The sequence below is a fragment of the Myotis myotis genome, unplaced genomic scaffold (assembly GCF_014108235.1).
Source record: "Myotis myotis isolate mMyoMyo1 unplaced genomic scaffold, mMyoMyo1.p scaffold_m19_p_15, whole genome shotgun sequence".
NCBI classification, from domain to species: Eukaryota; Metazoa; Chordata; class Mammalia; order Chiroptera; family Vespertilionidae; genus Myotis; species Myotis myotis.
In genome coordinates, this window is record NW_023416319.1 from 22737166 (window position 1) to 23025523 (window position 288358).

General features: G+C 44.0%; 2 protein-coding genes across 12 annotated transcripts in view; one reads left to right on the top strand and one right to left on the bottom strand.

Annotated features, from left to right (window-relative positions):
- CEP55 (centrosomal protein 55) overlaps window positions 1-13233 on the bottom strand; it is a 16934-nt gene extending 3701 nt beyond the window's left edge. Inside the window, exons 1-7 of one of the 4 annotated variants that reach the window (XM_036336571.1) lie at window positions 12933-13233; window positions 12239-12423; window positions 10216-10482; window positions 7770-7841; window positions 4316-4466; window positions 1649-1962; window positions 374-445 (exon numbers count right to left, since the gene is read on the bottom strand). In XM_036336571.1, coding sequence (XP_036192464.1) covers window positions 374-445; window positions 1649-1962; window positions 4316-4466; window positions 7770-7841; window positions 10216-10482; window positions 12239-12421 — 1059 coding nt within the window. In that variant the 5' untranslated portion in view covers window positions 12422-12423; window positions 12933-13233. Of the gene's footprint in view, window positions 1-373; window positions 446-1648; window positions 1963-4315; window positions 4467-7769; window positions 7842-7930; window positions 8143-10215; window positions 10505-12238; window positions 12424-12932 lie in introns of those variants that run through there. The other 3 variants (XM_036336574.1, XM_036336575.1, XM_036336573.1) reach the window with 3 other exon arrangements.
- Window positions 13234-19759: 6526 nt separating this feature from the next.
- Window positions 19760-157696, top strand: MYOF (myoferlin). 8 transcript variants are annotated; one of them, XM_036336576.1, is made up of 55 exons: window positions 19765-20008; window positions 39172-39227; window positions 41814-41905; window positions 55393-55501; window positions 59745-59832; window positions 73745-73911; window positions 74724-74852; window positions 77622-77684; window positions 77770-77820; window positions 79228-79258; window positions 79949-80064; window positions 80783-80909; window positions 82127-82230; window positions 84184-84252; window positions 84349-84392; window positions 87241-87323; window positions 89389-89427; window positions 90684-90808; window positions 91885-92001; window positions 95989-96166; window positions 97476-97600; window positions 99698-99804; window positions 102069-102261; window positions 103401-103556; window positions 104812-104943; window positions 108035-108198; window positions 110720-110834; window positions 112633-112738; window positions 113951-114096; window positions 116113-116286; window positions 117381-117489; window positions 118671-118748; window positions 121060-121241; window positions 121336-121494; window positions 121618-121716; window positions 122829-122990; window positions 124857-125022; window positions 127976-128052; window positions 130182-130238; window positions 131647-131658; window positions 132902-133000; window positions 134572-134697; window positions 136534-136689; window positions 137142-137233; window positions 140898-141068; window positions 142024-142172; window positions 144275-144414; window positions 145936-146024; window positions 146115-146210; window positions 147740-147881; window positions 150068-150167; window positions 152044-152234; window positions 154190-154299; window positions 154684-154831; window positions 157130-157696. In XM_036336576.1, exons 1-55 carry the CDS (start codon window positions 19921-19923, stop codon window positions 157166-157168), a joined length of 6243 nt encoding a protein of 2080 aa, XP_036192469.1. In that variant the 5' UTR covers window positions 19765-19920; the 3' UTR covers window positions 157169-157696. The 8 variants fall into 8 exon arrangements, 7 of the variants coding, with proteins under 7 accessions (XP_036192475.1, XP_036192473.1, XP_036192474.1 ...); XR_004972182.1 differs by lacking the exon at window positions 154190-154299 and having other exon boundaries at window positions 19764-20008; XM_036336577.1 differs by lacking the exon at window positions 89389-89427.
- The last annotated feature ends 130662 nt before the right edge of the window (window positions 157697-288358 follow it).

Here is a 288358-nt window from a genome sequence, read left to right on the forward strand (position 1 = left end):
GCATAGGTATCTCCCCCACCACTTTTTTTATGTGGAAGGGGGAGAAGGGAGAGATGGCTGCTCCAGGTTTGGAATGTATTAAAAACCTTTGGTCTACATTCTGAGAATAAATGGTGTCTCTTTGAGTTCTGCTTGAAGTCATAAGGTAGCCCCATTCGGGAGATTCCATTAGGCCACAGTAGGAACTACAGAAGCCATTTGGAGAAGAATAAAATTTGCCAAGGTGAACATCTATCTGTCAAGAAAATTGCCAGCCTCACTTCAGAGCCTGACAACAGGCTTTCAAATGGTCCTTCACAAAATAGTGTAAAGATGAGAAAACTTCCATTTTCTAATGGGTTAAAATGAATTTAGAAACAACCCCAGTGAGTACCTGTTGTTCCAACAGAGCTACCCTCGTTTGTTCCTCTTGGTGCTTTAACAGAGACGTGTAAAGAAACTGGATCTGTAGGGTGTAAAGACAGACAGTGTTGGTACAGCCAACCTTTTTGTCGCTTGACCTGGATGCATGAGCAGCTCACTAGTCTCACAGCTCTAACCAGAACACCACCTGCTCAGCTGAGTGAGTCACTCCGGCTGGCTGTTTGATGGCTATTCATGCCAGCAGCTGAGCAGTGCGACCCAGGCTAAGAGCTCCCTGAGGCACAGAACTCTGCAGTGGCCACACCCACTTTCCAGGAAGTTCTGATATCCTATCTACTAATATTTCTGAATAGGATAATAGCTGTCAGTGCCTCACCTCCTTGGCCACATAGCTGGAGCAAAATTCTCCATCATTTATGTATAATCTTTCACAAATAACACTGCTTGGTAGGCAGAAGTAAGCATGGTGAAGACTAAGATGGCAAATGTTACAAATGATCCACTCCCTGTCAGCTTTTGGGGGATATTTGAAGTTACTATTCTAATAGTAGAAATCACTAGCAAAACTCTTTTACATTCTCTCAATTGACCCTCACAAAAGCCCTATGATACAAGAAGTATTAATCTGACATGTGGTTAACCTGAAGTCAGAGATGCTAGATGATTTGCCTAAGGCCACACACATCTTAGAGACCAGGTATAAACTCCAAATACTGTTCTTTCCATTATTCTGTGCTTTGCTAAGCAAAATTTAGCTTAATGAGTTTCTGTCAAAGTGGCATTCAGTTCTAATAATCCAAACTCAGCGCCTTCAACATCCAGGCATAAAGCTAGAGAATGAGAACACGAACGTGCCATGTGAATTAACCTGAGCACGGTATCATGGTCAAGGCCTAGGGATCAGCCTGATTCCCCTCTTGGCATCTTTTGGCTTCTCACCATACTCGCCTCTTCCTTTCTCAGAGCCTTTGAAGTGTACGAGTTCCTCTGGCTGCAGAGAATTCCCATAGCCACTCACCATGCTGGTTCCTTCTTGACATCAGGTCTTTGTCCAAATACTGTCTCCTCTGTGAGGCCTCCACTGGCCCCCAATTTCTCTTTGGCATATTTCCCTGTTTTCTTTAATTTGTTTATGGTCTATTTCAATTCTAAATATGAATACCCACAAAGGGAACAGGAACTTTTGTTCCTTCCTGGTTCCCTAGTGGCTAAAATAGTCCCTGCACTTAGTAAGTACGAGAAACTTGAATTATGAATCATGGACAACCTTATTGGTTAGGCTCACCTGAGATAAGAGCTCTTCAGATCGCTTCTTCTCTTCTTCAAGTTTTCTCCTCGTAATATTATTCTCTTCCTCGAGCCTTTGTATTTTTTCTGTTTTATGCCTATCATCTTCCAGATGTTGTACATCTGCCTTTCTTTGTGAACACAACAGTTTATTTAAGTCATGAACTTCTTTTTGGGTTTCTTCATATTTTCTTTGAAATTCATGAAGTTCTAAATTCAACTGAGTTATGGTTTGTCGTTCAGCCTCAAGATCTTTTTTTGCTTTTGCCAAGAGATGGTAGTCATGCTTTTGCTTTTCTTCTTGAAGATAACCTATGACAAACACAGCAGGGCATAATTCACTTTATAAAATATGTAATATTCCTGAAAATATAAAGATAAACCCGTTTCTATAAATAAGATCACATTATTTCCTTACCTTACAAGATGAGGAGTCAAGAGATAGGGCTGATATTTGATAGGACAAAAATAGAAGTTCAAGTATGTTATTTGAAATGACAACACTAATAACTAGAAGAACTAAAAAATAGTAATATAACTATTCTATGGAGATGAAAAGTCACTAATGTCTAAAGAAGATAAATCAACAAATAGAGATATAAGCTAATTATTTATAGGTGAGATAATCACCCAAATTAAAAATCAGAAATGTTAACAGTAGCTGCCCTGATAGGGGGAAACAGAGACAGGATGAGATGGGAAAGGTGGAGCAGTACCCTCCTGTACTATTACATTATTTTAGCAAACCATTATTACTTTGATCACACACACACACACACACACACACACACACACACACACATATACACACACCCCTACCTATATTACCAAAGAAAAAAATTAGACTTAGCCAATAACTAAAATCCTACTTTCATGTGTAGTAATTTTGTCCCCTTAGGGATAAACAGCTTTAAATTATCTCAAGAAATTCCTTTTATATTCTCTTTTTAGCATTAGCTTCATTTTAAAAAAATTTTAAATATGGAGCTCCAAGATTATGAGCCTTGCCTGTGCTTTGCATGGGGTTTCTCTTCTGTCCCTAGCTTGTCACCTGTAAAATGAGTAATGACCTTTCTGCCCCACCTCTTAGGGTTCTCGTGAAACTCAATTGAAAGCAATGTTAGGGAAATTGTAAAGCACATGGCAAAAAGCATCATTTGGAACGGCTGTTGGGAAGCTGAGCGGCGGCGGCCGCCGGGGTCTTCCCTGGCGGAGCTACGCCTCCTGGCTCCCGGCCCCTGGCTCCCAGAACCTTTATATTTAGAGAACACAGACATGAAAAGAAAGGTAGTGAATGCTGGCAAGATGAGATTGAGTCCTAATGAGGAAGCCTTCATTTTAAAAGAAGATTATAAGAGAAGACGAAAGCTACGATTGCTACAAGTTCGAGAGCAAGAAAGGGATATCGCTTTACAGAGAAGAGAAGATGTAAAACAAAGGAGAATTCGGCAATTTAATCATTTGGCAGAGGCACTGAGGGCAGAATGGGAAGAATCACAGACTCAGAAAATAAACAACTTGGAAAAACTGTATTTGGCAAGTTTAAGAAGTATGGGAGAAGGACACCAACAAGCCAAAGAAAATGAACCTGATTTGAATGCTCTGGCACAGAGGGCAGCAGAAAGAAAAAGAAAAGCTGAACTGAGGCATAAAGAGGCCCTGAAAGTACAGAAAAACCAAAAAGAAATGTCAATTAAACGAAAAACCTGGCACATAAAAGCTCGGAAGGAAGCACTGCTTGCGGAAAAAGAGAGGTCTGCCCAAATCACAAGCCTGCCACCTCCTCCTCCACGTCTTTTTGAGGTGAATTACTTTGAGTGTTAAGAAAAACTAGGTTATAATAATTCTTTACTTTAATTCTATAATAATTCTTTATAGAATTCAGTGCAGGTCAAAATATTTGCTATAACTTTTTTTTTAATTTACTGATTTTTAAGGAGAGAGAGAGAAACATGGATTTGTTGTTCCATCTGTTTATGCAGTCATTGGTTGATTCTTGTATGTGCTTTGATTGGGGATCGAACCCACAAACTTGGCTTATCCTGACAGTGATCTAACCAACTGAGCTACCCGACCAGGGTCTAACTTAATTTTAATTGTACAAATAACACATGCATATATTTGGAGTAAATAGTATGTATCTCTACTGTATTAGGACTGGTTTTTTTTTAGCACAATACTAATACTGTTCTGAATATAATCTAAAATAAAGTGTGTGACCCAGAAAAAAAAAAAAAAAAAAAAGCATCATTCATAAGAAACTTCATCTCAATTCTATGGTGAGATTGAAATGATTGTAGTATCACCTGCAAAATGTATTCTTTCTCCTGGGATTGATATGGTAATTGGTGACAAGGCCGGCTCTGGGAGGAATGAGGTTGGAGAAGGGCTTTAAAGGAGAGGCGGGCATGCACAGTGGAGAAAATACAATGTGCCTTGGAGCTGCCAGGTTTCCCCTTCGCCCTGTGTCTTATGCCCTTTTATCAGAAAACAATGGAAAATAAGGCAGAATGGCCAAAATGGTATTTCTTCAGAACACCATTTTAATAAGACTTGCTCTTTATTTTACTTTCTAACACGTATCTATAAAAATCTAAATTTGAGGAAGCTCTCCTTTGGGAAAATGCTGGCAGGCCTATTCCAAAAGAACATATTATACCAGTACCTTCTGATTCAGTCCTTTTTATCTGCTGTGGGAGTGAATGAGCAGCTGTTTCCGATTTCTGTTCCAACTCATAGATCTTTGCTAAAAGTCCTTTTACGTAGACCTCTCGCTGCTGATCATACACAAGCCATTGCTGATTTTTCTCTAGAGCCTCAATGTGAAAAGATACAAAAATCAGTGATAAGCATAATAATAATAAAATTAAAAAGCAAAATCTTAAAATGGAAAGGGAACCCAAGTGATGTAGTCTTTTCCAGCACATAAAAATTCTTATGACTCACAGAGTAATTCCCTTAGTTCCAAATGTATAAAAATAACTGCAAAACTGTCTCTGGCCAACCGAAGATTTGAGATCTGGCTTCCTGGCATGACGGTTTGGCTCAGATAAATTCATACAAAAATTCTCTACAAGTTCGGATGTTTCTTATATCCACAAACCCTTTGTAATAAAGCTGTCAAAACTATTTCTATAATCTCACAAGTTCTTAATCTGTGCCCCTTGTGTCACAGTTCATCCCAGACCTGTTGTAATTTGTTGTTATCAGTGGTTGAAGTAGCAGCCAGGATGAATAACTTCCTATCCTTCAGGGCTGCCAGAGGAGATGGCACAGAGTTCTTGAAAAAAAAGTCGCATGGTATAACCTCACTGAAGTAAAACACACACTAGAATATGTTTTCCAAAGTGCTCAGATCTTTTTGAGTCACCCTACATTTGTCACAGGTGAACTGTAAAAGGAGGGGCTCCCTTCCTCCACAAGCTGGCATCTCACTCTAGAGGGGTGAGATGGGTTAAGTCCTGAGACACACACTGAAAGTTTTGGATTATATATCAGGGCATCTTTCAGGTAAGAATTTCTATTCTTTAAAGATACAGGCAGTTAAGCTGCAGATCCAAAAAAGTCTGGATATATTTACTGGGGGGACTGAAATAGAGCGCAAAGTGGGACAAGATAGCCGAAACCGGTTTGGCTCAGTGGATAGAGCGTCGGCCTGCGGACTGAAGGGTCCCAGGTTCGATTCCGGTCAAGGGCATGTACCTGGGTTGCGGGCGCATCCCCAGTGGGGAGTGTGCAGGAGGCAGCTGGTCGATGTTTCTCTCTCATCAATGTTTCTAACTCTCTATCTCTCTCTCCTTTCCTCTCTGTAAAAACTCAATAAAATATATTTTTTTAAAAAAAAAAAAAGTGGGATAAGATATTAACAATGATAGAATTGGTAAAGGGTTAATGGGTGTTTTATATACATTTTCATACTTCGCTGTGAATTTGAATTTTCCCAATAAAAAAATTAAAAATAATTATTTATCTTCTCTAAAGCCTATATTTTAAAATGAGATTAAAAAAAAAATGAAGAGCAAAACAAAATTTTTTAAAAAAAGAAAGAAATGCCTATGGAAACTGCCTTTTAGCTCTTTGGTTTGATTTAGTGTGAAAGTTGCTAACATCATCAGTGTTCACATCATGAACTTCATGGAATTATTTCAAAATGTTGGCTAGACCTATGTGGTAGCTGAGGACTGATACAATTAGACCTTAAAAAAGGTAAACATAGTTTTTTGGGGCTTCTTTTAGCATAACAAACGCTCATCTTAAAGTAGGTAGGCAAACTTCCACAGAAGTTTTGCAGGAGCTTTGAGGAGGGGTACAGGACTAGAACTCTGAGCTCTCTCAAAAGCTGAATAATGTCGAGTGTGTGTTGACTGAGGAGTGAGATTTCTCTATTCCTGCTCCTGCTCCCTAAATCCTCCACTACAATTTTCCTCCTGTTCTGTAAGATCTGCAGATTCCAAAGTGACACCAGAGCTAAGCTCCTCTGCTTATCAAAGGTAAATTAATAGTTCTCAAAGGATGGCCCTCAAACCACCAGCAGGAGCAGCAGCTGGAGCTAGTTGGAAATACAGAATCTCCGGCTCTACCCCAGACCAAGATAATGAGAATCTGCATTTCATGACAGTCCCCCAGCTTCCTATGCACACTGGAGTCTGAGAAGCATTGCTCAGTCTAGACCACCATCTGAAGGTGAGGTGGGCTAAATTTTACTCCATTTGTCTAAAAGCCTTTCTAAGTAAACAGAGCAGAGAAGTACAATGTAATCAATCCTTAAATAATCTGGGGAGACAGAACAAAACAAAAAGATTGAATATAAGCATGTAACATTTTAAAGTTCATTTCATAAAAAGAATCATCTAAAAATAACGTTTGGCAGGGGAGGGTGGACGGGAGGAAAGAGATCAACCAATAAACTTGTATGCATATATGCGTAACCCATGGACACAGACAATAGGGTGGTGAAGGCCTGGGGTGGGGACGCGCTGGGACAGGTCAATGGGGGAAAACAGGCGCATATATAATACTTTCAACAATAAATATTAAAAATAATAATAACTTTTGTTCATATTTAAAGCAGATAGTGCTGAGAAGCCTAAAAAATAGCATATATTTTTTATGAGTTTAAGAAAATAGCATATATTTTCAAGTATTTTGCTAAAGGAGACACTAGTAAAATGCACACAAGATTCCATTCAGTCATTCTTTCAACTGTTCTAGATGCTGGGGATAGTATGAGACAAAAAAAACCTTATTTTGATAGTTAAACACTATGTTGCTTCTTTATTTTAGTTACCTCTATGTAAATTACCTTGATAAGGGTACTACAGTACCCCACTATACAGATGCTCAACAGGTTTAAATTATTCTTTTGAAAATTAAACAGACTACAAGGTATACTTGCTAGATGAAATAAAACAGGAATCTTAAAAGCATACTTATATCAGGGTAGACATATCAGTAATATTTCTAGAATCAAAATGCCTACCTACTGGCCTAATAATTAAATCAAGAATTTCATACTTTGTATATCTAATCTTAAACCTTGAAAAAAAAATACACTGTGAATAGTAGTCCTCAATTTGTTTAATTTCCAATGAAACCTACCAATCCATTTAAGACATAAGCTTAAAATAATATGACTTCACCATATATTGAAAATAACCTTGTATCAAATTCTAAAGAAAAGAAGTACTGAGTATACAAAGAATGTATTTTCCTTTTCAAACTATGAAAGCAAATCCTGGTTCTAATGGAAGAATTTCAAACCAGAGTACATCTTGCATGGATAAAAAAAAGAGAGAAGAAAACTTTAAATTACATTATAATAACAAAATAGCCGGGCAAATTAGATTTAGGTAGAGAAGGGGTATTTGCTGCTGAGGTACTTGGTAGTGATGGGCAATTTCTAGGACTGTCTAGCCTAACAAGACCATGATTAGAGGAACTGGGCCTGTTGAATACCTGAAAAGAGACTTAAAGGTAGTAACCTAGAGAGATGGAGAACCACTCAGCTCTCCACCTCAACAGATTTTTCATGGCATCAATGCTGTCAAATTCCATGAAATTTAAGAATAAATGAGTTAGTCCCTTTTAGCCACAACTTAACAAAAGGAAAAGGAACTTACATCTTTCAGCTGTATTTCCATTTCATGAATATTATTCATTGGTGAGGTACAGCAGTGAATTTTAGTCTCAGTCTGTAAATAAACCAGTATTAGTTAACATCATAAATGTAGCAATAGAAGCTTCCTCATTATACTTCACAGGGGCATCCCAAAATCCAGACCTTATACATGCTTGTGAACCTCATGCAGGGGGAAGGGTACTTCAGACCTTCTGCCAAATCCTAAGCACATTGGAAACCTTGAGATTTCATATCTAATTGACTTCTGAGGACCTCTGGACCCCAGGATCACCGGAATAGCCCTTAGTGCATATGAGTAGCCCAGTGGTTTTCACCAAAAGGAGACAAAATAAAACTGGGCTATTTAATGAAATCTGGAAAATAGTAAATTGTCAAACAAAAAAGTTGATTTCTAGAATTACGTTTATATTAGAAACAATTATTATTAATTCACATGGATTATATGGAACTCAAAATATAACTTGTCTTTTTTTTCTTCATTTTCTCCTAAAGGAAAAAAAGAGGGGAAAGAGGTTGTTAGGTCCCCAGACTAGCCAACATAAAAAGCTGTATTCCAGTCTTCACTTGTGTGAATGCTGGCAAGGAAGCTTGAAAAATGTTTTTTTCTCCAAAGGCGCTCTAGACACTGACCCTAATATAATATGCAGCCCTTTCTCACTCTCAATTTGGTTCTTTAGGTGGAAACTATGACAGGGATATGTCACCAGACCCCTTTCCCTCGGCCCTGGGCACACTGTAGATGGGTTTCCCAGCCTTCCCTGTGGTTAGTGCGGCCACGAGACTGAATCTGTCCAATGGAACGTGGCAGCAGCGATATATGCCGACACCAGGCCTGGCCCCAAACCCTTCCCCAGTTCTCCACAGATTCTCTCTAGTTCATAACTTTATAAAAGGGATTTGATGGAAGACTCCACCGTAAGGGACAGGAGGGTGGAGAAGGGGAAGGAACCTGGATCTCTGAATGACTGTGTGGAGTAAAACTTCTCCATTCCAGCCTAAACTAGACTGTAACATGAGGGAAAAATAAGCATTTGTTGTAGAAAACTACAATTTGGAGGTGGTTTGTTATAGCAATTAGACATGCTGAATAATACAGAAATTAATAGTGGATAGCCCATATAATGATAAGAATACATTTTTTAAATGATCATTTCTACCAAAATTTGCATTTCCATCTTCAAAAGTGGAGAAACTAATTCTTTTTTTTTTTTTTTAATATATTTTTATTTCAGTGAGGAAGGGAGAGGGAGAGAGAGAGAAACATCAATGATGAGAGAATCATTGATTGGCCACCTCCTGCATGCCCCCCACTTGGGAGGGAGTCCGCAACCCAGGCATGTGCCCTTGACCAGAATCAAACCTGGGACCCTTCAGTCCACAGGCCGATGCTCCATCCACTGAGCCAAACCAGCTAGGGTAAGAAAGGAATTCTTAACTGTAAGGAAAGGTTTTACCACCCACTTTGGATCTGACTGTAATGCTTCATGAGTTTCAGCTCTGTGGAAATTCTCTAGAAAAACTTAACCCCTTCGAACTCATCTATAGAAACACTCAATGCCCATCTATTATGAGAGTACACATAAATGAATAGGTCTGATGGCTCTACTCTAAAGGGTGGACAAGTACAAAGACCTTAACAACATGGAGACATTATATCTGAAAGCTACAGATTTTCTTCTACAGGTGGTATTAATAGCTGTAGTATTAGTATTATTCAAATGTTCAAATTTCCAAAAGAATCAAAGCCCTGATCAGTAAGAAACCATTTCTTGAGCACTTACTATATGCTAGGCACTATGCAACTTACGTAATTACTACATTTAGTCTCCAGTATTCTTTCCTGATTTTACTAATGTGAAAATTGAGGTTTGGGAGAGAGGTTCGAATTCTAGCATTGTCTCTAAGACTAGAGAGGTTGGGGAATTTGTTCACAGTCATAGCTAGCCAGTGGCAGAACCAAGATCTGAACTTAGATCTGCCTACCTACAATCCTTGCTCTTTCTGTGTAATTGCTAAACCAAATTCTAAAACAACACAAGGGAAGGAAAAGCAAGCATAGTTAAGAAAAGCATACTTGATAATGTAACTTTATATCTCAAATATGAAAAATAACAAAAATGAAGCCTATCGTGATGAAACCATACTACAGGAAAAAGAGCTCAATAAAGTGTTCTTCGCTGTCTTACACAGTGGGTTCTGTATTCTGAATACTCCCTTGGGTAAAACAATGGTGTGGGGCATGGAGGAAGCCATAAAAAAACTGTAACTATTTATAGAGAGGGTTCCAGGCTACAAAAAAAGGAGAAAGTAACCTACACTGTACTGTTTCATCATTTGACAAGCATGTTTTCATGAACTAATTCTTTATAAAGCATTACCAATTGTGTCAGAAAGAAAGAAAATCTGTTTAAAGAAATTATTAGTACCTGTGATACATGAAATGGTTTGGTTTCAAGTTCAGTGGTTGCAGGTGCAATAGACAACTGTTTTTTCAATACATCTATCTCTTCAGACAGGGATCTCAACAGCTGTTCCTTCCTTTCACCTTCCTTTGTTTTCTCTTCTAGCTGCTCAAGCAGTGCAGTAGTACTATATGTGGCTTTCAGCTGATCTCTGAGTCGCTCTATTTCTTTGTCCTTCTCTGTGAGATGATAAGCATTCTTCTCCCTCTCAGCTTCAAGGACTTGAATTGTCTACATATAAACTAAGAAGAATCTTAGAGCAAAGCCAGGTCAAACTTGAAAGTGAATGATATACTACAACAAACATTTATGAAGTATTTATTACATAGCAAGTCAGCATTATACTAGATACCAGGGCCAAGGTCTTATGCTCAGAGAGGTAAATCAATATATTAATGCAGTATGGTAAGTGCTGTAGTTAAGATACATATAAAGTGGACGAGACACGGATACAGAAAGGAGAAACCAACTTTGTCAAGAGTGGTGACAGAAAGCTAAAGAAAAGCTGGCTTTCACATGAGTATCTGGTCAGAATCCCTCCATCATATGAGTCCTAACAATCCAAGGCTAAAGCTTAGTCACCCATGCTGACTGATGAACGTGACTTGAAGCAACAGAACCTAAAAATTACAGAATGTTTACACCTGGATAAAAATGCATTCATTGACTTGCTTTTTGTTAATAAATGATTTAGTATCCAATCTATAAAGTGATCATCAAAGGAATGTACAACATTTTCAAGGACTTAAAGGATAAAGAAGGCATGGATGTTATACTGGTCTGGCATAAGGGAGAAAGCACCAATAGAGATAATTGAAAAAGTTAAAAGAATGACTTTACATGCTAACAAGGTTAAAAACATCATAAAACTAAAAACTTCATGGGGGAGGGGGAAGAGGAGGAAATGTAAAATGGGGAAAATTGAGTTGAATGGTTGTGTGAAAATGATGAAGGGTTTTAGTTAGCTACAAGCTTACGATAAGGCAGTAGTAGTATGCCAGTTACAAAAAAGCCAATACAATTTTAGGTTTCCATGGGTACAGCATCCAGATCAGTGGCAATAACAGTACCATTTCAACCTGTGTTTGCCACTGTGTACAGTATTGGGTACATGATTCAGAAGGAAAATGAACATGCCACCAACTGTTCAGGAAAGTGACAGGGTGATAAGAAGCTGCAGAATATGGGGCTAGTCTACAGAAAAGTAAGAGGAAGCAAGGTTTTCTTAAATATCTGAAAAGCTGGCAATTGGATTAAAAGCAGACTTGTTCTGTGTAGCTTTAATGGGCACAATTAGAACAAATGGGTAGAAGTTACAGGAAGTTTAGTTTCAATTGATTATAAAGGAACAGAGATTTGACACCAGTGCTTGTCAAAAGTGGAATGACAAAGAGATCTCAGGGAAGCTGTCAGATTCCTTCACCAGATTGGAAAATAATCTTCATGTGACAGGCCACTTCTCAATGCTTGAATAAGTATTTATCTCAATATGTGTTGTTAAAAATAACCATTTGGTTTTATGATGTGCCTATAAAATAGAATTTAAATAAACCCAACCAGTTATTTTCTAACTTTAACAATACAAGTACTATTACAAAATAAGTTAAAATCAAATTAATGATTACATTTTAAAATCTTCCCATTTTTAATAAATTCCCAACTGCTTTACTGACTATGCCACAACAAACTGAAAATTAGGGAACCTGAAATACAGTTTAAAAGAATGCAAAATGCCAATGTATGTAATGCTATGATCTCAAAAGAACCTGAAAACAAAGACTTGAAAAGCAGCCAATATACACAATAAAATAGGTTTCTAAATACTCATACTAATATCCGAACTCTATTTATCACTTTGAAGTTAGACATGATTTTTTACATTTAGTAAACTAACAGAAAAGCTAGATTATATCATTATTGGGAAAATAGTGTCTCATTTCCTCCCATAAAGCTTACTACAATTGAAAGGGTTTTTAAGGCCATTTACCTCCAAAAGTCTGTGTCTTTCTTTATCAGTCAGCTTTGCTCTTCCGCCTGTGATCTCATCCACTGACGTTTGTAAGGCTGCAGTTTTCCCCCTAACATTTTCTAATGTAGTTTCTGATTTGGAGTTACTAGACTTTGACCGCCATTTACTTTTAATTAAATCTTTGGGGCTTCTACAAGACATCTCTGAAATTGTAAAAATAAAAACACAATTATATTTTATAAGTCTGAGTTTTAAACGTCAAATCTCAGGTTTGAAAAGGTATAATAACCTACTTGCTAAGTACAAGAACCTTTCTATTGAAAAGAAGCGATAAGGCCAAAACACTGGGGACCGAACCTTGAATCACGTTCGTCACCCTCAGTGCCTAAGAGCAGGTGCCTGGAGCCACTGGAGACAAGCTGGACAGGTGACCCCAGAAACCTTTCAGCCCGGCCCAGTGCACAGGCCTCGATTCCAGGCTCCGCACCTGCAAGTGGAGGCAAATCTTGGGAAACCCTCACATAAGGTGTCACATGGGGAGGCACACAGGAAGGGCAGACTGCAAAAAAGAGGCGCGCTTTTTCTCTCTAAAATGAAGATGCTGTAGTCTAGACAAAAGCGATTATTAATCGGCAAAATGCTAAACTAAGCAAAGACCTCGGCCAAGGCACCTGGCCTCTGCGCCTGCCTGTAAGGGGCTGGTCATACCCACCGGAAAGCTGAAAGGAGGGAGTCAAACCACAACGGTCGCGAGGCGCCCAGCCGGTGCCAGGCACGAAGCAGACGCCCGGAAAGGGGCGCTTAAATCGGGCGGGGCGGGCAGAGATGGAGTCCGAGCGGAGGTGAGCGCTCTCTGACCCCGTCTTCCTCGCGGTCCGGCCCTGCCCCGGGGCTGGGGGCCGTGGCCGCCCCTCGCCAACCTCCGCGGTCGCCTCCCAGCAGCCTGCCCGCTCCCGAGGCGAAAAGCGGAGCTCGCGTCCGCCGGGTCACACCTCCGGTGCCAACGCCGCTTCCGGGAGTTTGAATCCCGCGGCTGCGGGGCGGGGCACGTCACTGCCGGCGGGGACGCAGCCCGCAGGAAGGCGGGGCGGGGTCGCGGCTCCCCGATTGGCTGCAGCTTACCAGGGGCGGGGCTTGGAACCCGAATGCGGAAGGGGGCGGGGCTAGGGGCGGGAACGCCTCCTCCCGGCTCCGCCGCCTAGTTCTCAGGTTTTCTCTGGGTTGTTCTGAGGGCTCAGACCTCAGACTCGGTGTTTCTTTGTAAGGAGCTGATTTGTGTTTATCCGCTTTGGGGATGAAGCAAATTCCTCTGCAGTGAGATGAACCCAGGGACTGTGGACCGGAACTAACTCATTGTGGGTCCTTGGATTCCCCCAAGGAGCACAGCTTTCCAGTCTTCCCCTGGGCTGAGCCTTTATCCCGACCAGAGGCAGGGGTGGCGCAATGCGGAGTGAATAGGTGGGAGAACTGACAGGCACGCCCAGGTTGAAACCTGAGATTGCGAGGCCTGGAGGAACCTATCAGGCCTTTGTCACAGATTGCTGCCCTCGGGCTTGAGACCCATCTATTGCCAAGTCTGGGTCGTGGTTGCCGTTTTGAGAACTTTATTGCTTAAACCGAGAGGCACAGACAGTGTTTGGCTGGGCCTACCTTTCAGACCAAACACACCAGAGATTTAAAACAACGGATAAAAGGATACAGTAGCAAAACATCCTAGGAAAGCCATGAGGCACACTGGTTAAATTCTAGTTTAGGACTGAATTTAGCTCCTGCCTCTAATTATCTAGTAATCCTGAATAAGTTATCTAACCTCTCTGATCTTCAGTTTTCTGATCTGTAAAGTGATGCAAATAATATCAACCTCATAGGGTGGTTATGAGCTTTAAAGGAGAAAAATCTATGTAAAGTGCTTGGCATTTTGTAAATGTTCAATTGATGTTAACCATTATTACTCAAAAAGCAACAAACTCCTATGTTACTAAATAGAATGGATGAGAAACCATATAGAGAATTTTAAAGAATTTTATTATACGTAATGCAAGAAGATAAAGTTTGGCCCCTGCTTCCAAAGCGTTCACATTTCTGATGAAAAGGTGAAGAGAAGGATGCCTCCTGTCTGTTGGTTAGAAGTGTCAGATAGGATTGGAGTGGGAGGAGGTCGGGGCAACAGGTAAGTGAGTGTGTGAATGTTACACACTGACCAGAGATGAGAACAAGGGCAGAATTACTTTCCATAGAAATTTACAAAGATTTTTAGAAAGAAACGCACACAGAGAAATCACCTTGCTCAGCTTTGAGCCAAATGAGTAGAGAAGAGAGGGAGTGGGAGGGGCTGTGTGCAGAGGGGTGACACCGGCACCTGAGGGCCTTGTGCCTGGGCCTGCTGGGCCAGATACCCCAATTATACATCTGCTCCCCGGGTCCCTCCTTTCTGGCAGGAGCTCCCTCTGTGTGGGCAAAAAATCGACTATAATAAATCAAATAAATCCAGGTTTAAACTTGATAAGTAACCTCACAGGGTGATCTGATCATAGATTCCTAACTGAGCAGGTCATGGTGGCTAGTCACAGTGCATACATATAACTTCTTTAGTTAAAGGTTTATTTTTGCCTTAAGCAAACCCTGTCCATTGTCCTTGTGCATCTAGATGTTAATCATAAGTCATGCATAAGTCACAAGCACCTTCCAGAGCAAATAATCTTGTTAGCTATCCTGTACCTTCTTTCTCCCACCTTCATGTAATCTTCCTTATGTTCCTTCTTTAATTCTAAATGTATAAATGAAACTGCAAAACTCATTTTCCAGAGCATTTGAGATCTTCTTTCCCAACCATGTGGTCAGTTCGCTCAAATCAACTTTTATAAAAATTCTCTACAGATTTGGAAGTTTCTTAAGTCAACACATGTGACTAGGGACCCCTGAGGAAGAGGGGCAGGCACCAGAGACTCACTGGCCTGGCAGCTTGTTCAATTGTCATTATTAGACCTGGAAATCAATGTTTGCTCTTCGCAGATAGGTGCTGTGGGGCATAAAGTGGGAAGAGGTGGCAGTTTGCACAAGACCTCTCAAGCTGATAGTCCTTCGATGCTGACAGTTCACTCAGAGGAATCCTAGGACAAGATTCACAATTTATGGTCATTCGTTTACAGAGAGGAATGTAACAGCCAAGCAGGCTGGGTCTCCCCTCTCGCTGACTAATCTCTGTGGGAGAGTTCCTATTCACCTAGCCAGTCAGTGATACTCCCTGTCTTGGTTCTTGGTTCAGGGTGCATTCTATTTGGAGAGAGCGGCTCTCTGGACACTCACTGCTCTGCCTGTTTTAGCTCCTTTTAAAATTTAATTTTAAGTCTGTAGGTTTATTAAAATTGTCACTGTAAGAACATCCAAACCCATAGAAAATTTTTATAAGAGTTTATTTGAGCCAAACAGAGGGCATGCCTGGAAGCAGGATCTCAATAGACTGAGAAAACTGTTTTCCAGAATGACAGTTGGCAGTTTCTTTTATATGTTTTGAATTAAGTAGGGAATGAAGATTGGAAAGCAAGATGGGGAAATCTCTATGATCGGACTATATGATAGTTAAGATTATATGCTGCGTTGAAGGTGGTTCAGCTTCTGAGGGGTCTATAAAAGGGGGCATTTTCAAAGGTGCTTTACCCTAGATGCAAAACGAAACAAAACAAACAACGGAGTGCTTGCATAAAGCAAAGATAACCTTCTCCCAGGGAAGTTATAGGCCTGAAGCATGACTGCGCACCATGACCTGTCCTGTTAGGAATTTATGATCAGATCACCTTGTGAGATTACTTCTGGTTAGATTTATTAGAGAGTCCCTTTTCATCCACCAATGTTTTCTTTGTATTCAGAGTATTGTATACAATTCAATCATTCTGCTACCCTGCTGAAAAATGCGTCTCTACTAAGTCCCCACTGCCAGTGGGGCATGGTGTCAGGAGTGAAGAGCATGGACTCTGGACCGCCTGTGCTCAGATCCTGGCTCCACTTTGGCAAGCTGCTTGACCAAACTATGCCTCAGTTATTTCATCTGTAATATGGGGATGAAAAAATAGTACTTACTTCATAGGATAGGACAGTGGAAAAATTAAATGAGGCGAATAGCATCTGGCATGTAGTGAGCACTCAGTGGATGTTAGTTGTTGGGTTCTCTGGGCTGGTGCCTGCCTGCCTAGGGTCACTGATCGACTCTTTCACCTCACACATGATAGTTCACCAAAATCAAATGTCTTGAAGTTCCCCCACGATCACCATGTGTGTTTGTTTAACTCTATCTCAGATCACACACACATACAAAATTAACACCCAGAAATCAATATTTTTTTTTAATACACCAATAATGAACTCAGAGAAAGAGAAACTAAAAAAAAAAAAAAATCCCATTTACCATTGCACCAAAATAAATAAGATATCTAGGAATAAACTTAACTAAGGAGGTAAAAGACCTGTACTCACATCTCACACACACACACACACACCAACACACACACACCAACACACACACATGTGCACGCATCAATCCAACCATTAATACTCAGTCTAGCTGTCACCTCCTTCAGGAGCCTACCCTGCCTGCCCACCCCTGCCCTGTCTTCTTTGTCTCCTCCTACCATTATACTCACTCATTATGCTGTAACTATCTGTGAGCTTCTTGCAGAGAGGAAATGTATTTTTATCACCTTGGTAGTTAGTATTGGCCCTGGAACCAAGTAGATTTTCAATAAGTGTTTGCTGAAGAGATGCATGTGTGCATGAATGAATGAAGACCCTTACACTTATCTATCAAACATTTTGATGAGGAATTAAAAGTAAGCACAAGGCTTAAAATGATTCTAACTTTTCCTGTTTCATTTTTTCTAGCTGTATTTTAGAAAATATGTTAATACTTACTTGGAGAAGGTCAGATTCATTCCTATCTTATATTGCTCTTTCAATTATTTCAAATAATGACAATGTGATGATGCCAAATGTTATAAAATACTTTAGCACTTCCTGCCCCCCATGTAGACTTAGTCACCACCAGCCAGTTTTTTAAAGGGATGAAATTTAAATATACTATATTATTAAGTTATTTCAAAGTAGCACCTACCTCTATGTAAAACCCTATAATTAATAAGCTACTAAAACTAGTTTTTTAGTTCTCAAAAGCATTTTAGTTATCAACCAAAGTAATTCTTAAAGCAGTATTTCAGCAAACAGATCCTAACAATGGACCCTCTGTGTATGCCAGTTTGAATGTTGCTGTTAAATAATAGCTAAGATTCTGTAAAACTAGAAGTAAAATAACATATTATGAATCTGTCTTCATTTCTTTTCTGCTAAATCCTCTTTGCTACCTCAATTACTGTGTCCACATGTCTAGATTTTTTGCCACACCTCTCCTCTCCTCTCTAAATATTTCTCTTTCTCTGTCCCTTTTGCCTCAAAGCTCCAGGACAGGCCTAAGGCCACTCACTTACATTAATGCATGAGTTTACTTGACAAAATGTGAGGAATCATGAAACAACAAAGTATGAGATCTCGGCTGAGGTGAAGTTGAAAGGGAGTAGAGAAGACAATGGGTTTGAATTCTGGTTCAAGTTTTGAACTCTTTTGAGCCTAAACTTTTTCAGCTGGAGAGACGAAGCCAGGAATTCTAGCTCCCGGAGTTGTTGAAAGCAGTGCCTGATAAACACGTGAGACCTAGCATGTGGTCCCCACCAGCCAGGGCGTTCTAGCAGGTCAGAACTTTGGTTTATTCTCCGCTGAAGCCCCAGCATCCAACACATGGTACTTGCAGACTCTCAAGTGTTTATCGAACAAACATATTTGTGATGAATAAATGGCTGATCACTGTGTTGATTTACTCCTATCTCTAACTCTTACTTTTCCATAATTTTCCTAAAAGGAAATAGTTTTCCTTAAGTGTTTTTCTTACAGTGTTTGTTAGAATCTTATAGATTTACATGTAAAACCTGATTGTCTTAGTATGAATGTGGTTTCCAGGCCTCTGCAGGAGGACGGATGAGATAACTGCAGAAATGAGAGGTTGAGAAATGTGAACACTGCCCGGCTGGCGTGGCTCAGTGGTTGAGGATTGACCTATGAACCACGAGGTCACAGTTCGATTCCTGGTCAGGGCACATGCCCGGCTTGCAGGCTCAATCCCCAGTGTGGAGCGTGCAGGAAGCAGCCAATCAATGATTCTCTCTCATCATTGATGTTTCCATTTCTCCCTTCCTCCTCCCTCTCCCTTCCTTTCTGAAATCAATAAAAATAAAAAATAAAGAAATGTGAACATCCACATATCTCAAAAATGGTGTAAGAGGACCCATACTCAGGCCTGGCTGACTACTAACCCCAGGCCTTGATCACTAGGCATGCTGCCTAACATGCTCTCCAGGTGACAAAGATTCTTTGCTTGACCAAACCTTAGCCAGCTCCTGAACCTTCCCCTAGGCCCATTTGCACTTCCTTGTAAAATTTAGTTTTAGCAAGAACCCTACTAAGTCAGTTTAACCAGAACATCCCAGGCCCACACACACACCCGCCACATCTGAACACCTTCGCCACTTGATGACTTCTCATCCTCTACCATCCCCAAGGGGATTTCTAGTCACCTTGACCTGTGTTCAGCAAGAAGCCTGTTAGGTCAGTTTAGCCGGAATCCCTTCTCCCTGGTGTTTCCTTAAAGTAAATTTCCATCCACTGTCCCTCATTCTGCTTCTTACATCCCCACTTGCTTCCGCTCTATCTGGAGTTGAACCCAACCTCTCCCCTCAGCTGCAAAATTCCATCGCAGTGGTCCCTATACCTATTTCAGCAGCCCCCCTGACCTTGAATACAGTCGCTCTGACCAGGCTTTAACAAGTGTCATTGACCATATATATTTTTCTTTAACGAAGGAAAGACACTTCTCAGGTTTAGGTCCTGAGAGAGTGGAGAGCCGTTTTCTCATCTTTATTGAAGACGGTTAGCAGCATTTGATGGACCATGAACACGTAGGTGCCCAGCTCTTACCACTTAAGGATTTTTAAGGACATACTGTGGTGAATCCTTTTGGAAAGCCAAGGATCAGCCAATTCTGTAAACCCGTTATTACTGCCTCCAGATTGGGCTGGCTCGAACTAAACTCGGTTATTCCTCTGCTATACAGCAGGGGGCACCCTTTAACGGATTTTAAGCATTCTTTTCCCTATAAGTTGCTGAATGGGTGTGTTCGACAGTATGAGAGAAGACACAGCAAAAGTAAAAAAAAAAAACCAATTAAAAATGATTAAGTAACGTTTTAAAGCTTCATGAAGCTCAGAAAAGAATAAAAGCAGTGGCAGAAAACCAATTGATGTGGTTTCACGAATTGTGACTTAGAGGTCTCCTAACCTGCCCAGATTATTAGCTCTAAATCCATTACAGTTTCAGTTGTTACACATAACTATTTTTAGCTGGGGTTTGGTCCTTCTCACTTCCACATTTCCCGAATTTATAAGTGGTGCCTGGGGCACAGAGGAGGACCTGGGACTTGGATATCAGTTTACAGGAGCCTTCAGTAAACAGTCCCTCGGAGATCCACCCATCGCCTTCGCCTTCCCCTTCCCTCCCTCTGAGGTCCTCCCCAGCCTCTCTCGCTGGGCGGTGCTGCCCGGAGCGCCAGCGTCCGAGGCTGCAAACCTCGTTTGCGGAAACTTGCTTTCACCCCATTCAGAGCCATGCTTCGCGTGATTGTGGAATCTGCCACCAATATCCCTAAAACGAAATTTGGGAAACCGGATCCTATTGTTTCTGTTATTTTTAAGGGTAAGACAAAGTTTTCTTCCTTTTCTCAAGTCCTGTTTCGGAATGTTCGTGTTCTGGCTGCTATAATCTGATGACCCAATGTTAGCCAGCTGGGTCTCAAATCTCTCAGCTGTGAAAGAAACGCAAGTTCTTTCCAAGTCTGCGTTTAGGCGACTGATAAAACCAAATCTCTGGCTTTAGCTCGAGTTGGTTTACCTGGGCAGGTCAGGGGAGGGGACCGATTCCCGTGGAAGGCATTTAATTTCCCCCAGGGCTTTGCGGTTCACTGAGTGACCTCTTAATAAGGTACTTTCTGTAAGCCCTTGGAAGGAAAAAATGTATTTGTTAATCCCCAAATTTCAGGTATCAAAAAAGGTCTGTGTTGGTTCAAAGTAAGAGTACTATGCACCTTTTTTTATAGTCCGTGCCAGTGAGAAATGGGTAAAGGAGGAAAAAGTGCAGTTTAATTGTCCGAGGTACCATGACTCCGTAAAACAGCCCCTCGCAGCTTGTCACTGGCCAAGGAGGTGGGGGGAAGCTGTTATTTTGGATTAGTTTGTTTGCCCGTTATTTTGTGCCTCTTTGTAATAATTGTTCATCTCTCCAAAGTTGGGATGTTTTTTGTTTGTTCTGTAGCTCTTAGGTTGCACACAGGGGAAAGAGCCATGGCAAAGCACGCCTGCAGGTTGGGGATCTAGTTGTAGTTTGGTCTCTTTGAAGGACCTTGGGCAAGTGGCCCACTTTATCTGGATGTCAGTTTTCTTTCTGCAAAATGGGTACGGAGATTTTAGACTAGATCATCTTTAAAAGGCCCATTGTAATTCCAAAAGGTCATTATTCTGTGACATTTAATTGCAGTGGAAGGGGACAGGAGTGGCTGGTGTGACGGCACTCTCCCAGGCATTGTGAAATGATTCCGGTTTTGGCTGGATTGATGTGTCTACTAGTAAATCTGAGTTTAAGAGCTTTTATCACTTTCTGTTTGTCCACGATCGTTGGTAAGGGCAGGAGAGTGAGAGTGAGAGGGGAGGGCACAGAGAGGGAGCCTTGATGGACCCAGCTTTCCTGACCGCGCCTCGGCACCTTTCTCTCTTCCTCCAGGAACCTGACTGCTTCTCTCTTCCAGTTTCTGGCTAATCTATGCCTTTCTCTTTTCTTTTGTATATTTTATCTCCCCATTTCTCTTCTCAAACTTCTTTCTGTGAGTATAAGCAAGAAATGAAAGAAATGAAAATCAAAGTTGCCAAATGGTTGTTTTGTTTAAAGAAATTTGGGGGCCTTGGCCAGCTCAGTTGGTTAGAGCGTCGTCCTGATACGCCAACGTTGTGGGTTTGATCCCCGGTTAGAGCACATAAAAGAATCAACCAATGACTGCATAAATAAGTGGAACAACAAATCAATGTTGCGTTCTCTCTCTCTCTCTCTCTCTCTCTCTCTCAAATCAATAATAATAAAAAAACTCTTCCTCTAAAATCCTATAAAATAAAACCCTAATATGCAAATCGACCGAATGGTGGAAAGACCAGTTGCTATGACGCACACTGACCACCAGGGGACAGATGCTCAATGCAGGAGCTGCCCCCTGGTGGTCAGTGCGCTCCCATAGGGGGAGCACCACTCAGCCAGAAGCCAGGCTCACAGCTGGCGAGTGCAGTGGCAGTGGTGGGAGCCTCTCCGGCCTCCGCTGCAGGCAGGAAGTAAGGAGCAAGGAGTCCCGAACTGCGAGAGGGTGCAGGTTGGGCTGAGGGACCCCCTTCCCTGAGTGCATAAATTTTGTGCACTGAGCCTCTAGTCCAGCCATGGGCAAACTACGGCCCGTGGCTGGCCGGTTGAAATGAATAAAACTAAAAAAAAAAAAAAAGACCGTACCCTTTTATGTAATGATGTTTACTTTGAATTTATATTAGTTCACACAAACACTCCATCCATGCTTTTGTTCCGGCCCTCGGGTCCAGTTTAAGAACCCATTGTGGCCCTCGAGTCAAAAAGTTTGCCCACCCCTGGAGTCTAGTCAATAATAATAAAAAATTTGAGAGCAAAAGTTGGATTCTTAAAGGACAATGTGTCTTGAGAATCTGGTTAGTAAATATCGTGTAGTCATGTTATATCAGAGTTTATTGACTTGTATTAAGATAAAAATTTTTCCCTTGAAGCTATTACATAATAGAGACATAACCTGAAAAGTTTGTATCATTTGCCACTGATATGTAAAGACATGTAAACACATATTGGGTTCAACCTGGTGATGTCATTATTTGAAGCACATTGTATAGATTATAAAAGAATTAGAGTTTAACACTATACTAAAATTTGACTTGTTATTTTGTCAACAATTTGAAATGACTAAAAACATGTCTAAGGCTATAAACATTCAATTGAAAGTGGAAAACTTCATTTAAATTGGGAAAATATAATCTATCCAAACAATTACATTTACTACATTAACTCTAGTTTCTTTTCCAGTCTCCTTTGGTTGTACAAACCCAGTGGTAAAGTCATTCATTCATTCATTCATTCATTCATTCATTCATTCATCTGACAAGCAACCTGACAGAAAAAACAACTGTGAACTCAGAGTGGGAACATGGACTATGGCGGCTATAAACTAAATATCTGATGACCCAGTTTTAACCAGTTGGGTCTCAAATTTCTCAGCTGTGGGATGATGGGACTGATCTCCTTGAGGTTCCTTCTGGCTTTACGAGTCTATCATTTTACAGTGCCATGTATTAAATACCTGCTCTCAGCAAGCTATGCTGGTATATATGCTGACATGCTAGAGCAGATATAGTAATGAATATGACATTTTTCTTGCTTTCCATTTATTCCAGTGGTTTAAAACCCTGCTGATGGCTGACCCTTTCCACATGTGCCTTCCAATTTTGAGCACTGTGTAAAATCAGCTAACAGTAAGTTCTGGAAGAACTGAGTGTACTTACCCCTGGTCCATCAGAGGGGCCAGGGGCAAAAGCAGATGTGTTTCATGGTGTGTTGTGGGGTAGATTGGAAAGAGTAAGATGTAAAAAGTCCGAATAGAAGATCAAGGCGGCACCAAAGAAAGCCCTTGTGTTAACTGAAATGTGGAAAATTTTCCCTGTTGAATACATAAAACAGCAAGATCAAGGCCAGAAGCAGTTCTTCTCACACCTAAGATGGCAGGAAGAATGGCTGTAGTGGGCTGCTTGTGGTGATGCCGTGTAGACACTGGGTTGGGAATATGCTGCACAGACAGCCAACTGGTTTAGAGTTGACCTCAATCTTTTGGGTTCAAACCCCTCTGAGGCTGACTACTGAACTTCTCAGGACCTGGTGTGAACCAGGAGGCTACTGGAGTCCCTGTTGTGTGGATGTCATTGATATTTAGCAGCGCAGGAGTAGATTCTGAAAAGCACAAAGCTTATTTGGTTTTTCACATTCTTGGGGTGCCCTGGGTTCCCTAATGGCCTGTGAGCCAGCGGTGGCCATTCTCCCTTGAGTCCCATGCAGACAGCCAGACTGTGAAGCTGAGCCTAGAGGAGATTAGATTGGACAGAACTCTGAGGCCTCTCTCAGCTGTAAGACTTCATGATTCCCCCCAACATGACAGGTTTTTTATTTTTAAATTGAAAATAATATAATATTCAAAAATTTTCAATGAAAAATTATGTATGTATAAACACAACTGGAGCTTCTGGGTTGGTAGACATATGGAGGTGCTGGGGAAGAGGTGTGCCCAGAAAGGGCATGGAGGCTCCACACTCCTTCCCACATATCTTGCCCTATCATTTTATAATAAGCTGGTGATTTAATACACATGGCCAGGGTGACATCATGGCCAGGGTGACCTTGTGGCAGTGGGGTAACAAGTCTGCCATTAGATTAGAAGAAACCTCAAGGAGAGGAGCCTGGAATTCTGAAGGGGAGCTTCTCCCTCACACCTCTCCTGGTCATAGTACATGGAAGTGTTTCCTGCAGCATCACACCCAGTGGGAGGAGAAGAATGGAGATTTGATTCCTGGGGCTCAGGTCACAGGACACTAACACTGTTAAGCAGCTGTGAGAAGTAGATAGCCCTCTAAACCAGTGATGGCGAACCTTTTGAGCTTGGCATGTCAGCATTTTGAAAAACCCTAACTTAACTCTGGTGCCATGTCACATATAGAAATTTTTTGATATTTGCAACCATAGTAAAACAAAGACTTATATTTTTGATATTTATATATTTAAATGCCATTTAACAAAGAAAAATCTACCCCCAAAATGAGTTCGCGTGTCAGAGGTGTCATAGGTTTGCCATCACTGCTCTAAACCATCTAGAAGTTCTTCTGGGCTTTAGGTTCTTGAAACACAAGCAGCAATCATAAACTGCAAGGGCTTTTTAAAAGCATATACTTGTATACTGGCTATATATGTCTATAATAATAAAAGCATAATATGCTAATTAGACCAGACAACCCTCCAGATGACCTCCCAGATGACCACCACGCTATGATACCCACTGGCGTCAGGCCAGCCAAGGCGGATGCGATGCAATTGGTCGGGGGCTGGGCCATCGCCCCATGATCACCCCGCAGAGGGAGGCCCAGGCCACCAACCGGTGGGCTGTGGCAGGTGGAACGGGCCTCCCTCTATGAGGGAAGCCTGGGTCCCAGGTGCCAGAGGGAAGCTGGTGCCAGCAGCCAGGGGAAGGAAGGCCTACTCTTGCATGAATTTCATGCATCGGGCCTCTAGTATATATGTGTGTGTGTGTGTATATATGTATATATGTATATAAATATAAAATGCATATATACAAACATATATATCACAATAACTGATATGTAATTGTCAGTTTAAATTAAAAATGTACAAACAACAACAAAAAACTAACAGTCCAGAAGGGATTATACAACTAAAAAGTGAACATTCTCATCACCCCCCTCCTATTCTTTTTCTCTCCTGATGCTTACCACCTAAAGGTAAACACTCCGAACAGTTTGAATTATTCCTGACTTTTCGGTATAGACATGTAAGTTGTTTCAACCACTTCCTGTTACAACAGTGTTGCAACAGATTACATCCTTAGAGTGCTTACTGTGGTGAATCTTTCTGAAGTCAGATTACCTGGTGTGTGTGTGTTTCTTATCTTCTCTTGAAGATGGGTTTGCTGAACATTGCCACTAAGTTCCATTTTCCTTTTGCTCATCTCTTGCTTCCGTGTCAAATCTCTTGAAAAGATTGATGGAGAGGAAATTTTCTCAATCAATTGTGCTTTTACAATGTGGCAGCATTGCATTCGTATGAAATATCAGACTCCTAGGGAGCATTTTCTTGCAACTATAGCGATTTTCTCATTCCATCCTTATGATATTGTCCATTCGATCAGCAGAATTGTCTCTCACTTCTGGTCTTATGTCCATCTTTGCCTTGAGGACTGGCTACTGCTATTGTTCAGATGATCATCAAATAATTGTCATGTTAGCCCCGCCAGTGTGGACCAGTGGTTGAGCATTGACCTATGAACCAGGAGGTCACGGTTTGATTCCCAGTTAGGGCACATGCCTGGGTTGCAGGCTCGATCCCCAATAGGGGGTGATCAGGAGGCAGCCAATCAATGATTCTCATCATTGATGCTTCTCTCTCTCTCGTCCTCTCTGAAATCAATAAAAAAAAAAAAATAAGTTTTCATGTTATTACTTATTTTTCCAGATACCTCATTTCATTTGGACCTGTTTTTGGAGTGAAACCCTAGGTATTTCTGGACCTCCTCCCCCCTCTAATGAGCTTATCAACTTTGTAGTCTGGAGTAAACCGCTTGACCTCTTTGAAAATCTTTTTTTTCTTCTTGTGAAAAATGGGACTATGATGGCTTATCTGTGTGGGGGTCCAGAACGAGTCACCCCAAGATGTACCTCTGTGGTATGCAGATTACTTTGAGCTAAAGGCAACTTTAGCCACAGGCCCAAGAGAAACTTCTGTCTCTCCATCCCGCCTCAATTAACTAGAAGAATTTGAATTAGGGGCCTTGCCCTTAATAAGTATTATCAGAGATAACTTCTTTTGACCTACCTATATGGCAGAGCAAACTTCTTTTTACTAAAGGGCGGCTCTTCCTATCGTCCTGCCATGACCCTTTAAAGTCCCCTAGGTGCGTTAGCTCATCCCTAGCTCAGGGTGTCTTACACACCCCAGTTCCCCTTTCTGTCTCTGAACTTCTCCTGCCTGTGAGGTCTCTGATTCTCTCGTGTATGAAGGGCTCTTATACATATATATGTGTTAAATATGATTATTTTCTCTTGCTAATCTATCTCATGTCTATTTGATTAGACCAGCCGGAAGAACCTTGGGGGTCGAGGACATTTTGTTCCTCCCCCACATCTGAAAGGGAGTAGATCTGTAGAGATTCCCCTAGGCTGTGATTTATGCAATAGAGGGTTTTCTGACTATTCTTAGTAAAATCTACTTTGTTATTTGAAAATATACAGTTGAATTTTTAAAAATAACCTTTTACATAAGCAGAAAATCACCATTTAAGGATGGTGAAGTGTGAGGGGAGAAAGATCCAGTGGGTCTCATTCACCATCATCTATGAAAGCGCCTGGTGAGTGGCCCACAGGGCACCTTCATTTACCCAGGGTGCTCCATAGGACTAGTCAAAGAGATTCCCAGTGACTCAGACAATCATGTCATGTTGATTCTAGGACCACTGTGTTGTACAGGCATCTCGTTTTATTGTGCTTTGCTGTATTGCTTTACAGGTTTTGCATTTTTACAAATTAAATGCAAGATCTTCCACCAGCAAAAAGATATGACTTGCTCTCTTATGATACTCTCTTTATTGTGGTGGTCTGGGACCAAACCCAAGATATGTGTGTATTTGCAAAACACTTCAGAAGGCAAAAACGTTTAATCTACTGAGTCATCCATTCCCTTCACTTCCGGGAGAACAGAGTTTAGACACTCACCACCTAAGGAAAGTGGCCCCACCCTGTTGAAGCATGGGAACTCTCAAAGGCACATTTCTCAAAGCACATTTTACAGGCTCAGTCATTTGTAAAGCCACCGCTGCCTTACAAAAATCAATCAGTGTGGCCTGTTTTTCTTCCTCGTCCACAGCATCTCCTGTGCATGCCCTCAAGGCGAGTCCAGGGTGCTGGCACTTGTCAGCTTGGGTTTACTGGTGAGTTACTCCATCCCCATGGGATTTGGCCCTGCCAAGAGGCATGGGATTTTTATATCCTCTGCAACACCTAGCACAGGTTGAATATACATTTAATTTAAATTTAGCTTAGTTTATTTTTGTTGTCAAGGTAACATTTGTTTATAACATTATATAACTTTCAAGTGTACAACATTATAATTTGAGTTCTGTATGTACTACAATATGGGCACCATTAATGACTCAGTAAATTAAAGACTTTTGCCTTTTGAAGTGCTTTGTAAATACATGCATATCAATCCATTACCATACAATTGTGGAATATACATTTTAAATGGTGTCCAGGTCATGGGCCTCAGAGAAGCCAGAATCCTGTCAGGTAGGGAGCCATTCACTGTCTTTCCCTCAGGGACTGAGTGGCCTCATGCCTCTGCCCCTCCCTGCTCTGGCATCCACTTCCTGTCTGCACCTGGGCTGCCTTAGTGGGACCTCTCCTGCTCCCCTATAATTGGCATGGGACTTGCATGGGGCTTTGGGTTTCCATGGAGGTGACTTGGTCTTGATTATACATAGGCTACCACCTCAATGTCTCTAATTGAGGAATTGATTGTGTATATTGTTTAATTTTAGTTCATTTAAATGTGCATAGCCACATGTGCTTGTTGATGACCGTATTGGACAGCACAGAGAGCGGGAGAACAGCTACAGTGGTTAAGAGTCCAGGACTTCCTACCCCTCACAGTTGCCTAGCATCTCTATACCTCAGTTGTCTCACCTGCAAAATGGAGAGATCAATAGTCCCAGAATAAGCATGAGTAAAAAGTAAATGTGTAGAAATTGCTTTAAATGTTCAGAGCAACTTGGGTCTCCTGGAGATTCTGGGTAGGTGGACAGCCTGAGTGACAGCCACTTGCTATATACCAGCACCATAATTTATTAAATTCTTACACTATCTTACACCTGTGTGTATGATCTTATTTAATCCTCACATCATTGTTAGGAATAGGTATTATTATCATCTTTATTTTACTCATGGGGAAACTGAGGCAGAGACAGGTCAGGATTCAACTCGGGACCATCTGATTCCAGAGTCTCTGTGTATTCCCCAAGGTCATGATGGATGAAGAGATACAACCTGTGCCTAAAACAACAAAGTCAAATTATGAACGCTTCTCCCCACCCTGAATGTGTTGAGTTGTTTGGTGTGTTGGGGTCATTTGGACCCAGTTTGAAACTGGAAGAATGTGTACCAAGCACAAAAGGATTAAAAAAAGGAGAAAAGAAAGAAAACCCAGCCCTCCCGGGGTAAGTTTCCACAGGGCGAGGAAAGCCTTTATGACATGCTGTGACTCAGAAGCTGGGAGCTGACATAGCTTAGCAGTGAATTAGTTCCTCTGAATTCCACCTCAGAACCATTGTATTAGCAGTGACCAAAGCTCTAACTTATTACTGTACATGTAAAGGATTAAAAATTTAATATTTTTGGCAGGGTGAATTTTTACTTCACCTCACCTCAGCTCTATGGCTTATAACTGTTGTCAGTTTTTACATCCTAGTAGTACAAACTATAAGTTAAAAAAATATATTTTCCCTTCTCTCTCTTTCATTATTAAAAAAAAATAAAAAATTTTCCTTTTGCTTTCTTGTCTTCACTGCCTGGGCAGTTCCTGTCTCTCTCTTGCTGCTGTTTCTTCCTATTGCTTCTCTCAACCATCAATTCACTCAACAAGTATTGATCAAGAGTGCACTCTGCCAGACTGTGTGCTCAGCTCTGCGAATCAGATGAGGAACAAGACTGACCTGGCTCCTGCCCGGATGCAGCTTACAGTCTAGTGCAAGTCCTAGTTCTGAGTGAACTCCTGGAGGCATTACCATTATTTGCAGGTCACACTGAAGATGAGAGCTTACTAGCTGTGAAACACTGCTCTTGGAGCTTCACATACATGTATTCATTTAATTCTCACCAGAAAATGAAAATGTTCATTTTATGTCTGAAGAGACCAAGTGTTGGGGAGAGTGGGTTGCCCCATTCAAGGTCCCACAGCAGGTTCCAGGTGGAGCTGGGACCCACACACCCAGCTGAGGCGGTGGCACCCCTGTGTCCCTAGGCACATGCCCAAGCAGGCATCAAACCCAAAAACTGGGTATGAGCTCTTACCAGGAATCGAACCCACAACTCTTTGATGCATGGGACTATGTTCCAACCAACTGAGCCACACCAGCCAGGGCTATCCTGATTTTTTGAGATGAAGAGATGAGTCTCAGACAGGGCAAGAGAGTCCAAAGCTGGGCAGCCAGGAAGAGGCAAGGAAGGACTAGCACCCCAGTCCTGAGACTCTTGGTCCTGCACACTTTTACCCCGCTGCGTGCACAGCTGGCTTTCTTAGTGCTTGACATCTCCCTTCATTCAGTCTATGCTCCACCCTCATCCCACTAACAGCATCAGTCCGCAAACTCCCATCCCAGCACTGCCTCAAACCTGCAGCAACTGACCAGCCTAGCTCGCCAAGGAGCCCAGAGGTCAAAGCCATGCATAGCATGGGAAGGAGGGCTGAGGACAGTGAGTGAAAATTGCTGCCAATGGCAAAAATCCCATTCAGAGAGATTATTAATTATGGGATGTGGGAGTTGAGGCTTGAGCCTAATTTAGCTAAAAGTTTGTTGCCCGGGAGGGATAGGATCAAATGAGCAAGATTTTGACTCAGTTGCTTTGTGCTTATTTTCAAAGTTCTTTTCTGTATTTGCTTTTTTAGAAAAAATATATATGTGCATGTTTTTTTAAAAAATATATTTTATTGATTTTTTACAGAGAGGAAGGGAGAGAGATAGAGAGCTAGAAACATCGATGAGAGAGAAACATCGACCAGCTGCCTCCTGCACATCTCCTACTGGAGATGTGCCCGCAACCCAGGTACATGCCCTTGACTGGAATCAAACCTGGGACCTTTCAGTCTGCAGGCTGACGCTCTATCCACTGAGCCAAACCGGTTTGGGCTGTATATTTTTTGAATATTAATTTTTTATTGATTTCAGAGAGGAAGGGAAAGAGAGATAGAAACATCAATGATGAGAGAAAAATCATTGATCAGCTGATCACACCCCCTACTGGGGATTGAGCTCACAACCCAGGTCTGTCCCCTTGATTGGAATTGAATTCAGGACCCTTCAGTCCACAGGCCAATGCTCTGTCCACTGAGCCAAACCAGCTAGGCTATTTTATTTTCTCTTATACCATCTCTTGGAGATAGGGAGAGCAGAGGACCTGGATCCTCTTCACGTTGTCTGGTGGAGGCAGTTTATCATTCCAGCCAATACAGAGGAGTGTCCCCCGTGTCCTAGGCACTTTCACGCTTTCCCATTTGATGGTAGACCCAATGGTACGCTTTCCATCCCCTCTTACAGGACACTCAGGCCTTGAGCTGCCCCTTGGAAACTCTAGGAACTCTCCATCTCCTCAAGCTGGGTTTGAAGGGAATTTGCCGAATAGCGGCCTCCACCCATCGTCTAGCAAATATTGCCTCAGAAACATAGGCAGAGGCCGGAGAAGCTCAGAGGCTTAGGGACCAGAACAGCTGCATTCAAATTCTGGCTTTGTTTCTTACTAGCAGGTGGCCCTGGACAAGCGACTTAATTTTACTCAAAAGAAGGATGATAATAGTAACAAGTAACATATGCAAAGCCCCTGGAAGAGTGCCTGGCATATTAGGAGCCCTATATATGGCAGCCATTATTCCTGGGCATTAGGTACCAACATTTATTAATGAAGAAATCTAGATACAGGGAGTTGGAGTAAATGGCCCAAAGTCACTCAGCTGTAATGGTGACAATGTGGCACCCTCAGCTCAAGGAGTTGGTAAAGAGCACAGGTTTGGAAATGAAACTGACTTGGGGCTGCAGCTCAGCTCTGCTACTTAACTCCGGGGTCTTTGGCAAGACAGTTCCCATCACAGAACCCCCGTTTCCTCATCAGTCAAATGGGGATTTCTAATACCTCCCTTGTGAGGATTAGATGTGAATGTGTTTAGCATGCCACACACAGAATAGATACTCACATGCAAAATAAACGAACAAACCAAAAGGGCACAAGGCTCCGTTCTCGATTGAGGCAGCCAGTCCAGGTGCCTGGCCTACCTGGGCTTCCCCCTCCTGCAGCCCGGCAGCTGGCAGAGCTGGAGCATGACCACTCCCTGGGGCCAGCCGTTAGGAAGAAGATTCTGTATGAGTCATTCAGATCCACTCAGCTTGCCCGCAGTTCCCTCGGATTTGGTTTTGATCCAAGAGTTGTGTGCCTGAAGGGGCATCTCCAGAGGCCAGTGGGGCACTGGATGCGGAAAGCAGGGCAGGGACCCTGCCCGCCTTTCTGCCTGGGTGTTCCTGTTAATCAGAGATATCAGTGACTGCTTCAGAAATGTGCAAACACAGCCTTGCTTTGTATCACAGCTGCCTTTTGACCAAAATGCCTTTCCCCTAGAACCCGTTTGGCAACTTCTCCTGGAGCCGCAGGGCAGCCAGGTTTGGGAAATAAAAAGTCAGAGATGCTGCTTTAGCCAGCTTGACCTGGGCGGGCCACATGTCTCGAGCTCCCCCGGGTTCCTCTAAGTCAGTGGTTCTCAACCTTCCTAATGCCTCGACCCTTTAATACAGTTCCTCATGTTGTGGTGACCCCCAAACATAAAGTTATTTTCGTTGCTACTTCATAACTGTAATTTTGCTACTGTTATGGATCGTAATGTAAATATCTGATATGCAGGATGTATTTTCATTGTTACAAATTGAACATAATTAAAGCATAGTGATTAATCACAAAAACAATATGTAATTATATATGTGTTTTCCAATGGTCTTAGGCGACCCCTGTGAAAGGGTCGTTCGGCCCCTAAAGGGGTCGAGACCCACAGGTTGAGAACCGCTGCTCTAAGTCCTGAGGACAGAGGACTCTCTTGCTGGCCCTTCCCAGAGCCTCCCTGGCTCTTGTGGGAATTCTCCCAGATGCTGGTGGCTGCCAGGGAGAAGTAGACACTGCCCACATACCAGCTGCCCCAGGGGGCCTCAGAGCTCTGGAACGGAGCCAGGTGAGAGAACTGTTCCACCAGGGCTGTGCCCAGTGCCACTGAGCACTTCCTCTGGGCCCTGCCCTCCAGGAAGGGCGCCACAGCCTGGACAACCGCCTGGGTCCACAAGGGCTGCTGCCCAGGTGCTATAATAAGAAGTCCTAGCTCTTGTTGAGCTTTCTGGGCCCTGTGCTGAGCACTTGATAGTCATCCTCTAGCAACTCTAGTAATAATATGAGCTTAAGAAGTCCAATTCATTCAAATCATGGAGGGATTCCTATGCAGTGAGCACCCTGGGGAGAATAACAATATTAATAAAATACGGCTTCAGCCTTCAAGGAGTCATTATCTAGTATTAAGCTCCAACTTTGGAGACTGCTCTGTGTCTCTTTGCCAGAGTCTGGATCCCAGCTCTACCACTTCCTAGCCATATGAACGCTGGTAAATTGCTTAACCTCTCTGTGTCTTGGTTTCCTCCTTTGTAACTGCGGATGGTCATAACAGAATTCACCTCTTAGTGTTCTGTAAAGATTAAATGAGACAGTCCATGGAAGATACTGGGAACAGTGACTAGTTCATAGTACTTAATAACTGTTAACCATGCATGAGTGGGCTTCAGGGGTGGGGGTAAGGGTGGGATCTGTGAAATTCTAGGCCAAATAGTGGGTGACTTTGTGTGTATGTGTGAATATTTTTCAAAAGGAAGGGTCCGTGACCTGGGGACGCAGAGAAGATGAAGAAGTACTTCCGAATGGGAGGTCAAGTTTAGCTGCATGGCTGATCTGCTTACTTTGACTACCAAAGAGCTGAGTTACTTAGGGAAGCTTTGTAAATGGCACCTCCACGTCTCCTGGGGCCAGTTAGTAAGACATAGCAATCTAACCAATCAAGACTCAGGGGGACTTCATAAGACTCATGTACCTGGAAGAAAACTTAGGGATTATTTATTCTAAATTCACACGAGGGACTCTGAGGTCATTGGTTGAACCTTATGTCTCCCAGAGATAGCAGCTCAAAGAAATGGAGAGTTAACTGATGTGAAAGTCCAATCAGAAATGCTGGGCCAACACCTGCCCTTTTTCCTGCAGAATTGTTAAGGCTCTGTGCGATGGTGTGTCTTCGGAAATATTTAAAATGTGTTACCATGATAGCTGTTACTTCCATGAGCACCTGGCTCTCCAGAGAATAGGGTATGTGTGTATGTGTATGTGTGCGTGTATGTGTGCGTGTATGTATGCGTGTGTGTATGTGTGTGTATGTGTGTGTGTGTGTGTGTGTGAGAGAGAGAGAGAGAGAGAGAGAGAGAGAGAGAGAGAGATACTAGCATATATATAGAGAGATTTAATTTAAGGAATTAACTCATGTGATTATAGGGGGCTGGCAAGTCTGAAATTTGTGGGGCAGGCTGGTAGGCTGGAAACTCTGGCAGGATTTCTGTCAGAGGCAGGATTACAGTCTGGAGGCAGAATTCCTTCTCCAGGAAACCTCAGTTTTTGCTCTTAAGGCCTTCAACTACCAGTATTTGGACAAAGCCCATCCACATTATGGAGAATAATCTGCTTTACCTAAAAACAATCCTGTATGATAAAAGCATAGTATGCAAATTGTCCCCTCCACCAGGAATTCGTCTGGGAGTTCGACCAGGGGGTGGGGCTGGCCTGGGGAAGAGAGGGAGTACCAGGCCGGCAGCAGGCAGCCAATAGGGACCTTACCAGTGCACTGAGGCTCTAGTTGATTATAAATGTTAATCACATCTATAAAATGCCTTCATCGCAACATCTAGACCAGTGTTTGTCCAAACAACTGGCATCACAGCTTAGCCAAGTTGACACACAAAATTAGCTAATCACACTGGTCCGCTCAGCAATCCAGCCTGAGGAGTCACAGTGTCTCTTAAGCCTTTTCAGTAAGAGTCCAACACACTGTCTGGTAGATGAATAGCAAAGGAAATGGTTCCGTGCAAGAGGGAGCATGCTGGCTTGGCAAAGAGTGTTTGTTCAGTTCTCAGGGAAATGTTACTCAGAAGTTGGCATGCAGGTTAATTACTGCAACGGTGACTTTCACCAAACTGAGAGAGAAGCAGGCGTAGCTAATCAGAAACAGGAAATGCCCCAAAGAATGCATTGAGTTCTGGTCTAGGGTGTATTCTGCAATTGAATCTGTTGTTATGTTCTGGGCTTAAAGTATTTAATTCCTTTCCATAGGAAGACATAGTCATCTTTTTTTTTTTTTTAAATATATTTTATTGATTTTTTACAGGGAGGAAGGGAGAGAGATAGAGAGTTAGAAACATTGATGAGAGAGAAACATCGATCAGCTGCCTCCTGCACATCTCCCACTGGGGATGTGCCTGCAAGCCAGGTACATGCCCTTGACCGGAACCGAACCTGGGACCCTTCAGTCCGCAGGCCGACGCTCTATCCACTGAGCCAAACCGGTTTCAGCAACACATAGTCATCTTAAAATCAGAGTGGGAACAGGGGGAGGTTGTGAGAATGGAGAAGGGACACTTTCCATAATTTAATCTGATGTTTAGTGCCTAAAATTTCAACCTTTTTTTTTTTTTTTTTTTTTTTTTTTAAAGAAGTGGAATTGAATAAGTGAATACTAGTAATATAAACATGTGACTCTTTGGCTTCTGGTAATGAAGGAATTTATTTTTTTTAAAAAGAATTTATCTCCCCCCCCCCCCACATGTCTATATGTAAGAATAGGCTTTCAACAAAATGCAATGTACACATATTTTGATAGAAATCAGTCTCCTCCTTAGAAGGGATTCTCCAGAAGGGAGAACTGGTTTGCTTTCCAGGAGGAGAGGAGCTAATGCCAGCAACTTAACCTTCCCTTCTTAGCTAGGGAGATAAGAGGTCAGTGTTTAAATGCATGGGGTCTGGAATCGGACTAGTCCTGAGATCATATCGTTTTGTCTTTTAAAGGAAGGATTCAACTGAGTAAAGTTGAAGGTATAATTGGCTCCATTAAGTGACTCAGGCTAGAGGACAGTGCCCTTAGCACGAACATTGTGTGCAAGTGCAGGAGCACAGGAAGTTCCACCTGAATAGCCCCATCTGGTCTGCGGTCACCCTGCATCAGCTGGGACTCAACCGGTCCCCTTTGTTCTCCACACACAACCGAATCACGTCTTTAGGAACATATATTGGAAGAGTTGTTGGGCAACTTGATTTTTGTTGTTGTTGGATTATGAACTTTTTGACGTTACAAAGTGCAGTTTCTAACACCCTCCTTCCCAAGTTGCCTGTATCAGTCAAATGAAGCTTAGCCTGGCATTCACGCCTTCACGGTGTGACCATAACCTTCCCACACAGCTTGGTTGCCTTTACTCCCTTCCGCATCCCTTGGTTCCAGCCAATTGGGCTGTGCAGTGTCCCTAGACATGACCTGTTCTCTTTGCCTCCGTGGCTGACCCACCCACCCCATTTCCCCCACCTGGAGTTACCTTTTCTCCCAGCTCCACATCCGGTCCACCCTTGTCCTGTGATCCCCAGGTCAGCCTCTGCTTCTTCCTCAAGGCCTTACCTGGTGCCCACAGCCCAAAGTCGCCTCCCTTTCTCCTGAATTCGTATTTTCATCTGCACCTCTCTGATGCCAACTGAAGCCATCTGTCTATATTAGTCACCTGGCCACATCTACCTCCCCACTGGACCACCTGAGAGCAGGGACCATGTCTTAGGTATCTTTGTGTCCCCCACAGTGTCCAGCTCAGTGCCTGACAAGTGATATTTCAAAGATATTTGTTGGATGGAAGAATGACGATGTAGATTAAGATTTGTGGAAGAACTCACTTACTGACCATTCCCATGGGCTGAGCTATGAAGTCCCTGTGCCTGACCTGGCCACTCATTATTCCCATCACTGACCCTCTTTATATATATAACATTTCCCTCTAATATATATATATATATATATTTTAGAGGCCCAGGGCACGAAATTTGTGCATGGGTAAGGTCCCTAGGCCTGGCCGGCAATCAGGGTCGATCGGGGCCTTCTGGCTGCCCCGGGGCCTTCCTTCTGGCAGCCAGCCAGGGCCTCCCTTCCCCAGCTGCCAGTTGCCGACCAAGGCCTTCCTTCATTCCGCACCACCCCCGGTGGTCAGCGCACATCATAGCAAGTGATCGAACTCCTGGTCTTCAGGTCGAACTCCCAAGGATGCCAAGCCACATATGATATTTATGCATTTTCTTTTTTACCCCATGGTCCTCACTATGAGTTTATTGAGTTCTTACTATGTAACAATTCATCCAGTTGTTCGTTTATCAGTACTTTATTACCAAACTGTTTTATGCCAGGTATCACTTTTTGTACTAAAGATATAACAGTTATTTTTTAAAAATACAATTCTTTACTGAGTTTATAGTACAGAGAGTCACGAATTAAGTAATCACACTAATGAATATTAAATTAGATAGTAAAATCCGGACTTTGAGTGTCTCATTTCATGTGTCTTCTTTATCCAATGTTTCTGGCAGCTTCCAGTGAGGCACTGCGGTGTGGTAGCAAACACACACTCAGGTTTGGTACCTGATGTAGTTCGGATTCTGGCTGTTTCCTTATTAGCTGGGTGACCTTAGACGACTTAACCAGCTTCTCTCAATTCCTTGTCGGTGAAATGGGGATGAGAATGCTGACCTTGCAGGGCTGTCTTAAGGATGTAGACATGCAGTAGAAAGCACAGCCTGGCCCTTGTAGGTGGATATTTAGGGGAAGCTGCTGTAATTGTGGGCAGAAGCCGTTTTACCCAGCTCCGTCTGCTGAGAAATCCTTTGCACGGATCCTCTTTCTCTCCAGAGCACTTGTACTGTAACCAGAGAGGAAGACTGAGAGGTGTCTGTGGATGAGGGGAGGGTGAGTGGGCTCAACGTGGAAGTGTGGGAGAGGAAACCAGGACAGCTGCTAGTGACATCAGACTCAGACCCAGTGAGGGGGTGTGAGCCCCACAGAAGGGCCACAGTCAGAGCTCACGGGTCCAGGCAGGAGCTGATGGTAGGGTCATGCTGCAGTTTGGAAAGGGAAGCCAGCGAGGCTTCGGGAGCCCACTCAAGTGGAAAAGTTAATGCTTAGCAGAGGGAGGGTGATGACTCATGGCTTTGCTATGCTGAGGTCTTGGAAGAATGAGGTGGTGAGTCCCACTGCTGGCCGTGTGCTGAGAGCCTTAGCAATGTGACATTCTGCTGAACAAAACACATTACTTCCCCTCGCTGTAGTGGAGGGGAAGCTGAGGATTGGTTCAAAGTGTGGCCACCAACGGGAGACTGCCTGGGTTCAAAACCTGGCCCTGCTTCTTACTAACTGGGTGACTTTGAGTACATTATTCAGCTTCTCAGTTCCCTTAGCTGTGAAAGAGGAATGGAAATAACTGTACATACCTCCTAGGGTTTTTAAGGAGAATAGATGATGTGAGAGAATAGAAAATAGATATGTTGGTCTCCCCCTGCAACCCTGTTCCTGACCCAGAGCTTTTAAAACCCTTGTAATGTCCTACGTGATACAAGCAGTGGGAGCATGTCTTGTTCTAATAGTTGGTCTTTGACCCTGTCCCTGACACAGGGCTCCTAAAACCCTTGTAAATTCCTAAGTGATAAAAGCAGTAGGAGCATCATTTGTTCTCACAAGGCCACTCTGGGGGGACTCCTGGGTGAAGGCTGGTCCCAGAAACACCAGGCCGGAATGAGAAGCTTGGAATTTTCAGCCCCACCCCCACTCTTCTAGGCAGGGGAGCACATTCATATACTGGGAGGGTGATGCACCCTAACTCCCTGGGGACAGAGCTTGGGACCCTCTCAGACCTTGCTGTATGTATCTCATCTGGCTGCGCATCAGCATCCTTTATGATAGCCTTTAATAAACTGGTAACATGAGTGTTTCGCTGAGTTCTATGAGACGCTCTGGCTAAGCCGGGTTGGTTTATAAGTGAACTGTCGGAAGCACAGGTGACAACCTGGACTTGCTTTTGGTGTCTGAAGTGGGAGGGGCGGCCGTCTTGTGGGACTGAGCCCTTAACCTGTGAGCTCTGGAGCTTTCTCCAGGTAGATAGTGTCAGAACGGGGTTAAATTGTAGGACACCCACCTGGTATTGCAGACAGTTGTTTGGTGGGGGACTCCGCTCCATACATCTGGTGTCAGAAGTGCTGTGTTTTGTGTGATGGCAAAAGAGACACACAGGAGGAAAAGCTGGTTTGTTTTCTGAAAACAGATGAGCAACATTAGCTCTGATTTTGCTAAGGATCTGGGCACAGAGGGGCCTAATAGGAGCCCCTGCTCTTGGGACTTCGCTCCAAGAAAACTTACACACCAGCTGGACTGACGTTGACTCGACCAGGTAGGCAGGTGTGCTATCGAGTCTCCGACACAAAGACAACCTTGTGTCTTCAGAAAAGGTGGACCAGGAGTAAAGGCAGCAGCCCCCCAACTCTCTGTGGGTCCTGGAAAGTGTTTACCTGTGAATTACCTTGTGCTGAGGCCTGTGGGAGGGAGTCCAGCTTAATCTTTAAACCGTCAGGATGTTGACCACATGCAGAGGCAGCATGGACTTCAGAGCTGAAGCTCCGGGTCCTGCCAGCGCACCTCTGCCACGCGTGAGCTCCGGCACCCTTTTTCACTCCTTTGAGTCTCGCGTCCTCATTTATGAAATGGGGACACCTGCATGCCAAAGGTTAGCTGTGTTGGTTTCTTTCTGCAAAAAGCTGGCGAGGCAGAGGCCCTGGGTAATCTTGGTCTACAGGAACTGGTGAGGGAGAGGCAGAGGATTGCGGTGTTTCCATATTTCCATGATTTTGAGTCCCCCATCCCTACACGTGGGGATGGGAAAAACGTTTTAGACTGAAACCTGCTGTTGGGTTTGGAAAACTTTGATTCAGATAGCCCCTACCCTAGACAGATGAAAGGGGCACGCAGGCACATCATTGGCATTCAGGGAAATGTTCTTTGAATGAACAAGTGAATGGTACCTGCTCTATAAATACTTCTAATTGTTGGTATCTCTTATTTTTTATTTGCAGATGAGAAAAAGAAAACAAAGAAAATTGATAGTGAACTCAACCCTGTCTGGAATGAGGTGACTTCATTTTTTTTTTTAACTTTGTTTCAACGGATAAGCTACATCTGGTGACCCCATCTTTGGTCAGAGGTGGACACTTCCCTTTGGAAGGATAATCTCTGCATTTCACCCCCACCCCTTCCGTCTCCCTTTGTGGCCAAGGAGACAGCAGAGCAGTTCAAGGAGACAGAGCACAGTGGCATGTCCTGTGCGGTGGAGGTGTGGTGAGCGGTGCGGTGAAGAGGGCTGGGTTTAGCCTGGAGCATCCTTGAGCTTGCTATGCGGCCTTGGTCCAGTCATGTTGCCTATGTGGGCACATCTGTAGAGCAAGGGGTGGTCTTAGACCATCTCCAGAGTCCCAGAGGGAATGCTCCATAGTTAAAAACATATCTGCCTGTGACTAATCAAGAGTATATCACATGATACTTTGTGTGTCTGGCTGAGTCAAGATATTTACTGTTCTTATTGTGACAAAATAATATATACCACTATTTAACATAAAAATTTTGAAAACTTCAGATCAGCATAAAAAATTACCTTTGGCCCTGGCTGGTGTGGCTCAGTGGTAGAGCCTCAGACTGTGAGCCGAAGGGTCACAGGTTTGGTTCCTGGTCAAGGGCATGTATCTGGGTTGCAGGTTCGATCCCCAGCTCCAGTTGGGGAGCCTGTGGGAGGCAACCAGTCAATGTGTTTCTCTCACATAGATGTTTCTCTCTCCCTCCCTCTCACTCTCTCTAAAAATCAATGGAGGAAATATCCTCAGGTGAGGATTAACAAAAAAAAAATATTACTTTTGGTCCTACTATCCAGAAGCAACTACTGTTAACATATGGGATATATCAAGAAATGTTTATTGACTAAATATATTTAATAAAATGTGATGTCTTAAAATTAGAAAATTAGCTTCATAAAGCAAGTACAATTTCTTATGCTACTTTTTTATTATTATATCCTAAGCACATACCCATATCATTTCATTCAAAAGCATTTTGAATGACTATGTAATATTGCATTGAAGGGATATAATATAATTTATTTATCCCCCTCCCCTGTATTTAACACATGTATTGATATGTGAAAATTGTAATTTTTTCCACTGAGTAGGGTTTTCCTATGATGGCTAATTTTTGAAAAGTTGATCGTCAGCCCCATAATTTTTTCCAATAGCCAGTCACACCTCCCTGGGTAAGTGCAGTGATAAATGTCCTTGATATTTTCACTAAGTCGGAGGCTGTGAAGACTTCCTCTCCCAACTAGTGTCAATATCTCCATATGAGAAAGACCAAACCTTCTTGTTGAATGAGCTGAAGGCAAAAACCTTCTTAATGCCTTTCTGAAAAGCCCTCCCGCAGAGCTCCAAGAATAAAATAAATAAAAGTACATGTACGTGTGCACTTAGTGCTTCAGGTCTGAGTGATGCTAGTGTGCCTCTTTATATTCGAGGTCACACCGCATGGGCGATGGCAGAGAGGTGTATGCTCGTGTGAGCAGGTGTGTCCTCCACAGGGCATCATCCATCTGACCCCATTTTGTTTCCCTCCTATTTCCCCCCTCATATTGCAAAAGTATTTATCAAGCAAACTTTTTTTGTTGGTAATCCTTGCCCGAGGATATTTTTTCCATTGATTTTTAGAGAGAGTGGAAGGGAGAGGGAAAGATAGAGAGAGAAAAACATTGATGTGAGAGACATATCGATTGGTTGCCTCCTGCATGTATCCCAACCAGGGTCTGGGATGGAGCCTGCGACTGAGGTACATGCCCTTGACCAGAATTGAACCCGGGACCCTTCAGTCTGGAGGCTGACGCTCTATTCACTGAACCAAACCGGCCAGGGCTCAAGTAAACTTAATTGCAGTTTTATAACTGAAACCTAACCAAATGAAATGCCAACCCCAAACCCATTAGGATTAGTGGGTGTGTTCTAATATGAGCTATGAGACGATTTTCCATCCATTCCAGACCCATTATAAGGAGAATTAAATCATCAGTAGATACTGCTTTATTTAATTCATTTATTATACAATCAATCAAAGGCATCAGTGCTACTGTGTTGATTTTTTTTTTTTTTTACATTTGTCAGTAGACAGCGATTTGTTGCATTAAGATGAAAGTCTCATCTGACTATAGCACTGGCCACAGTGGACATTGAATGAGGGGCTGATGCATTTTAGAAAATGTTTTCTAGATCATTCATCTCTTTGATAATATTATGTTTAGGAAGAGAAAGTAATTTCAAAATAGCCACTGAAGAAAACATTTTCACGTCTACATTTTATTTTATTCTTGCAACATTGTGGTAGGCATTGTCAGTTCTCTGAGTATGAGGTAGGGGTTGGCGACGTGTCCAGGGACACAGAGCCTGGTAAATGGGAGCCAGGAGTCACCACCAGGTCCTTAGAGGCTAAGGCTGGTTTACTTTCCCACAGTCCTCAGCAGCCTCCAGGCTTAGAATTTAATTTATAATTTAATCACTTCCATCTAACTAGAAATTTGAAAGATTGACATTGGTGATGATAATGACCCAGCGTTTAGTGTTGGCACATTTCAATTTCTTCCCTGATCCTTTTAACGGCCTTTTTGTTTTCGTAACCTTTCTGTGGACAGATTTTGGAGTTTGACTTGAGGGGCATACCACTCGACTTTTCATCCTCCCTTGGAATTGTTGTGAAAGATTTTGAGACAATTGGACAAAATAAGTAAGTTGATTTCAACTCTTTTTCTCATTTGGCATATTATCTTACTGTTGTTTATTTTATTGAAAGAACACATCTTTAGTAACATTTTATAATACTTCCAATATAATCATACTTTAATTCCATGTCATCCCCCACTTCTGAGCCAGTATCAGCTGTGGCTAATCAATAACGGTGCTTTTATTCAAACGTCTACTAGTATATTCCTAAAAGGCTGCAGACACTAAGCCACCACTAGTCTATCCAGTTTGGCACTTAGTCTGAAAGCTATTTACACTCCAGAAACTTCTTTGTTAATTGCATATAGTCATTTCCTACCTCTGGTGGTTTATCTGAACTGCAGCTATATTGGACACAGGGAAAATACTTTCTCCCAATTATGTGTGACCCATATACATCTCATTCAAGTGATACTTCCAGCCCCACTTCCATTTTAATGTCTTATTGGCCTTTTAAACTCAACAGATCTAAACCAGTTTCCTTGTCTTATTGCCTCTATCAATTTCCAATGGGGGAGAGGGGTGTGATGGTGTGCCATGGTGGCACCGAGGGTAGTCCCCTGGGTAAAGCTGGGGGGTTCCCAACTAGGTTTCCATGGGACAGAGTGACCTCAGGAAATTCACTCCATTCCTTGATCTGGACTCAGGTCTTATATTGGCTCAGAACCCAGTCTTAGGCAAACAATTCAAACCAAACTAGCTTACAAGAAACCAGTGCTTAACACTAGGTCACTTACTTGTTATTTTCCGATGGAAATAAATGCTTGGCAGGAGGGCATTTCTACTCTCTGATCATTGAATTCTCCTTTATGTCATACCACATAAGAAACCAAATTACTCTGTATCCATGATTGTAAGATGTCATTGACCATAAGATGTACTATTAAATTAACAACAGGGTTGGGGGAGAAGGAAGCCTGATATTAAATACCTGTGCCAATTGTAAGAAGCATCCCAATTTATAGTAATTTTATTCCTAGTAGAATGGGAATGCGTTTACAAACGTATGTCTCAGCCTCAGGCGCATTTGGTATGATCAGAGGGCTGCAACGAGAGCAACAGTTCAGGTAGGGTGACCATGTGCCCAGATTTGCTTGGGACAGTCCTGGTTTATGGTCGCAGCACAATGATTAATAATGCCCCTTTTGCTGTCAACAGTGGCTTGGTTTGGCCACTAAATTAGATGGTTGCCCTAGTCACTTGGGATGTTGGAGAAGCACTGAGGAGGCCAGTCAGGTGGAGCTTAGAGAGCAGGAGAAGCTGGGATGGAGGCAGAAGATGAGGTCATCAGAGCCACAGCACACGGTTCTGTGAGCCACAGCACAAGCTTTGGATTTCATTCCTAGTCAAGCAGGAATCCATTAGAGGGTTTTGAATATGATCTGACTTATATTTTAGAAGGATCACCCAGGCTTTCTGTGCGGAGACTGGAAGTAGAAACCAGTTAGGAAGCAGGGAAAAACAATACTGGGAGACTGTTATATGTTCATTTTACACCTCTTGAAACACAGTGGGGCCCCTGGATGACAGCAGTGATGGAAGAGGACAAGTCCCCACCAAGGCCCACCTTGGCACCTACTTTGAGCGTTTGGTGTGTATTTCTGGAGATAGAGTTGATGTGCGGTCGATCTGGACCTGGACATTTTTCTTTGCAATTTTGAACAAAGGAAACTACAGTGGGTCCTGTTATAAGGGTCCTTCTAAAGTTGGGGGCTCCATGCATCTTGCTGAGATAGGTTGCACTTGGTGCCATGGTGTCTACTGAGCAGGAGAACAAAATGAGCAGCTGTTCCTATGGCATTGTTGGGACAGGGGAAGTTTTAGGCCTAAAGGAAAAAGGCAGATTCCAGGCCAAACCTGAAGCTGCTCTTCATTACGCTCTCAACCTTTCCCTTCCCTCCGGCCGGGAGGGCTTCCTCCCCTGACTTCTCCCAGCACCCAGCATCCTTATTGCTGCTCCCGGCTCCCGCTGGGCCTGCCCTCTGGGCCACATGTGCACCATCTGCCAATTCTTTTCTCCAACAAAACTTGTCTGTCCTGTGTCTCAGTCCTTCAAGGTCCTGCGGGCTGAAAGGAACTTTCCAGAAACAGATCCGAGTGATGGTCTAAGGGCTGCTGATAGTTCACTGTGTTAACTTCCCAGGAATGATGACCTTGGGACTGAGGTCACTGGTGACTTATTTGAAGGAGTGGACAATATGGGAATTCTGGGCCCTGAGGCAGGATCATTGGGAGAGGTCTTTGGTCTTTTCAGTTAGGAGATTAGCTCTCTGTCTGCAGATTTCCCTGCACGGTTGTTTCCTGTCTTCCATGAAAGGCCCACCCTGTCAGCTCTGGAGTGGTCACGGTGTGATAATGATGCCCTGGCAGGCCTGTCCTCTTACCATCCTCAGCCAGCAATTGTGACCTTTGGCCTTGTTTCCTCCAACTAAACAATGCGTAGACGTTAGTCACATTACCTGCAGGGAAAAAATTATACTCAGCTGGGTGATTGTTCAAACTATTTGTGTGTTTTGGCCCCATATCTTCTTGTTGGCTTTTCTACTAAAGCTTCGGCCTTTGAGGACTGCTCAGTGTTGGAACGTTTTCCTCACCTGGAAGCACAGGGTGGGGGCAGAGGATTTTTCTCCCAGCTTAAGGAATGTCTTGCCTGTTAACTTTCCTGTTGCTGTGGAGACTGGCTGTGCAAATATGTCTGCTGCTCCAGGCTCTCACATCTGCTGCTCTGGGGCCTGTAAGCAAACAGTGCCAGGCTGCCTGGCTGGCCCACACCCACAGCGACTGCCCCATCCAATCCAAGGAAGCACAGCGCCTTTGTGTCACTAGCATCCCTCCTCAGGCACTGGGAGAGGGCTGGGCATTCCGTGCTGGCTCTGTCTTCCTCACTTTATAGTCATCCAACCAGCCATCCAGACTGAATGATGGCAAGAGAAGAGCCGGAGGAGCCTCTTGGTCACATGACGAGCATGAAATGCTATTTTTAGCTGAAACGTCAGAGTGGAAGAGTTTTCTCAGCAGCTGAAGAATGAGAGTTCCCTTTGCAGGCAGGCAGCATGGCCACCAGTCAGTGAGAACTTCGGGAGTGCCGGTGACTAGGCCAAGCCTTTGAATGCATTATCCCACTTAATCCTCTTAGATACCCTAGGAGGCAGGTCCTGTTTTTCCTCAGAGAGGTTAGTGATCCGCTTAAGGTCACACAGTAGGTATGTGTCAGAGTCAGCATTTATAACCAGGCCTGTACTCTTTTTAAAAAGTGTATGTTTTTATTGATTTTAGAGAGAGAGGAAAAGAGAGTGAGAGAAGGAGAGAGAGAGAGAAACATCAGTGTAAGAGAAACACCAATTGGCTACCTCCTGCATGCACCCCCACCAGGGATCGAGCTTGCAACCTGGGAATGTGCCCTGACCAGGAATCAAACTGGCACCTTTTTGGTGCAGAGGACGATACTCAACCAACTGAGCCACTCCAGCCAGGGCAGGCCTGTGCTCTTGACTCTTACACTCTACTGAAAACCTATAGGAACCAAAATGTAGGCGGAATGATTGGCTATCTTTTGGCTATGATGGAAGCAATTTTTCTAATTTTGAAACAAATAAAAGAATACTCACTATCTACTAGTAGCTCCTCCCTAGGTGAACATTTTAAGTAGGCATTTTTATACTATTGAATACTAAAGCACTCATGCTCATGCTCCACAATGGACAAGATAAATTCGGAGACTATAGCGCATCTTCACAATGACCTTGAGAAGCAGAGGCGAGATTTGAGGCTCAGAGGAGCTGAGACTGGGACATTGATCCTTTGGCATCCTGATCCTATGGAACTCCACTTGAGTTCCTAAAGAAAAATCATCTTCAGGAGCTTGGAAATGTAGGAATGAGAGATGTTTACAAATGTGTGTGTGTGTGTGTGATGTGTGTGTGTCTGTGTCTGTGTCTGTGTCTGTGTGTGCACATGCCAGGGAGGAAAAAGAGATACCAAGTAGGGCTTTTGCATTTGTTGTTCCCTCTACATGGAGAGCTCTGTCTCTTCAACTGCAACAGATGTAAAATCTTGTCATCTCTGACCTTAGCATCTCTGACCACCCACCCTGCCGCCACTCTCCATCTCTCTGCCCTGTTTTATTTCCTCAGAGCCCTTCTTGCTAAGGAGCTCATGTGGTGCAGGAAGGTGGAGGGAGTCCATCCAGGCATGTGGCTATTTGGGTTAGGTTTTAGTACTCAAGGGTATGTGTGGTCCATGCATCTACTTCACCTCGCTCAGCTTTCACCACCATCTGAAATGTTCTTATCACTTTATTTACTCATTTGGCCTTCTACTAGACAGGAAGGTCCATAGTTATGGTGTTGAATGCTTTAACACCAGCACTTAGCCTGGCTCTTAGTAGACCCTTAGGAAATGTTTGTTGAATGAATGAACAAGTGAGTTTATGATACAGCCACATCAGTGAAATGTAACATTTCTAAAGAACCTTGCATCTAACAACTAGCCCACCGATAATGGGCTATTTATATGAATTCTGTCCAGCTCAGCTCTCTGGAACAGCTTTCTGATTCCAACTTGGGTTGAAGCTGCAAAGGAGTCAGAACATCAGGGGGTTGGACCACAAGTGAAACAAATACCTGTCCCAAAGCTCATTCTATTTTATAGGGAGATGTGGAGCTTCTCCCTGCCACAGCCAAAAAACTAGATAAAATATATGTAACAATAGTTTTGGGTATTGGAAATCAGCAGCACAGGACAGTGATCCCTGAGAGAGAGGGGAAATAACTGTGAGCATCCAACGTAATGCCTAGAGAGCATTTCCAGGCTGAGGGACAGGGAATTCAGCAGATCCATCCTGGTTGTCTCCCAGAGTCAGGGAGGTGCAGATGGGAGTCTAGAGCCACACACACACACACACACACACACACACACACACACATGCACACAGCCCCCGTGATTATAGAGGGTTCTCTTGGCACTTCAATTAAGTACTGGGCAGTGAGGAAACTACTCTCTGAGGCAGGGAAAAGAACCATCTGAATAGAATAGAATATTCCTTGAAACACACACAGGGCTGGGAATTGGTAATGCTCCCACCAGCCAGAGTGGAAAACCTAATTTATGAGCATTGGGTAGAGTACCCAGAAAGATTTACTTTAGCAATGTGCAAAAACAACAGATGTTTTATTATTAATAGACTAGAAGCCCAGTGCATGAATTTGTGCATGGGTGGGGTCCTGCCAGCCCACCCTGATGAGGGCTCATTGGGGGCTAGGCCAGCAGGGGGGAGGGGCAGTGGGAGGGCTCCTGGGCGTGTCTAGCCCATCTAGGTCAGTCATGATCGGGCCGGACCCCAGCAGCAAGCTAACCTACCTGTCAGAGTATCTGCCCCCTGGTGATCAGTGCACGTCATAGCGAGTGGTTGAGCAGCCTTAGCATACCATTAGCATATTACACTTTGACTGGTTGAATGGATGACCGGACACTTAGCATATTAGGCTTTTATTATATAGGGTAACATCATTAGTAGACAATAGTTCAAGAAGGTAGAAGTATGCTTGAGCACATTAAGTAGAGACATGGAAGATATAAAAAAGACCCAAATTGAACATCTAGAGATGCAAATTACAATGTCTGAGGTAAAAGACCATAATGATCTCCCTTAGAGTTTGCATTCCTAGTACTCTCATTTTTCCCCTCCGTGTGTGCACTTGTGCATTCAAACCTCCGTCACATACACCCCCACACAAATGCAGAGCAAAGTTAGAAACATCATCTGAGTATCAATCACTGAGCCAGGCATCTGTTCTGCTGTAGTATGAATAAGAGGGAGATGCCTAAGACCTAAGAATATGTCTAGGAGGAAATTCACCCAAGATCTTGCTTAACAGGAGGTGTGGGCAAGTGGTCAGCTGTACAATCATGTGATTAGTTTGGATTTGGGCTCTTACTGCCTGTGTGACTCTTGAAAAGTTTCTTCATCTTTATAAGGGGATTGTAATACTTCCTCAATAAATGGTAGACGAAGGGCAACTTTTATGTAGTTAAGGAAAATTTACTTCAATTTCCTGGGGTACAATATAAGAGCTAATATATATTGTGGGCCTACAATGTGCCAGGCATTGTGTTAATGCTATTCCACACATAATTGCATTCGACTGTTGTAATGACTCTGAAGCAGACTTATTTCCAATTTACTGATGAGAAAATGTGGCTCAGAGAGGTTCACCAAATTGCTGAAAGTCACCCAGCTCTTTGAATGGAAACACATGGATTTAATTTAGTTATGTTAAATTTTTTTACACAGAACTCAGACCTTCCAAGAGGACCATCTCTTAGAAGAGGGAGCTCTATAACCTGTAAATCATTTTTTTTCCTGTAAATTATATGTAAGGTCATTGGACTATCCTCAGTGATATATTAGTTAATATAGCCATTTAGCAAATATTTGCTAACTAGAGGCCTGATGCACGAAATTCGTGCAAGAGTAGGCCTTTCTTCTCCCAGCTACCAGCACCTGCTTCCCTCTGGCACCTGGGACCCAGGCTTCCTTCCAGCCGCTGGCAGGCACCCAGGACCTGGGTTTCCCAGCAACCCTGGCTTCATGTGGAAGGTCTTCCAGTTTAATTAGCATATTATACTTTTATTATTATAGATGTGTACAGTGCATCAGATACTGCTCCAGGCATTGGGGGTGGGGGTAGGGGATTTTGCTTACATCTGAGTGGAGGGAACAGGTAATAAATAAATCCACATGTAGTACATCAGATGGTGATAAGTATGAAGAAGAAAAGTAAAGCAGGGAAAACAGAAGAAAACGATAGGGTGAGGGGTGTGTGTGCATGCACGTGCCTGCTGGTTTAGATATGGTTTTTGTTATGGGCCTGTTTTATAATGCAACATGAGATGTAAGGCTTTGAAAATTTCATTCAGGTTCCACTAAATTGGATTTCATTAGAATTCAACTACAGCTTGAAGTTTACTTCTGGTCTAATCCTGAAAATAACACTTATTTCCAAACAGATTCATGGTATGTATAGTGTTAGGGTGGGGAAGGAGCTATTGGATGTATGTAAGAGAAAGGACTGGTTTGAAGAACTTTTCACAATGATTGAATAGAAATGGATGTGGATAGTTACAATGGGTTTTTTTCTTTTTTAATCTTCACCCGGGGATATTTTTCTATTATTTTTTAGAGAGAGTGGAAGGGAGGGAGGAAAGGGGGAGAGAGACAGAAAGAGACAGAGAGAGACATCGATGTGAGAGAGACACACTGATTGGTTGCCTCCCGCATGCGCCCCAACTGGGGTGGAGATCAAACCTGAAACCCAGGCACATGCCCTTGACCAACTATTGAACCCATGACCCTTTGGTTCAAGGGATGACATTCCAACCACTGGGCCATACTAGCCAGGTCACACCGGGTTCTTACCTGTTCATTCATGCCCTCCTGCCCCTACCCCTGGATAGGTAAAGCTACCTTCCTGTGGTTTAGGCTGTGCATGAGTTCAGATCCGCTTTCCCTGCAAGTCCTGGCCTGGAGTCACATGCTTTTTTTCAGGTCTCTTTTTCTAGAGCAGAGTGTGAAATAATCATAAAAAGTGACTGCTAAGCACTGTCCATGTCCTTACAACTGTCAAGGTAAGGAACATCCAAACCTGTAGAGGATTATTGAGAGTTTATTTGAGCCAAACTGACAATTACCGGGAAGCAACATGTCAACAGTTTGAGAAAATGCTCCAGGGAATGACACTTTTGCAGCTTTTTTAATACATTAGAATCAAAGAAGGAGACATAAGGAGGGATACATGAAATTCATTAGTGGTAGGTTAAGGGGGCAGGAAAAGGCAAAGCAGGAAACCTCGGGGACTGGATAAAAAGTTAAAGGGAAAGACTCATATTTCTTTTACCTTGGTGGGAACAGGATAGTTAACAATTAACATTTACAGCACCTAGAGGTGGTATGGGGGGAAACAAGATAACAATGTGTGGTGGGGTGGGGGGGGTTCCTAGTCTTGCCCTGAGGGATCTGGAAAAGGAGATTACTCTGTCATTTCAAAGCTATGTTATCTTAGATGCAAACCAGGGACCGCTCACTTCAGATAAAGACTGACCTTTGTCAAGGTATCTACAGGCCTAGGCACGGTGGCTCTCCTTCATGACTCAGTTTTAGTCAGGAATTTTTATGTTCGGGACATCTTATGTGGTTACTTTCGGTCTCCCAAGTTTGTAAGGCCAACCGTGCAGGCCTCCCCTGAGCTTGTCAGGTTTCGTATGTGGCCCCCTTTTCATCCACAAAACAATGCTATTAGGTAGGAGCTTTCATTGTGCCCATTTTTCTGATGAGGAAACTGAGGCTCAGGGAAGTTAACCTATAGTACAAGGATGAGTACAAATTGGCCAGCTCTGCCTAGCTCCAAGATCTCACTCCCTATGTTATGTAAGCTGTCCTCCTTACCTTATAAGGTCCCAAGGGGTGGATGGGTTAATGGCAGCCAGGTTTGGGAACCACTGTGTAGACCAGCGTTTATATATATATGTATTCTAAAAACCCCTGCCCCTTTTCAAAGAACAGGACAAAGACCTCAAGGCTCTCAAATCCTGGTGTGATGTTAGGACGGGAAGCCATAGGAAGGGTGCATGTGGCTAGACCTGCCACATAGATTTTAATGGACTTTTGTTTATATTTTTTCTATTAAATAATTGGGTTTCTATGCCCATTTTTCAGATATGAGCCTATATTATCATACTGACTGTGCTTTTAAAAGTATACACACCCCCTTCTCCAACCCCCACCCCTCCACCTTTCCCTGTCCCACTAAAACCATTGTTTCTCAAACTTCCTGGGTATAAGAATTAACTAAAGAAAACTCTGACTCAGGGTCCTGGGAATCTATAACCGCCCCGGTTATTCTGTCACGGGGAAGTCTGGGGAACCAGATTTTGAGGAATGATATATGAACTAATCCAGAGAGTGAAGATGGCTGGCTGGAGACTCAGGAGGGTGACGGGGAGTGCCCTTTGAGGGTGTGTTGCTTGGCTCTCCTGCTTTCTGCCTTGGAGACAGGGAGGAGCTTGCCAGATCCTGGCCCAGGGGAGGGGCGAGTGTGGGGAAGGGTGACAGCGCCCCCACCCTTCCCAAAGGCGACAAGGCCCAAATGACTAGGCTCAGCTGGCTGAGAGCCCAGTGCTTCAAAGAGTAGGTCGTAATGGCCCTTTCATGTTTTCTGTGGGGACCTTGGAGCAGCTCAGAAAAGTATTTGTCCCCAGCCCCGTTGGGGACTGTTCTCCACCCTCAGAGGATGGGAAGTCGAGATGTCCGTAGGGGCAGACACAGAGCAGCAGCATGTGATGACTTTCCAGCCTCCATCAGTTTTCCTTCCCTCCTCATGTCCTCAGCGTGTCCCTGCTGCACCAGCAGCTCCATGTCTGCGAGCTCCCTGATTAAGAACTCGGCCAGCGGAGCCCTTACTCACCATAGTGGCATGCGGCTGTTAACATTTGTGTCCACACTAACGCTCTTTTTCAAACACACAGACTCTGTTTGTTTTAACAAGAGAGAAACAGTTGAAGAAATTCTTGCACGACGAAGTTGACGCACTCTTTTGTTCCCCCAATCGTAACAGCTAAGTTTCAAGTAGTTCTCCCACTGCTTAGGACCAGTCACATGCTAGTAGAGTTCCAACTGGAAACTGCATGGACATCGATGGAACAGGAAGGAGCAGGGCTGGCTTTTTCTGCACGTCAGAATACATCTGCATTTTATTAATTCCACCAGTAAAGCCGGAGAGCCAAAGGGCCTTGGGATTCTTTCACTATAAAGTTTCCTTCTGAGACGTGGCCCATCTGTTTCAGTGGTGGGTGGAGTCCTTGGGGAGACTCTTATTTTTCCATGAGCATACAGGGCTAACTCTCCACATTACTGTCACACTTTAACATATTTATAGTATTAGTAATATGAAAAAAAAAATGGGTTCTTGGTTCACTGTCATCTCCTTTAAAGGAAATTGGCTTGTGGTCCGACTGAACTGTTCTTATGCCCCATGTAGGAGGCCAAGTCATCATTTCCCAGACTCACAGTATTTTGTATCCAGGCAACATCATAGAAAATAGGCCAGCCCAGCCGGCATGCCTTTGCTCCTACGGAGCTCAGACTTCCCTATGGGCTGTTGTCCTCAACTTATAGTGAAAGCTCTTAGAAGTTATAACTGTTTGCATTTTTCTTCAGCTGAACCCAGCTGTTAAAAATATTTTGGAGATTTAATCTAAACACACTATCTGTACTTCAGATAAAAAGAAATTCAAGTTTTCTTTTACATTCCCTGTACCCCTCCCCCCTGACACAAAAGCATCAGAATTTTATGAAGAAAATCATAAGAAATGGGACTAAAGGTTTCTGAAGAAGGAATTGCAGTGAGGCTGTATAATTAGCTTCCTTTATTTTATTCCATTCCTGGTCAGTTATCTGTTATCCCCTTCTCTCATGGGGAAAAGAAAGCAGCAGATAGTGGTTGAGTCAGAATGAAGTTGTAGAACCATTCAGGACCATAAAAGGCCAGCAGATGGGTTTTGTGTTTTAAGCAAGCCCTGTCTCTCCAGTTAGCCACAAGTCCCACCACTCTCTATTGTCTTACCTATCACTCACTGTGTTTCACATTTCTGTTACTGGCCTAACTTTCCCTCCTGGCACCCTGTGTGAATTGAAGTTTGACTTGCAACATTATAGACTAATACCTTTGAAGGCATAACCTTTGCCTAGTATTCTGGATTGTCCATTATGGACCAGATATCTAGAATATTTTTCCCCCTAAATCAATGAACAAGGACTTTAAGACAAATAAATGTTTAACATGATATGATTTTCTAAATAGGTACATGTAGAAGACATCCTATATAATAAAAGGCTAATATGCAAATTGACCAAACGGCAGTCGCTATTATGCGCACTGACCACCAGGGGGCAGATGCTCAATGCAGGAGCTGACCCCTGGTGGTCAGTGTGCTCCCACAGGAGGAGTGCCACTCAGCCAGAAGCTTGGTGAGCGTAGAGGCAGTGGCAGGAGCCTCTCCCGCCTCCGTGGCAGTGCTAAGGACCCCTAAGGGTTCTCGACCTGTGAGAGGGCACAGGCCAGGCTGAGGGACACCCCTCCCCCCCCCCAGTGCATGAATGTCGTGCACCAGGCCTCTAGTCAAATACATAAGTCTCGTGGCAGATTATTAGAGCTGAGAAGGGTCTGAGGAATTATTTCAGTTCACTCGATTGTAGGTAATGAAGTCAGCTCAGAGAGTTAGGTGACTTAGCTAAGGCCTCGAAGGACGGTGGGACACAGTGTTAACGCTAGAACAGGTTCTCAACCTAGGGCGATTTGGCTCACTAGGGGACAATTGGCAATGTGTAGAGTTGCTGGTGGGCAGAGGTCAGGGAAGCTGCTGAACATCTGATAAGACCTAGGACAGCCCCCTAAAACAAAGAGTTGTCCAGTTCAAAGTATCAGGAGTGCTGAGGTTGGTAGATGCTGGTCTAGCCCCAGGGCATCTTCTTTAACTTCAGCATTACCCCAGCAAGCTGTACTTTTTGTTTTGTTCCAATACTTATTTATTGCTGATAGAGATTCATGTCATCTTGACATTAGCAAAAGCAGATTGGTACATGTTTAAGGGTGCAATGTCCTGATTTAAATCATAAAGTTAGGTTCTGAATCATGGAATTGTGAGAAATAAAATCCAGTGTGTTTCCATATCTCTCCAGGACACGCAATACCTGTCAGATGACTTTGAAAGCTGCAATTTGCACATTTTGTTCCTCTTAAAAACTCAACTGGACAACGCCTTGGCTTACTGCCCTATTTTTAAAACATGGAGAGAAGTTCTCAAGCTCACACCATGTGGAGCTAAATGAGACGCGGAAGAGATTTTGTCAGGGACTCTCACTTTGTGTGGGAGATTTACCTGTTTCATCTGGGGCAGATGGAGTCACGCGTAGGTGCTTGTCCTCAATATGCCAGGGGAATGAAAATCCAAGCGAGGAGAAACCATACTCATGTAAAACCTAACAAACACACCGAGTAAACGTACTCATCTGAAAATGTTTTCTGTGAAGGTCCCATCAATGCTCAGCATCGCCTGAGAGACCTAATGTCTATATTGACTCAAAAGGGCTGAGAAGCTCACTCATCCCTCTGGAGGCAGAACTGTCCTTTTCCATTGACATTAACTGACTCTACGTTTGACATTAGAAGAGATTGGAATCCATCAGGGTTGTTGAGTGTCTCGTCTGGGGTTCTGTCCACGAAAGTGTACTCTTCCAAGAAACCATATGCAAATGGTTCACATCATTCGGTCATTTGGTGAAACAGGTTGCCATGGCAACATTATGGCCTTGTGTGCAATATAATATTAATTAATAGTATTACTCCTGCTGAATGCATGTGGTTGGGTGACAGACCCCAGATTTCCTATCTAGTCCTATTTCTGAGGTCTGAGTGGGGGAGGAGAATACGGATATATGTCAGTTCAAAAACGACGTGCCTGGGTTGACATCAACTTTCACTTCCTAATATTTAAAGAAAATGTACTGCATTTCAAAATAAAATGAATATCTTCCCATAACATGAACTTTTCTGATTATTTTTGCTTGGAGACCAGAGTTATGTGTTATACTCAACTACAGTTTCTTCAATCTGATTGTGTGTGTTTTTTTATATAAGGAATCTCTTTTATTACTTTGAGAACTTGATGTTTAGTGTTGTATTTTTATGCTAGTGATATTCCATGCTATTGTATCTGCTATTTATTAGCATATGTTGCTGCAAATGTAGATGAGGTGAAAATAAATATCATTTAAAAAATCTTACTATTTCTCTCTTCCATTTTCGGTCTCCATCCTGAGAGCACACCCCTGCTTTTTGATTGCATTTCACAGAGGGAAGTGTTTCACTTCACCCAGTCTCAAATCCTCCTGGGTGTATAACCCTCGATTTATAGACTATAGTCTATGGAGAAGAAAGAGAAGCTCACACATCCAACTTTTGAATGCTGCTCCCGAGTACATGGGGTTGCAAGGTAGCCCCCTCAGTAAACTTGCAACCTATTTACAGTTCAATGTCTGCTTGGGGGGATGCTTTTATGTGGACAAGTTTTATGGCTCCTTTCAAATTTTTACCACAGAGGAATGCTTGAATCTTTTCTTGCTCTTCTCTCTTCCAGGACTTGAGAGTGTAGGGAGGCTATATTCAGTCTTTGCCTCTCACCCACCCATCTCATCATGACTTGATATTTCATAGGCACCATAGTTAGACTCTTGAAACAACTACTTGTTATGGAGAAGTGATGGCTGATACGTAATGTTGACTGCCAAGTTACCCTACTAGGGTGAGAACAAAATGGCCCACATTTCATTAGGAGTGACTTCATTGATAACAGGTGGATAGGAAGGAAATTAGGAGGTCTGGTGAGTCATGGAAGCATGCCTCTTACTTAGGTTACTGTTTCTCATTTCCTCTGCAGATTAATTGGCACAGCCACTATATCCCTGAAGGACCTGATCGGCGACCAGAGCAGATCGCTGCCGTACAAACTGATCTCCCTGCTAAACGAAAAGGGGCAAGATACTGGGGTGAGCATTTCCCCTCATGTTGAATGGCTTCAAAGTGAGATGATGAAGCAAAAAAGAGTGTGAAATTATAATTATCTCTACACACACACACAAGTCTACTGATTTTGAGATAAACTAGTCCATTTGCAAAGGATATGGCCTTATCCTATATTCCCGATCACAGAACTGGATAAATTTGATTTTCTACAACAAAATACTATAAAGCAAGTCTGTCCCTCTCTTGGTGCATGTTCTCTTGGGTGTTAACATTTGTGTGGTGAGCATAGCTGTGTGTATCAGATACTCTTTGAAACATTCTAGAGAAGGTAACTTATTAATATTACCTTGGAATATCAATAAGTTAGTAGCACGATCTTTATTATTGCATTAGCATCTACACTGAATGGCCAGGTTATTATGACCGGCCAGATTATTATGACCACCCCATCAATACTTCATTGACACTTACAAAAATACTGAATATTGAAAACTTCCTAAGCAAATACTCCCAAGGTTTTATTATTATTATTATTTGCATAACTAATTCACTTCATTGTACTGATGGGGTGGTCATAATAATCTGGCCAGTCATAATAATCTGGCCACTCAGTGTAGTTGTTTTCTGATCACAGCCTTCCTAAGTAAGTCCATATTGATCTTATATTGAGACCAGAATTCTCTTCAAGTGCATGTAAAAAACATTGACTCAAGCATCAGCTCTGAGATTTCATATGACTGCTAACATCCTATCTAATAAAAGAGAAACATGGTAATTGGCGTATGATCGCTACCCTTCCCATTGGCTAATCAGGGCGATATGCAAATTAACTGTCAGCCAAGATGGCGGCCGGCAGCCAGGCAGCTTGAAACTAACATGAGGCTTGCTTGCTTCAGTGACGGAGGACTCCAACGTTCCCCGCCTGCCGCTGCAGGCCTCTGAGCTGCAAGCAACTATGTAACTAACATAGAAGCTAAACAAAACCCCAGAAACCTGCCGGGCTTCAGCCAGCCGGATCGCAACATTGTAAGCAAAGGCCAGAAACCTACTTTCAGCAGCAGAGGCCTAAGAGCTGGAGCCAAGCCTCAAAGCTAAAGCTGGCCCAGAATAAAAAAAAGAAAGAAAAAAAGGAGCGGTTGGGAGCTTCAGTCACCCCCAGCCTGAAAACAGCCCTCAGCCCCTCACCCAGACTGGCCAGGCACCCCAGTGGGGACCTCCACCCTGAAGGGTGTGTGACCAGCTGCAAACAGCCATCATCTCCTCACCCAGGCTGGCCAGGCACCCCAGTGGGGACCCCCACCCTGATCCAGGACACCCTTCAGGGCAAACCAGCTGGCACCCACCCATGCACCAGGCCTCTACCCTATATAGTAAAAGGGTAATATGCCTCCCAGCACCGGGATCAGCGTGACAGGGGGCAGCGCCCAAACCCCCTGATCGCCCTGCAGCTCTGTGTGTGACAGGGTGTGGCGCCCCAACCCCCTGATCATCCCTGCTCTGTGTGTGATGGTGCGGCACCCCAACCCGCCCCCCCCATGGGCCCTGCTCTGCGTGTGACGGGGTAGAGCCATAACCTCCCCATCGGCCCTGCCCTGAGTGTGAGAGTGGCGGCACCCCAACCCCCTCATGGGCCCTGCTCTGTGCGTGACAGGGGGCTGCGCCCCAACCCCCTGATTGGCCCTGCTCTGTGCATGACAGGGGGCTGCGCCCCAACCCCCCTGATGGGCCCTGCTCTGTGCATGACAGGGGGAAATACCCCAACCCCCTGATTGGCCCTGCTCTGTGCATGACAGGGGGTGGCGCCGCAACCTCCCCATCGACCCTGCCTTGAGTGTGACAGGGGATGGTGCCCCAACCCCCCAATCGGCCCTACCCTGAGCATGACTGAGGGTGGAATCACAACCTCCCGATTGCCCTGCTCTGTGTATGACAGGGGGCGGCACCCCAACTCCCCAATCGGCCCTGCTCTGAGCCCGACCAGGGGCTGCACCTAGGGATTGGGCCTGCCCTCTGCCACCCAGGAGCAGGCCTAAGCCAGCAGGTCGTTATCTCCCGAGGGGTCCCAGACTGCGAGAGGGCACAGGCCGGGCTGAGGGACCCCCCTCAGTGCACAAATTTTTGTGCACCCGGCCTCTAGTCCTATATAATAAAAGCCTAATATGCTAAGTGTCTGGTCGTCGGGTCAGCCGTTCAACCAATCAAAGTGTAATATGCTAATGATATGCTAAGGCCACTTTCAACTGCTTGCTATGCCGGCACTGACCACCAGGGGGCAGATGCTCTGACCAGTAGGTTAGCTTGCTGCTGGGGTCCAGCCAATCGGGACTGAGCAAGATGGGCCGGACACACCCTGGAGCCATCCTGCAGTCCCTCCCCACATCCTTCCCCAGCCCTGATTGTGCAGTGGTGGGGTCCCTCGGCCTGGCCTGCTCCCTCTCACAATCTGGGACCATTGGGGGATGTTGGAGAGCCGGTTTTGGCCCAACGGCAGAACAACTGGTCACTATGACACGCACTGACCACCCGGGGGCAGATGCTCAATGCAGGTCAGTGCACACGGGGAGTGCTGTTCAGCCAGAAGCTGGACTCATGGCTGGTGAGCCCAGCGGCGATGGCAGGAGCCTCTCCCGCCTTTGCAGCAGCACTAAGGATGTCCAACTGAGGGCTCCCCGTGGGGAGCGAACCTAAGCCATCAGTCGGACATCCCCTGAGGGCTCCCAGACTGCGAGAGGGCGCAGGCCAGGCTGAGAGATGCCCCCCCCCCCAAGTCACAAATTTCGTGCACCAGGCCTCTAGTGCTTTTATAAAGCTACCATTCTTAAGTCATTAACCTCTAACACCTTCATTTTCCAATCAACTTATTTTGCTTGGGAGCCTGGGCACAGGGAGAAAATTTTATTTTAAAAAAGGCCATCCCTGTTGACAAGAATATAGGTTAGGCTTCTCAACATCGATTAGGAATGTCAATTTTCTGATAGGTTTCCTGTGAATCAGCATTCTAACCATGCAACTTAAATTCAGAATGTTGGCTCTCATCTATTTACCCAAAACCTGACTGAGCAAAATGATACTTAGGAAACATGGTACAAGTCAGTGATTTTTTTCTGGCTGCCTTTTTATTTATTTATTTGTTTATTCATTCATTCATTCATTCATTCATCACCCAAGGATATTTTTTCTATTGCTTTTTAGAAAGAGAGAAAGAGTCACATGTAGCAAAGTAGCAAATGAAAGTATAGGATGCCTTTTTACATTTGAATTTCAGATAAACAATGAATGGTTTTTTTAGAATAAGTATGTCCTAAATATTTTGTCTGTATTTTAACTGGGAACTTGGGTGTGTGCCATTTTTATTTGCAAGGGAACCTTTATTTTGAGGCTTATACTTCCTCATTTTTTGCAGTTAAAATTCCTTTCTGTTTGGTTGATATGGTTGTGGTCATGTGTTCACATCCCTATGGTGATTCCCCCTAGCCAATGTTTTTGAAAATTTGTAGGTTCATGAAATATAAATGTAGAGGAAACTTTTCCGTAAAATAATGCACCATGTGAGAAATTTATCTCAGATTTTAAAAGTAGGAATAACTATCTCCTGTAAGGAATTACCATGTTTTTCTTCTTTTCTTTCTGATACTGAAAGTTGCATAGCATTTTCAGTTCTCCGATCTTGCCTTGGCTTCTAGCCATCTTAAGGTCACATTTTATGTAAATCTTGAACTTCCTGATTTGTGTATTTGTTTCCTCTAATCAAACTTGATTCCTTTTTTAACCTATTTTATGGGCCACATTGTTATATCATTTTTTATTCGTCACTTAAAGTTCTTTTAAGAAAGAAGTGTGAAAATAAATTTTAGCAATTAAAGAAGTCAGGGAGCAAACAAACACATAATCATTTACAAGGAGCCTCTGCGACTGACTGTAATTCTGTGATTGGAGGCGATCTCCAGTCTAGGATGAAGGCTGATTACAAGTTCAAGCTTGCCTGTCACAACATTCTTCCAGTTTATGAGGTCACCCTTTAGCACTGAGACACTAGGCCACTTGTAACAGGTAATGCCTTTCCCAAGCGTTCTCACGCCACCTAGGCTCACACATGGGAAGATATAAACAGTGGAGTGTGTCATCCTTTTCTCTTTCTCTTCCCACTTTCCCACCGCCCTGCTCACCCCTTCTAGAACTTTAACTCCTGCTGAATTGGTTTGCATTGGTCCGTAGCATTCCAACACCCTGCACTGACTCTGTTTATATTGCATTGTTTCTACCCAGGCCACCATTGACTTGGTGATTGGCTATGATCCGCCTTCAACTCCACATCCAAATGACTACAGTGGGACCAGCGTGTCAGGCATGGGAGGTAAGCTGACCCTTCTGAAGGCCCAGCCTACCCCAGGGGGGCTCCACGGAAGACATACAGAGCCTCCAAGAAGGCCTTCCTTGTCTTTACACTGTAGCTCCCTGCTCACCTAGACAGGGCCCCGTGAGGCAGGTGGAGCTGCCCTGAATCGGGAGGTAAGACAGTGCCTCACAGTGAGCTGATCCAGCACATACAGACTCCAGCAGAAGTTTCTAAGCGAGGCTTTGCTATGGATTTGTAGCTTCCACCCCTGACGATGGCCCCTGGTTGTGAGGCTCCAGGAGTGAACTCTCCTCTCCTCATGTATCTGTCCACCTCCAAGTGTGCAACCACCAGGCTGTGCTCTTGGCCGCCAGTGTCCTGGTCAGTGCCCTTGTTTTGGAACCTCTTTCTTTCTCTCCCTTGGCCCTGATCCCCAGCCCCACTGCTAGATAGCCCCTTGGTCCTTTAAGCAACTGAAATTTTACATAACCCACCTTTCTCTCCTTGTTCTCTGACATGCGTTGTCAGTCACTCGGAGCCATCGGGCGCTGCTCTGGATGGGATTGGGGGTGGGGGCTGGGGGAGGACTTTGGGTCGCAGGTGGATGGAAGTCTGCAAGACAGAAAGGCCTTTCACACAGCTGAGTTTGGCCTCCTCTTAGCGTCTTTCCAGGGAGGTGCGATGCTGAAGTGTCTCTGTCCCTTCCTCCGTCCTGAGATGTGTCACCAAACCCCTCCCTGTTTCCTCAGCCTTGGCATGTGCCCCAGAGGAAGGGGCCCCTTGTCCCACCCGCTCACCTGCTGCCTTGAAAGTCTCCTCCTGGGTGGCTCCCTGGTGCTCTTCCTTGCCAGGATTGGCTTCTCGGGTTCTATTTTCTCTTTGTTTCTGCTGGTTCTGAACCTGCCTAAGTGGTCTGCTCAGCATCCGCAGCAGCGCCTCCCTTCCTGCCCTGTGGCGTCCCTGCTCGTTCCTCCCTGACTTCTTTTTTTTTTTTTTTCCTCCCTGACTCCTCATCTCACCTCAGCCTGACCCCAGCCATTGCCCAGCTCACCCACACCACACAGACGGCCCAGCATTCAGGATCTGACCCATTTATTGGCCAAGTAGTTGTGAGAGTCCAGCAAGGGTCAGCTGACTCCTCTTCCTTGGGAACAGTGGGGGCTGACGTAGCCCCAGGACATCAGCCACACGTTTTGCAGTCACCCTGTGCCCATCAGCACCAGGACCTGTTGCTAGGTCCTTAGACTCTCAGTCCCACAGGAGCTCTGCAGTGGCACCCGTTGCTGCCACCGCAGAGATGACCAATAAAACGCAGAGGTCTTGAACAACACACCGTCTGGGGCTGCACTGAGTCGTTCTACCCATTTCCTTCTCACCTCCTTCACTGACCATTGCATCGGAAAGAGGCACTTTCTGGCCCACAAAAGGCAGCTCCAACTGGTAGGATGTCAGGAGCAGCCTCTGAATCGGGAGGATCAGCATGCCTGTCCTCACACTGACGTTTTTCCTACCCGGACCGTGTGTATTAGTTTCCTAGCTGTGATAAAGTACCACCAACTGGGTGGCTCCAATAATATAAATTTACCCTCTCACGTTTCCATAGCCTATGAGTTTGAAATCAAGGTGTCAGCAGGGTTGGGTCCTTCTGAAAACTTTGAGGGAGAATTTGTTCCATGCCTTTCTCCTCCCTGCTGGTGGCTGCTGGCAGTCCTCGGCCATCTCTCCAGTCTGCTTCTGTCATCACAGTGTCCTCCTGTGTGTCTCTATCCTCATATGGTGTGCATATGTGTGTGTGTGTGTGTGTGTGTGTGTGTCTGAATTCACCTCTTATAGGGACTCCAGTCATTGGGATAGGCCCATCCTAATCCAGTGTGACCTCATCTCAGCTTGATTACATCTACAAAGACCCTATTTCCAAGTCAGGCCCCATTCTGAGGTTAGAGGTGGGCATGACTTTTGGGAAGACCCAGTGCAACCCAGTATCTTGGTGGATAAAAGGCAGTTTCATTATGTATATTCCATTTCAAAAAACCGAAATGTTAAATGAGCCTTTTTGTGTCACCCTTTGGGAACAAATAACACTGTGGTTCATCCAAATGAAAAGAGTAAACTTGTACTTTATAGTAAATTGGTGTTGCGCCATTTCTTAGTATTTATGGAGTAAAGAAAACAGTTGCTGGGTTTCTTAACCCCTTGTTCGATGCTGTCATGCTGGGGGTGCCAGATGCTTGACAGTCCTGCCCTCCAGGGACTTTCAGTCCAGGTTTGGATATAAGACATTTTTATCCTGAAGGTGGATCAGACCAAGAGCTTTGGGGTCAGACTGGTCCAGGTTGGATTCTGTGTCTATGGTTAATAATTCACTTAACCTCTCTTTACTGTAACATGGGGATATAATAGCAGCAATTATATCGTAAAGTTGTGGCAAGGATTAAATGAGATAATGAATATAAAGTACTTAGCCCAGTCCCTGGCATACAGTAAGTGCTATCCTAATGGTGACTGTTATTATTATTATTACTATTACTAGAGGCCCAGTGCATGAAATTCATGCACGGGGGGGGGGGGGGCGGGGGGGGGTGTCCTTCAGCCCAGCCTGCACCCTCTCCAATCTGGGACCCCTCGGGGGATGTTTGACTGCCAGATATCCCTCTCACAATCTGGGACCTGGCTCCTAACTGCTCACCTGCCTGCCTGCCTGATCGCCCCTAACTCCCCCCCCCCCCCGCCCGCCCCTGCCAGCCTGGTCACCCCTAACTGCCTCTGCCTGCCGGCCTGATCGCCCCCAACTGCTCCCCCTGCTGGCCTGGTCACCCCTAACTGCCCTCTTCCCCCTGCCCCCACTGCCAGCCTGGTTGCCCCTTACTGCCCCCCCCTGCTGGCCTGGTCGCCCCACGCAGCCTGCTGTTTGGTCGTTACTGTTACTGTGACGGAGTCCCAGATAATTTGCATATTCTTCTATTATTAGTATAGATTAAAAAAACAAGCCCAGTTGGCTGGCACACTCTGTATAAAGCTGCTTCCTCTAAAAAACAGAGCTATTAGAAAAGAATGTTCTGGTTTGGCTCAGTGTCATGTTGAAATGACTAAATGCTTTCTTTTAAAAATATCTTTAAAAAGATTTTTTTTAATGGACCCAAAAGACTTTGAGAACAACCAGTTTATGAAGCTATAGGACGTGGAGGGGAGTTCCTTCTCCTGAGATGGACTGTGTAAGCCCAAGCTCAGAAAACATGCCGTTCCCTGGAGCAAAGGCTGCTTCCTGGGAAATGAGAAAAGCATCAACTGGTGAACTTTTAAACCCACTGCAGAGAAACCCCTTGCCCTCGAGGCTCCCTGTGCTCAGGCTCCTCCTCGCTTCTTGTCACCAATGCTCCTGCAGTGCTGGGGGCTGAGCCTCACCATCCTCTTGGGAAGCTGACTCTCAGCGGGTCCACGGCAGTTGGCCAGGTCCTCCTCAGTCCTTTAGAATTCCTGACACTATGGGATGGAGGTAGGAAATGAACCAGAGCTTGGGTTCCTTTTGTTTGGATTTCAAACAAAGAATGTTACTAAGTGCCGGCCTCCAAATGAGCTGTGTCTGAAGGGCCATTTTATTTTAAGTGTGAGATGACAAAGGGAATTTCTTTATTTAAAAAAAATAAACAGGCTTCTTTGACCTGGACATGCTGTCTTTGTTCTGTAGGATGAATATTCACCAAGGCTGGGTCAAGGGCAGCATTCTGAATGTTGGTTTCATAATCTAACAGAAACTTTTCTTCAACATTAAAAAAAGAATCTTTCAATATCCTAGATCAGTGGTCGGCAAACCGTGGCTTGTGAGCCACATGCGGCTCTTTGGCCCCTTGAGTGTGGCTCTTCCACAAAATACCATGTGTGAGCACACACGTACAGTGCGATTGAAAGTTTGTGGCCCATGCGCAGAAGTCGGTTTTCGGCCTGGGTGAGTCTATTTTGAAGAAGTGACGTTAGAAGAAGTGGGGGTGTCCGTTGGTCGGGCGATGGGAGACGCAGCGCGCGGGGGAGGTACGTTGTTTTGAGGTACCTTTGCTGAGGTCGACCCCTTCCAACTCACATCCACACTCGTCTATCTGAAACAAGTATACAAGACGAGTGTGGATGGGAGAGTTGGAAGGGGTCAACCTCAGCGAACGTACCTCAATCAGATTGAGGATATTTTTAGCAAAGGCCAGCTTAGGAGTACCCTAATTAAGTTAATAACAATGTACCTACCTATATAGTTTAAGTTTAAAAATTTTGGCTCTCAAAAGAAATTTCAATCATTGTACTATTGATATTTGGCTCTGTTGACTAATGAGTTTGCCGACCACTGTCCTAGATTATCTGGATGTTTCAAGGGAAAACACTGTTTGTCTTAATGTGACAATTTAATTAAACTAATCAAATATATCTTTGAGTACCTACTATGACTCCATGCTAGGGAAGACACACACACACACACACACACACACACACACACACACACACACATGTACGCATACACGCACACCACACCACACCACGCCAATTTGCAATCTTGGGAGAAGGTAAGACCAACAAACTTGAGACAGAGAAATAACAGCCAGAGAGCCTGCCTCCTGCCATGTGTACCTTAATGAAGTTAAGGAGACGGCTGGCCCAGAATATCTTCCTTTTCCCTTTAGTTGATTCCAAAAAATAACAAGTGAAAAAAAACCCATTTTCTATTCTATATAAAAGTAATGAGTAAGTTTCCTCTAATTTATATAGGACTTTTCAAATCTTAAAAATTTGAGCTTGTTGATTTTTTTTTTTTTTTTAGTACAAAAGCAATACCTGCTTGTAAAAATGTAAATATCACAGAATTATAAGACATAGAAAGTTCAAATCACTCACAGTTCCATTCTTCTCAGATAATGACTGTTCACAACTGCCCATATTGATGTTAAAGGTTATCCTCCACATAGTGGGTACTACAAAGATGAAATTTGAGATATTAATGATAGAACACAGAAGTGAAGATTTTCAGGAAAATTTACCCCTACAAGTGGAAGAAACTTATATGACCATGGGTCTCAGGAACTGAATACCTGAGGGGTTCATGTGAGTTTTTCTAATACTTTTTTTAAAGAGCAGTTTTAGGGTTACCACAAAATTGAGAGGAAGGTACAGAGATTTCCCCAATACTCCCTGCCCTCACACATATATTGCTTCCCCTATAATCAACATCATTCACTAGAATGGTACATTTTTTATGAAGGATGACACATAATAGTTTGACACATAATAGTTCATTGGGTTCAGACAAATATATAATGACATGTATCCATCATCCTATATAATAAAAGGGTAATATGCAAATTTACTGAACAGCAGAAGGACTGATTGCTATGATGTGCACTGACCACGTGGGGGCAGAAGCTCAACACAGGAGCTGCCCCTGGTGGTCAGTGCGCTCCCACAGGGGGAGCGCTGCTCAGCCACAAGCCGGGCTGAAGCAGCCCGCCTCCGCAGCAGCGCTAAGAATGTCCCACTGGGCCTAAGCCATCAGTCGGACATCCCTCGAGGGCTCCTGGACTGCAAAAGGCCGCAGGCCGGGCTGAGGGACCCCCCATCCCAGTGCACGAATGCCTTGCACCGGACCTCTAGTAATAATATAATACAGAGTATTTCCAGTGCCCTAAAGATCCTTTGTGCTTTGCATATTCATCTCTCCCCACCACCAACCTTGGTAACCACTGGTTGTTTTATTGTCTCCATAGTTTGTTTTCTTTCCTGATTGTCCTAGAGTTGGATCATGCAGTACATAGCCTTTTAAGATTGGCTTCTTTCACTTAATAATATACACTTAAGACTCCTCCATGTCTTTTCACAGCTTATAACTTATTTTTCTAAGTGCTGAATAATACTCCATTGTTAGGATGCACCACAGTTTATTTATCCATTCCCCTACTGAAGTATATCTTGGTTGCTTCCAAATTTGGCAATTGTGAATTAGGGTGCTGTAAACATCAATGTGCATTTTTTGTTTTGTTTGTGGACATGTATTTTCGACTCCTTTTGGGTAAATACCAAGTAGCATGATTGCTGTATTATATGTGGTAAGAGTAGGTTTAGTTTTTTAAGAAATTTCCAAACTGTCTTCCAAAGTGTCTGTACCATTTGTATTCCCATCAGCAATGAAGGAGAGTTCTTTTTTTTCTTTTTAATATTTTATTGATTTTTTATAGAGAGGAAAGGAGAGGGATAGAGAGTTAGAAACATCGATCAGCTGCCTCCTGCACACCCCCTACTGGGGGTGTGCCCACAACCAAGGTACATGCCCTTGACCGGAATCGAACCTGGGACCCTTCAGTCCACAGGCCAACGCTCTATCCACTGAGCCAAACCGGTTAGGGCTGAAGGAGAGTTCTTATTGCTCCACATCCTTGCCAGCATTTGGTTTTGTCAGTGTTCCAGATTTGAGCCATTCAGATAAGAATGTAGTGGTCCCTGATGACAGTTGGTGTGGAGCATCTTTTCATATGCTTATTTGCCATCTGTATATATCCTTTGATGAGGTATCTGTTAAGGTCTTTGGTCCATTTTAGTCAGGTTGTTTGTTTTCTTATTGTTGAGTTCTAAGAGTTCTTTGCATATTTTAAATAATAGTCCTTTGTCATATATGTCTTTTTGCAAATATTTTCTCTCTGTGACTTGTGTTTGAATTCTTTTGACATTGTCTTTTGCAGAGCAGGTTTGTTAAGTGGCTTGACTAAAGTGTGTGGTGTTAAAGGTATCCTTTCTTTGGCCTACTTCTGAGACTGCTCCCATGACAGATGCGTGGGCTGATCCAGGCTGCAGGCTTGACCTCCTGAAAACCTGTTACTTTCTCCACTCGATTCGCCAGCTGTCAGTGAGCTTGACTGGAGCCCACATTCTCATGCTCAGATTAAACTATTTTTAAAATCTCCTATCTATTTTTAAAGAACCATCTGTTAAAATTGTGCTTTATCCAATGATAGAAATACAAAATGTCATGCTTAGCCAAACTTGGTGCTTCAAATTGATTTCATTCCACAAACGCCAAAGTCACTTTGCTTGAAATTAAATTGTATCCAGTTCAGAAAGCATTTATTGACACCTGTTTGGAGACATACACAGGTGAGAAAGGCAGTGTTTGCCACCAAGGAGTGCATTTCACAAGAAAGGGAAGATATAAATATGAGTAACTATAGGTCATAGCTGAGGATAATAAATTCCTCCAGAGAAGACTAGGCAGATTATTACATGGGAAATAACTTCTTTCAGCTGTTGGTTTCAACTGTGGATTCGTAGTGCCTCGTGCAGCACTTGGAAAGTCATAAGTAGTCAATAAATGTCTGGTTGGTTGAGTGAATGCATGGGTGAGTGGATGGTGGAAGTGCAGTGGATATGGTTAAATGTGTTTGTTTTTTCCCCCAAGCAAGTCTTTTGGGGAACACTAGGGAATAGACAAATTTGACTGATCCATTCAGAGGTGTAATGTAATAAAAGGGAAGCATGTTCCTGAGGGCTGGGAGTGCCAGGCTGGGCCATTTGTCCTTGATGGACACCCTTGTTTGTTTTCTGAACAGGAGCTGACTTGGTCAGAGCTGAGCTGGAAAATGATCAGCGTGCTAGGAGATCGCTGCAGGAGCTCTAAATGACTGTGGCCAGCAAACTGATTGGATTCGGCCAACTTTTTTCCAGGATATTTAAGAAAATCAAAGTGATCATAATAGACGAGTGGTTCTTAAAATTTAGACACAGTAAAATCCACAGGGGAGTTATTTAAATGTGCGGATTTCAGGCACTTTCCTCCAGAAAGTCTAGTTTAGCTGGTTTAAAGGGGAGCCCCTCCTCCCCCTAATCTGTACGATTAACAGGAACTTCCAGGAGATCCTGATGCAGATAGATTTTGGAGCTCAGTTTGAGGAGTCCTGGGGTTGTGTTTACCTGTTAACATTATCTTGCCCAGACTCGACAGAGCTCTTGGGGCAATATTTCCCAGACTGGCTTATAGCATGTGTTTGCGTGGCTGTTGGTTAGAAGCTCTTCGTGGTACCTTTGTTCTGGTCTATAATTTGGAACCATTCCAGGAGACTCTTAGGGCACATATAGTACCATTTACCCAAGAATTGAGGTGGAGGGTAATTAATTGTTTATGTGGTGTGGTTTTTTTGTTTTGTTTTGTTTTGTTTTTCGATCCCTCCTCCCTCATCTACCTGCTTATGGTTGGACACAGATATTTATTTATATACTGTAGCATGTTAGAAACCCAGGAAAGTTATTATTCAACATTCCAGCTAAATCAGCTGTTATCTCCAAATGTTTTCATGCTTAGAAACTTACTCTCTCCTATTCTGTTTTGTACTTTTTAACTTGCATTGATGATATTATACCAGCCCTTTGTTCTGACTTTCCCATGACCTTTGCTAATTAAATTCTGCTTTACCCAGTACCACCACTTATCAAGACTTTGTCATGAGAAGCAAAATTAATATCACGGGCAGTGGTTGGCATTCTAGGACTCTAAAAGAAAAATGAGTGGGAAGAGTGTTTGGATAAGGATGCCTGCTAGCCAGGGCGGGGTGTGGCTTGGGCGGAGGTGGCTATATTCCAGGCCAAGAGAAACCCAGAGGTGACTGGGCAAGTGTTCCTTTTCCTCAGCCATTCCTAGGCATTGCTAACAGGACATCCCTGTGGTTAGATGGAGGTGATGGAGGTGGGGAAGGAACAGCCTGCAGATCTGGTGACATCTGAGTGACTAGCAGTCCACTCTCTTCTGCTTGATAGGGAGGAGAAATGCTAGATGAGGAGAGGGTGGGAGGCTGGAGGAAGAAGAGAGGTTGCTACCCACTGGGGAAAGGTACTGTTAAGCGTGGCAAAGGCAAATCTGACTGTATCATAAGGCCACCAACCCTTCCCACTGGGTGGGCAAACAGTAGCCTTATAGGGAAGTGCCATTGTCACAGGGGACTACACACAGGGGCGGTTTGTAGGAATATTGCTGTTGAGCTTCTGGAAAGAGGCCAACAGTACATCTCAGGAATTATGGAGATGTGCTAAGTTGCTGGAGTTGTCGTGGAGAGCCATTCCTAAGTGTTCATTAAAATATCACTTGTGGGCAAGTGTGGGTCACAGAGGGGGTTACTGACATTCAGAAAGAAGGCAGATCAGTGCTGGCTGTAGTCAAAGCTCGGGAGGATTTGACTGCGTGACATGGTAATTGTTGGGGAGGCAGGATGGCACTCAGACACAGGAACTGTGAAGGGCGTGTTGCAGCTGGAGAGGAACCGTAAAGACGAGCAGTAACTATAGAGGCTCTGTGCGGCTCGGGAAAGTTGTTGTTTTTTTTTCAATTGTGGGCTATATTTCCACATGTTTATGTTATTAATTTTTTTTAATTGCAGCTTTGTTGATTTATTAACAATAGCCATTCTGAGAGGTATGAGGTGATATCTCATTGTAGTTTTAATTTGCATTTCCCTGACAATTAGTAATGCTGAGCATCTTTTCACATGTCTATTGGGCATGTATGTCCTCTTTGGAAAAACGTCTCTTTGGATCCTCTGCCCATTTTTTAATGTTTGTGTGTGTTTTTTTTTTGGGGGGGGTGTTAATTCGTATGAGTTGCTTATGTATTTTGGATATTCAGCCCTTATTGGATGTATCAATGGTGAACGTCTTCGCCCATTCAGTAGGTTGTCTTTACGTTTTGTTGATGGTGATGGTTTCCTTCACTGTACAGCATGTTTATAGCTTGATGGGAATGCTGCAGTACAGGGGGGAACTTAATGAGCAGGCACAGCGGCAGAAATTGCAGAAGGAGAATCCTTGAGTAGCAAGAGGAGATAAGATCCATGCCTATGCAGAAGGGTTGGCCTCAGGTCAGGACGCATAGACAGATCGGGGATTGTAGCGGTAGGGAAGGCAGACAACAGATGCAGGGAAGATGGTAGATTTGGAGTTGGGAGGATGTGGAAATTCTTTTCTGATTGCAGACCTGTGGACTAGAGTAATGGATGGAGCAAAGAGAAAGACACCAGAGATGTCCTCTGTGGTGAGTTGAATAGTGTCCCCAAATTCCTGTCCACCCAGAACCTGAGAGTGTGACCTTATTTAGAGATAGCAGCTTTATAGTTAAGATGAGGTCATACTGGATTAGGGAGGGCCCTAAATTCCGTGACTGGTGTCCTGTGAGAAGCAGTGAGGACACAGGGATGCACAGGGGAGAAGGCCGTGTGACAATAGAGACAGAGATTGGAGTGATGCAGCCAAGGATCCGGGAGCCACCAGCTAGTAGCGTCAAGGAAAGATCTTTCCCTAGAGGCTTCCAAGAGAGCATGGCCCTGCCAACACCTTGATTTTGGACTTCTAGGGTTTAGGACTGTCATAGAGTTGATTTCTATTGTTTAAGCCAACCGGTTTGTGGTACTTTGTTACAACAGCTCTAGGAAGCAGATACCACCAGCAACTTCCTATTCAGTCAGGGGCTCCCGGCTCAGTTGCCGCTGTGATCACGAAAGAGTCATTGTTTGTAGCTCCACGTGGCTGTGGTTCAGATCCGTGCCTGGGTCTCATGTACAGGGCATGCCAGCACAGCCACTCACATTCGGATAATGAAATGGCTTGTGCAGAAGGGTGCATTGGGCAATGCCTTAGGGGCCCCCCTCATTCTTTGTGGAACACTTAGGGTAGCATTGTTTAACCTGTGCAGCTTCCTGCCACGTAAAGGGGCGATTTCCTGCTCAAATATCTTTCCTCTGCGAAGCAGAGAAGTTGGCAGTCGCCATGACTTAGGCTGGTTCCCTCAGGTCCAGCCTAAAGTCTGGATAGCAGAAGGTGTTTCCAGAAGAAATGGGCTCGTCATCACCTGCAGTCTGTTTCTGAAGCATCCATCAAGAGTTTAATGAGGGCTCGTTCTGAATCCGTGCAGCACAGGGGTGCTTTACCTTGCCTTCTTCTGCTTGCTGCCCTAAACAACCGCCAACCCCAAAAGGAACAATCCACAGTGGGAGGAAATCCCCCTTGCGCCCAGGAAGTTAGTGTTAGTTGTTGTTAAAGCCGTCTGGAACAGGTTTGCAGAAGGCAAGCCTGACCCTCTGTGCTTCCCGGAGGCTGGTGCCCAGGTTGGGAAGAGCAGAGCCCTGGCGCCTGGGTGCTCTTTCTGAGAACTTGAGAAGGTAGGAGCAGCTGTCAGGATGCCCTGGTTTATGACTCATTCCACATTCATCGAGCCTGTGCTGTATACTAGGATTTATGTCAGGCAGGGGGCAGATGGAAAGAAGAAAAGTCAAGCCTCCCGCCTCTGAGAGTGGCTGGTCGTGGGGAGGCCTACGGGTTAACAATAGACACAAGTCTCTGTGGGAGGACTGGGCGGAACAATGTGTGGAAGGCATGTGAAGGGGTGACTCACTCCCTGTGGGAGAGGCAGGGAGGGCCTGTCCCAAGACAGTACATTTCCTCTGGAACTTGAAATGTTGAGAAGTTGAGGAGCTCACCTGGTGGAGAATAGGAGAAAGGACATTCTAAGAGCCAGGTGCCGCAGATGGGTGCCACAGATGGGTAGTGAGAAAGCCCTTCTGTTGAAGCCTCCTCAAGAATAGGGAAGGTGAGGCCCTGGTTATGTTGCAAAGGTCAAAGGTAGCTGTTCCCTATCCTTGACTTCTATGGGGTTCCTTGACCCTGACAGCAATGATGAAGGATTAAGAGGACGGCATCTCTTTCAACTGCAGCCTGGTTTTAATCTACTCTTGCACCAGTGAGGTAGGGCAAAGACTTGGTCCTGGTTTCAGCTCAGCTCCTAGTAATCCAAGTCACTTCAGCTCTATTGACCTCATCTGTAAAGTGGGTGAGAGGCAGGCTCTCTAAGGTCCCCTCAAGTCTAACATTCTGTGGGTCTGGGGTTCCTTGAGGACCATGAAGTGTGGATCCGGAGTGTCAGGTCAAAGGAGCAGAGGGCTGGCTGAGGAGCAGAGTGGGAAGTCACACTTGGTGAGTAGGAGACAGGAAGGGAGGCCCGCGGAAGTGCCTGAAAAGGTTTAGCTGGAGCACCAGGAGGAGAGCTGCAGGATTCAAAACGTATGTGTGGGTCCCAGTGTCCAGTGCCGTGGAGATCAAGCATGAGAACTCAGAAAGGTTCCTAAAGTAGCAGGAAGAGGTCTTGGTGGACCTTTGCAGAGCAGAAGCCAGGTTGGATGGACTCAGCAGAATGGAAGGGTGTTGAGGAGGAGGGTTCATGCTGGGCTAAACTCTAAAGCAGTACATCGGGGAGGCCTTTTACTTCCTCATGGTTGCTCCTTCCTCCCTCTGTGCTCCCAGCCCCCATGCTGCCACTGACTGCTTCAGATTCCACCCCACCCATTGCTGCTCTCCAGGAGTGTTCTAGCGTTCTGCGCTCCAACCCAAACTGATTTCTCAACAACACTTACATTTTAATTTATTTGGTGCTTCTCTGTGCCAGGCACTGTGTAAATTACATTTATCTTTACAATACCCTGGGGTAAGTACTGTGATTTTCCCCTTTTTACAAATGGGGAATCAGAAAGAAACTGACTCACGCTCATGTCTCAGAATTAGGATTTGAACCCAGACAGCATGACTCCAGAGCCCGAGCTTTAAGAGCCGTGCTACACAGCACGCTGAGTGAGCTAATTCATACTATGATGTGAGATAACTCCACGTGGAAATTAAACCTCTTACTTGATTTTGTATTGCAAAGGTGGGGAGTTCAAATGCAGGTCTTTTTCCTAGTCTCTCTTGAATTATATTGCACAGATTACTGGGAGTTCAGACTTTTTGTCTATTAGGGAAAGAAAAGCTGCAGTTTGTCAGTGAGTTTCAAGAGTTTGTCAATGAAAGAAAGGGGAGACATGGTAGGTGGAGTTGATTTTTGTTTTTGTTTTTTAAGGAGTGAAAGATTTGTGCATATTTGAACGCAGAGGGAAGGTGACCATGGAGAAGGGACCACTGGAGGAGAGAGAGAGAGAGAGAGAGAGAGAGAGAGAGAGAGAGAGAGAGATCTGGAGAGTCCCCAAAGAATCAGAAGGGCCCTAATCAGTTTGGCTCAGTGGATAGAGTGTCAGCCTGCAGACTCAAGGGTTCCAGGTTCGATTCTGGTCAAGGGCATGTACCTTGGTTGCGGGCACATCCCCAGCGGGAGGTGTGCAGGAGGCAGCTGACCGATGTTTCTCTCTCGTCGATGTTCCTAACTCTCTATCCCTCTCCCTTCTTCTCTGTAAAAATCAATAAAATATACTTTAAAAAAAAGAATCAGAAGGAAGTGGGTTCTCAGGCAGTGGAAGGGGGTTCACTCTACCAAACAGGAACAACTCTCTCCCCTGAATGGAAGGGAAGCTGGGGTGGAGGAAAGGGGATGGGTGAAGGCACAGACGTGTGTGGGACTGACAAACCGGGACAAAGGGGAGAGCAGGGTGACCACCGTGGTCTGCTTGGCAAGCGGGTGGAGAGGGCCTTCGTGCATCAGGAGGCTCAAGCAGAAAGGAGACTGTACAGACCTCGTGAGCACATCTCGGGAGAAGAGACCTGCGGTGGGAAGGGTGGGGTTGGAGCGTCCTCTCAGTGCTCCAGTTTCCCATGGATACCCCATCCCTCCGCCCTCACCGCTGAAAGGCCCCTTAACGGCAGGCTGGTCTCTGAGACCAGAGCTGGGTGATTTCTGCCGGGTCTGACTGAGCCTCACACCCCCTCCCGTGGCCTCGGCAGTCTCCCTGTCACTTTGAGGACAGCCTAAATGAGAGCCATCATGCACCGCGAACACATCTTCCTCCAGAATCGGAGTCAAAACAAGCCCCGGTCAGTGTCACCAAGAGGCGTCTACTTCACCCGAGCCTCAGGAACACAGGAAACTCTCTGTCCAGGAAGCCGGAGTGTTCAGACATTCCCAGGGGAGGGCCATCTCTGACTGGATTCCCTTTGCGTGTTTTAGGAGAGGAGGAGGAAGATGGAGGTGAAGAAGATGGGTTGGACAGCACGGTCAGGGACCCGGGGCCCAAGGTGTCAGGTAGGACGGTGTCGGAAGCTCAGCTTGCCCGGAGGCTCACGAAAGGGAGGAACACCCGGCGGCTGCTGTCCAACAAGCCACAGGACTTCCAGGTAGGAAGAGCCCGAGTGCCGGGTCCTTGTCTTAGACCAGCCGTGGGCAAACTACGGCCCGAGGGCCGGATCCCGCCCGTTTGAAATGAATAAAACTATTGAAAAAAAAGACCGTACCCTTTTATGTAATGATGTTTACTTTGAATTTATATTAGTTCACACAAACACTACATCCATGCTTTTGTTCCGGCCCTCGGGTCCAGTTTAAGAATCCATTGTGGCCCTCGAGTCAAAAAGTTTGCCCACCCCTGTCTTAGACCAAGTGTCCAGCTTCTGCGATTGCGGTGACGCGGGGAGGACCTGTTCTATTGGCAGTGGCTCAGCTAGTTAAAGAGGACATCAGGTCCTTACCCCAATAAGATGAGCTCTCCATCGTTCTTCTTCGTGTGGGAGGAGGTGTGGTCAAGCTAGATGAGAAGTAAAACCATCCCCTGGGGTAGGAATAGAAGCAAGGGCACTGCGTTTTCCTAGCTCTGGGCACTGCCTTCTTTGCAGAGATGGCTACGGAGTGAGTTTGTGCATCCCAGGGCTCTGCTGGGGTCTGAGTAGTGGCCTCAGCTCTGCCTGCCCTTCCCCAGGCCAGCTCTGGAGTATTTCAACCCCACTCTTGGTTTCTGCGACCCAGCCCCTGTCCCCACCTTGGGAATGAGCACAGGTGGCTGCTCCCCATCCATTAGCACAGATACATTGCAAAGCTGCCTGGCGAGGGTTGAGCCATCCTCCCAGGTGAATGAGCGGAGGCAGCGCCTGAGAGTTCTCTCACAACATGGGCCGGGAAAGCATCCGTAACATCACCCCTTCTGTGCTTGCAGATCCGGGTCCGAGTGATTGAGGGCCGGCAGTTATGTGGCAACAACATAAAACCTGTGGTCAAAGTCCACATTTGTGGCCAGACGCACCGAACAAGAATCAAGAGAGGGAACAATCCATTTTTCGATGAGGTAAACGGGCTCAGGGAGTCTGTTCTGTGTATATGCACCTTCCTGCCTTCCACCCACCTGTCCCCTGTCCCATGTGGGAGGGGAACACATACAACTTAACTGGTAAAGACAAGACAAAGTTCCAGCGTTAAACGTAAGAACCGCTGGGTGTTGAAATCACACAGCCTGCTTCATCATTGCTTCTCAGAGCTGCTGGAGTCTCTCTGGGATTCTTGCAGCAACCTCCTGACGGAGCCCTTCCTAGTGGATCCTGGTACTCCTGTGTGGAGCCCATGATGGCACCTACTTCTGCCTTTGGTCTTTCTAATCAGCAGGATGCTCTGAGGGATGACTCTGTGGCTAAGTGACCTGGCTTTGTTACAGTGTCAAACTTACTTGGCCATAAAGATAATAGATGTTTAAGAAAAGCAATGATGAGCAATAAGGATTTTTTTCTTTCTCTCTCCTTATACTGAGAATATAGCTTGGTTCTGTTGGCTTCTTCTGCAACATTCCTCCAAAAATACTGAATCCCTTCCTCAAAAATGCTGAATACCTGACTCAAATGCCACAGAACCCCACATGTAGGCCTGTGAAGAGAAATTACAGGTTTGGGGAATTTCGAGAGCCCAGATTTGCTCTATTGAGGAGATGCACTTATTTTCGTTTAAAAAAAATTTTTTTTTTTATTGATTTCAGAGAGGAAGGGAGAGGGAGAGAGAGATAGAAACATCAATGATGAGAGAGAATCATTAATCGGCTGCCTCCTGTACGCTCCCTCCTGGGGGCCAGCTCGCAACCTGAGCATGTGCCTTGACTAGGAGTCAAGCGGTGACCTCCTGGGTCACAGGTTGACATTCAACCACTGAGCCACCACAGCCAGCTGAGGAGATGCATTTCTGAGATTCCTCTGGCCTGCATCTCATGCCGTTTTCTGAGCCCAGGCCTTTCCTACCACAGTTTCTTATCACAGTTTCTCTTAGTTCCCTACAGCTTCTAATCCCAGCCCCAGCTTTTGTTCTTTTTTTCCTACCTTTGTTCACAAAGAACTGGTTTCTTCTGTCTGGTGTTCCTGTTTCTGCCCTTTGTTCAAGCTGGCCCCCAGCTTTGGAGAAAGCCCCATTTCCTTCTCACCTCTCTTCCTCCTGCAGTGAATCGCAGACAGCAGCCTGCAGATAAGGGACTCCGGAGTTCATTTCAGAGAGGGGTGGGTGCTCACTGAGAGGAGGCACTTGAAATGGACTTGGGGAAAGGCTGGGAGGTCATGTTGGAGGACAAGCCTGGACTGCAGGGAGGACAAGGTACTAGATGCGGAAGACCTATGAATGCGTTTATAATGCAGGATAAATATTTACTCAAAAACATTCTCAGGAGCCCAGCAAGATTCACCATCTCAGAATTTTCACATTTTAATGATTTTTTTTTTTTGAGATTAGATCTCTTGGCAAAGGGAAAGAATCAGGTAACTGAGCCAATTTATATATCAAGAAAGGAATTTTGCTAAAACATCACTAGTTTATGTACATCTTCTTAACCAAGTGATTAAACATGGTATCACCAATCATGAGTCAGACTGACATGTGTGTCCTGATGTGATCTAATGGAGTAATCATCACCTGGGTTGTTTTTTGTCCAGTGGTCAAAGTGACTCTAACAGTGAGGCATCATTCACACAAATCCAGATTGTGGGGTATTTTCAGCATAACCAGTCATGACAGACAAAAACAAACAACAAAAACAGGCAGGAGTTCTGTTCTAGATAAAAGGAGACTAAACAGACACAACAACCAAAAGCAATGCATGATCCTCAAGCGGTCCTAGATTTAAAAAACTTTTCAGGACAATTGTAGAAATTTGAATGACTATATGTTAGCTGTTATATTTCTTGGGTGTGATAATAGAAGTGTGATTGTATACAACGATGTCCTTGCTCTTAGGAGATGCATGAGAATCTATTTTAAGGAGTGAAGTGTTAGGGTACCTAGAACTTTCAAATAATTCAGTTAAAAAAAAAGGAGACATTTCACTAAACCTGAAATGTCCCCCAAATGGTAACAATTGGTGAAACAAATGAAAGATGGTATTTATTTTACTGTTTTTTCTATTTCTTTGTAGACTTAAAATATTTATAAGTAAAAAGTAGGAGAAAAATGTCTCAGTTTAAGTAAATGCTCAATCTTTCTCTCTTAGAAGTAAACTTTATTGGTACATAAAACTCGGTTTTATGTACAACCTCTATGTATCCAATATTTATCTCCCAAGAATCAACTTTCTTAAACTTAGCTGGTACAGTGAGTTAAAATGTGGTCAATATTGACTCTATGGAGGCACTAACATTATCTAATGGGCAAAGTTGACTTTGAAGGTGTTTTGTTAGAAAGAACAAAACTAGAGTCACTAAACACAAATGATAGAGTTAAAAACCATAGAATTAAACTCAACTTTCCAGGTCATACAGGCCCTAAGCATAAGATACAACCTTAAATCTTTACTTAATTAAGCTAGTATCTGGTCCCAAAAGAATAATCTTATTTAGGTAAATAAACACTATAGTTGTTACTTAATCTTTTTTTCCTTTTTCAACATGCAGAGGTGAGTTTACTATCAAGCTCATGAAGCTTAAGCCTTGGGGCCTTTTCTCAGGCCTTGCAATGTGTTCACATGGTCAAATCTAATACGGAGTTTGTGTGTTGTATTTTTTGGGAGGGCCCGCAATATTACAGTTTCATACGCACTAAACCTGAGTTCATTCTTGCTAACATTCAAACAATCTTATCTTTGTTTTGACAGTTGTTTTTCTACAATGTCCACATAACCCCTTCTGAGTTGATGGATGAGATCATCAGCATTCGGGTAAGGGGGCCACGGAGTAGGAAGGTGGTGCCCACTGTCTGCCAGATAAAGCCACTAATCTTTCCCCCACTCTTCTTTCTTCCAGGTTTATAATTCCCATTCTTTGCGGGCAGATTGTCTGATGGGGGAATTTAAGGTGGGTGACAGCGGTCAGTTTCATTCAACTTATATCAAAGATGGGCACTTTCATAATGAGGAATCAGGTTCCTGGCCAGATCTCAGGATGCCCATCTTGGTGACATCTTAAGGTTATGTGTCAGGGATTGATGCCACGATCCTTGCTGAGGGCCGGTATACCAGCAGGATATGAATGCCCCGGGGACCAGGAACCAGCTGCATGTCTGGGTGTAGTGACTTCCAAAGTACGACACTTAGCAGCACCCTAAAGCAAGATAACCTGAAACTGCCATATTGGGTCCTTCCCAGCATCCCAGCTATGGACAGAAGCCAGTACACTGCTTCAAAGGGAAGGGGTGATTTATGGCAAGAAGCTCATCACACAGCTGCACTTACCAGTGGCCCCAGGGCACCATCTACAAAGCCAATTATTATAAATCTGGAGGATAAAGGCAAGCCAAACCAGGGATGAGAATCAGGGTGCTTTTCCAAGTAACAAACATTAGAATTAAGGACACATACTTGATGCCTTATACATGGAATGGGCTGCATCTCAAAGGAAGGAGTTTGCAGTCATGAGAGGTCCTAGAGCAGCCGTGGGCAAACTACAGCCCGCGGGCCGGATCCGGCCCATTTGAAATGAATAAAACTATTGAAAAAAAAGACCGTACCCTTTTATGTAATGATGTTTACTTTGAATTTATATTAGTTCACACAAACACTCCATCCATGCTTTTGTTCCGGCCCTCCGGTCCAGTTTAAGAACCCATTGTGGCCCTCGAGTCAAAAAGTTTGCCCACCCCTGCATCTCAAAGGAAGGAGTTTGCAGTCATGAGAGGTCCTAGAGGTTGATCTGGGTCAGGCAGACCTGTGTTCATACCCTGTCTGCCACTAACCAGCCACATGTCAACTTCTCTGATCCTTAGTTTCTTCATCTGTAAAATGGGATCATGGTGAAGATGGAATAAATGAGATAGGATACATAAAATATCTAGCATAGCACCTGGCACATTGGAGTGCCCAATCAATGACTGCATTAATATTAGCATTAGTTGGAGGAGTAGAGTGTTGGATAGGCAGTTGGGCCAGGTGACTTCCTGTAGGGTAACCACCAGTCCAGGTTTGCCTGGGACTAAGGGGTTTCATAGAATGTGAAACTTTCTGTGCTACCAGAAAGTCCCAAGCAAATAGGGACACACTGATCACCCTACTTCCGTGGTTCCTTCCTGCTCTAAGACTAGCTCATTAATTCAAAATGATGGACGGAGGTTCTCCTATATACCACACACAGAGAGTGCGATGGAAATGTTGAGTCCCAAAGAAATTTAAGTCTAGTCAGGAGCATTCTATTTAAATATAATAATGATGGTTTCTTTTATTTTAAAACTTATTTTAAAATCCAAACTCCTTTATTATTTTTTCCCAGATTGATGTTGGATTCATTTATGATGAACCTGGTAAGCAATGTTCTCTCCATGAACTGGAAGATTCTGAGAATCAAGAAAATTGGGAGGATCAAGGAATAAAAAATATTTTTTTCTTGATTGAGGAGGGGGAAGGATACTTAGTGGGAAAGAATAATAGTATGGATTTTATTTTTTAAAATCTAATGGTAATTATCTTAATGTTCACAAATAGGTAATTCCTCTGTTTTATGAGGATATTTGCATCTTGTCAAAGTCAAGTGATGAAACCCATTCATAGAGTATAGAGAGCCTTGTTTGGGTTACACAGGGAAGGATGGGGATGGAGGCCGTGCAGAATGGAGGACATTAATTCAGACACTCATCTGGGGAAATTGGCGTGTTATGATGACACTTTAGAGCAGTGGTTCTCAACCTTCCCAATGCCACGACCCTTTAATACAGTTCCTCATGTTGTGGTGACCCCCAATTTCATTGTTAAAAATTGAACACAATTAAAGCATAGTGATTAATCACAAAAACAATATGTAATTATATATGTGTTTTCCGATGGTCTTAGGCAACCCCTGTGAAAGGGTCGTTCGACCCCCAAAGGGGTCGCGACCCACAGGTTGAGAACCGTTGCTTTAGAGGCCATGTTTGTTTGTCTGACAGCAGATGAAATCACAGACCCGTCGGCTTCCCTTTAAAGTGCCCTTGTCCTTTACTCCTTTTTTATTTTAGGTCACGCTGTCATGAGAAAGTGGCTTCTTCTCAATGACCCCGAAGATGCCAGCTCGGGTGCTAAAGGTTACATGAAAGTCAGCATGTTTGTCCTGGGAACCGGAGATGAGCCTCCTGTGAGCCCCTGCATTTTCTGCCATTTACGCTTTTCACTGCAAAATAGGACCAAGGGTTAAGCAAGGAGGCATCAGTACTTAAGCGGAGCCCAGCTTCTAATTAAGACCTGTAAACCCCCAACTCCTCCTGTTTTTCAAAAGCTCTTCTTTTCTTTGTGGCAGAATTATTTTCTAGCTCACTTAGACGCCTTCCTGGTGTCTGTGAGTGGGTGTTTCTTTCAGTATAGATATATGTGTTTTTAGGACTTTGTTGCATGAGTTTATCTATAGAGCATAGCTCACTTGCAGAATCAGACATTGCTACCTAAAAGGACAATGTCATCTAGAAAACTGGGCAGCAAACACGGGAATAATGAGAGGGCAGAGAGAAATCAGAAGAATTTCAGGTTTCTCTCCTCCTCCTCCTCCTCCTCCTCCTCCTCCTCCTCCTCCTCCTCCTCCTCCTCCTCCTCCCTCTCTCCCTCCCTCTGGCCCCTCTACTATTCTGTGCTCATAAAATTACAGAACACATTATTCTCTCATGGTGTCTTGATTAAAGAAACATGCGCATTGAATTTTGTAGAGCAGTTTTGTTGAATTGGTGGCTGAACTCTGAAGCCTGAAACAGGAAACCCTAATGGAAACGGCTCTGATTGGTGTGGTTTTACAAGCATCAGTTTGGGTTCTTCCAAGCGCTGCTCTTCTGTGTGTGTAATTTGTTATTGTGTGTCCCCACCAGGCTGAGAAACCAGATCGTGATAATGACAGTGACGATGTGGAGAGTAATTTGTTGCTCCCTGCTGGCATCGCCCTCCGGTGGGTGACCTTCTTGCTGAAAATCTACCGAGCAGAGGACATCCCCCAGAGTATGTAATGATTTCATCCTGCTCCAGATTATCAGTTATTTTCATGATTAGATGTGTTAAAATCATACTCCGAATAGGGATTGGCGCTCCCTATCATATGGTTTTGTTTGTTTTTTCTTAAAGGCTTTCATGACTTATTTTCATTCATTTTGGCCCCATTGCAAGCTCCCTGAGCTGGTTCATGAGGTAGCCAATTGGTCACTGGTACATGTCTTTTGGTTGAGTCTTTTGGCCCATTCTTCTTCATCCTTTCTTTCTTTAATGTTCCATATCTTCTTGTTGTTCTAGAGAATATGAAAGAGAGGTCAGCAGTCAGCACTTCCAACTCCTTTCATCCCCCCAAAAATGTGAAATTTTATGAACAAATAAATGTGTTTGCCATTGGATTATTAAAAATGGCTGAGCAAAGGGTAGTTAAATGCCAATAAGTAAAAGCCTGTCAGTATTGTCTTAGGAGATATGTGTTTTAAGAGATTGGATGCATTTGATGTTCATAGAGACTAGTCCAGCATCCTGTCCTCCTGGCCTGGCTTATATGCTTCCTGTTGGACCTGGGACAAAGGACTCCTTACCGGGGGCAGCACCCACTACTCAGGCCATGATCGCTTCAGAATTGGCCACTTTTCCTGGGAGCACCCCCTTCCCTTTTTAAAGTCCCTATAATGACACCCCATACCATATGTTCCTCAGAAATATTTTGAATGAGGTAAATAAATTAAAACACATTAAAATTCCTACCTACATAATCGAGTTTGTTAAAATAGAGAAATCTGCTGTTTATAAGTGATTAAATGTGTTATTTATGATTATGCCAAATTTCCCTGAATTTATCTGAAAAGTCAGACTAGGCCGATATCATTTTGACCTAAAGCACCTTTTCCAAATTAAAACCAGGCCTGAGTTTGAGAGTTGTCTCTTACCCTCCCTGAATGAACTTTTTATTTCTACTTTCTCCTCAATAAATGATTGATTCTCAACAGAATATTTTATCAATTTATTTTTCAAGGTGTTCTTATTGATTTTAAAACTCTTTGGGGAGAAAACATTTTCTCTCTCAACCAAGACACAAGGAATTTCTGCAACACAGTGCTACTTTTGAGAACAATTTTTTTGCCACAATATTCGTGTATAGGAGAACATTTTTAATTTTGTGAGTGACTTCCAGTTCTTTAAGAGAATCAGATTTAATTTCTGCCGTGTGACATGTTACTTTCCAGTGGATGATGCCTTCTCTCAGACGGTAAAGGAAATCTTTGGAGGCAATGCAGATAAGAAGAACCTAGTGGATCCCTTTGTAGAAGTTTCCTTTGCTGGAAAAAAGGTTTGTGTGTGATCTAAATGCAGATGCCTCTAGAAATAAATACTATATAAACCTCTGCTTCCCTTGGTGTGAGTTCCTGCTAACTCTTCGCTGAAGTGGCCCCTGATGAGCGGGCACCCTGCAGGAACGCAGATTATCTGAGTGTGCACATGCCAGACTCTCCCCAGGTTTATTTTGCAGTGGAAAGTATGCAGGACTCAAATTGGAAAACTCAATCTTTTGAAAAATGTAAATTGCGAAAGCTACTACTGAATTATTTGGATTTATTTCCCAGGTCCAAATGTTATCTTCATGTTAAGCAAGCTACCTAGCTAGCTGTCATAATCCCTGGTAAATGTCCTAGAATCTAGCTCCCCAGTGCCCAGCTGTCCACTCCTGTCATGTTTCCTACCTCCTATGCCCAGGGGAGTTGCTGAAACTAGAGGGTCAGGCAGGGGACCCCATCCCTGTCCTCTGGGGAAAGCTGGGGGACTCTTGGTGTAAAAACACAGGTAACCACTACTTTTATCTACAAATGTCGTCAAAGGCTCGAGAGTGGGATTCCATAGTAGAATAACACCCCTCCATGGACAACTGTAGGCATGAAAAACTAGTATTTTCTATGTAGTTGAACCATTTGTTTATGTAAGGCAGATTCGGCAAATGACACATGGACTGGGCGTCATTTCCTAGGAGTCGATGGAGAGCAGCCGCAAAGCCCTGAGGTCTGGAGTGAGAGGAGGCCTGATTTAAATTCAGATTTTACCCCACTCCATAGGCAGTTAAGGCAAATATTGTAACCCCTGAGTCTCAATTTCCTGAAATATTAATGAGGATAATGAGATTCTCATAGGAGTGTTGAAAGGATTCATCAGTTCGAGAAGTAATTGTTGGAAGTCTATTTAGTATTAGATACTGTCCCATGTGTTGGGATATAGAAGTGAGCCATTGCTCTCATGGAGCTTAAGGGACAACAATAAACAAGCTAACAAGTCATTAAATAATTCCAGATAGTGCCAAGCACTACACAGAAGATAAAGCAGGGGACAAGAAGTGATTGTGTGGGGTTGAAGGGGTATTTAGCTAGGATATCATGTGGCCACCTTTGAGGAAGGGACATTGCGCAGAGGCCTGGATGATGCAGAGGTCTGGGGTGGGGGGTGGGAGGTGGGGAAGCTTCCAGAGAGAGGGAGTAGCAGATGTAAAGGCCCCAAGGAGGAGACACATTTGCAGCCAAAGAACATCCAGGTGGTTGGAGTGGCGAGCAAGGGGGAAAACTAAGAGAGAAGGTTAGAGAGATGTGGGTGGTGGGGCAGTAAGGCTTCATCAGCCAGAGGTCAGACCTGGACTTTATTCTAAGTGTAACTGGGAGCTCATGGAGGAGGCTACACAGGGGAGTGACATGACAGTGAGCAGGCAGGAGAGGAAGTGACCATCTAGGTAGGAGCCAACTGCAGGTGTCTGGGGCAGATCAGGGTCCACATGAAGATGAGGGTGTCAGGATTTACTCATGGATTGGATGAGGTGTGTGATGGGGAGAGAGAGGCGGCTGACTTTGTTGTAAGCCTAAGCCGCCTGGTGAACAATGATGGGAAGACTGGGACAGGAGCCACTTTGGGGAGACAGAGGAGGGGTTGGGTGCGCAGAATCAAAAGACCTGTTTGGACATGCTAATGAAGATATGGTTATTAGGCAGTATGTCATGAATGCTCAATAAACATTAATCTTGCCTCATTGCACTCGCACAATGTTAGAAATCTGGCAATTGGAAACTTTTAGCCACAGAAGTAGCAGAGATCTTAAACCCATGTCATATTTTACCAAATCATTATCAAGAAAAATAACCTTTAACCAGGTTACTAGGTATATAACTTATAAGTAAACTGCTAGAGTCATATTCTAGTATGCATATATTATAAACTTTTAGAAATTAGAAACCTGAATACCTACTGTTTTGCTTTGACGATTTTACAGGTTTGCACAAATATAATTGAGAAAAACGCAAACCCTGAATGGAATCAAGTCGTTAATCTCCAGATCAAGGTTTGACTTCCTTTTCTTTCAGAAAAATAGACTACTTACTTTCATAGTTACTGAGTAAATTGAGAAATAACTACCTTTTTTTTTTCTTTTGCACAGTTTCCGTCAGTGTGTGAAAAAATAAAACTAACAATATATGACTGGTGAGTTAAAAATGGACTTGTGTCTAATTCAGAATTAAAGAATAAGACATTTGGATATTAAGGAACATTACTCTAGATCACCTGACTCTTATATTTAAGCATATTTGCTTTTCTCCCAGAGGGAAGGAATAAACTATTCTTGGAACTGGATGTTTTCTTTAAAAATGATAATAGTGCTGTTGCAGAAGAATTTTGAATATCTTAGTTCAACTGTTCATAAACAAAGAAGGAAGAAATGATCTGAAAATGCCCAAGATAATGAATGAAATACCATTAGGCTGCCCAAAATGTCATGGAGTAAACCACTTCTTGGGAAGAATCACCAAAATGTTCTGTTACTATTATTGTTAGAAAGGAAAATGGACAGAGCTACCTATCTGAATGCAGGGAATTCTTTAAAAGGTTCTGATGGGATTTTTATTAGACCAACCTCCTAGCAGTGATTGGCCACAATGAGACCATTCTTGAGTATATTCTAGTTAGATGGGGCATTCAATTAGCAGCCTTTAGCTCCCTGAGAGTGGCAAATATCGTCATCATCATCATCACCATCATTATCAGTGTTTATTATGATGTTTGCTACTAGTGACCATGATTAGCTTGTTTTACAGATGAAGACACTAAAGCTCAGAGAGGTAACTTGCCCACAGTCACTTAGATAGTTAGTCAGTTGGGCCTCCTGTTTGGACTTAGCTTTTCCATTAGCCAGATGCTTTTGACTTCCATGTCAATACCCTCTTGGTACCATGGCAACAGGGCACTTTGGGAAGAGAAAAGGCTTCATTTTGTTCAATGACCCCATCATTATCAGTTAATTGAGAGCCAGGAAGGGGCCTATGACAAAGTGTCCTTTTCCATGAGTGTGAGATAGTTTTAAGGCACTTAGAACCTTTGGTGACATTCTGACGGAGCTCCAGGAGCCCTTGGGAGTGTGGGTTTGAACTCTGTGTAGCTTGGGTGACCACTCTGGCCTACAGGCTCTGCAGTGAGCTTATTGCTGATTGAATCAGAGTTGCCTGTGGTCAATACACATGTAGGGTTTTTTCCTGACCTTGTCTGCCCCTCCAAAGCAATAGTGCAAATTAGAATGCACAGAGAAACCCTTTTAACTGGGGATTTCTTGGATCCAGATCTGAGGTTACATACCTTGTAGCATATTTGCACAATACCTTGAAGGAAAGCTAAGGATTCTTTAAATTTAGTCTAGACCAGGGGTGGGCAAACTTTTTGACTCGAGGGCCACAATGGGTTCTTAAACTGGACCCGAGGGCCGGAACAAAAGCATGGATGGAGTGTTTGTGTGAACTAATATAAATTCAAAGTAAACATCATTACATAAAAGGGTACGGTCTTTTTTTTTTTTTTTTAGTTTTATTCATTTCAATTGGGCCGGATCCGGCCCACAGGCTGTAGTTTGCCCACGGCTGATCTAGACCCTTCTGGATGGACAGAAAAGCTGCAAGCTCTCATGCCAATTGTGTTTAATTAGTAATTTTCTACATCCTAATATTATTATCCTATATAATAAAAGGCTAATATGCAACTTGGCCAAAAGGCAGAACAACCAGTTGCTATGACATGCACTGACCACCAGGGGCAGACGCCAGGCTCATGCTGGGCTAAGCTATCAGTCGGACATCCCCCGAGGGCTCCCAGACTGCGAGAGGTCACAGGCTGGGCTGAGGGATAACCCCCACCCCCGAGTGCATGAATTTCATGCAGCGGGCCTCTAGTATATTATATAATGTGTTATATTATATATAACAGAGTGGAGTGAAAATAGCTTTATAGTTGTGAGTGCACAAAACACAGAGTTTATTCTTGTATTACTATTTATTAATTATTGTGTTATTTTCCATACTATTGTGTTATTTTCCAGACCTATTCTTGCCTGACCCTGTATATCATATATAATAATACTATAATATATAATATTATATTGTAGAATAATCTTTCCTCAAAATACTGAGTCTTTACTCCCTCCCATGGAGTCCTAATCTTCAGAGTGGGTATGCCACTAAATGGTATAAAGAAGAGGAGGAATTAAAGAGAGGATGTTATTAATATAAACCTTATTTTTTACACCTACTATGTGCTTGGCCAGAGAGCATTTCATGAGTTAGGCTCACAGACTAAGGTACCCATGGAGAGATACACAAAGTTATATATACTTATAGTGGGCAAATTTGTCCCTACCATATAGATAATAAGATTTAGGTTCTAGGCAAGCAACTGTAGTCAGAAAAATAGTATCTATCACACAGTAGTGCTCAATAAGTATTTGAATCGAATTGAAAAGGAATTTTTCTCCCTATGAAGGACCCTTAGATATAGTACATTGTAGTTATTAAACCAGCATAGTAATTAGTATGAACACGCTAAAATAAGACATGCACTTATTCTATGAAATATGATTATGTTACACTCCTTATGCAATGTGCCTATAATTGGTTCATTCATTTTATGATAATAGTATTGAGTGTGGCCATATGCAAATCTCATGACTTCTGTAAAAATCTCAGTTTCCATAAATGAAATGAGTTGTCCAACTAGATCAGTGTTTCTTAAAGGATGGTTGGAGGACCATTTGCATCAGAATGAATTAGGAAATATACTTGTTATAAATGCAGACTTGTTCTTCACCCCTACTTTTAGTGAATCAAAAGCTTGAATAGGAGATGAGAGTTGGGGGCGGGGGGTTTCAAGTGATTTTTTATAAGTGCAGTAATGCTGAGGCCCACTGGACAATGATTTCTGAGGTCTAGGGTCTTTTCCAGCTCTATCTTATTATTGTTGAAATGAAGATACATCCTCATAGGTGGAGGCCTTAACCTGTTTTTTTACACAGGGACCGTCTTACCAAAAATGATGTAGTTGGAACAACATATCTACAGCTTTCTAAAATTGCTGCCTCTGGCGGGGAAGTGGAAGGTAAGTCACACAGCAGGGCTGGAATAAGACAAGGTGCAGAACTTCTGAAGGAATGAGCTGGGGTAGCCCCATGGCAATGGACTTGGTTTCTTAAAAGCCAAATGTGATGAGCCTAGTGAACCATTTCAGGGATGTTCTGGTGATGACCAGAAAACAACTAATTAGTAATTAGTAATTAAGGCAACTAACAGTTTGAAGATTTTAGCTTTCTTGCTCCCATCCAAAAATTCTTTCCCAGAAGCTGTTTTATAAATGTTGGGTGTCAATACAGAGTGCTTAGCACCTTATTTTTTAGATTGGCATTGAAACAATTTCACCAAAATATAAATTATATTCCCTTTCTTAACTGATTTCCTTGGCAGGAACCAGGAGGCCAGACGGCAACGAACCATGTAATCTTTGCTCCCTAAGATCATGTGTATTTTGTTTTCATGCGTTTTGTGCTAACAGGCATCAATAACCACTACACTTTTCTTTTTGATGTTTTCCATACTGAGAACTAATTGCTTATACCTGGCATTATGGTTCTGTGTGTATGTCAGAAATTATAATAGGAAATGAAGGAGAAAAATTAAGATGGTAAGATAAAATATTTAGTGTTAAGCAATAATAACAGCAGCTTATTTTTTGTTGTCTAAATAAAATAACGAAAATTCTTATAATTGCTAATAGATTCAACATATTGAGTAAAGTGAGAGAAGTTGAGACAAGATTTTGTCTTGCGAAACCTAAGGTGCCTCTCATGTTGCTCAAGAGAGGACCTTATAGGGATGTGAGTTGTTGTTTTTTCAATGTTAATCTAAACAATACGTAGCATGAGTAAGAATCTGGAAGATAATAGAGATATGGTAAAGAAGCTATAGATTTCCTCCCTCAAGAAGGAAAAATAGGGCAATTAGAAATTCTGAGAAAAACTGAACAAAGTAGATATAATCCAAATATAAAGTCCAAATATTTTTGGCAAATGGTAGGAGTTAGGAAAGAGATTTCTTCGGAATATTCTCTGCTGAGTGGCATAGGGGACCATGCTGCTAGAACAGCAGGTAACAAAAGAAATGTAATTATACTCTCCTTTTCTCTGCAGAGAACAATATTGATATGGTTGTTATAATGTAAGCATTATTAATTGGTTTTTTATTTGTTATAAAGTCAGCAGTCAAAGCTCTAAGCAGAATGTAAATTTCATCACCCATTGCAATGTAAAAGTGAAAGTACAGAAAATAGAGATTAGAAGGAAGAAAAGGAAGAGGAATGGAGGGGAAAGAAGATGGGCTACTAGCCTCTTCTTATCAAGTGAGGAGTCCAGATATAAAGACTGAATGAAATCATTGGTTTGATAAAGATTGGTTAAAGACTAGGTTAAAGGTAACCAAATGAGTAATTTTAAATCATGCTATAACTATATGGAGGGAAGGTAAATATTATTAAATTCATGTATCATTAGCAAGAAGTTATTAAATAATTACCTAAAGATAATTATTCAAGAAATATTAAGACAAGCCTTTTTCATAGTGATAAGGTGGTAACAGCCATCATTTATAAAAACAGAAATTGTTAGTTGCAGCCCCTGTGTCTGAGGTCTTCTCTCCCTGCCGGCCCTTCAGACAGTCTGTTACAGGGTCTCTAAATAACAATGAGCAGCATGCATCTCCCCAAGAGAAACAAGCAATGTACCATAAACTACAGGCCTCAGACTACCTTAACTTGGATTTTCTAGCCTTGATCCCAACTAAGCAATACATAAGACAAGCAAATATTTTATTAAAAACACAAAATGTTGGTAGCATCACCAGACCTCCTTTGTTGGCGAGAACCTGACCCTTCTCAGATGCCTGGTGGCCCTGGGACTGGAGAGACTGGGTTATTTCACATTGTCACAAAGTATCGAGCCATTTTGCATTTAACCAGTGATATTTGTACAAATTATAACAGGGTCATGTGGCTTGGGTCCGAATTTGGGATTTTTCTGGTGTTGCTTGGATCTGGATTTGGTTAATGTTTCAATGTCTCTTTTATAATGCTGTGTTTCTCATGTTGTTTAACCAATTATATTTTTACTATGTAGATTTCTCATCTTCGGGATCTGGGGCTGCATCATATACAGGTTTATGCTTTGTAATTTTGCTATCTTCTAGAGCTTCCTATTTACTCTTATCATTTGATTGCCTTTAAACCCTTTTTATTTACAACATTTTGCTGTCTTAAAAATAATTTTTGTGTTAGTGCTGTATAGTTGTCCTGCATGGCTAAGCTTAAAACAGATGTGCAACCAGGCATTGCTCCGTGTCTCACGTTTTCACCGAGATGCAAACTGTCCTATTGGCTTCACTGTGAATAACTGTTTGTGAGACATAACACTTTTTTTGTTAATGTTGTTTACGTTTCATACAGAGAGATATATGGGGCACTAAATCAATTGTTCAAAACGTATGAAATGACTTTCCCCCACCTTCAACATGGATCTCTAGGTTGGAAGATACTGTTTTCCGCTTTGTACCTTGAAGGTCCTCACCTTCCAAACATGAGGGGTCATAACCGGTCCTTTGGTTTGCACAGCTCTCACCATTTATTACAAGTTTGCTCAGTGCTCTCTCACTTGACCGTCACAACTCTCTTAGGGCAGATGTTGTTCCCCCGGTAGATATGGGTGCTGAGGTTTAGATAGGTTTGTCATCTGTCAAACCCATACAGCTCTTACATTTCCCCACAATCTCCCTTTGACCCTGCTAATTCCTAATATCGCCCTCAGTGCCCCTCATTGGTGAATACTCTTTCTAAGACCAGGTAGCAGAACTAAGGAACATATTGTTTGTTCATCAGAGACAGAATGTAGTGAATGGGGACTTCATACTGTTTAATGTATATCATATGGTCTTATCACCATAGGCAGGCAGCTTATTGTTACATATAAAAATCTTAAATCTCATATATTTTAACTTGAGACTAAATCATATTTTTTGGAACAAAGTTAATCTGATATATATCATTTAAATGACTCCCCAAAACAATATACTCTTTACCCCAATTGCCATGACATGTTTAACATGATGCCAATTATAAACTTACAAAAAAATGTGAAGATCATCTTGAAAGCCTTATTATTCTTTCATTTGAATAACATTGTCTTTTTTTTAAGAATAACATGTTTACTTGAATTACCTCAGAATGTTTTTATTTAATATTTTATAGCAATAAGAAAAGGGAAACTGGCAAGTCTCACAAGTACTTATAATTTCCACTAATACAACTAACTCACAAAATGGAGAAAAATAGTCTCACCCAGCCAACTAATAACTAATATTTATTTCAACAGATCAAATGTTTAAAAGCCTAAAATTTAATGATGACATTATCTCTCAGCAAATACAGGAGAAACAGAGGTGGGCTTTATTCCAACATTTGGACCTTGTTATCTGAACCTTTACGGAAGCCCCAGAGAATACACAGGATTCCCAGACCCCTATGATGAGCTAAATACTGGAAAGGTTGGTTTCTCAATTAAGGTTTGTTATTAATGAACACTGTTAAGGAGGTTCCTTCTTGTAATGGTTGTAATTACGTCTCATATTTAGGGGACCTCCCCCCATACAAATACACACACACACACACACACAGACCTACCACATAACTGATGAAGTGTTGGAGGATAGACATCTCATGCTCAAGTCTTAGATTATAAGAATAGGAAAGGATCCTGGAGGTCATCTGATGTGGTAATTGCCAGTACATTGCATGGCTATTCCCTATACTTAGAACAGATGTCAAGAATCAATGGTGGATTTCTTTGCTAATCAGCAAATGTGCTGCTTCAGAATTCTGTTCAACACCATGTTCTAGGAATTTACCAAATGATTGGAGGTGATATGCTTGGTGAAACTCTTTGTTATCTCTGGCCTGATCCAACCTCTTTATTTTGAAGGTGAGGACATGGAGATCCAGATATGGGAAGTGATCTTTCTATTACATTAGAAGCCGAAGTAATCTCTTTTAGTTAGTTCCCCAAACCCAGAAAGGGACAAGGTAGAAAGCAAAAAGCCCTACAAGGAGGAGGGTGGAGACTTCTCTTTCTCTCAGAAGATTCTATTGCCAACACGGCCAGGTATGGTGAGGGAATATCTGACACCCATCCACACACGCAGCTGCACAGACATCTTCCTCCTTTACTTCCTGGCTGCTCTGAGGCTTGCCCTGGTTGCCAACATGGCAGCCTTCCTATTCTGCGAAGAGGAAAAAAGTTACTGTAGGTAAAGGTAGAGCTGCTCTGCTGAAGTGGGGTGAGGGAGACTTTGAGTCCCTTCCACTGTCACTCCCCCCACCTCAGTCATTGCAATATCTCTTTCAGCTCACCTCCCCTGTCTCTCTTTGGATTGCCACCTGAAGTCACTGTTTCTTTTTTTAGATACCAAAGATCTAAATCCAGCTGAGAGAATTAATGATTCATTTTGGAAATTAGGGCTGTGGAAGGAAAGACTTTTTGTAGCTGGATTAGCCTGAGTAGAGAGACCATTCTTTCTGCTGTTGTTCATGCCTAGAGGAATAACTCTGTGTGGTTGCCTTTCAGGGAGAAGGAGTTGCCTACAGAGGTAGAATCTTGGTTGAACTGAGCACTCTTCTTGAAAAGACACCACCAGAGAAAAGGCTTCAGTCCATTTCAAATGATGACCTACTGGTTGTTGAGGTAAGTGTTGGAGTGTGGATAAATAATGCTTAGTACAGAAAAGGGTGTTGTAGAGGATTGGTGGTGGGATGGCTAGTACTGGCCTACCTGAACAAATGGGCCTGAAGGGGACATCCAGGAACTGAAGTTGGAGTCATAGCAAGTGCCCTTCAATGCCCTCTTGACCTGTCTACAACAGCCCAATGGGGGCAATGAGATTTGTTTTATCACCAGTTTTCAGTCATATTTAGTAAACAGACCAAGATGAGAAGTTGGGCAATTTTCTTTGACATATAGTCTCCTTGACCCTAATATTCCATACCTTGTTGGTTCACAGCCACCTTGAGGAGCTATTACCTGCTACCCTTTATCCTGCTTGACAAAAACCACTCCCTTTCCCAAATTCACATCTAAACTCTACCCTATACCAACTCCATCTACAAAGTGCATTGAGTTAGTCATTGATGATCAGGAGAGCCTCAAGGTCCTGAAAAATAAAGAACACCCATCTGTGTCCAATAGACCATAATTTATATGTTTAACTTTCTTTGTTGTAGGCAGTTTTGTCCCAAGGCTCCTAAGGGAGGGCCCTGACCAAAGCTAAGGCTCCAGACTTCCCTAAATGGTGTTGATTGCTCCTTCTCCCTAATCCTTGTACCCTGAGGGCACAGGGGAAGTGGGAAAGAGCTGGGAGAAGGGCTGAGTTCCCAGGTGCAGGACGCCAGGACAGCCTTGCTCTGGGTCAGTTAAGCATAGGGTAGGGGCGCCCCTCTTGGAATCTGGACCTGCAAAGTGGTCCAAGGAGCTGCTCCATCTTGAGCAATTTGCTCACAGTGTGTACCTGCTCTGTTGGGAGTTGTAGTGATGGCCAGAAGCCTGAATTATTGTCTCAGCCCAGAGCCTCTAGGGTGAGGGTCCTATCAAGGCTTCTGCAGGTGACTGCAAATTATTCATGGGGAAATCTAGAGAGTTCTAATGGAATCATGGCCCTGCGAAGGTGTGCAGGCAGAGCCAGCCCAGCTGGAGAGCATCCCTGCTCCTACACAGAGCCTCCTCATACACCTTCTCTGTTCCCCCAGCCCCTGCATTAACAGATGGCTTCATTAACTGATCACTTTTTTCTTGGCCCTGACTCAGCCTCAAATTATGTTTTATATTTTTGCTCCTTCCCTTCTCTGATACCATCCAAATGGTTTACAAAAAAGAAGTTGTGCTGCATATGTAAGTTCTGACTAATACAAATAACTTTCTACTTTGTCACTTTTGCACAACAATTAAAACCAAATTCGGATTTTCCAAAATATTACTAAACCATGGATAGGTTAGGGGACTTAATTGTGTGCTGTGAAGTCTCCCAAGCCCCTCTCTTTTGTGGACTAAAGTAGGGATGCGTTTAAATTCAAAATTCCCCCAGCAAAATCTCAGGAAGTGAGGCCCAGGCATAAGTATATTTTAAAGCTCTTCAAGTGATTCAATATGCAGCTAAGATTACTAACCAATGTTTTAGAAAGACTTTTAAAAAATAGTGTGACTCAGAAGCGTTTCTATTGAAATCCTATTGGAGGTTTCAATTATACCATGTTGGAAACTCCTTCAACCAAAATGGAGATTTTTGTAACCGTGGGATGTTCTGGGGTTCTTCAAGAAAATAAGCTGCGGTCACTGTCAGACATTCTTAAAATAGTCCTCAAAAAGTTAAAAATATAATTACCATATGATCCAGCAGTTTGCAGATACCCAAATCATTGAAAACAAGGGCTCAATTGGCTATTTGTACACCCATGTTCATATTAGCATTATTCCCAATAGGCAAAAGGTGTAAGCAGCCCATGAATCCATTGATAGATGAATGGATAAACATAATGTGGTATATGCATACTGTTAAATTGATTAAACCAGGAGGACATTAGGCTGAGGTGGCTATAGAGCCTTGGCAGCCTATGGGAGCAAACCAAAACCTAAGCCTATACATACCTTAAGGCTAAGAGATGGAAATCAAAGGAGAACAAATCACAAATAGCTAACTAGGCTATCCCAAATAATGCATTCATTTAAGCTGTAACCAATCAAATAATTTCCTTGCCTACCTTCTACATCTGCTCTATAAAAACCTTCCCCTTGCTCCTGTCAGTGGTAACAGCTTCTGGTTTGTTGCTGTGTTTAATGGGTCCTGAAGTTTTCTAAATGGAAGAGTGCCATGGATAGATGGGGGTAATGGTAGCACAAAAATGTGAGTGTTTAATGCCACCGAATTGTACACTTAAAAATAGCTAAGATGAATGAATTTTACATTGTGTGTTTTACCAAACAAAAAAATTTCAAAACAGTTGTCTGAGTACTTCTCTAAATGAATGACCGCATTCTTGCATCATACAAGCCAGACGACACAGCCATGATTGTGATTCATTTTATAGAATAAAGGTAATGGTATAGATGAATAAGGAAAGAAAGAAAAATCAGTTGATAACTATCCTACAGAGATCAAGTAATTTTTATTTGCTTTATAGTGGTGAAATATATCACTACTCTACTGCTTAAATTGTGGTATACAAATTGGTAGCAAGGTAGAAATGGGAAAAAAAGTCAAATACAACACTAAAAAGTTATCACATATTAAAGTGTGATAGCCATGTGATCTCTAAATCTCAAATCGAAGGACTGAAGAACTGGAAGTTCTGAACTTGAGAGGCTTTTGAGCTAAACTTGCTATGGTGAGAAATTTGTCGTGCAATTTGAATATTGGCACTTGTGGGTCTCACAAGTTCACAATGGAGCACATAGCCAATATGGCTGCACTATAGTAACCACTGATGTTCTCACCCCCAAGCTGGGCCATTGTATACAGAGACTGGGTATCTACAGGGATCCAGAACAAATTCTAGATGTGGACAGTATTAAATAATCAAATACAGCAATTTAAACCATTGCATGGCTTGGTTTGACTGAAGGATACAAAGGTAAGTAAGGATGTGATCCATAAAGGAGAGAAGCAATCTGAACAAAGATTTGGGGCAGGATGTGGATTCAAGAGACTTTATATGCCCACGTGAAGGAAAACCTCAAGGACTCCTGGTTATTCCTGCTAGGCTGATAGATACTCAATGTGATCATTCATTGTTGGCCCTATTTCCACTCCCTCACACACATACTCAGTAAACTGGTAATTAACAAAACAAAAGAAAGAAGGAAGGAAACAATCTTTGATTTCTATTTCAGAAAAAATAAGTTCACCTAGTTTCATTTATTTTTAATATGTTTTTATTGATTTAGAGAGAGAGAGAGGAAGAAAGAGGGATAAAGAGATAGAAATATTAATGAGAGAGAAACATCATTGATTGGCTGCATCCTGCTCGCCCCCTACTGGGGATCGAGCCCAAAACCCGGCATGTGATCTGTGATCTGGTTCATGGGTCGATGCTCAAATCACTGAGCCACAACAGCTGGGCTAATTTCACTTATTTTTAAATTTGACATTAAAAGTTTTTATTGTTTCTGATTAGAAAATTAATACTTAAACAATTCAAACAATTAAAAATGTATGTTAGAAAGTAAAGTTAACCATAAGCTCTCTACATTCCCCAACATATCTGTTAACAATTTGAGTTATATTATTCCAGACTTTCTTCATGCATATGCCAATATTAAAATGTATACTTAATGGGTTCACTTTTAAATACCCTTTTCCCATGTTTGCACTTGTGAATCTACCTAAATATTTTATGAACTTTTATTCATTTATATGGAGGCAACATTTGTTTAACCAGGGGCCTATTAATAGATATTTGTATGGTTTTCATTTTTATCTCTATTTCAATCAGTGCTGCAATGAACATTCTACATTTGCCCACTTGTATGAGTACAAGGAAAACTGCTAGATTCAGGAACATTCTTCACTGGCATTTAACTCAACACTAACTATTAGGTTCCGAATTATATTTGCTAGAAATCTACATGTAAATCAGAGCAAGAGGCGTTTCATTGAGCCTTATGTCTGCTCATACTTTATAGAAATATCAGCGAAGGCGAAAGTACAGCCTGTCTGCTGTGTTCCATTCGGCCACCATGCTGCAAGATGTTGGCGAGGCCATTCAGTTTGAAGTCAGCATTGGGAACTATGGCAACAAGTTTGACTCAACCTGTAAGCCTTTGGCATCAACCACTCAGTACAGCCGTGCCATATTTGATGGTAAGACTGACATTCCCTCCCGTGCGCGTTTAGAGTGGGTGCCCCACAGGGCAAGAAGCATGCAGCGTGTTCTCCCTCTGGCAGCCGTTACCTCCAGTACACGCTTAGTGGGAAGGAAAAGGGTGAATGGAGAGGAGAAGTGGCTGGAGTTCAGGCACCTTTAAGACTAGTCAAACCAAAGAAGCCACAGGCCCTGTGCTGCGCCCCCTGACCCCATCCCATGCCCAAATTTTACACTGGCTCTGTTTTGTAAAGTCACAAGATGGCAGCTTGCTGATCACTGAGCTCCCTGAACACATCTCCTGCCTATCCTCACCTCTGCCCTGCCAGGCCCCCGGTCACACTTAGATTGAGTACTTGAATGGGGCTCTTGCTCAGAGCCTGGAAAATCAAGCTTCTGGTCTTTGCTCGGTCACTCACCCGCACTGTGACCTTCGCCACATCACTGGATTCTAACATCAGTTTCTTCATCTTCTTCAGAGATGCTGTGCGGATTTTTTCAAAACAGGCTGAATAAATAAGGACTTTCTGTCTATCCCTCAGTTGCTTAATTGAATAAAACTAAAGAACCCTACCACCCTAGACCATTTCCTAAGCAAGTAGCTGTACTTGCACAAAGATGGATGAGAAACAGTCCCTGCTTTTAAGGGACTTACATTCTAGTATATAAAATAAATCATAATAAGACGGCGGAGTATGAGAATGCCCTAATAAAAATATTGACAAGTGGTTTAAGAGCATAGAGGAACGAGGGAGAAATCCTGATCAAATATTCTAACAGATTCATCTAGTTTTTACCTAATTTTTGTATAAGCAGTGTTAAAATATAAAATATGCTAGAAACTTGGCTAATAATTCTAAGCAATACCAAACCCCATGTATCTAGCAAAGTCTTTTAAAAAACAGAAAGTTCTTTTTTCTTGCCCCACTTCTAACAAAAATATTCATTTAGAAGAGCAGTTTTCAGGGACAAACACATTCAATCTAATCGCCTGTGCTCTCTCTATTTTCTGCTACTGTGTTATGTAATCATCAGTGATGTTCCAGTACATGATCCCAAACCACTAAAAATCCTAAAGATTGCTATGTTTGGTTTACTAGGGCATTTTAGAGAGTTTTTCAAAACAGGCTGAATAAATAAGGACTTTCTGTCTATCCCTCAGTTGCTTAATTGAATAAAACTAAAGAACCCTACCACCCTAGACCATTTCCTAAGCAAACAATGAAACAATAACCCAGTTTGCACATCTCTTTAATAAGCATGCTGTTTGAGTGTACAATGTCCCTGACCCTCAATGTTCTACACCAGGGAACTACTATTATTACCTGCCTTGGGCCCACACAAAGCCAGTTGTTACCCTGACTTCATATTGGGAAGATATTAGTCATCGCCTGGATGCAGTAAACACTCTCTTAGTCATGGCAGAACGGCTGGTAAGTTTATCTTTTCTACATTTTCTTTTCACCAGACAGAATTAGGTATTAGTGTTAGATACAGGCTAGGCCACTCGAACGCAAGACCTCAAAATATAGTGGTAAGCAAGATAAAAGCAGTGTCTTTAGTTACAGTTGAGGTAAGTGATCCAAGGCTGGTATGGAGGTTCAGTGGTGCTGGGGACCCAGGCTCTTTCCCTCTTGTTGCTCTACCATCACTAAGGAGTTGTCATTTGTTTTTGAGGAAGAGGCACCTCACTGTTACACCTACCCTCCAGACTGAGGAAGGGGAGGAGCGGGAGAGGCGATGACACAGGTCTTTCCTTTGAAGGAAAAGACCCAGCAGTCACACACTTGATTTATACTCACTTTCCATTGACCAGAATCCAGTCACGTAACCACATCACACTGCAAGGGAGTTGGGAAATGCACTCTTTTATCTGGGCTGGCATATGGCCAGATAAAACTGTTCTTATTGTGGAGTAGGGAGGGTGGATATAGAAGGCGAGGGGTCAAAACTCACAGTGTCTGCCACATTTGTATGTGAATATGGTGTAGAGAATGGTTCATTCCAATAGAAATATGCAACCCTTAGAGTTTTGCTGTTAAAGTAGTAAAATTCTCTACTGTGAAAAGAGGGTGGGCTCAAGGGAACCAGAGCCTGACATTTTCCACTCTGGCTGTAAACTAGAGGAACCCTCCTTGTTTGGAGCTTGGGGATTCACTATGATAAAAGCTGCAGAGTTGTAATATCTGAATTATACACCTACTTGACATCGATGAGGAGAAAGGGAGCATGGTTGAGATAAAGATACTAGTCTTCCCTATTTCTATATTTACAACTCCCTTCTCCAGCAGTGAGAAACTTGATTTTCATTATTCTCAATATAGTTACTCATTTATTTAGTCCTAAAACCCAAAGATAAACCACAATGAAAAAAAACTAGAGTTTGATATGTTTATGATTTTTTTTCTTTCCTTTAAACAGAGGATATATAGAGAAAATATTGTGTTGAAATGTTACTTTGGTGAGTTCCGTGTAGTTATGTTATTCATCTGAAATATAATTCAGGTTCGTTTGTTCCTGTTTTATATTCCATTTTAGGGTTCCTTTCCCCCATCTTTGTTGGTTTTATTTTATTGCTATTTGAGTACATAATATATTTACATGGTTTTGTTGACATAAGAAACATCCACACCTGTAAGAATTTTTATGAGTTTGTTTGAACCAAACTGATGACAATTGCCAGGAAGCAAAATCTTAATGGATTAAGAAAATGTTCCAGAGAATGGTAGCTTTGCATCTTATTTTATACATAGAATAAAAGGAGGAGACATAAATAGGGTTACATGAAATTCATTGGTGGTAGATTAAGGAGGCAGGAGAAGGCAAAGTGAAGAAATCTCTGGGATTTGGATAAAAAGTAAAATGTAAAGATGCTTCTTTTGCGTTGGTGAGCACAGGATAGTTAACAATTAACATTTACAGCACTAAGAGATGGTATGAAGCAAAGGAGATAATAGTAAGGGGTTCTGTGGTCTCCTGCTCTGGTGGGAGATTGTACCCTGAGGAGTCTGAAAAAAAGGGAATATTCTGACATTCCAAATGTCTGATAAAGTAGATACAAAAAGGCAATAATAGACAGGCTCAGTTAAGGTAAACATTGACTTTTGTCAAGGAAGATATCAGCCTAGGACATGACAACCCACCAGGACTTGCTTTTAGTTAGGAAGTTTTCATTTCAGGGCATCCTATGTGTTTCCTCTAGGTCTCTGAGTTTGTAAGGCCCACTATACAGGCCTCCCCTGAGCTTGTCAGGTTTAGTATGTGGCCCCTTTTCTGTCCACACTTTCAAGGGTCAAAGCCATATGAAAAGATCGTCCTAGTACTTAAGCATATCAGTGTTGACTGCATTTTGAAGAAAAATAAATAGTGCTAGGCTATGGTGAGCATTATTAAAAACAAAACAATAAACAAAAAATCCCCATTTTTTCCTGTTAGGTCTTTGTGTATTTTTTAAATTGAAAATTAAAGTTAAATCTCACTGGGTATAATGGCATAATGCACAATTACCAACTATTTCCTCTCTTTCCCAGCAATCTAACATAGAGGCTCTAAAATCAGGGATACAAGGTAAAATTCCTGCAAACCAGTTGGCGGAAATATGGTTGAAGCTGATCGATGAAGTTATAGAAGACACGAGGTAACCTGATTTTGTGTATCTCAGAATTTCCAGCCATGCTTCCCTCACTTAAACTATCAGACTAGAAGAGCTTCTAGAATTATCCCTAACGTTCGTCTGAAAAATAAATTTCAATTAGTCAGGCTTCTCAAAAGGCTGGCGCTGGGAAGAGCCTGAATCACCACAGGAAAAGCTCCACTTTCGGGTTTGGTGCCAATTCTAAAGCAGCCCAGGAGGCTGAGGGAGGCCTAACGGGGAGGCTGGGCCTAACTCCAGGAAGCACATCCCAGTACAGCCTCAGGTGAGGGGCGGGGAGGGAGCAGGGAGCAGGGCTGTGTCTCTGCCTCCCACCAATCTCCGGGCTGGGGGCAGAGCAGCAGTTTTGCCATTCGGAACATTGTTTGTAATTTCAACACACTTTTTAGAAACAACTTTTTTACGTGCTCATTTACGGATTGCCTGGTGAACACTCTGGCCCAGCCTCCTTTCGGTAAAGCCAGCAACTTTGACTTGAGCCAGAGAACCTTTCATAACCGTGACTTGGGGAAACTGCTCAGATCTCTGGGTATTTGGAAATCAAAGGGGGAAGTGATTCATTCCAAACTCGTTTTAAATATTGGCTAATAAAGCAGTGGACAGGGAAGTTCCAAAAGAAAAGCATATCGAATAGTTCTCATAAGCAACAGGAACCAGAGTCATCCTCTCCCTCCCCCACCCCCCATGCTCTAAGTCTCCCTGTCTTCTTGTGCCTTCTAGTGGTGTAACCAGGTAATTGACATGCAGCTAAGATCAAAGTACTGCTGGATTCTGGTTTATATTCAGAGAATTTTAATCTGGGTCCAAGAGGTCATCTCTTCCGGTCTCCTTACTTTATAGATGAGACAACAGTGGCCTAAGGAGGTGAAATGGTGCCTCTGACGCCCAGAGTTGGGTTTATAAGTGCAGCTCTTCTTGCTGCGTGTTTCACACTGTTAGCATCTATTTATTGGAAGTCTCACATGTGATTTTTGAGCTAGCAGCTTCCGTATTTATTTATGCATCAAAGAATCATAGCAGGGACTTAACCCTTCCAATGCATTGCCCTAATTACTAATGTAACCAAACAGAAATATTTCATAATGCCTCTCATGTCGAAAATGTGAATGCTAAGGTTTGCTGAGCAAAACACAGAAATATCTATGTTCACTATTCTTAGAGAATCTCTTTTTAAAGAATCAAATGCATGTGGATTATTTATTGAAGATTTAAATTGGAAACTTTTAAACTTTATGTAACAGGAAATTTGTGTTTAAGGGAAGTCATGGTTGGATTTCCTTCATTTAGGAAGCTGGGTGAAATTCAAACCAATGGAAATTCCAGGTAGAGACAATGTGAATAGAACTTCCTGGAATTGGTGACAACCTTACCCTGTGTCCCCGCCAGCTGTCATGTTGAGAGGGAAGCACTGGCAGAAAATGGCCCCAGCTCAGCTATTCTTGACTTCTCATTTTGAATGAGAGCTTGGCCTACGCAAGTGGTTCTTAGCCTCTTGGGAGCTCCAGGGCCTCTTTGAATACCTGATGATGATGATGATGATGATGATGGCAACATTACTTAGACTTTAATTTGTATCAGGCATTGCTCTCAATGCTCACAATATATTAATTCATTTACTTCCCACAACCCTAAAAGGTAGATATTTCCCCCCCACATTTGAAGATAGGAAGATAAGAGATCACAGAGCTCCTAAATGATGGAGCCAAGATTTGTCCCCAGGTAGCCGGCTCCAAAGCCCGTGTTCTTCCTCATTATGTGACACTGCATGTCAACGCAATTGTACACTTTTCTTTATAGGTTCCAGGGATTCATACACTTTTTCAGGCTCCCCCACAGGTGATACAGGGGTGTATGGTCCCTAAGTTAAGAACCCGTTGGCTGAATGGTCTCTAATCTCCCTCCTCCTTCATTTTGTGGTTCTATACAATCATTATAGGGAGGAAAAGGCATTTCTCCAAACTGCTGCTGCTGTTTCCATCTTCTTTCCAGCGATTCTATAGGCCTTGGGTCAAATCCAAGGAATCACTTTGAAATTTTAATTCCCCCCTGCATTTCTTTTGAGAGTGAGGAGAGTCTTAACTGGAACATCTGATCTACCAATGCCATATACAATCTTTTCGGCTTACATCTGCCATACAGTTAGGAAAATGGTGTGGTCTGAAAGATGGAAACCAAATAGAAATGACATTGACGGTTCTGAAGCCTAAGAAGCTATTCGGCAAACTCTGTTTTGTTTTGTTGGTTTTTAGCTACACGTTGCCTCCAGTGGAAGGAAACCCTAATGTCACAATTCTAGATACTCAGATCCAAAAGCTGCGGTCCAGATCTCTCTCCCAGATTCATGAGGCAGCTGTGAAGATGAGGTCTGAGGCCACAGACGTGAAGGCCACAGTGGGGGAAATCGAGGACTGGCTTGATAAATTAATGCAACTGACAGAAGAGGTAGGACTTTTAAACTGCACAAATGTCACTTGCTATAGAGGAAGGATTCTGTGGAATGGCATAGGCTAGAGATGGTGGTAGGGAAACCTAGTACATTGCCTTGGATTTTGGTCAGATCTGATGGATAATGAAATGAAAGAGTTGCTGGCCAGGATGTTAATGGGTAATGGGGTGAACATCATTGAAGTCAGGACAGAAGGAGAATTTTGAGTTGGTGGTCCCAGAAAGGTCTTCAGAGTGAACAAATCATTATCATAACCACAGTATTTCAAGTAGAGTGATAAAGTAGCAGATAAGGAGCAAATGCCGCCTTTGGTTAGAATTGGGAAGACGACTTTGAATCTGGACCTACCATGTGTAAACTTGGGCAAAGTACTAGTATTCAAACTCTCTAAGCTTCAGTTTCCTTTAATGTAAAATGGAGGTAAATGTAGTACTCACTTCACAGCACTGTTTCATAAAGATTAAAGAGGATGATGAGTGTCAGGGGCTTACCACGGTGCAGGGCACACAGTAAGGGCTGGATAAATTTCGATTGCCATTAACCTCTGTGAACTGAAAGAGCAAGGGACGGAGGACCCCGCCTACTGACCTTCAGAGGTGGGCCGGGGGACTAATGTATTGGTAAATAGAAATCCATTTGAAAAAACATATGTGATTACAGATAATTTTTATTTTCTACTTTCTATACTTTGGTGCTTTCAAATTTTCTATAGTGAACTTGTATTACCTTTATAATAAAAAAAGTGGTTTTAAAAAACTAAGCAAATATTTCATATTTGGAAAATATATGAAATTTGTAGCCCTTTGACTACTGTTGATGGCTTTCTTCAAACAATGGGCAAGATAAGAGGTGATATTTCCTAAAATACCTGTTGGAGCCCAGCGAGCAGGCAGGCCTTTGGGCAGGTGAAGCCCCCTTCTGCTTCGCGCTATGCCCTTTGGCCATCCCCAGCCTCTCCTCGCCCTGTGGGCTCCCAGTGTGGTCCTGAAAGATGTGAGACTCAGGAATGTGGGCCAAGCAATCCTTGACCACATGTTTCTTTGCCAAGTGGAGCCCTGCGGATCCAGCCTGCAAGTCCATGTGCATTTAGACTAATGCTAGCTGTGCTTCCTTTTCCATCCACCCACGTGACCAGCCTCAGAACAGTATGCCTGACATTATCATCTGGATGATCCGGGGAGAGAAAAGACTGGCCTATGCACGCATTCCCGCACATCAGGTTTTGTACTCCACCAGCGGGGAGACTGCATCTGGGAAGTACTGTGGGAAGATCCAGACCATCTTCCTGAAGGTATGGCTTCATCGCTGTGTAATGTGAAATACTTACATGCAAAGCGCGCACCCGTGATCAATTCCAGCCCACTCTGGCCTCTTCCCCTGGGGTGGGAATTCCCAGAGAGTGGTCCAAGTTTTGTTGGCATTCAATCAAGGACTCTGATATTAACATGGCATTGTGAATGCTTTGCTTTCTGGCGTGAATTTTCCACTGATTTCTAAAGCCTCATGCAAACCAATGCCTTTCTCCCCTTCCCTTCTAGGGAGTGTTTGGAAGTAGAAAAAAGTATATATCATATAGGTAGTCCATGGAATCTATTCCCTAACTAAACGGGTCCTCAAATTGAAAATTTGGGGGAATTATTACTTTAGGGCAGGGGTTCCAGGCATTTTTAGAGTCATGGGCTCCTTTAAATACCGTGGACTGAACCCAAAGAGCTCTTTGGATTGGGGGGGGGGGGAGGGAGGGAAGAATAAAGAGCAAGAAGAGAAAAAAAAAACAATCAGGGGAGAGTGTTCTCTTAAAACAAGGAGGTATCTGCTAACTTTTAATAAATGTACTCATTGCTCTTTAGGGTGAAAATAGAGCTGGAGTGATTATTTTCTCTCAAGTACCTCTTGGTGGGATAAATATTACTTAAGATAGAAGCACAATTATAATTGACCCAGCAGTGGGTGGAAGCAAACTGATTAATAAATAAAATTTCACAGGGGGTGAGAGAGGAGGCAGAGTGGTTTTCTCTGTGTTAGATTTTAGAGCTCAGTGGATAAACAGCAAAATGCTTTTAAGGGAATGTTTGATATATTTATTGATTTTGTTAATACTCATTATCCAGTTTAGGGAATTATTTAGTTCAGTGGGGTTCTTTTTGGTCTTGGGACCCCTTTCCACAAAAAGGATAATTCTACAAAAAATTGTTGAAGACCCCAGAGAGCTTTTGTTTATGTGGATTGTAACTATTAATATTTACCGTTATAAAGTAAAAGTGAGCCATTTAAAAAATATTTATTAACTCATTTTAAAAGAATAATAATAGACCCATTACATGTTAACTTAAGTTGCATGTTTTTATCCAATATAACTGTACTTTCTTTAAAAATCAGAGAGCAAAGTGATACTGTTTTATATTTTTAAAAATATTTTAACTGTGAAAACATAAAATTTCTGGTGAGAGCCATGGTTGGATGTTTGGCCAGCTTTTGGCTTAATGTTCATGTCACAGCCCATGCTGTGCCCCCCATAATGTATCATGTTTTTGTGCATCTCACAGTATCCACAGGAAAAAAGCAATGGACCAAGGGTGCCTGTGGAGTTGCGAGTGAACATCTGGCTGGGCTTAAGTGCTGTTGAGAAGAAGTTCAATAGCTTCGCGGAGGGATCATTTACTGTCTTTGCTGAAATGGTACATTCCACATCATCACTCCCTTTTCCTCTTTGTGGGGGTACATTTGCTTTTCATCCTTAGGGGAGCACACATATTTGAAACCACCAACCTCACCACTACCGCCTAAAATCCCAGCCAAGGGACATGAGCCTGAGGGAATAGGGAAAGATTGACTTGAGGTTTTATTGTCAACATTGGGACACAGACAGAGTGATTCACACTAAGACAACCCAGGAGTGAGGGCACTGGACAGGTGCAGACCTTGAGAAGCCTGCGTGGAGTTGGGAGCCTGTCAACCACGGGAGACTCCCTTCTCACGGGTTTGCTTGAGGCCAAAGAAAATGCTGCCCGAGTACTTCAAAGACAATAGAGATAATTTGTAAAACCTTCACTGAGTTAAAAATCGACTTTTGGTTATTAAAAGTCTCATTACAATTAAACCAATGAAAATAATTTTCACAAACTGGACAGCTAAAAAAAATTATTTGGATTTGTTCTTTATATACTATTTTAAACACAAAGTGCTTTTTGATGTGAATTTATTATATGTATTCAATGGGTTTCTTTTAATAATTCTCAGATGAACTCCATTCTTCTGCAGATGGGCCTTCATACTCAAATAAATGGGGAGATTGTCTTCTTCCTAGCTAGTTTATACACGTTCCTGCTGCCCAACTCTCTACCTGACAACTGGGTCAGGATTGTGGTTCTTATATGCTTGCTGGGCTATCTTCAGTTTTTACATTTTATTCATTTAGCAGTACCTGATACATAAATATTTATTGGATGAATAAATAAATACATGATAGCAGACTTCATCCATCCACCCATATTCTCCAACCATTCATCTATCCACCCATCCATCCATCCATCCATCCATCCATCCATCCATCTGTCCATCTACCCATCTACCCCTCTACCCAAGTTCTTAGAGAGTAGTGGCTTTATCCCAGGCACAGAGGCAGGTGATGAAGAAGCCAAGCCCTGTCCTCAAGGATCTCATCATCTATTGGTAAAATGGGGTGTCTTGTTAAACATGCTGACTGCCAGAGCCATTTCAGGGATTCTGATTCTGTTGCTGAGTGAGGGATTAGCACCAGAGGTGATTCCAATGTGGGTGGATAAGGGGTATCAGTGGACCACTTTGAGAAATGATGAAACACATGGGAGACACACAGAGTCCTTACAGCGCGGGCTTGGAAGTGCAATTGGAATAAGTAGAGGGTCTGCTGGAGATTGCAGGGGGAGGCTTGAGTGGTGGATGCTGATGTCCAGTCAGATGGGTAATGTGAAGTGGAGGTTCATCCGGGCACACATAGGAGAAGCTTGCTTCTGCAGTCCTCTAGCATTTCTTGGCTTCCACCTTACCTTCCAGCTTTGTGGCTGGGTCTAAGCCTGGAGAAGCTAGCACTGAGCAAGGATCAACCAGTCCAGGGCTCCCTTCCACCTTTTCCCATTTCCAGACCCTTCCCTGCCTAGAAGGAACTGGAGTTTCAATTCCCATAAAGAGATAATCCACCCATTTCACTTGTTCTGTGTAGCTCTAGTTTCTCCTGATTCTAACAGCCTGTGAGTACCAGTAGAGGCACACTAATAACAATAATGAAAATAACGCTGGTTCTTTCCTTCCTGTGCTAATACCAGACCTTAGTTCTCTACAAAATCCCTCCCCACCCTAGATTTCTGGAAGTCTCTGAGGTGCTTCACCTGTGCTAACAATCCTTCACCCAACTGCTAGTTAAAGGCCACAGCCTCAGAGCCACGTGAGGCTCCATCTCTATTGCTGCTGCCCTCTTGTCCGTGCCAAGCTTCTAACCTGGATTTCACTAGAGCCATGCTGGCTTCCAAGCAGAAGTGGTAGGAATGCCTTGTTCCTTCTTCCTGTGTCCTTGTCACTTAGAAACCAAAGGAGCTGTGCACATGCCCCCAAGTCTGACAGCCCCTGTGGCAACAGGTTCCCTATTTTCTTCCTCAAGTTCATCTCCTCTCAGGGCTCAGAGCCAATATCTGAGACAGGCACTATTGTGTCCTTGAACCCAATTTCCCCATCAGGCCCCTACTCAAGCTTCTTCCTTCCTCCTTTAGCCAAAAACTCCCTTGTCACTTATGCCAACCATCTTCTCAATCAGCTCATCAGCAGACAAATGGAACTTTTTCGCTGGATCCAAACAGGGACACTCATTCTAGCAAATCTCAATCCTTTTATGATGGTTGACATAGTAAAGGGCAGATCGTTATAGATTTATAAATTCTAACGTAGAAAGAAGTGACCTGTAAACCAGAGTCTGCCATTGCCACTGAATTTGCTTCCAAAAAGGTCTTGGTCTACCCACCAGTGGGGATGAAGGCTCAGAATTTTTAGGCCCCATAAAGGCTGGGTGCTAAACAACTTTCATGTTTCAGACAAGTTCTTTGTGGATTGCCTGGAAATGTAGCATCAGTTATAGTATTCTTTCTATGGGGAAATGTGCCTCAACTTCTAGGCAGTAGGCTTGCAATAAACTTAGAAGCCTGCATATTCATAAGCTGAGGACTTTTTATAAGTATCGAAAAGATTAGGTTCAGAGAACAATATGGAGCCATTCGAAATAATAATAGAAACAATTAGCATGATATACCATTCTTCACAAAGCACTTTCACAATCATTTGCACATTTGAACTTTATAAGAAATACTAGAGGCCCAGTGCACGAAATTCATGCACGGGTAGTGTTCCTAGTGGCTGCCAGCTGCTGGCTGGGGCCTTCCTTCCCTGGCTCCCGGCTGCCAGCCAGGGCTTTTCTTCGTTCCGCACCACCCCCTGGTGGTCAGTGCACATCATAGCAAGCTATCAAACTCCCAGTCAGTCTAACTCCCAAGGGGAGATTTTGCATATTAGGCTTTTATATATATAGATAGAATTAGATTGCCTCCGGTTTACATTTGGGAGCACTGAGTCTTAGATTTATCCTAAATTGCAGAATCAGTAACAGCCCAAGTTTGGTCCATACCTTCTGAGCTTTTTCACTTTCTATTACTGTTTAGCTTAAGTCTTAGGCTTAAAAATTTATTGGCTGGTTCTATTTCTTGCTCTCTGATGGTGTGTCTCCATTTTTCCTTTTTTTAATAGTATGAAAATCAAGCTCTTATGTTTGGAAAATGGGGCACTTCTGGATTAGTGGGTCGCCATAAATTTTCTGATGTCACCGGAAAAATAAAACTCAAGAGGGAGTTCTTTCTGCCTCCAAAGGGCTGGGAATGGGAAGGAAGCTGGACAGTTGATCCTGAAAGAAGGTAAGTTTTCCATTTTCTGAAAAAAATGATGTCAATGAAGCTTTTCCCTAGAAATTGGTAAAGGAATCTTCTCCACCATTTTTTTAACATTTATGTAACACCCAATGAGCAAGAATAAGTCTATAGAAATTCATAGAAACTTGAAAGATATCATTAGTGTCCCATACAAGGCAAACAAATGTAAGAAGACCCTGAGACTAACATTTATTGAGAACTTTTTTGTGTGAATGTGTCGAGCCATGTGCCAAGCACAGATATCATCTTACTGAATCTAGACTGCAGCCCTACAAGATAGGTAGTGTTAAATTTATCAAATATCTGAGATTTTTACCTTCTTGTAAGATTAGCAAAGTAACCTACCAGTTTCATGGATGCTGGTAGGTAGGAGATACAAAACTCCTGGTTCAGAGACAAAGGATTTTATTGTCCACAGCAATCGCAATGCCAGAATTTTAACATTTACTTTACTTCTCTGAGCCCCAATTCCCACAGGGAGACAAGAAGACAGTCAGATGACACTTGCACATGCAATGGGTGATGTGGCAGGAGAGGAACCTTGAGTTTGGGGAACCCAAACATTTTATAATAGGTAATAAGCATGCTGGCTCTTTGCTCCATAAAGAAATATCCTCTCAGTCTTCCAAATTTGTTTCCCATGTAAACATCCTTGAAAAGATAGTCGGTAACAAAAGTTAAGGGTCCTGTGTGCAGAAATGCAAAAGACACACAGAGATTTATGTCCCAACAAATAATAGTATTAGCTCCACTTTACAGATGAGGAAACTGAAACCTAGAGAGAATAATTAACTTATCCAAAGGCACTCAGATTGTGAATGTTAGGAGTCTAGTCTGGGCACTAAAACTGGCACTCAACTATTATGCTGGAATATTTGTAAGAAACAGAGGAAACACTTAAAATGGGTGAATTGTATGGTGTGTAAATTATATCTCAAAAGCTGTTATTAGTATGCCCTAACTGGTTTGGCTCAGTGGATAGAGCATCGGCCTGTGGACTGAAGGGTCCCAGGTTTGATTCCGGTCAAGGGCATGTACCTTAGTTGCAGGCACATCCCCAGTAGGGGGTGTGCAGGAGGCAGCTGATTGATGTTTCTCTCTCACTGATGTTTCTAACTCTCTACCCCTCTCCCTTCCTCTCTGTAAAAAACCAATTAAATATATTTTTTAAAAAGCTGTTATTAAAATAGGGAAAAAAAACAAAAAAACAGCAGAGAGTAGCAAGCATGTTTTCCCTGGAGTCTGGGGAAAACCAAAGCCTGGCTTATGTGTGTTGCCTGCAGCATCAGGACTGGAGGTCCCTCCTCTCACACTTCATGATGGCGTGCTTGAGTGTGAAGGAACCAAGCTTGTGAACTTGGATTTTATTACCTCGAACTAGTTTGCGATCTCTGTCCACATTTGTTTCTTGTAATCACATAGGCATTAAGGAAGGAGGGAAATGGGTGTGCTGGGTCTGCTCTGTTAAGAGCCAGTGTTTGGCCATGATTGCTTTTAACCCATGGCGGCTTACTTTGGATGGAGTTGTGGTGCTAGTAAGGAGAAGGGAAATGAGATTTGAATTGGACAGAAGGGAGAAAGGTTAGTGAGGACAGGGAAAGGCAGGGGGCATTGTGATTAAAAAAGCAGAAGGTAAAAGCCTGTCAGGGCTGAATGGGACCTCACAGGCAGCTACCGGGTCTTCTGTTCTCCTTCTCTGGGGCCCAGAAAAGTGATGGATGAACCCAATTTATACAAATGGTTGGGACGCTGTGTTTTCTGACTTCTTTCCAGTGCTTGATTCTAGGGGAGAATATAGCAGGGAAAAGACGTAGCACCGGTCAAGGAAAAAGAAACCTCACTTGAGTGAACACCTGGCAGAAGATTTAAGTCGAAGTTGGAGCCTCTGTACTTCCCTCTATGGATTGTCAACATAGTTTCACATCCAAGAGGAAAATTGGCATGGCAGAGAGGCAGTATAGGTTTCCCAAGTGCCCAAATGGAGGTTGGAGTCTTAAATGACCTGGTTTGGCTGCCGACCTAGGAACTATCCAGAAAACCTAAACCAAGCAAGCCATGAGTAAGAATTTCCACGCTTGGCCCCACGAGACTGTTCCCACTCCATTTTTTAAAATAGGGTGAGTGAGGAAGGAGGACTGCCTATTCTTTTGAACTGATAGCCAAGGGTTTTGCTGAGAAAAATCTGAACAGCCCTAAACTGAAACAGACATATGGAATCTGAGGTCCCTATAAGATGCTGCCCCCAATCCTTTTCCCCAGTCCCCACCCTAATTACTGGTAGTCTGAGGAGTTCTCTGTAATTTAGGTCTCATTGTTCCAGCAGGCCCCTTTATCAAACGAATGTCAAAAGCTGTTAGCACAAAGAGGAGTTTGGAGGGGAGCACCCACAGGGCCAGAATAAGGAGGGAACTGGTGCCACCCAGGCTGTAGATGGTTCTGGACCATTGGAAAGAGTTGGGCTTGTCAGCTACCAATTCTCCCTTGGTAACACGAGCTTTGCCCATAGCTTGCTGACCGAGGCCGATGCAGGTCATACGGAGTTCACGGATGAAGTATATCAGAATGAGAGTCGCTACCCCGGGGGCGAGTGGAAGCCGGCAGAAGACACCTACACGGACGCGGTGAGTGGCGTGCTCCCGAGATAGAGCCTTCCACGTTAGCTGTTTGGACCCATGGTCTGTGAATCCACTAACCACAGGCGTGGTTTCCCCTTCTCCTCTGCTCTGTCTCATGTTCTGAGCAGCCTTGCATCCATAACAAGCCACACAAGTGCACCTATAGTTATTTTCTGTAGAAAAGTCGTTGGACCTATTTAACTAGATGTTGGTATATGGTAAAGGTTGTGCAATTTTTAAAATTGTAAATGTTTATTTGATGTTTTTTTAAATAGTTTTTAAAAGATTTACAAATTGAAGACTCATGTTTTTAAAATATTCAAACAGCATAAAAGGAAATGAAAAGTAATTCTTCTTCATGATCCACATTTCACTCTCCGGAGATAACCATTCATAGTTTTCTGTTCATGTACAAGTAGATAACTTTTCTCCCCACCTAAATAGAATTGCATGCACAGTTCTACAACTTGCAATTTTCACATAACAATATATCTTGGACATCTTTTGATATCAATACATATACATCTGTTGTACATTTTTTCTTTGCCAGACCCAATGCTCTTATGAAGCTCTTTTTTTCTGTTTCTGTTAATATATATTAGCCTTTATTAGAGAAAAGATGGTTGTAAAAGTAGACTTGAAATATTTATGGACCCCCAAGAAAGAAAAGACATTTTCTCTTTAAAATCTAGGTTTGCTCTTATCAGATTTTGAAGTCTTGGTTTTGGAATCTTTAATACGTGTTTTATTACAAGTTAAAGAAATGAGTTGCAGTCGATCTGCACAATCCGACCAGAATCACCTTGCTCTAATGAGCTTTTGAAAAAATGCCTGCAGTGTTTTGGTATATGCACCCAGTATAATTTAATTGACGCTCTTTTTGTGGACATATAGGAGTTTGTTCAAGTCTTGGCATTTATAAGTGATGTGACAGTAAATGTTCTTAGACATACATTGTTATTCACTTGTGAAAGTTGATCTGTAGGGGACATCCCTAGATGGGCTTGGTCAAGGTTTTGATGCACATAAAGTTTTGATAAATATTGCCAGACTGCTTTCAAAGAGGTTGTATAAATTTATATTTCCAGCAGCAGTGTATTAGAGGGCTGTTTTCTAAACACTCACCATCCCCCTTTAACATCTTTGACCATACTTGAAAAACTGGTATCCTGTTGCTATATTAATTTTCACATCCTTAATTTAAAGTAAAGCTGAGTATTTCTCCATATGTTTATGCCCCCCCCCTTTACTTCCTTTTACTATGAGCTTTCCCCCCCATAACACTCCATCACTTTTTGTGCAGAACTGAAGTCAATATTTAAAATAAACTTTCTTCAATCATACATGATTATCATCTACAACCTCCAGCGCCATTACCCCATACTTGAAGACATGTGTTTTCCATGCTTTACCCATTTCTGATGGGTTCTTTCCAATATAGCCCCTCGTAAAAAGAGTCACACTGTTTCATAATATTAAATTGAACCATATGAAACTGCTGATATTTTACCATTTTGACCTGCAAAAACAATTTCCCATGGTTCCACCTAACATATCCCCTAATGGTGGAAACAGAGGCTGTTCTCTTTTTAAACTAATTTTTGTATAGTAATTGTGTCTAAATAAAGATTAGAGATTTTTCTGAGTAAGATTCATGTCTAAGCTGCTATCTCAGTTACCATGTGAATACCATAGTTAAGGTGAGGGATCATATCTCATCTTTGCATCTTAGATCACATTATGGCTTAGTTGTAAGTCTTCATGTTTTTGCCCTTTTTTTAATTTTTATTTTTATTTTTTAAAGAACGGTGACAAAGCAGCATCACCCAGTGAGCTCACGTGCCCTCCAGGTTGGAAGTGGGAAGACGATGCCTGGGTATATGACATAAATCGTGCAGTGGATGAGAAAGGTAGTATTTTATTTCATTTTTTTATTTTAATTATTTACATTTTTTATTACAGTTGACAATAGTTTCAGGTGTACAAGATAGTGATTAGACATTTATATACCTTATGGAATGATCACCCCGATAAGCCTAGTAGAGAAAGGTAAGATGTGAGTTTATTTTCTGACTAGGGGCTCTGCAGCCCAGCTCTGGTTAGCCAGAGTAAAGTTTCCTTCGGAATGAGGGGTCTTACCCTTGCTGGTTTGTCTGTGACAACCAGATCATGTGGTTTTACTTGTGACGGTTCAGATGCCAAATCTGAAGGACAAGCTAGTGCTTGGACAGGTGCAGGGTGGGGGACTGTCAAGAATAAAAATGTGAGGCAAGGGGGCCAGGTGGCTGGACTTTGGGATGCCAGAGGTCCATAATGAGATATTTTCTCTATTCTAACCACACCCCATTCCCTCCCTGGAGACTATAAATTACCTTCAAAGTCCTATTCAACAAGAATGCAGAGTACTGACGTAGCCTCTGCTAATGGTGTGTATCCTTTTCTATGAACAGTTTAAATAAAACTATAACATTTGGAATTATCAAAAAAGAAAACCCTGATTTTTTTTTCTTGTAAGATGGAGTAGTACACAGAAACACCTAGCTTTCAAATAGATTTCCAGTTCTTTGCTGATCCTGACACATGCATGGGCCTTGTAATATTAGTTAACATTAACTGAGCACAACCTACATGCTGAGCACGGCCCTAGTGCTTTGCATGCATTATATTGATGAATTCTTTTTTAAAATTGGGTGTTTTAGCATGATACTGGAGAAATTAGGCCATAGGCAGGTTTGCTAACTTGCAAGAAACTTTTTTTAATTCATGGCTGGCATGTGGGGATGCTGGGATTTGAACTCAAGCTGTGTGACCGCACAGACGGCATGCTTTTAACCACCAGCTACTTCTGCCTCTTGTTCTGTGCTTTATTCTTAGATACATTCAATTACCATGAATGAATGGAGGTAAAAAAAAAAAAAAAGTGGCGGGGAACCCCATGGCCACCAAGGAAGAGGGAGCCAGGGGGATAATGCCATATTCAGTTTGAAAGGAACAGTGGCATTCAGTCGTGATGGTAGAGAATATTTAGGGGCAGAGAGAGTGACTGAATGTTTCCTGAAAGTTTATTTGGCCATCTGGCAAGTGTATCTCCTTTGGATAACCATTCACACTCTCTGTTCTAGGCTGGGAGTATGGAATTACTATTCCTCCTGATAATAAGCCCAAATCCTGGGTTGCGGCAGAGAAAATGTATCATACTCATAGACGACGAAGGCTGGTCCGAAAACGCAAGAAAGATTCAACACAATCCACTGCCAGTACTGCAAAGGTAAGAGGGGCAGTGGGAGGGACCTGGGCTGGGCCCTGCCTTCCAGACCACACAGAAGTCCACTTAGCTGTTGCTACAGAAGCCATTTGCCACTCAAGGGCCTACTGCCTTGCCCCAGGGTTCTCAGTGTGCTCCTTACCCGGATTGATCAACAACAGCATCACCCAGGAATTTGTTAGAAATGCCATGCTAATCTAGGAACTCTGAGGGTGGAGCCCAGCAACAAGGTGATTCTGAGGCAGGCTAAATATTGAATGTAATTGAATGTATCTAAGAATAAAGCACAGTACAAGAGGCAGAAGTAGATGGTGGTTAAAAGCAAACCACTCAAGAGGTAGTACCAGAAACAGAAGTTATTTGGTAGCATAATGGAATAGTGGCAATAGCTCAGGACTTAGAATAAGAGGCATAAGGATTCAAATCCTGACTTCATTTTGTTTCTCATCTGCAAAATGGGTATCACATCATGCTGCAAATTAGGGAATGGTAGGGCTTAAATGGAATAATAATAAATGAAGTGGAACAATAATACGAATAACAGTAATAAGCAGCACATTTTGTATGTCTTTTATAATGCTAGAGACTGAACATGCATTATCTACCATCCACAAGGTTGACATTTTATCCCCATTTTACAGAGATTAAATAGACTTGCTCTAGGTCACATGTCTAGTAACCAATACAACTGGTGTTTGAACCCAAGCTAGGCTAATTCCTAACGAGAACTTTTTCTATCCCACAAAGTTCCTAACTCACACAGTAGGTATGATGAATGAAGTTACTTTTTATTAGATGGTGAGCTTCTTAGGCACAAAGATGGATCCATGGTCATCTTTGTATACTTCTTGCCAGCTCAGGAACTTGTTCCTAATAAATGATGGGATAAATTGAATGAGCTGATCAATGAGTATTTGTTTGATTATCCCTATCCTAATGGGGTGAGGAATTTCTAGAGGCATTTGACGTCCTCCTTCCCTGTGAGAACACCAAGGTGATGTGGAAAGAACGCTGAGCCACCAGTCAGAGGACTGGGAACTTGGCCCCGTTCTGCCAGGGTCTTGTAGAGACTTTGATCATGTTCCCTAATCTGCCTCACTCCTAGCTACGTGAACTACTTCAGTGCTACTGTTAGCACGACTAGAGGGCCAATTACAAGACTGTGCTTGACCTGGATTTTCTGTTCATTCAAAGTTGAAAAAATAACCCCTACATGATATTAACCCACATGGAGTTCTTATTTCTACAATCCAATGTTACGCAGTAGTATTCTACACTTATTAAATCTAGTCAGACTTTTAAGATGTTTACATAAAATTCCCACCACTAAAATGTTTCTGCCTTTCTCATCATTGCTTCCTCAGCTCTTGGCACAGTTCCTGTCACATCTAGGCACTCATATTTGTTGAGGGAATTGAATCGAATATTGAAAACTGAGACCTTTTATATGTAAATAGTTTTAAGATAAAAAGTACTATACTCAGTTATTAATTATTACAGGAGTAATATACCCTGATATTCATGTAATTATTAGTTGTGGCAACTATTAGCTTAAACAAGATATTTAAACCCTGGGGAGGATGGTATCATTTATCCTCCTTTATATAATGGAGATAATAATGGTTTCTAACTATATCATAATAGCAGTGTTTTCTTATGAGCTAATGAAGTGAGGACGAAGAAAGCAACTTGAGAATGAGTCCATTTGCTTCACCCATCCACCCACCCACAAAGTCTGAGTAAGATGCCTCTCCTGATAGTACAGCCACCACCTTGGTAACATCTCATTCCATGGGAACTGTCTGGTTATCTCTATATCCCCATAGCCTATCAGCTCTGCAAGGGCAGACAGCCTGTCTGTTTTGTTGTTTGTTGTGTGCCTGGCTCCTAGCACAGTGCTTGGCACAGAGATGATTTCCAACACAGATTTATTGATTGACCAAATAGTTTGCTTTATCAATATAAGGATGATGGTCATGATCATGATGATCAGCATTAAAACTTTTACTCCTGTTTTAGGCCATGGAAGAATTTGAAGACCAGGAGGGCTGGGAATATGCTTCTTTAATTGGCTGGAAGTTTCACTGGAAACACCGTAGTTCAGATACCTTTCGCCGCAGACGCTGGAGGAGAAAAATGGCTCCTTCAGAAACACATGGTGCAGCTGCCATCTTTAAACTTGAAGGTGCCCTTGTAAGTAATAAGTAGGCAAACCTCAAATAACATTGGTTGAGGAAGAATAGATGAGTGTTGGAGACAACACCATGATTTCACAGAGGTTCCTCCAGGACTGCAGGACTGCATATAATGTGGGAGAAAGCTCCACATCCTATGTGCTCAGTCGTTTTTGTAGAATGAGTGCACCATTAACACCTGTTTACACACCTATTTAATGTTGTTTCACCTAACATTTCCCAAATAGATCTGTTCCCAAACCCTTGTTGCAGGTACATCTATTAACACCCAAGGCACAGGGTCTTGGATCATAGCTTGTAAACTACAACTGTTCAACAAACTGAGAGTGTTAAATATACAGATATGGGGGAGGAGGGAGGGAGGACAGAAGGATGGCTGACAGAATTAGAGAATAATTCACATGGAAGTACAATAAAGAAGGAAGATAGAGTGTCAGACTGCGGACTGAAGGGTCCTGGGCTTGATTCTTGTCAAGGGCACATGCCCAGGTTGTGGGCTTGATCCCAAACAGGGGGCGTGCAGGAGGCAGCCAATCAGAATTCTCTCTAATCGTTGATGTTTCTATCTCTCTCTCCCTCTCCTTCCTCTCTGAAATCAATAAAAATATAGTAAAAAAAAAAAAAAAAAAGAAAGAAAGAAAAGAAAAAGAAGAAGAAGGCAGCGAGGGAAAAAGCAGATGGAAGGAGTGATTAGTAAAGTGGTGGTGATTGACCTAAAACAATGTGGTGATCAGGAACAGCCTTTCCTTACGTTTCTGCGCACTGACCAGCTGTGTTCCTCTTCCGATGCTCTTCCTCTTCCTCCTCGCATCCTTTTAACCCCCTTATTTACCCTTCACACTTTTTCTTTTCTCTTTCTCTTTCAGTGGCAGGGTGTGATAAGCCTGGACTTGAGGTAGAAGGTCTGGCTTCACCTTCCTGCTCTATCCCTTTTCAGCTCAGTGACCGTTGCTTACTGTCCTGGGCTATATTCGTCTCTGAAAATAACGCGATTGGATGAGAAAACTCTCTTTTAACAACCACCGTTCCATTTGTCGGTAATTCTTGCCTCTCCAGTTGTCGGCATGCCTCATTGAATTTCTGCCTCCTTAGGGCGCAGACACAACTGAGGACGGAGATGAAAAAAGCGCGGAAAAGCAGAAGCACAGCGCCACCACTGTGTTCGGGGCCAACACTCCCATTGTTTCCTGCATTTTTGACAGTAAGTCTATAGCATGTATTCATGCATCTGATAGTATGATTTTTATCTCAAGAAAACTCTTTAAATCACCAAATATAATAAAAATGTACCTTCATTTTCATCACTTGAGGAAGAGGATTTTTTTAAAATTTCTTTATTGGTTAAGGTATTACAAATGTGTCCTCATCCCCCCATTCACCCCCCACCCCCCCCCAATCATGCTCTCATCCCCTGTTGTCCGTGTCCATTGGTTTGGCTTATATGCATGCATACAAGTCCTTTGGTTGATTGAGGAAGAGGATTTTTTAAATGCAGCTTTAAAATCATATTTGGTGTAGAAAGTGGTCACATCACTCATTTTAACATACTCTGTTCAGTATACTCTGTACTCATCCTGTCTATTAAGCCCCCCAATACGTGATTATAATGAGAGAAAAAATATTCAAACAGTTAAGTAAAGGTTGGTTTCCATGATAACCTTCAGGAATTTTAGAATGAGGCAGACCTACTTTGTAATAATAATCATAGCAAATCGTTATATAAGTCTTAGCAGGTACCAGGCACTGTACATATGTGAGGGGCTATTATTGTCCCCATCGTACAGGTGAGCAAGCTGCAGTGCAGAAAGATTAAATAGCTTGACTGAGGTCTTAACAGCTCGTAAGCAATAGAGACCAGATTTGAGCTCATGTAGTGTAGAATCTGTGCGGTGAATCACAGTGCTCTACTATCCTCAAATTATGTGTGTGTGGGGAGATGTGACGGTGGGGTGGGAATGTATATGTATTAATATAAATAAGGATAAAGAATATAAAGATTTTGAAATATCAAAGAAACTTTGAACAAACAACTGTTTCCTAGATCTGGTGCCGAACTAGAATAGGAAGTCCTATTTCCGTAATGCCTGGAGACCCAGTTTCCTCTCAAAGGTCGTGATGACAAGCAGTGCCCTAAATCCAGGCAATCAACACCAGGAGTCATGAATGATCTCCTGATGGACACACTTGCATTGAGCTTCCTGTGGTCTTTAAATGTTTCCGTGTACAGGAAACAGAAGTGATTTACATGTGTTCATTGCTTGGCAGAAGTAGATTTGGGTGACCCATTGATCTGAAACATGCTATTATCTGCAAATATTCCTGGAAAATAGTAGTTTGTGATGTGATGTTTCTTGTAAGTAACCTCCATCCTGTTCTTTTCAGGAGTCTACATGTACCATCTGCGCTGCTATATCTACCAAGCCAGGAACCTCATGGCTTTAGACAAGGATAGCTTTTCAGGTAAAGGGAGAACCCTCCCTCTCACACCTCATTGCATAGCAGGCTCGCTCGATTCTACTTTTCCCCAAGTGAATGCTTCCAGTTATTTCTAACAACAGCAAAAAGCATTTCCATATTGACACTAGTTTGATGTGCATGAAGTAAATTGCTCAGTCATAGATCAATAAGCACTGAGTTCAATGGTGATCACTGTTACTGATGCTGGAGATACACAGAATATACGTGGACTTTTCATACTAATAATCATTCATTGATTAAGTAATGAAAATCACCAAGAAGAAAAGCAGTTTCTTTTCTCTGTAGACATAGCTGCATGCATATACCCTGGACTCTTGGGTTGATTGTAAAATAAGATCATAAATATACATATAAGACCATATATAGAAATGTATATGTATATGTATATGTATATGTATATGTATATGTATATGTATATGTATATGTAGTTCTCTCAACTTAACAAAAAGATCACAAATTTGCCTATTTACTTACAGCATAGGCTTGAAGCAGTTTGGCGTCCATCCTGACCTCCTTTGCTGCCTACTCCCTAAATTCCCAGCACCATAAAACAAACCATGAAACTTCACACTGACAGCTCAGCTAGTTTGTCACCTTTGGACTGGTTCTAAGGAGAAGGCTGTGGGTGAGGGAGGGGGAAAGGTCAGGGGTCCTGCCATCCAGGGGTTTGTGCTGTTGAATTCCACTTCAGAACCTGAAGGCCGGCAGAGCTTGCCTGGGCCTTCTGTGGAAAGAGCTCTTAAAGCAGGTGCCTGACACTCTGGCAGCTCACATCAATGTGAGGTGTCTCCCAAGCATACATGAATGATTTCCTTTTCTTACAAATTAGAGCACATTCCTAGTTATCCCCATAATACACATCTCCAAAATGGCTTTTGAAGACATTTCCAAATATTCGCCAGCAGGGGGCACTCAATCATTGAAAGTCAAAGTTAGAATCCTATCAAAATTGCACATTCCTTGCAGTTTGAGATATAAGATATTTCGCTGGAGCAAAATCAAAGAGTCCCATCCATATGATGCTACAATGCTAAAAACCAAGTACTCTTTTGGCTTATGTAAGACAGCTTTAGTTTAGAGATTAGGTTATGCTTAGATAGGTCTGTTCTATGCAATTGCAAAAATTTTTTGTGAAATTATTTAGCATGGAGAAGAAATGAATTTTTCTTATCTTTTTTCATCTTTATTGAGGTATAATTGAAAAAGTTATACTTACAATGTACAATTCGATATACGTATACATTGTGAAAGGATTCCCACAATTGAGTTAGCATATCCATTACCTCACATATTTACATTTTGTGTGTCTGTGAATGAGAACACTTAAGTTGTACTCTCTTAGCAAATTTCAATTATACAATGCAGTGTTATCAACTACTAGAAGCCCAGTGCACGAAATTCATGCATGGAGAAGGCGCGTTTCCTCAGCCCAGCCTGCACCCTCTCACAATCCAGGACCCCTGCAGGATCGGGCCTAAACTGGCAGTCAGACATCCCTCTCGCAATCTGGGACCGCTGGCTCCTAACCACTCGCTGCCTGCCTGATCTCCCCTAATTGCCTGATCGCCCCTAACCACTCTGCCTGCCTGATCGCCCCTAACTGCCTCTGCCTCGGCCCCGCCGCCGTGGCTTCGTCTGGAAGGTCGTCTGGAAGGACATCTAGAAGGTCATTTGGCTGTCTGGTCTAATTAGCATATTACGCTTTTATTATTATAGTCACCATGTTATACATGAGATCCTCAGACCTTATTCATCTCATAACTGAAATTTGTACCCTATTACTAATATCTCCCACTTGCCCCTCCATCCAACGCCTGGCAACCACCATTCTACTCTCTTTTTTCCATGAGTTTGACTTTTTGGGGGAGATTTCACATATAAGTGATACCATGTAATGTTTTTCTGTCTCTGTCTGGCTTATTTCACTTAGCATAATGCCCTCGAGGTCCATCCACATTGTCACAAATGGCAGGATTTACTGTTTATTAAAGGCTGAATTATATTCCATCATGTATGTATATGTATCCATATCTATAAATATCCCACATTTCTTTATCCCTTCATCCATAGGTTGCCTTTTCATTTTGCTGATGGTTTTCTTTGCTGTGCAGAAGCTTTTTAGTTTGATGTAATCCCAGTTGTTTATTTTTGCTTTTGTTGCCTTTGCTTTGGTGTCAAATTTTTTTAAAAAATCATTGTCAAGCCAATGTCAAGGAGCTATGTTTACTTCTAGGAGTTTTATGATTTCAGACTTTCTCCATGACCCCATTGTTACTCTCTTTTTCGATTCTAGACCCATATGCTCATGTCTCCTTCCTCCATCGAAGTAAAACCACGGAGATCATCCACTCTACTCTGAATCCCACATGGGACCAAACCATTATATTTGATGAAATTGAAATCTATGGGGAACCCCAAACAGTCCTACAGAACCCACCCAAAGTTGTCATCGAACTTTTTGACAACGATCAAGTGGTAGGTAATTTAGAATTTCTAAAATAGCTTTGGGGATTGATGGAGATGTGTAGGGATGTTGTTTGGGGAATTAAAGGATTGTTTGTTTCTCTAGGGCAAAGATGAATTTCTGGGACGAAGCATGTGCTCTCCTCTGGTGAAACTAAGCTCAGAAATGGACATCATGCCCAAACTTCTCTGGTACCCAGTAATGAATGGAGACAAGACTTGTGGGGACGTCCTTGTAACTGCAGAGCTGATTCTGAGACACAGGGTACTTGCTGAGTCCTCGCTCATATATGCTTTCAGAGTAGCTGCTTAAAATTCTGTTAACAACTCCATGAACTGTTTACTTGAACTCACAGGCGGCATTGACATTTGCCTCTTTGTTTCACAGGATGGCTCCAACCTTCCCATTCTTCCCTCACAAAGGGCACCAAATCTATACATGGTCCCCCAGGGGATCCGGCCTGTGGTTCAGCTCACTGCTATTGAGGTATGCTGCTCTCTGTGATTTGTGATCAAATCAAATGGATATGGCTATAGAACTGGAATCTTTCATATAGGAAATGGGATCTTGCTGTCTCCAATTTATTATAGAACTAGAGGCCCGATGCATAAAATTCATGCAAGAGTAGGCCTTCCTTCCCCCGGCTGCCGACACTGACTTCCTTCTGGCACCCGGGACCTGGGCTTCCCTTGCAGCCCTGGTTTTGTCCAGAAGGACATCTGGTCTAATTAGCATATTACGCTTTTATTATTATAGATTTGCCTCAAATTTTGAAATATTCATGGAAATGGAAGGCTTGTCAGAGAAACAGGAACAGGTCAATTTTAGCATTACTGAGGGACTTTAGAGTTCTCATTTACTATGAGTCAATAGATTTCTGAGTTTCCTGTGTCAGCTAAAGAACTGGGAGAGAGAAAACAGACTCAAAACAGCAAGCCTGTGTGTACAGAGAGAGAGAGGAAGGGACCCCAGAGGGAGGCGGAGATGGAGAGTGGGAAAGGAGTAATGGAAATGGTGAGATGTCAGACAATGGAGCAGATACAGGCCAATGGAGCCAAGCGAGTAGCTCGATGGACAGGGTCTGGCCTACTCCAGGGGCCTTGTTAGTCAAGCAGCAGCTACTTTGGGATTTCTGTTCTCAGGCTGTCTTGCTCTTGTTCCCAAAGACTGAGGCAGATGGCTTTAAGCAACACCTGTCATTTTTAAATGCTTGCATGTCAGACACTGTTAAGAAGTTTACACTTGATCCTCAAAATAACCCTAGGAGAGATAAAACTATCAGTCCTGTTTATAGATGAGACACAGAGTGGTTAACCAACTTGCCAGAGTTCACATCCTGTTCTATGGCACAGCCAGGATTTGATTCCTGCACTCACCTGCTCTGCTATTTCAGCAGCTCAGGAAGGAGAAGGAGTGACAGGCCTGCCTCCGTTGCATGACCTGCAGGCTTTCTAGGATAATGTTCTCAGAGATTTTTAGCAAATTTGCCCACGTCACCCTTAAAGAATTGACTGGGTATCAAGAAAAAATTTTTTCCTTTTGAATATTATTTTTAATATGCTGGATTGTCTTCCCTTCTCTTTATATTGTTTTCTTAGATTCTAGCTTGGGGCTTAAGAAATATGAAGAACTACCAGATGGCTTCTGTCACATCCCCCAGTCTCATTGTGGAGTGTGGAGGGGAGAGGGTAGAGTCTGTGGTCATCAAAAACCTTAAGAAGACACCCAACTTTCCGGGTTCTGTTCTCTTCATGAAAGTGGTACAGTATCAAGACTGTAATCGTTCATGTGTGCTGAGTAGCTGGATTTTATTTGAAATATGAAATATATTGACATCACCACCTACACGTAGTTTATATATTTCCAAAGCCTGACAGCAAATAGAAAAACTGCGTTGGAGTCGCTGGGCAGTGCCTTTTCCCCCTTACACTCTGACACTGCCGTGATGGCTTCTTAAAGTTTCAATCAACCCCGATGAGACAGAACTATCTATGAGCAATACTAATGTATTTCTCCAGTAAACTTGCCATCTATTCCACTGTGACAGGCCCTTGCCCAATGCCCTGAGGGCAGAAAGTTAACCCTCCTTGTGGCCCTGCAGGTGCACAGGGACCAGAACCTCCACATAGGGACTGGCTGACTGGGGAAGAGCAGTCACGGAGGAACCTACATGGGGTAATGGGGCCACATCCTGACAGCCTGGGCCTGGGCCCCACCTCCAGGCACCCCTGTGATGACATCTACTTTGTTGAGTCGAAGTTACCCTCTGGTTATTAGGAATGTGGCAGCATCAGCTCTGGTTCACAGTCCTCCATCGTAGACACAGAATAGTTTGGAAGAAGATGAGGTCACTCAGTCTTCCCACAATCCTTAACTTTCTAAAAGAGAAGAATCTTCCTGTTTTACTCTACTATACAAAAAGAGATAAAAATAAAGGCACCTCAGTTTGATGGGGTAGGAGGTCCAGAACCTTCCTGTTCCTTTCCCCAGCCCACTCATTTGGTGTCTCCAACATACCCGCTCTTGAACTCTAGGGTCCTGTGGATTAAGTTCCCCTTTTATAGACGAGGAGGCTGAGGCTGAGAGAGGGGAAACGTCTTACCCACGTCCTGCAGTGAGTGGCAGGACTACAGCAGCAGCCACAGCTCCGTGCTAGCTGCATGCACACTCCCTGCATCTAGTCTTGACACTAATCCTGTAGAGAGCAGGCGTTTTCCCTCCTCTTCCGCTCACTCTGGGGGAAACTGAGAGGTTAGGTGACTCACACAGCTAGCAAGTGGGTGGCTAGAGTTTGGACTTAGGTCCCTCCAACAACAAAGCCCATGTTCTTCCCCTACACGGTGTAGATGGACAACCACCTGGGTGCTCCAAGCCAGAATCCCGGAGTGATCGCTGCCAGGCCACTCCGCCCATCCGTGTCCACTCCCCAGCCCTGCCCTACCCTCCACCCCAAGTTCTAGTCTGGAATCTAGTCCTGGTGGGCAAAGGTGAGGGAAGCTACTCAGTTGACCCCAGCTTCTTCCATCCCTGTGCAAGCCCAGAGGTGGAAATCCACCTGAGACCAGCTATGATTCCCCAATCAGACAGTGTCGCCAAGGCCACCAAGTTCCACACGGGAGAACCGAGAGGTGTCAAGGAAAAATGAGCATCCCGTTTTGGCACTGAACTCCCAGGGCTAAAAGGTTCCCAAGCCACAGTTATTTCCCTTGAAGGTTCCGTTTTAGCGTGAGCATTTTTAAATTCCAACTAAATGCTAACTCCACATCCTGTCACAGAGCAGAGCCAGGTACAAAGGTACTATTCTAGGCACTTCACATGTGTTAACTCAACAACCCTACTGTTATTGAGAAGATAATTGGGTCAGAGAAACTTCCCTGAGGTCATGCGGCTCCTAGGGGCAGAGCCAGGATTCTGTCCGTCCCAGGTGGTCTGGCTCAGAGTCCATGCCTTCAAGCGTGTGCTGCTCGCCTCCCATGTCAGTGACTGAGCTACTTAACTGAGAGTCCCCTGGGCTGTGCCAAATGGACAAAAAGATCCTGGGTTGGTCCTTTGGGAGATGTTTATTGGCAAAGCTGCTCTTGTCAGGTCTTGTAGAGAGAAGTGACGCTTACCTCTGTGACCCCCAGTTCTTGCCCAAAGAGGAACTGTACATGCCTCCGCTGGTGATCAAGGTCATCGATCACAGGCAATTTGGACGGAAGCCCATTGTGGGCCAGTGCACCATCGACCACCTGGACCGCTTTCGCTGTGACCCGTATGCAGGGAAGGAGGATATTGTGCCACACCTCAAAGGTAAAGTGAAGTCTATAAATAGCACTTGGGACTTTCCATGCATGATCTGACTTAATCTTTGCAAACCTTCTCGAGGTAAGTGTTCATTGTCCAGATTCGCAGAGGAGGGAACAGTTTGAGTTAGAGTGAGTTGTGTAACTTTCCCAAGATAATATAGTCAGTATGTGGCAGAGCTAGACGTGAATCCTGGCCTCGTTTTGGGGGGACCTTCAGGGGCACCCTGCTCTGGAATGAACAGAAGATTTCTTTGTCAGAAACGCTGAGTGCTGCGTGAGCTTTTTCTCTAGTCCTGAGGGGAAGGTAGACAAGGAAGTGGGTGATTGCAGTCTGGTGTGATCAATATTTTTTTTAAGTATATATTTTTATTGATTTCAGAGAGGAAGGAAGAGGGAGAGAGAGAGAGAAACATCAACGATGAGAGAGAATCACTGTTCAGCTGCCTCCTGCATGCCCCACACTGGGGATTGAGCCCAAGACCCAGGCATACGCCCTGATTGGGTATCGAACCACGACCAGCTGGTTCATAGGTTAACGCTCAACCACTGATCCATGCTGGCTGGGCCTGGCGTGGTCAATATTTTGATGGCAAAATACAAGGCCCTCCTCTCTACCCCTCGTGTGCACACTTGGAGGGGATTTTTCTTTTAAATGATAGAGTGGGCATGGTACTTACCTTAGAGTTCCATAATAAATAGTTAATGAATAGCATTTTGCTATTGTCCATTCAATAATGACTTGTTTTTACCTTACCAGTTGCCAGGGACTGTGTTGGGCCTGGGGACCGGGTTGCCTCAGTGAACGAACTCCCAGGGCCCTTGGCCTCAGGAGATTAGAGCCCACAGAGATCTGGTTCTCATTCAGCTGGTCACTGGTAGCCTCAGGCCTGAAGCGGATGTCTTCCGTTTCAGCAGCTGGGCCGCTAACCAGCTCTATTTAATCTCCCATAAGGTTTGGTATGGACATTACAGAGCCTCTGGCACTCATCTGCTCTGCGGGCCTGAGCATCCTGCTTCCCTGTTTCAGAGAGGAGGAAAGAATAAAACCCACAGTCATCCTTGAGCAAAACCCTACATGTGTTTATCCATAAATTTCCCAGGCAAAGCATTTTGTGCTGAATTGGCAGTGCCTAAAATAGCAACATATTTATAACAAAAAGGATTAAACTGCAAGCATTGTTTTATCTGAGGTTACTAAATGGAGATAAACCATTTCCCTAGAGTTTTTTTCCAACTGCTTTCATGAAAGAAAGTTCTTTGATGCAAATATATGAAATCGTTACAAATGCTGCCTACGTGCTCTGGCCCAAGTCACTTGAGTGGACCTGTTTGTGTCTATTGCTCAGGGATAGGCTGGGCCTGAGGCAGAGGTCTCCAGGTAGTGAGTCTATGTAATGAATATAGATTGTGGCCAGTGCTTCAAAGAGCCCCAAAGAGGAAACTCCTTAAGGAGAATGGGGAGCATAATGTTCCCAAGAGTGGAATCTATTATTTTAGATTCACCTGGTACTTTCTTAAAATCAGTAATGCCAGGGTAAGAGTTGAGGAAGTACTTGGTTGGCCTAATGTTGGAAGCACATAGAATAACTTTTTCCTCCTATTCCTGAGACTCTGTTTACTTGAAGATGGGAAAGTGGAGAACTAACTCTATAAGGAGGGATTTGTATACAGTTGTGTTCCCGTGTGGCTGCCCACCTAGCTGTCACATTCTATGCTGTTGCAGTTGTCCAGTTGTGGGGAGCCATCTTGGAAGCGAAGAGACTGCTGACGCATCTGGGGGTGCCACATGGACACACAATGACCTAGCATAGCAACTGGTGTGTCCTGGATACTCAATAAATGTCAGTCTGCCCTGCCGCCCCAGTGTCGCCCTGATCATTTCTCTGGCATTTATTGAGTGTTTGCTCTGGGCTCATGTATGATGCTTAAAACGCAAACTTTGGGGTCGGACAGACCTCTATGACTTATTTCCACTTTACACTAATGTTTAACCTAAAGCAAGTGGTTTGCTTTCTCTTAGACTGGGCTTGCTTTTTAATCTTTATAATGGGGACAGTGGTACATATTTTACAGTATTGTTGAGGGATTAAATGAGATCCTATATGTGAAGAGCTTAGCCCACTGCCTGACACATGGTAGGTATCTAGAAAATGTGTCTTCCCTCCACGCCTTAATGTCCTATCTGTCAGTTGCCCAGTGGGTTATGCATAGAGTTCTTTTGGCTTGGCAGAGCTGGCTCTGTGTGGGTTCTGGTCTCCTGTTGAATGTCTGACTGCTTGATGCTTCTTCCATAAAGGGTAAACTTACCTCTCACCCTCACCCTCACCTTCACCCTCACCCTCACCCTAGGCTGAAGCTTTGGCAACCCTTTAGCTGAACCAACCTAGTGAGCCTGGGGGCTGCCCCTGAGTCCTTGCTATAACCCCCAAATCCAGAGCCACAAATAGTCTGGAAATTACATAAAGTCAGGGCATGTGCCATTTCCCTATGCTTATATTACAACAACCAGGGCTGACTGAGCCACTGAAATGTGCAGCTCTTCACCCTGCTTAGCTTTTCTGTGTCTTAGAACAGATTCTACAAAAAAGAGGCTCCCCCTTAGATGTAGGTTTCCCCAACCCTCCCCCCGACTTCTGTATCCTCTAAAGAAAGACATGTATTGCCATAATTCTTTTTTGAGCACTTGCTGTGTATAGGCACTGGGCTAACTCTCTAAGGCAAAAAAAAAAAAAAAAAAAGGCCATATAGTCCCCTGAAAGTATCTAAAATCTTATCATATTTTGGGAAAAGTGATGAATTGTTGGGCTATTTTCTATATTGGAGTGTTCTCCTCTCCATTCAGTAGTCTCATCCAGGAGGAAACTCTACCATCCACTCTGTGGCTGTTAAACTTGAACTTGAAGTAGACTCATCACTGTATTTTCGTAAGCATCTTAGATTATGAAATTGTCTTGCAGCCTCCTTTATGTCTACCCCACCCTGCCGGGACGTCATCATTGAAATAGAAGACACCAAACCATTACTGGCTTCGAAGGTAGGCTTCAGAACTGGCCATTGAATAACATCAGTTTTATCTTCCAGGTATCTAAGCACTGGTGAATTTAGTCAAACAAGCACTCAATGCAATTAAAATAATAACTATCAACTTTCCAAGGTAAAGAATCTGAATCTTGTACTCATCAAAAGTTATAGTGATGCTGTGTGGATTAATGTCCTCTACCCTCAGCCACCCCAGATACTTAAAATATCCCCAGGCCCCATCCTCCAAGAGGAACCTAGACATCAATATATTTTATTGTATTGTATTTTTAAAATATTTTTATTGATTTCAGAGAGGAAGGGAAAAGGAGAGAGACAGAAACATCAATGATGAGAAAGAATCATCAATCAGCTGCCTCCTACACACCCCCTACTGGGGATCGAGGCCGCAACCCGGGCATGTGCCCTGAATGGAATCAAACTGTGACCTCATAGGTTGATGCTCAACCACTGAGCCACACCGACTGGGCAAGACATCAGTATATTTTAAAATCTCCCCAAGTGATTCTAATTTGCAGGCAGGTCCGAGAACCATTGGTGTGGGCGGTCTGAGGGATATCATTTGCTAGCAAAAGAAATTTCAAGTGCAAATTTATAGCATTACCACATTGGGAAGATAAATGCATGTAGCACACCAATTTTTTCCCTACATGAAGCAGAAGGGTCATGGATTTTTAATGGCCCTATTTGTCAGTGTATGGGATATCCCCGATTCTTATATTCACTGTGGTTTTGAAGTCAAGAAATTGATGGAAATGCTCACTCAGGATCCTATTTTAAAACCATTCAGCCAATTGTATGAGGGGGGTGGGGGGAAGCGGGGGAAGGTCTTGGCCCACAAAAAAGAAAACATCAAATATCTCCCTGTTTCTGTTGGCATGTAGGATGGGCTTTCACAGCATGCTTTAAGGTGCAAACTGGCCAAAAAATGCACATGATTGCATTTTAATGTGTTATGTCCATAAACAGTGCCTTAAAAAAAGGCCACTTCCTTCCCACTGCATTAAACTCACCCATTGGACCGTGTTAAATGTGGTCTCCACAGCCAGCACTGTGTAGCAGTGTGTTAGGTTCTATTCCCTGAGATTCCTCCACCATGGCAGATGACAGTATCCAATCTGCAAAACTATTGGGTTCCCTTTGTAAACTACCCCAAACATTCCCCATAAAACAGTAGTAGCATAGGGAGAAGTTAAGTATGATACACTTAAGATCCTTTATGAACATTTTTACGACACTCTGGAAAAAAGGAGTTTAAGATCTGCTCTATAATCTGCCTCCAGCCTTTTTACCTCCCATCGTCAATCAGTTCTTATTTGTGCCCACTGTGTACTCAGTAGGCTTAGGTATGGGGGAGGGAGGGTCAAGAAGAAGAAGAAGAAAGCCAATCTGTGCCACTATTCTCATTCGTTTCTTAAAAATAGTTAACAGATGACTGGGTTACTGTAGCAACACACTGTGAAAGTTCAGTTTACATCATAGCATTTAAATGACAACCTAGCCTTTGGGGGATGGTAGCAGCAGTCATCGGTGAGTACTATCCCACTGTGTTGTAAGTGCCTTTGATCAGCTTGCTTTCCTAACACCCAGTTGAGGTACCCTGTGTTGATGAGAAAGACTGGTTGGAATCTCCTCTAAAAAACTGCCTCTACCGGTTCATCAGAGAAGGCCATGCATATCTATGCAGTCTGATGAGTAAAGTTGAGCTTTGGAAGAGCCAGTAATAAGCTTGCTGATGTGCTCCATGACATGTACATGTAGCCTTGTACATGCATACATGTAATATACATGCATGCATGATGGGCATGCCTTACATGTACATGCGATGAGCGTGTAATGTAACATCTACCACTAACCCAATTCAAGCCTTTTATATGGGTCAATCAAGGGGGTGGGTCAAAACTAACTGTGCCCTTGACGGGAGCTGGAGGCTGTGGCTCTGGGTGACAGTCTCGCCCTCACAGAGACCCAAACCCTGTGATTGACTGTAGGAGCTCTGAACCAATGGGCTCAGCACTATCACAAGAAAAGTGAGAAGTAAGTCTTCAGGGCAAATTGGTAAGTGCTAGCCAGATAACATGGATGTTGCTACATGGCATCTCAACAATTGCCTTCCAATTCCAGTGCTTAAGCAGTATGTCAACAGCACTCGGCAAAATGGTTTCTCCAACGACAGTGCATGTATGTATGATAAGAAAATGCATGAGGCTGCCTGGGGCTGCGGGGGCTCTGTCTAAAGTCCTGAATTCTCCTTTTGGATTCTTTCTATTAGTAGATTTTGGAGTGAAAGGCGATCTTTAAGCAAATGCAATTGTCCTAAGCCCAAGGGGAGAATCTTCTGTTTGGATGTGATAAAGCAAGTGGTTTGCTTCAGTTCCTTTGCTTCAGTTCCTTTTCCGTATGAACTGATGAGCAAGCGGCATGAATAAATTCTCCCACATTAACCCTACATTTTAAAATCAGCAGCTTGTTTTGAATAATGCCTTTTCAATCATGAACTGTTCTCTTCTTTGAAATGATTTCGAGAAGCACAAAATAGAAGTGAATAAACAAACTCTGAAAATCTGAATTCACGAACTGTTCAGAAAGTGAAAGCACTTTTGGCATAAAAATCTCCCTCCAAAATCTCAATTCGGCTGTGACAATTTAACCTTTAACCCCGCTTTGGTTTGGATCTAATAGAAAGAAGTGTTACCTCTGTCTACCTGCCTCTCTGCCTCTCTTGGCAATTCTGTGTGCTGAACCAAGTCAGCCGGAAGAAGCGCTGTGGCCACCCACGCAGCAGCTGCAGGGAGCGCCTGTTGGGAGGGGCTGCTCTCTCCTCACATTAGAGGTGAACTTGAAGTTAGGATTTCAGAGAGAGGGTCTGGGTAAGAATCCTTCCAACTGCCCCCAAGGGCAAGTTGCAGCAGGTGCCAAGAGAAAACTGAAGCCCCAACATCCTAGCTCCCTGTTCTCTCATCTCCTGGATGTGCTCCGAGATCAGGGTTGGGTTCTCCATGCAGAAACTCAAAAGGAAGGATTGGGCCCATGAGAAACTTGACATTTAGAGTAATTTTGATGAATGAATATGTATTTGGTGCTATAATATAGGTTCGGGGGAAAACCAAGAAAAAGTGCCCACAGGATGATATTGGGGTCCTGCTAGACATGAATGCCTTGTGAAAGAGTGTTTGAAGGGAAAAGAATTAGGCTAAGTTGGGGGTATCCCTTTGGGGCTGATGGAATGGAGGTTTGGGGCAGGAAGATGAGCAGCTGCAGGGCCCCTCCTGTGTGGCCACTGTGCTACCGACAATGAGATTGTAACCCTGGGATTCGGTGGCTCCCTCTGAGCCTTTCAGCTTAACACTGTTTATAACCCTTTGCACATTTTCAGAAAAAACAAACAAACAAACAAACAGTAAGATCTGTTGAATTATGATCATCTTAAATAATTGAAATGGTCCATCAGAATGTTGATGATATAAAGCATGCATGAGAATAATTCCTCCTTCTCTCTTTCTCTTTCAACCCAATGCTCATGGGGTCTCATATCTGTGTGACCTGTTGTGTGGTCTGCCTTCTTCTTGCCCATACATGTGACGAGCAGCTGACAGAAAAGGTAACTGTTGTATATACTGTACTAGAGTTAAGATTCCTATATTTTCTGCCTATAGCTAATAGATAAAGAAAAATTTTTTAAATGCAGGGTAGGTTACTGACCCCTAACGGGGAAATAACTGTGTGTGTGTGTGTGTACGTACATATACTGTACACAGATAAAAAGTAGCTTTTCTCGAGTGTTCCTTCTTCTTTCCCCCAAGACTGCGTAGGAAACTATGCTGCAGGTGACACTGTATTTAGGAGACACTCACCACTCTTTCGTAGGTAGATTAAAATAAGCAATTGGTGGGCGTGATGAGGATCTGTTTGTTATAAATCTGAGAATTACAGCAGCTTCTATAAACTATAGCCTTTGGCAGTTTGAAAATGTTCCACAGATGACTCTGATGTGCTGTTTCTTCTGCCCAATTAAGAACCACCCAGCTAAACCACACTGGCTGTGCATTGGAGTCGCCTGGGGACATAGGGGAGCATACTGGGTTCCCAGGTCTCTCCCAGGCTGACTGAGTCAGACTCTCCAAGGATAGCTGGGAGCCCCTGGTCTAAATGAACCATAGCACCTTCCTACTTTTGTTTCGCATTTTATCACTTGCAAAGCTCTTTCTCCTAATGATCTTATTTACAAAAATAATGATTTTATTTACCTCTGAAGACGGAGACAGGTAGTGTTATTATCCCAGCCAGTGGATGAAGAAACTGATGCTCAGAGACATTAAAGGATGTGCTCAAGCTGGTATGGCTTATCACAGAAGGATGTGGCGTATAATGTAAAGGATGGAACTTGGATTAGAACCACTTTTTCCAACTCTTAGATTAGTGCACTTTGTTTTACAAGACATTGCCAGCTGACGGGGCTAGGGAAATGAAATAGTAGAAAACCTATTTTGAAGGTTTTCTTTTCATTTATTATCTGTATATGCAACTATCAAGTCAAGAGCATAAAAAAGTAAAAACAGACAGATGAATTGATTGCATCCATAGGATGTAAGAAAATCATCTAGTATAGCTGTGGGCAGTAATGCCAAACACATTTTATTTGCCAAGGATTGTTTCACCTCCAGCTTCTAGAAGAGTCGTGAATGCTTTATCTATTGTACATGTAAACAAAAATCATGTAATCTTGCCTGTTTCGGGTTCAGAAGTACCTATTTCTATTGCCTATTACATATGAGTTTCCCTGCATTGATTGGAAATCTTGGTCATCACTAAAGATTTTTCCTTCTTGACATGTCTTTCTTCAGGAGGAAGAAATCGTTGACTGGTGGAGTAAATTTTACGCTTCCACAGGGGAACATGAGAAATGTGGACAATACATTCAGAAAGGCTATTCCAAACTCAAGGTACCTGGGCCTGTGCTGCTGGGGTGGGGAACAACAGTCACTAATATTGGCCACAGGCGTAGCTAAGCAGAAGACAGAAAGGTCCAAGGGCGCGTGCTGACCGGAAGCGGCCAGGAGCACCTCTGGCCTCCTGTTGAGCCCTCTTGCGATGGGTTTTGACTTTACCAAGACTCCAGGGGCTTGAGGACAGCTGTTGATCTATGTTAACGTGACTGCCACTTTGGAGCATCTGGCAGAGGGTTGGGAATGGGTTGGCTCCACACTAATTAGGTCAACAGTTGTCCGCTTTGACCCACGGGGACCTAAAAGTCACAGTCACATGAACCGCATGAAATGTCAACATGCTTCATTCAGTCCTGCATACAGTCATCAGCTTCACTAGCTAATAAGTTGACTCAGTTACATGTATGCAGCATACAGTCACAACCATGGGCATGTGTGTCCAGGGGGAAGAAGATAGGCTCTTGAGCTAGGCAGGTCTGACTATCCATGATCTTTCTGTTCATGTTCGGGTTTTCCAATTCTTCATTCAGTTTTTCAGATTGTAATACACTCAAGTAGAAGCCAATGGGAAAGTTTTCAAAACAATACATAGGAGAAAGAAACTCTAAAATGAGAAATGATGTATTTCCCCATCAAAGTGGAAAAACCCACATCCTTTCATGTTATTGTCATAACAGCTCAATGCAGCTTTAAGAAATACTGGCATGTAAAGAACCACTAATTTAGAAAAATGATCAGACTGGTCTGATTGATCAGTCCCACGGTCCATCCTTTTTCCCTCCTTCATTGTTTCCTTCCCTCCTCCCCTTCTTTCTTCCCTCTTCCTCATCCTTCCTCCTCATCCTCCTTCTCTTCTAGTTTGTTGTGTTTTTTTGTGTGTGTTTTTTTGTCAAGGTATAATTTGCATACATAAAGTAATCCATTCCATGAGTTTGGGTCGTTCTATACTCTTGTGTAAACCACCACCAAAACAAGGCAAAGAACATTCCCATCAACATGGAAAACTCCTTTGTACCCCTTTCAGTCAATTCCCCGCTACCTTTCCTCACTCCCAGAGACAACAGATGTGATTTCATCACCATAGATTGATTTGGCCTGTTTTTATGCTTCATGTAAATAGATGCATACAGTATGTATTTTGTGTGTGGCTTCTTTAGCCCAACATAGTAGCTTTGGGATCCATCATGCTGTTGTGTGTGCAGTTAGTTTGCCCCTTTTTATCCTTGTCTGGATGGCCATGATTTGTTTATCCAAACTGAGGAACCTGATGATGAGGCTGCTATGGGCATTCTTGTACCATGTAGACTTGTTTTTATTTCTCTTGATTAAGTACCTAGGATTGCAATGTCTGCATTATAGAATAGGTGGCTGTTTAACCCCATAAGAACCTGGCAGCCCTTTTTCCAAAGGGGTTGTGCCTTTCTACACTCCTGCCAGGATTCTGAGGCTTCCCATTGCTCCATCTCCATCCTCATGCCCATTTGGTATTATCAGTCTTTTTTTTTTTTATTGTTTTGTACTCCACCTGCATTTTAATGAGAAGTTAAGACTCTGTTGATGGTTTTCAGATATATGACTGTGAACTAGAGGATGTGGCAGAATTTGAGGGCCTGACAGACTTCTCAAATACTTTCAAGCTGTATCGAGGCAAATCAGACGAGAATGAAGACCCTTCTGTGGTAGGAGAGTTTAAGGTGAGTACAATGCGTGTTTGTCCTGTGTAAAATCCACCTCTATTTTCTTTATAGGCCAAGGATAAAGGACAGCCCGCCTCCAGATAGGGTCATGTCCTCTGACATCGGAAAGATGCTACAAGGCGCTAACTAGGAAAAGGGCAATGGGGACCGGGAACAGAACACTCAAAGCCATTCTCAGTCTCTCTCTTCCTCCTCATGCCAAGCAGCCTGGAATCCTATAGATTCAGCCTCTCCAAGATCCAGGGCCCCTCCCCATGCCCACCACCCGTCCCAGGCGTTCAGCAGGACCAATATGGCAACGCCCCAACTGGTTGTCCGTGCCACCTTTCCCGTCCCACTCCAGCCCATTCCCCCGGATGACCAAACCTGATCATGCTTCTTGACTGCTTAGAGATAGCGTTTGGGTTTCCACCCGATCAAGTCTCAACTCCTTCCTGAGGTGGAGCCAGCGTTTCACACGCGACTTAGCCACTTGTCTCCCCCATCCCGTGAGGACCCCTCCCAAGCCCCAAACACACCTTGTCCTTTCACAACTCGGAGACTTGGGCCAGGCTCCCTTCCTTCCCTGGATGCCCTCCCTTCCCTCTTTGTGGTCTGACAAACTCCTACTCCTTCTTTTAAGCCAGCTCAAATGTCACGTTCTTTGTGAAGTGTTCCCTGATCGCTTCTGGCAGTGACTCACTGCTGCCCCAGGCTTCCACAGGCCTGGGCTCCTGCCCCTATTAAAGCACCTTTCACTTGCAAGTATCTGCTTTCGTGACTGCTCCTCCCTCCTACCGTTGTTGGCAAATCTTTGGCAGCTGTGCAGTAGCTTCCCAGTCCTTCCCAGTAGCAGACATTGCCAGTCAATCAGAGCACTGAACCCTGCACGTGGCCTCAAAGTCCTCATTACAGTGTCCCACCGAGCAATCAGAGATGGCATGAGGGTCAGACCTATAGAGCATCCCTGTGCCACACTGGGTTTCTTGAGGTTATGTTTGGGTCCCCAGTACATGGCACATATTAGGTGCTAACTTCATGCTGCTTGGCTGAGTGAGTGTAGCTGGCACTAGAATCCATGTGTTCTGAATCCAACTTTAGTGTTTTCTCTTGTGCTTAAGCTGGTTTCTGGATAAAATATACGGCCTCTTAAGCAGGCCTGACGGCTCACTCATTCAAAACACATTCTTTGTGCCGCTGCTATACACCCAGCCCTGTGTTAGGCCATGGAGAGTATAATGTGACAGTGAAGAATATAGACAACAAATAGACAATTACAACACAGAAGTCAGTGCTGAGACAGGAGTGAGTGCAGAGTTGGATGAGAGCATGCAGGAGACACACCGGGCCCTGGGCAGTCAGGGAGGTTTCCTGGAAGAGGCTACACCTTTCAGCGGAGACCCGAGGGATGAACAGGAGTTTGCCTTGGAGTGGGAGAGGGTTTACGGGGTGACCCAGGAAAAGGGAATTACTCTAGAACTTTAGTGGGGGTTTAAAATAATTTCTTCATTCCTTCTTGCAAATATGTGCAGAGTCTCACTTCTTACCACCTTCTTTGCCATCATACTGGTCCAAACCACCTCCAACTTTTGCCCCGTCTCCCTGCTTCTGCCCTGCCCTTCTCCCTGTAACCTATTAAATAAATACTTTACCATTATTTCACTTTCCCTACAGGAAGAATGTAAAGTTCAATACATGTTGTCTTTTTCACAAAAGGCAGCCCTTCCTCACCTAGGGCACACCCCTGCTGCTGTCCTGGAGTGCCCTGGGGGGGTGGGGGGTGGGGCACTGCCCAGGCACCCTCTGCCCAGGTCACCCCGGGCCCTGTGAGTCCACCTGTGTGTCTCTCTCTAGGGCTCCTTTAGAATCTACCCGCTGCCGGATGACCCCAGTGTGCCGCCCCCTCCCAGGCAGTTTCGGGAATTACCTGACAGCGTCCCACAGGAATGCACTGTTCGGATTTACATTGTTCGAGGCTTAGAGCTCCAGCCCCAGGACAACAATGGCCTGGTAAGAGTTTGGGTGTGGGGCCTTCTGCTGTAGCAAGATAATTACAGTCATCAACCACAGTAATTGTCATGTTCTTTCTTTGGGTGCATCTGTTATCTCATTGGGGGAGAGATACTCCATCAAAACAATGCATTCAAGAGGGGCATTTATCTAAGAGCTGGAGGGGCTTGGATCGGTCTGGTTCATCCTCATTTTACAGATGTGACCTCGAGGAGACGAGGAGACGTGCTCTATCACTCCTCCCTGCCACCTCCCTGCCACAGCCTCGGCCCCCACACGCCTTCCCTGAAGGCGGCTGGCCGTGTGCCACGTGGGGAAGCCTTGCTCAGACCTTGTCTGAGGCGCGCAGGGCCACGGCCTTTGAGAGTCGCTGTGGAGGCCCACCTGCATCTGTCCCAGAAAGTGATGGTACCCCATGGTGACATCACCTGCCATCTGTTTTGTCCTCACAGTGTGATCCGTATATAAAAATAACGCTGGGCAAAAAAGTAATCGAAGATCGGGACCACTACATACCCAACACCCTCAACCCGGTTTTCGGCAGGTAAGGTGCCCGTCTACACATTTTCCAGTCCTTCATTTCTTCATGGCATGCAAATGAAGAATGATACATGTGCCAAAGTCTGTTCTAGGCTCTGAACCTGCGGCCATGAACTGGACAAATATTCAAACAATAGTGCGGGGAAGGCCTGGGGAGGGGCAGGGGCAGAGTGGAGGGCATCAACAATAAACTTTTAAAAATTCCAGTCTTTAGAGCAGACAATAAATATGAAAATGCACAAGTAAAAGAATTTCATGGGAGTAAAAAGTGTCATGAAGAAAATAACCAAATCATGAGATGGGCTCTTCTGGGAGAGATAGGCTCTGAGACCTGGGGGCGGGGATGGGGTCGGGGATGGGTGCAGGGATTGCCCAAGGCCTGGGAGGCCGCTGTGTCTGTGGGTTCTAGACAAGAAGGGTAGGCAGGGTAACTGGTGACTTACCTGCGGTGACAATGTGGTTCCCCCTCCCTGAATCCAGCCTGGGCTCTGTTTTCTGGGACGTTCAAGTTCCATTATGATCCAGCGAATATACATATTATTGGCTGTTATCAAGACTGAGGAGGGGGCAGAAAGTGATGGGGTCAAAATGTCCTGCCCCCTCTGCCTTCAGTTCCCGAAGATTCTTGAAATAGCATTATTTTCGTCATCGTGGTCACTTAGACTTGTTTCTGGGCGGTGCCATTGCTCTCATCAGAACTCCTCAAGGGTAAGACAAACCCAAGTGACCTCTAACTAGGACCAGCATTTTTCAGTTATAAATTGCGTGCACACTTAACAATCGCTATTATTAGCTAAGCTTTTACTGTGGGCAGGTGCTGTGCTGAGCTGTTTTATATAAAACATCTCAAAAATTTAACAGCCCATAGGCGCCATTTACCCTCATTTTAAACAGAGGAAACGAAGGCGCAGAGGAAATCAGGGCCCAAAGTGCCAGCTGGTAAGAGGCAGAGTCAGGAATCAAACCCAGGCCACCTGACCGCAGCGTCGGCACTGTGTCCTCACGGCGGAGTTGTGGCCGCCGCCGCCTGATTTTCGTCTCCGTGTCAGGGCAGGGACCAGCGGCCCGCTGTACAGGTGAAGGAAAAACCCAGACCTAGTCCATGATGGGGCCAAGATTTAGGTAGAAATTCCTGACTCCAAGCCCCAGATTGTCCCAACACTCCCGGTAATGCTTCATATTCATGGCAGAGCCACCACTCATAGGAAAATGCTCTTTTTGTACAAAACATTTGTGTAAACAGGGCCATTTTCCAAGAACCTTGCCAAGTGGGAGACTACTTTGTTCTCGGCTGACGTGTGGCCTACCTCTTCATGTCTGTCTTTATCATCTTGCCCTTCCTCTTCTACTCATGTTTGTTGGTTTGTGACCTTTGGCATTCTTTCTCTCTCTCTCTCTCTCTCTCTCTCTCTCTCTCTCTCTCTCTCTCTCTCTTTCTCTCTCTCTCTTTCTCTCTCTCTCTCTCTCTCTCTCTCTCTCTCTCTCTCTCTCTCTCTCTCGTGCACGCACGCGCGCGCGCGCGCACACACACACACACACACACACAAGAAAATCTTTGTCACTCAAAGCTTCTCTGGTTCACACACACCTTTGTCCGCTCGCTCACACCCCGTCATACCCATGCACAGGGACCTCACACTCACTGGGCGCCGGGGCACACACACGCGCACACCCTCTGCGCTGCACGCCCCGCGGCCACGTGCTGGGCCAGGGAATGGAAGTAATCCTCTGGCTCCGCAATATGATCGTTTTCCTTTTCTCCCCCTGATCCAGCCCTGAGGTCTAGACAGGAAAAGGCACGCAGGGCAGGAAGGAGGGCTCCGTGTGAGGGAGACAGGGAAGCGGAGGAAGCCAGCTTTTAAGGGAGAAAGGCAGCCCTGTCTGAATCGCTTGTCTCAGAGGAGCCAAACACAAGCTTAATTAAGTGGCAGGAAAAGTCTTGCTCGGAGCCACCCAGGGAGGAAGTGATGCTGTCGGGCTCTGCTCGGCCAATCCCTGTCTGGCGTCTGTGCAGATCCCCCCCACGCCCCACTCCTCCCCCATCCAGCCAGGTGGGGCCAAGGAGACGCCGGCTCTGCAGCCCCTCAGGCGGCTGTGGTCCCTGGCCTGTCTTAGAGGGTAGCTTTCTTCTCAGCAAGGCTCTCAGGGACTCTGGGAGAGGAATTCAGGAAGAGACAAAATGCCTGTCCTCAGTCATCATTCAGCATATGCCGACCACACCACGGCCAGCTCACATGCAATGGAATGTCAGTGTCTCCCATAACATCTTAATGGGTGCGGCCCAAGAAAAAAGTACTTCTTCATCACACCACGACACTTGGGTTGAAAAGGATAACTGCGGGACTTGTCAGAGCCTTAGTGTGCTCAGAGGAGTGTCATCAGAAGGGGTTCTCATCTTACTTGCCTGTCCCTTGGAATCCAGTATTGGAACCGTGTTGCTATGGGGCACTGGTGGCTACAGTGCTTCCTGGGTGGTCGTGACCCAAGCTCCTTTTCTCCTGTGGCTGCTGCCCCCTGTAGGCCCCTTCCTGGCTGTGGCGGCCTAAGGTCTGGGATTTATCCAGGAGACACTCGAGTGGCGGCTTTTCTCCAGAGCCCTATTGGCACACACCCTCTGCTCATATGGATTCCTGAACATTCCTGGCTCTTTGGGCAGGAACCAGTCCACACACCAGAGAGCAAGGAGAAGGGAGGAGGCGCGGGGGGGGGGGAGGCGGGGATGGGAGAGGCCTCCCACAGTTTTCTGCCATTTATTGAGCACCTACTAGGGGACCCGTTCCTCTGTGAATGGGGCAAATACGGAACCAAACCCCGCCCTTCTGGAGGGTATGCTGTTCGGTTTATCTCGCTCTCAGGACCTGCACATTACTCACCTCCCACAGGAAGTGCTGTTCTGTTATTTACCTTTATCTCAGAAGTGTTTGCATTTTAATATGGATGCTCTGGAAAGGCTGTAAGAACCGGTGGGAGGAGTGTGGGAGCCTCCTTGGCGCCCTGCATATCACGCTGCGTTGGCGAATTGCATTCTCATTCTCCCCCCACCCCCACCCCCACTTCCCGTCCCCTGTGGGGCGAGTCAGGACGTTCCAGGGGGCAGTGGTCTCTGTTTAGGCAGAAGAGGGGACGGAGCAGAGGCACAGCTCGGGGCTGTACATCAGGGTGCTTATGCCCTACTAATCTCCCAGCTGGGCAGATGCCTGGGTGCCCCAGTTAATAGGCATGTGATAATAATGTTCATACTATTATAATGAAGAATTCTTATAACCGTTGGGTTTTGAGCAATGCACTCATGCCAGATGCTGTCTAAGCATTTCTTCACTTGACTGCGATGGTGGGCATTACTGTCACCATCTTACAGATGAGAAAACTGAGCGCAGAGAGGTTAAGGAATCGGCCTGGGGTCCCAGCTAGTAAGCAGCAGTGCTGGGATTGGAACTTAAACTTAGGCACACGATTTAAAGCCCGTGATCTTCTCCTGAGCAAGTGTATAATCTCTTGTTCTTATTAGGAATATGTACTACCTACCGAGGAACCCCCCCCCCCCCCCCCCCCCGCACCTGGCTTTCCTAGTCGGGGCAGTCACAGCCCTGCCTGGGATTCCCTGCACGGAGCCTTGTGAGCGGACCGCATGGGATCACGGGGAGGCTAACCTTGCATTTGTTTATTAGGATGTATGAACTGACCTGCTACCTACCTCAAGAAAAAGATCTGAAAATCTCTGTCTATGATTACGACACCTTTACCCGTGATGAAAAAGTGGGAGAAACCATCATTGACCTGGAAAACCGGTTCCTTTCCCGGTTTGGGTCCCACTGCGGCATCCCGGAGCAGTACTGCGTGTAAGTTGCTTTGGCCATAAATGTACCAGGGGTCCTCAAACTTTTTAAACGGGGGGCCAGTTCACTGTCCCTCAGACCGTTGGAGGGCTGGACTATAGTTTTAAAAAAAATCATGAACAAATTCCTATGCACACTGCACATATCTTATTTTGAAGTAAAAAAACAAAACGGGAACAAATACAATATTTGTGTTTGCATGTGGCCCGCGGGCCGTAGTTTGAGGACCCCTGATAGACCATTTGCTCCATCTGAACATTAACCCCAGGAAGCCTTGGCTCTCTACCTCAGCGCTGGTCTTCCTGGAGCCACTGCTCCTTTGAGTCAGACACATACTGTTTTTCATGGTAGGATTATTTTAGGGAGAATCGGGGCCATACCATTACCCAACTCCAGGGGGCGCCATTCACATTGGAGTCTATGTAAAACGCTTGCCCTGGGAGCAGAGCCTGCTCTGTGGGGATGGCATAGGCAGCAGTACTCAGGGAACTGGTCCCCTTGCTCCTGTTCTTTGAACCCCCCTCCTTGATGCCAGGCACTGAGAGCAGGCAATGTTTGGGGGCAAGAATTCCCTGCCCTTTGAAAACAAGGGTTCCTTGACCCTTCCTCCCCCATTGATCAATTTTGTGATGTCCCTCTTTCCCCAGTGCTTTCTACAGTTTCCAATGAGATACAGCTCCTGATTTCTAGTTTACGACTTTGCCTGTTATGATTATGGCCATCTCAGTCAAACTCATTTTTTACAGAGGAGGAAATTGAGGGGAGAAAGAGGATCAAATGGCTGAGCCCAAAATAACTGTGGATTTTAGGTCTTTGAAACAGATTTCTAGGCAAAGCCAAAGTGCAGAACACATTCCTGGCTCCCTTGTTACATGGGCACCTGTACATCTGTGTGAGTGGGTGAATCCAAGAAGGACCGCGTGCCCTTCAGTAACTCGGGGTGGGATGTTATTCACAGTTCTGGAGTGAATACCTGGCGAGATCAATTGAGACCAACACAGCTGCTTAAAAATGTAGCCAGATTCAAAGGCTTCCCACCACCCGTCCTCTCCGAAGATGGAAGTAGAATCAGATATGGAGGACGAGAATACAGTTTGGATGAATTTGGTAAGCACGTTGTAAGCTGGTTACAAAATCTAACAACCTCTTTCTATTGCTGGTTTGCTCTGGGGAGGGTTTCCGGCAGAGCAGTACCCTAATTGTACCACAGGGGACTCCACACACGATGCTCTAACAAAAGCCCCTTTATAGTGGGGTGTTGCTGTCATGTCAGGTGTCAAAGTGGACACATTTTCTTGTCTGTCTTATGTTTCACTTGACCTTTTTAGGTCATAGTCATTCGATCTTTTACACGAAATTCTAGTAATTGACTAATTTCCATGTAATGCAAAGTGCTCAGATGGTAAAGCAAGAATTTCTCTTCCAAGTTTATACCATATTCTTCCAGCCCTTCTCTGGGAAGGCTCAGGGATGCATGGGGTTGGTTCAGAGAATCTGCTAAGTTCACATCTGGTTCACGTCTGAGCTTTAGGTCTTGCTCTTTCCCAAGCAGTAATTTATAACACAGTCTGTCCTGACACATAAACAGCTCTCCACATTATGACAAAGACTGAAATAAGCTTAATTTAATAGAGCATAAGAGCTACGGTATGAGTCAGCGTTGTGTAGGGAAGGAGGGCTTCCCAGAGCGGGTGGCAGTGGGGCCGGCCTTGAGGGTTCCTGGGATAACCAAAAACAGCTGAGCAAAGACACCTGGGATTGAACGTGCTTCTGGATCCCCAACTGTTTATTCCTGACATTGTAAGACACTGTACTTCATCTTTTCCTTTGAAGAAGAAGACTTAGTCAATGTTAGGGAGGATTGTATGTTGAAGAAATGCTGTTAACATGAGAACTTGCAAAAGGGATCAGGAATGAACTGGCAAGCAACAGGGCCCCGTGGAGAAGGGTACCCCCAAACAATCAGAAAGTAACCCCCCAAAAGCTGTCAGTCACGAGGTCTGTTCCAGTTACTATTGTTACGTAACAAATTACTCCAAAACTTAGCAGCTGAAAACAACCATTTTGTTTTGCTCAGTTTTGTGGGTTAGGAATCCAGGAAGGGCTCAAGCAGGCAGTCCTCGCTTGAGTTGCTCATACAGCTGGCTGCTGGCAGGTGTCAGCTGGGGCTGCAGTCATCCAAAGGCTCGACCGCGGTGGTTGTCCAGCCGGCTCACTCACAGAGCCGGCAGTTGATGCTGGTTCTTGACCAGGAGCTCAGTTGGGGCACCTTCTCAGAGTACCTACTCAGGGCAATCCTGGGTCCCCATGTTCCTTCCATGGTGGATGGCATCCCCCAGAGTGAGTGCCATAAACAGGACCAGACAGAAGCCCCGGGGCCTTTGACAGCTAGCCTCAGAAGTCACACAGCATCCTTTCTTTAATGGTTAAATAAGTCTCCAGACTCAGAGAGGATATAGACACACACACACACACACACACACACACACACACACACACACATACACACACACTGCCTCAGTAGGAGGAGTGTTGAAGAATTTGGGGGCTGTGTGTTTTAAATGCCATAGTGATGCCAGCTGCTGGGACAATTAAATTTACAAATTCCGGTGGCTTAACACAATAAAAGTTTATTCCTCATAAATTCAAAGCAGGTATTCCTACAGGTCGGTGGCCCTCTTCCACGCAGTGCTGCATGGACTCAGCCCTCCCACCTTACAGCCCAGCCGTCCTTCAGCCCAGGTGTCAAGGTTGCTAATTTCTTCCGTATCCAGAAGAGAAAGGCGCATATACGATTCTGCACAAGAGGGTTTTACGTGCCAGTTCTAGAAGTGACACACATGTCCCTTCCACCTGCATTACATTCTAGTTTAGGCTGGTCACATGGCCACGCCTAACTGCAAGGGAGTCTGGGAAACAGAGTCTGGCAGCGAGCCTTGGCCACAAAATAAACAAGGGCTGCCTCACACATTCTCATGTGTCTGGTCCCTTTGCTATTGCAGCCTTCAAGTCAGGTGTGAGCCTGGTTGGGGCAGGGTCCCTGGTCAGGAGCCATTTCTATCAATGATTCCTTCTCAAGTGGAAGTTTGCACATGGGCACTGCCTGACCAATTTGCAAAGTCTGGGATGATGTGCTGAAAGCCCCTCAGGCCATCTGGCTGAACTGTTCCCAGATGCCCATCCTGCTTCAGTGCCGCTTTCCATTCCAGAAGCCAACAAAATCCTGCACCGGCACCTCGGGGCCCCTGACGAGCGCCTTGCCCTTCACATCCTCAGGACTCAGGGGCTGGTCCCTGAGCATGTGGAAACAAGGACTCTGCACAGCACCTTCCAGCCCCACATCTCCCAGGTAAGGGGCTCCCTACCTTCCAGGACCCACCATCCAAAACCCAGATGTAGTGGAGGTGTTGACACGGACTTGTCTCTTTTGGATACTTTTAGAAACACAAGAAATAGAAACGAAACTCAGATTAGCTTCATCCCAAAGGGGAATTTATTGTAAAAATCAATTCACTAAATCCAGCCAGGAGAGTGACTATGACTCAGAACAAACTTGGACCAGGACCTCTCTCTGTCTCTTGTCTGTTTCTGTCTCTGGGTCTCCTTGAGTCTGGGCTCTTCCCCATGGTACCTCCCCATGCGTAAGAATAATGCAGACAGTCAAAGACTTCTGAGCTTTTGGGTTATAACATAGTCTCGTCTACTTCCAAATGTGGAAAGGGTAGGTGGCCCCGCCTTGGCCGGACTGCGGCTGGGTCTCAGGAGACACCTGGATGCCTAATGTTCTGCAGCGGGCTTGATGTACTGTAGGACCTCGATCCCGAGAGATTAGTTAGAAGAGAGTCAGGATCACAGTAAAATATATCCTTTTTCAAGAGCTCCAGTTAATTCGTTTTGCTCACAATGCACCAGGAAGCCAATCTGGTGGTTTCCTTGGCAACCTTCTTAAAGGCCAGTCTGTTTTTGTCATGAAGGCAGAGTCTACAGAACCTCCAAAAGCAGTTTGGGGAATTTAAATTGGTTCGCATGGTCGATATAGTTTGCTAATGGCATTCCTCGTCTGTTTGGAAGAACTTCCCAGTCAGATGGATGGGCCTGTCTGTGGCTGTCAAAGGCCTTGAGCAGGGTCTCGGGGAGATGGTGGCACACCTGCCAGTCAGGCTCCCACACCATCCGCCCTGCCAGCCTCCTCCCGGCTGTGGGCACTATGAGCCAATGTCAGGGAGTCCTCCACCTGGGGGGGACAGTCAGGGTCTTATCATCGTTTGAGTCTCTGCTTTGGAAGCATCACGTTGTAAGTCTTTCTTTGACAAAATTAAATACCACTTTACATTATTTTGATTTTTCTATCTTAAGTTAAATGGAGAAACCCTTGGGTGTTACAAAACTGAGACTGACATTAAGTAGATGGTGTGGTGGTGAATAGAGTGACAGCTTGAGAACGGTTCTGAGAGTGAAGGGACCAACTGGAAGTGGCTGTAAGGGGGGGGGGTGTATGTGTGATTGTATTTGTGAGCGAGTGTGTTTGGGTGCATGTATGTGTGCATTGGGGGTTCTGTTAGTCATGAGAAGCCCCTCATTTTATTAACCAGGAGGGCTCAGACTCTGATACAGGTGGGCTCATGCGGCCAGCAGAGACTCCTGGGTGAGAGTAGGGAGCAGGTGGCCTAAATGACATTGAAGATATAAAATTCACCCGGGTTTGCCCTTCAACTCTTATTTATTTATTTATCTATTTATTTTGCTTTACGTGGACTAAGCAATTAGCAGGCCCAAAGACAGAGGTTCACGTAGGAAATATGAATGAAAACTGTAGTCTCTGCCACCTATAATATAACTTTATTTCTCTTTTCGTTTTTGAATGGCTTAGGGAAAACTTCAGATGTGGGTGGATGTTTTCCCCAAGAGTTTGGGCCCACCAGGCCCTCCTTTCAACATCACACCCCGGAAAGCCAAGAAGTAAGTAATCTTGAGACCCTGCTACCTTGGCCTAGGGTCTTGGCGCAGGACCAGAGGAAAAAAGCACCTTCAAAATGTGCTCCTTTTTAGATTCTACCTCCGTGTGATCATCTGGAACACCAAGGACGTTATCTTGGACGAGAAAAGCATCACAGGAGAGGAGATGAGCGACATCTATGTCAAAGGGTAAGGTTAGCATGCGAGCACCTTTGACAAACTCTGGGAATGAAGCATGCTCTCTCCTTCCTTAGTTCTCACTATTGAGGTGTAGGATTCTGGGTTACCTGAAGGTGTGTTATCTCTTTACTGCAGTCTACTTAGGAAACTCCAGGGAGACAAAGGCAGAGAGAGCAGAAGGAAAAGAAAACCTGTATGAATCTTGTTTATAAGCAGAGGCAGTAATAACTATAGGAACTGATCCCTATTTCTCCATTTCTCTTTTTTAGAAGTGGGTTTTGTTGAGTTTATTAAGCAGATTTGTTATTTCTGAGACGTCTTAGTCATGCAGTTCATTTTTATTTCTTCTTGAATAAGTGTCTTCAGAAACAAGGAAAGGTTGCAAGGTTTCACTTGCTATATATTTTATTACCAGTAGCTAGTGTCCATGGAAAGGAGGGAATATTAGCAGAATTTTTTACAATCGTTGATTCCTCCAACCTGTACGGAGTGCCTGCCTCCAGCCTGGAAGGAGGCATCAATGTTCATTTTTCTGGTACTTGCATAATCAATTCCAAGTAGTCATCTGTCCTCATGTGCACCATGTGAGGGGAGCGCATGTCATCAACCTCATTTTACCAATGGGGAGATGGTAAGTTCACAGCCAGGCCTGCCTCCTACCGAGACTCTCTGTCCGTGAGGTCCAGGCATCAATGATGTTAAAGCTCCCCAGTTGATTCCGATGCGTTCTAATGTGCGTTCAGTGTTGAGAACCATGCATTCAACCACGTTACCAGCCTCAAATCTAGAGTTGCCCCTGCTTCCGAACCAGGAGTTTTCCCAGTAGCAGGCAGATGTGACAGCAACTTCTTCCCAAGCGTGTTCATTCACTTAATCCTTCAACAGGTATTTAATTAGTGTCTGCTCTGCGCCAGGCACAAGTCAAGGGAACTTTACAAATGTCAAAAGTTGAGATGTTAAATTGTTGATGGAAATGAATTTTCATAGGTATGCGTATGGAAATAACATATCTTCCTTGCTAGTCTCATTAATATGATCAGAGTGGATCTAAGAATAATAAAAAAAGGAAGCTGAAAGTCGTGTCTGTTTTGTTTGCTTACGTAAAATATGGAAAAGGAAATGCTGAAATTTAGAACTAACTCATATTCATTGAGCCCTATCAGCAGTGATGACAGTGATGATTTATAGTTACCAGTATGAAGACTAAAATCATAGCCAGCAAGCTCCAACGTTCCCAAAATAGAAGCTAAGTTGTTGATATTTTCCAGAAAATTTCACCTTATCCCTGTTAACTGAAGTCTAAAGGGTTTCCTGCTTTGGTTTTAGAGGAATTGTATTTTATTTGGCTACAACCTGTGTTGGATGCAACAGAGCACCTCCCCTTCATAAATCAGCCCCCAGCTCCGTAGATAACTGGAAGCTGCCCAAGAAAAGTGCATTAATTCTCCTGCCCTTCACTCCCCTAATCACTGCACAATTTTGCGGCTAGATTACCTGTCAATCACACGAACCTAAGCCTGTTTGCCTCTGCTTTTCAGCTGGATTCCTGGCAATGAAGAAAACAAACAGAAAACAGATGTCCATTACAGGTCTTTGGATGGCGAAGGGAATTTTAACTGGAGATTTGTTTTCCCATTTGACTACCTCCCAGCTGAACAACTGTGCATCATGGCTAAAAAAGTGAGCTCTGAAATATGCCAGTGGGAAGTGGATGTCACGGGTCTTCCTTGACACAGACACTCAGAGAATGTTGGAGCCGCTCCGCACCCTGGCGGTCGTGAGCTGAGCTGCCTCTTGGGACAGATGGCGACTCTGAGACTCACAGCAGGGTAGATACTTGCCCAGCGTCACACAGCTACGACAGCTATTTGTGTAGTTAGACGTATACGGAATGTAACTTTCCTTCCCCTAACATGTTGGTGGCCAGGGGAAGGATCTGGTGAAGGGTAGACATGGGGGTCTTGTATCAATACATACAACAACTCAAGTGTATGTCACAGGGAAACCAACTTCTTCCCGTGATAAGCAGAACTGTTTGACTAACTAACCAAACAGAGGCAAAGTATTCAATTATGGGAAATGTCCCTTCTTCAGAGGCAGTTTCATGATGGTTCAGGGCCCTGGGGGTCTTGCTTTGTAAGACTCGCAGTTACAGAGCTCAACTCAAACCAGCTTATATCCAAAAAGTGATTTGTTGGTTCACATTACAGAGAAGTCCAGGGCTGGCTGGCTTAAGAAATGCCCGGGTCCCAGGTTGAACTGGAGTCTTTAGAAATTGCTCTCACTTCTCCACTGCTCTGCTCAGCCTTCTTCTGTGGGCCTCCCTCCCTGGTGGAGGCCCAGCTCACATCCTGCCCTCCCAGCAACTCAGCAGAAAGAGGACAAACCCCCGATGGTGCCAACCAGGCTTCTGGAATTGTACCTACTCTGCCTGTTTGGGGCCATGTGCAGCTCCTGCACCAACCAGTGCTGCCTGGGATGCAGTGCTCTGACTGGCCTGGCTCTGGAGTAAAGCGTGGAGTCGGTTCTTCCCAAATCGCATGGATGGGAGGAAGGGACTCTCCAAGAAAAATCTGGGTGAAACCTGGGCAGCCAATGATAACAGATGTCTCATATAGGTCCTCTGTCCCACTTCAACCCCCACATTCTATAGACATTCCCTAGCTCTTCTGGTTACCTTCTCTCCCCACACCTGATTGAAATATACCTGCCTCTGTCCCATGTGGCCCTACTCAGTGCTGATGCTGTAGGGAGCACTTTTCTGTGCCAGGTGAGATGAATGCTTTCAAAGGGCACTTTCTAGAGACACTGAGCTCATCCTGCTGTTGAATCATGCAGACTGGCATGGGGCAGGTGAGGGGTGTGGGTCGGGCAGGTGAGGGGTGTGGGTCAGGTGGGCCTTTAGTTAAGTTACCTCTCCTATTTACCCGCATCTGGAGCTGGACCTCCCGTGCCCTGGTGGTATTGGGAGCGTGAGCCCACAGAGGACAGTCAGGTGGGGCCGGACAACAGCAGAGTGGACTTCCAAGCCCCTCAGAGCCAGGCCTGCAGAGCCCTGCAAAGGGGCACATTTTTGGAATGTCACTTGAAAAACAAGGAGCTTCAAATTCCCAAAGCGCTGGGGGACTTCCCTTTCTCCTGGGGCCAGAGGACCGCAGTTGTAATTAGGCTGTGGAGGTGTGACTATTTGGGGCTAATATTGCCCAGGCAGATGCAGGGACCAGCTTTGAGAACGTGGAGGACCCTACCCAGTCCTCCCTCCACCTGACTAATATGTGGAATCTGGGGGTCTTAATTGACCACAACATGTAAGACACAGCAATATTTTTCAAAAGCCAAAAATGCCAGGACATTTTAAATCTGCGGTGATAAAAGAGCAAAATCGGTGCTCCAGTGAAATGAGTGTGCTCAGACATCCGTGTGGGGTGGGCGGAAGATCTGTGGGTGTGCGGAGGTGGCTGAGCAGAAGAAACACCCCAGTAGGGGATACTGTGGGCTGGCCTAGAACCTCCTGGCTTTGGAGGATAATCTAAGCAAGCCACAGTGGTCTTCGGGGGTGGGGGTGGGGTGGGGTGGGAGGAGAACAATCCCCAAACTCCAGGAAGTCACACTGATGGGGACATGGCAGGGAGCCTTCTGTTTGGGAGCTGCCTGGGACATCCTTTTTGCCACCCGGCTGGTGGCCTGAGATGTCCTGGGGAGCCAACCTGTCCTCCTTACGCGTGGGTGGAGGGCTAGGGCTGAGGGGAGAGGGGTGCAAAGGAGAGAGAAGGCCCCAATGCCTTGGTACTGGACTTTCCAAGGGGAGGGTGTCAGAATCCACTCATCAGTGTAATTTGGTTTGTCTGTTTCTCTTGTCATTTTAGGAGCATTTCTGGAGTATCGACCAAACCGAATTTCGGATGCCACCCAGACTGATCATCCAGATTTGGGATAATGACAAGTTTTCTCTGGATGACTACTTGGGTAGGGCTTCCATTTGGATATTTTTCTCTACGAATTTGTGCCTGGAATTTGTGAAATGAATTAAAGCTTGGAATCAAGTATTTAAATCTCCAGTTCTGCAAGAAAGTGCAGGTGGGGCTCACTCATGCCCTGAATGTCCTCTGGGCACTGTGGCCTCCTCATCTGCTGTCTCGGGTCCTCTGAGCAGGGGGCACAGTGAATGCCACCCCTTTCTGTGGGCTCAAAGGCCCCGTGGAGGCTCTTATACCAGTTTCTGTCTTGCTGTTAAGACTCAAATCCTGTTTTCACAAAAGGATGCCACACCCCTGCCTGCTTTACTTCCAAACCATCCACTTTCTCTCCTCAGCACCTCCTCCAGGCTGCTGCTCTCAAACTTTACTGAGGTCTGTAATGCCCAGCCATTGTTCTTTCCCCCAGGTTCAGCCTCCTCTGGGGCTAAAGGTACCTGGTAAGTACCACCCACACGTCCTGTGGGCTTGTCTGTTTCTTGGCACGCATCCCCCCCCTCCCCCCCCCCCCCCCCGCCACACACACACCCCCCCCCAACCACCACCAAAGTAGCACAGTGCTCTTCTGATATTCTCTCCCCCAGGCCCCAGGTCTGTCTCCTTGGCTGGCTCTATTTCTTCCTCCCACTCTTTCAATGCATGCCTTTGGCCATGGCTGGTGTGGCTCAGTCGGTTGAGCATCGTCTCTTGCACAGAACGGTCGCCAGTTCGATTCCCTGTCAGGATGTTTCTCACATCTGTTTCTTTCTCTCTGCCTTCCTCTCTCTCTAAAATCAATAAAAACATATTTTAAAATTAAATTAAAAATAAATGCAGGCCTTTGCCTTCCCTGGGGTCTTTGGCTCTTCCCTAGGGCCCATCAGTGGTTTTCCCACTGTCATCTTTTGGCAAGGTCTGACCCCTAAGCCAGGATGTGTAGCCTGAGCGCCACAGTGCCTGACACGTGGTAATAAGAAACTGTTCTGACAAATCACATTGCACTATGTAGATGTATCAAATCAACACACCATACTCCTTAAACTTACGCATGTTATGGGCAAATGGCTATAGTTACCACCCAAAGGAGAGCTGAGAAATAAGCAGGGATGAGCTCAAGAAATGCTGAGTGAATTGTGGCCTGTGGCTCCATTCTAAGACGAAGGGCTGTTTCTTAGCTTGCGGTTTAGAGAGACTCTGCCCCACTCTCCCTCTTGCTCTTTGCTGCCACTGTTGAAGGCCACCTCTTGTCCCAGTAGTTCATAACACAAACCCATTTCCCACAGGAGGTCCCAAACCCCAAAGACAGTCTGTTAAAGCGCTACTAAAGCGTCAATGCCTCACATCACAGAAGAGAAAGTGCGCTTCTCCAGGCAGCCTGGTGGGCTTCCTAGCCCCTGGTGAGCATTTTCTGTTGAGCTGTTATGTTCCTCCTCAAGCTCCTGTCTCTGAGGTTTACCGCGGGAGACTTGAACGGACTGTTCCATAGAGCGGCCCACGTTCCAAGTACCAGGTGTCTTTCCCCAAAGCCACGTGACCGTGTTCAGGGCAGTTCAGAACAAATATGAGCAACTTTCAGATCCAGGTTCATGGGAGTTTTGTCTACAGACATTTCACTATTTTGAGCTTGTAGACAAACTCTGTTTATGCTCCTGTCTTTGAGAAATAAAACATGTGGTCCTCTGTGAGATGCGAGTGGTGGGCAGGTATATCTCCTGCCACTTTCCATCCTATCTGGAAAGAATTTTCTGCGTCAACCAGGGTGCCTTTCTCTAACGCACTCATTACTTGTTCAAGACCACTGTCTGCCTCTTCTGCAGGGCATTCTGTTCTCGGGTAAAGGATGGCTGACCCACGCGAAGCTTATTGGAGTTTACTGTTTCCCTGGCTAGGTTTCCTGGAACTTGATTTGCATCGCACCATCATTCCAGCAAAATCATCCGAGAAATGCCATTTGGACATGATTCCGGACCTCAAAGCCATGGACCCCCTTAAAGTGAAAACCGCCTCCCTCTTCGAGCAGAAGTCCATGCGAGGCTGGTGGCCATGCTACGCAGACAAAGAGGGCTCCCGGGTGATGGCGGTAGGAGCATTTCCTGGCTGGGGGTCGTTCAGCATTTAGGCTTTATCATTTAGGTTTTCTCTTTATCAACAGATTTACCCCAGATAAGATAAGGGAGAGTTAAATTGGTGGGACTTTAGGTTACGAGAATGGCTTGTACCTGGGATCACAAGAGAAGGTGTCCATGAGCAGATATTGGGGGTTGAGTGGAAGGTGGAGGGATAGGAATTGTCAAAAAAACTGAGAGCCAGAGTGGTTGCACTACTGTGGGACCCTCCTTCACCAAGAAGGCTTATTTATGCTGAGCTATTAGTGCAGTTCAGTACAGAAAAGGGAACTTCACATTTGAGCTGTTTTCATAAATTAAAAAGAATAAAAGATAGAAGAAGTGGAGATGCTGACATTCATTGAGCAAGAAGGCTTTAAGTTACAAGCAAGTTTGGAGAACTCAAGCTATATTCTGACATAGAAGCGAGAGTGCAGATCACCTTGGCCAGTGTGACTCAGCTGGTTGGACGTTGTTTCGTGCACCAGAAGGTGGCTGATTCAAATTCAGGTCGAGGGCACATGCCCAGAGTGTGGGCTTTATCCACAGCAGGGGGCTGCAGGAGGCACATGATCAATGTTACCCTCTCATATCAATGTTTCTCTCTTTCCCTCTACTTCTTCTCTCTCTAAAAATCAAACTGTTAAAAACAAAAGAGAGTGCAGGACACTATGCTCTGGCACAAAAGACTACCAAATTCCTTATGTATTAATAATAGTTAAGATTTCACATCACTAATTACGAAGCAGTCAATATGCTAAATGCCTTACATTCATACTCTTGTTTCTTAAAACAGCTTTGAGGTCTAATTTACATAAATAAAATGCACCCATTCCAGAGTGTACTTTGATGAGTTTTGTTGACAGTTGCATACACTCATGAAACCACTGTAATCAAGAGAGAGAACATTCCCATTAGCCTCAAAAGTTTCCTTGCTCCCTTTGCAGTCCATCACTCCCCCCAGGCTGGCCCAGGAAATCACTTATCTGCTGTCTGCCACTTAGAGATGACTTTGCACATAATCTCACTTAGTTCTGCTAACAACCCCATCAACTAGACATTATCCCCTTTTTATAGGCTCAAAGCCAGGCTGGGAGAGATGGAGCACCTTGTCGTAGTCAGACACGTTGCTTTGTTTGGCTCATCAACATAGAGGCATCAGTGCTCCACCACCTAAACGAATCTCGAATCTCGGGGTCGAGGTTCTCAAATTGTTGTTGACTTAGTCTGGCTTTTCAGGATTCTAGAAAGATTGTTACAACCTTGGGTAAGCCTGGCTATTCAAGTGGGCAAGTTTCTGGACCTCTCACAGCCTGTTTTCCTCCTGTGCACTTGAGGACAGCAACAGTCCCTGCTTTATAGGATAGCAATGAGCATTACACAAGATGATCCCTAAGGAAGGGGTGAGCAGGGCCCAGAGAGACAGCATCCATTCATTCACTCACTCATTTGTTTACTCTGTTAGCATACATTGAGGACCCACTGAGTATCTGCACAGCTCTGCGCCGTGGGTGGTCCGTGGTCAGCCTGAAGCATGTGGGCTGCCTCGGAGCCTACAGTTCATGCTCCATCAATATTAGACATTGTTATTAGCAGTACTCAGGTTAATCTGTGTCCAAGTAGAGTTACAAAGGAAGGTGTGTGCAGAGGCAAGGAGATGGATGTGAGAAAGAATGATGGGGATCCAGAGAGTGACAGGCAGGGAGCAGGGAGGAGGGGGAGCAATTTGTCCTCTCGGGTTCCCACAAGGAGCCAGTTCAGAAACACATGGAAGAGGAAATGTGATGAAATCTCCTGAGGAAAATCCAAGGCAATCTCGGGATTGTTTTACAAGAATAAAAATCGCTGCTCGGGGAATACTCCTTGGGCTGAAGTGAAAATATTTGTGAAGCGTGATGTCATGTGTTTAACCTGTTCTGCTTTACTGAAGGGGAAAGTGGAGATGACGTTGGAAATCCTTAATGAGAAGGAGGCCGATGAGAGGCCAGCCGGGAAGGGACGGGATGAACCCAACATGAACCCCAAGCTGGACCCACCAAAGTGAGAGCCCTCTTTGTTCTCGGCGTCCTCTCATCCCTAAACACCTGCAGACTGAAAGCCCCCCTTCCAATTGGCTTAATAGACTGGATTAGCTCTTGTCCTTCTAATTTTGTATTTAATAGCGGGGGCTGGGGGTAGAAAGGCTGGTGATCTGGCTTTATTTTAATCACTCTCCTTTCCATTGAAACCAAAGCCCAGGGTCCCTTCAACATCTTAGGAAGTTATAAAAGGTTCAAGAATCTTTCTTTGCTAACTAAGGGAAATAATATCTTTTCTTGACTTTATAAGTGTTATTTAATATATTTTTTAAATGGTGTTATGCCCTGCAGTGAAATATCTGTCCCTCCTGAGTTGGGTAGGTAAAACCATTTCTTTGCAATGCAGCCGACCGGAAACCTCCTTCCTCTGGTTCACCAACCCGTGTAAGACCATGAAGTTCATCGTGTGGCGCCGATTTAAGTGGGTCATCATCGGCCTGCTGTTCCTGCTGGTCCTGCTGCTCTTCGTGGCTGTGCTCCTGTACTCCTTACCGGTGCGGCCCTGCTCCTTGTCCCGGCTGTGTGTGTGTGTGTATGTGTGTGTGTGTGCGCGCGCGCGCGTGCGTGTGTGTGTCCTGCTCCTTGTCCCGGCTGTGTGTGTGTGTGTGTGTGTATGTGTGTGTGTGTGCGCGCGCGCGCGTGCGTGTGTCCTGCTCCTTGTCCCGGCTGTGTGTGTGTGTGTATGTGTGTGTGTGTGTGTGAGTGTGTATGTGTGTGTGTGTGTATGTGTATGTGTGTGAGTGTGTGTGTGTGTGTGTGTGTGTGTGTGTGTGTGAGAACTGTGGTTGGTCATCTAACTTGGTACTTACTTGCCTTGGATGCTCTTCAGAAGAATGATTTACTTAGGAGTTGTGGTCTCACAACCCTTCAGCCTTTGGAAAATTTAAAGTAACGTGTCCTGTGGTTAGAATTGCATGCTTATGGTTTCACGAATTCCAGGCAAAACTTTATGGCCTGAAAATAATTTTGGTGTCAGGAATTCTAGGAGAAATCTCTCGGGCCTTTATCAATATATGTCTGGACTATAGCCAGCATTTCTAACTGATCTTCCTGCCTTCAGACTTCTTGTCCTACCTAGCATTCACAGATCCCCAAATCTGGGACCCTTGTACATTTACACAAACCCTGAACTCCACCCAAACTAGATAATAACACACACACACACACACACACACACACACACACACACACCCGCGCAACAAGTATTGCTCTTACCTGCCAGGATGTCTTTGCCAGTGCTGTTCCTTTGTCCATGTTTTGTCTATCAACATCTTATTCATTGTTTAAGACCCACATCACATAACTTTCCCTTAATCATCCCAGTCATAAAGGAAAGTCCAAGTGGGGATTTTGCCAATGTGCTACAAGTAGTGCTTTCATTCCACTATTCAAGGAATTTATTGAGTATCTACCATAGGCTAGGAATTGGGGTACACACATAACCAAGGCATGATTTCTACCCACAAGTAGTTCATAACCCAGGGACAAGCAGACATATGAACAAGTAACCTACTATGAGAAGCAAACTGCTATAGAGATATCAACAAATAACCACAAGACCCAATTGCTGAGAATGGTTTCAACAAGGTGGGGACATTAAAGACCAGTTTGCCAGGCATTCAAATACTCTTACTTCAATTCATCCTATATAATAAAAACATAATATGCAAATTGGCCATCACTCCAACACACAAGATGGCCACCCCCATGTGGTCAAAGATGGCCACCCCAAGATGGCTGGCAGGGGAGGGCAGTTGTGGCCGATCAGGCCTTTAGGGGATGGCAGTTGGGAGAAACCAGGCCTGCAGGGGAGGGCAGTTGGGGACAACCAGGCCTGAAGGGGAGGGCAGTTAGGGATGTCAGGCTAGCAAGGGAGGGAAGTTAGGGGTGACCGGGCCATCAGGGGAGGGCAGTTGGGGGCAACCAGGCCTACAGGAGAGGGAAATTGGGGGTAACAAGGCCTGCAGGGGAGGGCAGTTAGGGGTGACCAGGCCAGAAGGGGAGGGCAGTTAGGGGCAATCGGGCTGGCAAGGGAGCAGTTAGGCATCGATCAGGCTGGCAGGGGAGTGGTTAGGGGGTGATCAGGCTGGCAGGCAGAAGTGGTTAGGGACAATCAGGCAGGCAGGCAGGCGAGCGGTTGGGAGCCAGCAGTCCTGGATTGTGAGAGGGATGTCTGTCTGTAAACAGGCAGTCGGACATCCCTCGAGGGGTCCCAGATTGGAAAGGGTGAAGAGGGTGCAGGCTGGGTTGAGGGATAAACACACACACACACACACACACACACACACACACACACGCAGGAATTTCGTGCACCAGGCCTCTAGTATTAATCATAATAGAGTAGTTTGTATTGAGGAGCATAGCCACACAACCACAACAGCTGCGATGTCATATCTTTGTTTCCCCCAGTATAATGCGTTCAGTTTCACTATAAGTACATGTACACTATTTTCTAGTTATAGGTCAATCTGTCTTGACCATTTAAAAAACTCCTCATAGTTATTTCTTTTGCTTGACCTAGATCCTATTGAATAGTGGTTCTCACCTGGGGGAGATTTTGCTCCCCAGAGGGCATTTAGCAATGTCTGGAGACATTTTGTCACAATGGGGGTGTGCTACTTACTGGCATTAGTGGGTAGGGGACAGGCCAGGGATGCTGCCGAACATCCTGCAACATCCAGGACAGCCCCCAACAAGGAGGAATCATCTGGTCTTAAATGTCAATGGTGTCAAGGCTGAGAAACCCCTCGCTTAAGTATATATATTTTACGCTGTCTTTGCTTCCTTTCCAGAACTATTTGTCAATGAAGATCGTGAGGCCAAACGCATAATAAAAGCCAAAGTTTCTTTGCCAGAGTCATCAGCAAGGAGGGAGCCCTGTCTGTGTTTCTGGACCAAAAGCAAGAGTGATTTTGTCTGTGTCTGAGACGACATTCCAAGGGCAAGTTACACTACTTCACCGAAGCCTGGCAGCTCCCCGGGGGTGCGGGTCCTGGAGGCCAAGCCAACTAGCAATACTTTTATCTTCTAAAGTATTAAAACTTTTACCATGTTTTTCAAAATATTTTTCAAGGTGGCTGGTTCCATTTTAAGAAATCGTCTTTTTTTGTATGTGTCCTTAAGTTCTATAATTCAATCTTTGGAAAGTGCTGAAATAGAATTTGAAAATTCCTGCATCTTGACCTCATAGTCTTCTTACTTGTAATCAACAGAAAGGACTGTGCATTATAAAAGCAGAGTAGTTAGACTTATTCCTTGTTATGATATTTTATATGGATAAATACCACGATATTTTATATGGATAAATGTTTATCAACCTCTGTGATAAACCCAAATAAAAGCATTGCACTTTGAACACATAGCTATCTGGTGTGGCTGTGGGCTGAGTTGGGAAGGAGACAGTTTCTAGTCCTCTGGGTCTCAAGGGATGAAATGCCACGGCATATCACCTGGCCATAAGCCCTTTATATGTGTGCTGCCAAACCTTGGCCAGAGGTCACACTGAGGCTGATTCTACATAATAAAGAGCTAATATGCAAATGGTCATCACGCCCTCGTGCCCTCGAACCCTCGCGCCAGGGCTGGGGGACCTGAGGTCTCACCCCCCACCCTGCGGGGCTTGACAGGGTGGGGCTGGCCAGGTCTGGGTCTTGCTCGATTTCGAGGCACATGTGGCTGGGTGGGGACTTGACTCTGGGTCCCGTGGTGTGCCCCAGACTCTGACAGGAGGAAGATTTTCATATACATTTTATTAATTTTTTTTCATCTATGACACTTTTATTATAGAGAAAGGGCAAATAGAAATATTAAAATATTTCCTCTAATTAATTCCCTTTTAATGTGCATGAATTTTGTGCACCAGGCTACTAGTATAATAAATAACAAAAGCTAACACTTACTTTAAAATACTTATTCTGTGCACAACATTGTTTTAAGTGTTGCATGTGTAACTCATTGAATCCTCAATAAGGGTAGGGAACACTATTAACCCCATTTTACAGTTGAAGAAATTAAGGCAGACAGAGGTTAAGTAACTCACCCAAGGCCACACTACCAACGAATGGTAGAGCTGGAATTTGAACCCAGCCAATCTGGGTTCTTTCCTTCTTAACTGCTTTTAACCACCAATAGGAGGGCTGTCCAGAGGAGAAGCTGAGATGGTCACATGGTGTGGCAACTGAAACCCAGTGTGGCTCCCATGCCAACACCATCAGAGTCAGCATGTGGTATAAAACATGTGAATACATTATCCTGTTCATATAACAGACTGTGGTGAGATCTGCAAACAGTTCTATTTCAAGGAGCAACACAGAACTGAAGGAACAAGAAATGGTATGAAAATGGTGATTTTTCTTTTACCACAGTTGACTGTCATGGCGTTATTGTTGATTGTTTCATATTTTGAACATTTTAATTCCCTTCAAGGTTCTGCCAAAAATCTTAGCATTCAAAGTGTGTTCAACACGTGAAAAGGTTGAGTCCCAGGGCGAGCTAAATCGGAGCACCTGCCACAACTCTGGCTCCTGTAGTCTCCTCACGCAGTCCGCGCAGGTTGTTCTAACAAGATCACGTCATCTCGATTATAATTAACACAAAGTCTGCAGCTTTTATATAATTCAGGGAACACTCTAATAATGAAAGGGAGACAGTTTTATTTAAAATGGTGTTTGTTGCTTTAGCTGGCTTGGCTCAGTAGATAGAGCATTGGCCTGCGTGCTGAAGGGTCCCGGATTCGATTCCAGTCAAGGGCACATGCCCAGGTAGCAGGCTTGACCCCCAAATCAATGATTCTCTCTCATCATTGATGTCTCTCTCTCTCCCTCTCTCTTCCTCTCTGAAGTCAATAAAAATACATATTTCTTTTTTAAAAAATGGTGTTTGCTAGGAAAAAAAAGTAGGCTTTGCAAAAGAACAAAGTTGTTCCAGGCAAAGTTGCTATTTGGAATATTTAACCATCAGTATGATCAGAGCAGAAGCTTCACCCATCACAATGGGTAATGGCTATTAAAACATTCGAACAGCCATACCAGTGTGTGCAACCCAAGCGTTAGCCTGCAGGGACCCACAGGACACTCTCCCATCGTGCCCCGCTCCAGTCACGCCTGCTGAGCAGAGAAATGCCTGGCTGTGAGGGACGCCTTTGCCGCCTTTCCTCCAGCTACCTATCTGGGAGCCGCCAGTGCAGTTCCTTTGAGTGCCTGGCAGCAAAGCTCTAGGAATGAACTAATTCCCAGAGAGAATATCCAGCCAGGCTTTCTGGGTAATACTCCCCCCTTTCCTCTCCCAGCCCCCTCCTTAGCCCTCCCCACACCCGCCCAGAAAGCTCCATCTTGTCAAAAGATAATGGTCCCTCATTTGAGGTTGTTAGCTGCCTGGTGACCTATAAATGATCGCTAAAAGCTGGAACTCATCACAGTCCGGCCAGACTGTCGCTTCACCGCGAATTAAAGGACTCTTAGTGCTAACTGACTCTAGCAAGTGCCACCATTCACGCCGGAGCCTTCATGAGGAAAACAAACCTCCATTACTGTCTGGAGGGCGACAGGAAGCTGAAAATCCTGGCAGCCTGACGCTTGATGTTGTTTTGTTCTCCCTTTCTCCTTTTAAGGCCCAAAAGAAAGAAAGAGAAAGTCACCGTTAGACCCGTACGTTGCTTTCAAGGGCTATTGGCGGGGTGGGCAGAGTTCTGAAACCCATGTGAAGAGGGAGCGGAGGGAGCTGCGCAGCCTGGCCTCCCGGGTGCTGCCCAGGCCAGCTCCTTGCCCTCCGGGTTCACCCGGCTCAGAGGAGTGTTTGTCCAAAGGCTGGAGCTCGCTTGTTTCCCTGTGTTGAGCAGATGTTATTACAAACACAACCAGAAGACGAGGGGGGCTTTCCAGAAGCGTCTGTGCAGTTCAGAGAAAGTACAACCTGACTACCCTATGGGGAACCAACATGGACAATGACTGCAAAGCTTGAAAACCCTCTCCCGTTGAAAGATCTCCTGCTAAACAGATTGCTCCGGGCGGCCCATCCATTCGGGACCCCGGACCGCGTGCACGCAGCCCCCAGAGGCAGGTGGGAATTCCATTCCGAAGAAGGCTGTTCAGAGTCAGCTGGATGTGGAATCAGTTCAGAATGGAGTCGATGTTGTAAACAGATGAAGCACCCGCCATCTTTGCAGCTGAGTTTCGTGTTTGTTCAGCGTTGAACGGCCACTCCCTGATCTTCCTTAGGTTAAGCAGAATGGGGTCCCCGGGAAGATCAAAGGAGGCTGCTTTCCCCGTGGATGTACATGCCCGAAATGAAATGCCAGAGTTCATGAAGTTCAAGAAAAACAACAGAAACGTGTAACGCAGACTAACGGCAAAACCCTAATGAGGAAGGGAACATAATGAAAAACACAGGCCCGCCATCTGCGCGGCCAAACTCATAACTTCAAGAGTACGACTGTGTAGGACATGCAGACTCAAGACTTTTTACTATTTAAATAAACTGAACAAGAAAGAAAAATCATAGTTTTTTTGACTCCCACGGAGTAAATTGAATGCTTCTCAAGGCAAACTGATTTTGCCAAAATTTATCTCGACTCCTTAAAAAGGCCCATTCAGTCCTTGACTAATATTAATGCGCGACTTCCATGTGTTTTCACAAAATCCTAGAGCCAAACCTGTAATCCTCTCCCCATCATATTTCAGCGAAGTCCTGCCCCGCAATGATCAGGAGGAGGACCAGCGTATCCAGCTGGATTCGGAGGCGGCACTGGGTCAGCGGGATAAACAAAATGAATGAATGGAATCCTGTCTTAGAGGCGCAGGAGTGAGGGGCCAGGGGTTTCAGACGTCTGGAAGCCTGTAAGCTCACCCCCGCACGGTCACAGTGCAACGCTGAGACTACGCACATCTCCTCTCTGGCTTCCTGTCCCTCCTTTGTGATCTCATCTGTTTTGTTTTACGTTTCTGCTTATCTGTAGCTCAGTTTCCTCATCTATAAAATTGGGACAATCGCCCTAGCTGGTTTGGCTCAGTGGACAGTGTGTCAGCCTGTGGACTGAAGGGTCCCAGGTCTGATTCCGGTCAAGGGCACATGCCCGGGTTATGGGCTCAATCTCCAATAGGGAGTGTGCAGGAGGCAGCTAATCAATGATTCTCTCTCATCATTGATGTTTCTATCTCTCCCTCTCCCTTCCTCTCTGAAATCAATAAAAATATATTTAAAAATTGGAACAATAATTTCCATAGAATGATTGAGGAGATAAAGTGATTTAAAAGATGTACACTACAAAATTAGCTGGAGTCACATGCCTGCCAATTCAATAGCCCCAGGTACCTGCCACCCTGTCCAGCTCCTCAAGATGCTGAGTGTGGGACTCAGACAAATGTTTTGGTACAAGTACCCAGCATAGAATCAACTCGAAGCCCCTGGCTGAGTGAGGACTGTCTTGGCCTATCTCCACCGTGGCAGCCATGGCCCTGCCTTGCTCCATGGGGACTTCAGGCAAGCTCCTCTCTCCCTCCTGGGCCCTCCTCCCCTCCCCACTCTCCCAAGTCAGCCATGACTCCAAGGTTCAGGGAAATATAATTACCTTCAAACTGGCTTCTCTCAGCAAAGAAAATTTCAACAGCCAAGATGCAAAGAAACCCACTCTCAATAAGAAGAGAAATACCAAGTACAGCCACAAGGAGACATCATTTCCCACCCTCCAGGTCGGCAAAAAAGCTTGAAAGGGACTCACGAGGGATGCGAACAATATCTTCTTCTTCTTGGCACAGCTGGTAGGAAGATACCTTGGTAATCAGTCCCAGTGGAAAACAGTGTGGCATCGTCCGGTGACATCCCTGCCCTCTGATCCAACAACTCCACTCCACTCCTCTCCACTTCTACAGGGTCTGTACCCTAGAGACACTTCAACACATGTGTACCTGGAGACAGATTGTAAAATGTTGGAAACAACCAAACCCTACTGTCTATTAACAGGCATTGCATGATGCATTGAGAGGTAGGTCTAGAATAAAACACTATAAAGCAGTGAAAGTGAGTGAAACTCAGCTTAATGCGACAACAGGAATAAACCCTGGAAACGGTGCCGAGTGGAAGAACAAGTCAGGCAGGAATGCCTATGGTAGTATTTCTCTTACATAAAGTTCAAAAACATGCTCTGGCCCGTGTGGCTCAGTTGGTTGAGCGTCATCCCATGCACTGAGCCGTCTCCATCAGGGTATGTGGTCAGGACACATGCCCAGGTTTGGGGCTTGATCCCCAGTAGGGGGCATGCAGGAGGCAGCCTATTAGCCGATTGATATTTCTCTTTCTTTCTCTCCCCCCTCCCTCTCCCTTCCTCTCTCTCTAAAATCAATAAAAACATATATACTAGGTGTACCAGTTAATAATGCAGATTTTTTTCAATAGATGGAGTTACACATATGTTGATATAGTATATTCGATTTGATATGTATGCTATTTTGTTGTATTACTCCTTCAGATTACCCCTTGTTCCGATCGATTATTTGTTGTCGGTAGCAATCAGTATTAACGGCTTCACCTGGTTTTAGAAGCTCATCATACACCACACCTTCCTGATCCCACCAAACGCAGAGCATTGTCTTCTTTCCAAAGTGATTTGGCCTTGCAGTCGATGTTGATGGTTGACCTGGATCAATGATCATTTTGTACGTTTGGGATTCTCAAAATAAATCCACTTTTCATCGCCAGTCATAATTTGATGCAAAAAAGACTTTCCCTCATGCTGTTGAAGCAACATTTTACTGATGACCTTTCGGTTTTCCATTTATTTGTCTTTCGTTCAATTGATGTGGCACCCGTTTTCCTTCCTTTAAAATCTTTCCCATTGCTTGTAAATGATTGGCAATTGTTTGCTGAACAACGTTTAATCTTTGTGCAAGTTGTTTTTGAGTTTGACATGCATCTTCATCCAATAATGCTTGTAATTGTTGGTCTTCAAACTTTTTCAGTTGACCTGGACGTTCTTTGTCTTTCACATCGAAATCATCACTTTTAAAGCATTTAAACCAGCGTTCACAAGTATCTTGAGATGGAGCATGTTCACCATAAGCTTCCCGAAGTAAACGATAACTTTCAGCAGCACTTTTCTTCAAAATAAAGTAATGAATTAAAACTTCCCGCAAATGCTCTTTTTTGGGCACGAAATTCGACATTAAGTGTAAAACCATCTATGATATTAACACCTTCAGAAAATTTGACATATGAAGTTTTCAAGCTTGTTGTCAATACAACAAAATAGCATACATATCAAATTATATATATATATATATATATATATATATATATATCAACATATGTGTAACTCCATCTATTGAAAAAAATCCGCATTATTAACCGGTACAACTAGTATATATACATGTATTTTTGTTGTTGTTTAAAAACATGTACAACTAAACATATTGTTTAGGGGATAGAGATGTGATAGATACACAAAGAAGAGTGAGGAGATGACAGGCTCAGGAGGGTGGAGGTCTTTGGGAAAGAGGGGGAGATGGAATCAGGGAGGGGCTCCCTGAGGGGCCCAAAGATGATGGTACATTTTTTTCTTAAACTGGGTGGTGGGTACAGGGGTGCGCATTCATTGTATCGTTGTTCTTCATATCACCTATGTATATCCTATAAAGATATTCACTAGCTCTTTAAGTTATATCTCTAGAAGAAAAATTTCTGAGCAAAAGGTCAGGAGTATATTTAAGGTCCTTGAGACAAATTGCCAACTGCTTTCCTGAAATGTGGTACTAATTTACACCCAGCCCCCCACAGAGCCTGAGAGGGTTCGAGCCAGAACTGATGGCCATCCCTCAGCCACTCTCCAGCCCTATGGGGCGCCTTTCCCCAGCACTGATTACTGCCCCCCCACCCCACCCTAGGGCAGTGCAGGGAGAAGGGGGGGCTGCCAGGTCTTAATAACAAGGCTGCCGTGTGTCTATCCTAAGGACCTCCTATGGGGACCACAGTCTCCCCTCTGTGACTGGAGAGGCCGAGAAATCCTCCAACACCCTTCAGAAAGAGCATCCATTCGAACTCTTTTCACTTAGAAAACGTGAATTCTCTAAAGAACACTCAGTGTGCTTTCAATCACCCGAGCAGGGGTCCCCAACCAGGAAACTAAGAGCCCAGTCCATCTCTAACCACCAACTTTTAAATAAGATTCTTCCATATTCTTCTTAAAGAAGGGGCTTCGAGTTAGCGCACCAAAAAATAAAAGAAAGAAAAGCAGAATCAAGCAGTCAAATAGAATGTTCACAAAGTTAAAAGAAGGGTAAGAGAAGAGAAACACATATGTCAATTACAAGAGTCAATCTAGTTGCTCTTAAGCAACTAAAGGCTTAAAAAGTGGCTTGGGACGTTCAGGAAGCTAAGGTGAAGAGGAAATATCAGATTGCTGTTTTCACCTGGTTAATAAACTAGATGATGGAAAGGTCAAAGCCACCTTGTCTGGGGAGGTCTGGCCTCTGGGCCCGTTGCTGCCTGGGGCTGTGACGTCCCTGTGAGCCTTGCAGGTAGATGAGCTAGCATCCCGGAGTCACGCTGGATGGAGCCACACCATCTCTGCACAGAAGTGGTGTGAGCCAGTGCCCCGGCCACATGCTCTGTCAGTCTCTTACGGTCTTACTCATTTCGGAGGTCTTCTCTTTGTTCTTACCATTAACACCTACCTTCTCTCTCCAACCTGAAGGCTGCTTAAGGTTCTAAAAATACTAATAAGCCCGACCAGGGTGGCTCAGTGGGTGAGCGTTGACCTATGAACTTGGAGGTCACGGTTCAATTCCAGGTCAGGGCACATGCCCGAGTTGTGGGCTCGATCCCCACTAGGGGGCGTGCAGGAGGCAGCCGATCGATGATTCTCTCTCATCATTGATATTTCTGCCTCTCTGTCCCTTTCCCTTCCTCTCTGAAATCAATAAAAAAATATTTTTTAAAAAATCTAATAATAGTGACCATACCTCCTTTGCAACACTTGACCCCAAAACAAAGATGCCAGTGCTGGGGACCCACAGGGAGCGGGTAGGATGTCTTGGCGGTCACTGCGGGAGATGGTTGCTGCCAGGCGTGTTAGAAGGGCCCAGGGAGAGCCCTGCTTGTTTGAGCTGGATTCAAGGCCCATGTGGACATGCCAGGAGGGCCTCCGAGGCCTCTGGGAGTCTACATCACCTCCTCTAGAGCCTCTCCCTTTCTCTTTGCTCCTCCCTTCCTCCCCCCTCCCCTTCCTGGCTCTCTCTTAGGCTCTCCTTTCCCTTCAGCACCTCCTGTCTCTGTGGGTGTGTCTTTAGCCCCTGCAGGTGTTATTACACAGGACGCTGGTACACAGAGCGGAGAAACCTGTGGGCCCCACAGGAGCAAAGACCTTGTCTTACCATCTCCGTGTCCCGGGAGCACTGGGCCTCAGGCCTGGCCAACGGGCGTGATCCTGACTCCTGAAGAAAGTGAAAGGGACAGCCGTCCTGAGGCCGGTCGCTCCACCTGACGCCGCGTCTGTATAAAGGAAGGACACATGGGTACTTTGTGTACTTTTGCCCCAAAGTACCCTACTATACCGGGAAATGGACTTGAGCGCCGTGAGCTTTACCTGCAAGGGTGAAGCTTTCTGAAAGTCTAGCTTTGATTTGTAAATTCACTCTAGTGTTTGCACTCCACTTCACAATCTTTCTCTTTACCATTTTCACTCTGTCTGGAGCTGCACCCGATGAAAACAGAGGACATGTTTGGGGTGGCCCAACTCAACACCTAGGCCAGGTGGAATCCGGGTGGACCCCTTCAATCCCAGAGACCCTCAAAGAGAGAGGCTGTCGCTCTCCCTCCCCTGTTCCCCCCCAGCTGCCAGCGAATGGAATGGCTTCTCACGTGGGCAACGCTGTGTCAACTGGTCCGGGGTAAGGAGCAAAGGAAAGCACGTGTGAACGGATGAATAATGGTTAAGGCTCATCTGAGCATTGCTGGGGAGGCTAGTTGAAATAAAAATAAATTGGTAAATAGCTAGGTAAATTCCCAATCTCTCCACTCACCAGCTTTGTCAATCGTCATTGTGAATTGTATTCCAAGAACATGCTCCATGTATTCCCTGTGGCTTTGCAACCCCCCTGCGCACACACACAAGGAATGCCGAAACCCCAGGTAACAGATCTTTATATGGTCCCAATCCACACAGTCCTGGTGCACAGCGGGTACACAGAGAGAGATGAATCTCCGTGCTCAGCAGCTCTGACCGCCTCTCACAGTGCTCAGAGCCTTGCTGGGGAAGCAAACACATAAGCAAGTCATTGAGACCTGGTGTGACTACAGGTACGGATGTGCTGTCGCAACAGAGGTTTGGAAAGGGAAGAAGAACTAAAAATAAATTTAAAAAATAGTGCCCTGGCAGGGGTGGCTCAGTTGGTTGGGCATTGTCCTGTACACTGAAAGGTTTCAGGTTGTATCCCCAGGGGAGCGGGGGGTGCAGGAGGCGGTCAATGGATGTTCCACTCTCACACGGATATTTCTCTTTCTCCCTCTCTCTTCCTCTCTTTCCAAAGATCAATAAAAAATCTTTTTTAAAATGTAGGAAAGAGTGTGGCATAATGGGCAAGAGTTGGCCCTGAGCAGTCTAAAGTCAAGCCCTGGTTCTCTTCTCTATTTTACTGGCCAGGTACAAGTCGTGCAGCCATTCTGAGCTTCGGTTTCCTTTCTCCAGGAGAGACGGTAAAAATAGCACAGGCGTTAGGGAGATTTTTCACGTAACGCCCCGTGCCTAGAATTCAATAAATGCGAGTTGTTGTAATTATAATTTCAACAGAGGAATATCAATAACTTAAGCATGGATCTGTAAATATGGCCTAACGCATTGCAAAGAGGAATATTCCATCATCGAATCAGCTAAGATTTCTTTGGGAGAAGTGAAAGGGTGTAAAGCTGCTGTCACTTCTCCTGTGTCTCAAATACTGTCCACAAGATGGCAGCAGCGGCCTCGGGGTCCCACTGAGCCGGAAAGGCATCCCATTCAGCCTGCATTCCAGGGCACCGCCCCAGACAGGCATCTGGGAGGCATATTTTAAGTGGAAGGCAACCAGCACCGCATCTGAAGGATACCCTTTCTTCTGAAATGCCATCGAAGCCTATGGCTAGACAGACAAAGGCCTTGGGAAACACTGGAAACCACCCATTCATTCATTCACGCCTTCGTTCCTTCCACAGTCATGCACGGAGGCATCCTGCGAAGGAATACGGCAAAGGAGGGATAAAACGAATCAAACACTGGTAGGTCATGGGAAGGAGTCTCCCATCCAACTAAAAAGTAAAAGCCCTCAGACTGTGGTGACTCGAGGTGAAGCAAAGAAAAACGTGACAGGAAGTTCTCAGTGACTCTGCCTTGTATGCTGGCAGGAGTGGGAGGGAGCCCGGGCCAGTTTGGCTCCGTGGATCAAGCCTCGGCCTGGACCCAAGGGTTGCTGGTTCGATTCCGGTCAAGGGCACGTACCTTGGTTGCAGGCTCTATTCCCTGGCCCAGTCCAGGCGCGTGGCCAATCGTCTCATTTCTCTCACACTGATGTTTCTCTCTCTGGGTCTCCCTCCCTCCCTTCCGCTCTCTCTAACAATCAATGGAAAAATATCCTGGAGTGAGGATTAACAACAACAACAAAAGAGTGGGAGGGAATTGGGAGTGATGGAAGTTGGTAAATTGAATTATGATGGGGGGGGGGGGGTTGCGCCCTGTAAAATTACTTACTTCTCTCCTTTAAGCTAGAAATCTGGGCTGGGCTAATGAAAGCTGTCACCTGGAATGTCTGGGGCAGCTGTGCAAGGTTACATTCCAGTCTCCAAGCAAAAAATGCCAGCAATTTGCCTTTTGTCAACTGCAAATTAAAGTAATTTCCACGCAGAGGTTTCTCCTGCTGGTGGTGAGCACCCCCAAAAGCCAGGGCTCTTTGCTTCAAGCCTTTACCTGGCCGCCCCACTAGGGCAGACACACCTGAGGATGGAGGCACCTCGGGCTTGTGACTAGGGGCTGGTTTGCTTCGCTCTCCTTTCACTAAAGCACCAAACCAAATGGGCATTAAGTGGGGCTTGGAAGACGGAAACAGGAATATGCCTTCAGTCCCCCATGGCACTTTCTAGAAAGTGGGACAAGAGAGGCCCTCAAGCTTTAAATAAATGAGGAAGAGGTAAATGTGTGTGTTGCCGTACCCAGTGCTGTGATGACAATATAAAAATAGCCACTATGACTGAGAGTGCCAGGCAGACAGGATGCTAAGACATCCTAGCCACAAATCTCTGAATCGTCAAGAAGGTGAAAGAAGGGTTATTGTCCTCACTTTATAGATGAGGAATGAGGCTCTGTGGAGGTAAGCAGTTTGGAGAAAGTCGCTGGTATTGATAAACGTGGGCTTCGAATCCTCATTTATCACACTCCTGAACCTGGATCCTTCACCCCCATACTCAACCAACTGTGGAAATGGATAGGAAAGCAGGTTGCCACCAAAACAAAGAAGAGGTTATTCATTCATTGATTCAATAAGTGTTTATAGAGCAGCCTCTCTGTGTCAGACACCGGGCATACAAAGTAAGGGCTGTCAACAGCAAATGAATCTCCAGGCAGAGGGCTTGCCACCAAGCTTGGAGACTAGAGGTGTGAACAGACCTGGAATATTCCTCTCACCAAAGAGGGAGGCCAATGCCTCGTTTGGATCAAGAGCCAACAATCACCTTCACTTAGAGACAGCATGCTCGCTTGGCGGATTAGAAGACGTCGCACATGCCTAAACGGCCAGCTTTACGTCCCTGTGTGCACTCATCTCCCTGGAAAGAGTTATGACCTCACTACCGCCGCTCCCCTGGCACACACGTACACAACTGGGCTGTCCCCAAAGCCAGGGCCTGACCTTGCAGATTCCACCATCCCCTTGTGGCTTCCAGCAGAGCTCTGCCCTCCGTCACCTTCCCTAATCTGTGGTCCTGCTGGGCCGCCTTTTCCTCTTCTGTTGGACTAGATAACCTGAGGTCTCTTCCAGTTCAGACATTTCTGACAGCTGCCATTTACTGAGCCCCCCCTCGGCCCCCCCCACCCCCCCCCCCCCCCGTGTGCTGTTTGAAATTCTTCACCATCATTGCCTTATTTAATCCTCACGCATCCCGTTTTGTAGATGAGTTTTAAAACTCAGAGATATACCAGGTGACTTCTCCAAGGACACACAACTAGAAAGCTGAAGCCCGGTTGGTCTGAATCCCCAAAGCCCCATGTTTCTCACCCCCTTTTAAAGAAGGGGCAAAGATTTACTGTCTGTCCTCCAGGTCATTAAGCCACCACCTCTGCCCTGACTCTTCCCATTGTAAGCCCTCAGGACCACTTACACAGTTCTCACCTCATCTTTGTCGCCATCCTCATCGACCTTCCTTGGCATTGTTCCTGGAAGACTTTGGTACCTGACATACCCTTGCCCGTCATCATTCACTCAATACTCATGGAGAAACCCCCTGTCCCCCCCCCCCCCGGCCCCCCCCCTTTGGTCTTCTAAGATCCTGAAACTTGCGATCTTGCAATCTTGCCCCCACTCTAAGCACCAGCCCAGGCACCACTTATCACTTATACATATGGAAATATCCAAGATCACGAGCTCCAACGCCCCATCTAGGCCAACAACCTCCACCCCTTTTCCCACCCTCATCCAGCCCCACTGGTTCTCGGCCTAACTTGACTGCCTCCATAGACAGTACCCATGTCGGTCTCTTCCACCAAAGTCCCCTGGCTCTCCTCCCCTGCTTCCAAAGGACCTCTGAATCAACTCTCTCCTTTCCAACGGCAAATGCCATAATAACTTTACACAGTCTCCCCTGAGAAGGAGGAAACTGTGAAGGAGAAGTTGCTAACTCTCCTGTCCCCCACCCCCACCCCACAAGGCTACCTCCTATCCAATCTGCAAGTTACTCTCGGGGGCCATTTCCCGCACCCCCCCCCCCCCAGAAGAGCCTGTCTTTCTCAAATATTCCCTCCCCTCTGGTATTTTAAAAATCTTCCTGTCTTCGAGCTTCTCTCCCTCCCCTCCCACCCCCCAGGCTTGGGAAACTTCCCCATCTGGACTAATAGAGATGCTTCTCCCCAGCCACCAACAACTTCTAGTTTCTAGATTTAGATCCTTCTTCGGTCCTTACTCCTTCTGACCTATTCAAAGAGAATCTGATGTCAAATCAGGTTATTATGACTCCATTGCTCTTAACCTCTCCTTTGCGTTGCCTATTCGCTCTAACTTTCAGACTTCTCTGAGCCTCAGTTTCCCCGTCCATTAAAGGAGAATGCCAACATCCTAGGGTTGTGGGAACTGCATGAAGTACCATGTGCCTGACATATTGAGGGGCGCCCCGAAGTGGTTGTTACTATTCGTGTTGCTTTTTTCTTATGTTGAGAGAATCTCTTGATTTATCGACCTTTAATCCACCCTACAACAGCCAGCACTGCAAGCCTCGTAAGGGTGGAGATCCTTACGACCCTATGACAACCCAGAAATTTCATGGCACACAGTAGGTACAGAATTCGTTCACTGTTGGCCTTGATGGCTGCCTTATAACTTCCAGCTACTTCCCCAGCCTTTTAATTTCAATAAACCTCAAATGCCGTTTCCACCGCGGACTTGGCTGTTTAACGGTTTCAGTCCTTTGAAAAGGAAAAAGACTCTTTTATTTTTCACTTACTTGCTGTGTGTTACGATCCCTTTGATGTCCCAAAGCCCTTTCAAGAAAGCCTCCTTAGAAATAGGAGCTTGGCTTTTGCCACGGGGAAGTGAACTTGAACCCCAAAGGTTGAGCTGGGACCCCGGAGTCCAGGCAGGCGTTTTCCTCGCGGGCGCCAGGCCTGACCTCAGCCAGGAGCTGGGAGAAAATGCTATTTGCAAACTCTTCATCCTTCTCAAAGCTGTCATTTTCGTCAGCCCCACTGGGCATTTTGACAAATGCCTTTGCTAATTACTTAATTATTTTGGCCTGCACAAGTGTGGGGGCTGTTTTCTTAAAGAAAAGAGGGCTCAGCCAGTCCATTCTTACCCTTGCAAAGGCCTGAAAGTAGCCTGCTTCGATCCTATTAAAGTGTTTGGCTAACTTCGCACCCCCACCAGTCAAATTAACTCAAATACATTATGATGCAAGAACACCGGTCCTGAGCCCTCCCTCCCCAAAGCCAGGGGAAAGCCAGCATCTGTGTGGTTTTTTTGTTTTTTGTTTTTTTTATGCCATTGCCTTGTTTCTTCCATCCCAAGCCTCTTTTGCATGGGAAAGAAACCTGTGCTTATCTGCTGACTTTCAATTAAAGAAACAATTAGGCGAGCTGATAAATGCCCCGGTGTGACCCTCCTGGAATTAGCAGGGAGTGTGAGTCTGTCACCCGAAGGTCAGCACAGTGGGGTGCACGGGCAGCAGGAAAGTGTGGAAGAGATTCCGCCAAGGGAGGCTGAACCGGCTTTCCCGGGCTGGCCAGCCCTGACATTCCCAGTCTTGGAGTCATAGTCTCTCTAAGAAATGCTCTCTCCGAGCACCATCTCCGTCCAGGGCTGCTCATTCACGCCCAGCATCTCCCAACACGACCTGCTGTGTCTCCATCACGGCCTGGAGAAAGGCCCTTGGCTAGTTCATCTGGAGGCCAAAACAAACTCAGAATCAACCCCGAATTCCAGCCGGTTGTCCATGCTGATCACACAAGAGCCTAGGACCCCACCCAGAGGCTAGCACGGTGCCTGGCACACCGTGAAGTGGGGATGGATAAGCCACTGCCCGCCCTGCCCGGGGTATCCAGTCCGCAGGAAGTGGAGTCAGGGTGCAGGTGACTCTTAGTGAATCACTGGTAGGGCAGAGGACCCGTGGGGGCTTTAATTGAGGTTGACCCAGGTATGTTTGCACAGCTGGGACCAGAGAAACTGAGCTGACCCTGCAACTTTCTCATGAAAATGCAATGAGGACAGCGCTCTGGAAAGTACCAGTATCTTGCAGATAGTTAAGGACTGCTATGAACTCCTCAGCCAGCTTTAGGAGAAAGGATCTTAGGAGCCCTCTCCCTTCTCTACGGAGAAGGAAACTGAGGCCTAGAGAGGGTGTGTGATTTGCCAAAAGTCACCCAGCCCATCACAAATATCAGAAGCACAGCGGCTGAAAAGATAAATTTCATAGGGATACATTTAATGAAGAATCTATAGGATTTATAAGAGGAAAACTTTAAAGCTCGAATGAGGTTCATAAAGAAAACTGGGCTAAATGAGAAGACATGCCCTTTTTGGGGGGATGTTATTCTCCTTAAATTAATACAGATGCTCAGTGCCAATTTAAATACCAAGAGGATTGGGGGGGGGGGATAAAATGATATAAAAATTTATCTGGCCCTAACGGGTTTGGCTCAGTGGATAGAGCGTCGGCCTGCGTACTGAAGGGTCCCAGGTTCGATTCCGGTGAGGGGCATGTACCTTGGTTGCGGGCACATCCCTAGTGGGGAGTGTGCAGGAGGCAGCCTGGCGATGTTTCTCTCTCATCGATGTTTCTAACTCTCTATCCCTCTCCCTTCCTCCCTGTAGAAAAATCAATAAAATATATTTTAAAAAATTTATCTGAAAAAATAAGCATGTGAAATAGCTAGAAAAGGTGCAACGAAGGACTAATGAGGTAGCACTATGCCCATGTGTTATTAAAATACATCATGAAAGAACAATAATTAAAACACTTATGGTAGAGAAAAAATAGACAGTGTAATAGAATAGGAGGGGACCATGAATAGAGTGAAATCAGATGGAAATTTAGTTTATGATAAAAGTGGCATTTTAACTTAGTGAGGAAAGAGCTCATTCACTAAATGATGTGGGAATTATTGCTAATCAGTTGGGAGGGAAATCATGAAGCTGGAGCCCTAACACCAAAATAAATTTTACTTGGATAAAAGATTTAAATTTGTAAAAGGGAACCATACAATGTCTCAAAGGAAACATGTAAAATGTATAATCGGAGTGGGGAAGATCTTTCTAAGCAGAGAAACCCTGAAGCCTAACAATTGGTACAGTTGACTACATAGAAAAGCACAATTTCTTTATGGCAAACATAAATGCCATGCACGAAGTGAGATAACACGGGGAGAAATGGTTTGCAGCTGATAAAAGGCCAGTTTCCTGTTTTGCAAAGAGCGCAGTCCAGTCGGCAAGATTGGCGAGCATAGCTCAATAGAAGAACAGGCCAAGGGGGTGGACGGGCAGGTCACAGAACAGAAGATGCAGAGGAACTTGGCAGAACTTACGCTGGCACCACTCCAGCTCATTGAATGGTCTTTCCTATGACTCACCTTCATCTGAAAACGCATCAGTGGAATCTTTAGCTGTGTGTTTGCTTAAGATTGTTACTGCTCCCTGAGCCAGCTCTTCAATGGGAAGAGTTCCAGGCACAGCCATGGAAGGTAGGGTGGCACAAGTGGCCACCTCCCCCGCCTGCCAGTCTCCGACACCAGGGCCAACCCTCCTGCAGGTAGCCAAGGTTCCGAGCTGCGGTGGGAAAGGAGGAGACCACGGGGCAGATGCCTCACTGGCCTCCTGCACTTGAGGAACCGGACAAAACCCACAGCATTTTAAAGTCACCAAACGTTCATTCGCGCCACCTCCTGCTAATGGCTCCCTCAACTGCTCTTGGCACCCATAACAGCCAGAGACCGGAATGGACTGTGAACACTCACCATGGTTTAGGTTCCTGCAACTCCAACTACCTAGAAAGCAGAGGACCCAGAGTCTAGGCAGCTGCCTCTGAAAGAGCTGTCAGCCTTCACCCCATAGGTTCCACTCTCCCCTGGCTCTTGCCGGTTAGGCACAGTCCCACCAAGACTCCTTACTCGCTGATTTCTCCGAGTGCAGCCTATTAAAAACTGCAGACTAGGGGTGTGTCAGTAAACTGACTGATGGCAGAAAGGCCAGTCAAAGACACAGAAAGCAGGAGAGGTGATGGCTCAGGGACAGGTGGAAAGGCCAAATGAGGTTACCCAGGCTGTGTTTAAGGAGGCCAGCCAGAGTCACCCACTGAGAAATAAAACCCTGCTGTTCCCTGGGAAGAACTGGCTTCGATGAATGACTGCCTTAAAATCACATGTGGTGGGATTTTAACACACACGTACTGGTGAGGCTCAGTCAGTAATTCCCCTATTTGCTGATTTTCGTTTTGAGCATAGACCATGCTGCGGGAGCAACGTGAGAACTAAGGAGCCACACTCAGAGGACAGCCTGGAAGTGAATAAAACTTACAGCCCTGACCTGCACATAAACGCGGTGGCTATTGCTCTACGTGGTGGCCTAAACAGAAAACTCAAAAGACTGAGTTTTTATTACTTAGTCTGCTTTCTGGTAACAAATTAATCAAAATTTCAGTTTCCCAGCCCTGGCTGAGCAACTCAGTTGGTAAGAGTGTTTTCCCAGTACTCCAAGGTTGCAGGTTTGATACCCCATGAGGGCACATACAAGAATCAACCAATAAGTGGAACAACAAATCCATGTCTCTCTCTCTCTCTCTCTCTCTCTCCCCCCCCCCCCAACTCCCTCTCTCTCAAATCAACCAATCAATCAATCAAAATTTGGAAGTAATAATACCTATCCACAAGACTCTGTTGCAGGCCTTAAATAAGGCAGGTCAGGGGCCTGAGTAGCATCTGACACATGATTGACATGTAATAAATAGAAGCTGTTTAGTTATTGTTGTGTTTTTTTTGTTTGTTTGTTTTTTAATATATTTTTATTGATTTTTTACAGAGAGAAAGGGAGAGAGATAGAGAGTTAGAAACATCGATGAGAGAGAAACATCGATCAGCTGCCTCCTGCACATCTCCTATTGGGGATATGCCCGCAACCCAGGTACATGCCCTTGACCGGAATCGAACCTGGGACCCTTCAGTCCGCAGGCCGACGCTCTATCCACTGAGCCAAACCGGTTTCGGCTATTGTTGTGTTTTCATTATGTCATTTTCCCAGCTTTCAAAATCAGAATCTCAGAATCAATCTCCACTTTTTAAAATAATATTAAATTGTCATTCTCTCTCCCTCTCTCTCTCTCTCTCTCTCTCTCTCTCTCTCTCTCTCTCTCTCTCCATACACACACATGCACACATCCCTTACACACTTTAAAATTCTTCATTAATTCCTCATGCCTACAATAACAGCAATAGCTAACACTGACACAATGCTCTCTGTGTGTCAGGCACTGGTCTAATGACTTATATGAATAAAATCATTTAATCCTCAGAAAAGCCCCAAGAGTTAACTATTTTTTATTGTTTCCCATGTTACAGATGAGACAGAGCCCAGCAAATGAGTTACATGAACCAGCCTCACAGCAAGTGGTGGCCTGGAAAGCACTGCTTAGTGAAAAACAGCAAGAAGAGCAAGTGTGCTCTGTAGACTGCCATTAAGTATAACCACACAGAGACAATACACAGACGTGCAGACATGGAGTGTAACTACACAGAGACATATACACAGATGTGTAGACAGGGAGTGTAACTACACAGAGACATATACATAGACGTGCAGACATGGAGTGTAACTACACAGAGACATATACACAGACGTGCAGACATGGAGTGTAACCACACAGAGACAATACACAGACGTGCAGACATGGAGTGTAACTACACAGAGACATATACACAGACATGTAGACATGGAGTGCAACTACACAGACATATACACAGACGTGCAGACATGGAGTGTAACTACACAGAGACATATACACAGACATGTAGACATGGAGTGCAACTACACAGACATATACACAGACGTGCAGACATGGAGTATAACTACACAGAGACATATACACAGACATGTAGACATGGAGTGCAACTACACAGACATATACACAGATGTGCAGACATGGAGTGTAACTACACAGAGACATATACACAGACATGTAGACAGGGAGTATAACTACACAGAGACATATACACAGACATGTAGACATGGAGTGCAACTACACAGACATATACACAGACGTGCAGACATGGAGTGTAACTACACAGAGACATATACACAGACATGTAGACATGGAGTGTAACTACACAGAGACATATACACAGACATGTAGACATGGAGTGTAACTACACAGAGACATATACACAGACATGTAGACAGGGAGTATAACTACACAGAGACATATACACAGACATGTAGACAGAGAGTGTAACTACACAGAGACATATACACAGACATGTAGACAGAGAGTGTAACTACACAGACATATATACAGATGTGCACAGAGTGTAACTACACAGAGACATATACATAGACGTGCAGACATGCAGACAGAGAGAGGGACTTGGAAGCTGGCACAAGAGGGACTATTGCTTTTCCCTTCTGAACCTTTGAAATTTTTGTGTGAATGTTCTATCCATTCAAAAAATTGATCAATCATTGAAAGGTTCTCCCAACTCATGCTGGTCACTGCTCTCTGGCCAACTGTCTGGAGGGCGGGGTGCCAGGCTGGGCCTCGCCTGCTTAGAGAAGGGCCCCAGGTCACAGACGGGCTACACGGGGCTACAGTGCTCACTCCCAGAAGCCTTGTGGGGATTGTGGGGGAGGAACCCAACTGTTCTCACCCTCCCCAGGTTTTTCATCTGCGCCAGGCTTGGAGATAGAATGTGGGGGAGGCCCTAACAAAGAGGACCCCCTCCTTGCTTCACCTAATTTCCACTGCCGGCCCTTCCTTTCAGAGGAGATAAAGGCTTGCATTCCACAATTAGGGACAGCAGGTTACAAATGCAAATTCACAGAGGGGTTCACCCTCTTTGGTGAAAGAGTTTCCACTTAGGTGTTAATTATTTCCACCTCCTTCCTGGGCTGGGCAGGGTGAGAGGAAGAAAGCCTGGGTGGGGCTGTGGGCCACAGGTGGGGGCCCAGGGCACACCTCCCTAATCCCCCTCCCCCTAGGGGGCAGGAGAAGCAGTGATTCCCCCCCACCCCCCCAACCCTGCACTCTGAGGGGTCTCTGCAGCCCACTCCGCTGTCACCATCTCAATCACAAGCTCTTCGCCAGGCAAAGAAACCTGGCAGAGAGCCACAGAGGAGCCAGAAAAATAACCACCACAGGTCTCCTGCTGCACAAAACCTGGCCACACCTGGAGGAGGGGGCGAGGGGGGGAGGGGGCATCCTCTCCTCCCTGGAGGGAAGATCCAAGGAGCCCAAACTGAAGAGTAGGATCCATCTGCAGAGTCATCGGCCTGAGTGGGATGGGCACAGGCAGGAGTTCAAGGGTCTTGTTGCCCAGACACTAGGATGACTGAGTGGAAGCCATCAAGAGTGAGAAGAAATGCACTAGTACAGGATACCTAGTATCTATGGAGTTTTGGGTTTAACAATGGCTAGAGCAACACATACTTACTGTAAACATTCTAAGATTATAGGACAGTATAAAAGTAAAACTTCCCTCCCCCCATCAGAGTTTAGTGTAGGTTTTTTCAAAACTTTTAAGTGCATATATGTATTACATGTATATATGATCAAATACATATATAGAGCTTTTTACAATGAGATGTGTTATATGTTTTGTCCTATAGATTGTTTGCTTGCTCTTTTTTTTTCATATATTTTATTGATTTTTTTACAGAGAGGAAGGGAGAGAGATAGAGAGTTAGAAACATGGATGAGAGAGAAACATCGATCAACTGCCTCCTGCACATCTCCCACTGGGGATGTGCTTCCAACCCAGGTACATGCCCTTGACCGGAATCGAACCTGGGACCCTTCAGTCCACAGGCCGACGCTCTATCCACTGAGCCAAACCAGTTTCGGCTGCTTGCTCTTTTTTATGCTCACCAAGGATATGTTTTTATTGATTTTTAGAGAGAGGGGCAGGGGGAGAGAGAAAGACATTGATGTGTGAGAGAAACATCAATTGGTTGCCTCCAGTATGCACCCCAACAGGGGATCAAACCTGCAACCTAGGCATGTACCCTGACTGGGAATCGAACCCACAGCATTTTGAAGTTCACAGGCCTCTACGCCAGGGCTGCTTGCTCTTTCTCTCCACTCAGTCATATATTGTAGATATTTCTCTATCTGTGGATCTGATACCTATGTTCACATCAGTAGTTTAAAGAAATACTTCTATAAAGTTATTTTAATTATTTTTTCTAAATCTAAGAGCAATGAGTTTTTAAGGTAGAAACTTATAAAGCACACAAAAATGTAAAGAAGAAAACAGAAGCTCCTGCAGTCCCAGCACCTCAAAAAACCGTGTTCCCACTTTGGTCCCCTTCCCAAAGGAAGAGCTTCGTAGGCCGGTGCCCTGAGAGGCAGGGGTTCCTGCAGCAGCAGAAAGGATGGCAGCTGGGAAGTGAGCCTTAGCACTTGCAACCAGCAGGGACTGGAACACAGGGGCAGGGCCTCCGGGGTCATCCATCCCGGACACCACAGAGCAGATGCTGCCCGCTGCCTGCAGGAGAGGTCGCTGCTGTTACTGCTCTGCCAACCCTGTTGCTGATTTCTTCTTTTCCCCCAGAATCTATCAAATCTATTTAGCTGTTGACTCCTGCTAGCTGTCCAGTCTCCCTCCACCTCCTCCCCAGCCCACTGGACCATAAGCTCTGGGGAGAGCAAGGACTGTGCTCCATTTGCCTGGACCCATGTGCTCAACAGACGACCAGTATCCAGTACCAGAGAGGGGCAGGGAGGGGTGTGAATCCCCTTGGGGGGGACAATGCTGCGACTCCTTGGGGTGTGAAGCTGCAGCTTCTGGTAAAGCAAGCAGGCTCAGTGGCCCCGGCTGAATGAACTCAGCAATGTCTGCGCCCAGGTGGCATCTCTGTATCGGTGGAGAGTGAATGCACCAGGCCTCTGACTTCCCAAATCACTGCATTTCTTGCCAAGAGACATTTCATTCCAGCAATTGGGTTTTAAAACAAGACATTATGGGAATGAATCATACCTTCCCCGGTCACTTGAACTCCTGAAAGATGACAACTCCTCCAGCAGGGCCCTCCGTGAGGCCTGGAGTCCCATGTCGAGGCAACCCAGAAGGTCCTGTGATTTCTCTTTCGTCCCCTGAGTAAGAGGAGGAGCGGTCACCCAGGAGAGATGGAAGGAAGGAGGAGGGACAGACCTCATTAACAGGAGCTGGGGAACCAGGCCCTGTGGGCTCAGACCTATTGGGGCTGAAAGCCCTTAGAGAAATGTTGCACCTACTTGCAGAAAACTTTACAGCAGGAAGAGGGAGAGACGGGCCACCGAGTCCTAGAAAATGCCTGCAATAGTCTGAGAGAGGGCATTTCCCAGTGGCTGGAACTCTCCCCTGGGGTGTGAGAAGTAGGGAACAGTAAACACCATTTTCAAAGCTTTCCTGGCCCGTCTGTCAAGCTGATGACGGCTGTAATGTGAAGACTGAGAGATGAAATGGGCCAGGAATTTTTTCAGTGAAGAAATCTGATAGGGATATAAGAGGGAAGGGCTCCTTTCAGAGCTGCGAGGACACTTGGACATCACAAAAGGGTGCGTGACGTCCAAGTCAGACAGACCTGATTCACATGCCAGTGACTGGCTGGGTGACCTTGGGCAAATTATTTAAGTTCTTCAAACTTCAGTATCTTCATCAACAAAATTGGGGTAATAACAACGATATCCCACCCATGTGATAGGATGGAATAGAGAGAATGAAATGACCTAAAGCCAATTCAGTGCAGGGCACTGAGCGGGTAGTGCTACCCTTCATTTCACAAATGGGCTCACTGAGGTCCAGAGAGCTCACTGCTCAAGGTCATCCAGGGACTGTCTGATGGGCGGTCATTACAGTTACGCACTTATTTGGATTTTTAAAAAATTCTCAAGGCCTCAAATTTCTCGCCTGTAAAATGGGAAGAATACACATCTCAATACCTATCTAAAACCCTTGGAACCATGAATTCAAACCATAGAAAGCTCGGTGTAAATACCTATCTCCAGCAGGGTCAGGGGCAGAGCCTGGAATCAAACATATTTATATTTCTACAGCAAAATGTGAGGGTGTTCACACTAAGGAGGGGAAATAAGGACTCTAGAGCTTCATGATGGTGCAGGGTAGACTTTGCTAACCTACTAACCTTAGATCTTGCTAAGAAGACTTCTGTCTTTTAGAGCTATGAAATTTCATATTATGAACCTGTGGTACCTCCTTGAAATGGTTTGGAAGATTCTACAAGATGACCCAGATCACGAGACTGGCACATGTAGGTGCTCTATATTACAATTAACTATTATTATCTCCCAGTACAATGTTCAACCACAGTGCTACAAGCTGTTAAGTCACAGGGAATATCTGCACAGGCGGGTAGCAATCTCAGGCCCGCAGGAAGCGGTCCTATCCTAGCACACAGCCCGAGAAGATTGTGCCTCTTCTGCAGGGCTGAGGGAGAGAGAAGGGGCTGGTGCTCCAGGAAAACCTCCCAGGCCATCAGGTTGAACCATGAGCCCCTGATGGACTCCCCTAAAGCCATTGGGGTTCCACGGGTAGAAACCTGGGTTCTGAGGCCTCTGAAAACTGTGCTGAAGGTTATTTTACTTAGAGAATAAAGGAATTATGCTCTGAACTAGAGATTGAATCCTTAAGGGCCAGGCAGGGAATGTAAAGGAACAAAGGGGCCTGGGTGTGCCTCTGGGAAGTGGGACAATGCCTGCCCATCCCAAAGGGAAGATGCCACCCACTCAGAGCCATTGGTTGCCATGTGGAAATTAAGCCTTGTGCTGCCTGACCTTTTGATTTTTCAAGAGAAATCAAAATGCAAAATATATGAAATGTCCTGACTTTTACTTATTGGCCACTAATATTTTAACACTGTACAAAACCAACAAAATATAGCTGTGGATTTCTGATCTAAGTAATTATAATGAATAAATTTAATTGAGAGTTTACTATGTGTCAGGCAGTGGCCAAGTACTATATGCTTTGTATTTAATCCTGCAGCAACCCTATAAAGGAAAAACTACTACTAGTGACATTTACAGAGCAGGAGAATAGAAGCCCAGATGACAACAGTAGATAAAAATGGTCAATGTCCAACAAGTTAATAAAACTGTAACCTTTGGGGCTCTTACGTCTACAAACAGAAATCATTTACGACCCTCTGAAAAAAACAACTTACCAATCTTCTACAAGTTAATGTCCAAAGTTACAGAATCTGGACTTTAAGCAATAGTTGTCTTAGTTAGTTCAGGCTGCCACCATAAAATACCGTCAACTGGGTGGCTTAAACAACAGACACTGATTTTTTCACAATTCTGAAGCCTAGAAGTCCAAGACCAAGGTTCTGGCCAATTCAGTTCCTGGGGAGGGCTCTCTTCCTGGTTTGTAGATGACCACCTTTACGCTGTGTTATCACATGTCCTTTTCTTTCTTTTTTTAAAATATGTTTTTTTAAAAAATATATTTTTTTGATTTTTTACAGAGAGGAAAGGAGAGGGATAGAGAGCTAGAAACATCAATCAGCTGCCTCCTGCACACTCCCTACTGGGTATGTGCCCGCAACCAAGGTACATGTCCTTGACCGGAATCGAACCTGGGACCCTTGAGTCCGCAGGCCAACACTCTATCCACTGAGCCAAACCGGTTAGGGCTTTTTTTTTTTTTAATTGACTTCAAAGAGGAAGGAAGAGGAAGAGAGACAGAGAGAGAAGAGAGAGAGAGAGAGAGAGAGAGAGAGAGAGAGAGAGAGAGACATCAATGATGAGAGAGAATCATTGATCAGCTGCCGCCTGCATGCCCCCTACTGGGGATTGAGCCTGTAACCCAGGCATGTGCCCCCTGACTGGAATCAAATCCGGGCCCTTCAGTCCACAGGCTGATGCTCTATCCACTGAGCCAAACTGGCTCGAGCCACATGCCCTTTTCTTGGTGCAGGTAACTAGGGAATCGGAGGTGAAAAGAGAGAGAGCTCTTTGGTGTCTCTTCTTTAAAATGTATGTATGTATGTATGTATGTATGTATGTATGTATGTATGTATGTATTTATTTACTTATCTACTTTTGGTGTCTTTTCTTATAAGGACATTAATCCTACTGGATCAGGCCCCACTCTCACTGACCTTTAATCACTTCCTTAGAGACCACATCTTGAAAGATAGCTACAATGAGAATTAGAGTTTCAACATGAATTTGGGGAGAGGGGAGACACAAACATTTAGTCTGTAACAGATAATACATAGTAAGTCAAACAAAATGATAATTCCCCAGAGCAACAGGTGAGCCTTGAGTTTGTTAGATAATCCTCCACTATGCCACTGAAACAAGAACATGGGATAACGTCGTCTTTGTTTCATTTCCAAACTTTAGAGACTTTTTCTTAACAAGAATTTTAAAAGCAAATTTTAAAGAGCCACCACTTAGTAACTCAGAAAAGCTGATTTGTCCCCATGAAAATAAAGTTAGCACTTAAAATTGCCAAAGAAACACTAGCGACATTTTATCCACTGATTCCCATTTTAAAACAGTCTTTGTGTCCATCACCACATGTTTCTGCTATTATAAAACTTGCTCAGGACAGGCTGGGAGTTTCATGATTTTAGCTTCTCTCTCACTGGTTTCATTGGGCCTCCACTTTGAGAGTCACTGGAGCCCTCTTGCTAAGATCTACGCAGTCCTCTAATTCTATTCAACGGCCTCCACATTTATGAAGCACTTATCACACTGTCAGCCATGGTGTATGGGCGTTTAGAATATACTGTCCCATTTAATCCTCCCAATAGCTCTGTGAGCTAGATGCTATTGACCCCATTTAAAAGATACGAGAACTGATACTCAACAGATTGTAAGCAGAAATGCCAGAAATCAGACTTGGGCTTTCTTACTCCATGTCTGATGTACTTTCTATTGCTTAGCAGCTTCGGTGCTACAGTATTTCCTGGGAAGATTGCAGATATTTATTAATTAAACAAATATTTATTGAGCACTGACCATCATCTAGCTAGACACTGGAGATGAGACAATGAATACAACCAATAGAGCCCTTGTCTGCATGGAGCTTACAGTCCAGGAGGTAGCTTGTCCATTTTGTGTCACTTCTATTTCTTCCAATGCAGGTAGTCACATTTCATGAACATATCCCAGGACTTAGGAAAGTACTCGATTTGAAACACAGGCAATTTTGCCAAGGAGGTGCAAGGGCAGGACCATGCCAGAGTCCCCTGGACACCCAAGGATGTAAATTCCCCAATGACATTGGTGTCAAATGCCTCTAGTGCTAAATTAAGCCAGGGTCATTAATATGTGAGAAAGGGACTATCAAGAGTATTTCTTTCTTAAATAAGAGCTGTCTTCCTGGGGCAGTCCATGCCACTGGAATTCTTTCTGCCTCATTGCAGGTCTCATTGGTAAATATTTCTCCTTGGGTTTCCAAAAGAATGATTTTTTTCAAGATTCAGTATGAGAAAAATAGTATATATAGTATATATATACACACACACACACACACACACACTGGAGGCCCGGTGCATGAATTCGTGCGGGGGGGGGGGGGGCAGGGCATCTGGCCAGCCTGCCGATTGGGCCTGGTCAGTGCAGGGCGGGGGGACGGGGGGGGGGGCGCGAAGGGCCTTACGGGGAGGAGATGTGGGCGGGGCCAGCCAGGGGGAGGGGCCTCAGGCAGTTGGCCAGCTGGCCCTGCCCCCTGGTCGAACTCCAGATCAAACTCCTGGTCGAGGGGGCAATTTGTATATTGACCTTTTATTATATAGGCTATATATTTTTTTTCTTTTTCTTTTTTTTTAGTTGTATTACTTCGGCTGATAAAGAAAAGAGAAGCCACATCCATATAAATTCCACAGAGGGACAAAAGCCTCATAGGACTGACTGTCCCTCTCTATAAAAAAAGGAACAAATACCAAGGGATATTGTAAAGCCAAAAGTCAAGACTTGGCTGCTATTTCCAATCAGGAAGCTATTTTCAAATTCACTAATTGAACTTTAACATGGTGGGAGCTCAAAAAATGTGTGACAGATGAATGAAACGATAGATGGAATGACAGATGGATAATTAATTGAACTAATGCTTAGGGCAGTTCTTGACTCAGTTTTCCTCTGCTGCAGGGACAAAGTGAGAGAATTTTCTGGCCTAGCCAAGCAGAACTTGAGCAGTTTGGGGAATTTGGGTTCAATACCCATGAGGTATGTAGGAGTTTATTAGTTCCCTCCAAAGACAGAAGGAAACTGAGCTTGGAGTTGATCATACTGCTGGGCTGAACACAACATGAGTGTGCCCTGCCTGACTCATGCCCATGAGTCGTGTCCTTTGAGCTATTTTTCTTCTTTATTTTGTATCCATAGCATTATTTCTCCAACTCTGAATAACTGGGCGTACTTAATTATATTTTGTATATGTCTTCCCCGGAGGTTTCGTTGCCATATTATTGTTCTCATTGGTCGGTTTATGCCATAGAATAAAAACAATGCATTCTGAAAAGGACAGTGTGTTTTTTTGCATGAGGGAAACAAAGAGTCGTAATTGGTTTTGGTTGTTAAACACTGAGAATAGGCCCTGTCATCTCTATTTAAACTCAGTGAAATGAGAAAACAATGTTCCAACTCTGAATGAATAATCCATATTGCCCAAGCTGAGTCATTGTAAAGGGAGAGGTGGGGAAAAATGGAAGGGAAAATAAAGGCCATGATGCAGCACAACTGGGAAGCAGGCGCTCGACTCCTCACGAAGCTGCGTGTCCTAGAGCAAGTCAGTTAACCCCTCTGCCCTTGTTTCTTCAGATACAGAAAGAAGGGGATAGGCCCTAGCTGGTTTGGCTCAGTGGATAAAGTGTCAGCCTGCGGACTGAAGGGTCCCTGGTTCAATTCCAGTCAAGGGCACATGCCTGGGTTGCAGGCTTGATCCCCAGTAGGGGGCGTACAGGAGGCAGCCCATCAATGGTTCTCTTTCATCACTGATGTTTCTAACTCTCCCTCTCCCTTCCTCTCTGAAATCAATAAACATGTACTTTAAAAAAAAAAAGAAATAAGGGGACAAATCCTGAGGCTCTCTTCCTCCTTCAGAGCCTTGCTTTTTTCCTACAAGAACCTTGCCCCTTTACTAGCATTATGGGTTTTTCCAAGAAAAACTGTTAAAAGGTCATTTTTTCAGGTAGAAACTAGTTGTATTTTCCCTCTTTCTTTGACTTTATCATACCTTCCTTTCAGCCCCAGGCCATCTGTTCTATTTCAGTTTTTTTCAATGTTGTTTTTCTGGCTGCCCTTGACATTGTCTTTCCTTTCTCCCCATTGCTGGGGCTTACTGCAATGTCAATCTCAGAGAAAACTGGGTTACAAGAATTGTGAACACTTATATTGAGTCAGAACAGGTAAATAACATGTCCATGGAAAAGGTACTTGAGGTATTTGCCTCTGAGGTAACTGTCATCAGCCAAGGTTTCACATGAGCTCTTCTAATAGTTGAGTTTTTAAATGGTGCTTTTAGGAGACAGTTTTTGAGCCAGCAATTCCCCTCCAGGAATGCACTTGCACAGGAGCACAAGGCTGTAGGTTCTACAGCATCGCTTAGAAGAGCCAAATTGGGAACAGCCTAACTGCTCTGCAAAATGTCTAGTACGTGTTAGTGTTGATTATTAGCATTGAGCGAGACCGGGAATTCTTTTTTCTTTTTTTCTTTGGGTTCTAGTCTGGCTTTTACTCTCCATTGATCTCAGGTGATTTGGGGAAAGCTATACAAGATCTCAGCGCTTTGGTTCCCACAACTACACTGTGGGAATACTGCTGGTATCTTCCTCACGGGCTTGTTTTTTGTTTTGTTTTTTGTATATATATATTTTTAATATTTTATTGATTAAGTTATTACATATGTGTCCTTATCCCCACATTACCTCCCATCCCCCCCACTCATGCCCTCACCCCCCTGGTGTCTGTGTCCATTGGTTAGGCTTAAATGCTTGCATATAAGTCCTTTGGTTGATCTCTCCCCCTTACCCCCATCCTCCCCTACCTTCTGTCTGAGGTTTAACAGTCTGATCAATGCTTCTCTGTTTTTGTTCATCAGTTTATGTTGTTTATTGTATTCCGCAAATGAGTGAGCTCATGTGATATCTTTTTCTGACTGGCTTATTTCACTTAGCATAATGCTTTCCAGTTCCATCCATGCTGTTGCAAATGGTAAGAACTCCTTTTTTACCGCAGCGTAGTATTCCATTGTATAGATGTACCACAGTTTTTTAATCCACTCATCTACTAATGGGCACTTAGGCTGTTTCCAAATCTTAGCTATGGTGAATTGTGCTGCTATGAACATAGGGGTGCATATATCCTTTCTAATTGGTGATCGGGAATTCTTGCTGCCAATACAATACTTAGCAGTTTACATTTGTATAGCATTTCATCATTTACAATATGCTTTTCCACACATTATTACATTTGATTTTCATAATGACCCTGTGTTGAGACCCCCCTGCCCCACAGTTGAGAAAGCTGAGGGCCAACATCATATTGGAGACATTGTGGCTGTTAGGTGGGACCCTGCTTTTCCCACACTGGGTCCTCGGTTCGGTCCTAACCAGGTCATCGAAGCCCATGAAATTATTATCACAAAATTGACAAAACTGTTTCTGAAACTCCTTTAAAATCTTCAAAGTCCTCAGAAAGGGATCAAGGAACACATACTTGGCTATGTAACAAGGCAGAACGCAAATCAAGAGGCCTAATATTGAGTTCTGGAGACCCAGACGAATTACTCTTGTCTTGATAACTCAGGGAGTCGCTATGACCCAGGCATGTACTAGGTTATAATCTGCGGGTGGACTCAGCTCACAGGCCCACCTCCAGGTCTTCTTTTCAGGCATTGAAGGCGGTCCTTAGAGCCATGTTTTCTTCCTGATTCTCAACTGCGTTCTGCAGAGGTGAGGTTGCCTATGGAGTTCCAAGATGGGAATGGTGGGGGATAGCATTGTACTAAAAATCAAGAAAACAGGTTGCTGAGAAAGAAAGCGCCTGAAATATGCTTACTGTTTTCTATTTAAAAATTTTCTCCTTGTTGTTTTCTTTTTTTATAACTGTGGTAAAATGAATATAACATAAAACTCACCACTTTAACCATTTTAAAGTGTACAGTTCCATGGCATTTAGTACATTCATGATGTTGAGTAACCATCATTGCTATGGAATTCTAGGACATTTTGATCACCCCCAAAAGAAATCCTGAACCCATCAGTAACCATTCCCCATCTGCCCACCTGCCAGACACTGACAACCACTCATCTGCTTTTTGTTTCTAAGGATTTGTCTTTTGTTTTTTGGTGTTTTTTTTTTTACATAACATTCATTTGGAATCCTCTAATGTGTGGTCTTTGTGACTAGCTAACTTAGCATCATGTTTTCAAGGTTCATTCATGTTGCAGCATGGATGAATATTTCATTACTTTTCATGACTGAATAATATTCCACTGTAGTGATATACCACATTTTGTTTATCTGTTCATCAGTTTGTGGATGTTTGCTTGGTTTCCACATTTTGGCTACTCTGAACAGTGCTGCTATGAACATTCACAAACAAGTATTTGTTTGCTCAACCATCTTCTGTTCTTTGGAGTATGTGGCTAGGAGTGGAATTGCCGGGGCAGATGGTAGTTCCGTTGCATTTGTTGGAGATGTTTACTTTTTATCAGTGATAAATCTCAACAAAAAAGTTATGTTGGAATAAAGAGTATGAACTTTGGGGCCAGAGAAACCTGACTGAATCCCAGCTCTTTGAGATTAACTTTCCTCCCACCCAGGTCATGGAAGAGCAGTACCTTGGCCACAGCTGCATTACTAGTAAGCAATTATGTGTGTGATGCTTCGCTATGTCCCAGACTCAGAAAAACAAGAGGAATTTCTCTCAGGTTTTTTTTTTTGTTTTTTTAATGAGGCTGAGGCTTTACTTGTTATGTCCCAGACTGAATAGAAGTGGTGCAAACAAGGTAATGTTGAGTCCATAGTTAACTCATGCTTGCTCCTAGCTCCAACTGCTCATCAAATTAGGCCTTGCTTCACATCTCCTCCCGGACCCCCAACACTTACTTTCCAGAAGTCCCAGGGGCATCTGGTCTCCATGTCACAACAGTGAGTCTGCTCATGTCTGCTGCCTCTGCCTGGCCCTATGCCCTGTCCCCAGCATGCCACTGCCCTCCACAGGGACTCTACTTGTGGCTCCCTTGGGCCAGCAATGCTGCCCATCAGTTTGGGCAGAATGGGATGGAGGGTGGGGGAGACTAGCCCTCTCCCTATCCAGTGTGACATTGTGTCCCTTGGGTTCTAAACCAATAGTACTTGGGTACAGTTTCAAAAAGTCTGTGATAAGCGCAGCTCCTTCCCCCAACAGAGGGCCAGTATTTGCAACACAGGGACAGAAATTGTGGCCACTTCCTCCACACTTCCTCCCTTCCCAGGCTTTCCTGAGGGGGAAAGACAACCAAAAATGAAAGCACCAAACCCTTCACCCTCCTTCTTCGACCAAGAACCAAACCACTGTGCGCATCAATTCATACGAACAGGCCTTGGGGTGAAGGGGCCCCCAAATTCCCCATGCCCGCTGCTCTCAGCTTCAGCCCAGCCTGGGCAATAGCTTTCACAAACAGCCTCTCCATCGGTCACAGTCTTGTGAACTAGCCCGCGTCATCCCATTTCGTAGATAGTTACCAAGTATGACAGGGAGAGATGGTCACTGTTAGACCAAACCAAGCCCATCCACCAGCAGCAGATGCAGCACATCCTCATCGGTCATCCTTGGCCAGGGATTTGGTTATCTTAGGGCGCATTGCTGGAATGCCTGCACACCTGCATATCAACCTCCCTTTGTGGCTCCCTTTCTCCAGCTAATTGTTCACGAATATCCCCGCTGATCCCCTATCTTTGCTGACTATGGTCTTTTATGGCCCCTGATAGGATCCCAGACCACCCTCTGGTTTGTAAAAGTTTTAGACAACATAGGGTCTGTGAAAACAGATGCCAATCTTGGCTCCCAAAAGGCTAGGGCGGTCAGAAAGGCAGGGCCTGGCTTAGCTGTGTTGTTTACCTGGACGGCAGGAAGAAAATGAGGTCCTGGAAAACATGAGCGTAAAAGGCCTGCCATCCATAATGGACGGAGGAGGGGATTTTGAGATTTAGATAAACCTGAGCCAAACGCTCGCCTGGCTTCATCCATCTCTTTCCAGGACCCTCAGGAGTGACAGGAAACCCAACCGCTGAGGGGTACATACTGGTATCTAATCACAGGTGGGGAAAGGGAGGCTCAGAGAGGCTGCACCCCAGACCCAAGGTGACCTAGCTGGAGCACACCAGGGAAAGATCACCCCAAATCAAAACATTAGATGTGGGAGCCCTCACTTCGGGTCAGGGTGGTTCAAGAGCCTCCTCAAGCCCAAAGCTGTGCTCTCATCACGGCCCCGGCTGTTGTACTATCCTAGGGCCTGTAAAGAGCATGCCAGGCAGCCAGGAGTTGTATGGACAATATAATTACGTCTCTCTTTCGTGAGTCTCTAAGTAAAGTTTATCGTTTCCTCCAATGATCAATGTAGGCAACAAACTACAGGAACGTTGCAGGACCTGGAACTTCACCGCTAAGATTGTGAGTATATTCATATCATGTCCTAGTTACTGCACACGTCGCAAACGATCATTCGCACTTATCGCTGCCTCAGAATGAAGGCAGCTATTAGGTCTGCTCCTGCATCTTATTCACTGCATTCACAAAAGAGCTGGTATATTTTTATGTCACTGTTTGTTTTTTAAATATATATTAATAACTTTTTATCAATAGAGTTGTTTTCCTTTGTAATCACATTATAGCTAACCTATATATATATATATATATACACGTATATGCATCATACACACACACATATATACCTATCTATAATTTTATGCATTTTAAGACATTATTTGTTGCATTATTTGCAATAACCAAAAGGTAGAAGCAATCCACGTATTCACTGATAGAAGAATGAATCAACAAAATGTGGTATAAACATATTACAGAATATTACTCAGATTTTAAAAGGAAGAAAATTCTGACAGATGCTACAACAGGAAATAATCTTGAGGACATTACACCAAGTGAGATAAGCCAGTTACAAAAGGACAAATACTGTGTGATTCACTCGTAGGAGGTGCCTAGGTACTCAAACAGAAAGCAGGATGGTGGTTGCCAGAGGCTGGGCTGAGCGGGGGAGGGGGGATTAGTGTTGAATGGGGACAGAGTTTCAGTTTTGCAAGATAAAAAGAGTTCTGTTGATGGTAACACAGCAATGGGAATGTATTAGATGCCACCTTACCGTACACTTCAAAATGCTTAAGGTGGTACATTTTAAGTGTATTTACCATAATCAAAATTTTAAAAAGGTTATTTGGCAAAGGGATCCACAGAAGTCACCAGACTGCCCAAAGAGTTTGTGATACAAGAAAAGGTTAAGAATGCTGCTCTTTATGAAACAATGAAAATGACACATTCAGGGATACAAGCGGGCCTGCGCCCCACCTCCCAGAAGCTTCCCCCAAAGCTTCCCTGGCTCTCTGCTCCTTGTCCAAGGAAAGGAGTCCAGGAGTCAGAGGTCCTGTTTCTGTCACTTAGTAGCTGGGTGACCTTGAGCAAGTCACTGAACTTCAGTGAGCGTCCATCGTTTCAAAGCAGAAGCGTCACCCGCCCCTCCTCCCTCGGGGGCCTTGGGAAGAGCAGAGGAGGCAGTGCATCTGTGGCCGCCCCACTGTCCACCTTGTCCTGGCCCTGCCTCTGCCTGAAATGCTTCCCCCGCCCCTCAGCCAGCAGGCTCTTCCCGCCCCCTGCCTCCGCAAGCCTTCTCTGACCTTTCTGGCCAGAGCGATGGCTCCAAATCCACTTTCCATTAGTGGGTGACCTCTCCCAGGGGAAACCCTCCCCTCTCCCCTCCTCTTTGACCAGCAATGAGGAGCAAGGGCTTTGGAGTTGAGTCTGAGGGAAAGCCTGGGCTTTGGCACAGAACCACCACTGCATGTCCTAGAGCAGCGGTTCTCAACCTGTGGGTCGCGACCCCTTTGGCGGCCGAACGACCCTTTCGCAGGGGTCGCCGAAGACCATCCTGCATATCAGATATTTACATGACGATTCATAACAGCAGCAACATTACAGTTACGAAGTAGCAACAAAAATAATTTTATGGTTGGGTCACAACATGAGGAACTGTATTTAAAGGGCCAGGAGGTTGAGAACCACTGTCCTAGATGGACAGAAAGCTACTTAACTGCTCTGAGCCTCAGTTTTTTTATCTATAAAATAGGCTGATAATAGCCCCTTCACTACAATTGTTATAACAACTCAGTGAGATAAACATAAAATGCCTGATACATAGTAGATATTAAGTAAGTGATAGTTAGCACGATTATTCTTATTATATTTATTACTCTTGGACCTGGATGGAAAATGTGTATCCCCCATAGAGTCTTGGACATATTAATAATCATTTACCAGGCTCACAGATTCATAATAAGTACTGGATGCATGGATGAGGAGAGAGAGATGTAGTTTATAAATTCTTTGTCCCAGGTTATCACTCATGGACCTCATACCACCCTGCAAGGTGAGCTAAGCAGGCTTAGGGGTCCCCTGTCTTGGAGGCAGCCTGGCTTCTAAATGTCCTGCTTCAGACTCAACCTCTGTGAGGTCACTCTTGGGTAAATCACTTAATGTTCTAATCCTTGACGCTCAGGCTGGAAAACGAGGAGCCTTTTGCTGCCTACTCCCTCTTCTCACGGGCAGAACCTTTCCCCCCTTCCTCGCCTGTTCTCATCTCTAATCACAGCCCCTCAGGACCTCTCTCTTGTAACTGAGATGATGTTGCCTACCCTTTCCACTCCCGGGTTCCCTTCCCAGGGTACCCAGACCAGGCTGCACTCTCCCCTGGCTGGGACCAGGGCTGGGACCACCCACAGTGGATCAAGGACCAGCCAGGCTGGGCAGGCTCAGAAACGTCTGCTCTTTCATCACACCCCACCGCCACCACCCAGTGGCTCGCAGCGCAGCGGGGAGGTGGCTAGCAGCCACTGTAATTGTGCTAACCTGGATGTGTCTGCCAGGGCCACTCAGGGAGGAGGAGGTCCTCAGGAGGCCGGCCACAAAGTAGGTCAGCAGGGCAGTGGGCCGAGGCGTTATCTTAGTATTGCTGTGACCTACCCCTCTCTCTCATCATCCAACCCGCACTGCCTTTGGTTCATGCATGCATTCCTCATGCATTCACTCAGCCACATTTGTCCATTTTTTTTTAAAAAAATATATTTTATTGATTTTTCACAGAGAGGAAGGGAGAGAGATAGAGAGTTAGAAACATCGATGAGAGAGAAACATCGATCAGCTGCCTCCTGCACATCTCCTACTGGGGATATGCCCGCAACCCAGGTACATGCCCTTGACCGGAACCGAACCTGGGACCCTTCAGTCCGCAGGCCGACGCTCTATCCACTGAGCCAAACCGGTTTTGGCCATTTGTCCATTTTTTCAGCATGCATTTGTACCCTATTTTAAGGCACCTTGCAAAGATAATGATGGTGGCGGTGGAGGTGGCGGTGGTGGTGGTGGCGGTGGCAGTGGTGGTGGTGGTGGCACTGATAGTAATTAGCTAATATTAGTTGAGGCACTTGCAATATACCAGGCCCTGTGCTAAGCATCTTATTGCCTCTTGTTATTTATCTTCAAAACTCTGGGAGGTAAGTATTATATTAACATTATACTTGTTATCTCAAGAGAAATAAGGAGTAGAACCCGGCTGATGAGCAACAGAATCCTGGACAGTCTGTCCTAGAACCCAGTTCTTAACCTCTCCATTATACTGCCTCCTAGCTGGGCATACAATGCAGCTACAGTAAATGGTTCAAAGTTTGACAAGTCATTAAAGCAACAAGAGACATAAAACACAAACCCTTCTCTCTGCCTCACATAGTCTAGCCCTATGGGTACAATCATGAGCAAGCGACCGAATTCTCAGCCTCATTTTCCCCACTTGTAACTGAGATGATGTTGCCTACCCTGTAGGGTTATTGTTAGGAGTAAATGTACTAAAGGTGCAAAACACAGAGTTGGTACCTAATACATAACAGTCCCCTCTCACGATCCTAAGCGGGGCCACCCGGGCTGTGGCACTCCTGGGAAAGACCTTTGGTTCAGAGTGAACACCGCAGTCCTGTGCAATGGGACGTCCACAGCATCAGCAGGAGGCTGAGGCAGAGGAGGGGGGAGAGCAAGTCTATGCTCAGAGACTGTGGAATTGGATAGAAGAGAGATGGGACCTGGTGGAAGACAAATCCCCGATCTCCTGACACCCTATTTGGGATTTCCAGGTCCTTGTGTTCACAAGCACAGAGCAGAGGATGAGAAGGTGAAGTACCGACAGGCGTGTGCTCTTGCCCCATGAGGGGGTACAGGAGACGGAGGCTGGAGGGGAGGCGGTGGGCACTGGGAAACTGGAGCAGAGCCAAGTCTCATTCTGTCGGCTCGATGCCATTTGTGCAGCCTCTTGAGTCCCTCAAACAAACAGCCCGGCTCTTTCTATCGGTTCCCATATCTGCCCTGTGCCCATTGACCCACCATCCCCATCAGGCCAGGCCAGCTCTCTCCTTTATGTCTCCATGCCCAGTTCGGCCTCTGACATGCCAATGACATCTACTTCCTGTCAGTGGTTTGGCCTGAGGTCTCTCTTTTTCTCTCTCCTCTTTTATTTTTTCATGACTCTATAAAGAATTACGATGCACTTCAGGAGGTCAAAGCATTCTTCAAGGATGGCCTCAGCCAAGAACAGCCTTGCACACCGCCTGCCACCCACAGTTTTGGAGCAGACTTTAGCCATGGTCCAGTGCGCCATGGAGGAGACCTGGGAGACAGACAGTAGGGCGGGGTTCCAGAAAGGGGGGAATATAAATGTACGTTGAGTAGACACATGGCTGAGGGTCCTTTGAGGGACCGGCTGGGGGTAATTAACCTTCAAGCCACTTTCCTCTCCAAGTGTGGCCTCAAGCCACCTGCATCCGAATTGCCAGGAGTGTTGGTTAACACGCTACTCAGACACGCTGAATCAATGCTCTGGGGACGGGACCCCGTACTGTTCACTGTGAAAACAGTCCTCCCCTAAGATGCTGATGAATTCTAATGTGGAGCCAATTCAAGCTATTCTTGGTTTCCATTGGCACCTTGTCAAACTAAATGTCCACTTTTCCAAAATGGGTCATTTCCATGCGTAAGGTACCCACACCTCCATCATCAGGCCGACTTACCCATGTCATCTCCTGGTATTGTCTCACATCTAACTTGGTGAGCACACAAGCCTCAACCCAAGCTTAGTATTTTGAGAATAAGACCCAGAAATAAGAATTCCACGGAGAAAAAGAAATACAAAAATAAAACTCTCTGTAATCATAGTTTCTCGCACGGGGGAATATAAAAATGGATATGAAAGGGCCCTTTCATCTCGACTTTCTATAAATGTTTAAAATAGGGTTGGTGATAATTAATGTTTCTATAAGTATATGCTTAAGAAGTCGTTACAATCAGCCTTTGTCTGCTCGGAGTTGGCAGCCTGGACCCACTGCATTTCAGAGGGGAATGTTTGAGGGTCATTTCACATTGCCTCACTCCTGGCAAAGCCAGAGCCGCTATAATTCTGCCAAAGAACATAGAGGGTTTCCCAGTCAAGTTCCATCCTGATTTTGATTATTGTTTATCTCCAGTCCCTGTCTGAATAGTCGTAGTAAAATAGAGGAAGTTTTACTCCTGAATCTGAGGTCAGCTTGTAATGAACCATGGTTTCAATTGCATGAACAGCTGCTTCTTTTATAAGCAAGGAGGGTTCACTTACAGTTCAGGGTAACACAGAAATAATTTAAAGAACAAGGACGCTTCTATTCATTTCTTTATTTTTTTATGTTTTTGAAACATTTTGACATTTGAGTGGCTGTAGAATGTGGATTATTGACTAGACTCAACACGGGGGAAAAAAGCCAATAAAGTTAAAAAAAGAAATACAATATTTCTTGACCCACCCCTACCCTAATCATTATATAAAAAATTTAATTTGTATAGGGAGAGTGCAAATAATTGACCACACATTTTTTTTAAATGGTATACTGGTTGTTTAAAATTTTTTACACCAATTACCTTAAAAAAAGTCCAAAAATAAAATAAACTCCACTCACAAAAAACAAACCAGAAAAAAGAAATCCCACTACAATGTGAACTGAAAATTGACTTGGTTTAAAAATAAATTTCAAGAGTATGTCTCCTCTTTACCACCAACTGAATATAAAATGGAACATTTTAGGCTTGCATATTCATATTGCAAATATGTCTGGCACTTACCCAATAATGGTATGGAACACACTGTTTTGTTCCAGATCTGCAGGGGCCTTGCAGGTCATGCAGCCCAGCCTCCCATCTACAGAAGAAACTGCTGCCACCACTGAAAGCCTAGTGACTAAATAAGCTGTCCAGCATCAGGGAACACCATCTCCCAGTGTGGTCCAGTTCTGCTCATCGCCATTTGTCTCTTCAAGTTGACGTCTCTCAAAATAAAAAATGTATGTACCCTTGGACCCAGAAATACCACTTCTAGAAGTTCACCCAACAGATACTTGCCTATATGCAAAATGGCGTTATGTACAAAGCTCTACATTGCGGTTCTATTTAGAAACCACCTAAATAGAAGACCAGCTAAGCAAAGTGTGATACATCCTTACCCTGGGATACTTTGACAGTAAGAGCCAACCTATAATGAGTGTAACAATATGCCAGGCCTCATTCTAAGTCTTCGGAATATCTTTAATCTGTATGGCTATTATACTCTTGTGCAGATGAGAAAGCTGAGGCGAAGAGAGACTTAATAACTTGCCCAAGATCTTACAGCTAGTGCATGATGGAGCTGGAATTTCAACCCAGGTATTCATTCATTCATTCATTCATTCAACCATTCAACAAATATTTATTGTGTGCCTCCTGCAATACACCCCCTGTGACAGTAGAACAAAGTTTTTGCTGTCATAGAGATTGCTTCCTATTGGGAAAGATGAACAATAAGCAACAATATGTACTGGTACATGCTGCGCCGGGTTCTGCTGGAAAGAAAAGCAATGCAGGGTGTGGATAGAGGATGACGGAGGGGTGCCATTTTAGATGAGGTGGCCTTTCTGCTTCACAGGTGTGGGTGCAGCAGAGGGGCACCCTGCAGGCTCACCGAGGGCAGCTTGACTCCACAACATGCATTCTTCCCAAATAGGACTGGAAGCCTCTCAGCCATGGACACAGCCATGGACTCTGTGCACAGGTTTGGAAAGTTCTCCAAAGCGTCTTAGGCTTGTGTGAGACAGTGGGAAGGACACACAGTCACTCCTGGGTATGCACATACCTGTCATCGTTGTAAACACGCAGACTCTCTGATGGACACCAGGGCAAAGGGAGTGAGACCTACCTTTACTACCTGCCTTTTTGTACATTTTGTATGAAAATTTAATTATAGATTTTTCTACAAAAGGATATGTGCAACATATATGCAAGTTATGTGGAATAATTTAAAAAAAAATACCAAACAGATTGTCAAACTGCAGCGGGAAGGCCGGGGAGGGTTGGGGGGCAGGAGGTAGGGGGGTAAGAGATCAACTAAAGGACTTGTATGCATGCATATAAGCATAACCAATGGACATAAGACACTGGGGGATAGGGGAGGCTAGGGAACTGTCTAGGGCGGGGGGATAAAATGGACACATATGTAATACCCTTTGTAATACTTTAAGCAATAAATTAAATAAAAAAAATACCAAACAACCCTGCCAGGGCGTATACCTTGCCACTAGGACATTCTCAGCTCCAGGGAGGCCCTGTGGGAAATCCTACCTGTTCTTGCATGTCTCCTCACCCAAGCAGCACTTTCCTAAATTTCATGTCTATTATTCTCTTGCTACTTTTTATAATGCCTTTATTGAGATATACTTCACACGCCACACAATTCACCCATTTAAAGTGTAGTTTGTTGGGGTTTGCTATATTCGTAGAACTATGCAACTATCACCCATAATCAACCTTAGAACATTTTCATTACCCCCCTAAGAAGATCTATACCCATTAGCCATCACTCCCCATCCCCTCTCAGTGACCCCCAGCCCAGCCCTAAGCAGCCAGAAATATACTTTCTGTCTCAAGGGATTTATTTATTCTGGAATTTTCTATAAATGCAATCATTGTGACTGGCTTCTTTCACTTAGCATCATGTATTCAGAATTCATCTGTGTTGCTGCATGTATCAGAGCTTTGTTTCTTTTTACTACTACATAATATTCCATCGTATGGATATACCACAGTTCATTTTCAGTTGAAAGATAGGTTGTATCCAACTTTTGTCTATTATGAATAATGCTGTCTTTAACTATCTTTTAAAATAATTTTATTATATTGATATACTAAAGGCCTGGTGCATGAAATTCGTGCACTTGGGGGGTGGGGGGAATCTCTCAGCCCAGCCTGTGCCCTCTCACAGTCCGGGAGCCATCAGTTGGACATCCTTAGCACTGCCTCAGAGGCAGTCATGGGCCTAATCATTCTGCCGTTGGGTTGATTTGCATATTAGCCTTTTATTATATAGGATTTTTACTCAATATAGTTTCAGCTGGCTTGATTTTGAGTTTACAAAACTTTATTGTCTTTTGCATGCTATGTGTAGTCTTCTACGACTTACTTTTTTCATAGCAACATTAAGTTTTGAAGATGTTTCCATGTTATTGCATATATCTGTACTTTTTTACTTTCATTATTAGATCCTATTCCATTGTACGAAACTACGATAATTCATTTATCTATTCTGTTGGTGGCCATTTGGCCATTTCCAGTTTGAGGCTCTTTTCGTCTTCCCCAGACCATTCTGATATACATCTCCTGGGATATGTGTACAAGCATTTCTCTGGGGGGTATTCTACAAGGTGATTGGCTAGGCCATGGAGTATGTAAATGGTCACTTTTTCCAAATGGTTATGCCACCAGCACTGTGTAAGGTTTCTACTGACCTTCACTTGCTATTAATACATTCTGCATTTTGTACCATGTGCTTATAATGCCTCTTCAAAAATAAGGCAATTTTTAAAAATTTTCTCACATTCAGAAGTAAATTCTGCTTTCCTGGAACCCAGCCACTGACTCTCACTTTATTCTTCAGAGCTAACGGAGCAAATCTAAATCCCACTGTCTGACGTGCCAACCCTCCACACATTTGAAGACGATTACCTTATTTGTCGAATGTACCAAGATAAGTCAAGGTAAGAAGACAGAGAAGTTAGGGCTGGAGGTACCCTTCCTTGATGAGCTGTGGAGCAGAATTTCCTGGTTCCTCGGGAGGCTGATGGAATCTATTCTGAAAAGGAGTTCTGTGGGCAATACGTTTGGGGATGATGGGCCAACTGAAGTGAGGACATTTTCTTGGCTGCAGGACTTCTCAGAACTGGTTCCCATTCTGAATTTCTGAGAGAGGTCATAGAATTGAACAGAGCACCATTTGAGAAACACCAAGGTCAAACAGGTCTTAAGAAAAAGTGGTGACTTGCTCCTTAGTTTCCTTGACCTATTTTCATTGATTTTTTATTTCCTTTAAACAGCCAATATTTTTCTGCCTTCCTCCTCCCCAGCCCTGCCTTTACCACCAAAAACATTTCTCACAGAAAAATTTTTTATATCAGTCATTTGAACCTGTCTGAATTTTTATTCAAGTCTTGTCTTTCCCAGAGGTTTTAGCCCTCAGCCCCAGAATAGAAGCTTTGAGCCTAGATTAAAGAGAATTCAAGAAAGAAAAAGTAACTTCAAAAGAAGAATTGAAAGCACTTTCCTTCTCTCCTAATTTCCGCTCATTGCTGTGGTCAGGAAATGCAGGTCCAAATCGCAAAAACCAAATATTGCATGGTATTGTCAGTGGTCATGGACAAATATCTGATGACAAGGATTGTAGTTTGTTTAAAAATAGCTAACATTTCCACTTCACAGATAACATGATATTTTACCCTTCTAACAGCCCTGAGAAATAGCTATTATCTGCATGTTACTAATTATCGTAGTTTGCCGATGAGGAAATGGAGGCATATACAAATCATGCAGCTCTGGAAGTTTCTGTCTGACCCCAAAGTCTACACACTCAACTTCTTGCTCACCCACCATCATGGTCAAGCTCAGGCCTTGTTAATTGCTGCTTTAGAAACCTGCTGAATGGAGACCCACCTGATCAAAAGCACATTGAATTGGCCCTCCTGTTTCTCCTGGAACACTAGGTAGTCCATCTCCTTTTGCACCCACTTGGGCATCCAGGGTGTAATTCTCAGCTAAACTCTCTCTGACAAGAAGAACACGCTGGGATTAATTTTGGGCCTCTTATACTTTTCTATGGTCCCAGCTGTGCTCGGTAGATGGATTAAACCAAAGCTCAATTTCTGTACTTCGCTTACTCCCTTGGTCCCACTCTAAACAGAAATCTGCTGACAAGACTTACGTCCCACCATGGACTTGGCCTGAAAATTACCCACATGAAGTGCCTTTTCTTCTCACCGCCACCAAGGGTCCACCCTAGCCCAGGCTTACCCTGAACCCAGATTTGTGGGTTTAGATACAGACTCAAGAACAGTCAGGGATGCTAGGAAATCCAAATCAGGTCGGCCTCCCCTCGCCATTTTGCTTTGATTTGTGTTCACAGACACCTAGGGATTTAAAGATAATAATAATAATAAGGCAGAGTTCCTGGATTAGGTTTTGGCTTCTTGAGGGATATCCCCTCCTTTTACCCAGGACACAATATCTATGGGGTTTAGGAGCAACCGCAGTATCCCCAAAGATTGTGATCTGAGAAGAAATATCACCACTAAAACAGTTTTGGAGTGTCTGTCACCAAATTCTGCCTTCTGGAGGAATCTGCCTCATTTACAGGTGCTGTGGTCCTCATTGGTCATTTCTAGACCATCTGACTCCAGCCACCGCCAAATCGATCAGGAGTGACATACGATCCAACGAGGATACCATCCATAAACTGGCCAGCAACCTAGACCTCATATGGCCTGGCTTTAAAAATGGGCCAGACCAGTCAGGTTCCTCCCTTGAGAATTTAAACCTCCAAGGGAAATTGCCAGGGAACAGTGTGGTTCAATGGAAAAGCCCAGTAGAACTGAGATGGGAGTGGCCATGATGGCTCATGTGCAAGGTGAGCTTTGTGGAAGAGGAGAAATTGAAACCACACAGAGAGAGCCAAGGAGAGGAGGGAGGAAGAGTGGAAGCCCTGAGAAAAGCTGAGAAGCTATTAGAGAGGAGAGAGAGAGAACATGCTTCCCAGAGACAAACCCCTGTTCCTGATGGCTCTGGGGTGTCCCATCCCCGTCCCAGTGATATCTGGCTGTGGTCTCTGGTCCACAGATATTATGTGTTCTTTTGGGGTTCTCTAAGTATGACCTTTGCCTGAGCACATTCAAGTCTCTGTTCTTTGCCACCGAAAGGATTGTGAATAGAATTCTCCAAACTCTGAGGACAAGTGTCTACGACCCCATCAGAGTTTGGCCCAAAGAAAACAGCACTAATTTTTTTTTTTTTTAAATCCTGGAAACCCTATTAAGAGAAGTAAAATTTCTAGGAAATTGAGACTTGAACAGGTCATTTTTTTTTTTTTTGTTCTAGTGTTTTAAAAGCAACACAGACATGCAAATATATACAATAACTTATGTAGTCTATAATAATTACATAGACTTGCTTAAGATTAAGAAAATGTATTATATGTAGCATTGTTTTCACATAATATTATTGTGTTTGATGGTTAACATTTAAAGTTATATTTATTTAGGCTATCACTGCAAATTGCCAATTGGATTCACCTCTAATATTTTATTCACTGAATGGTAATTTCCAAGAGGGAAGCGCTTTTAGAAATTTAGTGTTTTTTGTTCACTGCTATAGCCCTAGTACCAGCACATAAATATCTCATTCATAAATTTTAAACATCCATATTTAAATAGAGTTACAAGTTAATAATTTTAATAAAAGATTTTTATATATGAGGTGTTTGGGTTTTTTGATTTTGTTTTTAATATTTAGTTTACCCAAATCAGGCAAAACCTGATAGCAAAAGAAATCATTTAGTTATCATTGAGTCCTAAAAATTGTTGTCTTTTAAGGACAAGCAGAATCGGAAAGCATTAATTTGGGGGGAAAGATCCAAGTAAGACATAAAGGAGGGAAAAATTCCAAAATTTATTAGGTATATTTTTACTCTCAAGAACTTGGTCTAAATTTCCTGAGTTAGCTCTCAGCAGTTTCTACTTTACCCAATGCTTGATTTTCATTATTTTCACAGTGTGCCTAAAAATGGGTGGTGTTTGGACCAAACAGAGATCATCTGGAGAGACTGAGGGGTACACTATAGCACCCCTGGACTCTGAGTAGAGAGACCCATCTCTGGCACTTTCCAGCCCTGGGACAGAGCTTGGATCTTACGCCCCTGCCCCTTTCTAAAATGGTCAGAGAGGGGGACAGGACAATCTCTAATTTCTTTTGAGGGCTAATCATCCCTGATTCCAGACTTCCAGCTTTCAGGGATATAGCCAGTGCTTTGCTGCATTTCCAGAGCTAGACAGTTTCCTTCCCACATGGCAGAGACAAAGCTCTCAGGAGCCAGGGGAGGCAGGGGCCGGCCCTGTGGAGAGCCCGCCAGCCTGGCACAGGCAGGCCCTGCCTGGAAGGCACCCAGACCACATTCCCGATCCAAACACCCGGCGTCTGCGACATTTGAAAATAACTTTCCAACTTCAAGACCCAAGCTGTGGCTCAAAGGTTTAGTCCACTCCAGTGCAGTCAGTATTACTTACATTGCAGACTGAATATGACAGAAGAGATTTACCATCGGCGGACTCCATTGGCCCAAGAAAAGTTTCTTCCTGTTTCTTATGTGTGTCTTTATTTTTATTGTCTATTTTTAAGTCGAGATGCACCTACCGTGGGAAAGTTCCTTAAAGATCACCTGTCCTGAGGTTTCAATCCCCCTTTCGAAATTAGATGTACCTGGGCATTTCTTTTGAAATACGGATTCTGGGGTACCCTTCAATTGACTGAGTCAGAAAGTTGGGTGGTAGGGCCCAGCAGTCTGTGGTTTAGCAAGCCCTGGGGGTGATTCAGATGAGCAGCTAGGTTTATGAGACACTTCCCTAAACCTTATCTTAGAATTCTGGAATATTCCTGTGGGAATGCCACACTCTGCGTAATGGCGGTCTGATATATAAGAACACATTTTAGAGGAGACAGAAATAACCTTTTCAGGGCAGGAGCTGGAGCTCAGCCATTCAGGGTGAGTTTCCTCACCCCACCAGGTTCCAAGGGGGTGAGAGATCTCAACCTGAGGCAGCTGGTGGTCAGGACAGATCATCTAGATTCTAGAAGTCAGGAATCTTTTTCCTTTTTCTGTTCCCAGAAAGTGTGACTGTCAGAGACTCAACAGGAATCCGTTGGTTCAACCGGATCGAGTGGATTATGTTGAACAAGCCTCCATGCATTTGCTTCTAGCCGTAAGCTTGCTTTCCCCCAAACTTTTATTTTGAGAATTTTTAAGCCTACAGCAAAGTTGGCTATAGTGGTACAATGCACATCTATACACGCTTTGTCTAGAAAATTCAGCTAACTGTTTATCATATTTGCACTGGGTTGTTTTCTTTCATCTTCCATTCTCTATGTATAAATACTTTTTTCCCTCTCCCAAACATTTGGGAGTAAGTTGCAGATTTCGTAACACTTTATAGTTAGTTATGTCTGCATTTACTTCCAAAGAACAGAGACAATGAGTTACATGAACATGATATAACCACCAGGCTCAGAAACTTTAATATCAATACAGTACTATCATCTAATACAGGATCCTCCATATTTTTCTGTCTTTTATGATAGTGATATTTTTTAAACATACAAGTTTTTTTGTAGAATATCCTTTAAATACAGGTTTGTCTGATTGTTTCTTCATAATTAGGTTCAAGTTCAACATTTTGGCAGGAGTGCCTCAGAAGTGACTTGTCTCTTCTCCAATGCCTCAAATCAGAAGGTGATGTGTTTAGTTTGTCTCATTTTAGGTGATGTTAAGTTTGAGCATTCTTTCTTTGAATGAATGGACATCTGTAAGATGGTATTTTGAGATTGTGACTATCTGGTTCCCTAATGGTTTTACCCAGTGGTTGGGCATCATTGCACTTTTACTCACCTCAGTAATTGAATGGTGGTTGGAAAACAATGATTTCTTAATATCGTCATTCCTTTTACATTTCTTTGGTGGCTTTATTTTTTTTAAAAGAACTTTCCAGCCCTGGCTGGTTTGGCTCAGTGGACAGAGCGTTGGCCTGCAGACTAAAGGGTCCCAGGTTCCATCCAGCCAAGGACACATGCCCAGGTTGCAGGCTCAATCCCCCACAGTAAGGGGTGTGCAGGAGGCAGCCAATCAATGATTTTCTCTCATCATTGATGTTTCTATCTCTCTATCTCTCTCCCTTCCTCTCTGAAATCAATAAAATAAATATGTTTTTAAAAATAAAAGAATTTTCCCATCTGAGTCCACACTTTATTGTTGTTGTTGTTGTTGTTATTTTAGTATTTCAATGGGCTAGTTGATCTTTTTTATTTGGTTTTATTTATTTATGACTTTCACTCTTCTTTTTTGATGTTCCCATTGACCCAGTTTAACCAATGTAAGGTCCTTCCTATGTCTTTTTGATATTCCCTCCAGTTTGGAACACTTCCTTATTTTGAGTACTTTTGGGCATAACAAGGCATTCCAGACCCAGCTTGCACTTTCTCTCTTATCCCTAGAATTAGCCATTTCTCCAAGGAGCTCTGGTACCGAGTAGAGCTCATTACCATGGGCATGTCAATGCTTTTAGGCCTTTGGAGTGAACAGAACTAAGAAACACGTATCTATTTTTAAGGTGTACATTTGTACTGATACTTCTAACTCCAATCCAACACCGAAAGTTCACCTCTCCTTCCCCCATTCCATATCTCCCTTCTCCCACAGTAAAATCCTAGCTCCCCCAAATACCAATCTATTTACTCATTTACCACAATATACTCAAAATAGTCTAGGCATTACCTCACCACAATCACTACTGACCACAAACCACTGAAGGGGGAGATTTGTGCAGTTCGGCAGTCTCTGGCCTGCATCCCACCAAGCGTGTACAGTAAGAGAACTGTGTTCACAAGCTTCTTGGATCGGTTCTTTGTTTTCCTCTGCATGGTTATACTATCAACTGGATCTACAGTTAGGTTCAACTAAGCTCTTAATACATATTGAGAACAAGTTCAAGGTTATAGAACTTGGAGGACAAAGATCCATATTGCTAATTCAGGGAAAACTCAAAAAGGCTTTCAGTTGCTGAGAGGGCAGTAAGGGCCACATCCTGCTAGAAAAACGGGTCAGGACCCTGCCTCCTCCACATGACACCAAACTATCAGAAGACAAACACACACACATCTATAGCGCTAACGCCAAGTACTCCAGCCCAGCCCTTTCCGCATTGCGGTTTGTCTATTGTCTTAATGCTTCTTTGATTTGGGAAAGGAAAGCTATGTATGGAGAACACGAGAGACAGAGAAATGAAGGGAGATAAGAAAAGGACTTAAAGAGAGAAAGGAAGAAAAAGCCAGGGGAGAGAAAGGGAAAGAGCAGAGATGGAGACAATAGCATAGAACAGGGGCCATGTAGGATCTTGAAAACCCAACTTGCCTCAGTAATAGATGAACCTTCCCTGAATCCTCCTCTTTAAAATAATAAATTATATATATATATATATATATATATATATATATATATATATAATTGATTTCAAAGAGGAAAGGAGAGGAAGAGAGAGAGAGAAACCTCAATGATGAGAGAGAATCATTGGTTGACTGCCTCCTGCACACTGCCTACTGGGGATCGAGCCCAAAACCCGGGCATGTGCCCTTGACCGAAATCAAACCTGGTCCCTTTAGTCCACAGGCCGATGCTCTATCTACTGAGCCAAACCGGTTAGGGCTGAATCCTCCTCTCTTTATAGAAGGGTGAGTTTGAGTTGGAGGACCGGCCTCCTGTCTGGGCTAATTGGACATTTGAGAGAAGCCCAGCAGGTTTTGGTGCTCCCCAATTGCAGACATCAGCTTCTGGTCCAGCCGTGACCCACAGTCAGAGCAGCAGCTCTGGGCAGCAGGGCTGACACCTGTGTTATCAGGGTGCCACAGGGTGGTGCTGGCGTCCTTGTAAGATTTCCTTCCTAGATTTCTGGGTGTGAGTCAGCTCAAACTGGACTCCTCACTTTCATGGGTCATGCTAATGGCAGGGAAGAAGGAAAAGAGCTCTCTCTAGGTCTACTTTATGCTGTCAAAGAAGCCAGAAAACCCCACCTCTGAGTTGGGCGTGAGAAATGCAGGTGAGGGATGAGGATAAAGAGCAGCTGGGGGCCCACCGTTCCTGCAGATGCACTTTCCCCTACCCTCCGTGGTACTGCTCTCCACTGACAAGCCCGGATGGAGGGCCATTCATTTACCACCTTCAGGATATGGCGGCTGTGGCCCTGTGGGAGAGTGGAGCGCGCTCTCTGAAAAACAGTTACTACACATTCTCTCTAAAGTAAAAACCCGAATGTGATTTAAAGTGTGAACCCTCTAAGAGAAGCATGTGTTTCAACACCAGGCAGCAGGGGTTAGAGCAACAAGGTGGGAATTCAGGCAGCCTTTTTCAAGTAGAGTTGATTTTCAGGGGCCGAGGGCTCTTCAGGACGTCCTTCCAGTCATGACACCAGCCACTTATTAGTCTGGCTCTGAATGCAATAACAAGATTTGGGGGGATGCTCGGAAGAATCTGTTTCCTCCTATTTAATTTAATCTTTTGAGTTACTAAAATGTGATGGTCTGAGTAAATGCAGGGGATACCATGAAATTTACTTCAGCAAGTACCAGACCCAAATTTCACACAATTATGCCTCAGATATTCCATCCAATCACAGTGTCAGATCAAAGTATCGGTAGGGTCTGGGCAAAGTATAATATCATGCCTTCTCCCTCCACCCCACACTGCTTTTTGGTAGACAGTGAAATGTTGGCGTGGTTTTTTTCAAAAAGACAGGGAAGGGAAGGTGGACGGACAGGGCTGTGGAGCCAAAGACTCAAGGTAGAATGAAGATGGGGCTGGCGCTAGCTTCTAAGCTTTCCTGGTTTCCTTAACTGTGGCCAGGAGGCCTGGAGAGCCACAGGTCCTAGGAAAGAGTGAGAGAAGCGATGCCTCCCCGAAGCACCATCTCTGGGAAACTATGCAACCGAGAGACCAGCTGACAGTTTTCCTAATGGGAAAACTTGTACTGAGAAACACTTCTGCTGTATTAGAGGGTGTGGGAAGACTTAGCCAAAGGTTCAAAGAAATCTAAACAAAGAAAAAAGTGGGCAGTAATTAGTCCCAGGACACTAAAACATTACACAAGAAAAAAAAAAAGTCATAATAGTACACCACTTGGCTCAGCATTAAACAAGATTCACTGTGTTAGTGCTTTTTAAAGTTATAAGTTTGTTAGCATTACTTTGACTTCTTAAATGGTGTTCAATTATTATTTTGATAGAAAGCTAATTTGAAAAGCTTTTAGTAACTTTAGGATTTTCTTAAATCTGTTAGCATAAGTAGATCAGAACTGAATTCAAGTGTGGCATTTGGCAGGAAGTTAGATGTTGATGTCCAGTGGTTTTGTTCTCCTTTCTCATTTCTCTGGAAGGTTCAAGTTCAGAGGGAAGTCAGGGATTTGGAATGTGACATCAGATCGGGTCCCCTTGGGATAGGGGAACATCCAAAAGTCACCCATAACTCAGGGCACCTGAGAGCATCAGGCATCCTTGTGATCCTCAGGTCCCCCTGGCATGGCAGCCATAAATTGAAAAGCAGTGGGTGGGGTTCTAGTCCCGACTCTGCCACCAACAGGCTGACAGTGTTGGGTGAACTCAGTCATTCCCACAACTCACCCTTCATCTTGGACAATTCTTGTAATTGTCCCAATAATATTTGTTGTAGCTATTTTTTTTTTAAATCCAGGAAGGAGCCACTCAAAGATACATGTTGGTTGTCAATGTAGTCTGGAATGTCCCCATAAATCTAGAACACTCTTCCCCATCTTTTTTCTTTATTGTCTGCCCTGCCATTGATATCTTTGAAAAATCCAGGCCAATTATCTTGTCCAGGGTCCCACAATCTAGATGTGTTTGATTGGTAGAGTCTGGTCCAACTTTTTTGCCTAGATGTCTGCATAGCTTATACAATGTGGATGCAGCAGGTACTGAGACCACACATGGCCCTCCAGGCAGAAATAATCAAAGCTTCACTTTACAGAGCACGGAGTCTGCAGCAGGCACTGCTCAGAGTGTGGAGAAGGGAAAGTGCAGGGCTCGGGGAGCACAAGACATGTCCAGGGGCCGGGAGGAGCAGCAACTTAAGAATGGAAAAGGTAAATTGAGGCCAGAATATAAGAATGATGAGTGTCAAGTTAAGGCACCTGCTTTCATATTTAGGCCTTGGGAATCCTGGGAGGTGTCTAGGGGCAAGGGGCATTCAGGGTCACAGACATACTTGTGATCAGAAACCCCAGAGGGCTTGGGTGTTCCGCCCAAGTCACACAGGGAGTAGTGACCAGGACACTGACTCCCAGGAGTCATCTGCACACTATTGATATTTTAGCACAAATGTTCCCAGGATGGTTAGGCTACCCCCTTGGGGATCACATCAAGAGGAAAGATAAGACACAGAGTTCAGGCCAAGGAGGTTGGTGGAGGTCAGGGAGCTTGTCAGTCTCCAAAACCCGGCTCCAAATTCAGTTACAGTCCACAAACTTCCTGGTTTACAGTAAGTGCCAAGGCACCACTCGTCTCCTTCCTCCCTTTTGTTCTTTTGCAAACTCCATTCACATTGCCTAGTTCACTTCACCTCAATGCCAGCCCTGTGCAGTCACTGAGAAGATGTTCTCCTTGGGCAGATACGGAAACTTGAGGCTCAGAGAGGGTCAGAAACAGTTCACCAGGTTCACGCGGGGGTCAGGGTGGCGCTGCAGATCTCCCAAGGCCTCTGCAGCACCGAGTCTCTTGACATTTCAAATCCATGACATTCCCTCTCTCTCTCCAACTTGCTGTATGAAAATGGAGTTGAGCAACAAAGTGAGACAAATGGGGGGCCAGGATTGTAAAAGGATTTTTTTTTTAAAGACAGCAATTCCTTTTGCTTCTCAAACCCATCTGTGAGGACCATGGCAGCTGTGCCAGTGATGTCCCAGGTGTGGGCAATGAGCTGGGCTGGGCACAGCCCAGGAGGGTGGGGACAGCCAGGTTCCGAGTGTCAGGTGGCCATCACCACTAAGTCCTGAGACCCATGTGCACCAGGGAGCCCCTTTAAGGAAGTCAGTGCCACACCACACTGTGTCCCCCAATGAGGGGCCTCTGCCAGGTCTTGGGATCCCCTCTGGGACCGGGCCCATAGGTAGGTGCTGAGACCCATGAGAGAGCCTGCAGTCAGCCAGGCTGCCTAGGCCTGTGCCAGAATTCCTGTGATGGAGACAATCAAGCCGTACCCAGGGCCTCAGGGCCGGCTCAGGTCACACATGGCTCTCACCATGACTGAGATACTGCAGACATGGCTGGGCATCTCCAGGGTCTGCAATGGGCCCTCAGGAGAACAAACAGCAGGGACATAAGCCATCAGGCTCAAATCCCCTCCCTGGTCAGCTGCCCTGTCCCCACCCAACAAGTCACTCAGTCACCGCCCCCCAGTCCTTTCACACACTCCCCTCTTCTTGGACAGGAGGCACCACAGCATATCATCATCAACAAGGACTTACTGGCAGGGGCAGAGTGCCAGCCTCCATGAGTTACAGGGCAGGGCAAGGCCACTGTGAGTTCAGGGCAGAGCAAGGACACCGTGAGTTCACTGTCAGTTACGGGGCAGAGTACAGCCACCGTGAGTTACAGGGCAGAGCAAGGCCACTGTGAGTTACTGGGCAGAGGAGGCCACTGTGAGTTACCGGGCAGAGGAGGCCACCTCTAGTACTGGCAGAGCAAGACCCAATCCCCACCATGAAGAACCTTTAAGGAAGAAGTTACTGGAGAGGAGGTCCGCTGTCATGGCACTTCAAGGGGTTAGTTTATGGGAAGAAAAGACAAGTGACAATCCCAATGCAGTGCCTGGCACAAAGCAAGAGCTCTGTAAGTTTGAGAGGAAATACAGAGAAGAAAAGAAGGGAAGCATGGAGGCAGGAGAGGAGGGCAGTGAGGGGTGAAGGGAGGAGGGCAGGAGAGGAGTAAGGAGGAAAGAAGATACTAGCACAGTGGTTCTCAACCTTCCTAATGCTGCAACCCTTTAATGCAGTTCCTCATGTTGTGGTGACCCCCAACCATAACATTATTTTCGTTGCTACTTCATGACTGTAATTTTGCTACTGTTATGAATCATAATGTAAATATCTGATATGCAGGATGTATTTTCATTGTTATAAATTGCACATAATTAAAGCACAGTGATTAATCACAAAAACAATATGCAATTATATATGTGTTTTCCGATGGTCTTAGGCGACCCCTGGGAAAGGGTCGTTTGACCCCCAAAGGGTCGGGACCCACAGGTGGAGAACCGCTGTACTAGATAACAATTTCACTGCAATTTCTTGCAATGCTTTGGTGCCAACAGGAAATGCTGAGTCCTGATATAAAAAGCTCACCGAACACTGTATTCTAGGGGCCCACACAGCCACACCCACAACTATAATCTGTGAGGTTCAACCTCACACTATAATCTCAATGCCCAAAACTCCCCATAGGTCTCCAAAAACGTTCAAAATTGCCTCTTCACTCCTGTCCATTCCCCACTCACCCAGGCACTGGGATGGACACCTCCAACTTCAGAGTCACTGCCACTGCCACACCGCACTCAGCTCACACTAGTAGCTATACAACCACACCCCCAAGGTTACAGCCATGCACACAGGCCAATGTAGAAGCACAGCCAAACATGCAAGGACCCTCAGACCAGACGACCCACGCCCCCAGCCCTCTCTGTAACTGTGTTCACAGCCACCCCCTCTGTCCACCTGGAATCATACCGATGTCTTTGCCCTCCAAAAGTGAGGGAATGGGAAAGGAGAAAAGGAGGAGAAATGAGGGAAGAAGCAGAGGAGATACTCAGCCCATAGGATGGCCTCTCTACCCTGAGCCTGCTTCCTGCATGTCCCCTTTGGAGAGAAGAATGGTCCTCACAGGAGCAGGCATCTCACTCCAGGAAGGAGCCTTAGGTATCCAGGTTCCAGAATGAAGCAGATGTTGGGGGAGAGGGAAGTCTGCCACTCTGAGTAATCTCAGGGGATACTTTCTGGTTCTATGATGCTTCCCAGAAAAGGGCCAAAATACGAGCAAACACCAATCACATTTGAAACAACTTACGATATTGTCATCGTGATATTCTAATCACATACTTTCAATCCATGGTCTCGTTTCACGTGCCTTGGCTTTTTTGTGATGTCCCAGCTTCTGTGCAGTCTTGGCCAGGAGAAAAGAGGTCTGGGTTCTAGTTCGTGGGAAAGCCATGCAAACTCTTCATGTGTTAGATTCTCACCTTGAAAATGAGAGAAAGCTCCAGATGCTGCCAGAGGCCTCCTCTGATCTCAGGTTTCATGCTTCTACGCATCCAGTCCAGCCCTGTCCAGTAGACATTTAATTCAATCTGCACACATAATTTTAAATTTCCTAGTCACCACATTAAAAAACTTCAAAAGAAGTAGGTAGAAATAATACATTTTAACAATACATTTTATTTTACCCAATATATCCAAAATATTAGCATCTCACCAAGTAGTCAACATTTTAAAAATTATAATGATTTACTCTACATTCTCTTCCCATGCTAGGTCTTCAAAATCTGGTGTGTATTTTACATTTATAGCACATCTCCATTTGAATGCTAAATTTTCATTGGAAAATTTAATCTGTTTTTCGATTTCATAAAAATTTATAGTTGTAAAAGTGAAAGGTATGATCCACATACCTAAGCTGTTCCAAACATATTTTCTAAAATTTTCCAATAACTGAATCGAGCATCTGTTTTTAAATTAAAATGAAATAAAATGTAGGGTTTCGGTCTTCAGTGGCACTAGCCACATCTCCAGTGTTCCATGGCAGCATTCAGCTGGTGGCTACCGTATTGGGCAGTGGGAACTGGAGTATGTGAGCGTATGAAGGGGACCGCTGGGGGGCTATCCTCCCCTCTGCTCACCCCTGCCTCTGCTCCCCAGAGCACCGGACACACTACTAGCCTAGAGTGAGATGGGGAGTAGAAAGGTGTCACAGCCAATGTCATCCCAACCAACACCTCCTCCACCATCCGTCTGCGTGCCAAGAAGCTAGAGAAGGAGCCGACCCACTTCGCCCACCGAAAGAGTCTTCGGTTCCTTTCTACGGAGCTGCTGCCAACGTTTCCACAGGCGGAGGCCACGTTTCCAGCTCAGACACAAAGGCACGGGCAGGCGTCTGAGCTTCCTTTCCTTACTCAAAGGAATGCCCGCCAGGCAGCCAGCCCGGGCTGCAGCCCAGACTCTACGTGTCACGTCGGGGATGTGGACTTTATGAGCACAAGACAGATACAGGGTGATGGTGGGTGGAGCGGTGGGGTGGTGGTAGAGACAAGATACCAGAGACAGAAGGTGAAACGTGAGCTTCGGAAAGCAAGGTCAAGAGGACACACTTCGGGCTCTGTGCTGTACCAGTGGAGACAGGGGGAGGCTCTGGGTTTCAGAAATCCCTGGAACTTCATAGCCCTGAGCGAGGGGGAGCTTTGAATGACACCTCTAGGACGATCCTTTGATGTTTCCTAGAGCAGGGGAGAAAAGTTAAAACCAGCAGAAGTTTCGCACGTAGTGTTATTATCTTCGTGGAAAAATTGAAATGCAAGTAAGTAACTTGCTCAAGGACAGGCAGCTACAGAGCTGAAATTTAAACGCAAGTCTGTTCGACTCCAATTGCCTGCACGCTTTCAATTTACTAATAACAGGTGATGTTTACTGAATGGTGACATGTGCCTGGCACCATGCTGAATGCTTTATGAAAGTGAACTCATGGATATTCACCACGTGTCTGTGAAGTGGGGTCTCATGCCCACTGATACCAGTAGAGAAAACTGAGTCTCCCAGAGGTGGTGTGACTTGCCCAAAGTCTTGAAACTTGTGATAGAGCAGAGATCTGAACCCGACTTCTAAAGTCATGCACTTATCCGTGACATAACGCCTCTCTTTCAGCAAGAACACTTACGGCAGCAGACACTGCTACTGTCCTGCTCCATGTCCTACCCCTGAGCTCACTACAGCTGCGATGGTTTCCGACCACTGACAGCAACCACCTCACCTACCTACACTCTGTTCTGCCTGAAGGCTTTTGCAAGCAGCCGGGGAGCTATGGCGGCTGCACACCTTCTGGGGTGGATTAGTTTCCTAGGGCTGCCCAAAGAAAGTTCCACAAACTGGGTGGTTTACAACAACAACAAATTCTTCCCTCACAGGTCCGGAGGCAATAAAGTCCAAAGTGAAGGTGTCAGCAGAGCTATGTTCTGGAAGGCTCTAAGGAGGATCCTTTCTTGCCTCTTCCTAGCTTCTTGACTTTTCTTGGTTTGTGGCAGCACAACTCCAGTCTCTGCCTCTCTCACAAACAAGCACTTTGTGAGAGAGGACCCCCTGTGGGGGAAGGCTGGGGTTGAGAGAGGTGGGATACATGTCCAAAGATGGACCTAGGCCTGTAGCATCATTAGTTTACACAATGTTTTGCTCACAGCTGTGTCATCAATGTTGAGGATTTCATCAGTCATTTCCAAGAAATGGCATAAACATCAAGAAATGTTTCACAAACCAGGCAAGTCCAATATACTAGCAACAGAGGGAAGACCTGGGAACGAGGTATATGGTGATAATGTAAACTAGGAACTTTCCAGTGCTGTTATGGAATGCATCCACCAGCTATGCGGTTTTCTTCCCAAGGGGCTGATCTATTGCCTAGTTCAGCATTTCTCAGAATGCAACCTGCATGATACTTCTGAGAAAAAAGTTTCTGTGGCCCCAGTCAAGTTAATGAGTACAGATTACTATTTACTCTTCTTGAAAATGCAGAGTCCATATTAGCATATTCAATGTTCTTGCTGTCAAAAATGAAATCCAATTTAATATTTCTTCCCAAACTTATTTTGTCATGGAACCCTTTCATCATATCATACCTATTTAATATCCCAAAGAGCTGGTATTCCACAGGCTTCACTTTGGGAAACCCCAATCTATGTAACCAGGATGTTTGCCAAAATGTCTGCTCCAGCCCACAGCACTCCAACTGCAGATTGTTCTAGGGCAGCAATTTTCAACCCTTTTCATCTCATGGTACACATAAACTAATTACTAAAATTCTGCAGCATACCAGTACCAAAAAATATATTTTTTGCCAATCTGACAAAACAAAAAAGGTATATTTTTGATTCATTTACACTCGACAGCTGTTGTTGTGTTGGCTTTTGCCATTTATTTTTTTTTTTATTTGACAATCTAAGGGAAAAGAGGTCAGTGCCCCTGACTAGTCAGGGATTGCATGCTTTAAAAATTATTGTGGCCCTAACCGGTTTGGCTCAGTGGATAGAGCATCGGCCTGCGGACTGAAGGGTCCCAGGTTCGATTCCAGTCAAGGGCATGTACCTTGGTTGCGGGCACATCCCCAGTAGGGGGCGTGCAGGAGGCAGCTGAACGATGTTTCTGTCTCATCAGTGTTTCTGACTTTCTATCTCTCTCCCTTCCTTTCTGTAAAAATCAATAAAATATATTAAAAAAAATTATTGTGGCATACCAGTTGAAAATCGCTGTTCTAGGGCATAACTATCCTTTTTTGTCCACATCCCCCCACCCCCACCCCCCAATCTCTAAATTCCCTTCCTCCTTTTTGTTCCTTTCTCCATTTTGGTTCAGGTCACATGGAATTTTGGCCATGGTCTAAATATCCCACCATCATGGGCCTGACATGTAAATCCTGCTGCATATGTCCCTCCTGGTCAAGCTGGGCTTCTGATTGGCCCTCTCATTTCTACCTCTTCTAGGGGCATAACGGCAGGGACCCTCCAAGAAATAGTTTCCCATTATTTAAAGTAAACCATTATCAGTGTGAACATTTTGGAAAAGACAGAAAAGTATAAGCAGAAAATAGCAATCACCCAGAATTAGGAACAGCAATAAAAGACCTTTTACTTTGTAGAATTTCAAATATACAAAAGTAAAAAGGATGGTATAGTGAACCTCCATGTTCTGTCACCCAGTTCCCTTAAACACCAACTCCTGTCCAGTCTAGTTTTCTGGATGGCCTCATTTAATTCTCTCCCCTCTTCCCTTCAATCTCTTGGAGAAAACTCCAGACATCATGTCATTTCATCGTTAAATATTTCAGAATGTGTCTCTGAAATAGATGGATTTTCTCTCTCTCTTTTTTTTTTAGAGTTTTAATACCAATATCTCACCTTAAAAAACTAAGTGTTTAATATCATATTACCAGTCAGTGTCCAAATTATCCCAAATTGTCACATAAATCTTACATAGTTTGTTGGAGTCAGGATCCAAATTACATCCATGTGTTGGATTGGTTAATGTTTCTTCCATTTCTTTTAATCTATAGATTCCCCCACCATCCCCTCTTACCCCTTGCAATTTATTTGTTTAAGAAATTGAATCACTTGTCCTATAGAGTCTCTATAGTTTGGGTTTTGCTGATTGCATCCCTGTGGTATTACTTCACATGTTCCTCTGGGCCACATGTTTCTTGGAAATTAGTAGTTCTAGAGGCTCGGTCAGATTCAGGCTTGATTTTATGCCAAGAATGCATTATGGTACAGTGGACTTCCATTGGAAGACACGTAATATCTCTTGATCTGTTCTGTTGAGAAGTGAGCAGCTTTTAATAACCATAGAGCAGGTCCATGAATTTTGTTAGAGGTTACAAAACAGTGATGTTCTAAAAAGTATCACTACGTTTCATTTTTTTAGCTGGACCCTTTCTATAAAGAGAAAGGAACTTTCATCATGATCTTCAGTCCAGATAAGAAAGATAAATGCTTCATCCTTTCTTTTTTTATGGCCAACTTTCAAAATAAAGATCTCTAATATCCTCCAAAGGTGACAAGCAAGTTTTATTGTTTTGTTTTACTACCACTACCCATTGGTATCTATATAATAAACTCATGGAAATAAACATACATTTCAGTCCGCTGAGGTTATTATTCTTATTAATGTTCAGTATTATCTGAAGGTTTTCTTCTTTTTCTCTGCTCTTAAGTAACATTGAGGTTATCTGGTTTTTAAAGGTTTGGTAGAGTTCTTCCATGAAACCATTTGGGCCTGGTGCCTTTTTGTAGGGGAGACCTTTAATTACTTTATTTCTCCTATGGTAATTGATCTGTTAGGACTGTCTGTCTCTACCGGGATCAACTTAAGTTTTTATTTTCTAGAAAATTACCCATTTGTCTAGGTTTTAAAGTATTTTTGCATAGAATTTGGGGGGGAAAAAAGTCTCATGCTTTTATTTGACATTTCCTCGGCTTTGATGGTTTTACCCACCCATCACTGCTACTATTTTTAATTTAGTGTGTCTATGCTTTCTGTCATTAACTTTCTTAATTAATTTAGTTGGTGGTTTGTATATTTCTTGTTGACTATTTCAGCCCTGAGTTTATTTTTTAGTCATACTCTTTTTCATTCTGTTTTTGTTGTTGTTTGTTTGTTTGTTTTTTTAATCCTCACCGAGGATATTTTTCCCTTGATTTTTAGAGAAAGTGGAGGGGTAGGGGAGAGCAGAGAAAAAGAGAAACATTGATTGGTTGCCTCCTGCACATGCCCCAACCAGAACGAGGGATCAAGCTTGCAACTGAGGTACATGCCCTTCAGCGGAATCAAACCTGGGACACTTCAGTCTGCAGTGCGACGCTCTATCCACTGAGCCAAACCAGCTAGGGCCTCTCTTTTTCTATTTATAATTAATTAATTTCTGTTTTCATCTTTATAATTCCTTTCTTTTAGGTTCTTTCAGCTTACTTTATTGTTTATATCAAACTTTTTTGAATGGAGTAAATGATTCATTTATTTTCATTTTTATTGACGTAGATAATTTCATGCTAAGCTTTTCCACTATTAGCTGCATACCATAGACTTATTTGTGTTTCCATTATCATTATTTTCAAGAAATTCTGTAATGGCATGTTGCACTTCTACCACTGACTGACACCTGCGTATCAACATGTATGTTGTTGTTTTTACGTTTTAAGTGGAGTGGTTATTGTGCTTTCTTATCTTTTAATAATTATTAGTTTTATTGTATTGTAATCAGAATGTATTCTTTCTGATCTTTGGAATTTATTGAGGGTTTCTTTGTGGCCCAAGATATGGTTACTTGAGAAAAAGGTATTTCTCTAGTATTGGGATTCAGATCTATAAGAGCTACATTATTGGTTATGTATTTCAATCCCCTGATATCCTTACTTCCACTTGATCTGTCTTGGACGAGAGACATGAATTAAAATCACCAATTGTTAGGTTTCTGTCTATTTCCCCTGCATCTTCTATTGTAAGATGCATATCTATAATAATAAAAGTGTGACATGCTAATTAGACCAGACAGCCGAATGACCTCCCGGATGTCCTTCCGGACGAAGCCGCGGCTGTGGGGGCCGAGGCAGAGGAGGTTAGGGGCGATCAGGAAGGCAGACAGAGGTGGTTAGAGGTGATGAGGCAGGAAGGCAGAGTGGTTAGGAGTGATCAGGTAGGCAGGCAAAGTGGTTAGAGGCAATCAGGCAGGCAGGCAGAATGGTTAAGAGTGATCAGGCAGGCAGGCGAGTGGTTAGGGGCAATGAGGCAGGCAGGCAGAGTGGTTAGGGGTGATGAGGCAGGCAGGCAGAGTGGTTAGGGGCAATGAGGCAGGCAGGCAAGTGGTTAGGGGTGATGAGGCAGGCAGGCAGAGTGGTTAGGGGCAATGAGGCAAGCAGGCAAGTGGTTAGGGGTGATGAGGTAGGCAGGCAGAGTGGTTAGGGGCGATCAGGCAGGCAGGCAGGCGAGCAGTTAGGAGCCAGCGGTCCCAGATTGCGAGAGGGTGCAGGCTGGGCTGAGGGACCCCCCCTCCACGCATGAATTTCATGCACTGGGCCTCTAGTGTATTAATAATGGTTATACATTCATTGTGAATTGTTGCCTCTAGCATCTTATTGTCTCTTTCTTTGTCTCTTTCAATACTTCTTGGTTTGAATTTCATCTTGTCAGATATCAAGATTGCAACTCTGCATTTGCCTTAATATCTTTGCCTATCCTTTTATTGCTAACATTTTGGGATCTCTTGTTTTAGGTGTCTCTATTGCATAGACCAGTATGTCAGATTTTGCTTTGTTAGCTACATTGAAAATCATTTTTTTAAAACAGGTGAATAAAGCCCATATTTACATTCATTGATGTGCATGACCTCAACTCTTGTCTTATTTTATCTTGTGTCTAACTTTTAATATAACTTTTTTTTTTTTATCCCTATCCTTTCCCTTCTAGCTGTGTAATCCCTTTCCTGGGCAAGGTTCCCCAGGATTCGCTTTTGTTTCCACCGTCCCTCATGCTGTTTTTGGTGCTACTTTGTAGCTCACACCGATCATATATCCATCTGTGATGCGAAGGCTTGGAAACCTCCTCAGCCTGTTAAAACACTTAGCGTGAAAGCATTCGTTCGCCGCAGTGTGCTCACTGGGAAGGGGGTTGTCCAGGGAGGCTCACCCAGGCTGGCTTGACATAGGAATGAACCCGCAGTTTGGAAATTAAAAGACAAAGGGTGTTGGGAGAAGAGAGAAGTGCTTCTGGGAGCGTTTCCCCTTGCTTAATGAATTACTGGGGAGATTTGTGGCTGCCCAGCCCGTCGGGGTAACGCTTTCAGCATGTGGACGCAGAGTGTCCGGCGGCTCCACGATACCCTCGCTGCCCTTTCGGTGAACTGTGACACTTCCTGTCACCCGTTTATTTTCACTTCTCTCCTGGCAGCCGTCCACTGTATTCGGCATGCATTTGAAATCATTCCCTACTTACTTGAGAATTCACGCTAGGGTGAAAGGGAAGAAAATAACCATTCCTGGGGACACCACATTGTCATGAATTTGAAAGAAAAGTCAACATTGATGAAAACTCATTTCCACTTTTCTTATTTTTCTTATTTTTGCCACCCAAATGACTGGGGAGTAAGACCCATAGAACGGTAGGAAAAGGGAAAGAAAAGTTCAAGGCAGTTGTGGGGGTGCCTTAATGAGGCTGCAGCCCGTTGGTGAGACCCTCAGGCCAGGCGGCTCCCCAGTCTCTCCCTCTCCCTCTCCGGGGCTCTTGGGTTCGGAGCCCATTAACCCCACAGGCAAAAGCTGCACATGCTCGGGTTTTTCTTGGGGTTTTCTGAAGAGCTGTGGTTTGGTTTTGGGCGTCTGGGTCTTGTTGTTTATAAACTAGACGCATAGGGAGTTGAAGCCGGGAGGGAACCTCAGAAGAAGACAGCATGCTCTGTGGTCAAAGCAGGAGCTCTGGTCCAAAAGCCTTGGGTTCAAACAGGAGGTCTGACTACCTGGGTGAGCTCTCGGAGCCTCAGCTTCCCCATCTAAACAGCTGGGACTATCATAGCATACCGTACGGGGTTCTTGTAAACATTAAATGATGCACAGGGAGTCAACGTCAGTGGTCTTCAGGATGTGCTCCCTGGATCAGAAGCATCAGCATTACCTGGCAACTTGTTAGAAATGCGAATGATCCGGCCTCCACTCCACCCACTGAATCAGAAATGCTGGGGGTGGACCCAGCAGCCTGTTCTGAAAAGCCCTCCAGATGAGTTTAATGCCCTCTGAAGTCTGAGAACCACTGGGAAGTAAAGCATCTAGCAGGGAGCCTGCAACATAGGAAGTCCTGGGTAAATGGGAGCTGTCAGCCTTGATATTTAGAGCTCACTTCAATCCTGCTCTTATAGCTAAACCACAGGGGCCCAGGGAGGTGGCAGTTTGCCCAAGATCACAGTAAACTAGGGGCATAGTTGGGATTGAACCAGCTCTTTTGGTTCTCATATACTGGAAGGGAAGATAGATTGTAGAAATACAATGTGAATGTAAGAGGAAAAGACAGTACTTAGAGCAAGAGTAAGAGGCTGTATCATCTGAAAGCTTGACTGGGGCTTGAGGATCCAGTTCCCAGGAGTTGAGGCTGGCTGTTGGCTGGAGTACTTAGTTCCTCTCTTCATGGACCTCGCCACAGAGATGCCTCAGTGTCCTTGTGGCAGGGAAGCTGGCTTCCCCTAGAGAGAGCATTTCAAAGGTGAGAGAGAGTTGGGTGGAAGCTGTATCTCTTTTATAATAGCCTCAGAAGTTGCACACATTACTTCTGCCAGATTCTATTTGTTAGAATTGAGTCACCAATGGCCCACATTCAAGGGGAGAAAAATTAAACTCTACCTTTTGGAAAAAGGCCCATCAAAGAACCTGCAGACATATTTTGAAATCACCACAACCACCAACATATCTGTTTCTGTGGTAATAAAGGAAAAAAAAATACTATGGTTCTTCTTCCATTTATTTAATACTAGGGGCCCAGTGCACGAACTTGTGCACTTTGAAAGGAACTGTTGGCTGCGAGACTGTGGTAGGAACAGAGGCACATCTTGGCCCATCCTCTGTGCCCCTGCCTGGCCCCTCCCACCGCAGGCCCCAGGCCCCTGTCTGCAAGCAGCCCCACTCCCCACTGCCGCTGCTCCCACATGCTGACAGCACTAGCCTCACTCACACCCCCTGACTGCACGGAGCAATTGGGGCCGGCGCCAGCAGTGGGTGCGAGCAGCAGCTGCTGCCTTGATCACCCCTCAGGAGCAAGGGGAGGTGGAGAAACCCTCAGGGGTGATTGGGGCCAGCAGTCGCCACTCACACCTGCTGATGGCACTGAGCGATTAGGACCAGCGCTGGGCACCACCAGCGGGTGCAAGCGGGGCTGGCACTGGCAGCAGGTGTGAGTGCCCAGCAGGACCATGGTGCGCAGGAGCAAAGAATTTTCAGTAACCACCAGATGCTCGTCTCGATGACAGCGACCAGCGCCCCACCTTGGTCTGGCACCCCCGCTCACCTGCTCCACCATCCCACCGTGGCCAACAGCCGCCATGTTCTGCACACACCCCCTGGTGGTCAGCACACATCATAGTGACTGGTTGTTTGGTTGTTCCAGTTATTCTGCTGTTCAGTCTATTTGCATATTAGCCTTTTATTATATAGGATGTAAATACCTACAATCAGGAAGAGTTAATGGAATGCAAAGTTTGCATCAATTCTCACTTACTGTCAGTGGCTTCCAGGGGCACCATGTTGCAAAGGATTCTGAGCACATATCCAGGTTCTGCAAGAAAGAGTGCCATGGTTGATTAGTGATGTCTGCCATGAAGTCCAGAGTAGGGAGCACTGGTACATGAGTCAAGTATTTGTTATTTCTGTGGCAGGTGTTTAACCCTGTGATAGGGACAAATGTGAATAACACATCAGCTTAGCTCTCCAGTTGTTTACACTCTATTTATTGAAGACTGTGGTGGTCATAGTGAGCTACTCACTGCATTTCATTCATTCCTTCTTTCATAGTAAGAACTGTGGCTAGATACCTGGCTACCAGGAGATACATTCCTCAGCCTCCTTTGATGTTAAGTGTGGCCATGCAACCAAGTTTTCTCCAAAATAAGTAGAAATGTATATTCCACTTCTGGTCTGATGCCTTACTATTAGGCCATACTAGGAGCTGGTGGAGAAAAATACAGAAGGAACCAAAGTCCCTGAATGACCATGTGGAGTATAGCCACCAGTCAATGTGAAACCTTCCTCCTGGACTTTACATGGGAGAGGGGTCAACGTTTTTGCTCTTTAAGCAACTGGTTTTGGGAACTCCCTTCTTACAGCAACTATTATAACAAACACAGATGAGATATATAATAAATACTACAAAATCTTCATGTAGTACAAGGTAAATACACACAAAAACATCATAAACTCATGTAAGAACTAAATGAATTATACTGAATACTGGAGGTGCAGGTTCAAAAGCAATTGCACCTACTTGCAAATGGTAACAATGCCTAGAGTTGTTGTGAAGATTAAATGAAATAATACCTGTGAAGTACTTTGCACAGTACACAGAACAATACAAGTCGCCAATAAATGTCTGCTATTTTGATCTTATAAGTTCACTTACAAACACTGGTATCATGTTTGGGAAAAAAGTGCATATACCAAAAATCAAATGTTTATATATTTAAATATAATTCTGGTTTATTATTTTGTTTGTTTTCATGATCAGCTCTATTTCTTGCCCATTAATCCATTACTTGACATGCAACCAGGATGACGTCTAAAGCAAGAAAGCTAATGCACAGCACAGATGTGCCTTTGGTCTCTGAGGAGTTAACTGCAGTCATGAAGTTGGAAAACTAAAACCATGAAAGGAATTTAAAGCATTAGAAGTAAAATCAGTAATTCTAGGTCTGGCCAAGGCAATCTAAGTAGTGGAAGTATATTAACATTCATGAGCAGAGCTGTTGTATAAGCAGTAATTTTTTCATGAGGAGATACACTTAGTAAAGAAACACACAGTGTATAAATATATGATGGTAGAGAAGGCCCCTACTTCTCAAAGATCCCTCAGGAAGAAGAGCACAGTGCAATTATCTGGAATGATATGTTGCCTCTTCCTCAGCATCAGGAAGAAAGATACCTTTACCTTTGTTCCTACTGTGTGCTCTTTTGAGGCCAGGCACTCTGACAGTCATTGGGCTAATGTGTGAAAACTTGGGAGGGAGGTCAGAGGTCACAGCTGTGGGAAATAAGACAAAATATATGATCACCTTCTGCTCTCAATGAGCTTACAATCTTTTGGGAGAGATGGATGCTCACACAGGAAAATACAAAGTGCAAACTATACACCCACCGCTATTGAATGGTTAAATGATGCCACCCAGGCAGCGTGCTATAGGAGGGCAGAGAAAGAACTGCTTCTTGTGAAGTGAGTTAGACCCATAAAACATTAGAGCTGGAATGGGCAAGTGATTTGGTGTTAGTTTTCTTCTCATGGTTGGCAATTAGTCCAATTCCTGTTCATATTGTGAAATGCCATACATTCCAGAGCCAGGTAGAAAAGAAAACGCGTCATAATGGTTTTTGTACTTTAATGTAATTTTAAAGAAATGCATCACTATGGTTTTCTTCTGTATAATAAAGGGATTTTTTTTTATTTTTTGAGGGTGTTTTGTTTTGAAATGGGGTTGGTAAAAAAAGGAAGACAAAGGAAATAAAAGAAAGAAGAGAGAGGACGTCTGTGTCCCTTTTTCCAGTGCAAATTCTGAGAATGCCCCCAACCCACCCCAGGCCTCCCCTTTGGCCTTGGGTTGTTTCTATTCTAGTCTCTATTCAAGAGGAATCAAATGAACATATTTAAAGTGTCATTGGCCTTTCAGTGTGTTTGCTTTTGCTTGTACATAAACTATCACAGGATTTCTCACTGGGATTTGAAGCTTTCAAAACTACCTTCCATTCCAAAGATGGCTTTGTCTTTTGAAATTCTGAGAAATATCCTTTCAGCTGTATTTGAGATGTGAGAGAGTCAAGTTAGGGTAAAACAATTTTTTTTAGCTTAAAAAAATTCTCAGACATTTTTTGCTAAGCCATAAATCAACAGTGGTTGAATTAAAACAGATCAAGCTTGGCTTGGGTTTAGACCTCCATGAGGTCTCTGGCTAAGCTTAAAGGGGGGAAAAAAGTCAATACTTTTTAAAAAACCGAGTCCTGTGCATGTCCAGTTGGAAGAAAGCAAATCCCATTTAATGGGAGTCGGCTCTTCTAATCACCCCTACATTGGTATCTACATAGCATTTCTTCACCTTGGCCCCAAACCTGGCTTTCTGTCCTTTTTCCTATTTATGCACCAAGACCACAGATAGGGAAGAAAATGGAACTTGCTTGGAATCCAGAGCCCACCTTTAGGATGGTGTGGCTTGCCCAAGGAATTGGTACTTAATCCTTAATATTAACTTTGATGAGAACATAAATATTGGTTTCTTGGTCTCTGGCTTCCAAGCAGCAGGCTTACAGAGAGAGTCATGACGGTCCACTCCCCAAGACAGAATGTCTGGGCTGGACACTGGAAGGAGGCTATGTAGGGTGAAGACCATCTCTCTTTCTCCTCAATGGGTCAAGACTAATGGGAACATCTTTGTTTTCAAAGCCAAACACCAAGCAGAAAGTCTTTATGAATAATTTTCTGAGGCCGTATCTGCAGAGAACCATGGCCTCAATTGTTTGGATCACAACTCTTTTGGGCATCTCTCTGAGTATTAACACAAAAAGAAGTTTCCAGAGCCATTGTATTTTTGAGGATACATATTACTTCCCAGGCATGATAAACATTTGATTTTTGGGGGGTCCACAACTTTGGAACTTGTATTACTTGTTATTTAAATATTTAATAATTTTATATGATTTTTTCTTGGCTCTTTTCTTTCTTTCTATTTTTTTTTAAATTTTATTATCCATTAATTTTGGGGGGAGACATATCTCAAAAGGAGCCTTATTCCCACCCCCACCTCAAATTATAACCATCAACCAATCCGCCTTACTTTCTTTTTGGCAAATGTAATGAGCAAAACAGTTTAATTCCTGACAATTTAAGTCCTGGAAAGCTAAAGCCCAGAGAGATACTTCACCAATGTTTATATAGGACAGATAAATATCCATTCAGCCTAAAAATCTCTAGTTAATTCACTTATCAAACAACAGTAACAGCATCACATAAAGAAAATGAAAAAACCTAATAACCAAAAAGGTCCACTTGGCCTCTGATCTGGATATAACCCCCTGCTATGGCTCCTTTCAGCAGTTTCCAAGGCGGTGGTCTTTACAAAGCATATTAACACTTGCTTAGCCTATAAGATGTTAACATTATTGAGACTACTTAGCCCAAAAGATGGCTAACGGTCACAATATCTTTAATATTCATGCTGATTCTTCCCTGGTTCTCAGAGTGTCGAGTCTCTGCTAACTTCTTTCTTTCTGGAAGACTCAGCATCAGTCTTTCCTGGAATGTCCTGAAGCATCCCGCCCCACCTCCCCCTCCCCACTCCTTTTCTCTCTGTATCTGCTCTAATTTTTATAGTACAAGCCGACGATGTTGTTTTATTTCCAGTTTCCCATTCTCTTCCTCTAGCCATGTAAATATGTAACACATTATTGTTTGGGGGAGCAGAACACAACCAGATGTGGAATCACACTTTGTGTACATTAAATGCACACATTCACCAGATCACAAATTAAATATATTCCAAAAGTATGTTATTCGGAACTTCAGTTGTTCTTTTTTTTTGCTTGTTTTTTCATAAAGACCATGCTATAAAGCAAATATAGTCTAAATGGTTCTTAGAATTCTGTTGTTTTTATTATCGAACTGAATGATAATATTAGTTGCCCTCCAGTTTCCAATTATTTCTTTGTGTTATACCTGGAATTCTAAATTTTAATTGAGAAATCTGAACACAGGGATGGCCTCTTTCCCAATGCAACCTCAGGAACTAGAAAGGAACCTCTGCTAACAACAACAAAAAATGTTCTGCCTGCTCTTCTTTTCAGATAGACCAAAGACAAAAAAAAAGGAAGTGTTATAGTATCGTGGGTAAGAGATAGAAGTGATTTCCAGCTCTGTTGAGAACTCCTTTCCTGCTTTCTAAATGGCAATACTCCCCTCTGCCCTAAAACGAAGGTAATAACACCCACTCACTGGATAGTTACAAGAATTAAGTGAGATACCCTTAACACCTGGTAAGAACCTGATGCATAGCAGCAGTGATTTTCATCCCCCTCATCCCCTCCGATGTAGTCTCCAGAGTGGGACAGGGCTCCATTCCCATCTAAGTTCCCCCAACCCCTTGGCAGTGAGTCAGATGCCCCCCCCCCAAGACCACTTGCACTGTTTTTGCAATGAAACCTTTTCCCCAACAATGGCAAGTTAAGCATAGGCAGGTTTCTTCAGGATAAGACAAGTGAACAAAAACTACTGGCTTGGTCTATGAAGATGGTTTGGTAAGCCACAGCTGACCATCGTGGCTACCAATTAGTTTCAGCCACAAGCCAAACAGGCAATAAATGCACCCCCCACCCCCCACCAGATTGGGGTGAGGGATAATAGGGAGAGCAACTGGTCAAACCAGTCTGGTTTCCTTAAAATGAAAGAAAAATTATGAGACTGACATATTTGATAATGGCTAAAAAATAAACATTTAGGACATCTTAATCACTCTTTAAATATAGATTCCAGTGTTGGGTCTATTTTAAAAATAATATCAAGATATTATATAGGCCAATGTTTTCCTAACTTCAGTGTACAACCCATTAATACCGTATAAAACTAATTTAGTGGGTTTACTGTCAGCATTTAAGAAAATAACTGTGATGTGATGGGATGGGATGGGAGGGGAGGGGAGGGGAGGGGGGAAGGAGAGGGGAGGGGATGGAATGGATGGTATGGGATGGAATAGATGAGATGCGATGGATGGGATGGATGGGATGGGATGGGATGGGATGGGATGGGATGGATGGGATGGTATAGAATAAATGGGATGGGATGGGATGGGTGGGATGGGATGGGGTGGATGGGATGGTATAGGATAAATGGGATGGGATGGGATGGGTGGGATGGGATAGAATGGATGGGGTGTATGGGATGGGATGGATGGGATGGGATGGAATGGATGGGATAGGATGGATGGGATGAATGGGGTGGATGGGATGAATGGGATGGATGGGATGGATGGGATGGGATGGGATGGGATGGGATGGGATGGGATGGATGGGATGGGATGGGATGGGATGGGATGGGATGGATGGGATGGGATGGGATGGGATGGATGGGATGGATGGGATGGGATGGGATGGGATGGGATGGATGGGATGGGATGGGATGGGATGGGATGGGATGGATGGGATGGAATGGATGAGATGCGATGGATGGGATGGGATGGGATGGGATGGGGTGGGTGGGATGGGATGGATGGGATGGGGTATATGGGATGGGATGGATGGGATGGGATGGAATGGATGGGATGGGATGGATGTGATGGGATGGGATGGGATGAGATGGATGGGATGGATGGGATGGGATGGGATGGGATGAGATGGATGGATGGATGGATGGGATGAATGGGATGGATAGGATGAATGGGATGGATGGGATGGGATGGGGTGGGATGGGATGGGATGGGATGGGATGGGATGAGATGGGATGGATGGGATGGGATGGATGGGATGGATGATGGATGGATAGGGATGGATGGATGGATGGGATGGGATGGGATGGGATGGGATGGGATGGGATGGGATGGATGGATGGGATGGGATGGCTGGGATGGATGGGATGGATGGGATGAATGGGATGGGATGGATGGGATGGATGGGATGAATGGGATGGATGGGATGAATGGGATGGGATGGGATGGATGGGATGGATGGGATGGATGGGATGGATGGATGGGCATGGAGTGGATGGGATGGGATGGATGGGATGAATGGGATGGATGGGATGGGATGGAATAGGATGATGGCTGATGGGATGGGATGGATGGGATGGGTGAATGGGATGGATGGGATGAATGGGATGGATGGGATGATGGGATGGGATGGGATGGGATGGGATGGGATGGGATGGGATGGGATGGGATGGGATGGGATGGGATGGGATGGTATGGCATGGATGGGATGGATGTAGGGATGGGGGATGGATGGGTTGGGATGGGATGGGATGGATGGGATGGGATGGGATGGAATAGGATGAATGGGATGGATGGGATGGGATGGGATGGGATGGATGGGATGGATGGGATGGATGGGATGGGATGGGATGGGATGGATGGATGGGATGGATGGGATGGGATGGATGGGATGGATGGGATGGGATGGATGGGATGGGTCAATGGGATGGATGGGATGGGATGGATAGGATGAATGGGATAGATGGGATGGATGGATGGGATGGGTGAATGGGATGGATGGGATGAATGGGATGGATGGATGGGATGGGATGGGATGGGATGGGATGGATGGGATGGAATGGATGGGATGGATGGGATGGATGGATGGGATGGGATGGGATGGATGGATGGGATGGGATGGATGGGATGGATGGATGGATGGGATGGGATGGATGGGATGGGATGGATGGGATGAATGGGATGGGATGGATGGGATGGGATGGATGGGATGGGATGGATGGGATGGATGGGATGGGATGGGATGGGATGGGATGGGATGGGATGGGATGGATGGGATGGATGGGATGGGATGGGATGGGATGGGATGGGATGGGATGGATGGGATGGATGGATGGGATGGATGGGATGGGATGGGATGGGATGGGATGGGATGGCATGGGATGGCATGGGATGGCATGGGATGGAATGGATGGGATGGGATGGGATGGATGGGATGGCATGGGATGGCATGGGATGGCATGGGATGGCATGGGATGGCATGGGATGGCATGGGATGAAAGATAACAGAATACATTGAACAAGGTAATGATAGGTATTATTTTATGGAATATGTTGAGATATCAAATGTATTTTTTATTGTGAGCTACAATAGAAACATTTGAAAGTCACTAATATAGGCAGACTCTTAAAAAGGACTGTTTTCTTGTTGAAGTATTATTTCCATTCAATAAGAACAATTTTTATTTTGGAAGTTCCTTACAGAACCAAAAACACTGCCCTTGCTCTATACATATTAGAGGCCCAGTGCATGAAATTCATGCACTCGGCAGGGGGGTGGGTGTCCCTCAGCCTGGCCTGTGCCCTCTCACAGTCTGGGAGCCCTCAGGGGATGTCCAACTGATGGCTTAGGCCCGCTCCCTGCTGTCAGTCACACACCCTAGTGCTGCCGCAAAGGCAGAGAGGCTCCCGCCACCACCACTGCACTCACCAGCCTTGAGTCCAGCTTTTGGCTGAGCAGCACTCCCCCTGTGGAAGTGCACTGATGCTGCTGCATTGAGCATCTGCCCCCTGGTGGTCAGTGTGCATCTTGGTCTATTTGCATATTAGCCTTTTATTAGATAGGATATATATATATATATATATATATATATATATATATATATCCACCAATAACTGGAATTCTAGTCCAGAAAAATACCTGTAAACTTTCTGTTAGCTCCTGAGATGCTTTTGGGTTCAATTGTCCAGGACAGACTATCAAGTTAAACAAAATTGAGATTTACCAAAAAGTAAAGCAGATGTGGTTATTATAAATACTGGTCCAAATGGTAAGAATTATTTAGAATTTTATTGGAAAATGGGAGGTGGAATGATCTCCATGAATGGGAATGATAGGTGGGGGGCAAATGAGACCTTTTTCAATGGTGTCTGGTACATAGTGATCACCCAATAAATATTTTTGAATAAGTAAAAATGGTAATGTTACAAGGCAAACCAGCCATGACTTTCAGAAGGCATTTATGGGAGGAAAAACAAAACAAAACACCAACCCACAACTCTTGGGAGGTTGGACCAATAAAATGACATTTAGCAAGAGTGATGGAAAACAATGCTCTGAGTAATTCCATACTCTGGGTATAAGAAAGAGAGTTAGTACCTGTGCTGGTTATTCTCTAAATTCCACATACCCCTGGCCCACCTGATCCATTCTCTGCCATTTTCTGCCTCGTTCTGTGTCCTAGGAAGCAGAGACCCCCTAGGGATTGCTAGAAGTTATCTGCCTGCCTTAACCTCTCCTTTGCCTCCTCATTTCTGGTTAGGTGTGGCCAATGGAGATGGGGAGTGGGAGGAGGTGTTTCTTCCCTGCTCCCATTCTGCTTAAGCATTTGATTCCAATAGGAGGATGCTTCCCTGGGAAACTCTGGCTCCCACCATCTCCCTCTTCTAAGGCCCTGGTTCTCCCTGCCCTCCAGTAACGCCAGTTCCTCTTTGTGCCCCTTCCAGCCCAAAGGTGGTAATGACTCCCCACTGTTGCTTGTCTTTAGTGCCTCAATTTACCATATGAGTTCCCTCAACCCTGATTACAACCATATACACTTTCCCAAAATTCTCCTAATTTGAACCTTCGGGGGTTATTTCTGTTTCCTGCCTGAATCCTGAGTGGTTCTGTACCTAAAACCTATACAAATTAGCTTTTTAAAAAATTGAAAAATGCCACCAAACATGAAAGTCAACAATTTTGCACAGCACTGTTTTGTCTATCTTTAAGAATTGAAAAAGCATTTTAAGCTCTCAAGAAGTCTTAGAGTCATTGTAGATGGTGTTGACTTACAGAGAACTGTGAGCATGTCAGTGGTCAGGCTTCTGGCTGTTGGTTTCTGGAGAAAGATGTCCTGTGATGGGACACTGGTTAGGCTGCGATGGGCTGGTTGTCTAGGAAAGTGCCTCAATAGGAATATGCAGGTCTTTAGGGATAAGAGAAAGGAGTTTGGGGGTAACTAGGGGAAGGGGAGAATGGGTCAGGCTTCCTTTCCTCTAGAATTTCAGCAAGGAATGGAGAATAAAAAGAACCTTCAAGAACAGTATAGTGGGCAAAAGCACGGTTAGAAATTGCTGGAAAGTGATTGGACGAGATCCATGCTGCAGATTCACCAAAGCCAACATGGCTGCACTAGCACTTACATTTCAGCCCCTGTCTTTCTTTGTTCCTCTCCCCTTGGCCACTCAACCATCTCAACCTTTTCTTCTCAGCCACTGGATGCACCCAGTCGCTCACCCTCCTCCAGTAATATTTTTTCTTTCACTATCACTGGACTTGCAGATGTGAGTATTTTCTAGGGTTTTAGTTCCAATCCAGCATGTCTAAAGTGATGGAGTGGTTGGTACAGGCAGAGGCTAAGTACAGACCAAACCACAGACGGGAGCTAGTAGAAAGTCAGCAGTCTGTCCCCAGTGTGCCCTCTTGCTGGTGAAAATGAGTTCCCTGAGTCTAGGAACCACATCTGTCTTTTTCATTGCTATATGTCAGTGCAGAGCACAGTGTGGAGTTCACACCAGATTCTCAATAAGTATGCATGTAATGCAGATGGTGTCAGAAAATCCACTAATATGTCTTTGGGCTAAGTGATGAACCTCAAGGTCAGGTGGGCAAACTCTAATAAAAGGCATATTCTCCTAAATGTAAAGGACACTGTGACTTCAGCATGATCTACTTACCTCTTAACTTGAAACGCTTCACCAAAAACTAGAGCCTCCACTGAGGAAGTTCCTTGGACCGACAGAGGCTTGTATGCCCCCTCCTGCCCCTCCCTCCAGATGAAAGGGAGCCCATCTGGCATATGCTACAAACCAGATGTGCTGCAGGAACCAGCATAAAGGTCTCCCTGTGCTCACAATTCCTGTCTAGGAAGTCAGAGAACTTTTGGGAAATGCAGAGAAATGGCCAAATTGGTTTGCCATGGAATGTATAAACCCAACTGACCCCATGATTGGATTTCATCCTCTGACCACAAGAGTGCCAGGCAAGGGAAATGACTGAAGTTTTTCCCCATCGAGGGCCCATGAAGACAAACTGATTGACTTTAAACTTTCAGGTTTTAATTTGCCCTATACCCAGATGGCCCCTTGGGATGCATGGAACAGCCCTCCCCCCCCCCCCCCCGAAAACTGGTTGAACTTTTTTATCCTTGGTTTCTTTGAAGATGGTATTACCTGATGGAATTTTTTAAAAAAGTAATACATATTATTTTTCTAATTATAAAAGAAGTACTTATTTATGTAGAAAGTTCTGGAAGTCCCAAGGGGAGTAGGGGATCATTTAAAAAGCAACTGTAATTCCTCCACCCAGAGATAACCTCACAGTTGACATTTGGTATATTTTTAATTGGATTTTTATAGGACTATACGTGAATGTAGGTGCATACTTTAAAAAATCCCTACCAATATTTTCCTAGCATAAATTACCTTGTTGTAAATGAACATCCTGAAACATAAACTTTCTTTCCACATTTCCCCAGGCTTGGTTTCCAAAAGACGAATTAGTGAATCAAAGATGCATTTTTGAAGCTCTTGTTGAAAATTATCCAATTGCCCTCCAGAAAGGTTGTACCCAATGTGCTCTACCTGTTAGCTTGATTTCATTCTGGAAGGAAGTGGGCTTCTTCCCCTCAGAGTATGTGAGTTGAGACTCTAGGGCAGGGTGAGGCTATTGAGTGATACAATCCGCCTGTGACAGTTGATGGTGTCTCCCATGTACTTCTCTCCTCCAGAGGGCAAGAGGTGGGTTAGAACAGCTCAGGAATGCTTTCCACCCAAGTATCCCATGAATCCTTGATTCAAAGACTGTGCTCTCAGGGATCCTCAGCCTACAGGCCCTCTCATGTGTTTGGGTACCAAGGAGTGGTTTGTGGTTGTGTGGGTGTTGTGGTTTTGTTTTTGTTTTTTCACTCTTAACATGTATTTTATTTATTATAAGCACCAATAGTTATACAGAACCAAATAAATACCTGTTGCGGGAAAGGTCTGGCAACAGTGAATTCTCTTCCATAAATTCCGTCTCTGCTTAAATCAATCTGCTGCTTGCAACCAAGAATCCTGACTGAATCATCAATAGCCTCTTCAGACTCGGTGTGATCATCTGTGAAATGGGACTATCAGTGTCATCTCAGAGCACAGACAGGAGGACTAATGAAAGCACATGAAGGCACCAAACCCCACACCATGGCACGTAGTAGAGTCTCAATATATAGTGGGTTGTCACCCTTGTTTTGGGAATCTCAGCTTACCTTGCCCATACAGATAAGGATGTGTTGGAGAGGAGACAAATCAAGCTGTTTTACAATAGTAAATATCACTATCATCATCTTGGTCAGCGATTTTCAACCAGCGAGCCACAGGAATTTTTAAAACATGCAGTACCTGACTGGCTAGGGAGAAGCACTGACTTCTTTTCCCTTAGATTGTCAAATTAAAAAATGACAACAGCCAACACAACAATAGCCATCCAGTGGGAATGAATTAAAATTGTATCTATTTTCTGTCATATTGGCAAAAAGATATATTTTTTGGTGTGCCGCAGAATTTTAGTAGTTGATGTGTGTCATGAGATGAAAAAGGTTAACAATCACTGATTTGGTTATAGCAGTCATTTACCAAGTACTCTCCTATATTCCCAGCACTGTGCTAGACAAGTACATAGCCTGCCTCTAATCCTCACAGCACATGGTGCGTATCCCTCCCACTTCACAGATGAAGAACCTGACAGTCCAAATGGTTAACAGTTTGCCTACGTTATCACAAAGGATTTAAGCCCAATGGGGCGGAAACTGTGGGAATTGTGCAAAAGTTTAGCGTACTCTCAGGAAGACTGAAGAACTTGAACTATAGCCATATTTAGACAGCCATGCATAACCAGTTCAACTATTTGATCATATCAAAACTATTAAATGGCTTGATCGAGGTTTCAGAATGGAAACCTCGACGGAGAGTCCTGTGAGTTTAGACAGAGCAGCCAAATCGTTGTGCCTCTATTTAGACCTGAGCGTCTCAATGGGTCCACGAAGGTATTTATCAGAATCACCTTGAGAATTCTTTCAACATCGCACGTGCCTGCCCTCCCCACCACCCTGAAGAAAAGGGACTGAGTGGTAGCTGCTGATTCAAGCAGACCTTGAGACCAGCATTAGACACCCTGCAATTTGGAGAAACATAGGAGAAAAAATGATTTTTTTTCTCATGAAGACGTATAGTCCAGCTTCACTGTCTCTAGGTGCTAGGACAGTGATGGCGAACCTCTGACACGCGAACTCATTTTTTTGGTTGATTTTTCTTTGTTAAATGGCATTTAAATATATAAAATAAATATCAAAAATATACATCTTTGTTTTACTATGGTTGCAAATATCAAAAAATTTCTATATGTGACACGGCACCAGAGTTAAGTTAGGGTTTTTCAAAATGCAGACACGCCGAGCTCAAAAGGTTCGCCATCACTGCACTAGGAGGAAAAAAAAAAAATTGCAAAGGTCAAAAATAAAAGTACTAGTTTCAGACAATGCAGCTGGAGTGACATTGCCATGACAGGAAAATGCGAACTATGTGAGAGTCAGGGAGGCACACAGAGAAGCTCCTCTCCAGCTGGGAACGCCAGAGCTGGGGGCTCAGGAAGGAGACTCCAACAAGCGAAGGCCCTGTGCTGCTTGCATGTCTTAAAAGCCAGGCTATCCTTTGGCTTACGAAATGAACAATCACACCGAAAGAGAGGCCTGCTATTTATTAACTATCCTTAAAGGGAGTCTTTCACTCATCCCGGGGAAGATATTTTGCTTGAGAGTCTTCCCACTTTGGCGAAGGCGATCCAGTGGGCTTGGATTGAAGGGGTTTTGCCCTGGGCAAATGTCTGAGCACAAAAACCCTTGCCGACTCCAGGGACCATTTAAAGACGAGGGAAGAGATTTCCTTGAATCGCTATGGAGGAGCCAAAATAAATGGCTCCTCTGGTCTCTTGACAAAACATTATTGCATTTTGCAACGACAGATCTCTGATGCAATGGACCAGGGAGCGTACTAGGAGACCTGGGTCAGGATTCAAAGAGGCTGGGCGGGTCCGCAAGCGTCTGAAGCGGACTGCTCAGCCGCCCTGCAGCCCGAGCAGGGGAAGGGGCGGAAGTGGCTTTGGATGGGAGCCACCTCCGCAGCCTGAGAGCTGATCTGGGTTCTGACAGCCTGAAGATGGCTCCTGCAGATAGAGCCGGGTGGGTGGGGACAGGGCGTGGGCCCAAAGCTCTCCGTCAACAGCGGCAAAGCGAAAACGCACATGGACAGTATTGGATCGGCCACGAAGGCCTCTTGGAAGGCAATCTTAGCGAAAAGCCAGAGCGAGAGCCGGGAGCCATAAATCAGGCCGGGAGAAAGTCTGAGCCGAGGGATGCTGCTGCCGGCTCTCTGCCTCCCCAGCCAGCGGAAGCACTGGGTCCCAGCCCGTGTTGACTCTAGCACCCTGCCAGCTTATTCTGGCTCCGAGAAAATGAGAACATCTTGGCTAAAGATGTGGGGGGCAGTGTGTGATTTTCAGTAAAATAATTTTCCCCCAAAGGGGAAATAGAAGGCCTAAGGGCTCTTATATCAAGCAAAGCCCCTACCTAAAGCCCGGTGGCCTGCTGAGGTTTCCAGGGGCGGTTTTCAGTATCCCGAAAAGCTGATGGAAAAGAGAAAAGCGAGGCAAAGGATCCAGCTCCATCTTTCAGAGATATTTCCTTGGGTACCACACTGCTGCCAGTTTTGTTTTCTTAATTAATGGTAAAGGCTGGCCGGCAAGGGCTCAGTGGTTGAGTGCCCACCTATGAACCAGGAGGTCAGGGTTTGAGTCCCAGTCAGGACATATGCCTGGGTAGCAGCTGATTCCCAGTAGGCGGTGGGCAGGAGGCAGCTGGTCAATGAATCTCTCTCATCATTGATTCTTCTATCTCTCTCTCCCTTGCCCTTACTCTCTGAAATCAATAAAAATATATTTTAAAAAATAGTGAAATGCCAGCAGAACTTCCCAGACACCACTATTTGTATAGTGGTTAAAAGCCTCGTGTTTAGATCTGGCCTTCTTGAGCCTCCATTTCTTCATCCATACAATAGGTGCAATCATCCCAGCCTCCTGATGCAAGGGTTAGACAAAGCACAAGACCTGGACGTGGCCGCTGAGATCAGTTACAGCCTCTGGAGAAAACGGGTTTCTGGGAGCATGGCAGCTCATGGGAAAGAGGCTCCATCCTTTGAAATTCACAGGTGAATGGCCAAGGAAACGCAGAGAGCAACGAACTTACGAGTAGTGTGTAGGTAAGACTAGATCCCCAAGAAAGAAAGGAAAGGAGAAAAAATATTGGGAGGGAAGGGAGGAGGGAATCTACTTTGGACTTGTCAGCCACTGCCTGTTCCAATCGACCCCTCACCCTGAGGTCAGAGTGACCTTTACAAGCACAGATCCCTCTGACCAGATCGTTCCCGTGTCCAGAATTTGCACTGGTTCCCCACACGAAGGAAGAGGCCCAACCTTCCTCTGATAAGGGCCTCTATACAATGCGGTGCTGGCTCGCTCTCAAGAGGTTCTCATGCAGGTGACACACACACACACACACACACACACACACACACACTCCGCTCACCCTTGGGCCTTTAAAAATGTTTGGAAAGCTTTGGTTGTCACTACGGGATGCTAGGTAGGGAAGGGCTGTAAAATGTGTGCAGTGTAATTAGGGACTGGGCAGTGTCCTATAAAAGTCCCCGTCCAAATGCCGACAGCAGCCCTGCTTAAAAACCCCGAGGCCCTCTGTGTCTTTGTTCCTGCAGTGTCCCCTGCCTAAAACGCTCTCCCCCTCACTCCATGTCACCTGACTTTCTCATCCTCAGAGGCCCAGTTTAAAACTGATCTCCCCTAGGAAGCCTTCCAGACCCCAGCATTCCGCCAACGGCAGCACTGATGGTTCTTTCCTAAAAACTGTGCACCGGCCGCTGCGGGACCCCGGATTAGTCCCACTGGATTAGTTGGGCCACCTGCCTTCCCACGCCCCGAGGGCTCAGAGAGTTTCTCCTAGTCTTTACAGCCCAGCGCAGTGCCTGGCACCCAGTGAGGTCCCATTCACATTGACTGAAGGAGGGAAGGGTGAGCTCTAGCTTCTTTCTCCCTGTGAAGTCTGGAGGGCAGGAGTCTGCCTTCTCCAGGAAACTGCATGGGAGTCTTGCAAGAGTAACTGCGAAATCACAGTGCGACCAGCATGCTCGGACTTCACCGCGAGCCAAGCCGTTGAGACGCCTGGTCTTCTCTTTACTTTTGTGTGTGTGTGTGAATTGAATTATTTTTTCTGGGTCATTAAAAGTTGTTTGATTTGGTTAATATCTTATTTATTTAATGATAGATTCCACCCTGGAAGCCAAGTTCAGGAACGAGGAGGCAGGGTTGCTATTTCTTTGATAGAGATCTCCTTGGCTCCAGTAATCTTAGTCCAGGCATGCTCTAGGAAACAGACTCAAATTGAAGATTTGGATTCCTCAGGGAGGTGCTAGAGTGGTGGAGACAGACGTATAAATAACTATATGAAGCAGAGGCTGTCAGTGCTAAACAGAGGGACAAGCGCACTGCTGGGATGGGAGAAGGGCTAAATACTATGTGGTGAATGCCTAGGAACCAGCAATCAGTTTGAGAATAGGGGAGGCAGCAGAGACACAAGTTATTCATATAATGATCATCTTTGTGTTCGCTTAAGAGGCAGACCAAACTGTGATTATGACAGTTGATTATTGTCAGACATTAATTAGTTACCAGATTCATGTCCTTCAATCCCTTCTGCATACTGCTGAGAGGTTGATATTTTGAAAATATACTTCCTGCCTCCCTCCCCATACTTACTTTTCAGTATCTACAGACCAAAGTCCTTCACCTGGCCTCTGTGGGTCTGCCCCAATCCTCCAATGTGGGCCACACCCTCCTCTCCATCTTCTATCTCTCCCCTGCCTCGACCTTCCACTCTGGGCAAAGTGGTCACCTGACTGTCCCCCAAACATGACCGAGAGGCCTTCACCTTTGTGAATTTGAACTGGCTGTTCTCATTATCTAGAACGGCTTCCCCTTTCAGTTCCTCCAAATCCTGCCTTTCCAGCCTCAGTTTCCCCCTATACACTCACTCTGCTGCTCAGTTTCCCAAAGCCAAGCCTCCCAAAGGATTGCACTTATTTTTCCAGCCAGGTCCATCGCTTGGCAGCCCTCACATCCAGTCAGCTCTGGTGTGGAAGATGGATCACACAATCCAAACGTGGTACCTGGGCACCGGGAGCACCACAGTGGCAGGTGAATGACCCTAGGAACGGAATAGAAGTTGAAGAGTACAGACAAAATAGAACCTGATTTTATCTTTTGTTTTTCTCATCACTGACAGATATCACAAACTATACTGGACTCAGTGAGTCCATTTAAAAAGAGCCCCCCCTCTTTTTTATTTTTATTTTTTTACTAAGTCCTGTTTGGACAGAAGACCAGGTTCAAAACCTTGCCTTATTGTGGCTGCAGGAGGGATGGAGGATGTCACCCCAGGACAGCCTGGGACTTTTCAAATCCATCTCTGAGCATGGAAGTGCACACCCAAGCAGGACGGCCCAGGGCCATCCATAATGGCAGCCAATTCTGTCCCCAGCACCCAAGGACTCAAGTGAGGTCCGCCCCCCCTCTTGAAGCCTGACATCAGGGGGGTTGGCTCCCAGACCATTCCAGCAACTTTTTAGCTGGGCCTCTTTCCTCAATCATAAACTGCAAGTCCTATGACATACCGTGCAGGATTGCTTTAGGATTAGAGATAATATATACAAAGATATTGATACAGAGAACATGACAAGTAACTGCTAGTTATGGTGATCTTTGGACAGCTGATATGGATCCTAAACGCTAAGTCACGGTGAGATCCCTGTAGGCAGGTAGGTCACTGAACAGAGCAGAGAGCCACGGTGAGCAAGGCCATCTCCTCCTGCTTATCACCCTCTTCTCTACTACACAGACACACCCTAAATTCAGCCCATCCGGACCTTCTCAGCCTGATCCCTCAGCTGTCTTGTTTCTCTCCTGTTTTCCCACGAGCCTCCTTTCATTCTGGAGTCACTGCCATGTGCACTTTTGTCCCTTGAGAACTCAAATCCCCATCTCATCGTTCAACAGACATGACGGGAGTGCAGACCTGGCTCCTGCTCCCATCCCCTGCTTCTGCCTCCCAGTGTCTCCCCACAGAAGCCTCCTCTTCCTAGCCGACCTCCGCCTGACCAGCCCTCCTCATTCCCCTGAAGTGCATTCTTCACAAATACTTTCTGAAAGGACAAAAACTCCCATCATTATTCATATGTTAGGAGCCCTTTAAGAGAATGCCACCAACTCCCCTCCTGTCCTGGCCTTCACTGGGAGACAACCAGCCCCACCCCGAGGGCAGGTCAACCAGAAGCAGGGCCGTAAAATCTGAGATGCCCAGTTCATTCAGCCACAAAGGCGGTGACCCTTGTTTTTCCTTCCACCCCAGGACGATGGACCACCTTTAACTAGGTCAACCAACTCAGTCTTCACTCCGCTCTCTCCCCCTTATTCTCGTGGTTCTCAGTTGGAGGCACTAAATTTATTGTGATGATTTATGTCTGGGGGAGAGAAAAAAAACAACAGAAAGTGTCACCGATTCTTGACTGACCTAGACGGACATTCCTGTATGGAATATCGTAAGGACAGGAAGGTAGCATTGCACTGTCTCCACCAGATGATTTTTCTGAAAAGTGTCTTGAGCTGGCCAGAGCTCAAATCCTGGCAACTCAGAGATAAAAGTCAGGAGAAAGGGAACCTGCTTCCAACAAGCCAGTCCCCTTTAACTCACGAGGAGCCATCTGTCACAGGACTTGACCTTCTCACCCCTTCTCTTCCTCTCTGCTTCCACAAATGCCCCATCACAGCTTTCCTCTCAGGACCCCACAGACCAGCCCTTCAGTAAGAAAAGGGGAATAAGCAGCTGCTGTAGAAAAATGCACCTTGCTCCCACCGACCCCCTCGCCCCAAACAATCTGCTGCCCCGTAAAAACCGCTGAGAAACATCTCTCCAGGAAACAGGGGAAGGAAATGTGGATGCAATGTGGAGTCATGTTCCACGGTACTGAGGACTCGCTGGGAACAAGCTGACCGGCATCCAAACCCAAGTGAGTTTGTTATCTTGTTTGCTTTGCTCCTGAATGTAAGCTGCACAAACACAAGGCTTACAAAATGAGGGTTCTTGAACGTGTGTGTGTGTGTGTGTGTGTGTGTGTGTATTAATAGACAAGCGAAAGCCCAGCATGAATCTCACTCCGATGAAACTCTCGCTCCACCTACACTTGTGTACCCAGGTCAAATCAAGCCTGAGTTATATGAGAACATGGATTCTAGCTCTAACAAATACATGAAGTCATGACCTTTTTGTTTTGATATGCTGCCTGTCCCAGACAGGCAGAAAGCCACCACTGAAACCAAGAGGTATACGAGACTTGACAATTTATTAAGAAGATTAGCTGGCTCTAGTTTGTCCACTAATGATTACTCACAAATGTGCCTTCCCTCAGAAGCCGGGGAGGTCAGGTAACTCAAGGAACAGTGGGTTCAGTCTTGTTTCCCTTTCTTTTTGATGTGCTACTGTGTGCGGGAAATGAAGGGCTCTTTCACGTGCACCCGCTCCTAACCAGATTATATACAACAGGGCAAGCCCACCTTAAACGGTGTGTGTGTTTTCGCTTTCCACTGTATTTGCAGAACTGCCTGCTGTGAAATTACAAAGTTCATGGTTCAGCTGAACTTTTGAACTCAAGTGAGGATTTGACGCAGCAAAACAATCTAAATGAACCCAACACGAAGTTTTCATAGTCGAAACTGCTTTTCAGCCTATTGTCTGGGGTAATTGGGTAGGAAAGTTCTTTATTGATGTTGTAAAAACTACCAGTTTAATAACAGGCAGAGGGAGCGGAGAGGAGATGAGTGGATGTACCTCGGAGCGTCTAAAATCAAGCTTCTCTGTGAGCTCACTGAACTCTACCTGACCCCACGAAGAGGTCTCCCCAGGATAACTCACCCTTCCAGGGTCTGTGACAGAATGGCTGCAGCCTGCCAGCTCTTCATACCTCAGAGTGGAATGACTCCTCAAGTGCTACACAAAATAATAATATTCATTTTAAAAAATAGCTGCTCTGATGCATCAAATGGCCACCAGGTGCCAGATCCTTTCAGCGGTTCTCAACCTGTGGGTCGCCACCCCCTTGGGGGTCGAACGACCCTTTCACAGGGGTCGCCTAAGACCATCCTGCATAACAGATATTTACATTATGATTCAAAACAGTAGCAAAATTACAGTTATGAAGTAGCAACGAAAATAATTTTATGGTTGGGAGTCACAACATGAGGAACTGTATTTAAAGGGCCAGAAGGTTGAGAACCACTGCATTAAGTACATTTTTTTTTCATTCAATCTTCACAAAATCTCAATGAGGCTGCTATTACATCTCTATTTTATACGTGAGGAAACCTGGACCAGAGAGATTAAGCAATTTGCCCAAGATCACGCAGCTAACGTTTGGCCTCTCTGTGCAGGCGCGCATGTACAGTGCGATTGAAACTTCGTGGCCCATGCACACAGAAGTCGGTATTTTGTGGAAGAGCCACACTCAAGGGGCCAAAGAGCCGCATGTGGCTCGCAAGCCACAGTTTGCCGACCACTGGTCTAGTCCTTTAGTAAACACTTAACAAAATTACCTATTATTACATTTTTATTATTCCTCCTTTGAAAATCAGGATACTGGTGCACCCCACCCCCCCACCCCCAACACACACACACACATACCAGCCACACAGGGTCCAACAGGCTTCCTCTCTTGTATTTTACATATGTCTCTTGTAAACAATATATAGTTAGATTTTGTTTTTTAATTTGACAATTTTGTTTTTTGGTTTTTGTAAAATACATTTTTATTGATTTCAGAGAGGAAGGGAGAGGGAGGGAGAGAGATAGAAACATCAATAATGAGAGAGAATCATTAATCTGCTGCCTCCTGCACACCCCACACTGGGGATTGAACCGTGACTTCCTGGCTCATAGGTCAATACTCAACTACTGAGCCATGCCAGCCAGGCCAAATTTTTTTTTTAATTGGACACTTCATCCACTAACATTTAATGTAATAACTGATTTATATGGGTTTAAATCTACCATTCTATAATTTGTCTTCTAAGTTGTCCTACCTGTTCTTTGTTTCTTTTGCCTCCTTTCTTTATTTTTTCTTTATTGATTAAGGTATTACATATGTGTCCTTATCCCCCCTTTGCCCTCCCCCCCGCCCTGCTCATGCCCTCTCCCCCTCTCCCCTAGTGTCTGTGTCCATTGGTTAGGCTTATATGCATGCATACAAGTCCTTTGGTTGATCTCTCTCCCTTACCCCCACCCTCCCCTACCTTCCCTCTGAGGTTTGACGATCTGATCAATGCTTCTCTGTCTCTGGATCTGTTTTTGTTCATCAGATTACGTTGTTCATTATATTCCACAAATGAGTGAGATCATGTGATATTTATCTTTCTCTGACTGGTTTATTTCGCTTAGCATAATGCTCTCAAGGTCCATCCATGCTGTTGCAAATGGTAGGAGTTCCTTCTTTTTTTACAGCAGCGTAGTATTCCATTGTGTAGATATACCAGTTTTCTAATCCACTCATCTGCTGATGGGCACTTAGGCTGTTTCCAAATCTTAGCTATGGTAAATTATGCTGCTATGAACATAGGGGTACATATAGCCTTTCTGATTGGTGTTTCTAGTTTCTTAGGATATATTCCTAGAAGTGGGATCATTAGGTCAAATGGGAGTTTCATTTTTAGTTTTTTGAGGAAACTCCATACTGTTCTCCACAGTGGCTGCACCAGTCTGCATTCCCACCAGCAGTGCACGAGGGTTAATTTTTCTCTGCATCCTCACCAGCACTTGTCATTTGTTAATTTTGTTGGTGATAGACATTCTGACAGGTGTGAGATGGTACCTCATTGTCGTTTTGATTTGCATCTCTGGGATGATTAGTGACTTTGAGCATTTTTTCATATGTCTCTTGGACTTCTGTATGTAGTCTTTTGAAAAGTATCTATTTAGGTCCGTTGCCCATTTTTTGATTGGGTTGTTTATCTTCCTTTTGTTAAGTTGTATGAGTTCCCGGTAAATGTTGGAGATTAAACCCTTATCGGTGATAACATTGACAAGTGTGTTCTCCCATGCAGTGGGCTTTCTTGTTGTTTTGTTGATTGTTTCTTTAGCTGTGCAGAAGCTTTTTATTTTGATGTAGTCCCATTTATTTTCTCTTTAGTTTCCATTGCCCTAGGAGCTGTATCGGTGAAGAAATTGCTTTGGCACATGTCTGAGATTTTGCTGCCTGTGGATTCCTCTAATATTTTTATGGTTTCCCGTCTTATGTTTGTTTGTTTTTTTAAATATATTTTATTGATTTTTTACAGGGAGGAAGGGAGAGGGATAGAGAGCCAGAAACATCGATGAGAGAGAAACATCGACCAACCGCCTTCTGCACAACCCCTACCGGGGATGTGCCTGCAACCAAGGTACATGCCCTTGACCGGAATCGAACCCGGGACCCCTCAGTCCGCAGGCCAACGCTCTATCCACTGAGCCAAACCGACCAGGGCCCATCTTATGTTTAAGTCCTTTATCCATTTTGAGTTTGTTTTTGTGTATAGTGTAAGCTGGTGGTCTAGTTTCATTTTTTTTTGCATGTATCTGTCCAATTTTCCCAACACCATTTATTGAAGAGACTGTCTTGACTCCATTGTATGCTCTTGCCTCCTGTCAAATATTAATTGAGCATAGTGGTTTGGGTTTTCTGGGTTCTCTATTCTATTCCATTGGTCTATATGTCTGTTCTTGTGCTAGTACCAGGCAGTTTTGAGAACAATGGCTTTGTAATACAGCTTGATATCTGGTATTGAGATCCCTCCTACTTTGTTCTTCTTTCTCCGGATTGCTTCTTTTGTCTCCTTTTATCTCTTGTTTTGGATTAATGAAATATTGTTTTATTACTCCACCCATACCACCATTTACTTGGAAATATATACACTTATACTATATTTTAGGGGCTACACTAGAGATTATAATATACCAGTACATCCTTGATTTATCAAGTTCTAGTGTTACTTGATACTTTTACCCTTTCCCTATGAACTCCTCCACAATCTATGCCTAGATTATTAATTTTAATTCTCCCTACATTTTGTTTTATACAGTCAATATTAATTTAGATTTACCAAATATTTGCCTTTATTGTTGCTCTTATGTCTTCCTGCTTCTCTGAGCTTCCATGTGATGTGACGTTTTCTCTGCCTAAAGACACTGTCCCTTTATATACCCATTTTTGCAGTATGCTGATAATACATTTCCTTAACTTTTTAAATTGTCATTCTTAAACGTATGTTTCTTGACTTAGGATAGTAGATTGGCAGTTCTTTTGTATATCAAAGATATCATTTTATTGTTTTCTGGCTTCCACTGTTTCTATTGAGAAATCATTAATTGTTTCTTTTAAGAAGTTAGATATCAGTCTAATTGTTGCTCCTTTGTAGGTAATCTATCTTTTTTCCTCTAGCTGTTTTTAAGGTTTTCTCTTTGGTTTATAGCAGTGATGCTGTGATGTATCCAGGTATGAGCTTTTTTTATATTTAACCTATTTAGGTTTGAATCTGTGGCCTGATGATCTTATCAGTTTAGGAAAATTCTTATCCTTTATCTTCTCAAATATTACTTTTACCCCATTTTTTCTGCTCTCTATTCTGGGATTGCAAACACATGTATGTTAGATCTTCTCACCCTTGATGTCCCTTACCCTCTCTTCTGTGCTTTTTATTATTATTTTTTTGTTTTTCTTTGTTTCATCCTGGATCTTTTCCATGGACCTATCTTCCATTTCACTAATTCTCTCTTCAGCTATCTATAATAATAAAAGCATAATATGCTAATTAGACCGAACAGCCAAATAACCTTCTGGACGTCATTCCGGATGTCCTTCTGGACGAAGCCCTGGTGGCGGGGGCCGAGGCAGAGGCAGTTAGGGGTGATCAGGCAGGCAGGTGAGCAGTTAGGGGTGATCAGGCAGGCAGTTGAGCAGTTAGGGGCGATCAGGAAGGCAGGTGAGTGGTTAGGGGCAATCAGGCAGGCAGGAAGGTGAGCAGTTAGGATCCAGCAGTCCCAGATTGCGAGAGGGTGCAGGCTGGGCTGAAGGACACCACCCCCCTGCACGAATTTCATGCACTGGGCCTCTAGTGTCTTCTATAAAAACTGTCATGTGTATTCTCAATTTGTGTTATTGCTTTATACAGTTCTAGATTTTATATTTGATTCTTTTTCAAATCTACTATGTCCTTTATTATAGTTCCCAGATCTCTGCCCAAATTCTCAATCTTGTCCTTTTTAAAAAAAATGTGAAACATAAGTTATTTTAAAGTCTGTGCTTGAGAATTCCAATATCTAGAGCCCCCATGTGTCTGTTCTATTATCTGTTGTTTTTTCTGGTTTTAGTTCATGTTGTCTTTCCTCCATGTGTGCTTGGTTAGTTTTTATTAAGTCACATGTTGTATTTGGGAAATTATTTGTGGAATTATTTTGAGACCTAGGTTATTATCTTCCCCTAGAGAGGATTTACACATACTTGTTATGGATGCATAGGAGCACTAGCAATCCAGGCTTACCTTAATCTAATTTCAATAACTAATACCATTCAAAGCTGGGCTTCAAAAGCCCAAAGTTCACTCTTACTCCTACGGTGCAGCCTTTTAAGATCTCAACCCAAAGGAGCAGTGGTCAGCCTACCACTTTCATGGGTCTTGAATTGCAACTTTTGTTCCCTTAGCCACATAAGACTGTTAAAAGTGCTGGTCAGCCTCTCAGCCACCTCATTCAGATTCCATAAAGATCCTAAATGCCAGGACCATTTTTCTGGATTTCTTTCTTCTCTAGGATCTTGGACCAGTAGTTTACTCACTATCTCTTTGTCTCTTTGATGCCTTAAAACAGTATTTTAATATATTTGTTTAGCTCTTCTAGTTATTCTTAGCAGGAGGCTTGGTCCAAATTACCTAGCCTATAATTATTGACACTGAAAGTTGTCAAACTTTTAAAAAATATTCTTTACTTTGATATTGTTCTCTTTCTAGATTTTCTTTTGTATTAAAATCCCTTTTGTATTGTGATGAAAGTTTTGTTTTTGGTATGTTCTGTTTTTAATGTCTTATTGACAAAAAATATTGTTGATGTAATATCAGACCCCAAAATGATAATGAAGTTTAATGATTCATACAGTTTTTAAGTCTAGGAACCACTGCATCATTATAGCAAACCTATAAGGTGGATATTATCTGTGGCCATAAGCTGGCTCTTTGGAGGACTTCATGGTGATCTGAGGTCCTCTCACTCTCTCTGCCCACTTGTGGGTATCCACCATGGCTGAGCTGGGAAGACACAATCAGTAGATACACCAGAATATGTTCGGTTCATAATTTGCCTTTCCATATCGCTGCTTTGAAATTGTCTTATTTCAGGCTGGGTGAATTTCCCAGTGGCGGTCATCCATGCTGTGATGATGTGCTTCCCCAGAAGAGGGAAATGGCTGGTTCCCAGGAACCAGCAGTAGCAGACAGGCTTGGCTCCTAGAACAGACAGTGTGGCTCCTCATAGGTGGAGTAGGAAGCAGAGAGGCCAAGCCACAAACAGAAGCAGCCTCAGCAGACACTGGGCACACACAAAACCAAAGGCCAGGCCTCCCACAGTCACACTATGTGGAGGCCTCCTCCCACAGGCAGCCCAAGTGGAGAGCAGAGCCACCAGCAGTATCACCTACAGACAAGACGGAGCGTGAGAACCATGAACCTCCCACTCTAGGAAACATATTGGCAAAGGAACAGCTTTTCCTAAGTGTACAACATGCCAATTCTCTAAAGACAAGAGAATCCAATACATCTTCCTCCCTTGGGAAAGTCAAAATTTTTAAATGTAGACGAAAAATAATAGCAATTCCTGTATTATTTTCAAGGATTTTACTAAATGTCTACATTTTAAGTAATCATGCCATTGTGTGAGTTAATATTATCCTCATTTTACATATCAGGAGATTGAGGGCTGGAGAAATTAAGAAACACATCCAATGAATATAACTAGACATGGTGGGGAAAGTGTTAGAAATGAAGATTATTTGTTCTAAAGTCCATACCACAGTGCTTTTTCAAGAATTCCCTTAAAAGCAACAAAGAGATTCATTAAACACCCACATCTGTAACCCTAAAATAAACTGTTTCTGGCCACTTGAGGAACCTCCCAACTTCACGGATACTCTTACCTTTGTTCTCATGCTTTCCAATTCTCTCTTGTCTCTTGGCCAGTGGCTTCTGGATACAGCCTTGTCCTTCTGGCCCTCTGCTTGTCCAGTTTAATACTTCCCACTGAAAAACATGAGACCTATTTTTCTAGGCTCAAACTTCTGACATTCTGCTAAGGTCTTCCTTTTCAGTTCTGGTTTCTTTCAGAAGACCATACTTAGACCCAATGTGATTTGTAGGACTATGACAGCTGACAGTCACAATGCCCAATAAAAAATTTAGCCCTCCCACTTCTGGAATGCATAAAGGAAATGATCTTACAAAGGCTATCCATTAGAAACCCACCACTTCTAGAGTTACTTTTTTAAAAAAACAGACTTTATTCTTTAGAGCAGTTTTAGGTTCATAGCAAAGTTGAGAGGAAAGTACAGAAACTTCACATATACCCCCTGCTCCCACACATGCATAGCCTCCCCCATTATCAACATCCCCACAAGAGTGGTACATTTGTTACAGCTGATGAACCTACAATGATTGACACATCACTTTCACCCAAAGTCCATAGTTTACATTAAAGTTATAGCGTTAGCTTTTTAAAAAACAATTCTCATTATGTGAATATCTTGCTTAGAAACCTCTGTTGGACCCCTGTTAGTGAAATCTTTCTTATCTCCATGTATTTGCCTTATTGTTTCTTCTGTCAAGAAAACCCTTTCCCCATGTCTAGATAATTGGAGGCCTGGCCTATCTTTCCTCTGTGTTCCCATAACTTTTTGCATGTATCCCCATAAGAGTGACTCAATGCAATCCAATTCAACAAATACATCATGCGCAACCAAGCTCTGGGCAAAGAGCTAGGCACGGGGGCCATGAAGATGAGTGAGTCAGAATCTCTGTTCTCAAGAAGCTCCCAGGCCAATGCAGGCAATAGCACCAATGCCATCATCACAAACACATGTGTCAGAAAAGTAAAATACAGTTTACAAAAACGTTAAATACATGAAGAGGAGAAAGGTCAACACGGTTTGGGGAAGTAAGAGAAACCATCAAGAAGATGGATGACTTGAGCTCAACTGGATGTATATGAATCTGTGGATGAATGGCGTAAGGAAGAGGACGGTGGAGACAAAATTCCACAAGAGTAATCGTGCATAAAGTCAGCAAAGTAAATAGGCATGTATTTCTTAGCATTTCTTGAGGAGAAATGAGATTGGGGCATTTTTACTTACAGAATCCATTACAGAATTCTACACGAAATATATATATTTAAAATAAATAGAATAAAAACCTACTGTGTAAATATAAGCTGGGACACAATATTTCTTTACCAAAAGAGATTATTACAGTCTGCTCTCTAGGGGTCATATCCACTACTAACATTTGTACCAAAAGTATTACAAATGAATTCTACAAATCAGAACACATCACTGAAGCAGTCACAAAGATCAGGACTGGTAGTTGATGTGGCACTTTATAGAAAACATGGATCAATTTGAAATATAAATTAATCTATTAATTAAATAAGAATGTACCTGTTGCCAGAAAAGAAAGAAAATATGCACATTGCAGACAGTTTTGATCAGGTCACACAGAAAGATGAAAATGAGAAGTTTTAGAAATTGTGCCTTGCCTCCAACTGGCTTTTGCTTGGGCTTTATTAGCCCTGTTGCTGCCCCAGCTGTGCAGCTGGATACATCAGCAAGCACAGCAAATAATTCAGAACCCATTCTAGGCTCAGAGTGTGGCCTGATAGAGACGCTATGGGTATCTTAAACCAGTAAATTTAAATTATTTCTCAACAGCGGTAGCTCCAGGATTTCAGTAGATGATTTGATGACAGTACTCTTGTTAGAAGAGTGAGCTGGAGGCTTTTCTGAAGAGCCAGCACTACTTTTGCTTAAATTGTATATTTGGAGTCATTTGTAAAGGTTAACAGAGCTGATGGGTAAACTAAAGCTCCCGTCCACCCCCTGCACACAAGCCATGCCAGGCATCTCCACTGTTTATCAATCACTACCCAGCTTTTCAAAGGATAGTCTCCACTATGGTTTCCCTTCCCCCAGCTCTCCTTCAAGGCAGCACCTACTCCTTCCACTAAGGCTGTTTTCCCAAAGTCACCAATAGCTCCCACTGGACAACGTAAATGGCATTTTCAGTTTTTGTTCTCTTTAACCTCTCCATAGGATTTATATCCTGACCATATAATTTATAACTTTCTTGAACCCAGTCAGGTGTGGCTCAGTGGTTGAGTGTCAACCTATGAACCAGGAGGTCACTGTTCAATTCCTGATCAGAGTACAGTACATGGCTGGGATTGCTGGTAGGGAACATGAAGGAGGTAGCCAATCAATGATTCTGTCTCATCATTGATATTTCTATGTCTCTCTCCCTCTTCCTTCCTCTCTGAAAAAAAAAAAAAAGTATATAACTTCCTTGAAGTTCCCCCCCATATTGCCAACCTTTGCTTCTATGGTAACATTATTATGCTAGGTTTTTTTCCCCCTCTGTTCTTTCCTGATTCTTATTCTTTATTCTCTGCCCAAACTTTCTCATACACAGGAATTTTTCAAAGTTAAAGCTTGACCTCTTGTCATTCTTTCATTTCACTATCTCCTTTGGGATTCACCTATGCTGCAGGCTTTACTTATTTTTTTTTTTTTTATTAGTTAAGGTATTACAAATGTGTCCTCATCCCCCCCATTAACCCCCAACCTCCCCCCCACACACACTCATGCTACCATCCCCCTGTTGTCCATGTCCATTGGTATGGCTTATATACATGTATACAAGTCCTTCGGTTGATCTCTTCCCCTTACCCCCGCCCTCCCCTACTTTCCTTCTGGGGATTGATAGCCTGATTGCTGTTTCTCAGTCTTTGAGTCTGTCCCTTTTCATCAGTCTATGTTGTTCTCTATAATCCACAAATGAGTGAGATCATGTGGTATTTATCTTTCTCTGACTGGCTTATTTCACTTAGCATAATGCTCTCCAGTTCCATCCATGCTGTTGCAAAAGGCAAGAGTTCCTTTTTTTTTACCGCAGCATAGTATTCCATTGTGTATATGTACCACAGTTTTCTAATCCACTCATCTGCTGATGGGCACTTAGGCTGTTTCCAAATCTTAGCTATGGTGAATTGTGCTGCTATGAACATAGGGGTGCATATATCCTTTCTGATTGGCGTTTCTGGTTTCTTGGGATATATTCCTAGTAGTGGGATCACTGGGTCAAATGGGAGTTCCATTTTTAGTCTTCTGAGGTAGCTCCATACTGTTCTCCACAGTGGCTGCACCAGTCTGCATTCCCACCAGCAGTGCAGAAGGGTTCCTTTTTCTCCACATCCTCTCCAACACTTGTTGTTTGTTGATTTGTTGATGATAGCCATTCTGACAGGTGTGAGATGATAACGCATTGTCGTTTTGATTTGCATCTCTCGTACAATTAGTGACTTTGAGCAGGTTTTCATATGTCTTTCGGCCTTCTGTATGTCCTCTTTCGAAAAGTGTCTATCCAGGTCCGTTGCCCATTTTTTTATTGGATTGTTTATCTTCCTTTTGTTAAGTTTCATGAGATTCCTGTAAATGTTAGAAATTAAACCCTTATTGGTGGTATCATTGGCAAATATGTTCTCCCATGTAGTGGGTCTTCTTGTTGTTTTGTTGATGGTTTCCTTTGCTGTGCAAAAGCTTTTTATTTTGATGTAGTCCCATTTGTTTATTTTCTCTTTAGTTTCCATTGCCCTAGGAGCATTATCAGAGAAAAAATTTCTTCGGCATATGCTTGCGATTTCGCTGCCTGTGGATTCCTCTAGTATTTTTATGGTTTCCCGTCTTACGTTTAAGTCTTTTATCCATTTTGAGTTTATTTTTGTGTATGGTGTGAGTTGGTGATCTAGTTTCATCCTTTTGCATGTATCTGTCCAATTTTCCCAACACCATTTATTAAAAAGACTGTCTTGACTCCATTGTATGCTCTTGCCTCCTTTGTCGAATATTAATTGGGCATATTGGTTTGGGTTGATTTCTGGGGTCTCTATTCTATTCCATTGATCTATATGTCTGTTCTTGTGCCAGTACCAAGCTGTTTTAAGAACAGTGGCTTTGTAATACAGTTTGATATCTGGTATTGAGATCCCTCCTACTTTGTTCTTTCTCAGGATTGCTGCAGCTATTCGGGGTCTTTTTTTATTCCAGATGAATTTTTGGAACGTTCGTTCTAGATCTGTGAAATATGCTGTTGGTAATTTAATGGGGATTGCATTGAATCTATAAATTGCTTTGGGTAGTATGGACATTTTGATGATGTTGATTCTACCAATCCATGAACACGGTATATTCTTCCATCTGTTTATGTCTTCCTCTATCTCTTTTTTCAGTGTCCTGTAGTTTTCAGCATATAAGTCTTTTACCTCCTTAGTTAAGTTTATTCCTAGGTATTTTAATTTTTTTGGTGCAATGGTAAATGGGATTGCTTCTGTAGTTTCACTTTCTGTAAGTTCACTATTGGTGTAAAGAAATGCCATGGATTTCTTAGCATTAATTTTGTATCCTGCTACATTGCCGAATTCATTTATTAAGTCTAATAATTTTTTGATGGAGTCTTTAGGGTTCTGTATGTACAGTATCATGTCATCTGCAAATAAGGACAGTTTTACTTCTTCTTTTCCAATCTGGATGCCTTTTATTTCTTCTTCGTGTCTGATCGCAATGGCTAGTACTTCCAGTACTATGTTGAACAGGAGTGGTGAGAGGGGGCATCCCTGTCTTGTTCCTGTTTTTAGGGGGAATGGTTTTAGTTTTTGCCCATTGATTATGATGTTGGCTGTGGGTTTGTCATGTATGGCTTTTATTATGTTGAGGTATGATCCCTCAATTCCTATCTTGCTGAGAGTTTTTATCAAGAAAGGGTGTTGGATTTTGTCAAATGCTTTTTCCGCATCAATTGATATGACTATGTGGTTTTTCTCTCTCAATTTGTTTATGTGATGTATCACATTTATTGATTTGCGGATATTGTACCATCCTTGCATCCCTGGGATAAATCCTACTTGGTCATGGTGTATGATCTTTTTGATGTACTGCTGGATCCGATTTGCTAGGATTTTGTTGAGGATTTTGGCATCTATGTTCATGAGGGATATTGGCCTGTAATTCTCTTTCATTGTATTGTCTTTATCTGGTTTTGGGATTAGGGTGATGTTGGCTTCATAGAATGAGCTGGGAAGTGCTCCTTCCTCTTGGATCTTTTGACATAGTCTGAGGAGGATAGGTTTTAGGTCTTCCTTGAATGTTTGGTAAAACTCCCCTGTGAAGCCATCTGGCCCCGGGCTTTTGTTTGCTGGAAGCTTTTTGATTACTGCTTCGATTTCCTCCATAGTTATTGGCCTATTGAGATTTTTAGATTCTTCCTGGTTAAGTTTTGGAAGGTTGTATTTATCTAGGAATATGTCCATTTCCTCCAGGTTGTCTAGTGTGTTGGAGTAGAGTTGTTCATAGTATTTTCTAACAATCCTTTGTATTTCTATGGGGTCTGTTGTTATTTCTCCTCTTTCATTTCTGATTTTGTTTATTTGGGTCCTCTCTCGTTGTTTCTTGGTGAGCCTGGCTAGAGGTGTATCAATCTTGTTTATCCTTTCAAAGAACCAGCTCTTGGTTTTGTTGATCTTTTGTATTGTTTTTTTGGTCTCTATGTCGTTTATCTCCGCTCTGATCTTTGTTATTTCCTTCCTTCTGCTTACAGTGGGCTTCTTTTGTTGCTCTCTTTCTAATTCTTCGAGTTGTAGAGTTAGGTCATTTATTCTCATTGTTTCTTGTTTCTTGCAGTAGGCTTGTAGAGCTATGAACTTCCCTCTCAAGACTGCTTTTGCTGTGTCCCATAGGTTTTGGATTGTTGTGTTTTCATTGTCATTTGTTGCCATGATGTTTTTTATTTCTTCTTTGATCTCACTGGTGACCCAGTCGTTGTTTAATAGCATGCTATTTAGTCTCCATGTGTTTGATTTTTTTGGATTGTTTTTGTTCAGGCTTTACTTATTACCTTCACACAGAGGACACTGAAAACCTTTACAGTGTTAAAGAGCCAAAAGGACTTTATTTCTTGTCATATTGCATTGTCTAAGATTTCTAGTCCAATGCTGGTAGTAGGGTTAATATGAACATCCTTGTGTATTCCCAACTGTAGTGGGAAGATTTCTACTGCTTTATCAGTTAGCATTATTAGTACAGGTTTCTAGGAGATATCCTTTATCAGTTTGAGGAAGTTAGCTTCTGTAACTATTTTACTGAAAATTTGCCATTATTTTTATTGCTTTTGGGATTTTTGCTTTTTTGTGGTAAAAGTACACATAAAATTTACTATTGGTAGCATCTAGTATATTTACAATGTTGTGCAACCATCACCACCATTAGTTCCAGAACATTTTTATCTCCCCAGAAGGAAATCCATGCCTAGTAATCAGTTGCTTCCCACTTATCCCCTCACAACCATAACTGCTTTATGTCTCTATGGAATTATATATTCTGAATATTTCAGATATCTGGACTCATACTTCTTTTCATATATATGAAAATAAAATATTCCTTTTCATACCTATGTATCATACAATATGGCCTTTTGTATCTGGCCTCTTTTACATAGCATAATGTTAAGGTTCACCTATGTTGTAGTATGTATCAGTACTTTATTACTTTATTCAAATAATATTTTGTCAATCCACATTTTGTTTATCCATTGTCAGTTGATGGACATTTGGGTTGTTTCCATCTTTTAACTATTGTGAATAGTGCTGCTATGAGCATTCATGTACAAGTTTTTGTTTGAACACCTGTTTTGAGTTCTTGGGGGCATATACCCAGAAATGGAATTATTAAGTCATATGGTAATTCTATGTTTAATTTATCGAGGAATTTCCAAAATGTTTTCCACAGTATTTGTATCATTTTATGTTCCCACCAGAAATGTACAAGAATTCCAATTTTTCTACATTCTCATCACCACTTGTTATTTTCCTTTTTTTATTATTATTATTATAGCTATCATAGTGAATGTGAAGTGGCATTTCATCATGGTTTTGATTTATATTTCCCAAGTGACTAAGAATGTTGAGTGCCTTTTCATATGCTTATTAGCAATTTGTATTTCTCCTTTGGAAAAATGTCTTTTCAAATCATTTGCCCATCTTTTCATTGAGTTGCTTTCCTTTTTGTTATTCAATTGCACGACTTATTTATATATTCTGGACACTAGACCCTTGTGGGATATATAATTTTCAAATATTTTCTCCCATTCTGTAGGTTGTCATTTCACTTTTTTAAATAATGTCCTTTGATGTATAAAAGTTTTTAATTTTGATAAATCCAATTTATTTGTTTTTTCTTTTGTTGCTCATGTTTTGGGTGTTATATCTGAGAAACCACTGCCAGAACCTATATAATGAAGATTTGGTCCTGTTTTTCTTCTAAGAATTTTATGGCTTTAACTGTTATATTTAGGTCTTTTATCCATTTTAACTTAATTTTTGTATATGGTGTGAGGTAAAGATTAACTTTCTTCTTTTTTGTCTGAATATCCAGTTGTCCCAGCACCATTTGTTGAAGAGACTATTTTCCCCATTGAATAATCTTGGCACCATTGTCAAACATAAACTGATCATAGATGTTGAATTTATTTCTAGACACTCAATTTCATTCCATTGATCTATAGTTTTATCTTTATTCTAGGACTACACTGGTTTTTATTACTGTAACTTCAAAATTGGGAAGTTAATTCTGAAATTGGAAAGTGTAAGCTCTCCAATTTTGTTCTTATTTACAACATTGTTTTGACTATTCAAATTTCTTTGCAATTTCATAAGAATTTTAGGATCAGCTTTCCCATTTCTGCACAAAAAACTAAAGGACACTGGAATTTTGATAGTCATTGCATTGAATCAATAGAATCTCTTTTTGGTAGTATTGCCATCTTAACAATATTAATCCTCCAATCCATGAACAAAAGATGTCTTTCCAATTATTTAGGTCCTCTTTAATTTCTTTCAGCAACATTTTGCAGTTTTTGGTATACAGGCTTGCATCTCTTTAGCTAAATTAATTCCTATGTATTTTTTTCTTATTTGTTTTTAACTACAGAAAAGGTATAAATTTAATTACATGCTTTTCAGTCTTACAGTTTTTCCTTTAATTTGTTAATTTAGTGAATTACCAGTACATTGGTAGATTTTCTAAAATTGAACCATCCTTGTAATTCTGGCATAAACCTTACTGGATCGTGATATATTATGCTTTTCATACATTACTATAGAAAAGTAGAAATCAGATAAATGAGAATCAAAATTACAGGCTTTGTGACTCGTTGAATGTGAGGAGTGAAGAATAAGTATTTATTTCTGTTTTGAATAAGTATTTATTTCTTTATTTCTGGTTTGAATAACTGGGTTGACAGTAGTGCCATTCACACAGATGAGTTGAAATATACTCAGGAAGAAGATAAATTGTTTTGAGGATACATTGAGTTTGGACATCTTTGGGACATCCACATGTGTTTTGAAAGAGTTGATACCAGGTAATTTAGAATATTGACCTAAGATTTTTAAAAATAGGCCATGAACTCTCAATTAGAGGTGTTTACCTGTACCCATTATCTCCTTCTTCTTAATAAAACGCTGGTATCATTGAGAAGGCCAAGTTTAAAAAACAATCCAAACAACAACTTTTATTTTTTATCCTGCCTTGCAACTAGGAAGGGGTAGTTCTTTGACATCGTCTGGCCAAACAGACAAAAGCACCCGTTACTGGTGTGGATTCTAGCAAAGCTCTTAAAACAAACAAACAAAGATGTGGAGGGTCTAAGCCCCTCTTCCAGAAAAGCACAATTGAAATAATATTGGTTTGCATAATGACACACTTTGGGGTGATGGAGGCTGCTTTGGTGGCCAACACATCTGAAAAGTGTTTGGGATAAAGAACCTATTTTCTGCTTAATTCTTGGGTAGGGAATCTAATACATGGTATGACTACGCACCATCGGAATCCAAAGTTCTGAAGAAACACTCTCCTTTGCCAGATCCATTCCCATTCAAAGTCCTCAATTCTGAGTAAGAGACTCCTTCCTCACTATGAAATAGGGGGGGGAAAAGGATGATAATTCAGAGCTTGGGCTTCCTGGACTCAGATAGAGCTGGATTCCAGTCTCAGTTCTGCAAGCTCTGTGGCATTACTTAACCTTTCTGAGCCTCAATCTCCCCACCAGTAACATGGTGATAATAACAGTTCCCACCTTGTAGGATTGTTGGGGAGAGGGGAAAGAATAAAATAAAATAAAATGATACATGTGAAGTATATGGCATAGGATGCAAATATTAGCTGTTGTTATACTTATTAACTTTAAAAATGCTATTGCATTTTAAAAAACAATGATGTGTTTTTAGGGAAGTTCTCCATTTGGGTCACCTGAGTAGACAGCATCATTCGTCAGTACCCAAGCAAGTATTCTGTATGTTCTGCCTGATGACTGCAGCTCCTCAAGGGAAAGGAGTTAGAAGCTTTGGGTAAAACTGTCTACCTGAAATGTAGAGCTGGCCTCTGCTGAGTGGTAGGGAAGTCTAAACTAAGTGAGAAGGATCAAGAGTGGGGTCAAACCACAAGGATGGGAAAGCAAGGGGATAACCTCAAGGGAGACAATGTGAACAGACGACGATGACATAGCCTCCTCCACTGCCTGGGTGCTCAGGAGGTTGGCCTGATTGCCAGCTCACAGTGATAGACCGAGGGTAGAAGCCTGGCCTCTCTCAGAGACAAATACATCCATATCATCAGGCAATTAAGTCATTCTGGTGGAAACAGGCTTTTCCTGAAGTGGCTGGAACGTTGACACAAGTCATTTTAGGACTCTGAAAGGAAATGGACTTCTTTCTTCATGATTCCAAGGCTTGGAGAACCCGAGAAGCATGGCACGACCAGAAGCCTACACAGGGTGTCTGACCTTGGGAAGGTCAACTTTCTCCAGAGGCTAGGGAGTCACAGAAGTCCTGAGTGGGAGTAGGGCTAAAAGGGACAGCTGGCGTGTGGTGGGGTAGTGATGACTAGGCCATCTATGAAAGGAAATTCCTGAACACAGGACCTTCCTTGGTAGAGAAGAGAATGTCTGTTGATCCCAAGAGGATCCAGAGAATCCCAATGCCATCTCCAGGCACACTGGCTCCCAGTGGACTTTTATTCCCAGCAGCACCTGTGCCTCTTTTGAAGGAAGACTCTCCTCAGGCTGTCAGAATTGCTTTCGCTGGGTGCCCTGGAGAAACAGAAGTGCCTGGGGATTTATGTCTCCCTGGAGGCAACCCTTAAGCAATGATCAGGACAGCCTGGGAGTGACCTACATGTCTCAGAGAGTCTCTGGGTGATTGACCCATAATTACTCTTTGCTTAATAGCACACTCTTGGTTAGCTTCCTCCCCTCTATATCCCATTCCCCACTCCATTCTGGCTTTTCCTAGGAACACTTCTGAACAAATCACTCGAGAAGGATCTTCCATGTCTCAGGGTTTGTTTCTGGGGAATCGTGTGCCTCACAGCAATGGTGTCCACCATGCTGCTCATAGGTGCATGATAAATATTTGAGGAGAGAGATGACGAGAGAGAGAGAGAGAGAAATTCTGGTAGACTTGAACTACTTTTGTCCATAGAAACGAATCCAGGCCTGGCCAGGACAGCATATGGTCAGAAGAGAAAGTTCGCTCTAGAAAAATCATTGTAACCTGAGGACAGATAAAGCCAATACTTTGTCCTATGGGTAGAATTTCCTCTTCATTTCCTTTAGTGAACACCTCCACAAACCACAATGGGTTGGGTATGAAGTCTCTGACTCAGACCTGAAGGAAGTTCAATGTCAGGTCAAAAAGCAGGAGAAGGGAGGTGAGAGAACATACCCAGAGAGCAGGTCCAAGAGAGGCAGTGGCCTGAGAACACTGCCATCCAGGCTTCCCTGGACAACCAGAAGAGGTGGCACTGAGACCAGTGCCCCAAGTTTGGCAAATGTCCTGCCTCTATCTAATCTCTTCTTCATGTTTCTACCATAGTGACCTTTCTGGAATGGAGTTAGGGACATTGCAGAGAAGGTGGCATTTGCACTAGATCAGTGATGGTGAACCTGTGACTCCTGTGTCAGAGGTGACACGCGAACTCATTTTTTTTGGTTGATTTTTCTTTGTTAAATAGCATTTAAATATATAAAATAAATATCAAAAATATAAGTCTTTGTTTTACTATGGTTGCAAATATCAAAAAATTTCTATATGTGACATGGCACCAGAGTTAAGTTAGGGTTTTTCAAAATGCTGACACACCGAGCTCAAAAGGTTCACCATCACTGCGAACTTTTGCTTACTAGATCATCATGGTAAGCAAAATAATGCCCTCCCCCCCCCCCGCCCCCACCAAAAAAAAATGTCCATGTCCTAATACCCAGAACCGGTGCCAATGTTATCTTACAAGGGAATTTGCAGATGTGACTTAGTTAAGGATATTGAGATGGGAGATTACCCTGGATGATCTGGGTGGGCCCAGTGTAATTACATGGTCCCTTTTAAGAATGAGGCAGGAGAGTCAGAAAGAGAGATGTGATGACAGAAGCAGAAGTCAGAATGATGTGGCCATGAGCCAAGGAATGCAGGCAACCTCTAGAAACAGCTCTGCCGGCACCTTTATTTTAGCCCCGAAAGACCCATTTCAGACTTCTGAACTCCCAAACTCTAAGATAATAAATGTGTGTTGTTTTAAGCCACAAAGTCTATGGTAATGTGTTACAGCAACATTGAGAAACTAATGCAATCGTGAAGGATGTAAAAGAGCTTTCCAGGGGAAAAAAAAGTGGGGAAGCCAGGCATTTTTTTTAGAACAAACACAAAGGCTATGGCAGAACGTGGTATGTTGAGGAAACAGTAAACTCCTCCATGTGCCAGAAAACCTGGTGGTGGACACTGGGTGTTACCTTTCCCACATCAGTTCCCCCTAATTCCCTCCTAACAAGATGGAAGTTTTGTTCAGGTCCCCCCTCTTACCCCTTAAAGCAGTGGTTCTCAACCTTGGCTGCACATTAGAATCACCTGGGAATCTTTTTAAAATCCTGATTTCTGGGCCTCATCATTAGTAACAAAAAAACAGAATTAGGCCCAGAAATCAGGATTTTAAAAAGATTCCCAGGTGATTCTAATGTGCAGCCAAGGTTGCGAACCACTGCCTTAAAGGCATGTGCCTCAGGGGAAGCTGGCACCACTCCCCACTTGGGGTGGGAAGGGACTGAGGGTGATGCCAACCTCTCTCTCACTAGTGGCTGACTGGAGAATGGGCCTGAGCCCAGTCTGGCCAATGGGAGAGGCAGGAAAATCTGCCCGGGAAGGGGTTCTGAGGACCCCTGCCTCTTCCCTTCCTCTGTATGTTGTTAGGTCTGGCTGTGATGCCTGGAAGGGAGGTGGGAAGAACCTAGCTCTTCACCAGTATCACTGAGTCCTTGAAATAACCTGAAGTCAGCCATGCTAGGAGACTTCCTGTATCATGAGATGATCGTTTTTGTATCACTTAAGTGGCAGTTTCTGTTACTTGCAGCTGAAGGCATCCTAACTACATAGCTAACTTAAAAAGGTTGAGATCAGATTACAAAAGGCCTTGAAGGTCACAAGAAGAAATGAGAAATGCACCGAGGAATTAGACATTTTTAACAGAGAAGGGACTTTGGAACTTGTGCGGGGGATAAATGATTGTGCACAGAAGATAGATGGGACTGGGGAGAGACTGGATGGAGGATAGAAAGTCTCACAACAGCCCAGGTGAGGGATTCTGAAGGTCTGAATGGAAGCAAAAGGGGTGGTTTGGCGGAGGGGAATCAGAGGAGGAACCAGATTCAAGTCCCATCAGAGAGCTTGGAACCGAGTGCAAGTGGAGGATGAGAAGCTGAAGATGACTACAGGAGTTTAAAAACAGCACTCATTACTGTAATCCCAAGAATTAAGTATTTTAAATGCCTTTTAGTGTCTACACCTGTATTACAGGGACGCCTCAAGTCTCCTTCCCCGCCACTTTCAGCTGGGCTGCAGCCTGTATTTAGCGTGAGTCAAAAGAAACAGTGATTGAAGTCAACACAGATGTTAAGAGTAAGATTAACACCCAGAAAAGCTTCAGGGTCCAAAACCTTCCCCCTGAGGCGGGAGCCAACAGAGTCTCCTTTTTTCTACTTCTGTCTCTTGGACACGTACAGAAACGTGTTCCAGCTTAAACATCTGGAAGTGCACCAGGGCCTTCCCTTTCTTTTTTGTTCTCCTACTTTCCATCAAGGGACAACCCAAACAGTGCACTTGGCAATGACATGAGCACTTCTGCAGTAGCCACGCCAGTGTCACTCTTCAATTAAAAAAAACACACACACCACACTTCATTTTAGATTTTGGCCCCAGGTCAGAGATTCCTTTCTCAGGTAAAAATAGCATCACAGGCATGGAAATGGGACCATGAAAAGGAGACCCCGCGCTCACATGTTCCAAAGGGCACCTGACTTCTGGCTCTCCATTGGTGAGAACACACCACACGCTGTTGAGAAATGATTAATAGTCCCAAGGCTGTGAAGTGAAGAGTGAACAACAACGATTGGAAGTCTGAAGACCTGCGGACAGGGCTGCACGGCTGACACCGTGAATCACGTCCGATGAAAGATTTCTGCTCCAGAAGCAGCTGAGGGGCTGCCTCCTCTTTCGGCCGGCCTCCCATTCCGCCCCTGTATTTATATATGTTAATATATTACAGGTTGAGATGTTTCAGGTTATATTTCACAGATGACATTTTTAATCTGCCTCAAAATGTAAACATAGCCAGGGTGTTCTGCAGACACACCGCCTGGAGCCACTGTCAAGTGGAAAATTCAGTGGAAAGTTTAGCCTGTCTCCAAGTTTAACTCAGTTGAGGAATGTGGCAAAAACAGGTGTTGTCTGACACAAGTAATAATTATCTTTCACCTTGATGGATGTTAGTTTAATCTGTTCCTTACATGGTCGCTTGGTCTCAGCTGACTGAATTTAGTGCCAAAAAAGCAGATGAGAGGCAAGTGTGGCTGGTATGTGACACTATTTACAAGACAAGGCTTGGGGGCCAGCTTTGATTGATTTTCATAAGGGCATTTAATCATTCCTCCCAATGAATGCTTAAATCTAGATGGATATCTGGTAATGCACTAACATTTTCATTAATGAATTTTAAAAGAGTTTCATTGAGTGGTTGATTTGATTCAATGACTTTAACAGAAAAGAGAAAATGAGTTACTAGAACATTTTTCTAAGACATTAATAGGCCCCATATATTAAGGCCCCGGGATAAATTACTCAGCGAGAGGAACTGCAGTGTTAGTTGGGGGAAGAGAGAAGAAACACCTCCCAAATGCTGCTCACAAGCAGACTTATTCAAAATCTTTCAACTTGGAGGGCGTATAATTTCACTGGTGTATCCAGCATCCCAGAGAGGCCTGTCTGTGCGAAGGATGAAGCAGCATTGTCACCATATGACTCGTTCTTTTTTATTTTCTGGCAATATTTTTTTGTGTTTTATAAGCAATGACAGGCAATTCAAGAAGATCTTGATCTTGGCAATCTTTTGGACATAGTCCTTTTAGAAGGGGGAATAGGCTATCATGCCCAAATGGCAGGAGAAAGTATTGTAGATCATCTTCTGAGCAAGGCCTGTAAAGCTGACCATATCCGTTCATGGAATATTTAGGCTCCTCTCATAAAAGTTAGTAGAGTGTAGTGGGTAAGGCTGCGGCCCTGAATTGCCTGGATCTTGGCTCCTTTACCCACCAACTGATTGACCCTGACAAGGTGCTTAGCTTCACTAAGCCTCAGGTTATTCATCTGCAAAATGGGGATAATGATATTGTCTACATCATAGGATTTTGAATTAGATTTATAAAAGATGATCATGAAGGGGATAAAATGATGACTAAGACACACACGGGTGCATGTGTGCTTACAAAAAACTTATAACCCAACGAGAGAAGCAGAGGCACATGAATTATTACAGAATAAATGGGATAATGAGCAAGTGTAATGTATAAATAAAGAATTCTGGGAGCAAGGAATGATTTATCCCATCATGAGCTGGGACTTGAAAAATGAGTAGGCCCAGCCAGCATGGCTCAGTGTTTGAGCGTCAACCTATGAGACAGGAGGTCAGGGTTTGATTCACGGTCAGGGCACATGCCCAGATTGTGGGCTCCATCCCCAGTAGGGGGTGTGCAAGAGGCAGCCGATCAATGATTCTCTCTCATCATTGATGTTTCCATCTCTCTCCCTCTCCCTTCTTCCCTGAAATCAATAAAATACACATATTTTTTAAAAGTAGAAGGTTAAAAAAAAAAGAAAAATGAGTAGGATCTCCACAGGAAGGGGACATCAGCAGGTGGGGAGGGAGACCAGCTGCCGTCATGGAGAAGTGAGGAGAGTACTCTTTCCACTGCTAGAACAGTTTGCAGGAAACCAAGCAAGGTTCGTCCTAACATTTACTCCTGCACCACATGCAAAGCACAGAGAAAGGTCATGCTTTTTAGGAACCCTGTTTCCATCACCCCAGAACAAGCCCAAAGCAGAACCATCAGTCTGATACAGACAAATCTTCCCTGAGTTTCATACACACCAGTGTCTTCTCTGGGCCCAGGATCAGAGCCATGGGGACCAAAGGGCTGGTGGGAAACTGGTGCGGAAGCAGGTCCTGTGTGCACATTGCTCGGATGCCCTTGCTGTGACCTTCCAGCGAGCCCAATGGGTCACATTTATGGCCACACTGTAAACTGCCCAGTCTTCCCCACCCAGGCTTTCACCCCCAACCATTCCCTCCAGGAGTTCCACCTGGGAGACTGCTCTCCAACAAGAATGGCTAACATTTACTGAGTGAGCAACTGCTATGTGCCAGGCACTGTGCCAGGCTCTACACGATCTGGTACTTTATGGAGAGGTGCGAACTCAGATTTCATGAATCTAGCCTCTCGCTCGGGGCTGTGTTGCCTCGCTGCCCTGTGATTGCTGTGGCTGCTGTTGTCCCAACTCCCACAGGGCAGAGCCTGGGCTCCTCCTGACCACCTGCCTCCAAGGATCTCCTGTTCCCTGGGGTTCCCACAACAGAGATGTTGGGCTCAAGGGACAGTTCTTACCTTAGCACCCAGCCCTATAGAGCACCCTTTGGGGAGAGAGTGGGGGAGGGAGCCAGTGCATACCTGGGACCCCTCCTTCTCTTAGCCCTGCTGCTTAATCTGACTGCCTCTGTCAAACATCTTCGCTCCAGGTGACTTTCTCGCTAGGGATTCCATGGTCCTCCCTCAAGCCTGATCCCCTTTGGAGACTCCCCTCCCCAGGCTATCAGACAGAACTTAACATGTCCAAACGGTAAATTGTGAGCCAAGTTCAAGTCTCCCCTCAGGTCCCAATCAATAAGCTGAACTTGGGCCTCTAGTCTAGTGTTCCTAAATGGTCCATGAAAGAAATCTTTCCATTACATTCTATGATGAGAGACCTTTGTGCCCGGAGTACACAGAAGCCCTTTGGAGATGGTTATCTCCACCCCAGTCCCAAACACCCTACTTCCTTGTGGAAATCGCCACAGGCCTGTCATTCAGAAGTATCCCTAGAGGCCTCGGTCTACTCTGGCAGGGGACAAAGAACACCCTGCCTCATTCCAGAGCAGAGCCCCTACCTCCTGCCATCACCTGTGCATGCACACCCAGGAGGCAGCTTTCACTCGAGCCAGGGCAAGGTGGCCCAGTGTGACCAGGAATTACTAGCACATAAACCCTAAACCAGTATGTTTGCTGATGAGTGCATGATGCTATTAAAATTAATATAATAATATCTGCCATTTATTTGGGGAGCACTTCCCAGGCCAAGCAGTTTATAGAATCTAACCCGTCAATTCTCCCAATAACAATAAAAGTGGGTACAATTATTCTATCCATTTTTCAATCAGAAAATTAGGACATAGAGGGGAGAAGGTTGCACAAGTAACATGTGGCATAACCAGAATTTAAACGTGTGCCATCTAACTCTGAGCTGGGTTCTTGTTCCGTATGCTCTAGACCAGTGGTCGGCAAACTCATTAGTCAACGGAGCCAAATATCAACAGTACAACGACTGAAATTTCTTTTGAGAGCCAAATTTTTTAAACTTAGACTATATAGGTAGGTACATTGTTATTAACTTAATTAGTGTACTCCTAAAGCTTAGGAAGAGCCACACTCAAGGGGCCAAAGAGCCGCATGTGGTTCGAGAGCCACAGTTTGCTGACCACGGCTCTAGACTCCTCCTTAACAGACCTGAAATGGACTGGTCTGGGTTTCCTAATGAGCTTCAGACCTTAGTTGTAAATCCTGGGGCATGAATCCTAGTGAAACAACTCAATTTTTTATTTGTGTTTTCCTGGGTGTCACCCCACATGAGTGATAACATGTGCTTTTCTTCCCTGGGCCACACCCTCCAATGCCCATGGTCTCTGATCTCCCAGCACCCCTCTCAGGCCCCCTCCCTTCTGGACTGCTTGGCACCATAGGGCAATCTAAAAGATTCACACCCCTGCAGTGTTCTTCCTCCTTGGCTTATGAAATAGCAAAGAGCTCCTAATTCTTTTTCTCATTCTTATTATTTAATAAATTCAAGTTCTAGTTATTGTTTTAGTCCCATTTCCTGCTTCCTTTTCTTCTATCACCCCTAACTGGGTGGATGCTCCTTGCCTGTTCCAGGCCGGAGACATCTATTCTTCCCTAATCCAGAGGTTTCAAGCCAGAAAGCAAATAGCTGGCAGGGTCTGAACAAGGGCCCACGACAGTCTAACTCAAAGCCTGCAACCAAAGAAGAAGGCATCTTCTCCACAAGAAATCCTTCAGGAAAGACCATTCTGCTCTCCCTACGGTGACCAGGAGAAGCTATGGGTCCATAGCAGTCTGCTCACCCACTCAGTGGGAAGGAGGCAGACAGCAGGGCTAGGGACAGTGAGGGGCTGCATTTCAGGAACCCTCCACCCAGGTCAGCAGTCAGCCTGCAGACCCAAAATTCAGACGTGGGAGTTCAAAGAGCTTCACAGGTCCCACCCATGTCAGCTTAGCCAAAGCCACAGAACTAGAGCGAAATGTTGACCTATAGCTGAAGTAACAGCTTGGGGAAAGGCTCAGGAAAGAATGACATAACCAGCCCTTAGAAAAGTGTTATCTGAAGTTGAACAGTAGGAATATGTCACATTCCTGTGGTGGCCACAGTGTACTGGCCAGGAGACCTGCAAAAGCTTCTCCAATCACCCCCTTCCCAAGCCCCCGAGATGCCAGTCCTCCAATGATGGTGAGTGAAAGAAAATGCTAAGGTCCCTCTCTGGATTCCCTTGCTTCCTCTCCAGTCTCTTTTCTTCCTCCCCCTCATGAACACCTGGGTCTTTCCTACCACCTTGGTCCTCCCTCAGGGTATTAGTTCCATTTGGAAGAATAAAGCAGATTCTTGAGGTCCTCCATCCCCTGTAGGTACCAGATCTTCCATTCTCTCCACAGTTAAAAACAGACAACTGCTTCTGTCGGTAGTAACTCTAATGTATTGTCCTCCTCACAAAGTCTCCTTTTCCATGCTGAAAATGGTGGGAAGGGAAAGTAAAGGAGAGAAAGGGGGAAGAACAATCCAATGTAGCATTTACTCATCACCCTAGTAACTACATAAAAGTGTCTCATCCTTCCAGAAAATGTACCTAACATGGAGCCTGACACATCATAAACACTCAATGAATGTGTTGCATTGAATTAAAATTTATACGTTAAACATCTATGTTTAAAGCTCCCAGAACCTAAGAAGTGCCAACAAAGCAAGCACTCTGAATGCCCAGCTATACATCTACACTAGGAACTTACATAGTAAGTAAACCACATGAACCACATTGTGACAAGTCCAGTGTAATGGCCCAGAAACAAAGGTAGTAGATTTTCAAGAAAATGGCAAAGTTCATCACTAATGGGCCTCTCTTGCAGCTCACTGTGATAGCTGGATTCCCGAGGATTTAAATCCAGGGTCAAACTTAGGTAAGTCAGATGCAAGTGGCTTTCCTTTTAGGAAGGCTCTTCTGGTTTGATTATATTTCAAGAGCAAACCTATGGTGAGGTCTAGAAACAGACCCAAACCCAAAATATCTAGGGTGGGAAAGAGAGAGAGAAAAACACACACTAAACACAGCAAAGCTGGACTAGAACAGTGTGAATTTAAGTGTATGTGTTTCCACACATACATATATAAACACTCACATAGGCCACACACACTTTTTTTAATGGCAGAGAGTGAGTGAATCCCAGCAATCTGAAAGTTCCCTCAAACAACCATAAGAAACAAAAAGACAGAAATGAAAATTGACCAGAGGTGATTGTAATAAAGTTTTTGCAACTCAACATTTAGTTGACTTAAATGCATATTTTTGAATGCTTACTACATTCCCATTCTGGGCTGGAAATGCAAAGGTGAGAGTAACATTATTTCTGCCCTTGAAAATCAGTAACTATCACTTCCATTTCTCTGACTTCCATTTGTACTCTTTTGACCATTTAAAGTTTATGCAGCCCTAGAGCACGAAATTTGGTGTCACAGTCAGCCTTTATTACTGATAAACCAGACATGGAAAGCTAAACAAAGCAAGAATTAAAAGATAATAGCATTTGTTGAACACTGATGGGGTGCTGCCAGCCACTGCATTATCCCCTTCGCATACAACAACCATGTGAAGTAGACACTACTATTACTCAGCTTTACAGATGAGGGGACAGAGGCTGAAAGAGGCTAAAGAACTTACTCAAGGTCATGTGACCAGTAAATGCTAGAGCTGGAATTTGGACCTACATCTATCTGACACCAGAGCAGCAAATTCTATTTTTTTTTTCTTTTGTGTCTCAAAGGTAGCTGCGTTGTTGTTGTTTTGGGGGGTTGTTTTGTGTGGGGTTTTTTTGGTTTTGCTTTTTTATTGTCTAAAGTTTTACATGTGTCTCCTTTTTCCCTGATTGACCCCCCCCTCCCCAGCCATTCCCACCCCTGAGGGCAAGCCCCCACCACCCCAGTGTCTATGTCCATTGGTTATGCTAATATGCATGCATGCAAGTCCTTTGGTTGATCTCTAACCCGCTCCCCCCGCCCCCCCGCCCTTGCCAGAGCAGCAAATTCTTAACTGCTAAATTGCATTAAATCCCAGGTGTCATCATGGTTACTAGAGGCATCTGACAAGTCATATTTTATTTTACTCTAGGATAGTAGCCTCAAGAATGGAATAAGAAATGCATGTTGAAGGAAGTATTCAAATGTCACAAAGGATTGTGGTTCCAGCCAATTGACAAAGAGTCTAAAAGGCCTCCTTAGGCTAGGTAGGAACTACAAGATGAAGTGCATAGATGGGAATATGGAAGAGCCTGGCTTGGGGAAAGAAATGAAAGTTCCAGTAAGTAGGCATCTATGCCTGGAGCAGAGAAAGTGAGACTTTGGGTCAGAAAGAGAAGGTAGAGCAGACAAACCAAGGAATCTTTCTGTAGACCATGTAGAGCCTTTGAAGGATCATGAGCAGGAACATGGCACAAAAGAAGCTGAAGAGGCACTGAACTGGGGAGGGGTGGGAGGCTGAGGACAAACAATAACAGGGCGGATGGGACAGGCCAATGCCAGAGTTAGAGAAGGCTCTGAACAGCCTCCACAACACAGTCTACATGGGCTGATTGGGTGAGGATGAAGGTCAAAGAGAAGACAGAGATCATTGACTCTAAGTTTAAGTCTGGATCTTGAACGTGGTGTTTCTGTTAACAGAAAAAAAGAAGTGAGAAAGGAAAATTGAGTTTGCTAGTTGGGGGTGGTGCATGTTTGTTGGGGTTGGGGTGACAGAAGCAGAGATGAGTTTTATGTTTGGACACTTTACGTTTAACATGATAGAACTAAACACCAATCAGAAAGGGTATATGCACCCCTATGTTCATAGCAGCACAATTCACCATAGCTAAGATCTGGAAACAGCCTAAGTGCCCATCAGTAGATGAATGGATTAGAAAACTGTGGTACATCTACACGATGGAATACTATGCTGCTCTAAAAAGGAAGGAACTCTTACCATTTGCAACGTCATGGATGGAACTGGAGAGCATTATGCTAAGTGAAATAAGCCAGTCAATGAAGGAAAAATACCACATGATCTCACTCATTCATGGATAATAGAGACCATTATAAACTTTTTTTTTTAATTTTTATTTATTTATTTTTTAAAATTAAATCTTTATTGTTCAGATTATTACATTTGTTCCTCTTTTTTTTCCCCCCCATAACTCCCCTCCTCCCAGTTCCCGCCCCACCCTCCGCCCTCACTCCCCACCCACTGTCCTCATCCATAGGTGCACGATTTTTGTCCAGTCTCTTCCCGCATCTCCCACACCCCTTTCCCCCCCAAGAATAGTCAGTCCATTCCCTTTCTATGTCCCTGATTCTATTATGATCACCAGATTATTTGTTCACTTGATTCTTAGATTCACTTGTTGATAGATGCATGTTTGTTGTTCATAATTTGTATCTTTACCTTTTTCTTCTTCTTCCTCTTCTTATTTTTTTTTTTATTGCTTAAAGTATTACAAAGGGTATTACATATGTGTCCATTTTATCCCCCCGCCCTAGACAGTCCCCTAGCCTCCCCTATCCCCCAATGTCTTATGTCCACTGGTTATGATTCTATGCATGCATACAAGTCCTTTAGTTGATCTCTTACCCCCCTACCTCCTGCCCCACAACCCTCCCCGGCCTTCCTGCTGCAGTTTGACAATCTGTTTGAGGCAGCTCTGCCTCTGTATCTATTATTGTTCAAAAGTTTATAATGGTCTCTATTATCCATGAATGAGTGAGATCATGTGGTATTTTTCCTTCATTGACTGGCTTATTTCACTTAGCATAATGCTCTCCAGTTCCATCCATGCCGTTGCAAATGGTAAGAGTTCCTTCCTTTTTAGAGCAGCATAGTATTCCATCGTGTAGATGTACCACAGTTTTCTAATCCATTCATCTACTGATGGGCATTATAAACTTTTGAACAATAATAGATACAGAGGCAGAGCTGCCTCAAACAGATTGTCAAACTGCGGCGGGAAGGCCGGGGAGGGTTGGGGGGGCAGGAGGTAGGGGGGTAAGAGATCAACTAAAGGACTTGTATGCATGCATATAAGCATAACCAATGGACATAAGACACTGGGGGATAGGGGAGGCTAGGGGACTGTCTAGGGCGGGGGGATAAAATGGACACATATGTAATACCCTTTGTAATACTTTAAGCAATAAAAAAAAAAAAAAAGAAATGATAGAACTTAATATTCCATGTAAGCCTGAAGCCTCTAGAAGAGATATCAAGGTTTGAGTGTAAATTTGGGCATCACCTACTTCAAGAGGATCAAATTGTTCTCTGTGTCTAAAGCCAAAAAAAGGGGGGGTAATAAAGGAAGAAAATAAAAAAGAAAGAACCTGTAGCCTTTCTGATTTGCCCCTTTTTTCAAAGAGAGATGGACCTCAAAGGGTAGAGGTAATTAGAACACTATCAGTCATTGATTGTCCCTTTGACAAGTTTTGAATTTGATACTTTACATACATTATCTCATTTTACTCTCCTCCCCACCATCCTGTGAAAAAGGGGTATGTACCCATTTTATAAGGCTTGAAGAGGTTCACTCAATTGTACATGGTCACACAGTTTGTACATAGCAGAACTAGGATTAGAAATCAGATGGGATTCCAAAATCCAAAGGTACTTATTGTTGCAGTCACAGTGCTAGGTCAATGGCATTAGCTCACTGGTTGACTCAAAGGTCAAGGTCAGAATGGTCCTTTCAACCACTAGACACCAAACACAGACTCACCCTGAGACCCTGTAACGCGGACACTAGTTTTCCAGCTTGTAATGCTGGGCCATACATATCCCAAAATCCCTTGGGAAATTCTTCTATCACAGGTATTTGGTCCAGGGAGATGCCCATGGCTCATTCAGCCCCTCAGATCTGATTACAACAATGTTAGCAGAAATGGCTACCTTTGATAGTAATATTAAAGGCTTTTTTAAATCCTAAAAAAAGTTGTTCTCCCTTCAGCAGCACATATACTGGAATCCTTTAAAAGTTGAATAAAAGTATCATTCCAAAGACAAATTAATTAGAAAACCCCATTTATAAAAGCAGTGTTTGCAATTGCCCACGGGTCACTGTCCGAGAAGACAGTGCCAGCGCAGCTCTGGAGTCGTTTCCTGACACGTGCGGAGAGAATGCCTCCTTTCTCATAGATGCACACAACTTGTCAGAACCAAGAGTCTTTTATGTTAATTAAAAATGCCAAGTGTGATTCTACAACACGGACTTCACTCAAACACTCTCACTCAAAGCCGCCAATAATTGGACCCTTCCACAGCCTGGCACCTTCCTCTCCCCTTGGGAAGGAGCGGCTCCTAGAAACGCAGACAGCTCGTCCCCAGACACAGGGAGTCGTCACTAGCCTCTAATAACTGCCTGTCTTGCCAGGAAGACGGTCAAGCCAGGGCAAGCCCACGGCCTGCAGCCTGTGAATCTGATTCACCCTCCTCTATAAGCAAACTTTCTTCCCACCCTCAGAGTGGGGCAGAGAGCAGGCTGCACCAAGCATGGCTCCGGCTGGGATGCCACCCTCCAGGCATGAGGCAGAAGAGGTTCTTACTGCAGAAGAACCCTTCACCTCACCCCATATTTCCTGTAGCCCATGGGTGTTGAAAGCCCACCCTCACACACACCCCGCCCAGCCAGCCAATTCCCCACTCGCATCAGCTACTGAATTCATGCATTAGCTTTTCAATGGACCTGTCCAGAAATCCTTCTTCCATGGTGGGAACTGGAAAGGAGATCAAAAACCAACTTTGAAGTCATGAAAAATGACCCTTGACAGTTTCTGAATGAGCAGAGTTATCTTTGGGAGCAGAGTTGGACCCCTTCATTCACGCACCAATGAACTATGGCTTTTTCCTGCGGTGTCAAGATATTTGTTGTTCTTGTTGTTTATTTTTGTTGGCTTCTACACTCAAGTAGGACTTAGTTTGGCAAAAGCTAGTCCCCAACTTCAAGATATTTTAAGGCTGTTATGATTTCATTACTAAGTGCAACTTCTATGAAAGTGTCTGGCCCCCTAGTGGGCCAGACAGTAGCCTCCATGTGAAGAACAAGAGTGAAAGACAACACTTGGACTCACAGGAATACTGTTGATCTTTGCCAGTGCAAGCCAGGCTGCAGACACATCAGTCCTAGCGAAATAGATCCACACGGACTTCTTGGCATTATGGATTAAGGGTGATTTTTGTTGTTGTTACTTAGGACATTGTGGAAACCCCTTTTCTGACTCTTTTTCACATGTTCTCAAAAGCAAGGACAGTGTCACTTAAGTGCTTGGTGCTCAGTAGTAGTTACTCCCATTCTACAAGAGGAAACTGAGGCACTGAGCTAGTCTAACAGTTAATATGCGGCAGTGGCAGGACTCAGCTACATGCCAGTGGTCAGTTCTCACTCATTTCTTTGCTTCCCTGCATCATGTTCCCAAGAATAAAGGCTGTGAGCTCAACCAATCCTACCCATGCCCCACTGGCTTTATAACGGCTTTTCCTTTTCCATCATTCACCTCCCCACCAGCCATAGACCCTCTCACTTATATGTGAAATGTGTTGTAGCAAAACTTTAGGGTAGGAGTAGAGGGAGGGGGAAGAGAGATACTTATAAGTAGTTAAGGGTCTGTTTTTACATACAGGCAAATATGTGTTTATATTACCCACTTACAGAGTACCTCCTAGCTAAAGGGCATTCTAGGATCTGGCATAGAAAAGGTGTTCAATTAATGTTCAGTGAACAACAGTCTGAATGAATTCACAAGCAAAATTTTTTAAAATATAATAATGAGTTTCTGCATTAATCTCAGAAAGGAAAGTCCCGGGCAATGCCAACCAGCCTGTGACCTTGAATGAAATGCTCTTTCTGTCCACCAGTCCACTCATCTGAAAATGAGAAGCTAGTCAAAGAGAGCTTTTTGTCCCTTCCTATCCAAGCATCATGGGGATCTACAAGGCTAGCTTGTGAATTTTGTACCAATAGGAGGGACTGCCCTATGTTTGCTAGATAGCTCTGCCATCACTTAGCAGCCCTGGGTGCTTGGTAAAAATACAAGCCAAATGACTGCCATGTACGCTAGGAGATTGCAGAGTTAGTGGAAAGAGTCAAGTTTCCTAGAAAGTAAGTTTCCATTAAGGGAATTCAATTTTTCTCCTGGTTTCCATTGTCAGAAATTAATTGTGCTTGAGCTAGCAAAAAAAATAACAGCTACAAGATGCAATAAAAGCACACTCAGAATGTTAGCAATCAGAAGAAACGCACAAAGGGTTCATTTGCAGTGGCCTGGGTGTCTTGAAACACTATGGCTACAAAGAAAGTTTAAAATGTTAGACAAAATGTAGAAATCCCACTTTAAAATAGAGAGATAAGCTTCCAAGTTTGAAGCAGGAGACCAGAGCTAAGTGACTATTGTCACCACTGCCTACACGGGGCCGTCTGTGGATCTTCAGGCATCTCATATTGGAGGACCACCCTGCATAAAGCCAGGACTCAAGTAGTCTGAGCCCTAAGAATAAGGTGACCTAAAAGAAAAACCACCCAACTATGGCAGACCATTGTCTGTCGCAGCCCTGGCTCTGGGTGAGCTAACAATTATAAAAATACCAATAAAATTTCCCCGAGACCTTGTAACTCAAATTCGGCCACACACGTAGGTTTAGAGCCACAAATTGTATTTACCTGCATTGCCCAAGAAAAGGTCAAGGAAATTTTTATTTAAAATAAAGAGTTTTAGCTGGTGTGGCTCGGTTGGAGCATTGTCCGTGCACCAAAGGGTAACAGGTTTGACTCCCGGTCAGAACACATGCCCAGGTTGCCGTTCAACCCCCGGTCAGGGTGTGTACGGAGGTAGCCAATCCACGTTTCTCTCTCACATTGGTATTTCTTCCTTTCTCCATTTCCCTCATCTCTCTCTGAAATCAATTTTTAAAATAATAAATAAATAAAAATATAAAATCAAATGAAGAGTTTCAGCAAATGAGTTCACAATTTAAAAATTACATAGCATAAAAGGAAACAAGCCCCAAGTGTGGAAGTTAGCAGAAAGACTTTGGGATTAAAATTGCTGGATAAAAAATATAAAATAAGAATGTCTAATATGTTTTAAGAAATAAAAGAATCAAGACCACAAATTAAAAACAGATCTGAAAATGAACCAACTATCACTTCTAGATATTAAAATTTAAAATTCAATGGAAGAGTTAAACCACAGGCGGGGGAAGATCACAACTAAAGAAATCAAATAGATGTGAAGAAATTAAATAGGAGACTACACAGAAAGAAAATATGAAAGAGAGGGTAAGTAAACAAGAGGATACTGAGAAGGTCCCATAGACAGCTAACTAATGACCCAGAAGAGGTAAGAAAGAATGCTGAGAATTTTCCCAAATTGATGTGACTCTAAACTTTTATTCAGAAATTCTAATGAAGTCAAAGTACAATAAATTCTAGAAAAAGAAAAGATGTTTAAAGTATCCAGAAATCCTTCAAAGGCATGAAAATTAAGCTAACAGAAGACTTCTCTACAACAATAGAAGTCAATAGACAATTGAATAAAATCTCTGAAGTGCTGAGAGAAAATAACTTTCAGCCTAAAATTATCCACTTAGAGGAATATCTGAGATGCAGGAAAGGGACTGAAGCACATGGTATACATGTGAGTAACTCTAAATAATTCTGACTGTATAAGTCACCACAAAATGCACTTCCCTTTCTAAAAAATATAGCAAGGCTCCACTCTAAAATTTCTTCTCTGAGTAATATTCATTTCTTAAAAGAAATCAAAGTGAACAGACATCTTTAACAAATATTTTTACCACTCTTACTTCTTCACTCAAGCTTCCCTTCCTTCACTTTCTCCACCTTTTGGTACATAAAGTTAAAAGGTAAATTGGCCAAACCTTTTCGAAAGATGGAAGAAGTCATCGTAGTGTCACACACCATAAAAAGATCAACTTGAAAGTGTTTGGCGACCTGCGTAAGAGCACTTTGGGTGACTTGCCAGGGTTGGAAAAGAGATGGCAGCAAGAAGCGAGGGAGAGGTGAGGAATGAGTGAGATGTGATATGTGGGGTCAGTTCACCAGGGGATGTGGGCAGAGGCACCATGACAAGCACAGAGACCTAAGAGCGCCTTGTGTGTCTGCAAAGAGCTCGTATATGATGACACTCTAAGTTTGGAGGTGATCATTCCCCCAGGAAACTGGGATTTACTTAGAAATTAAAACTTCAGATGTACATGAATTGTTTGTAATTCCAGAGAACTAATATTCTTCTCTTTTAAGACTTATTTATTCATGGTTTGTTGTAAGCTTATATTTACTGAGTGCTGAAGCTATACCAGTCATAGAGCACTTTATATAGACTATTGTTTAATCCTCCAATAAACTTTACAGTGCAATTACTATTTTTATTCTCCCAAGGGAACCAAAGCTTAGAGAAGTTAATTTGCTCAAGGTCATGGAGCTAGCAGAGAATCAAGTCAGGACTTGAGCCCAAGTTACTGTGACTTCAAAGCTTATGCTCTCAATTACTACACTTTTTGCTTCCCTTAACTCTTTCTACTATAGGACCCTATTTACATTTTTTTAAAGTGTAGACCACTATATGATAGTAAAATAACTGTGTATACATATATCTTTATAGTTTACATAATATATTAAAAATTTATATTATGTTATATATGTGTATATTGTTTAATTTATATTATTTAATTAATACAAGGTAATGACTTGAGGGCTTTCATTGATTCTGTGACCCACAGTCTGGCCCACTATTTAAAAACACTGTTGCCCTGACCGGTTTGGCTCAGTGGCTAGCAGGGGTGGGCAAACTTTTTGACTCGAGGGCCACAATGGGTTCTTAAACTGGACCGGAGGGCCGGAACAAAAGCATGGATGGAGTGTTTGTATGAACTAATACAAATTCAAAGTAAACATCATTACATAAAAGGGTACGGTCTTTTTTTTTTTTTAGTTTTATTCATTTCAAACGGGCCGGATCCGGCCCACCGGCCGTAGTTTGTCCACGGCTGTGAGCGTCGGCCTGCGGACTCAAGGGTCCCAGGTTTGATTCCGGTCAAGGGCATGTACCTTGGTTGCGGGCACATCCCCAGTAGGGAGTGTGCAGGAGGCAGCTGATCGATGTTTCTCTCTCATCGATGTTTCTAATTCTCTATCCTCCTCCCTTCCTCTCTGTAAAAAATCAATAAAATATAATTTTTAAATAAATAAATAAATAAATAAAAACACTGTTTATGTCTTACTCATCATTGCCTTCCTTATATTCAACACACAGCAAGTGCTCAGTAAATGCTTGTTGAAAAAAGTTCTATGACTTTCCCCAAAGCCTGTAAACACTTTAATGCTTTGGGGTAAAGATTGTTTAGAGATGTTTAGTAGGTATTAGGGTATGCCAGTAAGGTAAGGATTCTAAAAACACCAACACATGGTCCAAAAAGCCCTGATAGAGTCAGGAGAAATGGATTCCAATTCCAGTTCTGTCATAAGCTACTTAACTATTTCATTTCTCTACAGTGGTATAAATGCAGTGGTGTAAATATTTAGCAATGGTAAAACATGGCCCTAATTTGTATTACTTGCTTATGTCCATGGTGTAAATACTTCCACTGCAGCTGATTTTTAGGTAACATGACATCACTCTATCATCAATATCTGTGTTAACATCACGTTGAACACAAACCTGGTAAGATGCACATGTTAGCCCATTATTTGCTAGTATTCCCACCACACACATACAATAGATACTAATAACCGCAAGAGCTTCGATAATAGTAAAATATAGTAAAATAATTGAGAAGCGATGAATTTTGAGTATTTGTGATCTTTGTTTACTTACTAAATAGATAATTCATTTATAATTTAGTTATGTGCATGTAATTTTATTTTTATTTTTTTTAGAAGCTTTTTTTTAAAATTAAATCTTTATTGTTCAGATTATTACATTTGTTCCTCTTTTTTCCCCCCATAACTCCCCTCCTCCCAGTTCCCACCCCACCCACTGTCCTCATTCATAGGTGCACGATTTTTGTCCAGTCTCTTTCCCCATCCCCCACACCCCTTTCCCTCCCAAGAATAGTCAGTCCATTCCCTTTCTATGTCCCTGATTCTATTATAATCACCAGTTCATTCTGTTCATCAGATTATTTATTCACTTGATTCTTAGATTCACTTGTTGATAGATGTGTATTTGTTGCTCATAATTTGTATCTTTACCTTTTTCTTCTTCTTCCTCTTCTTAAAGGATACCTTTCAGCATTTCATATAATATTGGTTTGGTGGTGATGAACTCCTTGAGCTTTTCCTTTTCTGTGAAGCTCTTTATTTGACCTTCAATTCTGAATGATAGCTTTGCTGGATAAAGTAATCTTGGTTGTAGGTTCTTGGCATTCATCACTTTGAATATTTCTTGCCACTCCCTTCTGGCCTGCAAAGTTTCTGTTGAGAAATCAGCTGACAGTCGTATGGGTATTCCCTTGTAGGTAACTGAGTTTCTTTCTCTTGCTGCTTTTAAGATTCTCTCTTTGTCTTTTGCTCTTGGCATTTTAATTATGATGTGTCTTGGTGTGGTCCTCTTTGGATTCCTTTTGTTTGGGGTTCTCTGCGCTTCCTGGACCTGTAAGTCTATTTCTTTCACCAGGTAGGGGAAGTTTTCTGTCATTATTTCTTCAAATGGGTTTTCAATATCTTGCTCTCTCTCATCTTCTGGCACCCCTATAATTCTGATGTTGGTATGCTTGAAGCTGTCCCAGAGGCTCCTTACACTATCTTCGTATTTTCGGATTCTTTTTTCATTTTGCTTTACCAGTTGGGTGTTTTTTGCTTCTTCGTAATTCAAATCTTTGACTTGAATCTTGCAATCCTCTGGTCTGCTGTTGGGAGTCTGTATAATATTCTTTATTTCAGTCAGTGTATGCTTAATTTCTAGTTGGTCCTTTATCACAACATCGAGGGTCTCATTAGATTTCTTGTACATCTCATTAAGTTTATCAGCAGTCTCTAGAAGACTCTTGAAAGACCTCAAAAGTGTGGTTTTGAATTCTATATCCAGCAGCCTGCTTTCCTCCAGTTCTGTCATTTGTGTCCTGTTTCTTTGTCTCGGCATTTTTTATGCTTCACTGTGTTGATAGAGTGGCTTTCTGTGCTAAGTGTCCCAATTACCTGAGGTAGACACTCTTGGTGCACCCCCTTGTGGTCTTTGTGCACAGTCTTGTTGTAGCTAAGCCTTGATTGTTGTAGTTATCACTGGGGGGGATTTGACCTCCAGGCCAATTGGCTGTGAGAATCAGCTGTGTCTGCAGTGAGAGAACTTCTGTTCTCTAGGGCAGCGCTAATCTAGCCTCTGCCTGAGGCTAACCAGCAAATGCCTCCTTGCAAGGCTTGGGCGGGGCGGGCCCCAGGGGATCAACAGGGCAGGCAGAGCGAGCAGTTATGGCTGCTCTCAGTCCCATCCCCAGAGGCTCTGCCTCTCAGTGTCCCAGCAACAGCTGCAAGTACCTCGGAGAGAAAGCTGCCCTTGAGTTCCAACCAATGCCAGACAGTCCCACTTCTCCCGTTTGAGTCTGGGTCCCCATAGACTCGCCCGGAACTGGAGCTCAGAGTCTGAGACTCCCTCCCAATTGAAAATGACAACCGCACCCTCAGCTACCAGCCCGCTCTGCATGCACCTCTGTACCTTAGTATTTTACTTCAGCACCACACCTCCTCTGAGTCTCAGTATGCTTTTCTCTTTCCTTCTAGTTGTAGAATTTCCCCTCAGCCAGCCTTCCTGTGGTTCTGGGTGATGTCTGTTCCGTCTTTTAGTTGTATTCTTGAAGTGGTTGTGCGAGGCAGCAATCTCCAGTGTTTACCTATGCCGCCATCTTGGTTTCTCGTAATTTTATTTTTAATAATGGCTGTGTTTCACAACCAGATTACAAAATTCTTGAAATTTTAGCAATCCACTCTCACAAGCCAGTGGCCCCAGCATAACATTGCTGCTCTGGGTCTCATTCTTCTCATCTACAAAATTTTAGGAATATCTGAGATGCAAGGGACTGAAAGCAGTACTTTTCCATCTGTGGTTTGGAATCTGCAGGTGGAAATGCAAAAATACTATTGTAGATGCCTAGTTGGTAGAATCATCAATTTGGAAGCCAATATGCTGGGTCAACTGCATTTATTTTTTTTAAATCGCCTATAAGTGGGCCCACGCACTTCAAATCTTGTTGGTTCCAAGGGCCAATTGTCCTGGTTATAGTGCATGCTCTAATTAGCTACTAGGTACAGCAAAGAAATAGGAGTGATAAGAGAGAGTTCCTGTTTCTTTGAATCTCCTTTCAAAGCATTGGAAAGATTCAAGATGGAAAAGAACTTTCAAATTAGGTGGGAGAGAAACAACTCAAAAGATAAGGGAAATAAAATAATAATAATAATAAAAAGATTTTAAAATTAAAAATTTTTTAAAGATAAGAGAAATTATAGATATAAGACACTGTGTACTCAAGGTACAGACTTATACCAAAAAAAAAAAAATTATTTGTTGTTTATCTGAAATTTAACCGAGTGTGCTGTAGTTCACTATCCCCTCTACTGGTGACTCTTCATCCTAAGTAGCCCCAAATACCAGCTGTATCTCAGGAAGGTGTTTTATCCTTACAGTAACTTAGTGTCCCTACAGACGACTCTCTGACAGCAGAAAGGAAAGGCCTGCAATGGGCCCTTCTCTAAAAGGTGGCTTGAGCAGCTGGCTCTGTGAAAGTCAGAGGTCCCCGTGAAATCCATGATGCTCATAAATGCTTGGGAGCAGTGAAAGGCAAGGTGTGGCCCAGAAGATAACCCTCACTTACTTGACACTTTTCCTGGGACTCACCCAGGTCTTAACTAGGGCTGGGAAGCCAACCCAAATTTCCCAGGAACCCTCCCACGCTCTCCTGAGCCATATCTCTTTATTGAGTAGCTCATCTCACACATCCAAAGCTCTTTGAAATCCCCACTCCTGGATTAAACAACCTGTCTTCAACTTCAAATGAAGTCATGTCTATATCCTTCAAATGAGTCCAGATCCCAGTTAAACAGGAAAAGGCCTTACCCAGTCAATTCTGCCCAAGCATAGAAGGTGAGGCATTGTCTAAAGGCGCTAGAGCGTTGCACAGAACACACGTGTGTGAACTTTCCCCTTGGCTTAGGGACCTCCTATTTGGATGATGCATTTTGGCATCCCCATGAAAGATGGGGTTGCTGCTGCAGTGAGGAAATTGCCCCTGATTAGGAGGAAAGGTGAAAGGATGGGAAAGCCCCTTTGGAGCACCTCACACAAGGAATAGCTGTCGTGAAAATGACCCCAATTTTGCCTGGTCTCTCTGGGGAATGAGAGGAATTTAACTTCCCAACCTTTTAAAGGGGCATCCTTGGTGCTATTTTGGGACTTAAGGGATTTCCAACTTTCAGGAAAACCTAAAGGTTTAGGCAGAGGTGAAATGAAGGCCCATAGCTGGAAACCGAATCTTGGCATCTGGTGAATTGGAGTTTAACAATGATGTTATTCCATAGTGGAAAAATTAGAAAGGGTCTGAGTGTCCATAACAGCATTGCAAAAATAAATGAGGTGCCCCATGGGTAGAAGTGTGTGTTGCCATTACATGTGACATTGAAGACTAGTTAATGATGTGAAAGACATTTGATATATAATTAGGTGAAAAGTCACAAAACATGTGCAATAATAATTCTCCAAAATGTGGACAGTGGTAATCTCTGATAGAATTACCAATCATTTTCATCTTTTACACTAATATTCATTTACTTTAAAAAAAAAAAATGAACTCCAATTGCTTTCTTTTTTTTTTTTAATATATTTTATTGATTTTTTACAGAGAGGAAGGGAGAGAGATAGAGTCAGAAACATCGATGAGAAAGAAACATCGATCAACTACCTCCTGCACATCTCCCACTGGGGATGTGCCCGCAACCCAGGTACATGCCCTTGGCCGGAATCGAACCTGGGACCCTTCAGTCCACAGGCCGACGCTCTATCCACTGAGCCAAACCGGTTTCGGCTCAAACTGCTTTTTTAAAAAACAAAAACATTATTTCATACAACTACAAATCTTTAAGCACTCCAGAACCTAGAACTATGCTTTTAATGCAGGCAAAAAAAAACAAGGAACCAGAGATCTATCTGAAACCAAACCATTCTCTAGAAGTAATATTTTTGAAGCTTAGAGATGTACAGACTCTCCATGAAACCAATGAGAGCATGGGTGAGCTATAAAGATCGCAGTGATGACAGGTAACATCTCCAGAACGCCTCCTTGCTCTGGGCCAGCCTCCAGGCTGAGCCCTGGATGATCTCATCGAATCCTGTAACAAGTAGAGACTGTCAATTATTATTCCCACGTGAGAACACTGACGCTTGGAGACTTTAATGACTTGCCTAAGGATCCTCAACCAGCACATAGACAGCCCTGACCCCAAATCCTGCAAATACGCAAATTCTCTCATTTGACTTCTCTGAGTGCCACACCCAGGCGGCTCCCAGAAATAGTGGTTCTCATAATAAGGAACCATTTTATTCTGAAAAAAAAAACAAAAAAATAGTGGCTCTCATTCATATTAGAGGGGAGTCCTTGCTTACCTGTCACAATCAAGCCCTTTTTATCTCTAATTATCAGAAACGAAAACCCTAAAAGCACCAGAATCTGTGCGTTTCCTTCAGTAGTTACGCAGATAAAGCTGACCTGCACCTGGAGTCACGTGCACCAGAACCAGCGCCAGCAAGCCTCAGAAGAGGTTGCGTTGGGTCAAACAGCTGATTATTTGTAGAATAACCAGTTGGCTCACTGACTTAACCAGATTGCATTTTTTAATGTTATGATTGGTTGCCCGACTTCAGTTCCCCCTTTCTCCTGCCCCCCCCCCGCCCACCCGCCCCTCCCCCCCTCCCCCCACACATACACCCAGGGAGGAAGAAAATCAAAGTGAGTGTATAATAAATTCAGTCTGAACAACAGGCCAGGGAACCCAGTCCAACAACCAGGTGTTTGTGTGACAAACAACCTTTTGATATTTGTTTTGGTTTTTCCTCTGAGTCCTGTTGAATGAAGTTGAGCCCATTTGGATATCTTGTCCTTGAAAAATATGGCAACACAGAAATACACCAGCGCACTCCCCTGGGGTGTGCGAGCTCTCTTCCCCTTTACCTAGAAAGTAATGCAGGCTCAACCTCTAAAAAGGAAGGGATTTACCACCAAGACTGTCAAACACTCTACCTGTGATTTCTGATTCCTGCAGTGATCCCAGCCCAGATCTCGCTGGCAACACGACAGTGTGCTCTGTTTAAAAAGAGAATAAACAAGCCGAAGGCACGAGGCAGCTAGTGTCTCCTTCGTGTTCATCGGGAAAGGACATGTTTTAGGAAGCCAGCTTAAAGGGAATAAGAAAACCCGAGGGCTTCATTCTATAATTCTCATTCGCTACTAAAGCCGTGAGGCCAGGATGTGTGTTTAAAGCCTCTTTAATTCAAAGACCTGTTATCTTTACTTGACCTTATTTCCTGTCATTGGCAAGAATCAAGCTGCTCCCATTCCCCTAATAGCCATATAGTATAACTCTTGCTGAGAACAGCCGCTGTGTGTGCCTTCCTTTGTGGCAGGCCGCAATCTTGGGCCGTAATATGTCTGTTTTGAAAAGACTCCTTTACAGCCTGCTGTTTGACCTAAGGGATCCAGGAGCCCACCCTTTTCTGGCCTCACACACTGTATTTCCGTCCTGGGTTTTTCGCAGGTTTAATGCAGCACAGGTGGTGGTGTGTTTCCAAACCAGGTGTCTGAGGCTAAAGACATTCGCTCAAATATTTGGCTTCGTGTTTTTCTTTTGGGCTTGGAATGTAGCACCATGAACTGCAGAGCCCTGGTGATGACTTCATTTTTTTATAACATTTTTGACTGTCCTTTACACAGCTTTTCCTCCCTGCAGTTTAACACTCTCTAGAGATGCTATAAAATCCCCACCGTTTACTGAACAACACTTTTCAATGTCGCGTTGATCACACACACACACACACACACACACACACACACACACACACACACACACAACCTGGCTGCTCTTCAATTGATTGGCTGTGAGGCTGGGGCTGCAGCTACCTGATCCAGTCACAGAAGGGCTGGCCACAGAGGAGAAACACTGGGACAGGTGTGGGCTGTAGACCGAGCAGATCACTGTCCGGTCACATTGTCTAGTGATCCTCCTACACATATCACCGTAAAGCATCCAAAGCCCAGACTTTTTAATATTTTTTTTATTAATTTCAGAGAGAAAGGGAGAGGAAAAGAGAGATGGGAACATAAATGATGAGAGAGAATCATCGATCAGCTGCCTTCGGCACGCCCCACACTGGGGATCGGGCATGAGCCCTGACCGGGAATCGAACCATGACCGCTCAACCACTGAGCCACACCAACCTGGCTAGCGTTCATCTTTTGAAGCTATTTCCCATCCTTCTGGTAGCAGCACCTCAATGTTTCTTGAGGGATCCTCCTGCCCCATATGATTTAAGTAGCCCAAGGTGGCCAATAAATATTCTGAATTCTCCTGGCCACAGCAATCGATTCAAAGCTGAGCATGCGGCCCCACACTGGCCAATGAGGGTAGAAGGAGGTGGCCCTCTTTTCCCAGGAAGGTTGCTGGGCTGGTGGAGTGTAAGCCTAGAGTTGTTGGCGGCCACACCATGAGGAACATGTGCCAGACAAGGAAGCAGCGCAGACAATAGAAGTGAGGAGTGGCAAGCATCCTGATAGTACTGCCTGGGCCCCTGGCCTGGAGCCAGATATATGCGGGGACTGCTTAGTTAAAAGTACCAATAATTTCCCTGTTTGCACAAGCTAGTTTGACTTGGGTTCTGTCACTTGCCGCTGAAGGAGGGCTGACTACAAAGAAGTGGTTGGATTAGAGCATTTCAGGGCTGGCATGTCACCCTCCCCTGGAGAAACAAATTCACACATGCACACACGCACACACACAGAATTACATATTGCTCCAGCCCCGCCGAGGAAACCCAGGCATTGCTCACCCAGGTCTCCCTTGGTTTGGTAATGCTTAGAAGAACATCAACCATTACCCGATCCAGTGGTTTCCTGACTGCTGCATGGAGACCTGGGTTCTAAAGATGCGTCTCAGTGTATGTCCTCAGCGGTGCCAGGGCAGGCATGAAAGTTAGGGATTGTCAATGAGATGGGGGCGGGCTCAACAGCTGTCCCCTGCTTCACCCAGGGCAACTCTACCGTTACCTGGCTTATATAGTAGAATTCGGCATGAGAGAGCATGTAAGGGAGATAACAGAATTCTGTTGCTCTAAGGAGGTTAAAAAAGTACTTATAGCATCAAAGCCTATCATTTTAAAGATACCAGAGTCCAGAGATAGTAATGGACAGTCCCCTCCCCCTCCCATTCTTATTCCTCCTTCAAGCCCATCTGCACACATGGTCACATATAATTGGTATTCGAGGGAAGACCTGAAGCTTGTCTAGTTCTCTTTGACATTGCAAATGGTTTCTTTGGTTTAACAGAAAACCTTTTACTTCACAATGTTATAAAAACCAAATGGAGTTGTATTTATATCATAAGCAATACATACTTATATGTTATGTAAATATAATATAACCAAAATTTCCTACCTGTTTGTTTGCTTGCTTAGTGTATGGGCCCCTCACTGAATTCTAAGCTTGATATGTGATAGAAGCAGGTGGATGAGAACCCAGCCCCTTAAACACAGTAGAAGCTCTTAAAATGTTGGGGGTTTTTTAAGTAAATAACCACTTTACATATGGTAAAGAACTCTGGGAAAGAAATAATCAAAATGCAGATTGCAGAAAATTCTACAGAAAAAAAAACGTTAGTTTTTTCAACAAATAAATCTCATGAAAAAAATGAAGAAGAAATTTATAGAATAAGAGAGATCCAAGGAATATACAAATCAGATGCAATGTGTGGATTTGATTCAAACCAACCAAATGTTAAAATTTTGAGATACTCGGGAAAATTGAAAAGACTGTATGAATGTTGATTCATTTTGTTGTTATCTTATTTTAGGTGTAAGAGGGACTTACATAAACACAACCACAATATCACTGTCTTTTATAAATACACACTAACATATTTACAGCTGGGATGATACAATACCAGGAATTTTGTGCAAATGTTTTGCAGGTGGAGGGATGATTGGAGGTAGAGATGAAATAAGATTGGCCTCAAGTTGATTTTTTTTTTTCAAGTTGATTCTTTTTTGAAATTAAGAAAGCCTATCTGGGGGTTCATGAAAAAATATATATATACTAGAGGCCCGGTGCACGAAATTCGTGCGGGGGGATGGGGGGTCCCTCAGCCAAGCCTGTGCTCTCTCGCAGTCCAGGAACCCTCGGGGATGTCCAACTGATGGCTTAGGTACACTCCCCATCCTTAGCGCTGCTGCAGAGATGGGAAAAGCTCCCACCACCACTGCTGTGCTTGCCAGCCATGAGCCCAACTTCTGGCTGAGCAGTGCTCCCTCTGTGGGAGCACACTGACCACCAGGGGGCAGCTCCTGCATTGAGCATCTGTCCCCTGGTGGTCAGTGCTCATCATAGCAACCGGTCGTTCCGCCGTTCAGTCGATTTGCATATTAGCCTTCTATTATATAGGATTTGAGATTTTTGTATAATAATTTCAAAAGAAGAAAGCAAAAGAAAAGGAAAGGAAAGGACAAAGGTTCTAGCCTTTGCAGTCAAACTGGGATTCACATCTTGGCTCGTCCACTTTCCAGCTGTGAGACTCAAGGTTACTACTTATCATCAGTTTCCTTATCTATAATGGGACTTAAAATAGCATTTGTCCCCTAGTGTGAGTTGTAAAAATCAAATAAAACAGCATATGTAAAGTGTGTCTAATAAATGGTATGTAATAAATGGTAACTGCTATTATGAGCAAATGTTAAACATGTTATCCAAGTATAATTGGTGCTAAAAAATTAAAGTTTAATAACTAAAATTGCAGAGTACCGGTCTATATGCTTTACATGTAAAAACTCATTTAATTATCATACATAAAGTGAATCCTCTTTAAACATGATTAAAAAGTTCCTAGTAAATAATGACATAATAAAGAGTGACCAAAACTGATTTTAAAAATGAATCTATGGCCCTAGCTGGTTGGCTCAGTTGGTAGAGCATCAGCCTGTGGACTCAAGGCTCTCGGGTTCGATTCCAGTCAAGGGCACATGCTTGGGTTGCGGGCTCCATCCCCAGCAGGGGGTGTGCAGGAGGCAGCCAATCAATGATTCTCTCTCATCATTGATGTTTCTATCTCTCTCTCCCTCTCCCTTCCTCTCGGAAATCAAACTAAAAGAAATGAAACTATAAACCACATTTGAAAAATAATAATGTGTGCTCTAATTCATAGAGCAAACAAACAACAAACAACTAAGTTTCAGGGGTTTGGGTGCATTTTTCTGACAACATGACATGATAGACTAGTAGTAATATCCTTCACATTTTATTTTGCAGCATAATCATTAAAAATAGTCATTCTCGTCCGGCCAGTGTGGCTCAGTGGTTGAGCATTGACCCATGCCCCAAAAGATTACCAGTTCAATTCTTGGTTAGGGCACATGCTGGGGTTGTGGGCTCAATCCCCAGTAGGGGACATGCAGGAGGTAGCCCATCAATGTTTCTATCTCTCTATTCCTTTCCCTCCCTCTAAAATCAATTTTAAAAAATTAGACACAACCAAGCTGCATTGTGCCAGTGCTGCCACCTGGTGACAGGTATGAAGAACTGGTCCTCTCTTTCCCCTGCAGGGGCTCAAACCCACACAGCAATCTCCCCTTTTTTCCTGTAACCATTTCCCCTTCTATTGCTAGGAACAGGCCTTGTCTTTCATGAAACCTCTCACTTCTCTTTCCTTTCTTTACTCAGAAACCTCTGAAAACTCTTCCTCTTACCTCCCCCATCACTCTCCATCTGTATTCCATCTTGGTGCCAAAACCAACCTCAATAGAGGCTGATGAGCATAAGGGTAGCCCTAGGGGCTCTCCTAGCTGCAGCACAGAACAGAAAAGCCATCTGCTCCAAAGTGAAATTGGAATAAAACGCATTGCTATCAACCTGGGAAGTCTTGAAGGTGCCCAGAAGTTCTCTTCAGAATCGCTCCCGAAACTTTCTTAACCTTTAAGAAAAACTTTCTCAAATACCAACACTCACGATCAGTCACAAGCAATTTCTTTTTTCATTTTTTATTGCTGCTCTTGGAGAGAAAACACCCTTGTCCAGGCTCACGCTGGAACCCTTGAAGCCCACATATGGGAAGGCAGTGCTCTTTCCCCTCCTGAAAATTGCTTCTTGGCACCCCACTGCGGTGCTCTCTTCGGAGTGGAGAGAACCCTGCGGTTACTGGTCCTGGCGCCTGCTCATACCCGCACTGGGTTTCTCCCTTTTTTGTCTTTCTTTTCTCTCCTCCCAGTTACTGCTTTTCCTGCTCCCCAACTTAGCACCATCCGATGTGGATCTGAATTCTGACAGTACCACTAGGTGTGCGATATGGGGCACACTACCCTTTGGGGTCTTGGGATCCTTGTTTTAAAATGGGAGTCAAGACAGTACCAACTTCATAAGATCACTGTGAGGATTAGATGCATCAACAAATTCAAGAGACGGGGGTGGGTGGTACCTAACACCGTGGCTGGTACAGAGCAGCACTCAATGTTAGCGTTGCTCTTTCAGTCCCTTTGCGTCTTTCCCCTGCACTAGTGTGGGCTGGCCAGCAGGCCTGGGGGAGTACTCCTTTGCTCTTCAGTGCGGACTCTCCCACTGCTGCCAGAAGATGTGTGAGTAGCAGCAGAGAAGGAACAAGCCTTCATGGGGTTCAGAGCCCGCAGGACTTTTCCTGAGGGAGATTCACTTTTCCTCTTTCCTATTTTCCAAGCCTCGACAACTTCAGGTTGGGAACTAGCAGAGCAGTATAACCAGTGAACACACTTTTTTAAAAACCTAAAACAAGGTTTTGAGTGTCTTTCTTCTAATTGAAATGATTATGGAGGATAATTTGGGAAAACACAAAAAGGTTTATGAAAATCACCTGACTCCCTCCTCCCAGAGAACCACTAATAACATTTGCAATCTTTTCCATAGGCATAGATCCCTGTTTGTTAAAAAAAAAATACCATTTTTATTGTTTTTGTTATATTTTAATGTTTTGCTTTTGTAATATAACTTATATAGTGAACATTTACCAGGATTCAATATACAGTGGGGCCTTGACTTACGAGTGTCCCGACTAATGAGTTTTTTGAGATGCCAGCTGTCGCTGATTTTTTGCTTTGAGTTGACAGAGTAATTTGAGTTAACGAGCTCCTTAACGAGCTCGGTCTCAGAATGAATTAAACTCGTAAGTCAAGGCCCCACTGTACATCAAAAATGAACCATAGCCCACCTGCAAGCTCAGTGGTTGAGCATTGACCTAAGAACCAGGAGGTCACAGTTCAATTCCTGGTGAGGGCACATGACCAGCTTGTGGGCTCGATGCCCAGTCGGGGGCGTGCAGGAGGCAGCCAATCAATGATTTTCTCTCATCATTGAGGTTTCTATCTCTTGCTCCCTCTCCCTTCCTCTACGAAATCAATAAAAAATATATGTATATTTTTAAATGTACCATAATCCATCATGAAAATATACCATAATTATTTACATAGTCCCCATTGTTTCCAATTTTATATCATTCAAACAATCCTGAAGTGAACATTTTTATCAGAAATCTATTGTCCTCAATTCTGAGTATTTGGGGGGATTATTATCCAGAGGGAGATTGCTGGGCTCAGAAAGGATTGCCCTTAGACTCCTGGTAGATATTGGGAAACTTTAGCAAAAAGGTTGCACCACTCCACAATGCCATCAGTAAAATCTGAGGCACCAAAGAGGTCCATTTCTATCTCAGGGTTCTGGTGAAACCACCCCTTTGGTGTCGCAGTAGAGGTGGTGAAGGGGTACTTACCAGAGCATTGGAGGGATCAACACTGCTTCCTGCTGCTTCCTTTCTTCAAGAGAAGCTCCAGTGTTAAAGAGGCGTCCTGCTTCAAATTACTCCTATCCCCTGACATTACTGCGTGTTTCTCCATCTTTCCAGTAAAATCCCAGAGCCACAAGCACTGAAAGTGGAGCAACACCCTGAAACCCACCCTCACCACCCTCTTAGCTAACTGAGCTCCTCATGTGTTGCCTTTATAACTCTAATCACAAGTAACAACTTTTTGCTCACGTGTTTCTAGTTTGTGTCCGCACAATAATGTAAGCTCCAAGAGGGACCATCCTGTCTTATTCATCATTGTAAGCCTAGCCCCTGGCCCTCTGCCCGGCACAGAGAGGGTGCAATAAATACTATTGAATGACTGAATGATTTGTGTTTGTCCTTCAAAGAGTTTTCCAGACTACACCTGTCCATAAACAGATATAACTTTTTGATAGTGGTTTACAATATAGCCACTTATATCACCAAGGAGGATGGAGTTTCTTGACTGATGTAGCCAACTTGTCAACAAAGTCCACTGTTATTCGCAACGGTCCCGGATTAGAAAGTCCCTCAGAGGAGTGCCACCAGCAGGGGGTGATAGCTTTATCGCTGCCTCCCTGGGCTGGGGTTCAGTGCTGGCTTACAATGCTCATATTGGGCTAGGGGTCACCTCTGGGATTCCAACTCCTGTGGGATATTTTAGCCCAAGCACGTCAAACCCACGGCAATGCCGGCCCGGGGGCCATTAGCGATTTACTCTGGACCACATGGGAAAGAGGGCAGAGCCTGAAACAGTCTTTCACGCTCGTGTTGTAAATTCACATCATGGCTTCAAAGATGTTGGTCACCCAAAGTCAAGGGGCCTAGGTTTTGTTTTCCAGGGCAAAGGGACACCATCACTGATGGGAGAGTTCTGTGGAGGTTCCCCAGGGGTGGGTTCCCAGCCATCACTTCCCTTGTCGTGTCCGT

Excerpts from the sequence above, each read along its gene's own strand:
- MYOF (XM_036336576.1), top strand. The coding sequence starts at position 19,921 with ATGCTTCGCGTGATTGTGGAATCTGCCACCAATATCCCTAAAACGAAA. Across the intron at positions 103,557-104,811 it reads TCCAGACCATCTTCCTGAAG|TATCCACAGGAAAAAAGCAA; the intron begins GTATGGCTTCAT and ends TGCATCTCACAG. Across the intron at positions 146,211-147,739 it reads AGCGACATCTATGTCAAAGG|CTGGATTCCTGGCAATGAAG; the intron begins GTAAGGTTAGCA and ends TCTGCTTTTCAG.